This window comes from Tiliqua scincoides, chromosome 1 (assembly GCF_035046505.1).
Source record: "Tiliqua scincoides isolate rTilSci1 chromosome 1, rTilSci1.hap2, whole genome shotgun sequence".
NCBI classification, from domain to species: Eukaryota; Metazoa; Chordata; class Lepidosauria; order Squamata; family Scincidae; genus Tiliqua; species Tiliqua scincoides.
The window spans coordinates 38,744,414-39,032,771 of NC_089821.1; the positions used below are offsets into that span (position 1 = coordinate 38,744,414).

Consider the following 288,358-nt stretch of genomic DNA (forward strand, 5'->3'; position numbering starts at 1 on the left):
CAGCCTTCCATTGAAAGATAACAATTTTTGTTGTTCAACGAAGCATTGGGAGGCAGAATACTAAAGACTCTCAACAATGACCCACTGCTGTGCCTCATCTTGTTTTAAACAAGTCTAACCTTCCCCTCTGGTCACATTGTTCAATGAGTTGAATGTGCAGATTGACCTGGAAAGTACCAGACTGTTGAGAAGAAAGCAAGAGGCCAGCACAGGCAAAGGTGTGTGTGACTTTCAGTACCCCCACCCCATTGAGACAAATCCGTGGATAAAGAGGCTGCACCTGTAGTATATTATATAGGTGCAGGTGTGTGTATTACTTTAATGTAGTGTATTAACAATTCAGATGTTGCCTCCCCTCCCTCATGTGACTGGGATTGTGGCCAGTAGCAGTATGTTCTTATTTCTCTTCATGCAATGAATTCCAATGGACAAAGCCTATCACCCTAACCAGTGTGTTCCCACCACAAGGGACAGGATGTCAGACTGATTCCATAGTGCAGGGGTGCTCAAACTTTCAACTTTAGGGATGCTGGACCTTTAACAAGTGTATAGAAGAGAGAATTTCAGCAGGTGCAACTTGTCATCCCACAGATGACAAGCTGCACCTGCTGAAATTATCTCTCCTACACAATTTTAAAGGTCCAGGATCCCTAAAGTTGAAAGTTTGAGCACCCCTGCCATAGTGTAATTATTATGTAGTAAACTGTGATAACTTACAGAGCTGATACACACAGGGCCCAATCCTATCCAAGTTTCTAACACTGGTGCAACTGCAATGCAGCCCCAAGATAAGAAAACGAATGTTCCCTTAATGTGAGGAGGCCTCCATTTGCTCCAAAGGATGCAGCACACACCCTGTTGTCATGGCTGCATCAGCACATTGGAAAGTGGAATAGGACTGGGCCCTCAATGAAAAATTTCTGTCTTAGGGCCCAATCCTAACTAGGCCTAGCTCCAGCACTGAGCTCCAGTGCTGGCGCTAGGTATCATAAACGTGTCATAAAGATTCCCTGTGAGGAGTCAGTGCCAGCCCAGCATCAGTTGGTGCTGAGCTCAGCGCCAGCCAGACGCCACCCAGAGCTAGCAATGAGTGCATGGAGGGGGGGAGGATTCCGGGGCGGGGGGGAGGGGAGGGTGGAGGAGGAACCAGGGTGGGAAGGGATGGTATTGGATCCTATGCTCTGTGTCAGGATGCAAAATAGCCAGCACAGAATGGAGGAGACCCATAGCATCCTCCTGCACTGTTACTCGGGAGGGGGCGAAAGTTCCCTTTCCCAGAGGAGGCCACCAGCAGCCCTGGTAGTGCTGCTGGATGCAGCAGTAGCCATTTTGATGCCTCTGCACCTGATTGAGCCGCCAGGGATAGGATTGGGGTACCCTTCCTTATATCCCATGCATTGTGTGAGTCCCTCTCCAGTAGATTTTTTTCTATTAAATCTCTGTGTTTTATCATCATTTTTGTGTTGATATGTGACGCCTGTGGGGAGGGGGTCTTAAAGGAATTTCTGAATTATTAGAGTGTAGAACAGGGTTTTGCGCAGTTGGTTTAACAGTAATAGTAATAATTAATAAAGGATATTGAAGTATGAATATGGCTTTCAATTTCTCCTTAGGTTTTTGAGCATTCTTTAACCATGCTTAATGTTAGGCTTCTCCAAAGAAAAGTATCATCTCAGAGTGATACTCACTCTGGATCAGATGGATCTCAGATGATCCATCTGAAATGCATATGGATTGTTTCCATGGGAAACAAATACGGAGCTTGGTTTAGGTGCACTGATTCTCCGAGACAGACCCCATGATGCATGCAGTGTGTTACACCAGAGCAGCTTGGTTTGTTTGCTTTCCTTTCATTTTGTATTTGGCTGTTTCTAAAACCCTCCAAGCCAATGAGATAGAAAACACTTCCGTGGGTAGCTCAGCAGTTAATAATTACAGACACCCTGGATTTGGGGTCCATTTGAGTTTGTGAAATCACAGGTTTTTAGATGCTCTTATTGATAAAATGCCAAGGCATGAAATCAGGTCTGTAATTAAAGCAAGGGATACTCCACATCTATGATCCACTCTCAGGCAACATAGATCTAATAGCACATCAAAACACTTCTGGCCAGATACACAATATCTCCGCCCTGAAACATTGTCTTGTGTACCTTGTAATAAATCTTCCATAAAACAGAATAAGATGGGCTCCTGAGTCTACTGATTGGAGAGCCATATATATAATTTAGCTGCCAGGAATATCTGCACTGATCCTAATTGGCAGTACATGCAGCTGCTGTTATGTTTAATACATGGCTGCTCCAATCAAAATGGTGTGTCCCAGACCAGTACCTGTCATTCCACGGCTACATGTCTGTATTAAAATCAGGAGCCTCTGCTTTTGTTGAAACCAGCACGCCACTTAAGCTGTAGCTTATACTCTTGCTACCTTGAGACATACAAAATTATGCAGGGCAGCGGGGATAGAGGGATGTTCTTATCCCTCTCACACAATACCAGAAGCAGAGGACATCCGCTAAAATTGAGTGTTGGGAGAGTTAGGACAGACAAAAAATATATTACTTTACCCAGCATGTAATTAGTCTGTGGAACTCCTTGCCATAGGATGTGGTGATGGCATCTGGCCTGGATGCCTTTAAAAGGGGATTGGACAAATTTCTGGGCTAAAAACTATGATGGATAGGTGCAACCTCTTGATTTTAGAAGTAGGCTACCTCAGAAGGCCAAATGCAAGGGAGAGCACCAGGTTGCAGGTCTCTTGTTGTCTTATGTGTTCCCTGAAGAATTTGGTAGGCCACTGTGAGGTGCAGCAAGCTGGACTGGAAGGGCCTTAGGCCTGATCCAGCAGGGCTCTTCTTATGTTCTTATGTAGTTCTGCAATCTGGATTGCAGTGCCAAACCACTAACTTCTGTAAATCAGTCTAGCGCCACTGATATGTGCAACACCTCTGCTCAGGCTGAGTGGCCCTTTAAGGGAGTCCTGAAAAGGCCTCAGACTGGCTCAGGGAGAGGGGGTTCCAGCACCCTGGTCCTCCTCCTTGGCTGGGCTTTTACTGTCTGGGTCCTGGGCAGGAGCTGTTGGCTGCACAGCCACCCACCTCCCAGTTTCTAGCCAACCCCTGCATCACTGGCCTCCCAGCTTTTGTAGGGCCAGCTGAATGGTTGGCAACCTTCAGTCTCGAAAGACCATGGTTTAGGGCCAGCTACCCTCCCCACAGCCCCTCCCCATCCTCTCAGGAGAGGATGCAAGGGAGGGCACCAGGATGAGGTCTCTTGTTATCTGGTGTGCTCCCTGGGGCATTTGGTGGACCGCTGTGAGATACAGGAAGCTGGACTAGATGGGCCTATGGCCTGATCCAGTGGGGCTGTTCTTATGTTCTTATGAGAGGTAAAAAGGGTGGTTCCCTGGGAGCCACCCTTCCTTTAGCTTAAAGGCTTCCCTTCTTCCCATGTGCTGTTTTCACCTTGCCCTTCCTCCTGCCCTTCTGGCTTCTTCCCTCTCCTGTTGCCTGGCTTCCCAGACCTGGAACCTTCTCCTGAGGTAAGGTGGGGGTCCAGGTGCAGGGTGGGGACCCCAACACTCTGCAGGTGTGCCTAAGCTGATGCCTGCAAAACAATCACACAAACAGTGACTGTGTTGTGAGTTGAATGGATTCATGTGTCATTTGGCAAGCAATCTTTTCTGGACCTTATGCTGATGGATCTCATGAGCTGAAGGCTGGGCCCATTGTTGCATGAGCTATTGTGAGAGTGGGTAGCTTGTTATTGATGGTGCAGGAGCTGGGAATCCCTGCATCAGCAGTGGTGTACCCCCAAATCACTACTGGAGCAGGTAGGCGGGTGGCAGAGCAGTTCAAGGAAGAATGTTGGGTGGTTTGGGGGGAGTGTACTGGCTGGGAGTGGTTCATGGTGGAAGAGGGAGGACCTTGGTGGAAGCAGCACACACTGAGATCCTATCCACTCTTCCTGGCCTGGATCCGCCCCAGGAGTCTCTTCAGACTTTTGCCAGGTAAAGAGTAGGCATAGGTTTGATGAGACCCATTGGAGGATAGGTGGTCTACAGGGAGGTAAATAAAAAAGACTTGTACTTACCTCTCCTGGGCCATTTGGTCGACCTCACCCCCATGCAGGCAGCAGACACTCCATCAGCGGCACTGCATGGTCATGGCTGGTGGGGATAGGATTGGGCTGTTAATGACCATGGTAGCCAAATTGCTGCCTACTGATGAGGGGCAATCAAACTGGATGAAGAAACTCTGCTCTTACATTCAGGTTAAAGAAAGTTGCTCCCAACACTGTGCAAGTGCTGGGCTGCTGCGTGAACAGGTACCCCTGAGCAGAGGTGGGCCACTGAGGGCCCAATCCTATTCTACTTTCCAGCACCAAGGCAGCCGCAATGTGGCCACGAGGTAAGGCAAGAAGTGTTCCCATACCTTGAGGAGGCCTCCAAGACTGCCTCCTCAACTTAGGAAGCAGTGCATACCCCATAGTCACAGCAGTATCGACACAGCAGAAAATTGGATAGGATTGGGCACTCAGTCATAGGTGTCAGCTGCTATGGAGTTGCATGGTGCTGGTTGTAACTCGTTCTACCACCTGACTGTAACTGCACAGATTGTTCATCCACCTCGACTGCCCCATGGTGCCAGGCAGTGATTAAGCTGTAATGGAGATTAAGCTCATAAGTTAGGTACCAGGGACAGGAAAGGAATGGACAGGAGGAGCCCCAGTTGCCTTATACTTTGCTGCAATAGAAGCGGTGAAAGGTAACTGACCTTCTCTAGCTGCCCAGTCTGGCAACCCTAATTGGCACTGTTTAACCACTGTGAGTTACTCCAAGATAAACAAGGTCTTGTTCCAAGTTACTTCCAAGATAGACATGTTAAGTCTCTGTAGCTTGTGCAAGGTGGCCAGGCCCTGCCTTCTCAGTGACCCTGATGTCCTCAGTGACCCTGATGCCTTGATCACTTTATCCACTTAAAATCCTTTGTTGAACCAGAACTGCAGTACTACAGGAATTATAAAAAGGATAAGGACAAACATGTCACAGCAATATATACTGCAATATTAGGAATATTACTGAAGCTGCTTAAGGATCTGGTTCCTCCGTTTTCCTGGCATTTCCTCAGCACAAATTGCATAGCCTACCTCAAAACATGTTCTCAAAACATGTTCTCTGTTCCTGATCTTGAAAATTTGTTTGAAACCAAACCCCTGCAATCTCTAGAAAAGCGGTAAAAAGTACTGAGATTTCATTTGCCTTTTATAGCATCATCTTCCTAGGATTTGGATCTGAAGTGATGAGGCTAAGAGGAAGCCTTCTGTTTTAAGATTTTTTTTTAAAAAAATGTTCAGTTCCCAATTGCTTTAGGGCACAATCCTAACCAGGTCTACTTAGAAGTAAGTCCTATTTTGTTCAGTGGGGCTTACTCTCAGGAAAGTGTGGTTAGGACTGCAATCTTAGTGCCTCAAGGTAATAAAAAGAGATGGGTCTAAACAGCAGTTCTAAACAGGTCCTGGCTTGGGGGGGGGGGGAATTCCAGGTATACAGTTTACTTTGGAAATGAGAGAGTTATGGCCCAATCCTACTGAGGATCTATAGCAGGGGAGTCTCCAAACTTTTTGGCCAGAGGGCCGCATCAAATATCTGGTGTGCTGTGGAGGGCTGGGAAAAAAATTTAAATAAAAAATTTAATAGCGATGGAACTTAGATGAATGAATAAATGAATGAATGGGCTCATTCATTCAACCTCTCTGGCCCTCAGAACACTCTCCAGACACAATCAGAGTATGGTTCTGGGTATGTTCAGTTGAGTGGGCCAGAGGCTTTCGGGGAACAAGAGGTTGGCCGCGGGCTGGAAAAAGGCTTGCTGTGGGCCGCATCTGGCCCCTGGGCCGGGGTTTGGAGACTGCTGACCTATAGTATTGGGTCTCACAACCTGCTGCTGTAAGACCTAAGCCAGAAGCATGCTGCTATCACGTGCTGTGGGACCACCACTGGAAATAATTCATTTCACATATTCTCACAAGCATACCAGCAGTTCACCCAGCCCATGGTGGAACAGGAGCAGGCAAGGAGGCAGCAGGGACTGTTCAGGGGTGGTTTAGGGGAGGATCGAAGTGGAAACCAGGAAAGATTTGGAGGTGGATCTTGGTGGCAGAAGCATACACCAATATCCTATCCCTTTTTCCTAGCCTGACACACCTTCTGAGCTCCTTGGGCCCCCACCAACTAAATAGATGGTGTAGGTCTGAGGAAACCCATTGGTGGTTTGCTAGCTTATAGGGAGGTAAGTAAAAAGGTTTTTTATTTGCATCTTCAGGATGGTTTGGTCTCCCCTAACACAGCATGCAGTGGGCACTCTGTCAGCACTGCTGCCTCACACTGGCTGGTGGGGGAAAGATTGGCTTGTTAATCACTTAGACTTGAAGCTTCAATCCTATTCACACTTTCCTGGGAGTTGGCCCCACTGAGCACATGCATAGGATTGGGCTACGAGCGGTTGAAACACCTTTTGCTTTAAAAGCAAATGCATTCATATCACTGTTGTTGAGGCTTAGAACATTTTGCTTTGCTAAAACTTTCTTTGCAGGCGGTTATTGCACTAATTTTTTCTTTCTTTCCAGAAGGAATTATACCATTGTCAGTGTTTTGCACAGCAGGCCATACAAGAGCTACAAAAGGGAGGCAATTTCCTCTTTCCCTTTAGGAAAATGTGCTGGGCATTTGTGGCTTTATAACAAAGCAGAAGCAGTGGCTCTTCAGTGTAATTAAAAGTACCTTGTCATGACTTGATAGTAAACAAAAGCATTATTTCCTAATGGACAATAGGGATGAAGTTTCTGTTTTGTTTCTTCAACAAACTAGGGAAGAAATGAAATCGCTCCAGGAGGCCTTTCAGAAACAGCTTAATGAGGCAGCTGAGAAGGCAGAAAAACAGCAGGCGACAGTGAGTGACTATCCTTCCTTTGTGTGACTCTATCCTTTGTGTGACTGTATCCTATCTTCCTTTGAGTGACTCTGTCCTTCCTTTGTGTGACTGTATCCTATCTTCCTTTGAGTGACTGTCCTTCCTTTCCCCCAAACTTTCTCTGCCCCTTCCTCTTCGAAAGGCTTCAGTAGCTCCAGGATGTTTACATGAGCAAGGTTTTTACTTTGTGTTGCATACACAATGTCCAAGGTGTATTGTGGAGTGCTTTGGGGAACAAAGCACCTCTCTGGATCCAAAGCAGTAATGAACAAATATATAAAGGGCATCCTGTGATGACAAACTGGTGTGTCATGGTGGTTCAGGAAAAGATTTCCCACCAATGAGCGTGAACCTTTCCTGTTTTCCCTCCTCTGTATTAAGGACAACAAAAAACAAACACAGTGCACATTTTCCCCTATGGAGACTCCTCTATAGGGGCAAATGGGACTTGGCCGTTCCAAGAGAGGACAAAAAAAAGAAATTGCATTAAATTAAACCAATTAAAAACTTCTATGTGACCTAGGCTACTGACTCTCGTCATCCATGATTCTCTCTCATGCCTGAATCTCTAATTTCAAGCAGCTTTTCATTCAGGCCTCTCTGAGACTGTCAGGGCAAAGAGAGAAGGGTCTATAGAATACATGACATGACCCCTCTACAACAGTCTTCTCAGTAGAGGCAGAACTCATTTACTTTGTTCCACTTGTCCTTCAAAGAGTTACCAAAACTTTCAGCCAATTGTTGCTGAGGCTGCCAGCAGCTTTGAGGCCATTTTCAGCCAGTCGCATAAATCCAGTGAGCCTTGAGGCCCCAACAACTTCCTTCCAAATGGTTAATTCTATATAGCAGTGGTTTCCAAAATTTCACTTGCATACGCCTTGGCAAGCTGTGGTTCAGGACCCACTAGGTGGGTCACAAACCAATTTCAGGTGAGTCCCCATTCATTTCAATATTTTATTTTTCATATATTAGACTTGATGCTACCATGGTATGTGACTGCATTTGGGGAAATGTTGCAGATCTGTACTTTTAACAAGTTACTCTGTATATGCTTTTAACAATGATAGTCAATGGAACTTACTGCTTGGTAAGTGTAGTTAGGATTGCAGCCTAGGATAGTTAAAAAATTTTCCTGCTTGATGATGTCACCTCCAGTCATGACATCACTTCTGGTGGGTCCTGACAGATTATCATTCTAAAAAGTGGGTCCCAGTGCTAAAAGTTTGAGAACCACTGCCATAAAGTGTATGCCTCATCTTAACCCCGTAAGGCATTCTAGTACAGACCTACCTTTTCCACCATTATTCAATTCTTTTTCAAGTACCCCTAAAGGTCTTGGCAAATACCTCTGGGGGTACATGTACCCCAGGTTGGGAACCGTTGCTATATAGGAACCAATTGACATCTTAGGAAGAAAAGGCAAAACTCTAAAGAGCAGACTCCTCCCTTTGCAGCAAGTCTGATTCCCAGTCTGCAGCTGGTACAGAAAAATAGGTCTGGCCTAGCAGTCTGTTACAATCAAATTTCTCTTCAGTGCCCCCTTCTTTCCATCAAGGAATTGTATTCACATTTGAGTCCCTTCCTACAAGTGGCTCTAAATGTCAGACAGGTCATTTACTCAACCCCCTTTTATCCTCACAAAACCCTGTGGTTAAACTGAGAAGTGACTGGCCTACATGATCTAGCCCCATCTGAAGTGTACAGTAGTAATTCTTAATAGATGAGCACACACAAATGTTCTTAAAGTATAAATTTGTACAGTTGTGTCCTATGGTTGCCACCCCTCCAGGACTGGCCTGAACGTCTCCAGAAATCAGCATTAATCTTCAGCAGATTATTCTGTGTCTGTATATTCTTATATTCGTTTTGCAGGAAAGACCATCTCTGAGGACTATGGAAATTGGTATAGAGTATGTAGAATAATAATAGTATTCATATAATGTTTCTGTGTGCTCAAAGTACTGTACTGTATAGTTTCACCAACTGAGGGTGCCTAATTTAATTTACAGTGTAAATATACAAGGGATAAGTATCAGATCCAGTGTGATAATGCATGAAATGACTATTAGTGGTCATTTGCTAGACTGATGCTTTTGAAAAATACATTACAGAGAGAACTATCAGTGAAGGGATTTTGTTTGAGATATAGTGGTTATCAAAAAGGTTTTATACATATACTATTGTACATATACATAAGGAAACTGTACATGTGCATTGTATAAATGAACCATGTCAGCTGTAGTGTTCTATGTTTGAGCAAAAGAATTTGGCCCCACTGACTCCAAACCTCACTAGCTGCCAATGGTTTACAGAAAGATTCTGTGTAGGAAGGTAGATTACACAGAATGGGGCAGCAACAGGGGTGAGGGGAGGGTGGATTGTCTGGGAAGTTAATGGGTTCAGTGGTGGATCCAAAACACCTTTCCAGATCTGATCCAATGGCATGGGTTCACTTGGATCTGCATTAGCAATTTTGCTCACACAGGACCAAGTACACTCATTAGCACCACAGAGAATTAACCTTGGGTAAGGGAACAAAGACTTCCACAACTGCCCCCCCACAGTCTCCAATGGTAGCCATTTTGGCATGGCTGCATCAGTTGGGGAGGAGGAGGGTAGGATTAGGCTGCTAGGAAAAGCACTAGGAATTCCTCTCTCAAATACTGCTACACAAATTAAACAAAGAGTTTTAACTTGTTGGATTTGACGTCATGTTCAGACAGAGCTGATTGTTTCAAACCCTTTCAAACCCTCTAGCACAGTGGTTTCCAAACTTTTAAACACGAGGACCCATTTTTTAAAACAACTCTCTATCACAATGGTTCTCAAACTGGTGGGTCGCAACCCACCAGCTCATAAGGATGCCCTGTTCCCTTTAAGGAAAGCAGCAAAGAGATCCCCAGGATTGCACCCTTGTGGGGGGGGGGGCTATTTTTTAACTACCCATATGTGCTTCCAGGGTCCAGGGGGTGTGGGAAGCACTTGCAGGGCTCCCTGCAGCTTCTAAACAGTGAAAGTTGCAAGCGCTACGAAACTGGAAATTCCACTTCCTGGACTCCTGGGGATTGCTTTGCTGCCCCTGCCCCCACCCCCACAAAGACTTACCACTGGAGTAAATCTCCAGGGAAGTTTGAGAACCACTGCTCTATCGGGATCCACCTAGGTTTACCAGACTTTTATTTTTTTAAAAAATCTGTGAAGAAATTGTATGTTTGTAAAATAACCAGAAAAAGAACCCTCAAACAATTGCCTCCCTATATTTACACATGCCTGCAAAATGCAGGAGCTCAGTTCCTTGTAGGGCAGTTATCAGCTAGCTTGCAAATTGCAGAAGGTCAGTTCTTTAGCAGCTATCTGGTTTTTGAATAGCCTCAGGACTTGAGGCAATTAGTTATCCAATCTTTCTGTCACCCTTTGGTGACTCACCAAAAACAGATTGGGACCCACCAGTGGATCCTGACCCACAGTTTGGGAACCACTGCTCTAACAGAAGCTGCTTTCCTCCTTTCTTAAAAAAAAAAGAGCTTTAAAGGGAGAAAGAATTGCTGCCACAGCCAAATCCTTATCTTCTGAGAAAAAGGAAGGCAGATTGGGGAGTTGGTTGGGTGAAGGTGTTTAGTAGCTAGCTGCTTCCCCTTCCCAACACTTGGCCTTTCTTGGTGGTCACAGCTTATTCACCCGCAGGCCATGATGCCCTCCTCAGCCTATAAGACCATGAGGCCTATAACCACAGAGTGAATAAACGTCAAGACTGTGAGGCCTATCTGTCCCAGACCACATGGCCTAACTGTGTAAGGTCATAAGGTCTAACTATCCACAACCATTGAAGTCCTGGCTGAAAGGCCAGCAAATCCAGGCATATGGTTGCCCAATCTCAGCTGCAAAGATGAACCAAAATGGCTGTGTCCCAGTACTAAGACCAAGAAACCTCCCCCAACCAGACTACGAGGCCAACTTTCCAGGTGTCTTTCTTAGTCTCCTGCTGTTGCTTGGCAGAAGGACTTTTCCAACTGCTGAGCTATCTCAGGCCTAGTGAAGGTAGTGCCTTACTTATAGCACTATTTTGCCACCTCCTATTGACTGTCCAAGTGCGAGCCAAATGGAGTGGTGCCAATCTCAGTTCCTTCCAAGGCTGTTTGTAACTCCCTCAAAGAGAACATGTGGCAGTCACAGATCAGTCCTGTGTAACCTGTAGGTTTGCCATGAAGCTCTTCATGATTAGGGTTTTTGTCACTTTAGTGACTTGTCGGTTCACTTTCTTTAAGTGTGAATAATACTGTCAGAATCAGCACTTAGGTTCATCTTTAGTGAAATGAGTACAATCGAAAACTGACTGAATATATATATGCATATTTCCAAAACACTGTGGAGGGGGAACAGAAAATGGAAGGAAAGGGACAGTAGAAATGGGAAAGTATGCTATTACTGTCACTTACTCTTCTCTGCTGGAGAAAATGGTCTGTACTAATTCATTGTCACTTGAGTAAAGAGAATTTAATGTTTCACTGCACTTTATGGACATATTCAGATCTGCTTCTTAACAGGTCTTGCAACAATTTAATTCGATTCAGTTAAACAGACTCATCATTGATTCCCTTTGGTGTAAATATGAGGTAAGCCAGTGAGGCCATAGGCAGTTTTCAGTTATACTAAATCAATCCTACTGCTGCTTAAATTGTGCTAATTTTTACGAAAGATAACAATTCTTATGGAAACAAGCCTGATAGGCCCAGTTATATTCTTAGCTAATTGGGGATAATAAAGCAATCACCATCTCACTGCATAACTCAACAGATGCATTAACATTGAGTAATCTGAGTAGACAGGGAGTGCTTGTCTGAGAGTAAGGCTTGTCCAAAATGTGAATGACAAAATATACAGGATATACCGCTTTCTTCAGCAGTCAAGGAGCCTCCAGAGGTTTCACCCAATTCAATAAAACAAGCAATCAAATCATAAAATAAAATAAGCATGAAAAAAATAATCAGAAACAACCACTACAAATTAAACAGCTCAGCATAACCCAAATGTCTGTTGAAACAAAATCATGTTCACAGACTTAATCAATGCATGTGGGAGGGGATAGCCATACAAATGTTTGCCTGAAATAAGTTTGATACGATGCATGCCAAAACAGAAAAAAAGCCCTTCCATATGTCACAGTCAGGCATGCATCCAAAAATGATGACACACAAACAGGAGAGTCTTCCTAAATAATGGAGACTTTTCAGACTATCAAACAGGCAGCGATCCTGACCCCAATTGTGATGGAATCAAGTGGAACTATCTTATCAGCATGGCTCTAGCATGCAATCAATTCTATGGCTACCATAAAATTTACCTTGATGAAATTTAGATAAGTGCAAGGTTGGCCTCTGGCTATTTGCGCCAGTAGCTTTGAAGTGCATAATGGCTGTGTACAAGAGTGTTTCAAATTAGTATTAATTATATCTGTGCTATTAAATGAAGAACAATGCACAGTAGCCAGTGTGTGCTTTTGTATAGAGAACCATACAAAATTAACTGCCCAGTCTTATGTTTCCACCCTCCCCCCACCATTGTAGCAACGCCAAACTGACAAACACTGCATCCATATGGAGACTTCATAGGGGAAAAGGGATTTTAAATCCCGTTATCTCTACTCCCTCTCTCTGCAATCCTCCATTAGCCCCACCCCTGCTCCCTCTCTCTCTGCAATCCTCCATTAGCCCCATCCCTGCTTCCTCTCTCTCTGCAATCGTCCATTAATCCCTTCCCTGCTTCCTCTCTCTGCAATCGTCCATTAGCCCCATCCCTGCTTCCTCTCTCTCTGCAATCCTCCATTTGCCCCATCCCTGCTTCCACAATCTTCCTTTCTGTCCCTCCACTCCTGCGTCATCCCCCAGGGGCTGGGGATAAGAACAGGCCCTCAGTTTGGCTGTACGTGCCATAAGAGGCGACTAAACAGCCACCGGGTAGATGGGACAGGTCAGCCTGGGAAGGCAGCTCATCTGAGAGAAGGAAAACTCTGATCCCAAACCTCCACTGCCTTGTGGCTACATCCAGTTATGGAAAAGGCTTCAGGAGTCAACCTCGAGGCAAAATCAGGAGCCGGAGTCCCTGAGGCAGTTCATGGCTGAACACAGTCACTTTCTGGCAACTCCTGCGACGCCGCTGGAACCAACCGTATTGGCTTCTGCCTTTCCATTGGACCATTCCAGCGACATGGAGAGGGGGGATTTGCTGCATGGGTAACAGCATATCCTCCATACCTTCTTTACCCAGGCTTCGCGCACTGGAGAGGACACTCCAACTTCACCATACGGCGTTGGCACAACACGGGAAGCAGCAGTTTACCGGTTATAAGTCTTCGCTCGAGTGGCGTAGAGCGTGACGCCAGGGGCTGCTTCCGATGGTGGGAGAGATCATTGCATCTCATTGGGCAGCTACCGCCTGCCTTAAGCTGGGCAGTCCCCAGCCAGTAAGGTGTTGCCTCGCCACGGTCCGTTAACCTCATGGGGTGCATGGCGTTTAGGGTGAAAACTGACAAGCAGATCGACAACTCTGCACCATGCAACAGAAAACAGAAAACTCCTGCCCTAAAACTGGGCACCTGGCAGCCACACTAGACGCTGTGCCAGAACCACCTTTCAGAGTGCGATACCATAGTCTTTCAAGACTGAAGGTTGCCAATACAATACTATACCCCCGCATAAGCCTTGCGACCTGCAGTGGGTCTCCTCAGGACTGCACTGGCAACTTTGGAGAGAAAGGGGGTGGGGAGACATCCGTTGGAGGGTATAAGATCCATTGTGGGTCACCTGCCTCCATTAAGTCCCCTTCTCACCCATTTCCATCCCCTCCTCGTCTGTACTGCCTGCTCGCCACTCCGTCCCGCCTTTCCCATCATCCTACTTGCTCCAGTGAGGAGGGACTTCCTGGATGGCAGGAGTGGGATGGTGGGTGCAGGATGGACTTATGTGCTATCAGAGCTCCTTTCAGGACAGGAGCTGACTGCCATCAGAGGAGCCTCGCTGCCATTGGGTGGCGAGGGAAGTTTTGGGCCCTTAGTCACGATTCCCTATCTCAGTGTAGTTTTATAATATATTTTAAGTGAAAGATGATAACGAATGTGATTCTTTCAGAACTAAAATGGTTCAGGCCCATTCCTTCACCTTCATAGGATGGCCCTGGTTGGGGGAAGTTAAGCAAGGTTTGTGCTTCTTATGGGGAACCATATCCATGTTCAGATTGAAAGTGCAAGAATGAGGCAAAGCTTTTGGAAACAGCTGAAATCACTGATATGAAACCTATTCAGTTCTGGAGTAAAGTGTCTTGAACATGTGATGATGCTCAGAAATTTTGACACAAATAAATGAAAGAGGCTTACACTTCCTAGACAAAATGGGTGTCTCATTCGCCCCTTAGTGGAGCATAAATTTGATGGAGAATCCAGATTTATTGGTCTGTCTAAACTTTGTTCCATTCCTGCCACTGTCAGCTCAGTGTTGCCTGCCTACTTTCCTGCTTTAAACAGCTGCTCATTCTGCTTGTTTTTCATACTCAACCCAACCAAATTGTGTGGAAAACAGCTTATATACATGCTGTAGCAGGCTACCAAAAATGCATTCAATCACCAAAGGTATTGCAAAAAATGTCTTGAAGTATTCTTAAGCTGTATAAAAATGAATCAAACAAAATGTATAAAGGTCTGAAAAAATAATAAAGAAGAATACTTTTTTTTTTTTTCTCCCTTGCATGGAATACAAAACATGTTTTCTTTCCCCTAGAGCTTTGCTGAAGGCATAAGGAACCACATATAATTTATGATATATTTTGTTTTTTATTCCAAAAAGCTGAATTAACCTCTTAGTAGTTGAGGAAGCAAAACGTTGACATTGCTTTTGTTCACCTACATCTACAAAAGTGGAAAAGGATAGACGCATATTTATGAATAGTTATGAAAAGTTAAGGGCCTAATCCTATCCAACTTTCCAGCACCAATGAAGCCGCAATGCAGCCACAAGGAAGGGGAACAAATGTTTCTTCACCTTGAGGAGGCTTCCAGGACTGCCACCCCCCTCCTCCGCAGGATGCAATGCACACCCTGTTAGTATGACTACATCAGTGCTGGAAAATTAGATAGAATTGGGCCCTAAATTACTTTTTGTTTGTTCAGAATTATGCCATGTGCATTCCGTTAGTTTTAGAAATGAAAAACTGCTTCAGAATTAAGCTGCTTACTTCACAAGCCAGCTTCATAGGTATGAATGTTTTAATTCATTATGTGTCATGGCAAAGATAAATGCAGTGGAGAAACCACTATCTAGTTCTGCCACACATAGTCTGGAATCTGTAGATGCGGAGTTTCAATGTCCACATCCCAGTTGCCCTCTCTACATGTGTCTTCCTAGCCCCCCAGGGTGCCACCTGGGAAATATAAGGCCACTTAGGAAGACCATGGATTGTATTTCGGTTTGCCAATTCTCCATAGAACAGTTACTTTAGGAGATAATCACCAGGCATTCAATTTATGTGACTTGACCAGTGCAATGCAGTTTTCCTAACAATGAATCCCACAGTAGGTATTTGAGTCTAGCAAGGATACTGGAATTGTGGATTTTACCTTACCATTTGATTTTCTGAATGTTGTCGAGAAGTACGTATTTACAAAGGAGCGGGTTAACTTTATATGCTGTGTTTAGTTTTACAAGTGCAAAGAAGAGCACTCAAAACGACAGAAAGCAAGAGAATTCAACCTCTGCATACTTTCAGGCAGGGCTGTAGCTAGAGGGGGGCCAGGATGGGTATTGCCCACCATGAATGAACAGTTTGCCCACCCTCACATTTTTTGGGGGGGAAAAAATCAGCAGGGAAAAAGACTTCTGAGGACCAGGGAGGGCTGTGTCACTGGCAAATGAAAGGCTTTCAATAAAAGTAAATACTACCTGAATCACAGTGATGTGTTTAACTTTTGCAGGGATGAAAATCTGTGTAGTACAGTGGTGTGCAAAATGAAAGGAGAAGTGGCATGTTATTTCTATATAGACAAATACATTTTACATTGCATAATGAGATGTATTTATTCCAGGGGTGGATCCGGGGGGCATGGGTGCGTGCCCCCCCAAACTTTCACACCAGCAGAGAAGGGTGTCTGCCAGGATGTGGAGCAGCCCAAGCACAGCTGGGAGCCCAGATCTATCTGCCTGGAAGAGGCAGCTCCGTATTCCAGACGGCTCCAATTCCAGACGGGAGCCCAGGTCTACCCACCCAGCAGACCTCAGCCACGGAGGTTGGTAGATCTGGGTTCCAAGTCTGGGTGAGAACCCACGTCTACCCGCCTAGCAAATGTTGGCCATTGAGGCCGAAGTTCAACTAGGAGCCCAGGTCTACTCCCTTGGTTAACCTGGGCTCTGGTTAACCAAGGTAGTGGTTAATTAAGGTAGTGCTATGGTTAATTAAGGTAGTGCTATGCCTCCTCAGACACAAACACTTGATCCGCCCCTGATTTATTCTATGCAAATTATTGTTACATTCTTTACAGATGATGAATGCATCTATCAAACCTCCCCCCCCCCAAAAAAAAAATATGAATTTCTCTTCATGAAATTTGGATGAGTTACGGGTTGTTGGTATTTCTCCATATTTAGTCTTTAATTTTGCACACCAGTATAGATACCCAACATAATTGCCCACCTTGAAAAAATAGTTGTCCACCCACCTCTAGAATCATGACTACGGGCCTGCTTTCAGGACAGCCTGAAAGCTCACACTTTTCTTCTTCTGTAGGTGCTTGTTAAAGCTAGGTTGTCTCTGGCTAGTCTGTTGGCAATCTCATCATTGATGCTTGATTTACCTGGTTAAGGGACATGGAAAAACAAGTGTATTAAGGTTGTAAAGCACACACGAAAGCATGCATGCATGTACCCTCTCTCTCACTCACAGAGAGAGAGAGAGAGAGAGAGAGACTTCTGATATTACTGAATGTCTGTCTCCTAGAGATATACTGCCATTGTCTTTGGGTAAAATGAATCATTACAGCATCTGGATAATGTATTTCCAGATTTTTCAATGACAGCCAACTTTAAGGCAGAGACGTATGACATCCTCCTGAGAAATTCTGATAATGTGGTTCAGATTCTTTTACTCACCCTTAAAATTCCTACAGAAAGCTTTGCTTTTGGAAGACCAACAAAACCTTTCAGATTTGGTTTTATTTTTTATATTGGTTGAACAAAATGTCCTAATGGTTTCAACACTGATGAGACAGTGTCATCATCCTTTTTTTTTCTTTGACTGCTAATGGTTTGTTTGAATTTTTCTTATTATTTTTCACCATTTTGCCCCCTTATTTGAGTCCAAAGTGCATCTGCATAAATACATGTCAAGTTCTTTATTTTCTTTTCCAAAAAGCAAAAAAAAAAAAAAGCATAACAATTTGCCCTTATGCAAAACGCATTTGCAGATCAAGCCAAATATACTTGTACATTCACTATCCACACATTCTGACTTTAGGAAACAATTAAGCATCACATGATTCTAAAAGCTAGAGGCAGGTATTTTCATTTCTTTATCATGCTCATCTGGACAAAATCCATGTTGCTCACCATTGGAAAATTGGGGCACAGTGCACCCAAGGCCCACCAGTTAATCCATGAGTGAGATGAGATGGGAGCCAGGTACCATGCTTTTTAAACTGGAAACTCTTGGCTGATCCTGCTCGGTGCCTAATGAAGATTAAGTAGTAAATGAGTGCTGAATAGCAAGTAGTGATATTGGTTGTGATGGTGCTATATGAGTGCATGCCCCAGTGGTTTCCTAAAACCCTTCATAAGGAAAAAGTAGTAGTAATAAAAACAAAAACAAACAAGACAATAAGACATTGTGCATGTCATTAAAACTCTTTAAATATTTGATGTTCTATCCACACTGTAGTGTCTACCTATTTCTCATGATAGCCTGTGTGCAGGGTAGACATGTGCTTTATGTTGAATAAAAAGGTGACCAGTTTAAAAAAGTTGTCATGGTTGCATTTCATCTGTTTTCTGTAAATGTGGCTTCCTATGTATGTGTTCGACTCCACAATGCATCATCTGAAATACCTTGTGGCCTTCTTTGGGGTTGTATTTGTGACTGTCCACTTGTCATGTTCAGCTGGCCCACTAAAAATGTTCCATGTGTTATGTGTCCAGCATGCCCATTGGGTTCGTTCCATTTGTTCAAGGCTGCTTTGGATGACATTAAGCTTGAGCTGGATTTCATCCTGTTAGTTTGTGTATATAAAAGAGATGTCAGTTGGAATAGGGCATCTGTGGAAAAATCTCTTAGGCTGCAATCCTATTTGCACTTACCTAGAAGTAAGCCCCATTTGCTGTAATGGTACTTAATTCTGAGCAGACATGCATAGGATTGGACTTTTAATTCGCTTTGGGATTTCTCCTTTGGAAGGAAATAGTAATGAATGACTCTTGTTCGCGTTTCCATTAAAAGGTTCATCGGTATGTAGGAGACTGAGACTGAAGTTGCTCCACCCATTTAAGGCCTATTTCATATATCATTATTATATACCCAAGAGCAGCATAACATTCACTGCTCTCAAGGCACAAACAAGTCCTCACAGTCTAAGCACTTTCATTCCATCATAAAACATCTAGACATTGAGGCAGCAACCTAAAGAGACAAAAGTAGAAATACTCCAATTGGTTGTGTCTATATAGACTCAGAAACCAAGCAATATTAATCTGTTTTCCGTGACTATCTACAGAGTTTTTTCATCACTCAGGCCCCAGTAGTTTCAAATGCTTACATATTCATTCACTGAGACTAATTGGGGTTGTGGTTGACTCTACAAACATAGCATGGTGAGAATCTTAGATGAACTTAAGTACAGATAGCTGACAATTATCCAAATGTTTAAACATGGTCCTACATGAAAGCTGTACAATTAAATGTTCTTTGCAATTCTTTGTTTTTGCTCTACTACTTAACAGGGGGAAAAAATCACTTGACTTAAGAACATAAGAACAGCCCCACTGGATCAGGCCATAGGCCCGTCTAGTCCAGCTTCCTGTATCTCACAGCGGCCCACCAAATGCCCCAGGGAGCACACGAGATAACAAGAGACCTCATCCTGGTGCCCTTCCTTGCATCTGGCATTCTGACATAATCCATTTCTAAAATCAGGAGGTTGCGCATACACATCATGGCTTGTACCCCATAATGGATTTTTCCTCCAGAAACTTGTCCAATTCCCTTTTAAAGGCGTCTAGGCTAGACGCCAGCACCATATCCTGTGGCAAGGAGGTCCACAGGCCGACCACACGCTGAGTAAAGAAATATTTTCTTTTGTCTGTCCTAACCCGCCCAACACTCAATTTTAGTGGATGTCCCCTGGTTCTGGTATTATGTGAGAGTGTAAAGAGCATCTCCCTATCCACTCTGTCCATCACCTGCATAATTTTGTATGTCTCAATCATGTCCCCCCTCAGGCGTCTCGTTTCTAGGCTGAAGAGGCCCAAACGCCGTAGCCTTTCCTCATAAGGAAGGTGCCCCAGCCCAGTAATCATCTTAGTCACTCTCTTTTGCACCTTTTCCATTTCCACTATGTCTTTTTTGAGATGCGGCGACCAGAACTGGACACAATACTCCAGGTGTGGCCTTACCATCGATTTGTACAATGGCATTATAATACTAGCCGTTTTGTTCTCAATACCCTTCCTAATGATCCCAAGCATAGAATTGGCCTTCTTCACTGCCGCCGCACATTGGGTCGACACTTTCATGGACCTGTCCACCACCACCCCAAGATCTCTCTCCTGATCTGTCACAGACAGCTCAGAACCCATCAGCCTATATCTAAAGTTTTGATTTTTTGCCCCAATGTGCATGACTTTACACTTACTGACATTGAAGCGCATCTGCCATTTTGCTGCCCATTCTGCCAGTCTGGAGAGATCCTTCTGGAGCTCCTCACAATCACTTCTGGTCTTCACCACTCGGAAAAGTTTGGTGTCGTCTGCAAACTTAGCCACTTCACTGCTCAACCCTGTCTCCAGGTCATTTATGAAGAGGTTGAAAAGCACCGGTCCCAGGACAAATCCTTGGGGCAAACCGCTTTTCACCTCTCTCCATTGTGAAAATTGCCCATTGGCACCCACTCTCTGATTCCTGGCCTCCAACCAGTTCTCAATCCACAAGAGGACCTGTCCTCTAATTCCCTGACTGTGGAGTTTTTTCAGTAGTCTTTGGTGAGGGACCGTGTCAAACGCCTTCTGAAAGTCCAGATATATAATGTCCACAGGTTGTCCCGCATCCACATGCCTGTTGACCTTTTCAAAGAATTCTATAAGGTTCGTGAGGCAAGACTTACCCTTACAGAAGCCATGCTGACTCCCTCAGCAAGGCCTGTTCGTCTATGTGTTTTGAGATCCTATCTTTGATGAGGCATTCCACCATCTTACCCGGTATGGATGTTAGGCTGACCGGCCTATAGTTTCCCGGGTCCCCCCTCTTTCCCTTTTTAAAAATAGACGTGACATTTGCTATCCTCCAATCTTCTGGCACCGTGGCCGTTTTGAGGGACAAGTTGCATACCTTAGTCAAGAGGTCTGCAACTTCATTCTTCAATTCCTTAATAACTCTTGGGTGGATGCCATCAGGGCCCGGTGACTTATTGATCTTTAATTTATCAATGAGGTCTGAAACATCTTCTCTTTCAACCTCTATCTGACCAATTCCTTGGTCAGGAGGGGCCGTTTGGGCAGCTGTATTTGCCCGAGGTCTTCTGCCATGAAGACAGATGCAAAGAACTCATTTAATTTCTCTGCCATCTCTTAAGTGTCCTTTTATCTCCCCTTTCCCTCCCTCACCATCCAGAGGGCCAACCGCTTCTCTGGCGGGTTTCCTGCTTCTAACATATTTGAAGAAGCTTTTATTATTCCCCTTAATGTTGCTGGCCATGCGTTCCTCATAGTCTCGCTTGGCCTTAACAGACTTAAGATGTTAATGTAGTGTTTTGACAAGTATGGAAGAAAATATTGTGGTGGCATCAGGGATCAGCAAAAACATGCACTAGCCAAGGATCCATGCTTATCAGAGGGCCCAACCAGCCAGACCCAACCCCTCAACCATCACTAGTGGGGGCAGTGGTTGGACTTAATAATTAGTCTGTGAAACTCCTTGGTACAGGCTGTGGTGATGCCTTTAAAGGGGGATTGTTGGAGTGACCCTTGGGGGAGCAACCAAGCCCCCGGGCTAGGTTTCTGGATAAGTGCAGGAAAGAATCAGGGAGCCAAGGAAGAGGCGAGAGACAGACTTTTGGATTCAAAGCAGAGAGAGAGAAAAGCTGATTCTACTAGCCTCCTCCTGTGTTTTTATTGTACTTGCAACATTAACAGCTACATTCAGTTCTCAGATAAAGCCACATTAGAATCTCATACAGGGGTGAGAACAATGGGTGCTTCTTCACAGAGTGCTGTATCAGCTATTGTCACACTTCGGCCTGAGAACTAGCATCCCTGTTGGCATGCCGTAACAAGGGGGGGTTTGCCCGCAATTGCCATATTATCAAGGCTTTCTGTGTGCTTCTGCTTAAACAGCACTAAAACACCACAATTCCCCTTTTTTATTTATTTAAATTTGAGATAGCATTTGGCATTGTGGGGTCATTTGACACCATGCAAAATGGACATTGGGATTTCACCATGAATTACATTTACATTATAAGACATTGCATCATGAGCTATGCAAACATTGGGAAAGTTTAAAAACTTGGTTACATACTATGCACTCCCTTAAGGGGGGTGCTGAATGACTATCTTTTAACACAATTATAAAAAGCAAAAACAAACATAAGAACAACAACATTGAACTTTTTATTAGGGGTTCTTGGTTCACTGGATGTCTTCAGGAAACTTTAGTGCCATGCATCTTCACGCACTGTGCTGACACTTAAAACATTTCTGTGAAAATAAACAGAATAGCAGAATCTTGCTGCTAAGTTATTAATGAAGCTTGCCCTTTTACTCTGGGTCCGGCAATTATCTGTAAAAGCACATGGGGGGTAAAAGCACATTATATTTGCATTTAGTGTTTTACTTAATAAGACAGGGAGGCTTGAGCCTTGTAAAGTGTTGCTTAAATATGATCTCATATCCCTCGTTTTTTTTAATTATTTAAATAGAAAAATTGTAAGATGCACTGTGTATGTGTGTTGCAAGGTCTAAGATGTTATAGGACATATGCTTAGGTTTGAAAACAAACTGAGCAGGCAGAAGTGGTGATCATTCTTAGGCCTTTAGTTGTTTAAACATCTCAAGGGATTATTTCTAAGCATTGAGAATGAATGTGAAAGTTAGAATTTTGCAAAAGGTTGTAACACAGCGTTTCAAGGGAACATTTTTAAGCATTGAGAGAGTGTTAGAGTTAGAAGTGAGAGTGAGTGAAGTTACATCAACATCTTAAGGGATTTATGTCTAAGCATTGAGTATGTGTGTGAGATTCAGAAGTGAGAAGAAGAGAAAAGTTTGTATGTGTGTTATTACAATGTGGGGTTCTCTCCTTGAAACACATACATTTTTTACTAGAAACAATTCTGTTGTTCCATCTTACACATACAATTTACATACTCTCTGCAGTCAGCAAATGGCATTGCACTTTTAATCACAATGACTTCATTTCTCATAACCATTGTATGACTTACTCTGGCCTTTGAAATGCAACATAACTGTTGCTAAACTGCTATCTTTTGCACTCTCTGTGAGAATCTGAACTTTGAACTGGAAATAACCTTGTGTAAACCTTTCTGATATAGTTAAACCACTACAACTAATTTAAAATATTACTATCTGCTAGTCACTTGTATATGAAAACAAAAAGGCCTTAAGGGCTTGATTAAAACTATGGGATTTTGATGGAACAGAATACCAGAAAATCATTTTCTGATGAAACAGAATGGGATCAAAAAATCTTTTTCCTGATGAATTTAAACCATGGGATCAGGAGAAATTTTTTGATGCAGCAGAATGGGATCATAAAATCATTTTCTTGGTGAATTCAGGGAGGTCCTTTAAGGGCCTGATGAAAGCCTTGGGATCAGGAAAGGTTTCTGATGGAACAGGATAGAATCAGTCAAAGCTATGGGAACAGGGACACTTTTTAAAGCCTGAATAGCTTTGTTATTACCTTTACATAAACATCTTAATAAAAAGAGGTGTAGTTCTGACTAATGACAGAATAAGGTTTAGTTTGACTTTAAAGCTGTGATAACTGCTGCTGGTGGACAAAATGGCTGATGGTTGCCGTTCTGAAAGGTGTGTGGAATGAGAGACACTGAAAAGTTAGGAAACTACTACAAACTAAACTGAAAGGGAGGGGTGAGTTTAGCTTGTTGGTAGCAGTTTGAGGATCAGAACTGGAGCCAAGGTGTTTAAAGCTCTCTTGTACAATTTGCTCTTGTTATAAAGTGTGGTTTTGTGTTTTTTTTTCTGACTTTCCCTTTGGTATGTAACTACCCCCCTGGTTGGAAACCCATCAGTGAACACTGTGATTGCTTTAGGGATGGGAGTTGGGCGTCTGACTGCTGTAAGGCTGCTGCAAGGAGACTAGCTTTGTGGCTGTGGGTGCCTATATTCTGGCAAGTTCTAATCATGTCTGCCAGAGTTAAGTTCTGGACTGCTGATAAGGGTTGAAGTGCCTTTCTGCAGTCCTCATTGGCATTGTCTATAGCAAGTTTCATTAACAGCTCTTCTGCTGCTTCATTATTGTCCACTTGCTTGCCAATGGCTTCCTGGAGGCAGTTCACAAAATCCACGTAGGATTCTGCCGCCCCCTGCCTAATTGTTGCAAAAGACTTTCCAGGAAGCCCTGTTACAGGGACTTTATGTAAAGCCCGTAGTGCACAATTGGCTGTTTCACTTAAATACTGGTCCCCTAGTTGTACCTGCATGTCTGTAGTGCTGAATTGGCCTTCTCCTGCTAGCTGTTCCCAAATTACGTTGTTTTGTGGATTTTGTGCGCGCAGGCGTGCAGCGTGGATTTCACAAGTTTGGCGAAACTCATTAAGCCACACTGCATTTTGTGCAGGAGTTAAAACCATGCGCATGAGAGATTTCCAGTCATAAGGAACTAGACGGTATGCATTGGCAATTCCTTCTAGCAACCCTCTGGAATAGGTGCTTGTGATGCCAAAATCCTTGAGTGCAACCCTTACCTCCTTCAGTGCTGAATAAGGAAGAGTTTGCCACACTGTAGTAACCTGTCCTTGTGCATCGTGACCCTGCACCACAGGACAGAGCCAGGATAGCTCGAGGGATTCTTCTGCTGTTGAATTCTCTAACTTCATGGCCTGGCGAGCCATGGCTTCCATGAAGGGGGGTTGTCTACTGTTTGGTGGTTCTTTTTGCTCTAACAGAGCTGGTGCAGAAGGGGGAGGAGGAGAAATACAAGGGCTTTTAGAAGGAGCATTGTTACTCTCCTGCCCTGGTGGCTCTGACTTTGGAGTGCAGCTTTTGACAGCATTTAAACAAAGATGCCACAAATGAAGAACTTGAATAGAAGCCCGGGGTTCTTTATGTAAAGTTTCTCCTATACGTTCCCAATCATGTACCCTAAAAGTGCCTGCCTCCAGATACCATGGGCATTGTTCTCCAATTATGCGCACTAAGTCTGTGACCTCCTGCGAGGAAACAGAATGCTGTGCTTTTCGAAGGAGGAACCGTAAGTCATTGCGATGATGCTCTTGTTCAGCCGAAAGGCTGGAACCCATACTCACCTGGGATCCCAAAGGATGATTGACGCGTCTGTAAACTGTGCAAGGCAAGGTGAGCGGGCTGTAGTCTGCGTGGTCCCTGTTCCAGGGTCAGATGAAGCAATGACTGGGAAGCAACCCGAAACAGGCTACTTGATATAAAAAAGAGCAAAGAAGCTTGTTTCCTATACTTAGCTGGCCCCACGTCAGAGCACCTGGTATAGCTACAATAGCGTTGAGAAGCAACTTGACTTCAGAGACAGGATGCTTATAAGAACAGATGCAGTGAAAAGTCAGAGAGGCAGAATAAACCCGAATGTAGCAACGCAAGGCTGCCTGGGAGACACACAAGACTGTATCTTGTTGCCTGAGGGAGAGTGCTAAAGCAGAAGCACTCTGAGGGTTTGAAAACTGGAGCAACAGAAAGTCAAAGCAATGAATGGGAGGTAGCCAGAGGACAAGCAGCCTGTCTACTATACCTGATTGTTGCAGAGGGTCCCTGTTCTAGGATTAGAGGTCCCTGTTCTGGGATTAGAAGTCCTGTTCTGGGATTAGATGTCCCTGTTCGGCCGCCAGATGTTGCAGTGACCCTTGGGGGAGCAACCAAGCCCCCGGGCTAGGTTGCTGGATAAGTGCAGGAAAGAATCAGGGAGCCAAGGAAGAGACGAGAGACAGACTTTTGGATTCAAAGCAGAGAGAGAGAAAAGCTGATTCTACTAGCCTCCTCCTGTGTTTTTATTGTACTTGCAACATTAACAGCTACATTCAGTTCTCAGATAAAGCCACATTAGAATCTCATACAGGGGTGAGAACAATGGGTGCTTCTTCACAGAGTGCTGTATCAGCTATTGTCATACTTCGGCCTGAGAACTAGCATCCCTGTCGGCATGCCGTAACAAGGGGGGGTTTGCCCGCAATTGCCATATTATCAAGGCTTTCTGTGTGCTTCTGCTTAAACAGCACTAAAACACCACAGGGGATCAAACAGATTTCTGGAGGGAAAGACCATTACAGGTTACAAGCTGTGTTGGGTATGTGCAACCTCCTGATTTTAGAATTAGGCTACCTCCTATTACGAGATGTAAGGGAGGGCACCAAGATGCATGTCTCTTGTTGTCTTATGGACTCCCTGAGGCATCTGGTGGGCCACTATAAGATACAGAAAGCTGAACTAGATGGGCTTTTGGCCTGATCCAGCAGGGCTCTTCTTATGTTCTTATGACTGAGCTGGAGTACCATGTACAGAATGGTACTCTAGGATGGCAAGCAGCCTGATGCTGCCACTGGATATTACTGGGTGTTATAGAATTTAAATAATGGTGAACAACTCTGGTCCAAATTATTGCTCTTTTTTCCATAAGATTTTTCATCAGTGGTTTGGGTCATCAGCGAGTAGTTTTACATTTTTTCAATATAGTATTTCAACCAATTTGTGGGTAGAAGTGGACTTTAGGAAAAAAACAGGAAATGCCACCAAAAATGATACACACATTCCTGTCAATTTATTCTTGCCTACAATATGTAATAAAACAGAATCCCTACCCTAATGTCATCACACTATGCATTTTTTCCAAACTCCAGTAGGGATGCCTAGTGTGGTAGAGCCACTATAGGGGAATATATACCCTGATGATATCAGGATATAAGATGTTACTGCATGTGATGTGTGGGGAGAACTCAACACAGATCTGCCGTTTTGTCAAGATCTACCTTTTCTGTGAAGCCCTTTGCTTGTCCTTCCCCAGTCCCCACATTACATTGTAACAAAACCTAAGTAATAGCCCAATTTAATGTAAATCATACATGGCGAGGAAGTGGCTCCAGTGCAAGTTACACTGCATCCAGCAGGGGATTTTTGGCTGCTGAAGGTCTCCTCTGGGAAAAGGGACATTTGTCCTCTTGCCCTGGAATAAGCCCCAGTAGCCCCAATGGGTCAACTTGGACCTATGCCAGCGATAACCAAGGAAGCACCTATCTCAAAACCAGATCAAAAAGCAGACTGGAAAAAATCGAAATAATCAGTGTCATAGTATGGGCAGCTGATCTCTTACCACCTGTATCCTAAACAGTTTTCATTGAAATATAGCAATTTCTAATATGAATAGTGTCCAAATGATTCTTAAATCATTGCTCATTGTTAAGCATTCTCTTAAGGCGATGGTTCTCAATTTTTTTTCAACTGGCAGCTCCCTTGACCTACTGAGCCATTGGCCATGGATCCCCATTAGGGCTACAATCCCCCCCTTGTATAGGGGGCAGGTTTTTTGAGAGAATTTCACAGCTCCCCTGGCTGATTTCTGCAGCTCCCCGGGGAGCCACGGCTCACAGTTTAGGAACCACTGTCTTAAGGGGTTCAGAGGTTGACTTGGCCAGATGAACCATCTTCTGGGCATAAGCCCAGTGCCAATGTCCAACATGGTCCAGCTCTGAAGCAGGGAGGGATCAAAAATACGTAACTTTTTTGTGTAAGATATCGATACGTGACAAAATGACTGCCTAGTCATAAGAACATAATAACATAAGAACAGCCCCACTGGATCAGGCCATAGGCCCATCCAGTCCAGCTTCCTGTATCTCACAGCGGCCCACCAAATGCCCCAGGGAGCACACCAGATAACAAGAGACCTCATTCTGGTGCCCTCCCTTGCATCTGGTATTCTGACATAGCTCATTTCTAAAATCAGGAGGTTGCACATACACATCAGGACTTGTAACCCATGATGGATTTTTCCTCCAGAAACTTGTCCAATCCCCTTTTAAAGGCGTCCAGGCCAGACAACATCATCACATCCTGTGGCAAGGAGTTCCACAGACCAACCACACGCTGAGTAAAGAAATATTTTCTTTTGTCTGTCCTAACTCTCCTAACACTCAATTTTAGTGGATGTCCCCTGGTTCTGGTGTTACGTGAGAGTGTAAAGAGCATTTCTCTATCCACTCTGTCCATCGCCGGCATAATTTTGTATGTCTCAATCATGTCCCCCCTCAGGCGCCTCTTTTCTAGACTGAAGAGGCCCAAACGCCATAGCCTTTCCTCATAAGGAAGGTACCCCAGCCCAGTAATAATCTTAGTTGCTCTCTTTTGAACCTTTTCCATTTCCGCTATGTCTTTTTTGAGATGCGGCGACCAGAACTGGACACAATACTCCAGGTGTGGCCTTACCATCAATTTGTACAACGGCATTATAATATTAGCTGTTTTGTTCTCAATACCTTTTCTAATGATCCCAAGCATAGAATTGGCCTTCTTTACTGTCGCCGCACATTGGGTCGACACTTTCATGGACCTGTCCACCACCACCCCAAGATCTCTCTCCTGATCTGTCACAGACAGCTCAGAACCCATCAGCCTATATGTAAAGTTTTGATTTTTCGCCCCCGTGTGCATGACCTTACGCTTACTGACATTGAAGCGCATCTGCCATTTTGCTGCCCATTCTGCCAGTCTGGAGAGATCCTTCTGGAGCTCCCACAATCACTTCTGGTCTTCACCACTCAGAAAAGTTTGGTGTCGTCTGCAAACTTAGCCACCTCACTGCTCAACCCTGTCTCCAGGTCATTTATGAAGGGGTTGAAGAGCACTGGTCCCAGGACAGATCCTTGGGGCACACCGCTTTTCACTTCTCTCCATTGTGAAAATTGCCCATTGACACCCACTCTTTGTTTCCTGGTCTTCAACCAGTTCTCAATCCATGAGAGGACCTGTCCTCTAATTCTCTAATTCCTGTAATCTCACAGGAAAACGTGATAAAATTAGTGCAGTTGGGTAGGATTTAGCAGAAAGTCTCCAGTAAACACTACTTAGACCCTATTCCAGGGCTTTCAAAGCCACTTATAGAAAAATGTGTGAAATTAATTTACTTCACTCTTACTCTTCACTAGTTACTTAAATTTATTGGAAATCAGGTGAAAAAGTAAGAAGGCTTTTACACTTATAGGCTTAAGATGGCCATAAACAGAAGTGCTATTTCAGGAATTCAGCTGGTTGGTATTTCAAAAACACATTTCTAGTGAGATGACTGTGTGTGGGAGAAATCTGTTCACAAAACTGTGTCCATAGATTCAGTAGTGTTTTTTAGGAAAATGTTAAAAAATTTGCTGCTGTTCAGACTGACTCTTTAGAGGAAATATTTACAGATGCAATGATACCAATATACCATAGATACTTGCCTGTAGTACATAAAATTTTTGCCAAGTAATCAAGCTCCAATTATCACTTTGCCTTATCTCCAGGTCAGTCAGAGGGCAGAGCCTTTCAACTCTGAAAAGTTTCCTTTCTTTCTCAAGCAGCAGGCAGGCACAGCTGATTAGAAGCAATGCAGAGATCATTTGTTTCTACAGCAACTGGGAAAACTCCACTTCTACAGTCACTGGGAAACACCAGTCAAAGTTAACCTTTTATTCTCCTTCCTTCTTTCCCTTTTGCAAATGCTGCTACAACCTGGTTCTGTTTTTTCAACACCAGGATGGGATCCTCCTTTCCATTTGAAACGAAGTCCCAGGCTACAATTCAGTGCACCATTATTTAAGAATAACACCCATGGAAAGTAGTGGGTCTGCTTCTGAGTAAAAAGGGTTGCAAATATCTCATCTCTCTGCTGTGAATTTAATTGCACACTCCCAGTTATGTGTTATAAGTTGTATGTTATATGTAGAGCTTCTGGCTTAACACACCAGACACCTTTAAGGTGGATTTGATTCATGGTTCTCCTGCAGTGGTTCCCCAACCTTTTTCATTCACATATCCCTTGGCAGCCCATTTCCATAAATTGTACCCTTCAAATTAGCAAAATGTTTGTAATAATACAAGCCCTCATCTCCTCTCAGACTTCATGTATTCATCACATATTTTCTCTTTTCATCTGTTTGGAAAACAGAAGACTCTGCCTTTGCACTGTTTTGCACCAGAAGTGTGCTGAGAAATTCTGGGTATTGGCAACCTTCAGTCTCGAAAGACTATGGTATCGCGCTCTGAAAGGTGGTTCTGGCACAGCGTCTAGTGTGGCTGAAAAGGCCAATCCGGGAGTGACAATCCCTTCCACACCTGGAGCAAGTGCAGTCTGTCCCTGGTCTGTCTCCCTGGCTATGGGCCTTCCTTCTTTGCCTCTTAGCCTCAGACTGTTGGCAAAGTGTCTCTTCAAAAATTCTGGGTTGAATGAAAAATGAGAAATTCTGGGTGATTGATCACTTTCCATATTATGTTTCAGCTTTTTTACTGTGCTGGTTTTCAATCACTGGTTCATACATGAATTGATGACCAAAAACTAGCTATTGGTGGGGCTTTCACAACCGACTAGCTACCTCCCTTCCTGCCTTGCTGGTCCTTGCAAGGCATTCTGGAGCACAACCTGCCTTTTTTTTTTTTTTTGCCATTATTCCATTCTTTTTCACGTACCCCTAAAGGTCCTGTGGAGTGTCCCTGGGAGTACATGAATACCAGGTTGGGAACCACTGTTTTACTGGTATATTGTTTACAGTGCACTTACTCTGATAGTGTTTACAAAAAGGTGGTGAAGACCAGAATTTATAAAGAATAAAAATGTATCTTATGATCTTTTACTATGTTTTTAATAAATTAGAGACTATTGTTCTTAGGTAACAATTAGTGGTAGGTTATTTTTCAGGATCTGGCCTCAGGTAAAATCAGACAAAACTATAGTCAGACACACCAGCCTTATCTAAGGGTCATAGAAAATTCCATGATTGTTGGCTCAAAACCTGCCCTTGACTTATCTGTGGGGTTGACTTATAGGCGAGTGTCTGCGGTAGTTTCGGGTTTGTATATTTGATCAGGCTGCTCTGAGGAAGCCTAAAGCATGCTAGAATTGACTAGTATAAGCTCCCTTATGCAAATGTGAAGCCCTACGTGCAAGCCAAGTGGTGAGGGGAGGCCAAATCCTGCAGGGAGTACGGGGATGTCTCCATGGAATTCCATATTTAGCACAACTTTGTATTATATATTCCAAATATTGATAAAAATTGTCAGTGACAGATATAATATGGTTATAATGACAGAGACAGTTATGATAGTGACATTTATAATACAGTTATAATATGAAAGGCCAATTGCACAATCACATGACAGAAAGGTAGCAGAATACTGTATCTTGCTTTGTACTTTGAACAAATTATTGGACATTTACAGCCCAGCTGGACTTTTCAGCCCAATTACCCTCACCAGTGGAATTTGGTTTCCATTACCTCAAGGACCCTGACAGGTGTCCCCTTACCTCAAGGAGAGTTGCTGGTGCCTTAGATGGTAATGAACTGGGTATAGGAACATAGGAGGGAAATTCTGGGCAGAGGTTATGGATATGAAGTACATAAAGGTAGAGTTCTCTAAAATATTGGGGGGGGGGGAAATCTGAAGAATGAACTCCAAGAACCAAATCAAACATTCAGAAAGACTGCATTGAGCAGTTGGGGCAGTACTACTTTAAAATGGAGAAGAGGGATTAGGTTCCCCTCCGATGCACACTTACCTAGGAGTAAGCACCATTGACTATAATGGAATTTACTTCAGAATAGAACATGCATAGGATTGGGCTGTAAGGGTTCAAATGCTCCCTGACCTCTCAAAATTCACCATGTGGAAAACTGGGGTTCCAAGAATTCTGGCTTAGTTTTCCTCTAATTTCGAATTCTCCATGTATTTTTAAAAATGGTGAGGGATGATTCCAATATGTGATTCTCACCACTTATATCCTAGATTGGTAAACTCCTCAAAGGACAGAGCCTTTGATTGATAGATAGATAGATAGATAGATAGATAGATAGATAGATAGATAGATAGATAGATAGATAGATAGATAGATAGATAGATAGATAGATAGTAAAAGCTTAGCAATGGAACAAGTTTGAAAGACAAAGCAAAATATTCTTTCTTGGGAAGATCTCAAGCGATACTCTGACCTATCAAAAGCAAAGAGATGTCTCTGATGAAAATGCTTTTAATGCATGTATCTGCCTGTTTATGGAACAGACCTATCTAATAACTCTTTAACATTTTTAGATTAACTTTTTGAAGACTGAAATGGAGAGGAAGAGCAAAATGATCAGGGATCTCCAAAATGAGGTAAGAGAACCGTCAATGGTCAGAAACATATTTTAAACAACTGGTTATATTAGGTATAAATGAGATATAACTTCAATCATTTGTATACACATTTGTGGTTTTTTTGTTTTTAATGTGGAAATGTTCCCTTACTTGGAGAAGACTTCTGGGACGGCTCCTAAAATTGAGTGTTGGGAGTGTTAGGACAGACAAAAGAAAATATTTCTTTACTTAGCATGTAGTTGGTCTGTGGAACTCCTTGCCACAGCATGTGGTGATGGCATCTGGCCTAGATGCCTTTAAAAGGGAATTGGACAAGTTTCTGGTGGAAAAATCCACTACTGGTTACAAGCCATAATGGGTATGTGCAACCTCCTGATTTTAGAAATGGGCTACGCCAGAATGCCAGATGCAAGGGAGAGCACCAGGATGCAGGTCTCTTGTTGTCTTATGTGCTCCCTGAGGCATTTGGTGGGCCAGATACAGGAAGCTGGATTAGATGGGCCTGATCCATTGGGGCTGTTCTTATGTTCTTCTCCTGCAGGATGCAGCGTGTGCTCCTGTGACGTGGCTGCAAGGGTGGGGTGGTTTTGATAGGATTGCGCTGTTGATCACCTTTGTTGTTCATTTAAATTTAGCTGCATTTTTACTGATATCTTTCATGTAGATGAGTGAGGAGGATGAGCAGAGCTCTGGAGGACAAACCTTGTGAGGAAATGTTGTGGGAACTTAGTATGTTTAGCCTGGAGAAGAGAAGGCTGAAAGGGAATATGATAGTTCTCTTCAGATATCTGAAGGGCTATCATACGGAACAAATTTGTTCTTCACAGCTTTTGAGAGTAGAACTAAATCAAATGGGTACAAACTGCTGGAGATGAGATTTTGGTTGGACATCAGGAAGAAATTATTGATGATAAAGATGGTTTAGCAGTGGAACAGCTTCCGAGGGAGGTGATGGATTGTCTCTTGGTGGAGACCTTCAAGCAGAGGCTTGACAGGCACCTGATGAAGATACTCTAGGGTAGGTATTGGCAACCTATGACCCATAGACTGAATCTAGCCCATCAGCCGAAGTAATACGGCCCTCATGGAGCTTGGCTTGGGAGGCAAAGCCTCCCGCCTAAGTAACCACTTGCCTAACTAGGAATGGCAGAGTCACCCACCCAGGCTTGTGGAGTCCCTGTGCTGTTGTGTGCCAGAGAGGCTCAGCAAGTCTCGGTGGGTGTAGGATGACCAAACACAATGGAAGACAGAGTTCCTATACCTTCAACCGTTGTAGAGAAGAGATAATTTTGGCAGGTGCAGCTTTTTAAACCTTTCCATTTTGAGCTGCACCTGCCAAAATTCCCTTGTCTATACAGTGATTAAAGGTATATGCACTCTGACCTCCATTATATCTGGTCACCTGGGCAGGCGGTTCTGCCATTCCCTGTCAGACGCACAAGCCATGCTCTGTGTAGGCTACTTCCAGGTACTCAGCAACCCAGAATTTTGGTGGTGATTTGATTTTGTCACCCCCAAATGTCCAGCCCCTTTCAACAAAAAGGTTGCCAACCCCAGTTCTGCAGGGTTTATCTGCTACAGGCTGAGGTTTGGACTAAATGGCCTTGTGGGTCCCTTCCAACTCTATGATTCTATATATCACTGAAAGTAATATAGAAAATATCCACATGATTTTTTTCACTTCTCTGTCACAACTGCATCACTGGTATAATATGCAGAATGGGAAAATCTGATCCTAAGAAATGCCACTGTGAGTGATGTTTGCAGCCACCTCTGTTAGACACTGGCCTCTACTGCTAGTGACTGACATAACTGATGTCCCCTGCAAATTGTTTTTTGCCTACTTGGAGCCCAATCCTAAATACTCTCAGCCCCGGTGCTGAGCTCCAGCAACAGCATTGGCTGTCACAAATGTGCCATAATGCACATCTGTGGCACCCGGAGAGGTGGACCACTTTGCGCTGCGCCTCAGCGCCGCATGGAGAACCAGCCAGTGCCCCAGCAGTGCTGGCTGGCAGTAAATAGTTTTGCAGCACATTGGAGGCAGGGAGTGGGTGGAACAGGGTGTGAAGAGGGCGGTACAGGGGGAAGAACCAGGACAGAAGGGGGTGGGACACGACATGGCCCAAGTTTCTCAATTTTGTGCTGGCAAAATAGCTGACACAGACTTGAGAAGCCCCATTTTGGGGCTTTGGACTTCCCCTGAGGAGACCTCTGGCCTCGGTGGTGCGCTGAATGCAGCAGTAGCTGTTTTGTTACTGCTGCACCCAGTGGGGCTGCCGCTTTAGGACTGGGCTGCCCATTGTTCACATACATATGTCCACATTTCACATACATATGCTGCCATTTATGCCCTTCTGTTGGCCAGCCCAATAGGCAGCACAAGCATCTGTCCAAGATGGCAGTATTCAATAGGCACCCGATTAATTTAGAAAACCTTCAAATAGGAACACACTCTGTTGTTCCTTCTGCAACACTGATAGGCAGCAGGTGTATTTCCCTACCCTTAATGTTTTTGTTATTTCTTTCACTCCATTCATGTACAGGGATGCAACTGGAAAAGAAACCTTTATAAAAACCCACAATCCTGACCCAAACAGTCCCCAAGAAGGCTTACAATAGAAACAAAATTAATCAGATCAGCAGCAATAAAACCAACAAGTATCTTTGTACTTTTTTTTTTTTTTTAAAAAAGGCCAACGTTTTTTATTAGCTCCAAATCTCTTCTTTCAGGCTAGAAGTGACATTAAGAGATAACCCCACTTAGGCTTCTGTCTAATGTTTCCGATAGTTTTTAGTACATTTGGGGGTTTGCAGCTCCTCCAACTGTTTAAAACATTTGATACTAGATAGAATGAAGAGCTTTGAACTTCTGTGCCATTTATATTATACATATCAGCTTGGCTGGAACATTTGTCACCCACTAGCTCCTGCTAGACAATTTCATTTTCCATCTGTACTCTCACAAACCTCTTTCAATGGGAATTGTGTTAAAATGTCTGTCAGGGAGTCATACAAAACTTAAGTTCTCTTTTCACATAAAATGCTTTAAAAAACGCATGAAAATAAAAGGTATGAAATGGGATCTTACGGCTGCTTGGGGACTGCCTGTATTGGTTCAGTGCCTAATGAATTTTGATGAATGCTGTGTTGTTTTTTTAAAACAAGATTATAACTTAGTTGTGCTTTCATCAGCATGTTTCACTGAGCAAAAATGCAAAATGGAAGTCTTTATTGTAAATGTCCTGGTAGTTTCGATGCATTGTTTAGGCTCTAATCATGCTATTCCATAAAGTTTACTTTTTCCATTGTTTAATAGTTCCAAAGAGGCATTGAAAGGCTCTGTGCAGGATTGTACACAATAGATTTTTCATGGGCATCATGAATATGATTGCCACTGTTTTTTCCTCCCTAGCCCCATGCATCTCTCAGACGATGTGAGCCCTGTCTATATCTAGTACGCCATCTTTACATATTACATTCCAATTCAAATGTCTTAGCTCTCATCATTTCCTCGTAATGTGCAAAGATATCCCAAAAGCCATGGGCTAAAGGCTAATTTTGATCCTGCACCCGAACACCACCCGAGCATGAATTCTCAGTGTTACCTTCTTTCCATTAGAACTGCAGTGAAATTGCTTTGAATGCAAGTAGCAATATTCACTTTATAGAAAAAGGATTACATTTGTACAGATGTGTGCAACTACTTTTTTAAGATATAGATAGAGGCTCACCATTTGATGGGATTGTGCTGATGAATCATGACTATTGGAAAAAGGGAGAAAGCAAATGTTCCCATCACAGATTACTTGACCACAACATTGTTAGCATGTAACGTAGAGCAAAAGTACATACATACAGTTATCCATATAAACCCACAAGTGTTACTGACCATGAAAATATTTATTTGCTCACCTGACTTTACACAGGTTGAGCCTGTTTATCCATGGATTTTTTATCCACAAATCTGGCTGAACACGGGTCCCCTGGACCCACATTGAGCCAGACTTGGCTCAGCATGAACCCACCGAAGGTGACCAGAGCTGTGCTGGAGCTGTGACCAGAGGTTGGTGTTTCCTGGGTGTTTCCTCAGGAAAGGATCCCTCATGGATAATGACCACCTGCACTAGTCATTTGTTGGCAGTGGTCAGCACTGTTTGCTTATACTGCATCAACAGCTAACAAGTTAACAATCTTCCTATTTGCAAACAATTTCCTTCCTGTTTGCTGGGTGCAGTTGCTGCTTGCTACTACTGGTGTACCTGGAGAGGTCAGGGGGCAAATGCCCTGGGGCACAACCATGAACCCGTCCCCCCGCTGCTTTTTTTTTTTTCTTAGACCTACAGAAGGCCTAAAAACATCACAACCGGAAGTGATTTTTTGGGCTTTCCGGAGGCATCAGAAGGCCTACTGGGGGCCAGGGAGGCTTCTCTGGCCCTCAGAAGGCCTAAAAATGTCACTTCTAGGTTTCTCTGAAGTTTAGGCTTAGGTGGGCATTTTGCAGTCCTGGCCCTGGGTGGCAGAGGACCAGGTTCGCAATTGCTCACCACCAGCAAATATGGGACAGCCTGTCTTTTACAAAGCTCCTACACAGAGTCCAGTGAGTACAGGTGGATGTTCTTTAAGCTTATAGTTCAACTGTATTGATCATTTATAAAGGAACTTTTCTGGGATTTGACAACCATATGGTGCTATGACTAAACCCCTTTGGATTCAAGGAATAAAGGATAAAGAAACAGGAACAGGACTTTCTTACGGGAAAAGAAAGTTCTTATGGTATGTGTTAAATTTTTGACAGGACTTAAAGTGGGAAGGATTAACAAGACTTTTCAGACAGACTGCCAGTGCTCCCTATTTCTTCCCACTGCTTTTTGCTTGTAAATGCCATGCGTGATGTAACACTGACACACTGTGCATTGCCCATCCCCCATGGTCAGTAGCCTGTTATGTGAGGTGAGGGCAGGGCAGAGCACTACATTGTGACAGTGGCTCTATGGAACATCAAGCTAAGCTTCTGTGTCATGTTCTAACTCAGCTATTTTCAACCAGTGTGACATGGCACATTGGTGTGCTGTTGATTCACAGGTGTACCGCTGGAATTTGAGAGAGGGTCAGTTATTAGTAGAACCATTGGGGGCGTCAATCCCCCACATGCAGTGCAATGTTCCTTGTAATTGTAAACAAAAAAACTGTTCATGTGCCTTGGCTGTTCTAGCACCGTGTGTTTGTGTGTGTGCTGTGAGGTTGAAAATTGCTGTTCAAACGGCACAGTAAGCTAGGAAAATGGTTGCTGAGTCTCTGCTTCTTCTCATGTACTATGTTCTGGTAAAGATATGCAGTGGAGAATAAGGAAACAGTAGCATATCCTCTTCTAGTGTGGTAATGGCTGCATGCGCCAATTGGTTCCACTTGTGGAGACAATGAGTGCTTGCAGAGCATTACTGTGAATGCTTGTTCACACAGTGGTGTTCAGTGATCTGTTCCAACCACTTAGTACCTGACACCAACAGGTATGTGGACCAACAACCATAATCAAGGTAATTCTGTTAGTTCTTATTTCTTTGAAAAATATTGGAGGTGGGTGGCATAGTGAAGAAATGTAAAGCCTTCCTTTATGTGCTCAACTAAGGTCTGTGTTAATTTGCCAGGATAATGCCAGGAATCGCCACACATAATGCTAAACCTGTGCAGGGATCGGTTCATACTTGGAGGAAATAATACTCTTCTGTTTTGTGAATGGAGGTGGTAATGGCCAATCCTGCCCACAGCAGAAGGCTTACAGCCCAATCCTGAGCTGCCCGGAGCTGCAGTACCTGGCGGCTCCACGGAGGGCTCCCGCCGGATCCAGTGCTGCCCGCGCTACTGCGGGAGGCTCCTCGGAAGGAGGGGACGGTCGTCCCCTTCCCCCATGTAAGGGAAGCAGCCCCGCATTGGGGCTACTCACTTTAGCGGTGACTGTTTGGTTGCCGCTAAAGCGAAGGTGCTCATGCCCCCTTGAAACTCCTCCCCCACACCCCCAGCTACACCTTCTCCCTTCCCAGAATGCCTCCTCCGACGCCCCCGGACACGCTCCATCTCCGTTCCGTAGCCCAGCGGTCAGAGACTGCCAAGCCGCGGAAAGCAGACGCCCGCCGCGCGCTGGCTCAGCGCCGGCTGGAGCTGAGCCAGCTCCGGCGGAAGCCTGGCGGTAAGTCCCGCTACTGTGCCTTACAGCACATTTGCAACTGTGGTCCGTGCCATGGAGGTGTGCCGCGGACCACAGGATCAGGCTCTTAGACATTAATCCTAAACCCCTGACTGAGTATGGTATACTTGGGGGTGGGAATGGTATAATGCTGTCTGTTGGTGGTGGGTGTCTAGTTTTGTCATGTTTTTACTGTTCTTACCATTGCGGATGGCAGTAGCAGCAGAAGCAGAGGTTCTACCTAGCAACTGACTCCATTCCCCCCCCCCATGCCTCAGGAATTAACTACAGGTATAACCTAATTATCCATGGATTTTTCATCCACAGTTTTATCACAACGCAATGAGAAGGGCCCTTTCAATTAAAGGAAAAAAAGTTGTTTAACAAAAACCTTGTTAATGCAAGATAGGGCAGCTGGGTGACAATCCATCAATCATTCTCTCTCCAGGCACTTAGCTTCAGTTCGAGGCAAGCAACCCCTCCCTTCTCCCTGAGCACATGAAAGATAATCACTTTGCATAGGTGAAGGGAGGGGTCTCAGTCTTGAAGTGAAGCCTTTCTAAATGCCTGGAGAAAGACGGATTGATGGATTGTCTGCCTGATGACTCCGTCTTTCATCACAAAGGTCAGCAAGGCTGTTTTTAAATCACCTAGCAAAGGGACATTGTTTTTTAAATGGATTTGCTTTAATGCGATTTTTGCCATCCAAGTGAGTTCTGGGAACGGAACCCTCTTGAATAACGAGACTCAATCTGTATGTCCATTTGAGTATAAACTTTTTACCCAGGCACTGCCCAAGAAGGACACCTTGCTTACCTGACCTTGCTTACCTCAGCATGCATGCCACCCCCATTCCTGGCTACCTAGCCAGCATGCCACGTGCCCCACCAAGGGAAACCTTTAAATAACTACATCTATAACACTACGACCAAATGCCAGCCCAGGGTAGGCGAAAAAACCAATAACCAAGGCCAATCAGGTTACCAGCCAAAATTTCCTACCCAGTCCCCACATGGAGTGACCAGGTATTCTCAGACTGGACATAGGTGGGCGGGCAGGTCTTGCTGAATGGTCTGAATCTGGGGAGACCTTTCTGGCCCCAGCAACAGCCATGCCATGCCCTAACTGATTCAGCAGCCAATCAGTTGCCTCAATTTTCCGGCACCTGGGCTTTAAGTGCCCCAGTGCAATTCTGAGGCTTTTCACTTTTAAACTTATTCCTTTAAACTCAGAGGGGGAATTTCTAGGCCATGAAATTATGGAGAGAGTGTAACAGGAGGGGGATTTTATCCTCTTTTCTATATACCCCCCCCCCCAGATTTTTCAAAACGGCAATATTTTTTGGTTTTAAGTATTGTGTTTCAGCTCAGAAGTGAGCATTCAGTAACATTCTCGAATCACCACCTATGGCAGGAATGAATAATTTTCCCATTCACCATACAGCTCTAAAGATTGTTTTCAGATACTTAACTGGATGGGCAGCTACAACATATATGCTTCCAATTCACTTATATGGAGTGCTTTATATGTGATTGCCTGAACTGTATGTCATATTCTAGTTTTCTGTCCTTGAAGCTCCTGATGCTTTTTTTGCAGAAGTTGATTCATCTTTTATTTATATTCAGTATCTCAGTTTGTTCAGAATGTATTGGTAGGCGTATTAATAACTCAGTAATAATTTTCCAAAAGTAACTAAACAAGTATCTGTAGACAAAGGTAGTGTGGTACTTGATCATTAGGGTATTTTTCCAGGCTTACATACTTACTTTAATCCAGCCATTACCACCGTCTATTTTGATCTTTGATCACTGGGATGCTATGAAATTAAGCTTGTCTTTTCCAATATATCCAGTATCTTACGCTTGTCTAATCTTATCGACCTAGTCTATAAAGGACTCTCTTAAAGAGAAATTATTCAGTTAAAAATGAATAAGTCCAAAGCAGGTGTAGTTCAAATTCTCTTGTATTGTGATATGGGAGGATGCTGGTTTCCCAAATATACATCTTTTTGCCATAGTATTGTTGGTTTATGAGAGTGTTACAGTACTGATTTTTGTTTTGTTTCCAACAAAGGAGAACTCTTACAAAAATATGATGAAATAGAAATGTTAAGTACCAGGAGAAGAGCTTTTCCCCAGGCGCTAGCAAACTGGCATCAGGCCAGCACTGGGGTTACTAGTCATTAAGACTACAGGTGTGTGTTGCTTAACAACCTTCCACTTAATGGCAGATCGCATATACAACAGTGGTCAAAGCACCACACAGAGGCTCTCAATGAGGCAGTCAGGACTCCCTGAGTGCAGCAGAGTGTCTGTTTACACAACAAAGATGCTTTTAATGCAAAAAAGAGGCAATCTATCTCCAGTAGCCAGTGCAGCCAGCTAGTTTCTGGCAGGGAATGTCTATTTATACAACAAAGGCACTAGATTGGGCTGAATTTTCGCTTAACAACCTAATCACATAACAATGGGGATTGGCGAATGTATCCCCACTGTTAAGTTATGCACACCTATATATGTTTTCCAGGGCACAGAGATTTATTTTCCTTTGGTTCTCAGTGTATCCCAAAAGAAAAAGAAAAAACTCTATAGGGTAGTGTTTTTAAAAAAATCAACCAATTTATAGACATTCTTAAAGTCTTAAGTGCATCAGAGATGCCAAATCATATATTATGAATCAGCAAAACAAGGTGTTTGAAGAAAATTGAGGAAGATTTCACATGTCAGACTTACTACCTAGTGCAAAACATGATAAAAGAAGAATAGATTAATTCAGAAAGGCAAGGTTACAGTACAGCCAGGCAGTTCAGGAAGGACAATGAAATCCAGTCAAACATCGAGCTGAGGATGAAAGGATTAAAAGAGGCACAGACATTTCTTCTGTTAACATGGATGATCTCTCTCACACTCTTTCTTATGAAGATTACCTAAAAAGCATTGGTTATTTGCTTTAAACTGTATATAAAATTCCCCTTCCCGTCTGAATGCTTTAATCCTTGAATCTTTCTGATATAAAATGATAAGTCTTATAAATCTCTTATACGCAGTCTGTGGAAACTGTATATAAAACATTTAGTATATTCAGCTCACACTGAATGTTTTATATACATTTTCCATAGACTGTGTCTGAGAGATTTATGGAATAGGTTAATATTATTCTGTTGGAGTTCACTTGAAAATAAGGTTGCATGTTAAGAGATCTGAGAAGCACAGTGGAATTTGGTATTTCAGTGCTTTCCATTTAAAGTCAATAATTACCCCCCCCACCTGTGCCAAGTGGTATTTTCTACAGTTTAAAATGTTCATGACAGTTGTGTGACCTTATTCTGGTTACAATCATTTATCATTAGATAAACTTCCTAGCAGTTCAGCTCATGTACAGTAATGGAATTTTCATAGACTTCATAGACTGCTGAAGAGAAATGGTTATTCACGTGGTGGTCTACACTACAAAGGTATTTCACTTCCATACAAATTAATTGGCCCTCGATTCTCTTCCCACAAAAGAAACAAAACAACAATTGGGAATTGTAAAACTTTACAAAAGCTTAGAAAATTCATTTAACTTCCCCTCTTAGAACTACAGGTTGAGCCTGTTTATCCACAGATTTTATATCCAAGAATCTGGCTCAATGCGGGTCCCCTGGTGTAAGAAGTGTATAAGAATACAGTTACTGGCAGTAGTCACAGTTCACTTTACATATGCACTCCATTCCATTCTACTAATATGTGCATAATGCAGGAAGACCAATGACATGATCATTTCCCATGTCATGTACCTTTAACATACGAACATATGAAACTGTCTTGAGTGCTCATCTATTTGTCTCAGTGTTGCCTATTCTGACTTCTAGCAGCTATCTAGTTCTTAACAGAGTTGTTTGCAAGGTTTACTCAAAGGGGTAGGGTAGTGATTTTTCAACCTTTTTCATCTTGTGACACACTGGCAAGGCACTAAAATGGTCAAGGCACACCATTAGATTTTTGACAATTGACAAGGTACACTGTGCTATCAATGGGGGCTCACATCCCCTAATGGTGCTATTGATAAATGACCCTCTCCCAAATTCCTGCGGCACACCTGGGGACCATTTGCGGCACACCAGTGTGCCACGGCACAGTGGTTGAAAATGGCTGGTGTTGGGCATTGATTCTGGGATTTTCTGAACTATGACCTCATCTTCACTTTACCAATCAGATGAATGTTATGTGGAAAGGAACTTTGTGATTGACACCACTCCTATAATCCCTTCATGCACACATTCCAGGATAGTGAGAGAATACCCTGCAAGGAAACTACTTCGGTGTTACTGTCATTGCCCAGGTATCCCTCCAAACAATACTGTAAATGTGACACTGAGTTTTGGTGGAAGTGGGTCCAATTTTTAAAATTTAATACCATACAATGGGCCCGGTTTCAGGTGCTTCCATGCAAACAACTAACTTGGAAATTATCACTCCGAAACCTTCCTTTAGGAAAAAAAAAATCGTCCTGGCTGCAAACCTAAGACCACCTTGCAGTTCTCTCAGTTTGACTCAATCAGTCCCTGCAAAGGGAGATCAAGGAAACTGTTCAACCGCCCTGAAGCTGGGCAGCCTTTAAGGTAGAGATCCCAATTCAAGCATGAAGGTATCCCCATCTGTATCCCTGAGCCAGATAGCTTCTGGAGACCAATTCTAGACCCTGCCCCCAATCTTGCTTACCTAAAGGCAGACAACAGGTCCTGATTCTTCATCCTTGCCCTGCACTATACGTGCTAGTCGTGTCCTACCTGGCTAACCAAGGGGTTAGCACACTCTGCTATAGGCATGAGTTCACTCTGAGATAGGCATTTCTCAGCTATACTTGAGTAAGCCAGAAATACCTACGCAGCCCTCATGAGTCAATATTCTGGAGCAAATCACACCACCAGTTCACCTCCCATAACTATGGAGATCGTTGTTGGAGGCCAGGTAACCTCAGACTAGACACAGGTGGGGTTCCTTGCTTGCTGGGAACAGAATGGCACAGGGATGCCCATGAGCCACATGACAGCACTCCTGAGACCTCCTTCACACCCACTTAAGAACATAAGAACATAAGAACAGCCCCACTGGATCAGGCCATAGGCCCATCTAGTCCAGCTTCCTGTATCTCACAGCGGCCCACCAAATGCCCCAGGGAGCACACCAGATAACAAGAGACCTCATCCTGGTGCTCTCCCCTACATCTGGCATTCTGACTTAACCCATTCCTAAAATCAGGAGGTTGCGCATACACATCATGGCTTGTACCCCATAATGGATTTTTCCTCCAGAAACTTGTCCAATCCCCTTTTAAAGGCGTCTAGGCTAGACGCCAGCACCACATCCTGTGGTAAGGAGTTCCACAGACCGACCACGCGCTGAGTAAAGAAATATTTTCTTTTGTCTGTGCTAACCCGCCCAACACTCAATTTTAGTGGATGTCCCCTGGTTCTGGTATTATGTGAGAGTGTAAAGAGCATCTCCCTATCCACTCTGTCCATCCCCTGCATAATTTTGTATGTCTCAATCATGTCCCCCCTCAAGCGTCTCTTTTCTAGGCTGAAGAGGCCCAAACGCCGTAGCCTTTCCTCATAAGGAAGGTGCTCCAGCCCCGTAATCATCTTAGTCGCTCTCTTTTGCACCTTTTCCATTTCCACTATGTCTTTTTTGAGATGCGGCGACCAGAACTGGACACAATACTCCAGGTGTGGCCTTACCATCGATTTGTATAACGGCATTATAATACTAACCGTTTTGTTCTCAATACCCTTCCTAATGATCCCAAGCATAGAATTGGCCTTCTTCACTGCCACCGCACATTGGGTCGACACTTTCATTGACCTGTCCACCACCACCCCAAGATCTCTCTCCTGATCTGCCACAGACAGCTCAGAACCCATCAGCCTATATCTAAAGTTTTGATTTTTTGCCCCAATGTGCATGACTTTACACTTACTGACATTGAAGCGCATCTGCCATTTTGCTGCCCATTCTGCCAGTCTGGAGAGATCCTTCTGGAGCTCCTCACAATCACTTCTGGTCTTTACCACTCGGAAAAGTTTGGTGTCGTCTGCAAACTTAGCCACTTCACTGCTCAACCCTGTCTCCAGGTCATTTATGAAGAGGTTGAAAAGCACCGGTCCCAGGACAGATCCTTGGGGCACACCGCTTTTCACCTCTCTCCATTGTGAAAATTGCCCATTGACACCCACTCTCTGCTTCCTGGCCTCCAACCAGTTCTCAATCCACGAGAGGACCTGTCCTCTAATTCCCTGACTGTGGAGTTTTTTCAGTAGCCTTTGGTGAGGGACCGTGTCGAACGCCTTCTGAAAGTCCAGATATATAATGTCCACGGGTTCTCCCGCATCCACATGCCTGTTGACCTTTTCAAAGAATTCTATAAGGTTTGTGAGGCAAGACTTACCCTTACAGAAGCCATGCTAACTCTCCCTCAGCAAGGCCTGTTCGTCTATGTGTTTTGAGATCCTATCTTTGATGAGGCATTCCACCATCTTACCCGGTATGGATGTTAGGCTGACCGGCCTATAGTTTCCCGGGTCCCCCCTCTTTCCCTTTTTAAAGATAGGCGTGACATTTGCTATCCTCCAATCTTCTGGCACTGTGGCCGTTTTGAGGGACAAGTTGCATACCTTAGTCAAGAGATCTGCAACTTCATTCTTCAATTCCTTAATAACCCTTGGGTGGATGCCATCAGGGCCCGGTGACTTATTGATCTTTAATTTATCAATGAGGTCTGAAACATCTTCTCTTTTAACCTCTATCTGACTTAACTCCTCGGTTAGGAGGGGCTGTTCGGGTAGCGGTATCTGCCCGAGGTCTTCTGCCGTGAAGACAGATGCAAAGAACTCATTTAATTTCTCTGCCATCTCTAAGTGTCCTTTTATCTCCCCTTTCCCTCCCTCACCATCCAGAGGGCCAACCGCTTCTCTGGCGGGTTTCCTGCTTCTAACATATTTGAAGAAGCTTTTATTATTCCCCTTAATGTTGCTGGCCATGCGTTCCTCATAGTCTCGCTTGGCCTCCCCTATCACCTTCTTACATTTCTTTTGCCACAGTTTATGTTCCTTTTTATTCTCTTCATTAGGGCAAGACTTCCATTTACGGAAGGAAGCTTCCTTGCCCTTCACAGCCTCTCTAACTTGGCTGGTTAGCCATGCGGGCACTCTCCTGGATTTAGTGGAACCCTTCTTTCTTTGCGGTATACACCTCTGCTGGGCCTCTATTACTGTTGTTTTAAGCAGCCTCCATGCACTCTGGAGAGACTGGACTCTTTTTACCCTCCCTTTCAACCTCCTTCTAACCAGCCTCCTCATTTGAGGGAAGTCCGCCCGTCGGAAGTCAAGGGTTTTTGTTAGAGATTTGCCTGGTATTCTTCCCCCAACGTGCACGTCAAAACGGATCGCAGCATGATCACTGTTCCCCAATGGCTCAGTAACGTTTACATCTCTAACCAGGTCCTGCGTACCGCACAAAATTAAATCCAGAGTCACCTGTCCTCTGGTGGGCTCCGTGACTAGCTGATCTAAGCCACCAGTTGCTGCCCAGAAGTTCCTCACATGCTGTAGTCACATGCATGGGGTGGAAAGAGGTAAATAACGACCTCCATAGTTATGGGATAATGACCTCCATAGTTACCCCTGGGGGCTGGGGATAAGAATAGGCCCTCAGTTTGGCTGTACTTGTTGTAAAAGGTGACTAACAGCTACCGGGTAGATGGGACTCATCAGCCTGGGAAGGCAGCTCATCTGAGAGAAGGAAAACTCTGATCCCAAACCTCCACTGCCTTGTGGCTACATCCAGTTATGGAAAAGGCTTCAGGAGTCAACCTCAAGGCAAAATCAGGAGCCGGAGTCCCTGAGGCAGTTCATGGCTGAACACAATCACGTTCTGGCAACTCCTGCGACACCGCTGGAACCAACCGTATTGGCCTCTGCCTTTCCATTGGACCATTTCAGCGACGTGGAGAGGGGGGATTTGCTGCATGGGTAACAGCCTATCCTCCATACCTACTTTACCCAGGCTTCGCGCACTGGAGAGGACACTCTGTTCCAGAACCACCATTCAGAGCATGACAACACAGTCTTCCAAGACTGAAGGATGCCAACAATAGTTATGGGAGGTGAATTGGTGGTGTGGTTTGCTCCAGAATATTGACTCATGAAGAGGTGAGAAGCTGGATTCCAGAAGAAGAATCCAGAGTGGCTTTTGAGTTTTACAAATACATGGTATCCACACTGCAAAACTGAATGATTTGAGTGAAGAGACAACCTCCAGTATGAGATTTAAACTGAGATTTTATAGTAATCTATACTATATAAGAATAGATTATGTTTTCTGGGTTTTCTCTCACATAAATTACCACTGCAATTAGTCTTTGTTTTCCTCTTCATACAGTTGAATAATTTTTTCCTGGATTTTTCTCCTATTGTAATTGACATTAACCTACATCTTCTTTTCTGGGAAGAGATATTAAAATAGAGAACATAAGAACAGCCCCACTGGATCAGGCCATAGGCCCATCCAGTCCAGCTTCCTGTATCTCACAGCGGCCCACCAAATGCCCCAGGGAGCAAACCAGATAACAAGAGACCTCATCCTGGTGCCCTCCCTTGCATCTGGCATTCTGACATAGTCCATTTCTAAAATCAGGAGGTTGCACATACACATCATGGCTTGTAACCCGTAATGGACTTTTCCTCCAGAAACTTGTCCAATCCCCTTTTAAAGGCATCCAGGCCAGATGCCGTCACCACATCCTGTGGAAAGCAGTTCCACAGACCAACCACACGCTGAGTAAAGAAATATTTTCTCTTGTCTGTTCTCCCAACAGACAAGATGTCCCCTGATTCTGGTGTTATGTGAGAGTGTAAAGAGCATCTCTCTATCCACATTGTCCATCCCCTGCATAATTTTGTATGTCTCAATCATGTCCCCCCTCAGGCGTCTCTGGGTACAGAGTCTGAGGGCTAGCACTGGGTCCTGGGACAAGTCAGGTTCACCCTCACTTCCATTCCCTCATCTCACCTGCTAAATAAGTGGGTGGAAAGCTTTGCTGCTGGCACAAAGACTGAGGGTAGTTTCTTCCTGTCTACACTTTCTGTTTGGGCTTGCTACAAGATGATGGTCTCCCCCACTTGAGAGCATTCTATACTGAGAGCATCAATATGCTATATTGAACATGCTATATTGCCTCTCCTCCCCAAAGACCAACTGGCATTGCTTCTGAGAGCCTTCTGCATTACAGCCTAGAAGTCTACTTTGACAAGCTCAAGATGCCAGATGGCCCTAGATTTTCAAACTGTTTATAAGAGAACAGACATTTATACTAATCGCCTAGGTACTGTTTGTCGTTATTGCCGATGACATTAATTCCATATTAATTCTCTCTGTAGAAATCAGACCCTGTTGATGAATTGCCTTAGTCATTGTCCAAACTTCACAGATAATGAGTAACCTCTGTTTAATAAATTGTGGACCCAATCCTATCCAACTTTTCAGCACTGGTGCAGCCGCCATGCAGCCCCGAGGTAAGGGAACGAACATTCCCTTATCTTGGAGCAGCCTCTGTGACTGCTTCCCCACCAGGATGCAGGCATCTTGACACAGGTGCATCTTTTCTGGAAAATTGGATAGGGTTGGGCCCTGTGTTATGTATTTTAACATTTAAAAAGCTTGAAAGTTTAGATTTCAGTAAAGAAAAGCAGAGCACTGTTAGATTTCCATTTGAATACTTCCCTCATCATCATTTTACAGTTCATTAGTCCCAAATATTAACACATCAAGAAGCCTAAAACTGCTTATTTAACATTTATAATTATTCAGCTCAAATATATTTACATTTCAAGTATCTTGAATTCCCACCCCCCCGGGTAAAACCATATCTAGACAGATTAATGCATATTTTAATTTTGTAATCAATTGTTTCCAAGTTTGTCACTATTTCCTCTACCTTTGAGTCTCCTCACTTACAGCCAAATCACTCATATTGCACAACAAAGCATATAGATGCCTGTTAGCTCGTGCATTAGTTTGCATTGCTCTCTTTATCCTTTTCTTTCAGTAAATTTAACTAACAAGGACACAATACCTGTCACTTCTCACACTGAGATTTAAACACGAGCATGTTAAAAGCGATGAGTTGGCTTGTGCCAAACCTTCATCCATTTTGATTTGCAAAGAATAGAGAGCTTCTGGGGAGAAATGTTCGCCAACACTGACTGTCTCACCCTTGCTTATCCTCCCTGTGCTGCATTTCCAGTTGCAAAAACTTATAACAATACTCTCATGCCTGCACAAGGGAGCCCTGAGAATGTGTGCAAGGAAGAGCCCCATATATGTAGTCATCACAATATTTTTCTGCTTCTCTGGGTCAAGGATATGTATCCCTAGGGGAGGCAACAGTGAGAATGCTGAATCTCCCTTGCTGCTAACATACTGGGGTTGGCGCAGCAGCCAAGGCTCCATGGTAGCAGGCGTGTGGAACTGTCAGCACTATGCCTGATTGCTCCGAATGGCCCAGCAGTAGTCCAATGTTTACACTGTCACTGGGCCTTTTACTCTTGTTGAACTGTTATAAAAGGGGCCATAGGATTGGGCCATCAGAGCATTAGTCCTTTAGCTCAAATCAAACCTGTTTGATTTTCTCTGTAAACCGCTTTGTGAACTTGTGTTGAAAAGTGGTATATAAATACTGTTAATAATTAACAATAATAGCTGTCTAATTGTGGCTGGGCTGTGGGCCCTGCCATGGCCGCCTGCCCCTTCATGGGTGCTCCCCCCACTGTGGCACCTTCTTGGCCATAGGTCTGGCTAGCAGCCAGGGAATGCGGTGGGAGTGGAGCATAGCGGGAGAAGCTGGCACAGTGGCCAAAGCTCCTGGCCTGCTTGCCAGCACATAGCCTGGCTGGGAGGATAGTTGGCCCGAGGTCCTAGCCAATCCTGGAAGGGGTGGGGGCTGGCAGGCCAGCGGGGCAGCTCAAAAGGGGTCTGGCCACCATGGAGATTGGTTGCTCTTCTGGTGGCGACTGCAGTGCCCAGGGAATGGCCCAAGCAGGCAGAAGCCTCCCTGTTACTTTACCCCTGCATGCCACTGGCCTGGAAGGGGCAGTTGCCCCAACGCTGGTGGTCCAACCCTGGGGAGACCTGGCCCTTAGCTCCAGCTCCAGGGTAGCCCAACTCCACCTGGGCAGAGGATGTGAGAGTCTCCAGAGCCAAGAGGCCACCCCAATGGCCAGGGGGTGGACCCCCAGACCTACCTGAGCCACACCCCTGTCTAGCAGACAGACATCCTGCCTGCTATGCTCCCCCACCCAGCCCCTTGGGCCACTGCTACCTACCTAATGAATGTAAAGGTATTGACCAGATTAAACAGGCTTGGCAAAGCATTACACCGGCCTCTGTGAGTGTCTGTCCAAAGAGAGTTGCCTGAAGATTGAACAGGTACCTTTGGGGACATCCTGATCCCGGGGGTGGGGCAGAAAGGGCCCCTCCCAGGAGGTCACACTGATTCAGATAGATTTTATCTTTAATGTCCTGTAAATATAGTTATCAAAGAAATACATTTTAAAATAATTTTATTACCATTTTGGTTTATCTTAAGGATTTGATCTCCTCCACCTTGTACCCTATAGCCTGATCAAGCTACAATGGTAGAAAAGATTCAATGTGGACAGGTTCAATGAAAGAGAAATTGGTGGCAGCAGGAAAACAAAAGGAATTGAAGTGGTTTGGACAATATAAAGCAACCCAGCCTTCCACATAACACTTGGCAATTGCTATTTGGCTGCTTTGCTGGGGGACAATAGCCACTTCCTCAGACAAGCAGGCAAGTGGCAAAATGCACAACTGAGAATAAAGCTTCTGCGATCTGTGAAGATACCACTATTATCAAATATCACCAGAAACCTCCTTCAACTTTCCTTCTATGGCTGGGACCTTTCAGGAGTCGCACGCTATAAAATGCTCGTGGAAGGAACACACTTGTTTGCAGTTCATATTTCTTTTGGTATACTATGATGTCTATTTTGAGACCTTATTGTTTAACATTGTAAAAAATATATCTAACATTGATTCCCCTGTAAAGCTATCCTTAGAGCTCCAGCTTGTTCTCACTCTTTAGAAACTGGGCACTTTAGAAGCTCTTATAATACTCAGTTTATTTTCTGTTTTATCTGCAAACAGCCTTTTGTGCTCCACATAATTCCCGTCCTTAACTGGTATACCTTCAGTCTTCTCTACACTTTTCTTATAATATTAGTTCAAGGTCATTTCTCTATTTCTCTCTGCTTTTGATCATATTGATAATCTGTACTCTTATCTCAGCAGAAAATGAGATCTCAGGTAATTTATATTTTTCCGTCCTTGGAAAGATGAGCTTTGATTTTCAGTTTTCTTCTTTTCCCTTATATATATTTCTTCATTAAGGCTAATTTCTTCTATTTTTTTTCCTTCAAAAATCTCCGCAATGGCTCTGTTCCAGCAATCTGATTCCCTGTTTGCCAATATAACTTTTCCATTTCTTCCTAGTATGCCTTTTTTTGCATTATGTTTAATAATAATATTGTCTTTAAGAAGAAATCTCTGCTTCATGTCCTATACTACTTTGCAACAAAATCACTTCTATTTTTGTAATGAATCATTAGTATTTAATTCTTGAACATTTAGACTGTTTGAGCTTGTGCAGCTTTTGGCCATCAAGATCAAATCAAATCTGCATAAAGAGAACTACCCCTTTTTGAATGAATGACACATTTTTTCATTGCACAGGATGAGTTCCACAGCCATTGCAGTCTCCATGCCCAGAGCAAATCACTGGTTGGCAGCTTTAGATTTGGTTGTCCAAGTATAAACACCATCAGTACGTACCTGAAGTCTAGTTAGAAAAATATTTACTAGAATGTTGTAGATTTTGCTATAATTTCATTATTGTGAGCCACTTTGTGGGGCTGTTGGTGAAAAAGTGAGGTACTATGGGCACAATCCTATCCTGCGCTGGAATAAGCAAACCAAAAGGCTTGTGCTGTATCCAGGGCAGGATAAGTGCCCAAAGCAGCTCATCCAGAGGTAAGTCACCCTGGCCCCTATGGGTCTCCTCAGACTTGCGCCCCCTCCTGAGGTGGCACAAGTCAGAGGAGAGCGGAGCAGCTTGAAACTGCTCCAAACTGCCCAGGAACAGGGTTGGGATTCAGCATAACCGCTGGGTCCCAGCCCCCACTCCCCACCCGCCCACCCCCTGAGCCACCCACTGTCCACCCTCCCTCTGCCCTGGATTGCCTCCCTCCCACCTCCTCCCACCCACTCCAGAGTCTTCCGTCAGCCAAGCTCGGCCGATGCAAGTCTCGGAGCCTCCGACAGCGTGAAGGCTTAATTCAGCCTCTTTAGGCTGGCCTAGCCCACTCACAAGGAGGTGCAAACGTGCCTTATAGCCCACGTGCCTTAAGGGACTTGTGCTGGCCCAAGTGCAGCTCAGAATTGCACTGTCTGTTACATGGTCCCATTTTTATTTAAGGAACACAAGAGATATGAATTGAAACACATGTACATGGTACTAGGTGCCTTCCTTGAAAGCAAAGAGCCAAACGAGTAACATGGCTATTTATATAGGGCTCATGGCAAGAGGCCACATAGGCCAGGCAGGCCATGTTTTTCATTGAACTATGCATTCACCCACCCCATAATTTATCTATTGAGTTCAATGCTCCACATTTGAACAGAGACTTGTTCACTCCTTAAATTCAAATAGAGTTATCCCATCTCTAAACTTTAGATGAAGCCTTCTAGCTCCATATCCTACTGTAACATAATATTCATTTCCTTGTGATCATAGCCACTTCCCTTGACCCTTGCAAAAAACAACTTTTGTAAACAAAGGGAAGTTTTCACACCTCCAATGCAGCCTCAAGACACCCTGTGTTACTCTCTACTAAAGCTGTCAAAACTACAGCAGTTCTCAGCTCTAGCAGATCTGATTCCCTGCCTCATTACTTTCCTACCAACAGTACAAGCCTCAATATCATCACTCCTTGTTCTTCCCTAGCTCCCTCCTCAACAAACAGAAATCAAAAATTCTTGACTAATTCCCAATTTTGCAGTTGGAGCACAGTATGCAAATCCTGTGAAATATATATGCAGTTGTGCGATTCATACCAATGAGATGCTCCCCCTTTTCCTGTAGAAATAGAATAAACATACATGTTCCATTGCGCTCTCCCCTTTTCCGCTATAAAGGTAGAACAAACACACACATTTCCATGCCCCCTTTTTTCCTTGTAGATTAGAAGAAACATCATGCAAAGTCATTTCCAAATGCATCCATCCAGGATAAGCAAACACTGCATGAAATCAACTATCACAGACAGGCAGCAGCTGCTGAGCTCTCTGGCTACTCATGCACGCCCCTGCTGCAAAAACAAATGAACCCAGGTCCTGCAAGTTGCCTTGCCTTGCATTATACCCAGTGCTTTTTTTGTAAAAAAAATAAAAATAAAAATAAAAAATAAAAGGCGCAGGAACTCACAACTTGTTAATCTTTTATTTATTTATTTATTTATTTATTTATTTATTTATTTATTTATTTATAAACTGAACTTTGAGGAGTTTTGCAGCCTCAACTGGCCCCCCCTTTTGGCAACTGGCAACCAACCTTTATATTTTGCAGCCATGGAGCACCTCCCCTCTTAAAAAAAAAAAAAAAAAAAAATTCTTTCTCATAGGGATTTGAACCCCTAGCCTCTGTCTCCACAGACCAGCACTTTAACAATTGAGCCATAGGAATTCTTAGACTCAAAGTGTTTGGAACTAATACTTGAGGCACTGATGGCCACCAGCTGGGCTCAAGACCTTATATATTAGTTCTGAGCACTTTGACTACAGGCTTTCCTATAGCCCAATGGAGAGAGTGCTGGGCTGTAGAGCACAAGGTTGGAGGTTCAAATCCCCCCTACCTTGCAGTTTTAAAAAAAAGGTGGAGCACGAGGTCAGCAGTTTGAATCCCTCCCTCAGTGAAAGGGGAAAAAAAGGTGCCGGAACGCGTTCTATTACAAAAAAAGCCCTGCTTGTACCTGTTGTTTTGTGGAGGGGGGGAACTGCTTTGACGCCCTTAGGCAGGCTCCTCTAAGAGACAAGAAAGGACTTCTGTCCTGCAGCTACCGGGCTCTGCTGCTGTCCCTCCTTACTCTTCTGCTGCTCCTCCATGCTGCAACCACCACACTGCTTTCCATGCTGCGGTGTTCTCCACATCATGCTGCGATGTTATGTACATGTGCAAGGCTCATGCATGCACATGACACCGCAGAAACCCCCGATCCTTTATTTGGAAGGGCAGACCCTTCCAAACTCAGGCTGGAGGTTCCTGAGATGTTGTGCAATTGCGCGAGCCTCACATATGTGCACGATGCTGCAGGAACCTCTGGCCTGAAGGGCCTATCCTTTCAGACAAAGGGCTGGAGGTGTTGCGTGCAATGCCCTTAACAACCTCCGGCCCTTGGTCTGGAAGGGCAAGCTCCTCCAGACTTGGGCCAGAAGTTCCTGCAGCATTGCATGGCAGCAAGTAGTCAGGTGATGCATCAACCCCTCCCAGCATGTCACCTGGTGCAGGCCGTACCACTCACACCACCCTAGTGACACTGCTATTGTTATGCTCAGTCGAGGAGCACTCCAATGATCTTCTACTACTACTACTACTACTACTACTACTACTACTACTACTACTAATAATAATAATAATAATAATAATTAATTCAGGTATTTCTATACCACCTTTCTTGGTTGTCAGATTTCTCCTCAGACTTTAATCCAAGCTGGTTTACATAGGCAGGCTCTTTTAAACCCCCATAGGGCTTTTTACAATAGAATAGTTCTAATAGAACTCCTCACTGCAGCTCGATTCCTTCCCAGTCTGGCCTCTCTCTGGCTGCTTCGCCTCCCACACTCAACTTGACAGCAAATCCTCTCTGCCACCATGTCAGTATATCAGTGTGTTGTCAGTTCTCAGATACTTCCTGTTTTGAACTGGCAGCCTTAGATCTTCAGGCTTACAAGGCAGCAGCTCTACCACTGAGCCAGACCTCCTGCCCACTAATAAGCTATCGTACTCTCAACTACCGATACACTCCCGAATCTCAAAGGCCGATTCACTCCCGAATCGGCCTTTTCAGCCACACTAGACACTGTTCCAGAACCACCATTCAGAGTGCGATACCATAGTCTTTCAAGATTGAAGGTTGCCAACACACTGTCAACTGGGTGAAAAAACAAAGTCTGACCCTGCAAAGAATCCTCAGCTATCAATAGAGTATCCCCTGATTGAGTCAACCCCACCTAGAATCCCATAGGATCCTGTGGGGCAAACATTTACCAAAAGCTTGGCTTTACATCTTGGTGATTTTTGTTCCATCGGTGGTCTTGTTGTTCATTCCACTGTTTGCTGTGCTGTCCTACTCTGCTGCCCTTTTGGATGATTAAACTGGTGCTACATCAAGTCATCCTCATTCCAGCCTCCTTCTGGGAACCACTGTATTAGCCAGCATCCAGGATTTGTAACACCCCACAACCTCTTTCCTTCCTAACCTTCTCTTGCTCTCCCTGCAAGTAACCAAGTTACTGAGCCACCTTGGCTGGTCAATTAACCCTATGGACCATCTCTCTCTCTCTCTCTCTCTCTCTCTCTCTCTCTCTCTCTCTCTCAGCATCACTGAGAGATTGTCAAATAAATATGCTTATGATTGCTGTCTTAAAGAGGAAAAACTATGTGTTCATGGTCTTTGGGTTTATGGGTATTTGACATTAAATAATAGCTGACAGTGACAACTGATATATTATCTCTGTCTCTTGAGCAGGCATCCTCATGATTGCTGTCTGGAAGGGGTGCCTTAAAGCAGGAGCTCTGTCAGTGTGCATTCAGATTCTTTTTCCAGGAGCAGAAAATAAACACATAGAAAGATGGATGAATACAGCTCCTCACAATGTTTCACTTCATAAATGACAATGGTGTAAAAAAGGAATACCTTTACACCAGTCAGTAAAATATTTTGGCTAATTAACACTTAGCTGTCATTGGCAAACATCGAGAGAGACAAAACATGCCCATCTGATAGTTACCTTCAAATAGCCATATTCCCAGGGAGCCAGTACAGCATAGGTACCTAGTGACACAGTGTCACATCCTATTAGACCTTTATTTTGTGTTGCATTAGTTGATGGCATGGGCACCGAAAATGTGATGAAAGCGGAGCCTGATATTATCTGACATCCTGTAAGCATCACACAAAGGTCCTGTCAGCTCTGAGGCAGATCATTGGTTTGGACAGTGACTGCTTAATCCCATTGATTGCGAGAGATGGCCCTGGAACGCTTTCTGAGTCCACCAGCTTCATTTCCACCCCTTCAAATTCAACATCCCAGTAGTGTGTACAAGTTACTAGCTGCCAGTTATTCTCTAGCGCTTCTCCTCTAACATTCATTATGTTCATTCTGACAATAGGATGAATTGTATTAGAGCGTCATTATTTTTGACAGAATATTGGAAATAAAATTAGAAACTCACAGACAAATATTCAGTGTAACCTTTCCCTGATATTTTAACAAGAAGTAGGCAGTGGGAGGCTGTAATCAGGATGCAGAAGGACTCAGGGGAAGAGGGTTTCTCACTATTTTAAACCAAGGAAATCATGGGAAAACCTCAAACAGCTAGATTTTTATGAGGAGGAAAGGGAAGAGAAGGGAAGCTGGCAAAGCAGTCACCTCTGTCAAAACCACAACCTGCACCACAACAAAAATGCAGGTTCTATCAACACCACAAAAAGCATTTTTGAAAGATGAGCTGGGCCATCCACCTCCAGGGCCTGCCCAGCCCTGAGGCTGGGGTGGAGGGGCGGTGGCAAACTGATGAAGGGCACCTCACCTGCAACCCCCTGCAGCCTGCTGTCTACCCAGCTGTTTCAATCAGCATTTGGGTTTTCTTCTCAGTTGTTTCTTACTCAAAGAACTGGGGCAGCAGCAGCCTGCTTCTTCCACCAGCACCACCACCAGGAGCAATCACAGCAGCAGAGCTTCAGGAAGAAGCACTGGGGCAATCCTGCTCTAATCACTCACTTTCACAAGCCATCAAAATAGGATCAGTCTGTCTCCACCTCGTTCTTATCCACAAAACAAGACGGCCAAGAAGGAGAAAGACATAGAGAGCTCCTGTCTCCTCCTCCACCTCCTCACCTTTATGTTCAAATTCGCCACTTTCTCCTGCTCATTCCCACCATGTTCAAAGACATGGGCACAGAATGCTTGGAGGAAAAGAAAAAAAAAGCAAATGCAGTGGGCATTTCATTTCTAAGCTGCACTGGTGCACTGGGGCCACATGGCCTCTGCTGTACCTTCCCAAGCCCAATCTGCCCTCCCCCATCCTCTACTGCCTGACACAGAACTTATCCGCTCCAGTACGTGTCGAGGCCTGCACTGCCACAAGCGGGACAGCGCAGGCCTCCCCCCCCCCAGTGCTACTAACTTCTGGGCTGTTGCCACCTGCCTCGTGGCGCATTTCCAACAGCCTGCACTATGGAGTATATGCTCCGCCTAAACTCTTAGGGGTATATTATAGTGTCTTTTCCTTTTGCTCCTTTTCTCTGATTAAAAATTATTGTTTGCTCCCTCCCAGCCACAGCTGCAATTTGGGAACAGTCATATATCTTTAGCCTACAAAGCTGTTGAAAAGGATTACATCAAGATAATTCATGAAAAAATGCATACTCAGAAAGTCCTACTACACAAATGATAATAAGTGTGAGATGATACTATTCAAGTGAGATGGCTTGCATGAAGTCATGAATATTCTAAAAGTTGCCACTTGTGAGTATAGTCAACATACCAAGTTCATCATCTACTTATGGACAATACATATTGTCGCCCCCCCCCCCCCGCACACTCTATGCCTGTGTTAACTGTCACCAAAGTTGTAGCTGTCATGCTTCTTCAAGTCAGACACTGCTGCCATTTCTACTTCTGGGCTGCTGGAAAGTCTCTTTAGAAATCAATCTATTTTTGTTTGTTTGTTTGTTTGCTCTTGAATGTTGCACCAGGAATACTCAGAAATTGAATTCTGACAACCTAGACCTTCACTTTGATAGGAATCTATCTCTTGTTTGCCCTAACTCTTAAACATTGGCAAATGACAGCACAGCCTAGCTAAAAAAATACATCCACTGTTGAACTCTGTTCTGTCCCCTATGACTCACGAAATATGATTATTAAATAGTATGTATTATGCCTGAGCACAGGAATCAATAGCAGGGCACTCCAGGTTTGTTTTCTTCTCTAAATATCGATCTGTTCTTCTCTTGCATGGAACTATCAGTCTCATTTAAGCAGTCTGGGCAATTCCAGCGCCTTCATACTGCAGAACATTTTGCTGCTTGTCTCCTCACTGGACTTAATCTGACCTGCAAATATTTTTCTCCTGTATGGCACAATTTATATTGGCTCCCAGTAAAGTTCTGCATTGATTTCAAAATCCTAGCCACACATAAAGCTCTTTGTGGTTTACCTTGAATGCACATTGCCTGCAAGACACGTATTGCTGCTTCTTGAGAGCAACAAACCATTGTACAAAGGCCAATCAAATCAACTCTGAAATCCAATTAGATCTCAGATTACCTCAGCTGTTTGGTGCAAATCAAGCCACTGGTGTTTTCATAGAAAGTGAGACAATGACACTGAGGACACAATTCTATACATGACTACTCAGAAGTAAGTCCTGTTGTGTTCAATAGGCCTTACTCTCAGGAAAGTGTGGATAGGACTGCCACCTAATACATGCGCAGAAACTATTTGCGTTGGATCTACAGTTTAGCTGAAATTACAAGATTTAGCCTATGCTCAACTTCTCCCCACCATTTTAATTCTAGAAGTTGTTTGACTTCTGCAGAGAAGGCTTGGAGGACATCTAACTGGAACTTAGGACACTGATCATCCTTTATGTGGGTAACGAATCCAACCCTTGCAGAATGATCAGTACATTGCATTTACAATGTCCTCTCATCTTGAGAGATTTCATTTCTTTGTTGATTTGATCATTTTTATAAAATTAAGTTGCCGTGGAAAATGACAATTGGTGCTGCGCTTACCCAGAAAGGAAGAATATTATAAGAGACCAGGAAGAGATGTGAAGTGACATGCAGGACTTGATGGCAACAGCCACCCTTGTTGCCTCCCCAACAGCAAATATTCAGAGGAATAATGCCTCTAAAACTTGGAAGTGCAACACAGCCATCATGTCTCATAGCCAGGGATAAACCTTTCATTCATGGATCTGTTTAATCTCCTTTTATAGCCACCTAAACTAGTGGCCATAATCACATCCCACATCTCACTGTGTGTAGTACAGGTTGAATCTCATTATATGTGAGGGTTCTGTTCCCAGAACTCACGTGGATGGCAAAAAGCACATTAAAGCAAATCTATTTTAAAAATAATGTTCCTTTGCTAGGTGATTTAGAAACAGCCTTGCTGACTTTTGTGATGTAAGACAGAGTCATTAGGCAGACAATCCATCAATCCAGGCGCTCTCTCCAGGCACTTAGAAAGGCTTCACTCCGATGCAGCGATCCCTCCCTTCAGCCAGAGTGCAGCGCTGGGAAAGAATGCAAAGTGATTATCTTTCTTTATCGTGCTCCTGGGAATGGATGGGTCACTTGCCTTGGAATGAAGCTGTTCTATGTGCCTGGAGAGAGAATGATTTATGAATTGTCAGCTGGCTGCCCTCTCTCGCATTAACAAGGCTATTGTTAAATGACTTTTTCCTTTGATTTAAAGGACGCTTCTCACTGTGTTGAGATTAAACCACAGGTGAGGTGAAAATTAGGATAGGACAATTAGGTTAACCTGTATCGCAAAGTGTTGGACAATAACCATTTTTCTTGAACCCCATGAATTTGCTCTTCCTTTGAGAATTCTTCCTGATTGGTACACCTTGCAGAGCAGGTCCTGACAAATGACAACAAAAATGTTATTACTAGGACTAAGATATTTTTAGAAAATTACATCCATGCCTCTTACCTACTTGTATAAACGGCTTCCCTTTTTGGATCAATTGTGTCTAAGATGTGATTGTTGCCAATATATTGAGTGCCAATTTTGCTTGTAACAAATGTATTAATACTAACAGATTTGGAATCCTGTCTGGCATGGCATCTTCTGTATGCAGAAGGGCACCTTTGAATCTAACCTTGATAAATTAACTTTTCATTTTGCTTGCCCTTAAAACTGGAAAATGTTGATTTCATTGCGTTCTCTTGACACTGCATTTGTATTATGCTGTTGCAGAATTTTGATTTATTATTACTATTTCTATTTTTATTTAGCATAGCAGATATGCCTTTTTGCAGTTATGGTTGTTGTCTGAGGACCAGGCAATAATTTGTCACTAATAGTAAATCTAGAACTTGGGTACAATATTGCTTCTTTTTAATATATTGTCACTATGCATATATACTTGGAAGAGAATCCCATTGTGTGAAGTGGGAATTTTTCACAGGGAAGTGTGTATAAGATTGCAGCTATGCAGCCCAATCTTGCATGCTGGCATTCGAATGGAAGTGCCTGGAACCTGGCACATGTTGCAGAACACAGTTGCATTTGCACGACACTGCTGGTGAGCTCAATTAGTCTGCCAGCGCAGTCTCTGCCAGCTGTGGAAGTGGACTGGCAAGGCCATCATCTGCCAGGGCAGGTTAAGCCAGTTATGGGGCAGGCTGTGGTAGGGACAGGGAGGGAGTGGGAGGCACAGGGACATTTCTGGGCAGGGAGGAGGGAGAAACTGGGGTGGGAAGAGGTGGAAGGGGTGGATCAAGTGACAGTGGCATACATCAGATCTTATCTCCTCCACTTAAAACCACCCCCTTTCCTCTCCTAGGATATATGCTACCTTTCAAATAAGAGGCATCTGTCCAAGGACACCCACTGGCGATCCAGTAGCCTACTAGGAAGTAAGTACAAAATGTTTGTACCTACCTCCAGCAGGCTGTCTGATTGTCGTCGTCCTCCCAACCATTGGATGCAGCTCACACTTTTTGGCATGTCTGCAATGGTGCTGGTGGATAGGGAGATAGGATCAGGGCATTAATGCGAGATTGAATTTAAGAACACAAATTTTAATCCAAGCAATAGCTAAAAAATGCAGTGTTTCCTTGACTGTGGATAGTATTCTGGTGCTGCAGTTCAGTAATACAGCTCATTTGTTTAAGTTTTCATATAGAAATGGCTTCATTTAGTGGTTCAGTTCCACGGTTGCCAATAATTTGATAACAAAATTATTATAAGTGAGAACGTTAAATACAATGACCTAGAGAAGCACTGAAGGATGGAACTCTCTTTTTTTTCCCCTCTAGACTATTGCTTCTGTTTACAAACAGCTTCCAATATGGGTTACACAAAATTTTGTCTTTGGAATAATTGGAAGAACTTAATCAAGGCTGTTACCTTTCTTACTTGGAAATGTATTGCATTAGGAGCTCCTTATTCAACATAGACTATTATTCTGTCTAGCTGAATCCTATCTCTAGTCTATCAATGTGTCCTGTCTAAGATTGAATGTACATAGGGAAGAGAGTACTACTACTACTACTACTACTACTACTACTACTACTACTACTACTACTGGTCCCTGCTCAGACAGCTCACAATCTAGAAAGAGACACAAGGGAAGTGACATTGGAAGGAAAGGGAAGTGGTGGCAGGGTAAATGAGAGAACAATATGTTATTCTTTCCTGTACACATACTTAAAGGTGTAATAGGATAAAGGCATAGGGCAGCCATTTTCAACCTTTTTCAGCTCACGGCACACTGACAAGGCACTAAAGTTGTCAAGGCACACTACTAGTTTTTAATTACATTATTATGTTACAATTAATTTAAACTAAGGGCACAATCCTAACAGGTCTACTCAGAAGTAAGTCCTATTTTGTTCAGTGGTGCTTACTCTCCGGAAAGAGTGGTTAGGATTGCAGTCTAATACACTGAGGGCACAATCCCAACCAGGTCTACCCAAAAGTAAGTTCTATTTTGTTCAATGGAGCTTATTCTCAGGAAAGTGTGGTTAGGATTGCAGCCTTAGATCATTACATGACAATTAAAGAAATTCACAGGAAGCTCGGAGAGGGAAGTATATGTAATTTCTGGAAAGGAGGAACAATGTTTGGAAGTAGGTGATCAAACTGTTATCATATGCTTTGATATGTCAGGAAGTGTTGGCAAAGAAGGGTGAGACTGAGCACATACTGGAGAAATGTGGGGTGAGGAGCAGTGAGGAGATGTGGCCGAAACAAGTGCAGGATTCACTGGGGTGGGGGATGAAAGAGAATGCGGGGCAACTGATTCTGGACTTTGGAAGGTGGGGAAGAGAGAGGGGAGGGGCAGTAAGAGAGGGGTTAACTGCAATTATGATGGGGGGATGTGTGTGCAGGAGGTGGGGTGGGGGGAAGAAAAGCATCAACTGCCTGCTCATGTATTCAAGAAAGAGTGCAACCAAGAGCCCAAGCCTCTGTACGTCTACTCAGAAGTAAGCCCCTTTATAGTCAATGGGGCTTACTCCTAGGTAAGTGTGATAGGATTGTGGCCCCGAGCCCTTACTGCCAAAGCCTTGCCAGTGGAGGCAATGCAGGGAGGGTCACTTTGGGGCATTGCAGGTAAGGAAAAGGGTCTCTCAAGTATACTTTTCCAGCCAGCTGCTTCTGACTCTGTACCTGCTTCCACCTCCTGGCTTGCTGCTCACTCTCACTCCCTCCACGCTCCTGCTGCCAGGAGCTCTTCCAGGCTTCTCGAGCTGCCTGGCTGGCTGGCTGGCTGGCTGCCCAATCAGTGCATGGGGCAGGCACCAGCAAGAGCAGGAGCCCCTTCGCAGGCTGCTCCTTTTTCTCCTGTTGCTGCGTGAGGCTCCAGGCGGCCGCTTCTCCTGTGTGCGCAGCTGATGCTGCCACCGCCGCTTGACTCCTTGGGCCTGCAGCACACCTGAAGCAGCCTCACAGCACACCAGTGTGCCATGGCATAGCGGATATAATCCCTCATTCCACATACAAAATCTAAGCAGTATAGATTGCCTTTGCATTGGGTCTGTTTACATAGCCAAATTAATACAGTTAGGTCTCAGGTTTATCAGATGTTTATTGCAATCATACTTCTTCCCAAACATGTTCAGGGGCAAGCTACGTTACATTGACATCTCAAACCTATTCTGCCCCTCCAGCAATGCCAAAATGGCTACTGCTGAATCCTGTGGAGGGCAGCTGCGGTGGTCTCTTCTGGGTAGGTCACATTTGTTCCCTTACCCAGGGATAAGCTGCCACAACACAGATAGGTCTACTGAGACTTACACTAGCAAATTCACTGGCACAGGTCTGCCTGAACCCATGCTGTGGGATTGGATCTGGGAAGGGGGCTATGATTCTGCACCTGCCTCTGCTGAATCCACCCCCTTTCCATACCCCATCTGCCCAACCCCTGCCACATGCCTCCCCATACCATCCTTCCCCACCCTGTTTCACCCTCTCTCTACCCTGCCCCTTGTCCCCCACCAACTCACCTTGCAAGTTCAGGGGGCTCTACTGGCGTGCACAGGAATGCGCGCTGCTGAAGTGGCTTTTACAACTGCCCTAAGGCAGTTAGCGCTGGCAGAGCACTTGTTCTGCCGGTATGGCAGCCGACTAGGATTTGGCTGTCCATGTACAATCTGGCTCTTTTTGATTACTTTTTCTAAGTGGGGTAGCAGATGTGGGGGGGGGGGAGGCAGGGCAGGGTTGAACCAGGTCAGAAGTAAGGCATGGGAGAGGGCCTCTGTAAATCTACCCCATCACAATTTTGATATGGACACCCCACCCTGGACACCCACACCCCACCCCACCATTTGCCCCAGAAGTGAAGGTCACATGTGTACTCCCATTTGCCCCATCTGCAAATCTCCCCAAACCGTTTTCCTTTACATGCAGCCATAGATGTTCCACAGAGTGGATTCTGAAAAGCCAGTGTAAGTTTTCACTATTTAGTCTGAGTATCTTATGCTCCCTCCCCTGATTGGTCCTTGTTTCTGCTCTTGGGGATTGTAGAGTCATGTGCCTAGAGAGTCTGCTTGTCTCATAGAAATTCTCATTCATAGCTTTGGGGTTGAGGCACGAGTATGTGAATAAAGAGCTCCTGCCACAATGGATCTTTATTTCTGGCTGATGCTTCAAGGTATTGCAATGAAACAAACCATGAACAAGAGCTGTCAGTTTTGTAAGCACAACATTTAAAGTTACTACAAAAGTTCCTTGAGGTTCACTTTTGCAAACCTCACATCATATGTTAGCACCATACAATAGGACCGACATTAACATAGTACATATAATGTCGAATATCCATATGCAGAGATAGAAAGTGACAGATTGGAAGAGACCTACTTTTGCCCAAGTATTGGGGAGTGAGAACTACCTCCCCAGCTCTTCCAACATATGTTCCAGACAAGCGTTGTACCTGTGTGCTTCCCTTATTCTGCCACGTATTATTCCAGGCAGCAGAGCGTAGCATGTAATTCCTAGTCTAGGCCTCCAAGAGGAATTGTCTTACTTGCAGGAAACCAGTTGCTCCCCTCAGCTAAGCCAAGACACCATCAGGCTACTATGGGAAGGCTGTTGCAGTACCCTGAGAGTTCTCAGGATATCATGTCAGTTCTGTAGGGTCTCCTTGTACAATGAGTTCTACATAATCAATGGGCAAGGGAACTTGCACTTGCAGAGACTCTTGGTGCAATCCTAACTTGCACTGGAAGCAGCAGGCCAGCAGGGGATTGGACAAGTTTCAAAGGGGATTGGACAAGTTTAAATCCACCTTTAAAAGGGGATTGGACAAGTTTCTGGAGGAAAAGTGCATTACGGGGTACAAGCCATGATGTGTATGTGCACCCTCCTGATTTTAGAAATGGGCTATGCCAGATGCAAGGGAGGGCACCAGGATGAGGTCTCTTGTTATCTGGTGTGCTCCCTGGGGCATTTGGTGGGCCGCTGTGAGATACAGGAAGCTGGACTAGATGGGCCTATAGATGGGCCTGATCCAGCGGGGCTGTTCTTATGTTCTTAGGGAGGCTAGCTGGTGATCTCTTCAGCTTGGATTGCAAAGGCCATAATCTTTGTAGCTTGGGGGAGGTGGTACAATCCTGCTTCCTTGGAGTGGCATAGAGAAACTTGGCCATCAGTTGTTGGTCTACGGGTTAAATGAAGGTGGGAATGCACGGTAAGGGAGTGGAAGTTGTTTGCTGTCTCCTCTGAGTAAGATGCTTGAACTAAGGGGGAGGAGTTTTGAAACAGGACCTGGTGCAAGTTTATGTATTTGTTTGGCTTTCAATAAAATGGGACCCAATTTATACCCCAAGCAACTTTTCTCATCTGTTTATGGAGGGGGGCGTGCATGGGAAATTCTACTTTTTATAAATAAATAAAGTTTATATAAATTATAAAGTTAATATAAATAAAGTTGTTTATTATTATTATTATTATTATTATTATTATTATTATTATTATTATTATTACTTTTTCCCATCGCTGGTTCCTTGTACAAAGCTTCAAAAACACTACCTGAGTGCTCTTTCTGATTGCATCCGCTGTAGATGCCATCTGAATGTAGATGCCAGCAGAATGCTTCTGTTGTAGAAACTGCACTCCACCACCATCCTTTGATTACACCTTGTCATGTTCATGACTTGTCTTGTAACTGGATGATTCTTAGTTAAAAGTGAAAACTTACTGAATTGGTATCAGGCAATAAAGAAGTTTTCTCAGTGGTCAGGTAATAACACATTGTCAAAAGTCACATATTAGGTAAATAATATCACATTTAAAGGAAAAACTAGAAGTCACTCTGAATGTAACTGTGCCTTTATTTTCAAAATATGTTGTGTATGCTACACATGTCCTCAATAAAATGTAGACATGTTGCACATCTATGATATTAGTTTAACTGACCTTCTGGATTTACTCATATGCTAAAAGTTAATTGTGAATTTAATTTACCAGTGCTGCTATTGTGTAATATTTATGAAACGCCAACAGGTGAAATTGGGAACCAAATGTTGAATTACTGCTAGGCACAGAAAAAACAAAAAACAACCCCTCCCCCTATTAAGTACTCCTAGAAAATGCAACTCAAAATTTAAAGCTGATCTGAACTTAGGATTAAAATTTTAGCCAACAGTTCTCCTTACTGTTTACTAGAAAAATAAAAAACAGATTGGGGTCTAATGCTTGATCAGCTTAAAAAAAAATAAAGTGAGATCACAGCATTGCTAGGTTGATTGAATCTTAGGTAGCATGTATCTGGTATCACTATTATAGCATCTGCTCAGAGGAAATGCAGGTACCCCTTCCCCACTAGCTGGCCTATGTGATATACAGTGGTGCCTCGCAAGACGAAATTAATTCGTTCCGCGAGTCGTTTCGTATTGCAAAAATTTTGTCTTGCGAAGCGCGGTTTCCCATAGGAATGCATTGAAATTTAATTAATGCATTCCTATGGGCAAAAAAAGTCAGAACAAAGTCAAATTTGGTTTACAAAGTGTTTATTAAGTGCTCTTTAAAGGCATACATACTGTACAGAGGATTTCAAAAATTTCAAGCACAAAACTTCAACTTTTTAAACATGACCTGGGTATTAACGGTTGTGCGATTTAAAACAAACCAAAACAAAAAAAAATGCAAAAAAATTTGTCTTGCGAAGCATGGCCATAGAAAAATTTGTCTTGCAAGTCACCAAAAAATTGCAAAAACGCTTTCGTCTTGCAAGTTTTTCGTTGCGCGAGGCATTCGTCTTGCGAAGAACCACTGTACTTGAAAAAGACAAATGAGCAGTTCCAGGACTACATTGGAGCCAGTCTTCAGAACTTTGTAGCCAATACCATGGGGATGGGAACAGTTTTAGACCATATGCTTGGCTCAAAACCTGGCTATCTCATGGCTTCTGCATGCCAAATAGCTATTGTAATTGTCTAAATTAAAAGTCCCAGGAGGGTCGCAGACATGCTGTAAAGCAGGTTTGTGTCTCCTTTCAAACTGGGGAGGCTGACTCAAGGATGTGCGCCAACCTCCCTGCACCAGAGCAAGACCCAGGCTGGGTCAGTTCATGACGGCCAGTGCAGGGGTTTGTGGGGAACATGGGAAGGGCAGGGAGGAGGCAGGGAGGAGGCATTCCAGGGTAGGGGGAGGTAGGCCGGGCCCATGGGCAGACAGCAGGGAAATGGGGTGGCAGGTCCAGGATCCGGCACTGATGCTGAATCATAGCCTCCTTCCACGGCACCCCATGGCAGCTCTGGGCTGCTTGGATTTGCGCCACCTCTCAGGTGGTAGACCTATTGGGGATGCTGCAGTTTTACCCAGGCTAAGGGGAATTATTTTCCCTTGCCTCGGGCTGAGCCACAGCCAGCCCCAAACTTGTGCTGGATATGGCGCAAGCCTGCCTGGCCTGCCTGTTCCAGCGCAAGTTAGGATTGCACTGCCCTTTGTTAAAAAGTCCCATCAGGGAGACAACTTCGATAGGTATAAGGACACAAAGGGAGAGGGAGGTTTGCTCTTCTCCCATACACTGTTTTGATGCCAAAAATTGCTCCCCTGAAGTGTTGATTGCAACTGAAGTAGCAATTTTTCTCATTGTAGCATGTTTTATTCCCTCTTTGAAGTATGTAACTTTCAGCAGGACAAAGAGGCAGCAAATTGTTACCTGAACAATGGCTTGCCTCTTTAGTAATGGAAGCAACTTGCAGCAAGGACACCAAAGAGCCAGGCATGTATGTCACCAGGGCTGATCCAGAATATCAGAGGTAGTGTGCCAAATGCTGCCCCACCTTACCAGGTGATGTTTGGGAGCTTCCTGCCAGTGGAAGCAAGTGGGGTGACAGAGCTGGGTGCATCCTACCAGTCTACTCCCTGACACAACCGCTTCAGTTGGCCTCATAGATGGGCCAGTTTTGTGTGTGGTGTCGGCTGTGGCCCTGTATATGAACATGTATCATCTAAATCAGTGTTTCTCAAACATCCACTAGGTGGGTCACAAGCCAATTTCAGGCGGGTCCCCATTCATTTCAGTATTTTATTTTTTAATATATTAGACTTGATGCTGCCATGGTAGGTGACTGCATTTGGGGAAATGTTACAGAACTATACTTTTAACAAGCTACTATGTATATTCTTTTAACAATGATAGTAAATGGTACTGACTCCTGGGTAAGTGTGGATAGGATTGCAGCCTAGGATAGTTTAAAATTTTCCTGCTGGATGATGTCACTTCCTGTCATGACCACTTCCGGTGGGTCCTGACAGGTTCTCATTATAAAAAGCACTGGGTCCCAGTGCTAAATGTGTGAGAACCACTGATCTAGATTTTGGTTTTTGTCTGTATGTATGAACGTTGAATGTGAGAAAAGCATTTCAAATACAATCAGAAGAATACACAGCAGTTTGAAAATAGTGTTTTTCTTGGCATCACAAAGACTAGGATTTGGTTCTGTTTTGTGAATGAACTACAGCCTTTAAGAGGAGTCAGCAGGATGCTGATTTTACTCATTTGGCCTTCTAGCTTTGAAGCCTGTAGAAGTTTAACTTTCATCATGTTGTGATGTTCTCTCTGCTATGAACAAATGTCTTGAAATTGAAAAAAAAAATCAAAAACAAAAACAGAAAAGCACCATAATTTTCTAAATTCCAGACACTTGCCTACGTTGCTTCAGTCACAGTAGCATAACTATAGGGGGTGGTGTGGTAAATACTGCAGGCACCTCAACGTGCCATGTAAGCAGCCCCCCTTTCACTGTCAGAGCCATTCTGGGCAGCTCAGGAGGTGCTGAACCAAATGACATCTCCTGCGCTTAGCATTTCACAATCCAGAATGGCTCCAAAGGTGAGTGGGAGGAACCACTTACAAGATGCATTGCAGCACCTGCAGTACTTACCGCTCCCCTCTCCCCCCATAGATATACTCCTGCTCAGTTGGATAAATACTATGTAGCCAGAGTCTGGCTTAGCACATGAAGCATGAGAACCTATCACATTCCATGACAGAGGATGGATAAGCTTTCCAAGTATTCCACATAGATGCACTGGTTACCACGCAGTACATTTAAATTTCATTTATTTTGTGGGCAATATTTCTATACCGTGTGGTCCAAGGTTTTATGGGTATCAAGTAATATGGCTTAAACTGCAGACTCTTTCATTATTTTGGAAACTATAAGCAGCGTCAGTCTAATGATAACAGTGCTTAACATCTATTTTTACATTGCACATTCCAGGTGCTCCAAGCAATTTAGACATTTCAATCATCCTGTGACAGCCTTGAAATGTGGCCCAGTATCATTATCCCCATATTGTCACACTGCCTCTTATTCTGATTCACACTCTGCAAAAGTTCATAAGGTTGCTTATTGCATCGTTGTGGACTGGGGAACCTGTTGCATTGCCACACTGTGTCTGCACTCCTAAAATTACAGATCACAACACTGAAATTGTTCCAGAATAATAGCTCCTGTTATGATTTATTTATTTGTTCTATCTAGCCAATAGGAATCAACAGGAAAAAACACACAAAAAGACCCACTTTGTGGTTTGATAATGGATGTCTCTAATAATAACTGTATCCTGCTTTTCTCATTTGTTCAGAAACCCAATTTTGTTTCCGTCAAGCTATTTATCAAACATTGGAATGAAGTGCATGCGCGTTGGGCGGATAATATTTCAGGATGTGATTCTATGCTTACTTAAATGGTGTGAATGCACCAAAAATGACCAGGGAGCATAATAGCATCTGGTATTCCTGTAAATCATTGTCACACTGCACAAGCAACACAAAGGCTACGAAGTTTCAGTCTAAGATTTTATGGAGTTCACACCAATTTAATCTTATGAATGGGCTATATAATTTTATCAATCTAACTGAAAAGATATGTTCTTAAATTAGCCAACACTTGTAAGGGTGCAACAAAATACACAACGGGTGTCAGGTTCTTGACCAATGAGAAGTAAATACCTTATAATGCCCAGCTGTCAGCTGTGGCCAAGAATGCCTTTGCTCAGTGTACCAGCTGTGGTCATACCTGCCTCGGGGCCCGATCCTGAGCCCTGCACGCTGGCTTACCGCCGAAGCACACTGTCGCAAATGTGCTGTAAGGCATGTTTGTGAGCCCAGTGCCAGAGCTAACCCAGTGTGAGCCTGTGCTGGGCCGGCTCCGGTGCTGGGCCCATGTTCTGCCACCCAGTGGTCGCCTGGACTGCCAGAGACAGAGAGCTGAGTGGGGGCATAGGGGAGAGGTGGGGGGAGGCGTGCTGGGGCAGGCAGTAGTGGGGGGAGGGTGGGCAGAAAGTGGGGAGAAGGCATGGTGGGGGAGGGAACAAGGTGGGATTGAGCAGGACTGATCTGCACGGGGATCCTGAACCCCGTGTGACTCAACATGGGACTCTTCGATTCTGCACCTGCTCAAGAGCCACTGCAGAACTGAGCCGCAGGACAAAAGTCCCCTTTTCTTTGTCAGGTCAGCAGGGGAGGATAGCCCTTGCTTTCCCGATAGCAGAATGGCACCTGAGCGTAGGGAGATAGCAAAAGAAGCAGGCGATCCCAGCGGAGCCAAAGAAGCAGACACAGGCTTGTTTGTTGCAGAAGCATGTATTGGTAAAAGGAGCAGGCAGCAGAGTAGTCAGTCAAGCAGTCCAGAAATCAGGGATACAGCAGGTCATAGTCACGAGAAGGCAGCCCAAATCAGTACACAAACCAGCAGCACGGCACGCAGAAACTCCACCACAACAACCCACACCCAGGAGTCTGTGCTTGCCCCATATATAGTGGAGCCAGCCAATCAGAGTAGGGTGACCTCATAGTCACAAGACAGTCTCTGATTGGCTGTCCAGTGGTGCATTGCACCATTCCTCCATAGCCTACGTGACTCAGCACTCATCTCTCCCCAAGTCACGTGACTCCCACCTGCAACAGGTGCGGCTGATTGCATCAGCTGTGCTGCCTTGCTGGTTGCTTCACACCAGGCCCAGATATCAGGACCTCCTGCCACATCCTGGCTAATAACAATCTCAAGCCTGGGATGCCAAAAACCTGACACCCCCGCCGAGGCTGCGGGATAACATGGCAGCTGTTTTTGGCGGCACGGCAGCCCTGCACTCTGGGCAGCTCAGAATTCGGCTCTCAGTTGAATCTGGCCACAGTGGTCCATGCAATGGTGACATCAGGATTAAATTATTGTAATGCACTCTATGTGAGGCTGCCCTTGAAGGTTCAGAAGTTGCAGTTAGTGCAGAATGCAGCACCTTGTGTGATTGCTAGAGGCTGGTGGTTTGACTCTGTCAGACCACTGCTTTGGCAGATACACTGGCTGCCAGTTTATTTCCAGGCCCAATTCAAAGTGCTGGATTTGACTTTTAAAGCCCTTTATGACTTCAGACCAGTGTATTGGAGAGCCTGCCTTCTTCTGTACGATCCTGTCCATTCCCTTCGGACATCTGAGAGAGTCCTTTTGGTTGTACTGCCATTAAGAGAGGTTAGGGCATGATGGCCAGAAATGGGGCCTTCTTAGTGGTGGTGCCTGTACTGTGAACGCCACCTGTAGTTGTGTTTAGGGGAAAGGGATAATTGACCTGAGCATTCCTCTTTAAACTATTTTTGATCAACTTTTTTCACAATATTTTTAAATGTGTGCTAATATGTTTTTTTTTTTTCAATTAAGGTATTATTGAGCAATAGCAAAAATGTATTTAAAAGGAGGTTCACAAGTAGTTTAGCGCTAATTAAAAGATCAGGGGAAAAATAATTAAGTACAGTGTTAAAATTGCACCAGCTGGAAAATGTGTTTTTTAAAAATGTGCCCCACTATTCTTCCCTGCAGAACAGCAACAATTGCTTTATTGTACAGTTGTTGAAAGGAAACAAATATTTTTCCCCTGCTAGCACATTTGGTACAGAGCCAAGCATCGTTTCTCCAGAGTGTCTGTTGCCGGAAATTTACATTTTCATAGTACTAAAGACCCAATATTTTGCTGTGGGAGAATGCAATTCCTTCCCTTGCCCACACAACCACTCAGCTAGTGCTTCCTTTGCTATTTTGAGTGCATCTGATGTCTTGAATTACATGCAGCACAATCCTAACTTGCGCTGGAACAGGCAGGCCAGTGGGCCTGCACTGTATCCAGTACAAGGTTCGGGTGCTCGGTGGCTCAGTCTGGGGCATGAGGAATCACTTCCCCTTATCCCAGGGAGAGCTACTGCAGCCCCAATGGGTCTACTCGGACCTACGTCACCAATATCGGTGGCACAAATCTGAGCAGCCTGGAGCTGGCCAAAGCTGCCTAGAAAAAGGGTTAAGATCTGGCATAAACACTGGATCCTGGCCCCGCCTTCTGCTCCCCACCCACCTGCCCCCGGAACACCTGCCGTCTACCCTCCCCCCCAAATGTCTCCCTCCCACCTCCTCCCTGCCTCCTCCCCACCCTCCCCAAACTCCTGCATTAGCGGAGCTCGGCCGACACAAACTCACCTTCCCTGGGGCCCGTGATGGCGCAGGAGGTTGGCCTCCAGTGTGGTGCGAAAGTGCTTTACAGAATTTTCACGACACTCCTGGGCCGGTGCAAGGGACTTATGTCGGCCTAACTGCCGGTTTGGATTGCGCCCTTAATGTCTTGCCTGTGACTGGCCTTGCTTGATGTCTTGCCTGTGACTATTAAGATGGGCGAGTGAAAAATATACTTTACCTAGCACCTTCAACTTTTTGGGTTTTCTTTAATTAAGCTGCTCCCAACACAAACACTAATGAATGACATGTATGAGTGGATACAGAGTCCTTCCTGAGTTTGGGGAGAAGGCAGATTTTGAAAAGAGGATTAGCATGGCAATGGCCCCAGACCAACTTCTCCAAAATGGCACTGGTTCTGGAGGACGTGATGGGGGGCACTGTGATCCAATTCCAATCACTCTTCTAGAGTGACCCAAACAGAATCACACCCCTTACTTCAATTCTAAGAACATAACAAAAGCCTGGCTGGATCAGGCCAAAAGCCCATCTAGTCCAGCTTCCTGTATCGCACAGTGGCCCACCAGATGCCTCAGGGAACACACAGGACAACAGGATTATTGCATCCTGATGCCACTTCTTTGCACCTGGCATGCTGGGGTAGCCTACTTCTAAAACTGAGAGTTTGCACATACCCATCATGGCTTGTTACCTGTGATGGATTTTTCTTCTGGAAATTTGTCCAATCTCCTTTCAAAGGCTTCTAGGCTAGACGTCATCACCACATCCTGTGGCAAAGAGTTCTACAGATTAATTACACGCTGGGTAAAAAAATATTTTCTTTTGTCTATTGTAGCTCTCTTGACACTCAGTTTTAGTGGATGTCCCAGAGACAGCCCTGCCTTGCTGGCAGGGATGGTGCCTGTGGGATCAGCCCTGAGGAATGAATATGGATGAACATTTTTAAGTACAAACTTTCAACTAAACAAGACGTTTTCCATCAGAATTGGCCCTGTGCTGATTTTGTAGCATGTGCCAGTCTCGGAGCAATCTAAGATCTGCTATAGGTTACTTTTATCTTTGATGATTCGTAGGAGATTGTATGTGATTCAGTTGCTGATAGGATTGTCAAAGATCTAAGTCTTAATTCTGATTATGTGGGGTTTATTATCTGGGGAAAAACAATGAAAACAACGTAGCTAGTTGATATTGGACTCCCAAAACGGTGTGGGAGTTCTTATTCTGTATTAATTCCAAAAAATGCCATAGAAACGCAGGTGACTGTACTGAAAACAGATGGCAGCCCCCCTCATTCAGCCCACAACCATTTCAAATAGCCTTGAAGTATTTTTTTTTTTTTTTTTAGTCATATTTGAGGTGCTTTTCATGAGTATTGCTGCTGTTGAGAGAAATGGATGACATCTGGAGTGTGGTGAAAAGTATTGATGGATGGAGATAATAGTAGACATTCTTGTAGTTTGGGGAGGGGGTTCCCTATTGTGATGGCAAGTTTCCTGCATTCTGCAGCAAAACTAGAGGAGAAATTTTGCTCTAACAAAGCCATTTACCTTTCAGAAAACTATTTAAAAAGGATTAATGGGGGATTGACAGCGAATGAAAGCATATGTTTTGGCTTTGTGAGAACGGGTTGCCATTTGGCGTCTCGGGATGTTTTCTTCTGCCAAATGCTATCACAGTTCTGACAAAAATTCAACATTTAAATGCTTGTGTTAAATAGTAACCCCTGAGTGAGACTGTGCTATATCACCAAAGTTATTGCTTAAAGTGCATTCCTTCAGGCTGATGGATTTCTCGTAATAAAACTTACCACTTTTGAGTTCCACCGCAGAATCGCTTTAGTTTGTTATGCTTTTAACACCTGGCTTTCAACTTCTCATGTTATTCTTTGTCCGGACCCACTTACTAAACAGTTCCTGGGGTGGCATCACATTGAGACAATCCTGATCCATATTCTTTAAAGACAATTAGCTCTTCACTTTATCGTAGCCTCAAGGCTAATACACAATTACCTGCAGGAACTAAACAAGCCTGGGACTGATCAGTGCTTGGAGGGGAGACCCCCTAGAAACTCCTGTCTGTTACCTACGTTCTGTTGAAGAAAGGCAGGATATCAGTGCTCATTGATCTCCAAGCTGTCATGCCACCATTGTGAAAACCATTGATTTCCACCTTCTGCTTTCTGTTCTTTTACTAGTTAATGGACCAGGTCTATCAGAGTTCTTGTATGAAGCTTTTCGGAAGTCCAGGCGTATTGAGTGGGGAAGACAGAGGAGCCTGTTGAAAAAAGAATTTTAGATAACTGAACAAAAGAAATAAAACATAAAAGTATCTTCCCATACAGACTAGAATTAGGTCCGTTGTACAAGATGGAACTTGGAAACAGTGTAATTGGCAGCTCTGAGATTGTTCTGGCATGTGAGGAGTCAGGCAATTGTGTATTTGTAAGCATCCCTCCCTCTCCTGCTTCTCTCACACAGTGCAGTTAGTATTTCATAGTTACTGCTGTTGTAGAAGTGCCAGTTCAGCTGAAACAGTGACAGGCCAGTGATGGTATCTTTACCTGCTCGTCTCTCCTGAAATGCACTGTATTCAAACAAGAGTACATGTTAATTAAAGGTTTGCTTTCTCTTTAGTAACATCTTGGAGATCCACACAAGGGTTTCTAAAGTCAGAGGACTATTGTAAGAATTTATTACAGCAAATCCTAAGCATTGTGCCAACATTGCATGGATGCCCACATGTCTGTTGGAGCCTAAGCCCATCCAGGCAATGCCACACCAGCTCAACCCTCCCAATAACCCTGGCACAACCCTGCCCAGCAATGCCAACCATCAGTGGAAATCCCAACAAACCCCTCACCCATGGAGCAGTATACTGACATCAGGACATCATCAGTGTGTTGATGGTGTGTCATTGGTGATCTTTCAGCTTATCACTGTGACGTCCTTGTGCTGTCTAAGGAGCCCATCAATGCATCCACTCTTCCTCAATGCTGGTGGGCAGAGAATTGGTCCCAGGGTGAACAGAACAGGTGGTGAGGGCAGGCACAGGGCCAATGAGTGGCCAACCCTGAAGAGATGCATCCTGCCAGCCACAATGAACTATAAAGCAGCAGGCAGCCTTGCCAATTAGGAGACCACACAAATGACATGACTGTGCCATGTGACTTAGGGCGCAACCCTAACCCCTGGTGCTGACCCGGGGGTGTCACAAAAATGCCATAAGGCACGTTTGTGTTGACTTCAGAGTTGGGGAGGCCAGCGCAAGGAGTTGCACTGGCCTCCCTGTGCCAGATCCAGGCCCGGTGGGGTAAGTTTGCATTGGCCGAGCTCGACCAATGCAGGGGTCTGGGGGGGGGCATGGGGATGGTGGGGAGGAGGTGTTTTGGGGTGGGGGAGGGCGGGTGGGGAGGGAGCGGGAGGTGGGGCCAGGATTATTATTAACAATATTTATATACCGCTTTTCAATGAAAAGTTCACAAAGTGGTTTGCAGAGAAAATCAAATATCTAATGGCTCCCAAAAGGGCTCACAATCTAAAAATCTTATGCCGGATCCTGACTGTGTTCCTGGGCGGTGCAGAGTGGCCTCTGGTCACTTAGTTCTGCTCAAATTTGCGCCACCTCCTGAGGTAGCGCAGATCCAAGTAGACCTATTGGGGCCAGTGCAGCACAACACAGGGTAAGGGGAAAGTTTTCCCCTTGCCTCAGGTTGCGCTGATTCTGGCCCCCCAAACTTGTGCTGGATACAGCGCAGGCCCGCTGGCCTGCCTGTTTCAAGGCAAGTTAGGATTGGGCTACTATTAAGTTTCATGCAGATAATAGAAGTCAAAGGTGTTCTCTTATTATGGGACAAATGCAAATCCCATGATATATTCCCTTTATTTTAGGTCTCTGGCAGTATTCTGGCTACCTTAATATAGCACATTAATGTATTTTTTGGTGTGTGTTTTTGACCTGAAGGGTTATTTCATATGTTCTGTAAAACCGGGTAGCAGCATTTGAGCAAAATTAATATGAAAGTGCTTAAAGCATTCTTTCTGTTGTTCTGTTTCTCCCAGCTGTCCCATTTGCATGGTATCTACTGCACAGCATGATGCTGTAAGGAAAGGAAGCTCTTCCTGGGAAATGTATTTTTCATTACATGGAAATGTTTGTGTGTGAGAGCAGCTCTCTCCTAGTGTGATGGCACATGATTGTTTAAAGAAAATTACCTTTTCCAGAAGGGAAATGACTGCAGTGCCTATAAGGTTCTTTGTCAATATAGTACTTCCAAAGAAAGAGGAGTTACAGCTTCTCAAAATTGAAAGTGAGAGGCCACGGTTATTTTAAGGGCATTGAGTTAGTTTAGTAAAGTCAGATTAGGTTGAATTTGGTAATATTTGTCTGTACATGACATGAAGATCCTTCATTCATTTGCTTGGGTGCCTTCCTTGAGACAGAGCGCTTGGGTTTTAGTGGGCTTGGAAGTCTCCTTCTTTCCTAAAGGGTGAAGTACCATAGAAAACACAAAGAAACAAGACAGCAAATTGAATCAATGACATTCAGTCAACAAGGCTTGGGAGAGAAGGGAATGTGGGCACATGCACCAGTGGGTAAAGTTAATTAATTACTGCCCAATCAATCAATTGAGTATGACAACAGCTGAGTAAGCTGGTGGTAGGGGCAGGCCTTGGATGGTTTGAGCCAGGTGAGAAGGAAGGGGGCAGGGAACAGATTGGTGGTGAATCTCAGTGGCAAAGTTGCACACTGGATGAATGAATGAACAACACAAGGTGTTTGTGATCCTGCTATTTTTACCCAAAATTTCCATAAGGATCTCACAGAGACTTTTGTGGAATGAGCTCCTCAAGGACCTTTCTTTTATATCTTGAGGCTCATCTAAATGGGTGCCGCTATTGTTTTGCACCTACTGAAGGTGTGGCGTCAAACTCTGGATGCACTCTGGAGACCAGACAAGATAGAGAACTTGATTAGATGTAACCGTAGTGAGGACAGCTAGAGTTAGGGACACTCCCTTTGTGACACCAATTTAGGAAGCTGCCAGTATTAGGCTTTTGTTTGCAGGTTCAAATTTGCTGCGTGAGAAAGGTGTGGCCATTCATGGAATTTTCCAAAGAAAGGAAATAAAGGCTCCAAGCCAGCAAACGGGTGTCAGGGTAATTGCTCTGATAGAGCAAAGTTGTGGCCTTCCTTGAGGCCTGTGAGATGAGAGGCCTCTTACCACTGGCCCAGATCAAATGTCACAGACTGGGCCAGGTTCTTCTGGAAGGTACCCAGCATCATATATGTGTATATACCAATGTCATGCATCACAAATATAAATGCAGGCTTGTCAGGCAACACCGCACTACATGCATTTAAGACAATGACATTAAGCTTATTCTGTACAGAAGTTTTCAGTTGGCTAGAACTTCATGCAGTATTCCACATAGTTTGCTACTCTGGGAGGTAAAGATGTGCTGAGAGATGCTCTGCCTTCTCCCTCATCTGTTCAGTGTTTGGAAGTCAGGAATTCAATAATGCATTGGATATTTAGATGACTTTTATTTGCATAGCTTCAGGACTCTGCTCGTTTCATTTTTATCAGGTTCCCTTTGGTGGTGCTGTCAATTGACAGTAATAGACTTTTTAAAGCACAATCTGCAGCCTGCAGAGGTGGATCATTTCTGCACTATTTCTCAAAGAAATGGAACGATGGGGCTGCAGGCTGACATCTCTCTAAAAAGGTGCTGTGTTTTTCCTGACTCTTGCAAACGGCTCCTGGAACCTCCCACTCACCCCCATCAGGAGGACGGAAGGAGGATGGATCAATGTGTCACCAACTTGCTCTCTGGACTATCCTGCAAAACGCAAGCAATTACCCTACATCTCAGAATCAAATACTGTAAAATGGAATTCTTGGTTTAAATCCATTGCTTTGTTTTAATTAGAAATGCTTCCTACGTGGATGGTATAATTGAGCAACTGTGGTTTCCTATTGCTGATTTCTTCCAAGCTTCTTAATACTCATGGATCTCCCTCCCCCCAGGTCCCACTGTACGAGGTGTTGCTTGGAAGGAGTTCAAACAAATGGGGGAAGGATGAAAATGATGCACATCCATGCATGCACACACATGTGCAAGCATATGTATAGAAAAAAATATAATTTACTACATACAAGTATAGAAACAGATTGATTGAGGGCCTCTGCCGGGCAGGGCCTCTGTCCATATGCACCAACTGGCCCAAAGTGCATGACAGCAGCGCACTTTTTGTGAGGCATTCCGGAGGCAGACTGGGTGTTCTGCCACTGAAAGTGGCCACTAGGACTAGGCCATCAGTCAGTGTCTTCTCACTTGTCAATTTTCCCTTGACTTGAAGGCTTTTTTTTTGTTTTGCTTTGTTATTTGGATGGCATATAGTAAGCTGTGATGAAAGTCAATTTATTTGCCTCTAGTACAAATGAAGGGCTGAGCCAACCCTGTCTGGATTAAACCAGATTTTGTATTTCATTATTGTACAAAGTATGTTCTTACACTGCTGCAAAATGAATCAAGATATTTAGGATGCCAACAAAGCACAATATGATTTTTAATGACATTTATTGTGCTTCACTTTTTTTTTTTCCGCCCAGTGCCATCAAACCCTTGTAAACAGCCATCAATTAATAGGAAATGGGATATAGCTCATTTTGGCATTCAGTACTGTCAGGGTCTGGAGAAACATAATGCAGTTTTGTTTGTGGGGAAGAAGAAAAGATTTCTATAGAAAATGTTGCAAAAATGGGCTCAGCATAGTGTGATTTGCTCTATTCATTAAGGGAAAGCAGACTCAAATTTATCTTGGTCAAAACAAATAACACTTGCCAGACACCAGATGAAATGTCTAGATTGGCATTGATTGTGGAAAAATAATTTTCAGGACAAGAATGCAATCCTACTTATATAAACCAACTCTATACCCCCAATTCTTAATATCCGGGAGAAGACACTGCTGTAAATTGTTCTCAGCCTATCTGAACAATGGTATAGGGGGTTCTCCCCCTGCCCACCCCCCACTCAACAGCACAGTGTTAAAACATTTTTGGAGGCATTAAAAGCATGGGTAAAATGTTTGCTTTTTATAGGAGCAGTTTGATTTCATATGCCAAAGAACACCACTATTTTTCAGCTAAGTATATAGGGCTGAAAGTTTCAAGATGTTAATGTGTCTATCCTAGCTTGTTTGGGCATGAATTCTGTGGACAGCAATATTTGTTTGTGAATAAAACATGGATATGATGAGTCTATTAATCTCGATCATATCTTTTTGGACAGCAAAGGGGTGTGTGTGTGTGTGTGTGTGTGTGTGTGTGTGTGTGTGTGTGTGTGTGTGAGAGAGAGAGAGAGAGAGAGAGAGAGAGAGAGAGAGAGAGAGAGAGAGAGATGGGGTAGAATAATCTCCAACTTGAAAAGTCCGTGTTCACAGAAATCAGACATGTCAGTGAGAAGACTGTTCATGCAATTGTCCCTTACACACGTAGGCATAGATGTTGGTTTGCTTCTGTTTGAATGAGTAGCATTAATACAATTCAGAAGCTGGTAGATGAGTTGTGAAGTATTATCAAAGAATACTGAAGATAGTAACATTGCCCTGGAAACATTGATTTTTCAAAAGAATGAACATTCTGAGAAACTTAAATACCTGAGAAGAAGCTTGAATACCTCTCTGAGGTCTTCCATTTCAGAGGAACGATGTGAAGCAATTCATTATTGAACCAGTTGATACTCAATTGATGAGTGCCAGTGGAGCAATCCCTTTAATTTGGGTTTCCTTCTGTTGTATGCTCTAAAGCTTACTATAATCCTTCATGACCCAGTCATCCATTTTGCTAGAAATTTTACTAGCCTTAAATGGTTCTAAAGCGTTAACAATGAGAATATAGCCATGCTTTAACAAGTTCATCAACATTTAGTACATTTTGGGCGCAATCCCAACCGGCAGTTATGCCGGCATAGGAGGCCCTGGAGTGTCGCAAATGTGCCATAAGGCACGCTTGCGCCTCCGTGGGCGGGAGCCGTGTTGGCGCATTCAGATGCACAGACACGCAGAGGCAGGCAGAAGCCTCCACGGTGGCTCCCGCGCTGCTGCTTGTGTCGGCACACTCGCGCCGGTACAAGCAGCAAAGGTAGGCGTGGGAGGTGGGGAGGGGGCGTTTCTGGGCAGAGGGAGGGCGGGCAATGGGCGACCCCGGGGGTGAGTGCGTGGGGAGCCAGGGGCGGGGCTGGGACCTGGTGTTTATGCTGTATCCCAACCCTCATCCCTGGAGAGAATGGCGTGGCTTCCAGCTGCTCTGCTCTCCTTGGACTTGCACCACCTCCAGAGGTGGCGTAGGTCCGAGAAGACACATTGGGGTGTGCAGCCCTTACCGAGGGGTAAGGTGAAGAGCTTTCCCTTGCCCCTGACTGAGCCACTGTAGCCAACAAACCTGCGTTGGATGCAGCGCAAGCCTCCTGGCTTGCCTGCTCCAGCGCAGGTTTGGATTGTGCCCTTTGTTGGCTTAGTGGCAGCTTATTGTTCCTATTAATTTGCTCAGCAGCCAAGGCCAGTCTCGGCTTTGCTTATGTGCCTAGAAATTGCTAATCCAAGATGTTAGTGAACTAGAGTGGAAAATATTTTAGACTAATTGTAGATTTTAGATACTAAACATGCTTAATGATAAGAGAATGCAAACACTTCACTGCTTTACATTACTTTTTTTATACTACCGAAATTGCTTTAATGATTCTTTTATTTTGGACTTAATAGGACATTTTCAGTAAATCTAAACATTTATATTTAGTGGTAACTATTACTATATTTTAAGAATAAGGTGGATATTAAAGCCACCTCTGTGGCTATTTGAACCGTTACATTTTGCATGCATAAGTTTTTGGTAAAAAAAGAAATATTTTTCCCATTTATATGAAAAGCATTGCGTTAATGTCCTTGTAATGCCTGGACTTGATTAGTGCATTGTGGTGTGAACTGAAGTGCTTTAAAGACTGTTCAGAGGCTATTTGTCCCAGAGCTGGAACAAATCACAATGGGCATTAAGGAAGAAGATATGTCTCAGAACTACACAAAATATTACACACAACTCTGGCTTCAGAATTACATTGGCAAGTTTCCTAGCTGGCCCAAATAACAGTGTAATAGCTTGAAAGGTGAATCATCAGGAGTCTATTACATAGGTGCTTGATACTTTACCATCAGGGTTTTTGTAGTCTGTACCATACAAGGGTCTCACTAGAGTCATATCAGTGGCATTTTTCAATGGAGGTAGGAAAAGTCACAACATGGTTGCTCATGTAATGAGCAGCCCAATCCTAACTTGCGCTGGAGTAGGCAGGCTAGTGGGCCTGCACTGCATCCAGTGCAAGTTTGGGGCCAAGAGCAGTGCAGCCCAAGGCAAGGGGAAACTTCCCTTAATCCATGTCCTGCTGTAGCAGTCCCAATGAGTCTATTTGGATCTGCGCCGCCTAATGAGGTGCTACAAATCCGAGCAAGCCAGGACTGCCCTGGGTCGGCCAGAACAGGGTCAGGATCTGGTATAACTGCCAAGTCCTGGCCCCACCTCTCGCTCCTTGCCTGCCTGCCACCCACATTCCCTTCCGCCTCCTCCCGCCCTCCCCAAGCCCCTCCAGACCCCTGCATCGACCGATGCATCGGCCAATGCAACTCACCTTCTCCATGCACAGGGAGGCTTGTGCACATCCGTGCGCCAGCCTATCTCCCCAATGAGTGGCGCAAAAGTGCTTTTACTCCCGAGCCAGTGCAAGGGACTTGTGCTGGTCCAAGTGAAGGTCAGGATTGCGCCCCCAAGTCTTACTTTGACAGAGGGGAAAGGAGGGAACTTGTCAATGGAATTCTGATGATAGTGTAGCATTGTTGCCAACACTACTCTCATACACATGCATATATACCTACCACAACACAGGTACGCACGCCCAGTTTTGGACATAGGTTGTTCAGAATTAAAGCTAAACTGGGGGAATTATAACTTGAGAAGTTTAAATACAGAGTGTTGCTGTTTTGGAATTGATTACTGGATAGTGGAACGAACAACCTCCAATTAGGCTACCAATAACCATGAGACAGAGATTTCTGCAAGAATATAGATTTTATCACAAGAGGTGGAGAGAAAGGGAAAAGGCAATGTTTATTTGTAAGATCAGTTTCTCGGAAGTGGTTGTGGATGAGAATATTGATAAATAGCTCCATTTTGACAGGCATGAGTCAAATGAAGGAAGGAAATAGTTGGCCTGCCAGCTGCGCTGAGTTTTCTCTGCTAGAGATGACCCAACCAAAGAAAAACGATAAAGTCATCAGGAGGTTGAAAACAAGCACTGGGAGATTGAAAATTCTGGAAGAGAGAAAGAGTTGTTATGAGGGTTATTGGGAGAGATGAGAAATTACTAATATGCTGGTTCGAGTGGGACAAAATGTCCTTCTGCAGTGTGAGACCGGACTGCACCACTTTGGATTCTGGAGAAAAAGGAAAATGCAGCCAAGAGGTGCTCCTCAGTAAGCAGAGAAAGTAGTTCCTCCAAAGGTGAGGGGTGACTACTGAAACAAGACGCTTTCCCAGTGGGAAAATGGTGACCAAAATGTACAGAATGAAAATCTATAGTGGAGGAAAGAGACTGCCAAAATCAAGAAAATGTCAACATTCTGCTCCCAGAGCAGGGATAGTTATAGGACTTTGAACAAAGAATTCAAAAACATTCCTGGATGAATAATTGCTGGGCTTTATTGGGTTAAAGTGTCCTTCCAGGGGGGCATAAAGGCTTAGGGCCCAATCGTATCCAACTTTCCAATGCCGATGTTGTCACAATGCAGCACCAAAGTAAGGCAGCAAACATTCCCTTACCTTGAAGTGGCCTCCATGATTGCCCACCCACTGCAGGATGCAGTACGTACCCTGTTGGCATGGCTAACTTGTACTTAACTAATGCAGTGTAAATAAGTGTAAAGTCATGGATATTGGGGCAAAAAATCAAAAATTCACATATAGGCTGATGTTTTCTGAGCTGTCTGTGACAGATCAGGAGAGAGATCTTGGGGTGGTGGTGGACAGGTCAATGAAAGCGTGGACCCAATGTGCGACGGCAGTGAAGAAGGCCAATTCTATGCTTGGGATCATTAAGAAGGGTATTGAGAACAAAACGGCTAATATTATAATGCTGTTGTACAAATCTTTGGTAAGGCCACACCTGGAGTATTGTGTCCAGTTCTGGTCGCCGCATCTCAAAAAAGACATAGTGGAAATGGAAAAGGTGCAAAAGAGAGCAACTAAGATGATTACTGGGCTGGGGCACCTTCCTTAGGAGGAAAGGCTACGGCGTTTGGGCCTCTTCAGCCTAGAAAAGAGACGCCTGAGGGGGGACATGATTGAGACATACAAAATTATGCAGGGGATGGACAGAGTGGATAGGGAGATGCTCTTTACACTCTCACATAACACCAGAACCAGGGGACATCCACTAAAATTGAGTGTTGGGCGGGTTAGGACAGACAAAAGAAAATATTTCTTTACTCAGCGTGTGGTTGGTCTGTGGAACTCCTTGTCACAGGATGTGGTGCTGTCATCTGGCCTGGATGCCTTTAAAAGGGGATTGGACAAGTTTCTGGAGGAAAAATCCATTCCGGGTTACAAGCCATGATGTGTATACGCAACCTCCTGATTTTAGAAATGGGCTATGTCAGAATGCCAGATGCAAGATAGGGCACCAGGATGAGGTCTCTTGTTATCTGGTGTGCTCCCTGGGGCATTTGGTGGGCCGCTGTGAGATACAGGAAGCTGGACTAGATGGGCCTATGGCCTGATCCAGTGGGGGTGTTCTTATGTTCTTATGGCTAACTGCATCAGAAAGTTGGATAAGATTGGGCCCTTAGTTGTATCCCAATTGGAGAGGTCCCCGAAGGGACAAAAGGTATGGCAGGGTGTGGGCTGCACCCATGCTCAGGTTCTTGGTAGGAGAACTCCTGGAGATGGTATATGAAAAGAACATCCAGGTGGCCTGGCATTGAACAGTTAGGCTATCCCAATTTTCTGCATACCATACACTGGCAGCACAACTCTTGTTATCAGGGTACTGATTGCAACACAGACCACTCCCTGGTGTGCAGCAGAGTGAAACTGCGACCAAAGAGACTATCACACAAAAAAGGAAGGAAGACCTCGCATTGACACCAGCAAGACCTGTGATCAAGGAAAAGTGGAGGAATTTGCACAAGCGCTTGAGGAATCTCTTACAGGCCTGGCCAATGCAAATGCATCCAACAGATGGGAACATTTCAAGAATGCTGTTTATAACACCGTCTTGTCCATATTTGACAAGAAGACCAACAAGATGGCAGACTGGTTTGAAGCCCACTCTGAGGAGTTGACACCAGTCATTGAGGAAAAGAGGATTGCTCTAGCAGCAGACAAAGCCTGTCCCAGTGAGCGCAACCTTCAGGTCCTCCAAGCTGCTCGCAGATTGCCAGAAAATGTGCTAACGACTACTGACTCCAACTCTGTTCCCAGACACAGATAGCAGCTGACACGGGTAACAACAAGGGATGTATGATGGTATCAAGCAGGCCCTAGGTCCAACACAGAAGAAAATTACCCCTCTGAAGTCTGCCACAGGCAAGGTCATCCAGGACCAGGCGCAACAGATGGAATGCTGGGTGCAGCACTACTCTGAACTGTATTCCAGTGAAAATGTAGTAACTGAAGAAGCACTGAACAACATTGTGTGCCTTTCTGTGTTGGAGGAGCTTGACAGTGAACCAACTCTAGCAGAACTTAACATGGCCCTGGACTCCCTTGCCTCTAGCAAGGCACCTGGGAAAGACAGCATCCCTGCTGAAGTCCTAAAGTGCTGCAAAGGGATCATTGTCACTGAGCTGCATGAAATCCTCTCTCTGCTGGAGAGAAGGTGGAGTCCCACAGGACATGAGGGATGCAAACATTGTCAAACTGTACAAGAACAAAGGTGACAGGGGTGACTGCAACAACTACCGCGGCATCTCTCTCCTTAGCGTTGTAAGAAAGCTGTTTGGCCGAGTTGCACTGAAGAGGCTCCAGGTACTTGCAGAGAGCGTTTATCCAGAATCACAGTGTGGATTCCAAGCCAACAGGCCCACCACTGATATGGTATTCTCCCTTAGACAGCTGCAGGAGAAATGCAGGGAATGACAGCCACTCTTTATAGCCTTCATAGATCTCACGAAGGCTTTCGACCTGGTCAGCAGGGACGGCCTCTTCAAGATTCTCCCCAAGATTGGATGTCCACCCAGGCTCCTTGGCATCATCAGGTCTTTCCACGAGGACATGAAGGGCACTGTAGTCTTTGATGGCTCAACGTCAGACCCCTTTGACATCCAAAGCGGAGTGAAGCAGGGCTGTGTTCTTGTGCTGACCTTGTTTGGGATTTTCTTCACTGTCCTGCTGAAGCAGGCACTTGGAACTGCAACAGAAAGCATCCATCTCCGGACCAGATCAGACAGAAAGCTCTTCAACCTCTCCAGACTGAGAGCAGAGTCCAAAGTCCAGCTGAAATGTCTGTGTGACTTCCTCTTTGCCGACCATGCAGCTGTCACCGCCCACTCTGCCAAAGATCTTGAGCAGCTCATGAATTGTTTTAGCAAGGCCTGCCAAGACTTTGGACTGACAATCAGCCTGAAGAAAACACAGGTTGTGGTTCAGGATGTGGACTCGCCTCCCTGCATTGCAATCTCTGCGCATGAACTGGAGGTTGTTCATGACTTTGTGTACCTTGGCTCAACGATCTCCAACACTCTTTCTCTTGATACCGAACTAAACAAATGCATTGGTAAAGCAGTTACCACGTTTTCCAGACTCACAAAGAGAGTCTGGTCCAACAAGAAACTGATGGAACATATCAAGATCCAGGTCTACAGAGCTTGCGTCCTGAGTACACTTCTGTACTGCAGTGAGTCATGGACTCTGCGCTCACAACAGGAGAGGAAACTGAACGCTTTCCACATGCGCTGCCTCTGACGCATCCTCGGTTTCATCTGTCAGGACAAAGTTCCAAACAACACAGTCCTGGAATGAGCTGGAAACCCTAGCATGTATACACTGCTGAAACAGAGACGCCTGCGTTGGCTTGGTCATGTGGTGAGAATGGATGATGGCCAGATTCCAAAGGATCTCCTCTATGGAAAACTCGTGCAAGGAAAGTGCCCTACAGGTAGACCACAGCTGCAATACAAGGATATCTGCAAGAGGGATCCAAAGGCCTTAGGAATGGACCTCAACAAGTGGGAAACCCTGGCCTCTGAGCATCCCACTTGGAGGCAGGCTGTGCAGCATGGCCTTTCCCAGTTTGAAGAGACACTTGGCCAACAGACTGAGGCAAAGAGGCAAAGAAGGAAGGTGAGTAGCCAGGGAGACAGACCAGGGACAGACTACACTTTCTCCCAGTGTGGAAGGAATTGTCACTCCCGAATCGGCCTTTCCAGCCACACTAGACGCTGTTCCAGAACCACCATTCAGAGTATGATACTATCGCCTTCCAAGTCTGAAGGATGCCAATGATGAATGATCCAAACTTGTCTGGGACCGATCCCAAACTCCCATGATGTTTCTGTAGATCAGCTGTCCTCATGGTTGGATCAAACCACCAACCTCCATGATGCCGCAGAAGAAGGAATAGCATCAATATTAATCAAGATGCAAAACAGTGCTTGTCAGTGCAGTTTGACCAGAGGTCAGTAACATAATACAGCACTCCAACAATAAACACAGTGTTCATTTGCTTCTCACAACAGGTTCCAGCGTGTGTACTCTTGAAAAATTTAATGTCATCTGGTGCGGTTTGTGGAGTATAGCTTTAATAACGAAAGATGATATCATTATTCATCATTCTGTCAGCAAGCTTCTACTTTGATCACTTGTTCAACAGTGTGTCAACGATGGACAAGGAGGGCAACTGACATTTCAAAGTGGTCCTCATCTTTTAAATAAAGTGTTCCGGCTAACTCAGAGTGTTTTGCCCTCACATGATGATCATGAAAATTCCGAACAAGTCATCTGATAGATGAGAGTTGGCACCAGGTCTGTCCCCACATGGCACCTCACTCAGTCCCGATGATGCATTGAGCACTACTGCAGAACAAAAAATTTGGAGATCAGCCCAACTGTGTAAGGCCAACCTTGATGACACTCCCCTACTATGCCTACTTTCTAGATTATGGGTGTTTTTCACATGTTCATTGGCCCCTCTTTTGATATGGTGTTTATACACTAAGCTAGCAGTACAGGAAGTGGGACAAAGGGTTTACCTTGTTTGCGCAACTCCTGTAGCATGGGTCCTCTGCTGGCTGTTTAAATGCAGTTGCTTGCAGTGTGAATATGGTAAACAACAGGCTCTTATGAAGTAGATCCAGTCTCTGCAAATCCACTGCTTAGGGCCTACCGATCCCTGATGCTGTCTCAGGCAGCAGATTGATGCTGTGTCCCCATCTACATCTACCCACTCGCTTCAGTACTGTTTCTCCTCTCACTCCCTAGATTGGCATTATAAGGAGATGGAGTGAAAGAGGAAGTGTGGTGGAAAGTGGTGGTCTAAGCAGTGGTCCTCAAACTCTCAGGAAGGGGAGAAGGCCGCAAAACGATCCCCAGGATCACACTGCTGCCAGGGACAAGGAAGGGACACTTAGCTACAGCCAGTTTCATCCTCCTGAGGGGTCCAGGGAGCCTGAGAACCCATCTGTGGGCTCCCCAAGCCACGAAACATCTGAAAAGTGTTTCAAAAAAAAAAAAGTCCATTTCCTGTTTTTGTCACAAAACTGGAAGCGGCAAAAGTTTCATTGCAAAACTTTTTTTTTTAAAGAATTTTGAAGACTGAGGAGCCCTGCAGAGGGGTCCCTGGCTCTTCGGACTTCCCAGGAGGCTGTTGCTAGCTGTAATTAAATGTATGAACACCTTCCTTTTCCCTGGCAGTAGTGCATTTCTGGGGATCATGTTGCTGCCTTTTTCCCTTCCCCACCCCTTAAGGGCCAGACTTGGGGCTTCCCAGGCAGGTGGGTCATGAACCCCTGGTCAAGACTATCCCACTCCTTTCCTCCACGCTTCCTATTTTGCTTCACACACCTATCTTCCTTTTCCTATGTAGGGTATGGGAGAAGCAGGGGCTGGCATATCGCCAGTTAAATTTGGGACATTGCCTCAGACACCAGGAGATCTTGGGCCAGCCCTGCCAACTCCTGTCAAAATCACCTTCAGAAGTATCCTACAAAATGAATTGGATTATCAATAATATGTGCCTTCTCGCTTAACCGCATATGCAAGTGAAGTAAGGGTGATAAATATAAGTCATCTTCTGGTTTGTTCTTAATTGGAGTTAAAGAATGAGATGGTTTTGTCCTTCCCAGGTTGTTTTCTTTTTCTGAAAACTTGCAGTTGCTTGAACTTTTCTCCAGATTGGTTTGTAATTCATTTAGGGCCGAATCCTATCCAATTTTCCAGGGCTGGTGCAACTGTGCCAATGGGGTGTGAATTGCATCCTGTGGTGGGGAGGAAGTCACAAAGGCCTCCTCAAGTTATAGGAACATTTGTTCCCTTATTGCAGCTGCACCGGTGCTGAAAGCTGGATAGGATTGGGCCCTTAGTTAACCATTGGAGTTCTGTGATGCCTCTTGACCCCTCCCCAGCTTTTGGTCGGGGTCTCTGCATTTTTGCCTGGCAAGAACATCCTGTCTGTGCCAGATTTCCCATTGCCCTATCTGGGCACTGCTAAAGCACTCTCTGCTATAGCAGTAGATCTAGTACAATAAAGAGAAAGCAGCCAGTAATGGAGTGACAGGTGCAAGCAGTCAAATTTTTTGACAGGAGCCAATTTGTCTGAAGTTAAAATATACTCTTAACAGAGGGATTTTAGTTATTGTAAGTTATTGTATTCCAAAAACTGGAGTGCACAGCTCTTGCATGAAGGATCACTATGCAAAGCTACACAATCAACCTGAAACTAAAAATATCCTTGGCACAGCAGAAGACTCAGCAGGTGTAAAGTAACCTAGCAGTTGTCTCCACCAACTGGCCCTTGGCATAAGGATGTGCCAAAAAAAAAATCAAAGAAACAAAAGAACTGGAGAAAATGTTACTGAAATTCTCAGGTGCTTCTCCTTGGGAGGACGGCCAACATTCATTTTGAATGTCACTTTCCTGAAATGTTGAAGCTAAGCCCATAAAAATGCAATAAGGCATATACTCGGTGGTGGTGCAGAATATGCCTGCAACACAGCAATCCATATTCTTAATAAGAACAAGGGCAGTTAGCACATGGGAGAATGACCTTAAACTGCTCCAACTGGTGCCGATGGCTAAGTTAATTGAGGTGCTTCCAGAAAGTCAAGGAGAGGCACTGGGACTGGGACTTCTGAGTTGTCTGTACAATAATATTGTAGTTACTCTTTGTTGCTTCGGTGGTGCCACAAACACCTGCATCAAGCAGCTTGGAGCAATTTATCATTGCAGAAGGAGCCACTTTCACTGGGTAATAGATGAGAACAAGTTAAAATGTGTGTGAAACAAGACGCTCTCTGCTGTCATTACCCAGGAATTGTGCAAGAGACACATGAGGCAATTCAAGTGTAAACAGTGAACTGGAGTTCCTTCTGCTTTGGCTTTTGCTGCTCAATGTTTTTTCGAGTAAAAAAAATGACACGTGTCTAATTAAGAAGCAAAATGCTGAGCGTTTCCAATGGACGTGGGCTAAAACTTGACAGGAGGTGCTGAATTCAATTAAGATTCTGTTTCAACCGACAACCTGCTTCTCTTGCATAATTTTGAAAGATGCCATTAGTAGCTGATAACAAATTTGCATCACCACAGTGCGCCTAGCAAAAAGAATAAAATGCATAAGGTTTAGATTCCCATATCATTTGCAGCCGGTTGTCACTGAAAAAGTTCATGTGTTTCATTTTTAATCTGTTTTGGTGTAGATTTTTTTCTGGACTCAGCAGCGTGAAGCCTAATGAAAGCCCACCATTACTGACATTCTTCAAAGTGAAATACTTTATTCCTCTTGAATTGTCTTTCTCAGGGAAGCTATTGAAATACCCCCTTTTTCTAACAATAGTTTTTATCTTAAACAATCCAGTCTTCCCATTTTCATTGTTTTCTATATTGAACGGGACCTTCCAAACCCCTGACTGGGGGACAGATATGGGTTTGGAGTAACCCTTCTGCCCCGTGACTGGCACATTCCGCTGGGATGTTGCACAACTTCTACTGAGATTGGGGGACAGGGATGCTCTGGCAGTCACATCTGCCTGAATGTCCTGTTGCACAGCCTGCCGGGACGCCAGGCAGCAGACACAACTGCCCAGGGCATCCCTGTCCCCCGATCTCAGTAGAAGTCATGTGGCGACCCGGCTGAACAGTAAGCTCCGGTCCGATCAGGGACCGCTTTTTGTAATGCAGTGGTTGCGAGTTTGACAACCGCTGTTATAGAAGGAGGAAAAAAAGAGAAATAGGAGGAATTATTTTATTTTCATATAATACGTATGTTTTATGTTAACCACCCTAGGTGCTTACATCGGTGGGGGGAAAGGCAGTATAAAAATCCTATAAAGAAATACATGACTTTGGCTTGAATCCAATGGTGGTCATGAAAAACATCATTCAGGTAATGATGCTTTCCACACCCTCTTTGCGTCTTAAATTTGCTCCTGAGGTTTGAGAGACCCTTAGAAATGACATGAGAAATAGTGTTAACCTGTAATGAGAAGGGAAATATAAGCAATTGACAGACTCTCTGGATAGTGGAAGTACCATTTGACCATGCAAGAGAAGCTTTGAATCCAAACCTTTGTGATTTAAAACATACATTGGAATTTTACTTTTCAGATTACACCAACTGCTAATAATTAATTTATAATTTATCTGCCAAATGGCTTGTAGGAATACTTGTAATTATACCATTTATCTGAGGCATTGTTCCTTCTTTGGTTTTGCTAAGAGCAGGGGTGTCAAACATAAGGCCTGCAGATCAAAAGCGACCCCCAGAAGCAATTTATCCACCCACTCCCTTTTATTTGGGCTCTCCCCACTTGATTATTGGGCTCTCTCATATCTTGAAAATATGAACAAGATTTGCACATTTTCTTTTCTGTCATTTGCAGCTAATGAGTTCCTATGTGAGAACAAAGTGCTTACTTCTTCTTAATGATGTCACTTCCGGTCCTCAGCAGGCAGCATGAATGCTAATTTTGGCCACTTGTATGAAACGAGTTAGAAACCCTGGCCTTGAGAAATATTTAGCCTGATAGATAGAACAGAAAAAACAAGTTAGCATGTCAGTATATCAGTACACAAGGTAATCTACTGATTTGGAATTTATGGCTTAGCCTTTTATGGTTATGTTTCTGGTGTTTTGTACTTGAATTCATCTCTTCTGTTTTGTCTAGAGAGAAGCCTTGGTTTGTGGCAGACAGGATGAAAAGAAAACTTCAGAAACCCCCCTCTGAAAACTTTGTTCTTTGTTTTTTTCCCAAAGCTTGATTGTTTAAAGCTGAAATCCTATATTCAGTTACCTTGGCATAAACTGTATTGGATATAGTGGGATTTAGCTCTGAGTAAATATTCATTGGCTTGTGCTGTTAATTAGGTTTGGCAAGAAATTATGGTTGCAGTTCTAGACACACTTAACTGAGAACATTCCTTGTTTTCCAGCTGCCCTTTCTCATAGGTTAAACCATTCCATTTGGTGCACAGATGCACCAATACAATCTAAGATATAGATCTGTCATTCCTTGCCTCCCACAACACCTCAATTTCCTATATTCCGGCGGCGTACATCTGTGATATGTAGGCAACACCTCAGGGTACCCTGTGGGTGGATGGGCTAGGGTATTTTTATTTTATTTTGTACATTACTATTTCAAATAATTATGGTTATTTTTCAAGAGTACTTTAAAAAAAAAATGAAAGCGCAATTGAAATGAAAATTGAGTGTGTTCCATTGTGGAGAGTTTTATACTACCAGATATACAGCATTTCCATTCTGAAAAGATTTCATGTAATATAAGGTTAGAGAGATGGTCAGCAGAAGCAGATTAAACAATTCCTTTCCCACTGGGCATGCAAGATGGGCTGCCACACTCTGTTTTGTACATTTGTTACAGATATGTGATATCAGCATGCCCCAAATCAAAATTTAATGTTGACCATAACAACCCATCCAGTTCTGAGATCTGCTGTAGAGGCCCTCTGGAGCTCACCTGCTATGGATAAGAGATACATTTGGTAGGTACCACAGGTACCGCATTGCTGGTGGTGGACTGGCAATTCTGGGGCATTGACTACAGCACATAAGAGGAAGTTAAACACTTCCTTATACTGGAAGACTTTCTCTACACCTGATGAAATACATTTTATCAATAGTGTTTTTATTTTACGCTTATTATTTTTGTGTATTGCTATGTGATACTTATTGTAGAAGCTTGTACTGTATCCTGGTTTTTAAAAAAATATTTTGTGCTTATGTTCAGGATTGTGTTGTAAACTTGTGAAAGCAATTTAGTAGTTTGGTAACATTCCACTTGTGTTGAAATTCTTCATTTTAGCTTTTTATTTATCATTTCAGTTCTTATTGTCCAAATTCTTCTTAGTAGTGGGTTTTATTATTCGTTTCCCACAATATGGGAAGTTTCCCATATTGCAGTGGTTGCCAAATTTTTCAGTGCCATGACCCAACTCATCCTCCACGGTGGGTCACAACGCGATGCTCCTGGTGGTGCTGGAATGCCTTATTGGGAAGGCTCAGAGGCCTATTCCAGGTTGTGCTGGGCCTGCAACCCATTCTATTGACCTCCATGGGGCTCAGAATGACCCTCAGAGGCAACCGGAAACAACTTCTGTTTTGCGGGTGCAACTTCTGGCTCGACTGGAAGTAGCTTCCAGTGGCTTCTGTGGACCATTCTGAGGCCTATGGAGGCCAATATAGTTGGTTGTGGGCCTGGTGTGACTCGGAAAAAGCCTCTGGGGCCTCTCAATAAGGAGCATTGCATCGGATCCAGTGTACATGGGGTTGCTTCCCACCACTAGATTTTGACCCACAGTTTGGGAAATGGTGGCCTCTTCTGTTGTATCTGCCTTGTATTGCACAAAGTAAGGACTGCCTTAGTCTTCCACTCTTTGTGGGTTTGAAGGTCATGACCATACCCTTTAAGGAAAGCCAGACTTACAGAACTCATTAAAACACATTGCAGTGTTTTACCCTCCACACAATTCACATTATTGAGTTCTGGAGGTCCTACTTTATCTATCCTACCTGATGCATTGGCTTGTCAGATACCTTAAAGTTGTCTTAACACATATCCACCACCTCTACTGTCATTACTTACATTGAATCTGTAAGTAATCCAACTGTTAACTTTTTTCATGGTCTGTCCTGCCTAATTTCTAGCATTAGTTCTTTCTGCTCCTAAGCAGCAGAAATGCAAACACCAAAGTGGAACTGGGCTATGTAGTTAGATTAGGGAGCAGAATTCCAGCCAGCTGTACATCTCATTCTATTATTAGAGGCACTGAATGACTCCTCTTGGTCTCCTCCAAGACTCTTTCAGGCTTCTAGCTTGTTCCTTCCCTGAGATGTGAATACTTATTTTTAGTCAACTACAACTCCATACTAACTTTTGGTTGTCTCAGGGTAGGGCCTTACTACACGTTACACACAAATGTAGGTGCGTCAAATATGTAGAATTTTATTTTCTTCAGAAAAAGCCACTTTGGCAGAGAATAAAACAGGGGCGGACCATTTTCTATGGTCCGCCCCCGGAGGCTAATGGATCCTGAAGGCTTCCTGAGGGCCCTGGGGGACTTTCCCACTGCCAAGACTGGCGCCTCATCTGTGACCCTGGTCGACCTCTGGAATGGGGAAATGTCCAGGGCTGTGGATGAGATTGCTCCTGAGCGACCTCTGCCATGCCGCAGACTCAGAGCGGCTCCTTGGTTTACTGAGGAGCTGCAAATGATGAAGCAGCAGGGCAGGCGTCTAGAGCGACGGTGGCAGAAAACTCGTGATGAATCCGATCGGACACGGAGTAAAGCTCATTATAGAACCTACTCCGTGGCGGTGGTAGCAGCGAAGAGATCGTTCTTCTCTACTACCATTGCGTCTGCTGATAGCCGTCCGGCAGAGCTGTTCCGTGTGGTGCGGGGCCTCCTTCATCAGGCCCCTTCGGTAGTCCAGGAGGAATACATGGTCAGCCGCTGTGATGTGTTTGCCCAACACTTTGCAGATAAAATAGATCGTATTCGTCGCGACTTGGATGCCACATTGACAATGTCTGATGATGTCCCCTTGGCAACTGCCTGTCCAGTATTGTGGGATTCTTTTCAGCTTGTGCAGCCTGAGGATGTGGACAGACTCCTTTGGAGTGTGAGGCCATCTGCCTGCCTGTTTGACCCTTGCCCAGCTTGGCTGATTAGAGCGGCCCGGGGGGGACTGGCTGAGTGGACGGGGAGGGTGGTCAACTCTTCTTTGATGGAGGGGACGTTGCCGCTCGCCTTGAAGCGGGCGGTGGTTCGCCCCCTCCTGAAGAAGCCCCCCCTGGATTCCACTGTGTTGAATAACTATCGGCCAGTCTCCAACATCCTGTTTCTGGGCAAGGTAATTGAGCGGGTGGTGGCGGCCCAACTCCAGAGGGTCTTGGATGAAGTGGATTATCTGGATCCTTTTCAATCTGGTTTCAGACCGGGCTTTGGGACGGAAACTGCCTTGGTCACCTTGGTGGATGACCTACGCCGGGGACTGGACAGGGGGAGTGCGTCCCTGTTGGTCTTGCTGGACCTCTCGGCGGCTTTTGATACCATCGACCATGGTATCCTTCTGGGCCGATTGGCCGAGTTGGGAGTTGGAGGCACTGTTTTGCAGTGGTTCCGCTCCTACTTGGAGGGTCGGTCCCAGATGGTGGTGCTGGGGGATGCCTGTTCGACACCCTGGCCCTTGAGGTGCGGGGTGCCGCAGGGTTCAATTCTGTCCCCCATGCTATTTAATATCTACATGAAACCACTGGGAGAGGTCATCCGGGGGTTTGGAGTGAGGTGTCATCAATATGCTGATGACACCCAGCTCTATCTCTCCTTTCCTCCAGACTCCAGGGTGGCGGTTGAGGGCCTGGAGCGCTGTCTGGAAGCAGTGAGGATCTGGATGGGGGCTAACAAGCTGAAATTAAATCTGGATAAGGCAGAGGCTCTCCTGATTCGGAAATCCTCGATGCAGGTGCTGGATTATCGGCTTGCTCTGAATGGGGTTGCACTCCCTCTGAAGGAGCAGGTTCACAGCTTGGGGGTCCTCCTGGACTCGCAGCTGCTCCTGGATTCCCAGGTGGCGGCTGTGGCTAGGGGGGCCTTTGCTCAGCTTCGGCTGGTGCGCCAGCTGCGACCGTACTTGGATCATGCAGACCTGGCCACGGTGATCCATGCCACGGTGACATCAAGGTTAGATTACTGTAACGCGCTCTATGTGGGGCTGCCCCTGAAGACGGTTCGGAAACTACAATTAGTACAGAATGCCACGGCCCGTGTGGTCACCGGAGCCAGGCGGTTTGACTCTATCAGTCTGCTTCTCCGGGGGCTACATTGGCTGCCCATTCGTTTCTGGGCCCAATTCAAGGTGCTGGTTTTGACATTTAAAGCCCTATACTGCTCTGGGCCAGGATATCTTAGAGACCACCTACTCCCGTACAATCCAGCTCGCCATCTCAGGTCATCAGAGAAGGCCTTTTTGCAAGTGCCGCCACCCAAGGAGGTCCGGGGGGCGGCTGCAAGAAATAGGGCCTTCTCGGTAGTGTCACCAACATTATGGAACTCCCTTCCCCTTGACTTGAGAATGGCTCCCTCTCTTGAGAGTTTTCGGCGAGGCCTGAAAACACTGTTGTTTAAACAAGCCTTCTGATTATTATTATTAATAATAAAAGCACAGAAAAAAGACAGTTAAATTGTCCAGTAGGGAGGCATTGCATTATTTTCCCACCTGCCCCTTCTCTATTCCAAGTTGGTATCCTCCCCACCTGTTGGGTTACACAAATATGTTTACCCTGGCCAGTATGTTTGCTATCCTATAGAGCAGTGGTTCTCAAACATTTAACATCGGGACCCATTTTTAAAAATTCAGAATCTTTCAGGACCCACCAGAAGGTCTGTCATGACTGGAAGTGACATCATCAAGCAGGAAACATTTTTAACAATCCTAGGCTGGAATCCTACCCACACTTACCCAGGAGTGACTATCATTGTTAAAAGTATATACATAGTAGACTGTTAAAAGTACAGATCTGTAACATTTCCCCCAATGCAGTCACATACCAGTCTAATATATTAAAAATGAAATATTGAAGTGAATGGGCACCCAACTGAAATTGGCTCATGACCCACCTAGTGGGTCCCAACCCACAGTTTGAGAAACACTGCTGTAGAGGAAACAGTAAGTTTGAACATTGCCTCCTATTGCCTTTCTGTCCCCAAATCACCTCCAATATGATTTCTTCCCCCAGTGCTTAAAAAAACAAGAAACATAGAAATGAATGTCTGCCAGGTGTTACATATGCTTGTATGTAATGTGAAGTTAACCTTGAGAAACAATGGTTCCCGGTTGTTATTGGACTCCATAAGAGTCCAACGCTTGTACGCAGACTGTAAAAAGACAAAAACAGGCAATTGCCCGCAAGCGCTTTTACAGGCTGCATCTCACTTTACCCTGAAAGATCATCCTGTATCCGGAACATCTGCACAGCTTGTCAATGCCCTAAATGCTGTTAATCTATTAAAAATGTTCTATTAATTATGCAAACTCTCTTCTACTGGAGTAACATGGTGTTTAAAAAAACATAAGATTCATTAGAAACCACTTTAGATTTTTCATGAGGCCTCTTAATATCCTGTGCGTAATGAAATATAAATACTAATGAGTTTCTATGTAATAATAAGGACAGAATATAGGGGTGGGGGAAGAGTAAAGCACTCACCACAGCTTTCATAGCAAATGGAAAATGTTCTGTGCACATTTTCATTCAATAGTAATGAGCTCAGAAATGGGCCAGTTTCTTACATGGATATCTGTGAGCATAGTTACATTGTCTGGTCGGCAGCATTTTGAACATGAACGGAATTAAAATGCACTCAATCTAGGTAGCTGCTTACCAAGAAGAAAATCAGTGAAGATAAATTGTGAACTAAACAGCTACAGGCTTGTTCTGCTTGTTGTAGTAGTGCTTGCAGTCAGCATGTGGTGTTTCTCCAGTCAAATCTGACACAGTGACCATGTGGGAAAGAACTGTGATATTCCCCAGAGTTGCTCCTCTTTGTGAGCTAATGGCACTGATGTATGGAGTAATCGAGTCCTATGATGAAGTGGAAGTAGCAACCAAACCTAACCTCGTCTGATACAAGGAAATGCATTTGTTGAAAGAAAAGAAAACATGTTTTCGGTCAGTTGTCCTTGGAACAGTCAGCTTTCATTTCTGGAAAATAAATGTACATTAAAAATAAAGGGTTGAAAAATGAAAGGAAAATATGGGGAAGAATACACATTCTTCCCAACACATTCTGGAGACTGTAGTTTGTAAAGGGTAGGATTAACAGTTCTCAGATTCTTTAGTAAACTACAGTTCCCCCAAATGCACTGGGGGAATAGAAGTATATTGAAAGTGGATTAAAGCTGTAGTGGTCCTCCATGAGCACCAACATCTATTAGTACAATTCAAACATGGGAAAGTGAAATTTACACCCTCAGACCAGAACTACAGTAGTTGGTCACCAGCTCACAGAATTCCCACACCCCAGTAGTAAGCTCCACCCCTTCTTCTATTTTAGTTTGTGTCTAGAACACATGGCATTGGATCAAGTCCACATGTGTTTTGGCATTATTTGAAGGTGAAATTAACTATGCTGTACAAATGTAAGTCTGGAGCATAGAAGAGAAAAGAAAAAACCAGAAAAATAATTTTTAAAAAGGGTAGTTATGTGTATCTGTCACCATTCCTTTAAAAAGAAAAAAAAATTATTTGTACAAGTATGTATTTTCTATCTTAGTTTACAGTGAATTTTGGAAGCCTAGGGTGTGTTTCTCTATCTCTGTAAATGAATATTTAAGTATAGAATCCACAGTCACCCAGAATTTTTTTTTTAAAAAAACAAGATGTTATGTATTACTTTTTATTTTGAATGTATTTTTATCCTTTCTGCCATTTGAAGATCATATTTTGGTTCACTGTACTGAAATATTTAGGCATTTACTTAATATTTTAGTACTAAAAACACATTTCTTTCCTGCCCATAGAACAAAAGCCTGAAAAACAAACTCCTATCCGGAAGCAAGCTTTGTGGTATTCATGCAGAAGAGGTGAGTAGAATTTAAACTATTTTCCTAACCCCAACAAACCCAGTGAGCAAATGTCATCTCTCTGAGGCCTGCCATAAATTTATTTCAGGTGTGAAAAATGTACTGTTCCAATGTTAACATAAGCCTGTGTGTCGAACTGTCTCCTTGCTAACAGTAACATCTTATATATTCATGCATAAAGGAAATATGATCCCAAGATGTATTCAGGGGTGAAAGGCCTGAAATTTGTGTGGTTACTTATACAATTCTAAGATTTTAGCTAAAGCTGTATGGAAAAACAGTATAAAAGTATGGGACTGGATTTCCATAGGCCAATTGATAGTGGAAGCTTTTTTCTCCTAATGTTAATAACACATTCAGGGGCATACAGTTCAAACTCGAAAAGCTTTTAAAAATTTGTACCCTCCCACTTTGCTTCCGCTTCAGTTTGTTTGCACATTGTGGTCCAGAACACAGAAAGCTACCATGTACCAAGACAGAACATTGGTCCATCTACTTTAATATTGTCAACTGAATGGCAGGGGCTATTCAGGATTTCAGACAGCCTATCTAGAGAATGCTAGCCTTACCTGGAGATACCAGGATTGAACCTGAGACTTTCTGATGCAAAGTATATGCTCTTCCACTTCCCCAATACACCCGCATCTCCAACTGAAAGAAAATGGAAGTTTCTTCTGTTCATAGTAGGAGAGTGGCACCCAGGAAATGACCCCTTTGGTATGTGCAACTTCTCCATCTGTGAATGTAATGGAAGATTCCATTTAAATAGCCCTAATTCAGTGCATAGTAAACTAATTAAAAAAAAGAACTTTAATGCAAGCTCTATTGCACTTTTAATTTTTTCTCTCTTAAGCCGTTCTTTTTCATGTTTTAAAACATGTGGGCTATGAAACAGCCGTATGTGGTGTCCACGTCCTGGCAATGACCTGTGCACACTGAAATTCTTAAAATTAGTGTCACATTTAGCAAGTCTTGTGTCAAAACTGTTGCAAAGTGCTTATCAGGACAGAAGCGCCGGGATGCACTGCCAAGGGCAGGAATTGTAGCAAAGATCTGGCCTGACGTGTGATCGCAGTAATCGGATGAGCAGCTCTAGGTCGTAGGTCAGAGAGCCAAGGGAAGAGGCTGGCAGCAGGTCTTTCACATACTTTTGTTTTATTTTGTTTTAAAAAAGCTGAATCATTGTTACCAGGTATCTGTGTTCTCTTGAACCATCTGGGCACCATTAAAACAAGAAGAGCATTTGGGGAATTGGGTTGAGTGAGCAGCTGAATGAAAAACTGTAGAAAATCATCAGTGTGAAATCATCAGTGTGAAAATGGATACAGCACACGTGCACCTGGGTCAATGGCTGTGCTCCAGGCTATGATTGGCATAAGACATTGCAAGCGGTTGGGTAGCTGTCTTGAATCAAGAGGTTGGTCCAGTCAGACTCTGCTTTTCTCAGGTCTGGAGAGTAGCCAAGGAGAGACAGACCACTATGTACATCAGAATGTCACTCCCTTCCACTTGACTGTGTGCAGGAGTACTGTCTGGCTGGTATTCCCCTCTCTCTTGCCAGAACTCCATCTATGGGAGGGGTGTGTGCAGGCATGCAAAAGCAGGGGCATTGGTGGATAGCCAATCCAGGCAGTATGCAGGCACACACCGCCCTCACAGTGAGAGTGACTGTTCCCTGAGTAATATCTCTTGCATCAGACTGCTATATCAGTTTAAGATAGCCACAAAATTTCATGTCCTTGCATTCTATCTACAGGGCTGGCACTAGAAGTCAGTCAGGTTGTTCTCAGACTGAAGATCCAGGGGATCCACCCAGGCAACCTCTAAAGGCCCCATAGAGGGGCACCAGCAGCATGAAGCAGAGCTTTCTTCCATCTCCTGCCTGCAGCAGACAGAGGAGAGTTCTTTGGGCCACTGCTAATGGCCACTGTGTCTGCTGCTGCTTCCCCTCCCATTGCTCAGTAATCCTCCCTGTAAGTTCCTTAAAACGCCTGAATGACTTGCTCCCACTGGTGCCTGGACATCCAGGCATTTTAAGATGAAGTGTAGCACAAGGAAGGACTGCTAAAGCTGCTGTTCATTCCCTTCCATCACCCAAAAAGGTATGGCGACACAAGAAGCTTGCCATATGCTAGTAGCATAGTAGACAGGGGATGCAGAGGCAGTGCTGCACCCTGGGGGTGACAAGTGTGCTACTGGAGCCCCTACTGAGCAGATGCCCGTGCTTTGTTTGGTAGTGGATTTGCCCTCCCCGAGACTTCATACAGCTGGAAATTGAGGTCCTGGAAGCGATTAAGGTGCATGTTATGCTGTCAGTGCATCACTACCGAATCGCTTCCAGGTGCTACGCAGTGCTCCAGGTACATATGGGGCAGTGTTGTGTGGGGTGGGGGGTGACATCTGCCCTGGGCGGTGCTGCACTGGCAATGTCACTGCCACATGCTGCGGGGAGCAGCAGCAGTTGTTGGAGCAGTGGTTTTTTTCACCTTGTTCTGGGCTTCTTCCACAGAATCAAGGGAGGGCATCTGGGTATTTTAAAAAGGAACCCTGTATGAGGAAGAAGGGTTACTGCAGCAGCTGCTTTTCCCTACTATATCACTTGGTCAGCTATGGAGGAACTTACTAGGTGATGTAAGGTGAAGTGCATTGTCCTTAGGTGAATTTCTCTGTCACTGCAGCAGTAGGGTGGCTTCTTCTCTCCAAAGGAGAACCCTCTTCCATGTGCTACCTACATTTTGGACAAACAGGGGAGGAAGATTTGGGGAAAATGTAAGTGCACATGTAAAGGGGAGCCTCCTCAGGACTTGTACTCCAGGAACCCCACATACCTGGCTCCACCAAAATCTGTCTGATACAAGAGGGACTTAATTCAGTCAGCTGAATCAGAGTGGCTGCCCTGCGACTGAATGATGAACTGAGCAATTAAAATAAATATTACAGTATCTCGGAGCACCTAACTCAAATAACTATTTAATGGACTTCATGTTTTTTATCTTCAGTGAATAACAAGGCAACATAGTGTTGAGAAAATTAATCTCAAAACACAATTCCAAAAACAAGAACAGTTCACTGGGTGTTAACAATGATAATAAAACTGATCACCATTTCACAAGGGATATGTCTCTCTCCACTTTTAAGCTGACAATCACTTGGGATAATGCTTTCAAACTGGACTTATTGTGCACCCCATCAGAGAAATCATGGGTAATTCAACCTAGCTAAATATTGTGCTTTCACTAGTTAAATCAGATCTTTGTGAGACATGTATTAAATAAAAACCCACACTAAAAACATTCATATGTATAAAACAGAAAAAGTTCATATTCTCTCATTTTGCCCTTATCAGGGCACGGTTCCCCGCATCTTGCTTGCTGTCTTACTTGCTTAATTGCACTAGTTTTGTTCTTTCTTTTGCACTGTTTCATATCTGTATTTTTCTCCCTTTAAATACACTGGAGTAAGCTCTATAAACTGTTATTTTTCTTAACATATCAGAACATTATGGGTGATGTGACCCTAAATATTGATGCTGTGCTCAGATGGATGCTATGAGAGTTGGAACTAGGAATCACTCCCTCCTCCCAGAATTTTCTCTCTGCTTCTTTTTGTACCTTTCCCCTTGTAGCTAAGATGCATTACTTTTGAGTTACAGCCATCCTTCTACAGGTTGAGCCTTGTTATTCTTGAAGGTTCTGTCCCCAGAACTCACATGGATGGCAAAAAATGCACTATAGCAAATCAATTTAAAAATCAAAGTCCTTTTGCTCCCCTGATTTAAAAATAGTCTTGCTGACCTTTTGAAATGCACACAGAGGCAATCAGTCTCTCTCCAGGCTTGTAGGCTTCACTAGGAAGGAGCAATCCCTCCCTTCACCAGGAGCCACAGTGAGAGGGAAAGAATGGAGGTGATAATCATTGCCATTTAGCCTTTGTGTTCAGGGGGAAGGGAGGAGTGAAGCCTGCAGAGGAAATGATTGATGGATTGTCAGCTGGCTGTCCTCTCTGGCATTATTAAAGAATATTTTCCTTTAACTTAAAGGGCCCTTCTCATCAGCTTTGAGATAGAAAAATCTGTGGATTCTGTGGATAATTAGGTTATACCTGTAATCACTTGCATGACTGTCTCTCTGCAACAGTGTAAAACAGTTTTTTGATTTATAAAAGGGTTGCATTTTTTCCCATCTCCAGGGATCAGCACATTCCTTCTCATTTGCAGGGGCCATTCGTGTTGAGTCAAGTACATGTATAAAAAAATCTGTGTATAACAAGGTTGGACCTATACTTTTATTACTACTATATCCTAAACCTATACAGTCCAATCCTATCAAAGCACCCCACCACCAATGCAGATGCCGCCATGCCACTGGAGCGCACACTGCATCCTATGGGGGCATCTAAGAGTAGGATGAACATTTGTTCCCTTGCTCCAAGGTAAGCCTTCACTGCCCGAATGGGTCTACTTGGATCTGCTCCAGTGGTTTTGTTGGTGCAAGTCCAAATGGACCTGGGAAGGTGGATTGAGACTGGGAAAAAGGGCATAGGATATTGGCGGTACTGCTGCAGCCAGTATCCTCCACCTTCCCAGCCTCAACACCCCCCTCCATCTCGGTCTTACTGGTAATCTTCACTACTATTTTATATGGCTTCTTAACCATTTGGTTTTGCATGTTATTTCAATACATTGTAATATTTGCAAGTGCAACTATGTATAATCTAACACTAGAGTTGAAATTTAAATGACAAGCAGGGTAACTATTCAGTGCTTGGTATTACGTCTGTGCCCCCTGAGTATTTTAGTCTATGGATCTTCTGCTTATGGTGGTAGTTTTGAGGTGACAGCTTTCCAGAATTGCTCGCTGAACATCTTTCCAAGGGGAATATATTTTATAAAAGGAATGTGTGTTAAAAATAAACCTGCTTGGCTAGCTTGGCTATGGGTTTACCCTAGGTAAAAGAAACTAGAATAGATCACTGAAACATATAGCAGAAGATCGCTGTAATTTACACTTACGAAATCTCAGCAATAGACACTTCTTTATGGACCATTTGTTCTATAACTTCAGTGTAATTATGCTCCAACTGAATTTGGGCAGGAGCTTAAATATTAATTACATCAACTTCCCAAATGGTTTAACCCATTTGTACAACTATGGAAAGCTGTAGCCCAGAATCAGTTGCAATATTTAGCTACTGGACTATTGGACTATTGGTTAGCTCACCAACCGAAGATATACTTTGCACTTGTGAAGCCTGATGTTTGACCCCCAGCTTTGCTAAGGAAAACCCTTGCCCCCCCAAAAATGTTTTGAGATGTGCACCCAATCATGCTTGATAATCATGATGAAATGGATTCACTGAGTAGATGAAGCTCCCTACCATGGGCTACAATCTCAAAAACACCTGCCTGGATACTCTTTGGGATGCAATGGAGCCTACCTCAATGCCAAGAAAATTTGAAATTTATTTTGTATTAAACTTCATTTTGACTGATCAGGAAGCATTTTGAGCAGCTGTACTAAGAGAATGGGCTTATCAACAGGAATATCAGGCTGAACACCTGTGTGTATCTGTGCCGATACTTTTTCAGAATTGACAAAACCTAAGTGCTAATTAAAAATGATTACAACTGAGATTTTCCTGTTGAGAGGGGTGGGTGATGTTTCATCAGCCAGTGACATCATTGTTCTGAAAGGTTCAGGGAGCCCAGGCCAAGACAGGGTGGCAAGGTAGCCTCTTCAGGTATATTATTATTATTATTATTATTATTATTATTATTATTATTATTATTATTATTATTATTATTATTAACAGTATTTATATACCGCTTTTCAACTAAAAGTTCACAAAGCCGTTTACAGAGAAAAATCAAATAACTAAATGGCTCCCTGTCCCAAAAGGGCTCACAATCTAAAAAGATGCAAAAAGAACACCAGCAGACAGCCACTAGAACAGACAGTGCTGGGGTGAGGTGGACAGTTACTCTCCCCCTGCTAAAAAAAGGAGCACCCACTTGAAAAAGTGCCTCTTACCCAATTAGCAGGTATATAACTCTGCTGCTAAGCTATCAGAGTCAGGGCACAATCCTAACCCATTTTCCAGCACTGACCTAAGGGTAATGCAACTTTGATGTAAGGGAACAAACATTGCCATACCTTGAGGAGGCCTCTGTGCCTGCCCCCCAACTGCAGGATGCAGCATATGCCCCACTGGCACAGCTATGCCAGTGCTGGAAAGTGGGTTAGGATTGCACTCTCAGTCTTTTTGCTTTTTGTGTTGGGCAGTGAAAGCCCAACACAAAGGTTCTTGATTCACTGCCGACCTTTGGGGAGCCACTCACTTTACCTGGGGGAAGGGAACAAAGGTCCCCTTCTCTCGAGGAGCAACCGGCAGCTGCCTGGAGTGCACAGGATGTTGCGGCAATCATTTTTGGCGCTGCTACAGCCCTGGGCAGCTCAGGATTGGGCTGGCTGTCAGTATTGTAATGCTGTAGAAGGGAAGGTTCACACTTTGTTCAAGCTCAGGAACTATACTACGCAGGTTACTGAGAGTCTAGTTAGACTTAGGAGTTAGTCTTTTTGTTTGTTTTATTTGCTGCATATGCTTTTGTTTGTAATATACATATAATGATAATCACTGTCTGCTTGTGTGAATTCGATCTCTGAGTGAAAATGTCAACAGGCTTTTTTGTTCACTGTTGCTTAATGTGAGTAGTTGGCATATAAGGCAATGTAGCACATTGGTTTGCAAATATGAAGTGATAGAAAACATAAAGTACAATTCTTGCCAGCATAATTTCTGCTGCTTCATTTCATAACTCATTTGGAATTACAATTTGTGAAAAAAAAAATTTGTTGAGAAGAATCATCCTGCCAGGATAGCTCCAAAGCCTAATCACAGGGCTGTCAAACATAAGGCCTGCTGGCCAGATACAATCCTCAGAAGCTCTTTTTCTGGCCTCTATGATAATTGGGCTGTCCCATCAACTGCTTTCAGCTGCTGAGCTGCAAAGTGCCTCATCAGCAGAAGAGGCACTGCTTAAAGGGTGATGTTGGGAGAGCCCAATGATCATGCAGGCCACCCTTTCAGCTGCACCACTTCTGCAGAGTCACTGGGAAAGCGAGTTGGAAGGAGGTGAGGAATGGTATGGAGGAAGAGGCAGACCAAGAGGGGTAAGAAAGGGAGAAGTTGTTAAGGTGCCGGAAGAGCTCAATTATTGCACCGGTTGCCTTTTCAGCAGCTCCATTTCTGCTGAGGCATTCCTTTGGAGAGCACCTCTCAGCTGCTGCGTTGCAAAGTGACACATCAGCAAAAATGGCAATGCTGAAAGGGTGGTCCGCATGGTAGCTGGGCTTATCAAGGTATGCATATTTTTGTGTCATTTGCAACTAATGAATTCCAAAGTGAGAAAAAAATGTGCTTATTTCTGGTCATCACCTGTTTAATGGTGTCAGTTCCTGCTTAATGGCATCACTTCCAGCCCTCAGCAGGTGCCATGAATGTTGTTTGGCCCACTGCATGAAACAGGTTTGATGCCCCAACCTTATTTTGTCCATTTATAGAGATTCTCAAACTTTCTGTTCCCCGCCCCCAGAATCTAAACTTAATGTCTCTCATTGTGAAGACTGAGGACTGCCTGATACATGATCTGTAGCTAGAGTGTATGCTGTGACCTTGAATTCAGAGGAACAAGTGCTTACCCTTCACTCTTTACCTTAGTACTGCAGGAAACACCAGGGTAACAGCAGCAAAGGTGATTCATTTCATCAGTAGATGTGATTTGACCCCCCTCCATGCATATGCACACCGCTGACAGCAATCACCACTGAAAAACCTCAGAATGCTCTTTCCTATTGCCTGAACTTTAATATCGTTTCCTCTGCAGATTGTTAAATATAAATTACTTAAAAGATTAATGTATTATTCTCTGCTTGCAGTCAAAAAAGATCCAAGCCCAACTGAAGGAGCTTCGCTATGGGAAAAAGGATTTGATTTTTAAGGTGAGTTTGTCATTTGAACTGGCAAAGGTATTTGCTTACAGGCAGTGTAACATTAAAGTAATCTGACCAAATGATTTTATTCCTCAACCAGTGAAGGAAAGAAAAAAATTAACTGTCAACATACATATTCAAAAGGATTGGAAAAACTGAAGGGCAAATTTGATTTCTCTGATGCATTGCCCAAAATTTCAGCAGCTTTTCCACTGAGAAAATGTTTCTAAAGGGTAGGACCTTCCGAGGCAAAAGCAGATAATGCTTAAAGCTTCAGAATGGTCTAGAGGGCAGAGCCTCCGTCTGCCTGAAGATAACATCCACAAGGTCGCCAGTTCGAGGCCACCGGCACCGTGCGACCTTGGAGCAGCTGACAAGCTGAAGCCGAGCAATTCCATCTGCTCTGAGCGTGGGAGGATGGAGGCCAGAATGTGAAGCCAGATTGGAATGAAACACCTTGAATGTAGTCGTTCTTGAAAGAAAGAACCTTCTTTGAAATTGTAAAAATCCCTATTTAATAGGGATTTAATAAAGTCTGCCTATGTAAACTGCCTTGAATAAAGACCAAGAAAGGCGGTATATAAATACCTGTTGTTGTTGTTGTTGTTGTTGTTATTGAATGATAAGATTTACTTTATGGACATTTGCATTCAAAATTTTCACGCCTAGCAAAGTCTCAGTGCGTTCACAGTTATTCTCATTTCTCATCTTTTTCTCACTATTTTTCTGGTTTCTGTAAATAACTTTCCAGAATATGCAGCCATGGGAGTGGATACTTGGCATGTGACCTTCTCCAGTTTTTTACCATTATGAGGCATGATAATTCTATGCTGTATGCAATCAATATAATTTTTCCCATCAGTTTAAAATTTGGTACAGAGAATCTCCTTCATAGGCCGTCCATTTCAGGAAAAAAAAAAAAGATAGATAAAATGACTGGATTACAGCAGTTCAAAAATTTTGACAGGAGACATCAGGGCCGTTTGCTTCTGAGCATTTTCCCTAGTGAAGCAACAGGCTTTAAAGTTGATGTTTCAGAAACTGACGTTATTGCACATAATCTGATATTCCACTGGCGCCTATCGTTCAGACGTATGGTGAACATCCAATGTGCACTAGTTATGAAGCTAAAATGTTCTGATTTTACTCAGTAGGGTCAAAAATAAAGATAGGTTACTGCCTAGGTTGTTATGATGGCAGAGAACTTTCAGAAGAGTAAGCAGAAAACCCCCTGCCACTGGAATGATCAGGCTGCAGCAACAGCAATTGGCAACTGGGGATGGATTTATATTATGTGGGTGCCTATAGATCATGTGTCCAGGAGACACAGGTTTTGCTGTGTGTATGAGAGAGATATTACATGTGTGTGGGCATGAATATATGCATGAGGAAAGTGGTGATGTGTGGATGAAAGACAAGAAATTCTTATGGATCAAGTTATTCCTGCTTCATTGTTCCCTATCTGGAAAACAGCTAAATGTTTTCTAGATTATTCCTTTATCATATAATGTATATTGTGAATGTATGTGGCTGGCTCACTTTCTTGGTGATATGCTCTGAATATGTCTTGGGAACTTGGTCATAAAATCACTGTTTTGGGGGGAGACTTGAGATTCTCAGTGGGTATATTTCCAGTCTACAATCAAGTACATATTTACTAGAATGGTTTCTAGATTTGTAATACCTTAGTGCACTATTTCTCAAACTGAGAATCGGGACCCACTAGGTGGGTGGGGTCATGGGTCATGAGCCAATTTCAGGTGGGATATTCATTTCAATATTTTATTTTTAGTATATTAGACTTGACGCCAACTTGGTATGTGACTGCATTTGGGGAGATCTGTACTTTTAACAGGCTACAATGTATAAGCGTTTAACAATGATAGTTAATGTTACTCCTGGGTAAGTGTGGATAGGATTGCAGCCTAGGATTATTAAAATTTTTCCTGCTTGCTGATGTCACTTCCGGCTCAGTTCAGGTTAATGATATCACTTCCGGTGTGTGGGTCCTGGGCTAAAAAGTTTGAGAACCACTGCCTTATAGTCCAATCCTATGCATGTCCACTCAGAAGTAAGTCCCATTATAGTCAATGGGGCTTAGTCCCAGGGAAGTGTGAATAGGATTGGGCTGTTAGTAATATGCTGCATTCTATGTGTGTTTGCTCATAAATGTGGGACTTACTGACCATCACTTTTCTCTTGCTCATTTCTGTGTTGCACCATTATTTGGCCCAATGAGTGACTACTCCTGGTCTTTTATCCCTCTCTATATCCATATCCTGTATGCATCAAACTTGTTTTCCCCATATATACTGTGGATAATCTAATTTGTGCCATTCTCTCTAAACTCAATAAAAGCATATATGGGAGGCAGAGGTCAGTGAGCCACTGCCCCTGCAGGGTTGTCAGCTTCAAGGTTCCTTTTAACCTGTAAAGGAAAAGGTTTATGGTGGAAAGACCAAGGGAAATAGAAGCATGCACCCTAAGTTGTAGCAGGAGCAACATGTGAACTGTAGTGGAGTTTGGCAGCATTTAGGAGGCCTTTTGCAGTTGTTTTTATTGTCTTGTCAGTTTCTTAAAGATATTTCATGTGTAGTGAAAGCCTTTTGAAATTGCTTACTGTACTTTCTGCCTGGAGAAATGTATCATTATGGTAAAGACAGTTTCATGATAGAATAAATGCTGGAATGATCTAGAAAGGCAATGTTGCTATAGCCTTTCTTGTCACTAATGGAATTAGACAAGGGTATGCCTTGCACCGTTTTTTTTTTTATTTTTTATTTTACTGTTTTAGGGCATGCTATGGATGCTATTGTAATGCTATTATGAAGAATTAGACTATATGATAAAAGTAAGCTGCTGTATTGCCAGAGGGCAATGGTTCTTTTTGTATTTGGAAGCAATAAGCACATTGATGGGTATAGAAAATGCCTTTTATCACTAACACGTAAGCAGCATTAACACTCTCAAGAAAGCAAACAGAGAAGATATCTTGCTTACACATTTCCAGCTACTGGGAGCACTAATTCAGCAGTGAGTGATGTCTGATGGCAGCAATGTGTGTAGCCCTCCCAGGATGGTCTCAGTCAATGTCCATGGTAATGCTCTCAGAGCTTTCTTACAAATGCCTAATAATTATTAGTACATATTATGTACACACAAATCCATGAACTATGAGTTCATGGTAAGATGAACTTGTAGTAAGATAAGGAAAACATACTGAAGAAGATCATCAAGCACCCTCAATCGCAGGTGTTCAGCTATGAAACAATGCCAAGTGTTTTTGCCAAGATAAGGTAAGCTAAGGCTGAAAGAAGATGCAAACATACTTGATATTCCTAACCATATCTTTATCAATTAGCAAAGAGTGATAATAAGCTACTACGCAGTCATCTCCAGGTGCCCAATCCTGGGACTTTCTAAGGGAACACTAACAGGACTTAGAAGATGCAGGGCACAATCCGGTTGGTGCCTTGCACCACCAGAAAAAGTTGTCCTCTTAGCACTAGGCACTTTCCAGCTGTTTGCAAAAGGCATCATGCCAGAGCAAGAGGCCAGCTGCGTGCACCAGGAGACACCCTCTGGCAAGGGTAACTCTGCTCAAGAGAGGGGAGGCAGAGGGTGGGTGGAATGTGATAGGGGTGAGAGGAACAGGGTGGTGTTGGGGTGGAGATGCGGGTCGATCAGGACTGAGAAGGGGTGATTTCCGTGGCACACACCAAAACCACACCCACTTCTAGTACTGCTGGTGTCAGCCAGTCCCTGCCAGCCACAGTCCCCCTTCCCCGGTAATATTCTAATCTAGGGAATGATGCTGTGAACATCAGTGGGAAGGGGAATGACACCATGCCCTTCCTTCATCAGGACCAACTCAAATTTCACAAAGCAATCAACAAACCTTGGAGTCACTAGAACTCTTCATCAAAAAGATGTTAAGCAAATATTGGTGTTGGTGCCAACAGGACTATTTACCTCTTGGGGTAAATAGCAGCTGCAGAAGCCTCAACTTGGAGGTTCTGATTGGAGGACCCCACAGCTGCTATCTCACATGAAATAAGAAGCACACCATTGCAAAGCACTCCCTTAATTAACAGTTGTGTTGCAAGAGAAACTTTTGCATAGGAACACAACACATAATATAATAATTCCTTATTTGAAAGTAACACTCCTACTCACTGTATGTGCCGCCAATTTAACATGCTGCTTAATTTTAGAATATCTTTTGGCACAGAAATAAAACGGGACGAAAAAAGAATGACTCAGAGGGGATGCTTGCTCCAGCCCATAATGACATGAGCTTCTACATTTAGCTCATAAGCGTTTTCCTATTTAAGCAGAGTATCGCAGTGTATGTTTTACATGTCAGTAATAGCTGTCGTCGTCCTCCTCCAGAACATGTAAAGCAGGAATGGGCATAGCTAATTTTATTGTGCTGTGTCACCTGTTCTGGTTACAAAAACTGCCTTTCAAGTTACAATAGATAAAGTTTCAAGAAGTGACCATTGTTAGCACAGATAAATCCTTTCATAATTTTTCAACTCGCCCTGCTAAGATTGATGTCAATTGCTTGTGTGCCTTGGAACCCAAGTAAATGATTTCGGATTACTGTATCTGAGAAAATAGTTATTGTTAGGTTGAGGGACTTGTTGAAGGACTCGATAGGAGTTGCTGTCTCAGCTAGAAGCAAAGGTTCTGAGTCTGGACAGTCTTACAGCCCAATGTTAAATCCTAATGAAATTACCGCACTGCAATGCAGTGGTGCCAGAACAGCCAGAGCTGTATCCAGTCCAGGACACAAGAAACTTCTGGAGGTCTTCCTGAGATAAGGGTACATTTGTTCCCTTGTCCTGAAGAAAGCCCCAGCAGCCACTGTGGGGCTACCTGGGCCTGCACCGGCAAAATGGCACAGGCCTGAGCAGCTTCATGACAGCAAATTGAGTGTGGGAGGGGGGATAGGATCTGGTTGGAGCCTCTGTCACTGTCCCCACCCATTCCTGGGCCTGTTCCACCAATCCCCATCCTGTCACTACTCTCCCGCATTACACTCCCTCCCTGCCTTCCCATAACCCATTCTGCCACTTGCTGCAGAATGTACCATCCTCAGAGCTTGGCGCTGCTTTCGCTGTCACAAGAGGTGTCCACACAAGCCTTCATGTTGGCGCCTGCTACTGCTTTCTGGCACTTTTGCAATGACTGTCCCTATGGTAGCGTGTGCTAGACTGGTGCTGCGGCCCTGGAGTACTGGGCCATCAATTTCACTGAATCCAATATTCATCAAAGGCAAAGCTAATGCTGTGTCTTCTGCCATCCCTTTCTGTCATGCCATCCATGTTATATCCCCCACTCCATACCAATATTGATTCATCTAGCAAGCAGCAACGACCACTTCCGCTCCACCACAGTCATGGACATCTTTTAATATTACTTGCTCGCCTGAACTACATAAGAACGTAAAAAGAGCTCCGCTGGATCAGGCCAATCTAGTCCAGCTTCCTGTATCTCACAGTGGGCCGGAGGGGTCCTGTATCTCCCGGATCCGGAGGGGGTTTAGGTTATGGTGGCAGGCCTGCAGCCACCTCTGCCCTCCTCCTGCCCCACTCCCTCCTCTGCCATATCTTCTCCCCACCCTTCCCTGCACCAGAATGCCTCTCTCCCCCAGACTTACTTTTCTGCCACCCAGCGCTTGCCCAGAGCCAGCTCCAGCACCGGACCAGATTGGCACAGGACCGGGATAGTTTGCGACAATGCACACTGGTGCTGGACTGATGAGAGACCGCTTGGATCGGGCTCTGAGTGAACAGGCCCTGAGTTCACTGTGAATTCTCAGAGTTGCCTCTGAAAGAAATAGGTTCTACTAATTGTGAGCAGCCTTGAGTGTCCTCATGGGATAGAAAGGCAGGATATAAATCTCTTAAATAAATAAAATAAAATACTCTGTCAACCACTTCTGAACGTGTTGCACATAATTTTATATAAGAACACTGTATATAAGAACACTTCCCCTGGGGGCTGGGGATAAGAATAGGCCCTCAGTTTGGCTGTACTTGTCGTAAGAGGCGACTAAACAGCCACCAGGTAGATGGGACTGGTTAGCCTGGGAGGGCAGCTCATCTGAGAGAAGGAAAACTCTGATCCCAAACCTCCACTGCCTTGTGGCTACATCCAGTTATGGAAAAGGCTTCAGGAGTCAATCTCGAGGCAAAATCTGGAGCCAGAGTCCCTGAGGCAGTTCATGGCTGAACACAGTCACGTTCTGGCAACTCCTGCGACGCCACTGGAACCAACTGTATTGGCCTCTGACTTTCCATTGGACCATTTCAGTGACATGGAGAGGGGGGATTTGCTGCATGGGAAACAGTCTATCCTCCATATCTACTTCACCTAGGCTTTGTGCACTCTGTTCCAGAATCACCATTCAGAGCGCAATACCATAATCTTCCAAGACTGAAGGATGCCAACATATTTAAATAGATTTTGAATTATTATTTTTGGTTGACATAGAAGACAAACACTGACTAGACAGAGCACTTATCTAGAAGAACAGGTAGTAATTGCAATCATTATCTTTTCAAACAGTAATCCTCTTTTCTTTTAGTATCTTTGTAAGTATTAACTGTAATTTCTATGAAATGAGAAAAAAGGCCCAGTTCCCAATTAAATTCTTATTTTAGTTTTGGATTCTTTTAAAAAATTCAGATGTATTATACTTATATTTTCAGGTACATCTGCTTAATGTTTCTCTGAAGATGTTATAGATGAATAATAGTTGTTTTCCCCATGATAGCAACAGAAAGTTGAATACTAAAGACCTTTGAAACTAAGAACCTGTTAAAAGTTTTGGGAATTACAGATTTTGGTTTTATCTGTAATTCCCAAAACTTTTAACTTGTAACAGGTAATAAAGAATCCAGGTAATAAAGGGAGAAACCTGACAACTACTGTTGGATTCTTGCCCCTCAAATCAAGTAGAGTACGGAAACAGCAGCAGCAACTTGCCCCTGAATCCTTCCCCAAAAACCCCTCCCTAGTCAGAGGCCTGATCTTGTCTGATCTCAGAAGCTAAGCAGGGTCAGGCCTGGTTAGTACTTGGATGGGAGACCGCCTGGGAATACCGGGTGCTGTAGGCTTATACCATAGTCTTTCGAGACTGAAGGTTGCCAACCAGTCACCCCCATGGCTCTCTTTGGACTTATGCCAGCAAAATAACTGGTATAGGAGCTCCCTGGGTGATTGGGAAGCCTACTAGTAGGCAAAAAAAAAATACATTTACTTACCTCCTGCAGGTTGTCTGATCGCTTTCCCCTCCCCACCCTGTAGCATGTAGCACAACCTTTGTTGGCGTGGCAGCATCCTATAACGCGGCAGGGGATCAGATTGGACAGTAAGGTTATTTAAAATATTGATGGGAGTTTTTAGATATGAAAAAAGAGAAAACGGATATTTCTTTTTCCCCTAGTGAGGAAAATTTCATAGTGGTGACTTTGTTAAAGATGAGAAATAGATAGTGAAACTCCCAGCTAAATTCAATATGTTATCTTAATAACAAGAGACGTGAACCTGGAGACAAGGATCTGAAGGATATTGTATTTTTATTGCTGAACTGCTGTTAGCATATTGTTTGTGGGAATAACTACTGAAACCTATTTAATTCTGGATGGGTACACTAAGGACTTCTGTGAACTGGCAGGTGCTTTTCACAAAAACTGCCCTTTATCAACAAGTTGCTTTACAAAACGTTCTCTTTTTCATACAGAATGATTTGTCTAGGAGAAAAGAACCCATTCCATCATAATTTCATAAGCCGAAAAGTAATCAGCCATGAAAAATTGGATTTTTCTCATTTTTTCCAAGGTTGTACTGAAATGCTCATTGATAAAAAAAAAAAAAAAGCAACACGTAAGACTAATGCTTGAAACATGGGTTGTAGCCCATGAGATACAGATACAACATGAGATACAAAATGCTAATGTACACTTTAGGTATATGATATACCTTCTTATCTCTTCCCTCATAGGCTGCAGTAGTCATCAATTAAATTATGGGCTGGGCCTTAACTGTTGTTAGGGGTCACCACCCATATCATGAACTAGCTCCTCTCAGTAGCTGCTGATAATGCAGTAATGGACTGACCCCCCCCCCCGTGCACAGGGCAAAGGTCCATGATGACACCCCCCCATACTTACCCAGCACAAGGGAGACTCATATGACTCCAGTACCATCTGGGGCTTCCCCACAATATTAAATAGTACTTCCAGAAAACCGGAAGTACTGTTTTTGATGGTGTCAGGAGCCTCAGAAGGCTTCCAGTGCGGTCCTGGAGTCGTGTGAGGCTCAGCGCCCAGTGCTATGTCTGCCGCTGTGATAACACCAAATTATGTATTTTGCTTCCTTGTGATATGTAAGGTGACCTTATGCAAAGAAGGACAAAGCCTCTTTAGGCTTGATAGTTACACAGAAGACAGAATCTTGGAAGGTGAACCTTGTAGGAGAAATTATTACACAAGAAACCAAAACTGGTAAGATAAAATTGTATCTGGGTTTATTAAATGGCACTGGGTGACCGCCTAAATGCATCTGACACAGAATAAAGTTTACACACTGATCTTATAGCTTTAGACATCAAAGATATAGCAACAGAACAGCACACTTGTCAATTAATCATCATGTTGGCATCCTTCAGTCTCGGAAGACTATGGTGTCACGCTCTGAATGGTGGCTCTGGAACAGAGTGTCCTCTCCAGTGCGCGAAGCCTGGGTAAAGTAGGTATGGAGGATGGGCTGTTACCCATGCAGCAAATCCCCCCTCTCCACGTCGCTGAAATGGTCCAATGGAAAGGCAGAGGCCAATACGGTTGGTTCCAGCAGCGTCGCAGGAGTTGCCAGAACGTGACTGTGTTCAGCCATGAACTGCCTCAGGGACTCCGGCTCTGGATTTTGCCTCAAGGTTGACTCCTGAAGCCTTTTCCATAACTGGATGTAGCCACAAGGCAGTGGAGGTTTGGGATCAGAGTTTTCCTTCTCTCAGATGAGCTGCCTTCCCAGGCTGACGAGTCCCATCGGGCTGTTTAGTCGCCTCTTACGACAAGTAATCATCATAAAACAACAAATATTTCTATGTGGCTCCAACTTTCTGGGTCATAAGTCAGAACACTCCTCCAAGAAGCTAAGACAAGTGAAAACCTAACATCCTGGTCATCTAAGGTAAGAACCTTTAGCGCATGGGTTTTCAAAGTGTGTCCAGTATTGCGACACTCACAGGGATGCCATGGGATGTCCCCAGTGGCCCCTCCTTCCTTTTTCTCCTGGTGCCATCATCTTGAATCTTGCAAGAACTTGTAAGGGCATTCTGTTCTCAAAGTAATAATTCAGGGCCATTTGGGTAAGTTACTCTCTCACCTAGAGGGAACGGCTGATCTTATGAATGCAAAGATGCAGTCTGACACTTCTACTATAAACACTAAAAAAAACCAGGCCTAAATATAAGACAAAATGCAACTTGAGCAAAAATCAAGTTTTTCCTTCAAAAATTTGCCACCCAGTCATTTGTGATAATGTGCATTGCATTCTATCCTGACCTTTGTATCTGAATTATCTGATGTTGTTCATAACAAAAAAATCATCAGGAAATATAACATTGAATTCAGGATGGGCAGCCCAATCCTGAGCTGCCTGGAGTGCAGGGCTGCTGCAGTGCCCAAATGGCTACCACGGCATCCTGAGCGTAATCGAGCAGCTCACAGTGGCTCAGAGCAGCCCTGTAATGGGACTACTCAATTCTATAGCAGCTCTGAAGCTTCTGCAGAATCTAAGAGTCCCGTGTTGGACCACACGGTCCCACACGTGCCTCAGGATCTGGTGGAGCAGAGATCCAACGGTCCTGTCCTCCTTCTTCCCCACTCTCTCCCCCCACCACACCTCCTCTTACCCTCCAACCACTTTTCCTTGCCTTCCCCCACACCAAAACACCTTCTCCCTACTTCCCCCCACATCCCCGCTCACCTCTCCGCCACCAGGCAGTCCAGGTGACCACTGGGTGGCAGAATGCAGGCCCAGTGCTGGAGCTGGCCCAGTGCAGGCTCTTGCTGGGCTAGCTCCGGCGCTGGGCCTGTGGTACTGTTTGCAAACGAGTCTTATGGCACATTCGTGACAGTGCACGCCAGTGGTGAGCAGGTGCACAGGGCTCTGGATTGGGCCCTAAGGTACTTGTAAGTAGTGCAGGAGGAAGGGAAAACTATGAGAGTGATACTGACTGGGATCAAAACAAAGGAAGGGGATGGGCAGACTGACTAGAAAACATGTCAGTTCTGATTTGCCTGCTTTCAGGTAGAGTGGTCAGGTTGTAACCTGGAAAATCACTCTGTATTTTCCATTTAGTGCTGCTGGAAAGATCAGGCAATGGTAGCTTTTGTGACCTGTTTTAACCCCGTTTTCCCAACTTACCGTGTGGCATACCTGAAGCCCTGTTCATGGCAACAGATAGTGGAAAGAGGTGAGTGAAAAGGCTAGGGAAACATTTATTTAGTGGATGGGAAAAACCACCATTGCCAAGCATCAGAAGGCAGTGCTAAATGTCATGTGATAGGGAGCATCTCTGGCTTGCAACTTTGTATTTCTCTGTTCACAGGTGACTTACTGAGACCTTGGGGACATGTTGGAATTTGAACAGATTTCACTGTGACACACTAGAACAGTGCATATCCACTGTGAACTATGAAATTGATCTTAGGAAGACAAAAAATACATATTTTTCGGTGGAGTGGAGCAAAGCTGCTAAAATCAAAGTTATAAATAACCAAGAGAGACAAAAATAACCTTTGCCATTGACACCTTTGTGCCTGTGACACCTTTTCCACTGTGAAAGGGAACATAGGATTTCAAGTTTCAGCAAACTCTTTCTCAGAGGCACTAGAAACAGGGAATGGTTTTCAGCATACAGTGCTCAGATTCTTTCTAAAGCAAATAGGTTTACTCACTTCAGATATATTGTGAAGAGGCTACTGACCTTTAAGTGCATCAGACAGATGTGTACATTACATTTACCAGCTGTGAGTTACACTGCTAGAAAGCCTATTGTTTCAGAATTCATCTTGATGAGAAAACTAATGACTCCAAAAGCACTACTACATGCTTTATGAGCTGCAGAAAAGTCTGTTCTGATGCTAGTTTAGCCTGGGGTGAGCAATAGTTTCAAATACTTTTGGGATTCTTTCCTCCTAGGACTCCTTTGTGGGCTTATTATGCACAGCTAGTTTCATGAATTCCAAATTCTTCGGTACAAATGAAAATAAAGATACTAATTTCAATCTTTGATGTGGTTGGTGGGCAACCTTCAGTCTCAAAAGACTATGGTATAAGCCTACAGCACCTGGTATTCCCAAGCGGTCTCCCATCCAAATACTAACCAAGCCTGACCCTGCTTAGCTTCCAAAATCAGATGAGATTGGGCATGTGCAGGGTACATCTTTGATGTAGCTTTGTGCATGAGCACAGCAGCCCCAATCACTGCATCTATGGAGATCTGTGAGCAAAAGCAGGCTTTTGGATGCATATTGCTAGCTAGATCTTACTGCAGGCAGAAATTAGATATGCGCTGAAATGCACACTGGAGCACTCATCTGAATGAGCACAGCATCTCTCCATCCACACCACATTGCTTCCAATGGCATAGCATGTCTATTGAAGAAAATCTAATTAGATTAGATTTACATCTAGATTAGATTTAGATTAGATTGGAATTAGTGTTTAATTAGATGGTGAGCCTGCAGGTATGGTCTGTCTTACTTTTTAATCTTTGTACAGTGCCTAACAGGTCTGGGCATTTGATGATTAAAATAAGAACACATTTCACAATGGCATGATGGGAAATCACAAATGATGGGAAATCATATCAGTTCACTGCATTTAGCATAGTGTACTTCTAGGATTGTTTGTTTTGTAAGTGCTTTTGTTGAAGAGACTAATGCCAGCCCACTATCCTGATTCATGACTTTCAGCAAACAGCCTCAGTTCTTTGCAATTGACTGTATTAGGTTTTTTTTTAATATATATAAATTATAAACTCGGCTACTTAAGGAATGTCTGCTAGGCTGTTTCACACAGACGTTTCTGAAAGGTTTGGATGTGCTCATAATAAACACTCAAAGTAGCACGCATGAATGCAGTCACTGATACTTATTTGTTTTATCTTCTAATTCTAGGAGGCCTGCAGGCTACACAGATTAAACTGTGGCACCAGGCCTGCAGTCTGTATCAAAGGCAGGGATGTATCTGGGGATGGCTAGGACCAATGCCATCACAGAGCCTACCTGGCTTGGTGGCCTACCCTGGATCAATGGCAGTAGTAAGGCTCCATGTGCCACCATGGGGGGGCTGAGTGCAGGGCTTTCCTTTATGGCCTCCAACATGGTGCAAACACTGATCAAAGTGAAAATAGAGCAACACACCTAAAGAATGTCATTTCTGCCAAATAACTGCAGAGTTCTTACAGGGCTATAAGCAGGTCTAATTTGAATACTTGTGGAAGAGGATCAACAAATTAAAGTTTCGGGTTCTCCAAAGTGTTAGATTTTAGACCTAATCTTATTCCCCTCCTCTGCCAGCATAACTAGCATTGCATGACTAGAGGATGTTTTACACTGTCCTAAAAGCAGCCTCCGCCAATGAGTACAGCAGGCAGGCCAGTGGGGAGGCCGCAGCAGCCCCTTAGCAGTTGCTGGGGCTTATCTTAGGGCAGTGGTTTCTAAACTGTGAGCCATGGCTCCCCAGGGAACCATGGAAACCAGCCAGGGGGTGTATAAGATTGTAATCCTAATGGGGAACAGTGGCCAATGGCCCAGTGGGTCAAGGGAGCCAACAGTGAAAAAAGTTTAGGATCCACTGTCCTAGGGCAAGGGGGCAAATCTCCCCTTACCCCAAAGAGACCTCCAGCAGCTGTAAATCCTCCACAGGATGCTGAGGAAGTCATGCCGGTGCCGCTGCATCGTCATAGGTAGGATTGAGCTGTTAGGATTTAAGGGCGCAATCCTAATTCACTTTCCAACACCGACATAAAGGCAATGCAACTCTAAGGTAATGGAACAAACATTGCCTAACCTTGAGGAGGCCTCCATGACGGGCCCCCAACTGCAGGATGCAGCACATGCCCCACTGGCACAGCTATGCCAGTACTGGAAAGTTAGTTAGGACTGCACTCTAAGTAGGATTGGGCTGTTAGTTCACTTTTGGGGTTTAGTTCCTTGTTTCATTCAAGTACAATGTGTAAAATACCCTTTCCATGACCAGAATATTCCTTTTCCACTGGCTGTAGGCCTTCTGTTTTACTTCCAGGCTTACATAAATTGACTCCAATTAGATTCATTAATGTTTGCGTGATAGTACATTAAACTGAAACCCTGTTTTGCTTTCCAAAGAAAATATTTGTTCTAAGTGTGTCAGTAATTGTGCATTTACTTCATTCCAATTATTTTTAGCAGGAAAAAAAAAATCCAAACCATTTATTTCCATTGCATAAAAATATCAAAATGTCCTTAACACCTTTCATGGTCATTAATCACTGGTGTGTTTGTTGTTGGTGTGACTAAGCCACAATGTCAAGCATGGCAGCTGGCAACCGTCAATCAAAATATTTCAGCCTGTGGAGGACGGGTCTTTCTTTTTGCTGATCATAACTCCTGTCTATTTTCCCTTTTGCCCTTCACTTGAATGTGTCTCATTGATGCATTTGACCATCAATCTCTCTTTATTCTGGCTTGGGGAAAGGGAGAGGGGATACATATGCCCATAGGAATAGGAGGAGAAGTGACATGAGAGAGGTCAATGTCACATCATGGCATATATGCCATTTATTCAGAACCTTCCTTTGCTACTATAATGGGGAGGGGGACTTGATTGCAGCATGGCAGATTGACAATGTCTGGGGCATTCAAGATTAAAAATGACAGTCACCAAAAGGAGTTCTGTTACTCCTTTAAATAATAGATGGTTAAAAGAAAAAAAAAATGGTTGCGACTGCTGAGTTACGGAGAAGCAACCCCCATTATGTAAAAGAATGAAGGCAATGAAATAGGGCTAAATTAATAATGAAAGAATATAATTTTGACACCTGAATATAAATGAATCAATAATTTAATAATGGAAATGAAATAATTACTATTTTTCCAAACCCCTAAAAAGTCGGTACAAGATGAGCAAGTCAGTAGAACTTGTGGGACGGCAGTATTGAGAAGTGAATCTTTTTCCTAAAAAGTGAGCCTGCCATCCCTCATTGTCATCTCAACCTGGTCTACCATAAATCTAGTATTGATCTTGGCTTGAGATGTTTTATGTCCTGCAGTCCAAGCATGTACCTCTAGTTTTTCTTCTATTAAAAGAATGCTAGAATAGAGAGTTGTTGATCTTTCTCCCTCACCCCCCAGGTCGGTATGGCTACAGCTTAACATAACACACCATTATGAAATTCTGCCCCACACCTTTGTCCCAAGCTGCTACTCTAGTGGCCAATACTGTTGCCAACCTTGCCTCACCTGTCTCTGCACCTTGTGAATTTTGCATAGGCACAGGACTGGCTGATTGTGACTGTTTGAATGGGAAGTGGGGGCAGTAGCACAAGTGAGAGGTAGTAGAGCTGTCCATGGACCTTGACATTCCCATCACAGATATTTGGGACAATGTACAGACCAATCCATGTCACTCACTCTGAAAACGTGTGGGTTTTTCCATTTAATTCAGAAAACACACACACATACAAAAACACACAAATATTGCTTTGAAATTACGTATGTTCGATATTGTAGGGAAAGTCAACCCCCCTGCCTCCTTCCCCTGATCATTGGTTTGAGAATTTACCCACCTAGTATGAGCCCCACTCCCCATGCAGAAAAGAATGTGTTTTATTCAAGACCAAAATCCAGACCCATAACTTAAGCAGGAGTGTAATTGATTCTGAACACCTGACCCAACCCCTGGGACCCTGATAAGACCTCTGCAACTTCCTCCACCCTTCTGTATGCTATATATTCAAGTGCTCTGGAGAACTGCATATGTCAGGGTCCCTTGAGCCTGGTTCAGTGCTCAAGGTACCAGGGAAGGAATTTATCTAGATAAAATTATGAGTGCTTAGAAGACAAGACTATTAACAAATGGGCTATTAACATAGATAAAAAAATGTTACAAGCCTCTTTAAGCCCATGGGATAGCATCATATGAAATGAATGAATGAATGAACGGAAGCCCAACAAAAAGCTCTCCTATAAGACTTCCCAGTTACTGCCACATAGTGGAAGTGAAAACAACAGCTGCAGGGATCATAAAGGCCCTATCAAAATGTATATTAACCTGGGTCTGAATCTGAGTTGAGCTCCTGGCTGTTCAGGGTAGGGCACGTTATTTGACGACTATGAGCTTCCCTCCTCCCATTCTGAAAGCTGGCATTGTCCATTCTGTATTCAAATTAGGGGCAAATCTGACCTTAAGAAAAATTTCTTCCTGACCTGAAAAATACCATGCCCCGTGTTTTGATCTCAAGGACAGCTGGATATGGCACTATTGTAATACCAAACTTTCTGTTATTTTAATGTATTTATTTTAACTAGAGCCATCAGCGTGCATGTCATTTTGCTATAGAAGAGAAGCCCAGTCTGTGTTGCAGAAGGCTCACACTCTGAAACAGACACAAAAGTGATGAACAGAGGAGAGGAGAATGGAACTAGGAAATACAAGAATAACTATATGATTATTTTATGTACACATCTATTTAAAATATGTATATTCGGCCTTTCTGTTGCCCATCAGGAACTGCCTAAAATGGCTTACTGTATTTTTTTTCCCTGCATGCTATGTCCTATCACTAGTTGTGACAGGTTCTGAGTCCCAAAATATGTATACAAGTAAAGTAAAATCAAATGAAGGACAAATAAGACCCTTCTCAAACTCAGTACTTTGAGCTATTAAGGAATCTCTACGTATCATTCATAAACATATCTCACTCTGTTTTGAATGCAGTGAAGTTTGCCTTTGCCCTGCTATCCAGACTCAGTGAAAGTTTTCCAAAACTGCATACTGTGATAGTAAAAAAGGAGGAAAAAAAATTTGGATTTGTAGCCTAAATTGGAGAGTGATATTGCACTAGGACCAGTCTATGCCCACAAACAGAAGCAAATGAAACCTCCTCACTGGATCTGGACCCCATAACAGGTCCCGGCACATACCAGATGCAGCAGGCACTCTCAGGGAAACCCTAAGACCACAGTTCAGGAAGATACCCCACTCAGGAATCCTAATGCAGCTTGGTTGGATTGATCCCACTCTCATCCCATACACACTCTGGATCTTTAATAACCATTCGCACAATATTAAGAGAAGAGACAGCAATAAATTCAAGCTGGAATTCAAATCAGTTGGTTTACTTGACAACATCAGGCAACTCATTTCAGAGTCCTACTTTGGGGGGAGGATTTCTTACCTCAAGATGACCCCATTAGTGTACAAGGAAGGGTGAGGCAACTAAACTGAGGGTGCAATCCTATCCTGTGCTGGAACAGGCAAGCCAGGAGGCTTGTGCTTTATTCAGCACAGGATAGTGGCCAGAGGCAGCTCAGCCAGAGGTAAGGGGAAACATTTCCCCTTACCTCCGGGTAAAGGCTGCTGGCCCCTATGGGTCTCCTCAGACTTGCACCACCTCTTGAGGCTTGAAGCTGCTGGATCCCAACTGCCAGATCCCAGCTCCCGCTCCCTGCCAGTCCACCCCCAGGGCCACCCACTGCCCACCGTCCCCCAGCCCAGGAACGCCTCCCTATCTGACTTTTTGTCTAATTCCATTATTTCAAAATAATGGAATCCATATGGCTCGTGATCCTTAACTCAAATTCAGAAACTTGAATCCTAGTATTGATTTATACAGATCTGATTTCTCATTCCGCCTCTCTGCTACAAAGCAACATGGTGATAGAATTTTCTCACATTGTTCCCCTCCCCCACCCCACTGACAACAGAAATACACCAAAGTAGAAAATGTGTTTATGCATTTGAAACATTTCTGGATTCCCCAAACCCTTTGCTGCTTTATTTTACTATTTCAAACTGAAAAGGGTCAGTTATCTTTACAGCACAATCCTATGCATGTTTACTCAGAAGTCAGTCCCATTGATTTCAATGGGACTTACTCCCAAATAAGTATATATAGCATTAAATCTCTCTCTCTCTCTCTCTCTCTCTCTCTCTTTCTCTCTCTCTCTCTCTCTCTCTCACACACACACACACACACAAAGCCACCAGGTCATTCTGATCTGCTTTCTCTTTTCAGTTTTGGGAATTTATGATACATTCCCTTAATTGATTATGCTATTCTATGATCTGTTTTGAAGAAGGTCAGGCCTTATAACAGATGAGCAAATAAGCCGCTCATATTTATTGGCCCATTGCTTTATGAATGCATAGAAACAGATGATTCATTAGCCTGAGTCAAATTTAGTGGGGGGAAAAAATACAGGGGGAAGTGAGGGAGTGGGTTATAATTAATGTTGTATTGCTTTATGATACGTTTTTCAAGCTTCAACCTTGAAGGTTTTCAGAGGTTCGTAATGGAAAGATCAGTGAAAACAGATAAGCGTCTCTGAAAGGCAGTTACCAATCTTCTGCTGCAGTGTAGGGTCACTGGAATGCTGGATGCTCAGCAAGAGCCCAGTTTAACACATGAAGATGACAAAATTGTGGTTAGAATAGAAGCAGCAGGGACCTCCAAGTGCATTTGTTTTTTTATAAAAATTTGCACTATGTAAACCACAGTATGAACTACTCTTGTTGAAAAGTGGTATATCAATAATAATAATAATAATAATAATAATAATAATAATAATAATAATAATAATAATAATAATAATAATAATAAATACCACCCTTCCTTTCTCTCAAAAAGGGCAGTTCACTTGATTAAAAAATAATAAAATATTAAATAATAAAACATTAAAAACAATCCAAAATATGTGGGGCTATGCTCAAAGGCTGTTTGGAAGCTTTAGTTAGTGCAAAATGTGGCAGCCTGGATGGTTATAGGGTCTGGGCAATTTGACTCTGTTGGACCACTGCTTTAGTAGTTACACTGCCTGCCCGTTTGTTGATGATGATGATGATGATGATGATGATAACAACTCGGTATTTATATACCGCCTTTCTGATCATCGGATTACTTCTCTGACTTTATTCAAGGCAGTTTACATAGGCAGGTGTTTCTAAATCCCTCAAGGGGATTTTTACAAACATAGAGGTTCTCTCTTTCAAGAACCAACAACATTTCAGAATGGATCTTCCTGATTTGGTCTCACTTCTGGCCTCCAGTTCTCCCATGCAGGCTGATAAGCAGCTCCATCTCTCACATGGGCAGCCAAGATGCTTCTTGCTCACACCAAGAGCAGGTGGAATCATTCAGCTCGGCTTTGTTAGCTGCTTCAAGGTCTTGCCATTCTCAGTCGTTCAGGGAGCTGCCAGTGTCCTCGAACTGGCGACCTTCTGATGTTATCTTCGGCCTAACGGAGGCTCTACCCTCTAGACCAGACCTCCTGCCCTGTCTCTTTAAGGCCCTTCAGGCTCCCTGAGGGACCACCTTCTCCCATACATTCCAGCCAGCCTTAGGTCATCTGAGGAGTCTCTCCTTCAAATGTCTCCTCTACCCAAGTCAGAAGCACAGCAGCGTGAGGGTGAGCCTTCTCTGCAGTGGTGCCACAATTATGGAATTTCCTTCATAGAGAATTAATAACGACTCCCTCCATCTTGGCTTTTTGGCAAGGCTCAAAACATACCTGTTTTGTCTGGCATTTAATCAATGGGTGGGTTTTTGCCCCCTGCACCTTGATAACAGTGCAGTGGTTTGACTGCTTCCTTCTGGACCAAATTGTTATCCAGCCCCCCTCCCCAGGCTCCACAGTATGTGTTTTGGGGTTTTCTGTTTTGTTCTAATGATTCAAGTTATTTTTCTTATTGTTGTGATACATTGTACATTTGATTATGAAACTTTGTAAGCTGCCTTGGGCATTTGCTCTGGCATGAGGAAGGTAAGATACAATTTTTTTTCAAACTAATAAACAAACCCCATATGTTCCACACAAGCTCCACTCTGGTGAGATGCTGTGGAATGTGAACAACGTCATTCAGCTGTAGCAAACCCCCAGAGTGAATTATAGAAGCCAGGCTGGTGTTTGCTCCAGTGAGATAAAGATAGTAAAAACATCCATCCATCAGACTCCTTTAGATGTGAAGGCAATATTTCAACTTTCCCTGATTGGCAGGAGAGCGTCTTGATTTGGATGCAGATATATGTTAGGGACCTAAGTATTCTAATCTAAGGGGATATATTGTCTCAACTGTCATGTATCCTGAGGTCTCTGAGAAAGGTTGGAGAAGGCAGGAGCATCTCCCTCTGCTTATGCTGGAGACCTCTACTGCCAGAAGTGGTTCATGGCTAGTTGGAAAGCAAAGGATCCCTCATTCACTCTGAAAATGCTTCTGTGCCTGTCAGAATTCCTCAGCCCAAATCCTGCAAGGGTTGGGTCTACTTCCTTAGGATCCCATGCAGAATGGTTCTTTAGAAGGTAATGAAGAGAGAGTACTTTGTATGCGGAAACACTGAAAACCCCTTGTTTATCACAACACTGACTAGTCATGGGTATTTTTATAAAAGTAAATAATAACTAAGTTCTTCATCAGAGTTCTAATCTAAAATGCAAATTAGAAGGAGAAAGTGACACAAGGATGGTAGGATGAATATCACCCATAGTTTTAACATTTGCATGAATGTTAAGTCAAGTCAAGCAGACTGGAACAGGGTTTGCACACAATCCCTCTTAATCAGTACCAATGAATAGGCCAACCAAAGGTTGTAATGAATCAAAGCAATCACACTTCTTTGCTAGTTTTATAAACTTGTGAAGGAAACAAAAGACATTTTAATCTTTGGTAAGTAGGAACTAGTCTTTTATTGGTCCGTGGCTTCTCTGAATGTAGCCTTGTGCATTAAGAAGGTTATTACATCTTTAATGAACTGAAAAATCCAATTTAGAAGGTTTCTTGCGCCCCTGAGGTGGCCTTAAGGTCCTGGACTTACATTTTAAGTTAATGGCACCCTTAACACAAGCCCGAGTTATTCTGTGTGACAAGGTTAGGTAGATAAATTTAGGTGAAGCAGCAACAGCAGGAGTTTTAGAGTCATTTCAAATTGCTCCACCTACATAAGCAGGCTCCTGCCGGCTTATTTCCTACCCGCTTCTGTTACCGAAGAAGCTGTGTTCTGTTTTATAATTGACTTCAGAAAGAAACTGGCTTCTGCTTACATTTTTTGGCTTTGTTCTGATCAGGACCTTGAAGATGCCCTGAGGAGAAGCAATGGAGATAATTAAGACACTGAAAATCTCTGAAGCTAGTAGTGACTTCTGAAAGTGTCCTAAGCTGTGGACTGAATGGACCTTGAAAGAGAAGGGGAATACCCAGCTGTGACTAGATGTAAAACAAACCCAAATCAGGTCACTGTGTGACTAGCAGTAAAATAAAATAAAAAACAGGAAAAGAGGGTGAATGAGGGGAAGAGACATGGGTGGGACAATGTTAATCTAAGAACCATAAGAACTCACTGTATCGGAAGTAAATATACCATTCGCTGTATTGGAAATGGCTCTGTTCTTGAGTTCCTTTATTTGCTCCTTTCCATTTAAAGGCTACAGTTATTATTCTGAGTCAGAGTAGTATTTTGGGAACATTTCTTTGCTCCCTACGTCAACTGACATAAATGTGACCCAAGAATCTCACTATAAATTGTCTAAATAACACAAATTTCTGTTCCATAGTTATTGGAAGTACCTGGGATGGGGAGGGAGAATAAAGTGCTGAAACAAGAATATGAAAATCAAAAGAGGACAATTTCTATCATAAACACACTTGATGAAATTAAGCTTGTAGTTGCAAATGTGCTGCTCCATTGATTTCACTTGGCTTGCTTGAATGAGCATGAGAGCAGTCAAGCGTATTGGTTGAGCACTGGCAGCAATGGCTAATCTTGACTTTTTTAAAGTTTTATATTAGAAATGAACACACTGTGTGGAGTAACCACCTCAGCTGATGCCCACCTTCTATGGTTAAAGGGACAAGCTTCCTGAACCATAAAATCTGAGCTCTTTAACAATGAATAAGCCGTAAGTTTAAATACCATTGTTTTCAGATCTTGCGCTAGTTCAGGGATTGGTAAAAATAAGTGACAGACAAGTAGTGAATGTTGAATCAACAAAGACACAGACCTGAGGGTATGATATTTTCAAGTTGTTCATGAGATATAACGTCTTACAGCAGTGGTTCCCAAATTTACTGGTGCCATGCCACCTCCACAGCCTCTTCTTCCTGGCTGAACCAGGTGCTGTTATCTTGGATCTTGTGAGATCCAAGAGGGCAGGACCCAAATCTCATGAGATTGAAGATGTTGGCACCCAACTCTCACAAGATTTGGGTGCTACCATCTTAGATCTTGCAAGATTTTGTGAGATTCAAGATGGTGGCATCCAGGAGACCCAGTAGGAGGGGAAACTGGGAATTTCCCACAGCACCCCTGTGACGCGTACCACAGCGCACAGTTTGGGAACCACTGCCTTATGAACTACAGTCATGCCCCCATATCTGTGGGGGGGGGGTTCTGTTTTGGAATCCTCCCCCCATGGTTAACTGAGGCAGGCAAACACCTCCCCACCCTCTGGAGTTGAGGGGAGCTCCCCTCAACTGCAGAGGGTTACCTGAGCCCAGCAGAGTCCATGGATGCCTGTCTGCAGACTTTGCCAGACTCAGACTGAGCCTTAGAGGTAAAAACAAGTGACTTCTGGTTTTTCTGAAAAACTGAAAGTAGATTAAAAAGTCACTTCTAGTTTTTTGGAAAAACCGGAAGTCACATGTTTTTACCTCTAAGGCTCAATCTGAGCCCAGCAGAGGGGGCGCATAGAGGGGCTCTAGAGAGGATCTGTAGGGGAGCAGAGAGGGCTCTGGAGGGACGCACACAGGGGGTTACCCATGGACCCAATCCATGGATAAGTGAATCCGTGGATATGGGATTCACAGATACGGGGGCCCCTCTGTACTCCATGCTTCAGATTGCAACTGACACAGGTCCATATAATGGAAGTGAACAACCCATTTCCATTCAGAAGGTCCAAAAACTATTCAATGAAACTGCAAAATAAACAGCTAAGGGAGCAATCCCCTTACCCCTGCTGGGTAAGAGGCACTTTTTAAGTGGGTGTTCCTTTTATTTAGCGAGGAGAGAGTAAGAGCCCAGTCCTGTGGTCAGCAGCACAGCTTCGTGCCACTCACCACAGGTGCAAACGTGCCATAAGGCATGTTCGCAGGACTCACTGAAGGGCTCCCACTGGTGCTAGCCCAGCGCCAGCTGGTGCTGGACTAGCATGGGTGGTCGCCCAGCTTCCGCGTCTCGGCAGTCTGCCAGACCACCAAACTGTGAAACAGCAGGTGGGGGCATGGAGGAGATGTTCCAGGGAGGGGGGAGGCTGGTGGAGGCAGGGAGGAGATGTGCCGGGGGGCAGCTGGGAGGCATGCCGGGGGGCTGGGCGGGAGGAGGATCCGCAGAGCTGAGCTCTGCAGGATCCAGGGCACTCTTTGAGGGCTGCATGCCCTAAACGAGCGCCTTTACTTAAAGTGAGTAGCCCCATTGTGGGGCTGCTTACCTTACTCAGTGGAAGGGAACGAATGTAGCGCGGGAGATGCAAGTTTTGGCAGCAGCCCTTTTCGGTGCTGCTGAGCCTGGGCGCTTCGGGCAGCTCAGGATTGGGCTGGCCCTTCTCACCCCAGCACTGACTTTTCTAATGGCTGCCTGCTGGTGTTCTTTTGGATCTTTTTAGATTGTGAGCCCTTTTGGGACAGGGAGCCATTGATTTTCTCTGTAAACCGCTTTGTGAACTTGAAAAGTGGTATATAAATACTGTTGTTGTTGTTGTTGTTGTTGTTGTTGTTGTTGTTGATAATAATAATAATAATAATAATAATAATAATAATAATAATAATAATAATAATAATAATAATAACCAACTTTCTAGCACTGGCATAGCTGCGCCAGTGGGGCATGTGCCTCATCCTGCAGTTAGGGGGCACTCACGGAGGCCTCCTCAAGGTAAGGTGATGTTTGTTTCCTTACCTTGTAGTTACATTGCCCTTACCTTGGTGCTGGAAAATGGGTTAGAATTGCACCCTACGATATCTAACCCCAATCCCAACTTCAAAACTTGGCATGACTTCTTAGGTTGTGTGGAGCCTCTGTAAAATGGCCGATCCTTGGCATACCCAGGTAGGACAGGGATTTCTGGTAATAAATTCTAAGCCTACAATCCTATACATACTTTCCTGGGAGTAAATCTCATTGAATACAATGGAACTCCTATCTGGACATGTATAGGATTGTCTGTAAATCTTGTTTTCAGAGGATCTGTTACTGTTTGAGCAGAATATCTAAAATTCACTAGATGGATATTTTTAGCCAGTTTGTATCACTCATTCTTGCTCTCACAGGTGTAGATTAAAAAAATGTAAATAGTGGAGCCAAATGGTTGTGAAATGTTGTATGTTATCCATGAACATTCTATGTAAAGGTTAAATGTATATAAACCCACTGCCAAGTCATAACAGCAATAATTGCTGATAACAAAATCCTTCTAGAGTTGCTAAATTTAATTAATCCTGTAATGTGACAAGTTTAAAGTATGACACCAAAAGGATTTTCTATAATCTATAACAGCAGGATTCTCCAGGATTCGGAGAACAGCTGGCTCAGGGAATGGGGTGGGATCCGGCACAACCGCCGCCTCCCGCTGCCCGCCCGCCCCCTGGAATAGCCTGCCATCTCCCTGCCCTCCCCCTGCCCTGAAACACCTCCCACCTGCCTCCTCCCCACCCTCCCCAGACCCCTGCATTGGCCAAGCTAGGCCAATGCAACCTTGCCTCTCTGCATTGGCGGGCTGGCACATGTCCCTTTGCTAGCCCTTCCAACACACAAGGAGGCGCAAATGTGCTTTACAGCACGTTTGCAACCCCCCTAGGCCAGCACAAGGGACTGGCACCAGCCCAGGGCATACTTAGGATTGCACCCTTAATTTGTTCAGTATAGTGGTGCTGAGGTCAACATATCCATTTATGAGGTGCTACTTTCGTTCTAAATTTTTTTAAATTCTATTTTGGTTCTAAGGCATTCAAGTGAGCATATATGGGACACCTTTTCTTCTCACTCGCTCCAACCTATGAGGTACTGAGGTTGCGAGACCATGATTAACTCAAGGGCACCCAGTGAACTTCATGCCTAAGAGGAGGTTTGAACCTGGGTCTCCACAGCTCAAGTCTGAGACTCCATTCATTGTGGAGTCAGCCACTGACTTTTGTGTTTAATATCATAATGCATCAAAATGACAACCTATAAACATATTTTTCTTACCTCAATAGCCTTGAAAGAGAGGTTGGCAACATGGGTGCATATAATTCAGTGCTAAAAAACAGAAGCAAGATCTGCTTCCAAATGGCCAATCAATCTCTTCTACCCAAATAACTTTCCACAGCAAGGGTGTAATACAAGTGATGTGGCAGGAGAATTGATACTTCCGGCCTATTGATTCAATAGCCTGTGAACAATGGATGGATTAGTGCAATAGATTTGGATATTCAAGTCAGTCAACCTGAATTGCTGCAGTCTTTCTCCCTCTGTGTGTGAGCGCACATGTGTGAGTGGAAAGAGTCAATAGCCAACACATGTAATAGGATTGAAAGATACATAATAGGGTGATGCTTCCAAAAATGCTAGCTGTACTAGCTAAACTGCAAAAAGATTTACTTGATATGAATAAGGCGAATCACGTACCTGATAGTAAGTTCCATTACACTCCATGGAACTTCCTTCTTTGTAAACATACATAGGATTCAACAGTAACAGTCCAATCCTTTCGGATTGTCCCACTGGCAGAACACACATTTTGCCAGTGCTGGCAGTGTGTCGAGTAGAGTGCTACTACAGCACTGGTGGGAAGGCTGGAGACTTCCTGTGTGTATTGCCAGACCGCTGGTCACCCACCATAGCAAGTAAGCCAGTAGGGGAGGTAGGAGCAGTGGGGAAGGGTAGAATGAAATGGGGCAGGAAGGCTGCAGGAGGGGGTGGATCCAGCAACGATGGTGTGTGCCAGATCCTATCCCTCCAGCAGCAGCTTTCCTGTGCCCTTTCTTTCCTTGGACTTGTGACAGTGAAATGGCTGGTGCAAGTCTGAGGAGACCCGTTGCAGGGCAGGAGGCTTATGTCCAATATGTGCTATTTTGGCACAGTTGTACCAGTGGGGGGAGGGGGGAGAATAGGATTGGGCTGTAAATAGAGTTTAAACTCTATTAGGCCCATTGTTGTCTATCTCACAATAGTAGCCAGAAGTGATGAGGGACAAGAAAAGAGATTTGATTTGTGCTTGTTCTTTTTGGTTTAAAGAAATTGGAAGGCTTAAAACAGATTTAAATTAGAAGGAGATGGATTTGGATTCAGTAGTTTTAAATCTTCAATTCAATTGATGGTTGAGCTGATGAAAATGGCCACCTGGTAGGTTATCTCTGCCAGCCGCTCCTAGCCGTTTCCTCATTTTTTCTTCCCTAGGTAGGACCTCTGGTTTACTTCTTGTCCAGGAGGTCTTAGAAATTGTCCCTGAGCCGAAAGGCCCTGGCAGCTCCTGTTTTGTTTACAACTACGCGTGGTTTACAGTGAATTGTTATTTCAAATCTTGAAACGCGGAGGCCATGAGGAAAAAGAGGAGACAGAGAAACCATTCAGAACATGGTAACTCTCCCAGCAAGTCCTCAAAACAGGGACATCTAGATGAACTCTCCTGGATGCAACATGTGAGTGAGCCTAATTTTATCTCCTCTAATAAGTTTGCTGCCCTTGATGTCCAAGACACTGCCGTGGAGTTAGAAGGGGGAAACCAGCGGCCCCCGCCTCCCAGCTGGGAAATATCTACGACTCACAGTCACCACATTTCCCCTCTCTACAGGACAAGCTCTCACAACAGGAAGACAGTGCTACTAGGAATCAGTTTTTAACTGTTTTAGGAGATTATTCCATAACAATGGGGAATACGATAGTTTACATCAGCCGGCAGTTCAACTCTATTTTATCAAAGCTGGACTTGCTTCATGAGGATATCCAGAGCCCTCCTCTCTCACCCTCCCATCCTGTACACTCACTTCAGACATCCAAGAAACCCACTCCTGTCTGTAGAAGGGGTGAGTTCAGGAGCCCATGTGAACTCAGCCCGTCACTTGCTCAGAAACCAATTGATGTTAGTGATCTGGCACACGCCCCTTAACTGGGGAAAATGGACAAATAAACCATGAGTAACTTGGTTAAACTCACTATAAACTCGACTCACTATCCAGGCTACTCTGTCTTCACGTACACAACATTGATTTAATTGAATTAATTAGGCTCCCTCGGTGGCACCAAATGCCACAATGTTCTCGCATCTTGTTGAAATTCAAGACTCACAGGATTCCTTGCTTGCTTCATGAGAGGAAGTACATTTTTGAAAAATACAGCATCTTCCAAAACCGGGTGTTTGGTGAAATGCATACTAATCCACTATTCCAGAGAAACCATCTGAAGCCTCTATTATCAGTCTCTTCTGCAATTCCAAGCCCGGACAATTTTGGCCAGAAGCCCAGCCCTCAGTCAGGTGATAAGTGTAATCAGCTTGCTAAAAACACAGCTGATCCTTGGTCCTCATTACACTTGGATATAATGTCAACAGTCTCTGATCTGAAAGCAGCCACTGACAGCTTTGCTAGTCTACTACTGAAGTTAAAAGCCTCGCTTCCAGTGCAACAAGGCAAAGCACCCAAGGATGCATACAGCTTAGCTAATGTCCAACACTCAGAAGCTGGGAAAGGAAAACCTAAAAGGAAGAGCCCAGCATCTAGCAGCAGCTCCCAGGCTCAATCACTGGTTCCCAAGCCTCCACCCAAGGTACCAGTAAATTTGCCATCACGGAAGAAGACCTTTAGACCCCAAGATGACCTGCATGGGTCTCTGAATGGACAGAGTACAACTGGAACTGCTGTATCCTTGGAGCCAATTGCATCAGTAGACCAAAATGGCCTTCTTTGCAAAGCATGTGCACCGTTGGACACCAGCAGTGTACACACAGAAATAGACTGCCCAATGGAGACAATGCCTGCCACTCCTAGGTGCCCTGTGAGGATTACAAACTCAACTACAGAGGTACAGGATGAGTTGCGTGCCTCAGCCACAGTGTGTGTCAGGAATGCTCTTCTAAGGAATCCTGTGTTCAGCTCAGAGGAGATCTCAGACACTGGTGATATCACTCAGTGTTTGCCTAATGCTTCTTCACAAGCTACAACGTCTCCTCAGAATACTAGTCCTCACAGCGGTGATACAAGCTCCCAGTCCATGGACCTGCTGCTCCAACTGGACATAGACGAGGACACGCTAACCAGGGAGGCTCTGGAGGCATACAGAGTTCTCCCTCGACAAAAGCAATTACAGATGGTCAAAAAAATTGAGATGGTTTGGCAGGAATTAACCGACATTATATTGATCCAATGTTCTTCTGCATCTTTGAAGAGTTCATCTCTACGAGACCCTCAAACATCATCACTAGAAGCAGACCCCCTTCGGAAGTTGCCCATTCAGGCTGAGATCCACCAGGAGCCTCCAGGTGGCGGAAATTTGCCTCCCTCCCCTTCTCAAGAAGATGAGATTGTGGAAGGAGCTATAAATGCCTTCAAAAGCCTTCCAAGGATGGAACAAGGAAACATATTAAAATGCCTGGATAAAGTTAGAGCAGAACTTATTAGTCCTAATGAGGAAGCTCTGACTGGCAGAACGCATCCTTTGGTTCTTCCAGAGCAAGCTTTGGGTCATCAATCTGAATCAGAAACTACTTCACCCTGGGAACATGTTATTAATTCAAGAGATTCTGTGCTATCCACGGAGGTAACCTCATCTAGCTATGTGTCTCATGCCCCCCTGGAAATTGAGAACCCACCCATGAATGAAGATTGACTGATCAACACTGCTCCTGACTTGGTCTCTCCCTTTTTGAGAATTTTTTTTCTGGAATATTGCAGGATGGAGGAGTAAGGAAAATGACTCCAATTTTTAAAGTTATCTTAGAACCTTTGATGTAATTATGTTGCAAGAGACGTGGGTCCAGGGCCAATTGCATCTTAACAGATATAAAGCTTTTTTGCTCCCTGCTATTAAACCTAATTCTAGTGGGCGCCCATCAGCAGGCTTAGCCATACTGGTGGCAGAGCATCTTAAACCCTGCTCCCTAGTCACAACTTCAGGGTGTTGTAAGATGCAAGCTTTAATGATATCCTGTGAAGCTATTGATTTATTATGTATTAATATCTATATCCCCCATTTACTTAACAGTTCTCAGAGATTCCAGCTCTGGAGTGACCTCTTGACTAGTATAGATGACCTCAAGATGAACCATCCTCTAACTGAAGTTGTTTTGCTGGGCGACCTGAATTCCAGGGTTGGAAACTCTAATCAAATCTATTCTAGAGCATGGATGGTGGATGAAGAAGATTCTTTCCCCTCATTTTGTATGTTAGACAGATGGTCAAAGGATTCTCATTACAATACTAATGGCTTGGCCCTTGCAAGATTTTCCGTTATTTCTAATCTGTTCTGGCTTAATGGGTTAAAGGAGTACCCCAATGCTGGTGAATTTACATACATGTCCCCTCATGGCTCAAGCATTGTAGACTATACTCTAGTGTCCATGTCTTCGAAACCACATGTGAAAGAGTTTGACATCGGGGATCTTACCATTAGTGATCACTTCCCTCTAAACCTGGTACTTGATCTACACTCGGGGAGAATGCCAGTACACCCGGGGGTTGAAGTAAACACAGAGAGTAGTGGCAAAATTATGGGGAACAACACCCTTTCTTTAAATTTCCATCAGTTAATTATATTGGCAACCTTCAGTCTCAAAAGACTATGGTATCGCGCTCTGAAAGGTGGTTCTGGCACGGCATCTAGTGTGGCTGAAAAGGCCAATCCGAGAGTGACAATCCCTTCCACACCGGGAGCAAGTGCAAGGGAGTCAACAAGTATAGATTTATTATCAGCCATTTTGAAGGAGCCTGATCCCTTTGCCCAAATTCAGTCATTTGAAAGCCTAATTGATCACTTCCTTAGGACCCTGGGTTCCAATTCTAAACTGAGTACTATACATGGTGTGTCCGATAACAAGGACTGGTTTGATAAAGAATGCAGAGACCTCAAGGCATTGATCAGAGCAACTTATTTGGCCTTAAGAAAGTCTAACGCTCCATGTGAGGCAGTTAAATATTTTTTCTACAAAAAACAATTTAATGCCTTACTGTTAGATAAAAAGCAGAAGTATACCCATGCTCAATGGATCAAGTTGCTGCAAGCAATACAGCAAAAAAAATAACAAACAATTTTGAGCCGTGGTATCTGGCTCTCTTAGCTCCAAAATGTATGACCCAGTTGTAATCACTTCTATGTGGATTAAACATTTTTCAGAATTATTTTTTGATAAGAGCAAATCCCCAGATACCCGACCTGACTTTACTTCTTCTGATCTACCTATCCAGCCTCCTGTGATGCCCATGGAGATTATACAGATAATAGATCAATTGAAATCAGGGAAAGCTGCCGGACTGGATCAAATACCACCTGAACTCTTAAAATGTGATCCTGCGTAGTGGGCTCACTTGCTTGCACCCTTCTTCACAATGATCGATAGAACTGGCTTAGTTCCCAAAGATTGGATCTCAGCAACAATCATCCCAGTTTTTAAAAAGGGCGACCCTAACCTCCCTGCAAATTACCAGCCTATCAGCTTGCTCTCTTTAATAGGCAAAATTTATGTGAAATACCTAAGTAATAAGCTTTCTACCTGGATCAACTCTAAGGATATCCTAGGTCCTGAGCAATCAGGATTTTGTCGGGGCAAATCAACAATGGATAACTGTTTAATTTTATCTTACCTAGTCCATAAACAGATTAAGAAAGCCAAGGCAAGACTCTATGTGGCTTTTCTTGATCTAAGAGCTGCATTTGATTTCATTGATAGAGATCTTCTTTGGTCTAAATTAGCCAGCATGGGGATTGATAAAAGACTATTGATGTTAATTAAGATCTTATACTCCAACACACCATGTAAAGTCAGATATACCAGGAGTGGTAGCCTCACACACCCCATTGCTATAAACAAAGGGGTTAAGCAGGGATGCATTCTGGCTCCCATGATATTTAACCTGTTCCTGAATAATTTAGCCCCGACCTTAAAGACGGTGGATGATCATTGCCCGATACTTGGGTCCTGTCTAATGCTGCTATTACTGTATGTGGATGATGCGGCTCTTATTTCTCGAACAAGAATTGGCTTAAAATGTCTACTTAATAAATCTATAGAGCATTTTACATCCAACAAGTTACAGATTAACTATTCTAAATCTAAAATCATGTTGTTTGCCAACAATTGGAAACCATTTGAATGGTCATTTATGGGCAACATAATGGAACAGGTAAAGACATTCAGATATTTAGGTATTAATTTCCACTACAAGCATTTGTGGGTTTCTCATCGGAATGCAGTCCTAAATGCATCAAAAATCTCATCCCTTGCAATTTCCCAGGTTTTTTTTAGCCGAGGTAACAGATATGTCCCGGCTGCTTTAGAGGTATTCAAGGCTAAGGTACTTTTGCAAGATCTTTATGGCTGTCCAATCTGGCACAAGGCCTTGATTCGTTCAACTGAGAGCATACAGGCTTCCTTCCTGCAGAGGATCTTGGGTTTTCCCAGATGTGTTCCATACTCTGCTATGTGTCTTGAAGTGGGTTTTATCAGACTCAAAACATTGGCTTGGTTGAGATCAGTAAAATTTTGGCTTGCACTCCTCTTCAGTGCTGCCCCATATGGGCTAATGTAGCAGCTTCTGGCTGATCCAGTACTACCTGTCGAGGTTGTGAATACACTCACCAAGCTGAAATCAATAGGACTAGACACAGCAAGCCTGGGTATGATTGGTTTAAGTGAAGCCTAAAGGACTATCAAGGAAAAATTGCTCGATATTGAGCATCAAAAGCTATTCTGTGCAGCTAACACCATTTGCTGTCTTCTCCATCTGCACATCCCAGTCAGTTTTGGGAAGCCGGCTTCTTTCTTTTATCATCTGCAGTGCCCGCAGGCTCGCAGAGCATTCTCCCTTACAAGATGCAATGCATTTCCATCAGCTTTGCTAGCGGGCAGGTTTAGTGGCATTCCCTACTCAGAAAGAAGATGTACCTGTGACAGGAATTGTGTGGATACATTACATCATATGTTTTTTAATTGCCCACTGCATGACACCCTTCCTATCTGGCTCCACTGCTGAACAAAATGCAGGGTTGGGAGGATTCATTTAAATTACAAACCCTTCTTTCTATAGAGGAAACTGACTCTCTTGACAAGGTTGCCAACTTTGTTTCTGGGATACTGGCAGGACGGAATTCTGGGTCTTCTGCTCTGTTATGGTGAATGGGGGAGGGGGTATTGGATTATTATGATTGTTTTATTTTAGTGTGTGTGTGTGTGTGTGTGTGTGTGTGTGTGTGTGTGTTCTGGATGTTTGTTGTTCTGTATTTAATAAATAATAATAATAATAAAACTTTATTTCTATCCCGCCCTTCTCCCCAAAGGGACCCAGGGCAGCTAACAACATATAAAACTTATTAAAACATAATTTCACAACAGATAATAACATATTAAAAAACACATTAGCAGAACCCATAAAAAACAGTAGTCAGATAAAAGTTAGAATAAAAGAGCATAAAACAGCAGTTCTTAGAGGAATCAGGCCTGTAAAAAAGCAACTAAAAGATGTATAAAAGTTAAAAAGGCCATGAACTCAAAAGGCTTGGTTAAACAGCAAGGTCTTCAGGCCTCGCCGAAACGTCTCAAGAGAGGGAGCCATTCTCAAGTCAAGGGGAAGGGAGTTCCATAACGTTGGTGCCACTACTGAGAAGGCCCTGTTTCTTGCCGCCGCCCCACATACCTCCTTAGGCGGCGGCACTTGTAAAAAGGCCTTCTCTGATGACCTGAGAGGACGAGACGGATTGTACGGGAGTAGGCGATCTCTAAGATATCCTGGCCCAGAGCAGTATAGGGCTTTAAAGGTCAAAACCTTTATTTGACCTTTATTTCCTTTATCTATGCCAATAAAGGTCTTATGTATGTATGTATGTAAATGTTCAATTATGCACTAGAGCAAGCTAACCTGCCTAGGAGATTTCTTCAATTTCCTTCTCAAACTGATTTCCAAGAAAATTTGGACAAGATAATAATAACAACAACAACAATAACAACAACAACAACAACAACAGGTATTTATATACCGCCTTTCATGGTCTTTATTCAAGACTTTATTCAAGGCGGTTTACATAGGCAGGCTTATCCAAATCCCTTATTAAATAGGGATTTTTACAATTGAAAGAAGGTTCTCTCTTTCAAGAACCACTATATTCAGGTGTTTCAATCCGATCTGGCTTCACATTCTGGCCTCCATCCTCCCACGCTCAGAGCAGATGGAATAGCTCGGCTTCAGCTTGTCAGCTGCTTCAAGGTCGCACGGTGCCGGTGGCCTCGAACTGGCGACCTTGTGGATGTTATCGTCAGGCAGACGGAGGCTCTACCCTCTAGACCAGACGTCCTACCCAGATCTGTTGGGGAGACTTAAGAATGTCTTTATATCAGGGTTGGGCAGGTTTCATTGGAACTTTTCTCACAGAGACCATTCAGTCATTACAGAATAAATGTAAATTGCAAAATCAATGTTCCTTGCTTCCATATTAATCATGTACCACAGAAATCAGTGGCAGTAATTTTTTCCTGCCTTGTTATGTGTGCATCAAATGTGAATTCCCTGTGTAATTTTCTTTGCCTCTTAGCACCACATCTTCCGGACGCTTTAATTTTGTGGGTGTTTTTCTCATTTTCTTCAAGCCTTTATAAGTTTATTTGGGAGACCAAAAAGGGGGTTTTGTTGTCATTAATACAGTTAAAGAGGGCATAGTTACATGTTGTGCTGGGATCTATAAATCCTAGGTGTACCCTTGGAAGCATATTGTGTCCCTCCTGTTGCCACAAGCTCACAACCAGTGGAAGATCAGATATCCATTGTCAGGACCCACTGACTATCTGTTTTAAAACCCATTTAGTTTGCCTTACCTACACTATTGTGTGGGATCTATTGCAATGCCCCTTCATCTGCATAGGCCTTCCTGATCCCCATTCTTGGCCACAGTAGTCATCTCTCTCAGCATAAAAACCAATTACTGAATCCATGTCATTGGCTGAGTGTTAACATACAACATGGTATGACCTCTTCAGTAGTGTAGCTACAGGGGGACACAGCACTAAGTCTCTCAGGGTACCTCAATATGCCATGCAATAATGCCATGCCATTCCCCCTTGCCATCAGGGCCATTCCTGGGGCAAGAGCAAAGTGGAGGAGATGCCTCCACTTTGCTCTCACTGCAGGGAATGGTTCTGACAGCAAGGGGGAGGCAACTTGCACAGCACATTGAGACACCTTGCAAAACTTAGTGCTGTGCCCCCCCCAAAGTTATGCTACTGGGCCTCTTTAAATATTTAAATTACATTTTTAAATCATTCTTACCACTACTACTATTACTACTACTGCTACTAATACTACTACTACAAGCACCAATGCAAGATCATTTATATCTAGTTTGCTTTTGTTTTTTAAGCAGCATAACTATTCTTCCTTCTGCCTTTCTGCAGCAAAACTTTTCACTCTCAGTTTCACTGACCCCCTTTGTATTATATATGGAATTATATTTATTATTTATTTTAAAAATTTATATTCCATCTTTCCTCAAATATTCTATAAGGACTATAAGAATTTTCCACAAATGAAAAATTAAATGTTCTTGGGAAATAATCTGCTTGATTCTAGCAGAGGGATATAAACTCCCTTGGGGACAAATCACACCTAAATTTAAACAACTCTTTGGATTCTGTGCCTGCAATTCTCCACATCTTATTTGGAACTAAAAGTAGCTACAGTGGACCATGATTCAAAAAAAGCACCACGGCACCATAAAATTTTCCTGCTAAAAGTTACCCACCTACCCCCAACTAAGCAACAGCTTTAGTGGCAATTTTCATTGGAAAAAGGACCATGGAATAAAGGGTTAAACTTCCCTCCCCCATGTGGTTTGGATCCAGATTGTTCCTTCCCCCAACAGCTGCATTTGGTTTTAAAAAAATGACATGGAGATTCTAAGCACAGAATTCAAAGAAGGGTTTGAAGTCATGTTGCATAGATTGCAGGAACCAAAAACATCTACGGGCGCAGTTCTAACCAGGTCTACTCAGAAGTAAGTCCTATTGTGTTCAATGGGACTTACTCCCAGGAAAGTGAGGTTAGGATTGCAGCCTTTTAACTGCATATTAGCAACAGAATGACAATTGACTCTGAGACTGCTTTTGCTCCGAATATTGTAGCTTTTGTTAATCTGGGTTATTTAATATATTTAACACAATTTCTTGATTCAGTGCATGCTGTTCTTTCATTTCATGCCACCCTCCAGTAAAGCTCCAGCCTGCTGAAAGTCACACATTAATGACAGAGAGGGTAAAAGTGTCCCTCCCTATAGCTCTATAAGCGAAACATGAAAGCCAGACATCTGGATAGTGGTATCTCAGGGAAAAATTAGCAATAAGCTCAAGCAACTGCTTGTTTGGAATTGTTTAGCCAAGAGCTCTAAATGTTATGTCCTTTATGACTTATGAGCTTAAACCTTGCAGAGCGATTCATATGCATAAAATGTTCGATGCTTCATAAACATTTCATATAGGAGAGATAACCATCTGGTCCAGTGTCCTTTCCCCCCCTTCTCCTATATAAACGCTGGGAGTATTCACCAATTAAGTTCAGAAATAGGACATTAAGCATCATTTTACTAGCAATACGGAGGTTTTTTTTTTAATTTTAAGACTCAGGTTTCTTGAACCCTAAGGCAGCTGTTCCCAAACTTACTGTGGTAACAGTGCCCTGCGGCCATGGTGCCCAGTTGCAGGAATGCCTTCACCCTGCTGTCCCGGTTGCTGCCATCTTGAATAGTGCAAGATCTTGTGTGATTTTGTGCAGTTCAAGATGGCAGCTCCCAGAAGAGCTGGTAAGAATAGAGTGGACCATGATTCAAAACAGCACCATGGCACCATAAAATTTTCCTGCTAAAAGTTGCCCACCTACCCCCAACTAAGCAACAGCTTAGGTTACCAGGGACATCCCATTGCATCGTTCTGAGTTTGCCGCAATGCCCTGGGAACTATGGCGCACGGTTTGGGAACCACCACCTAAGGGTCTTCCAGAAGGGATACTTAACAACATGAAAGCTGCACGGTTGTGGCTGAACTAGGCAGATAATTTTGCCCAGGCAAGCCTCCCATTGTTGGAATTAACCTGTTATGAAGCTCAAATTCCTGGGCAGAAAAAAGAAAAGAAATGATTTCCAGCCCTTAGGAAAGCACTGATACGCTCTAGCCTGTGTGGGGAAGAGCTGCATTAGAGATATGATAACTGCTTGGGGGCCCATCCTATCCAACTTTTCAGCTCCAGTGTAGCCACAATGCAGCCCATGGTAAGGGAGCACATGTTTCCATACCTTGAGAAGCTCCCAGTGTACCCCTCCACCACAGGATACAGCATACACTCCACTGGCACAAATGCACCAGCACTGGAGGATTGGATAGGATTGGGCCCTAGCATGGTGCTGTTGTATTATTGTGGTGGTGGTGGTGTTGTCATCTGTGTATATGGTCCTTTGCAAGTAATGAGAAGACAGGACTCTGTTCCAGTGAGCTCACAATAAAACACTGACACAAGGGTGACAAGAGAGGAAGGGGTGGGAAGTACAAGCAGAGATAAATCCGATAAACTTTTAACACAAAACGGCACCTTTTCAATCCCTGAAATCAAAACCACTGTTTGGGTAATGCTGAATTTAAACACTGTAATGAAATGTCCTTTCATCAAGAGTCTTTTTTTTCATACATGAGTCAGAATATTCCTTGGTGAATTTGTTACACTAGCAAGATGTGCCCTTTGGGCAAAAAGTCGGGATATAAATTCAAAAAAAAAAAAGATAGTTTTCTATATCATTTATTTTGTTACCTTCCAAATGTGGTGGGACTTTTGTTTTTCTCACAGATATGCTGTACAAGTTTAGTGCGCAAAAATGAGGTCATAATTTATACTAGCTAATTTGTTTTTAAATTTCCCCCAGGCCCAGCAGCTTACAGACTTGGAGCAAAAACTAGCAATTGCAAAAGAAGAACTGGAAAAAGCAGCTCTTGATAAAGTAAGACCCTTTTATGCGCACCGCTTCTCGCCCTATTAATAGACAGCTATTACAGCCTAATAGGGCAACATAAGATCGTATTATTGCAAAAATGTAGACATATACTTGATTTTATGCATAATGAGTATTCCCACTGGATGTGGAGGAAGTTTGTACAGTGCAGCAATCTAAGCACTGGCATCGTTCTTTGAGGATGATGAAGGTGACCCAACCTGCTCGGCAAGAACTTCATTATGATTTTTACAGCCTCAAATACTGCTTAGGACAGAAAGATGTAATGTAGCAATAAATGTAGTATAGAGCATAATTACCCCTCCCCCAAGAAAGTGTACACTGTGTGAAAATTTCCTGGAGTCCTGCATATACGTTAAAATATTAAATGAATAGCCTGATCCAGCAGGGTGGCTGCAATGTCATAGCAATGTATGCTGGCATAATACAATGTTACTATTATGCTCAGCTATTTAAAGGCAATACTACAGCAAGAGCCCCCCCCCCCCAAAAAAAAAACAACTAATGTGGCAACATCAGTAAATACACCAATGTGCTTCCAACTCCACTGCACATATTGGAGTTGGAGTTGGCCATGCAAATCCAAGTGATGATTGCTGAGGATGCTCCCACAGTTGGTGGTTGGCAGCCTTCAGTCTTGAAAGACTATGGTATAAGCCTACAGCACCTGGTATTCCCAAGCGGTCTCCCATCCAAGAACTAACCAGGCCTGACCCTGCTTAGCTTCCAAGATCAGATGAAATCAGGCATGTGCAGGGTAACAGTTGCTGCTCCCACAGTACCCTTACAGGAAAGACTTCAGTCAATGTATGGAGAAACGACTGCATGGCATCACCCATCCCATTACAGACTTGACACACAATGGATAGACAATAAGAGATTCCAGTGCACTCCCCCGCAGTACGGAACAGCAAGGAGGAAGCCAGCAATTGATGCCTCTGCAACTTCCCCAAGAACCCCCAAGCAGCCAAACCTGACCTGTGAAGTAGGGTTACCTCCAAACATTTTCTGAGAACTCAAAGCACATGTTAGGGTTTCTTCCAAGGCAAACTTCTGAGAATTTTCAAGGGGAGGGAAAAGCACAGAGTAAAGTATTATCCACTGTAATCTCTCATTAAGATCAAATTACCTTTTTCCCTCCAGGAGTCACAGTTGAAAGCTTTGAAGGAGACTGTACAGCTCTGCCTGTCTTCCGTTCTGCACAATCAACCTCCCACTACAAATATAATCCCTTCAAGACCGACAGAAAGACAGACATCCCCAGTTACAAATGACTCAAAAGTTCCATTTCAAGTGACAAACACCAAGGTATCTTTTTTCTTCTCTTAAATCGAAAGGAGAGTTTGTCCTGCAAGTCCATCAAACTGGAACTAAGAAGGATTTGAAATTCATTGGAAAGATTAGGATGAATTTTGAAGGTAATGCTAAGCCTATCTCTGCTGTCACTGAACTTTTTAAAAGTTGAAAAACAGCTTACTTTTCTTTCTGGTGAAAAAAGATCTGGGGAATTTGTTAGTATGTAGGCCTCACTTGAATATTATGTGTAAATTGAAACAGAGTGTATTGATACGCTATACTGTATGGCAGCTCATATACTGATACCGTCTATAAGGAACCAAAGTTTTGGATGCCATGCAAATTCAGTAAATTTGCAAGTTAGCTTCCACTAATTCCAGCTGAAATCAATGGGACTTATGGTGATCACGACTGAATTCTATTATATTGCTTTTTTTCTGTTAAGACATCCATAGAACCTCAGGTCACAATATGTAATTTTCAACAAGCTGCAGAAACTGGCAATCATTTTCAAATGCTGCACTAGTACAGTAACATGCAACTGCCAATGCAATTGTATAAATGATGGTGTTGTACAGCAGCTGAATCTGATATGCAAACTAGGACACAGTACAGTAGCACTTGCAATCACTGTACCACTAGCTATGATCTTCTGTGCCCAATGTGTTGCAGCAATTCTACATAAGGCACTTATTGGATTAGTGTACATACAGGTTGAGCCTATTTACCAGTGGATTTTTCATCCACAGATCTGGCCAGTGGCATTGCTAGGGTAGTGCGGGGGGTGCGGGCCACACCAGGTGACACACACGGGGGGGTGATGCACACTGGGAGGGTGACACGCTAAAATCGTGGTGGTTAGGAGTAATACTGTCATGTTATATACCGTTGGATGCAGAATTTCCAACAGAATGCAATGCAGAAAACCAGAGTGACATATCTCCTTTCTATCAAAAGTTATTGCAAAAAAACCGGAGAACAAAAAATGCATGGAGCCCTATGAAAAGTGAAACTGAGCTGTAACATGCGTTTACTCATGTGTAGGCGGCCTTGCCTTAGTCCGTCGGAAAGGGCAGGATGAGAAGAATCCAACGACACTAGAATGGTCCTGATCTAATGAATGCAGCCCCCAAAAACACCTGAGAAGGAAGTCCCTCCCTCCAAGCAAATGAATGTATTGAGCCCTATGGAAAGCAAAACTAAGCCTCACGGTCGCTTTTACTTGTGAGTAAGCAAATGTGCCTTGGCTGATGGTCAGACCAGGCAAAGCGGAATGTGAAGCCACTAGAATGTTCCTGATCTGATGGAACTGGAGCTCAACAGATGCTCCAGAAGTCAGCCCCCCCCCCAACTAAGAAGGATCAAAACAGAGGCTTCAGCTGATAAGGTGAACTTTTTTGAGACTTGCAAAGCCAGGTGGATCCTGACAGTGATCTGGTTTAAACAGAAGTTCTTAAATTGAACTGGGCACTGGGTAGGGCTGAAAACCCTGCTGAGTTTGGAGGGGGGGATGTTATTGCAGGTATGCTACAGAGAAAAATTCACTTGGTGGACCAGGGCTGGCTTCTGCTTATTTAATTATTTGTTTTACTTTAATTATTTATACTTATTTATTTTAATTTGCCTGATGATGTCAGTTCCAACATGACATCTCTTCTGGTGGGTCTTGGACAGATTGTCATTCTAAAAAGTGGGTCCCAGTGCTAAAAGTTTGAGAACTACTGCAATAAGGTGTTAGTAAGTTGACACCCTGGGGGCGGGTGTGACACCACTAGTGACCAAAATCACTAAAATCACAGTTTGGAGGAATAATACCAGCATGTTATATATCATTCATTGTGTAATTTCATGCAGAATGTGTTCTATCTTTGTTCTATCAAAAGGTACAACCAAAAAACCAGTGGGGGTGGAGTGATGGTACATCACCACGTCCACCACTTGGGGTGTTGCCCTGCCCAATGCATGGGGGGTGACACACTGGCATCCCTCACCGGGTGACATAAACCCTAGTGACACCACTGGATCTGACTCAACCTCTGACGGTGATCAGAGTTGTGCTCCAGTCACCTCTGGAGGACTTTTTGAAGCCTGCAGAGGCCATGTGTGTCCACCCAAGCTTCCTGAAACCTCAGAATGCATTAAAAGGCATTAAAACAACACGGTTTCCCTTGGAAGTCACATTTTTCTGCCTTAAATGGCCATACTGAAGTCCACAGAGGCCACGGGTGGATGCGTGCAGCCTCTGTGAACTTTAGAAAGCCCTTTGGAGGTGACTGGAGCACAGTTCTGGTCTCCTTTGGAGAGTTTAAAGGGGCCAAAACCATGGATTTCCATATCAGCAGTTTTCTATATCAGCGGGGGGCCTGAGAACAGATCCCTCCTGAATACTGAGGTGCACCTGTACATGCAAGTCCCATTTATTTGCTCAAAGTATTCCTGCACATGTGTGCCCCAGAATTAACATTAGCAACCTTGTCTAGCTAAACATGGAATTCTAGAGTTCTGGGCAGTGCAATCCTAACTTGTGCTGGAACAGGACGTCCAGCATGTGCTGTATCCAGCGCAAGTTTGGGGCTGTCTGTCACTTGGCCCGAGGCAAGGGGAAACTTTTCCCCGTAGCAGCCCAAATGGGTCTACTCAGGTCTGCGCCACCTAACAAAGTGTTGCAGATCCCAGCAGAACGGAGGTGCTCTTTGCCACCTGGGTATGGGAACTAGGATCTGGCATAACTGCCGGATCCTGGCCCTGCCTCCCACTTCCCACCTGCTACCCCCCTCTCCCTGCTCCAAAACACCTCCTCTACCCACCCACCCCTGCCCTTTCCGTGCCTGCTGAGCTTGGTGGGCAGAGACCTACCTTCTCCTGCCGCCGCAGAGGTTGAATTTGGCCTCTGCGGGCCAGCGCACCTCCATGTGCTGGTGCGGCTGACCTCCATGGAGACAAAAACATGCTTTACAGCACATTTGTGACCCTCCTGGGCCAGCACAAAGGACTTGCACCAGCCTGGGTTGCAGATAGAGGACTGCGCTCTTAATCATACACCCCTGCTTGCTGTTGTAGGTCATTTACAGTTCATTGTGATCTAATCTCTATTATCAGAAATGACATTCCACTAGGATCACTTATCTTGGTATAAAACCAGAAACAAGCAGAAAGAAAGGCATCAAAAGTTGTTCCTTGTACTTTTCATCTCATCATTTCAACTTCTGAAATCACCCTTTTTTGCATGTAAAGAAATCAGAGGTTGAAGTGATTTCAGAGATAGATTCCAAGATAAAAGTTTCTGTAAATGGCCCAAGGCACAATGGTGTGTGCATGTTGTTGTTGTTTAAGTTACAATGCATAGGTAATTCATCTAATGAAGGTTCTAACATGCTGTGTTGTCGCCTGAATCTTGACTACATAGGTCAGGCTCCCCACAGGTGTTGGTAATGTAATGTGTTTGTTAATACAGCACCGTGGCAGATCTCTGAAACCTGCCAGAGGGTTTCTGCTAGGTCAGGCATAGATAGGCAGGGCCCATTCTGGAAGCTGGTGCTGTAATTAAGAAGCAAAATTCTTAATGTGCAGTTATAATACGCTGTGCCTGAATACAATTAAGCATGTTAACAAATTATTAGTCACTATTAATTATGGAAAGGCTGGAATCTCATTTTTCTGGACAGAAGCCTTGCACTGTCCGTGTTTCCTGCCATTGTTTTATCCCTCCTGTCTCATCATCCATATATCATGTTTCTAGCCCTCCATCTCCTTTTCCTCGGTTTATGCTTATGTTAAATTTACACAGTTGCACCCGTGTACTCATTTACTATTTTCAGCCAAGTACACATATAGCTAATTTGTTTTAGAGCAGTGATTTTCAACCTTTTTCATCTCACGGCACACTGACAAGGCACTAAAATGATCAAGGCACACCACCAGGTTGTTGACAATTGACAAGGCACACCATGCTGCCAGTGGGGGCTCACATCTCCCATTGGCCCTATTAATAAATGGCCTTCCCCCAAATTCCTGTGGCACACCTGAGGACCATTCACAGCACACCAGTGTGCCACGGCACAGTGGTTGAAAATGGCTGTTTTAGAGGAAGTTAAAGTTGGCTACTTCACAATCCCTTAGCTTTCCTTACCACTTGTCAAACAAATTATTATTTTTATGACTATGATTGGGGGGGGGGGGAGTGAAATAAGCAAGGACTGCTATTATGAAAGGAGAAAGCATGTGTTTATGGGAAAAACAGGGAGATTGGAACAAGACAGCAAGAAGCAGAACCAAGATGAAATTGAATGAAATATGACCCAACTGCTGCTCAGGCATTTGTCTCCCCATGGAGATGAATGCATGAGGGCCTTGGTACAGTGTGTGAATGGCACATACTTAGCCCCACCCCCACTCTCCCTTTTATCAATGTTTGACTACAACAATAAACCCTGAACACAGGGTTGATTTCTCCCCAAAACATGGGCTTAGTTCCATTCCTGCCCTCACCATCCTCAGTGTTTGTCACTGTAGACCAGCATTGGTCATTGCAGACAGGAGTGTGGCTAATTGCTCGTGTCATTGTCTTGCTCTAGAGAAAAGTCTCATCTCCATGGGAAGATGAATGACTGAGCAGGCCTTAAATATTCTGAATTGGAAAGAAATGTGGCTACTCTTACTGAATGCTTTTGGTTGCACCAAAATCCTTCATATATTGTACCTTGAACTTCCAAATTTACTGTGATTGCTATCAGTGACGGTCTAGAAGTGTGGGACCATACAGATAACATTGAGAACTGTAATTTCCTGTGAATTCCTTAAGAATTCCTAAGGAGAAACTCTAAATTCATGCTGAAATTTGCTTTACGCATAGTGACTACAGCATCTCAGGTCTGGCTTCTCTGTCATGACTAACAGGCAGATTTTCATACAGTCAACATGTTCATTTAGCATTTTTTCATTGAAAGTAATATCTTTCTGAGATACTGCTTATACTTGGTACATGCCATGAATGCATCCGGAGGGAAAATGGATCATAATCTTAGTCATGGACACCTCACTACTGTAGCTCTATATGTTATCCATGGTTACAAACCCCTCAAAATCTGATGCTGTGAATAGGGATGCTGTCATCATCATAGGAATAGCATATGATGCTGTCAGGGAATGATAGTTTGGGCCAGAATTATATCTTCTGCAACTGAATTCTATCACAGAACTCAGAATGTCTAGCCTAATAAGTATCATAACTTCAAGGTATTATGCATCTAGTTTACAAATCATAGATGTTTCTCAGTGTCACATTTACATATCATTTATAGGTGGAAATGAGTATTACATTGACTATATCTGACTTGGGCAACGGTTGTAGGAGTTAGTGTGGATTTCTGGTAGAAGTAGGACACATGCATGATTGGATAACAGTTTTATGGCAGTAAATGACAGCCATCCCACCTCTGTGTCTTTCAGGTCCCAGGCATGTTATTTCTTTGTCCATAAATAGAAAAGTTAGATTGTAAAATAATATTGTCCCAGCTTCTCACAGCATAGATATGTGTGCATAAAAGTCTTAGGCAGTTTAACAGCTGCAGTAACAGTTTTGTGCACAGTAGATATGTGAAGAGAATAAGACCACTAATATTATAATGCCGTTGTGCAAATCAATGGTAAGGCACCTGGAGTATTGCATCCAGTTCTGGTTGCCACATCTCAAAAAGGACATAGTGGAAATGGAAAAGGTGCAAAAGAGAGCGACTAAGGCCCAATCCTATCCAATTTTCCAGTGCTGGTGCAGTTGTGCCAGTGGGACATGCACTGCATCTTGTGGTGGAGGGGCAGTCACTGGGGCCTTTTCAAGGAATGGGAACATGTGTCCCCTTACCACAGGGCTGAATTGTGACTGTACTGGAGCTGGAAAGTTGGATAGGATTGGGCCCTAAAATGATTACTGGGCTGGGGCACCTTCCTTATGAGGAAAGGCTACAGCGTTTGGGCCCCTTTAGCCTAGAAAAGAGGCGCCTGAGGAGGGACGTGATTGAGACATACAAAATTAAGCACGGGAAGGATAGAGTGGATAGAGAGATGCTCTTTACAATCTCACATAACACCAGAACCAGGGGGCATCCACTAAAATTGAGTGTGGGAGAGTTAGGACAGACTAAAGAAAATATTTCTTTACTCAGCGTGTGGTTAGTCTGTGGAACCCCTTGCCACAGGATGTGGTGATGGCATCAGGCCTAGATGCCTTTAAAAGGGGATTGGACACATTTCTGGAGTAAAAATCCATCACGGATTACAAGCCATGATGTGTATGTGCAAGCTCCTGATTTTAGAAATGGACTATGTCAGAATGCCAGATAAGAACATAAGAACAGCCCCACTGGATCAGGTCATAGACAATTTAGTCCAGCTTCCTGTATCTCACAGTGGTCCTCCAAATGCCCCAGGGCGCACACAACAAGAGACTGCATCCTGGTGCCCTCCCTTGCATCTGGCAGGGGAGGGCACCAGGGGAGGGCACCAGGATGTAGGTCTCTTGTTGTGTTCTTATTTTCTTATGAGGTGAAATGTTAGTGTACAATAAGAAACATATTATCTCTTCATGAGTACAATTCTCAAATGTGTGCAAGTTTGGATGGGCAACCCAATCCTATGCTTCCTGGCCCTTGCTGGAGCAGCAGTACCAAAGCAGCTTCCACAGTATCCAGCAGGCATCAGGAAGCCACCTGAGTCTTCTCAGGGGAAGGGGCTGGGCGATGGTTCGGGCTCTGTGGGGGGAGGGCAGAACAATGGCAGGGGAGGGCAAGGTGGGATCAGCGGAGCTCTGCTCCGCCATACCCTGAATTCCAAGTCAGATCAGAAGGCCTGACACACACAAGTCTGCACTGGCAAAATAGCTGGCTCAGACTTGAGAAGCGCATTGTGTGGCTTTCCTCAGGAGAAGGGGACAAAGTCTCCTTTTTCTGAGGAGACCTCTGGTTGCTTCCCGGTGACTGCTGGATACAGTGGTAGCCACTTTGGTGCCACTGCTCCAGTGAGTGCCAGGAAGCTCAGGATTGGCCTGCCTGTGTAAAAACCACCTTGAGGAAAGTGGATGCAAACACTCCTGCACAGACTCCAATGAAATTAATGTACATTGCACACCTGTAATCAGAATCTGTAAACAACACAGTCAATGTGTGGGCACAGGTATTTGTGTGGTCAACCTAACCCACAATATGTAAAGTTGGTGGGCCAGTTCTCTGTTGGGAGATGGACTAGATTCATTCCCTTCTAAATCAGTGATCAAGCACTGCCTTTAAAGCAGCTATATCTGGACAAGAATGCCTTATACTTCTCCTTGAAGACAGGTCAAAAAGTAATATTCCCAAATTAGAATCCATTTTTAAATAAATCATGTTTGTTTGCTAAAAGTGGAAGCATTGCTGATCGTTTCATTTATCATAATATCCCAATTTAAATTCAGAGTTTGACCTTTCACACAAGACCTTCTTCGGCTGAACAGCATATAAGACAGTATAAATTTAATTATGTGAAATTTTGTTGTTCTCATAAGAGACAGATATCAAGCTTTCCTAATGTGCATAATTTTTTTTACCTCTTATTTGACCTCCCTTATCAAAACATGTCAAAGTCCCTCATTTCTAAAAGATACTTCTCTTTGGCAATAATTTCAAGCTGTTGCTATGACACTCTGTCAGCAAGAACCCAGAAATATCTTGTTTGTTACAAACCTGGTTCTTATGACTAAGATCTGTGTCATTCATGGGAAGACATTGCTTTGTAAGATTCATTTTCTTCCCCTTAGAGACAGCATGTATTTTATTTTTCACTCAATGTGAACTTACCATATTGTGGTCAGACTATGTGGCGTTCATTTTTAAGCTTAAAAGTATGAGAGACATCAGTTTTACATACCTTTGCATTTTCAAGGTCAATTTTATGTTCCGCATGTATCTTTTCTTTGCTTGTGCTGGGAGTCTTTTGTGTGCCACATTTCATTCAGAATTCTGAAAATAGTTTCAGAAAAATAGTTTTCCAAAACAGATTAAGCTAGTGATTTCAAATGAACTGGGTAATAAACTAAGTAAAGCAGAATTCACTTGTCCCCAACCCCAAAATGATAATCTTGCCAGGTGTTTTCTAGATGGGGAGGTACTCAAAATGAGGTGTGGTCACTCACTTTGTAGTGAACTATGGGCCCAAACCTATCCAACTTTCCATCACCAGTGCAGCTGCAATGCAACTGCAAGGCAAGGGAACAAATGTTCCCATACCTTGAGGAGGCCTCTGTGACTGCCTACCCACCACAGAATGCATTACATGCCCCATTGGCACAGCTGAATTGGCACTGGAAAATAGGATAGGATTGGGCCTTATGTCAACAAATTAACAGGTCCACTGGGACTGTGAGTGGAATCATGTTGCTTTGTTGATCATTTGGTGATTATTATTGCATCTGTCCACTGATATTTCCATCAGGGGTTTGATTTGTTCTCACTGAGATTGAGATTCGTGTATATTAATGTTAATGCCTGTTAATCTACCAAGAAGCATGGTTAAGGTTGCCACATTTTTCTAGGAAACATTATAAGGTTTTCCTTTATTTTGTTTCTAGAGGAAACTTTGCCTGTTGAATTTCTGCATGTCATGCAACTTTTAAAAACACACTATTCCTTCCTGGAAATTATAACCACTATTAACCATAGCTGGCTGGTTTTTCATTTGTGTGACTAAAAATCCTCCATCTTCTTTTACCTCCATTGAACATATATGATTTTCTTTTACATTCATAATACAGCTTGTATTACTCTGTTGGGATTTCTCTACTGAAAGTCAAGGTACGGCCAAGCCATTTCTTTGCCTTTTTTATCATAGTACCTTTGCCTTTTTTACATGGGACTAGAGTGAGCTTTCCAGATTAGTCTTGGTATGTGTTAGTGCTCCTTTGTTATACATATATATGAAGTTACACATTTCTTTCTAACTTGTAAAAGGAATAGAAATAGAAAACATCAGCACTCTGATTTCTGGAGTGCAGAAATCTGCCTATGAACATGACAGTCATATCTGCAAGTTTTGCTGAATGTAAAGGGAAGTTAAGTGTACTATGCTGGGTTGGCCTCATTTATTCATGCTATTAATCCCTTCCCCTCTGTGTGTGTGTGTGTGTGTGTGTGTGTGTGTGTGTGTGTGTGTGTGTGTGTATCAGGCATGTTTCCATAATAGATGTGTGTTGTTCACATATTGCAGTATAGGTATACACAAATGAAACATAAGCAGCACTGAAAGCAACATACAACCCTCATGTTTCTGTCATTCAATGCTCTTATCCAACAGCAACCCAAATATGCCTGATGACTCAGACCATTGGTCCATCTAACCCAGTACTGTCTACATTGACTGGCAGTGGCCCCTTGAGGTTTCAGACAGAGATCTTTCTCATCACCTACAATTTATGCCAGAGTCTGAGCCAGGGACCTTCGGCATGCAAGCATATTCTCCAAGAAGGAAACTCCTTTGAACAGTATGGCTTACTTTTGAGAAAACATCTTTAGTATCAGGCTTTAGAAGCAGTTCTACACATCTACAACTGAGATACGGTTTAGCATTTTTTATCCTTTTGCTTGTGTCAGAAGCACCCACAGAAATGTAATTTTATACGTATAAAATAGTAATATACATGAAAAGGTGTACAGATGTCATTTGCCCAATTCCGGGCCACTTCAACAGCATTCCCCCTTGCCAACATAAGATCTTGCTCCATACATATTGAATGGCACCATATACACTGTAACATATGTGGAGTGGTTTGTTCTTCTCCACATTCACACAGAGTGCCTTCTATGGGGAAACCCCATTTCCTCAAATTATCCTTTGCTCTTCCTACCCCTGCTTGCAATCTGTTTAAAGATTTCCAGACAGGCCAGGGTTGTTCTTGGCCAGGCGGCAGACAAGCATATGTTTGTGCCCATTCACTCGGCAGCTCCTTACTCGCTTTCCATAATTCCAAAGCAGTCTGTGGCTACTGGTTGTTGGGGGGGGGGGTTTGAAGTCCTAAGAAAGCTTTTTCTCTATCTCAGTCTCGACCGTGGGAGTTGATGACCATATAGTGGATGTTTTTCTAAGGATGTCGCTTTAACCCACTCTTTCTGCATTGCACTTTCCTGATGAAATTTAGGATGAGAAAAGTCTGCTAGATAATACACCTTTTGTATTGTGGTCGGTTTAGGCATGAGGTTTCGAGGTTTAGCATTTCCTTCATTTTCTATTAAAGTGGCCGATGGAGCAATGGAAGGCCAGATAAGGTTGTCCTAGCCACTTTTCCTTGCAAGAGACCCACTGATTTCAATAGGATTTGCTGCCAAGTCATCCTATTGCATCTTTTGCATCTGATATTTTTTAAGAGCAGAAATAAGCCCTACTATTCAAAATGGCCCCCTTCTCAGAGAATACGTGACTGCAACTTTGATCACCAAATGGCTCCTAGGGAATCTTTTCCAAGCTGGTTGCCATGTTAGTCTATAGCAAAAAAAGCCAATAGTCTTGTGGCCCCTTAGAGATCAACAATGAATTTATTGAATAAGCTGAATAAATAGTCCACAAAGATTATGCTAAAATGCATTTGCCTTTAAAGTGCACAAGCCTCTTTGTTGTTTATGGGAATTGTTCATGAGAAATAAATCTTATGAACATAACTCTGGATAATTCTGACTTTGCATCATTTGCATTTAGATATGCACATTTATTATGTAAAAAAAAATCAAAACTACACAAGCTTACATCAACTTCTTAGACGCTGGACCTTATCATAAACATATGCAAACCTTTCCTATTTGTGTAAGAAACGTAGCATGAAATGGCGGTGAAAAACAGCCTCTTTGCATTGTAATAGTTTATCACAATGTGTCTGCCATCCAGCTATGTAGCACTGTTGCGTGTACAAGCAGGTCTTTTCCACTGTCAACAGTGACCGGGGAAATTACTCCATGTGCAAAGTTTTGGCTAGCAGCCTACAACATCCTTAGGCTGACAGTAAACATAAGTTTAATATCGAAACCAGTCAACGATAAGATAGTTGACCTTTCCTTAATACCATCTGCTTTCCTCTTATTCAACTTTGCCAAGCTCATTGACAAAGGTTGACTGCGCAAATTTAAATGTCAATTATTTTCTTCTTTATGTGCACATTTAAAAAATAACTAAAAGCCATGATACAGTAAAACTAAGAATGTGTGTGACTTACTTCAATATCTAGTTACAATTCCTATGTTTTCTGCTCCTTTCAGTGCTTCTTCTGACCTGTACTCCTATATTCTCATTATGAACTGAGGGCCCAATCCAACTTTCCGGTGCAGCTTCAGTGCAGCCCTGAGGAAATGGAGCAAATGTTCCCTTACCTTGTGGAGGCCTCCATAACTACCCTCTCATCACAAGATGCAGCGCACACCCCATTGGCATGACTATACCAGGGCTAGCGTCTTGGATAGGATTTGACCCCAAGCCAAGTATATGAGGCCTGGGTAGGATGCTATTTTCCTGTTTCAACAATGATTCCTGATTCAACAATGATTTCCTGATTCAACAGTGTTTCAACAATGATCATTTCAACAATGATCAATGGCTCTTCCTGTAACTTTAATGCCCCCCCTTTTAAATCTCAGTGTTCTGGTTTTTCTTTGACAGTGACAGAATTCTTCCACACAACAGTGAAAGTGTCCTTTCAAGAAGATGGCATTTTCCCTTTCATTGGTGGTAGAGGCTTTAAGTTCACCATTATTATATACTAGAATGGGTTCAACACCAATCCTAATTACAATGAAAGATGCAACTTACTTTTATTCCTGGTTTTAACATATGTGTGTGTTATTAGTTTATTAAGGGCGCAAACCTGACCAATATTCCAGCACTGACCTAGCCACAATGCAGGCCCAAGGTAAGGTAACAAACATGTCCTTACCTTGAGGAGGCCCCCCCTTGACTGCCTCTCACTGCAGGATGCAGTGCACGCCAGTGTCAGTGCTGGAAAGTTGGTTAGGATTGCACCCTAAATTGTACAGATCAGAATATTAGATAACCAAATTTATCGTTCTTGTAGTCCACTGTGATCTACTGGATTGTACACTGGGCAAAGTATAATACCATTCCAATTTCCTTTTGAACATTTCATGTTATATGTTTCTGGTTTCCCGTATTTGAAGGCTCTCTGACCTTTCTACTTTAGCTTTCTTATTACTAATCCCATTAATCTGACTGAATCTCATTTTCTGCCCTTGTACTATTAGCTGAGAGTTGCAGAAAGGTAGCTGCATTATCCATTATAAATGGCCTACAGCCTTCATGACTTACTGGAGCTAAAATGTAGTCCGATGCCAGACCAGAGCTTAGAGAAATCTGTCTTGCCAGACAGTCCATTCAGTGGACCACTTTGGGCTTTATAGTTCCACCTTAGAATGTTAAAAAAGGATATGCATTCATCATTACAGTCATAATTGACTGGTGATATCATTCCCAGTGACCTGTCAAAGTTAGGGTGAAGACCCTTCTGCTTCCCCAAGATTTGACTGGAAGAATAAAATCTGTCAGCTTCCCCCAATCCTCCCTCCTCCCCAGCCCATCCTAGTCCTCCTCTTTCCTGCCCCGTTCTGCACTAGCTGTATAGCTGGGACAATTCTACTTGGACTCAGATCAAGGGATAAAGCCCCAGGAACAGAATAGGATATCAACTTACCCTGCTGCCACTGACATAATTCCCTTTCCAGCCCCAACCCTCCCTCCTCCCTGCCCCATCTCCTTCCCGTTCCTCCTTCTCCCTGCCCTCTCCCTGCCACCCTCCCACTCTATCTTACCAGCACAAGCAGGTTCCTGGTCCATTGGTGTATGGAACTGGTTGCTAACTGCTCCAAATGGCCTATCATGTTTGTGACAGTCATAAAGGGCGTTACGTCACCAAAACAAGCATTCTCGTGGTGCAAGGCCCGAATAGGACTGGGCCACAGGTTATGATTCTGTCTTTACAGTTCCTGCTCATGCTACCAGAGCAGCTGTGCTTTTCCACTCATTGTGCAAGTCATCATAAAGAGCCATCAAAGGGAACATATGATGCAAAACATCATATGGAAAATTGACATACAGTGCCGCAAGTGCAGAATGCAGGACATCATTATAGAAGATATTAGAATTAACTGAAAAGGGCAGTATTTTTCAGTAACAAAAAAGCTTGCAAAAATATCTACATGTTCTGGTGGCATTTTTCCTATAGGGTGGTGCAAAGATAAGAGGTTCCATAGTGCACATCCAGGTTGCCTGTAGCCAATTGGATTTGGCTCTGTGACCAAAGTAATTCAAAGTTCAGTCTGGGCTGCACTTGTTTTGTCCTTCCTGAAATTGCCATGTATACAAAAGATCTGATTGGCTATGTGATTACTATCACTGTTATTAGGAAGATGGGCAATTTAAAACAAACAAGGCAACAACTGATCCAAGCCTAGATCACCTGTAAACATATACAAAATGGTAAGATTTGGGGTTTTTTGTTCTGTTTTCACTTTGTTCTAACTTTTCACTTAGCATTAGAAGATATTCTGAGCACATACAAGGTTCAGTTCTTATAGTGCAATTTAATTTAATCAATAGTTTGATACTTTGCCTCCTGTTCCACATCTTTATCAAATAATTTCTTCATACTGATCTACTGAGAAGCCAAATGCCAGACAAGAGGTTTGCCATGTCATTCCATTCTCTGTCCCTTTGACAAGGGATACAGTGGGGACATTAAGCTTATATTTAACCACCTCTGTTGAAATAAATGGAACTAAAAAATGCTTTACAGGCGGGGCCCTGTATCTGTGCATTCTGAGCCCCCATAGATACGTAAACAGCAGATACTGGGGGGGGATCTGTATTCAGTAAATAGAAGCCGCCCACACCCCTCTATGCCTGTTACATTACCTTTGTTTTTTGCCCATAGTAATAGCTGCACAGTTTTGGTTTTTTTGCTTAAACTGAATAATTCTTGCTTAAACTGAAGAATGCAACATGCAGGCTCCTACCTGCACACTACATGGCGACTATGAACATGAAACAGGAGTCTGCTTCCTGTTCATGTTCGTTAGTCTCTCTCTAGTTTGCAGGCAGGAGCCTGCACATCTGTTCTTCAGTTTAAGCCAGGGGTGCCCAAACCCCGGCCCGGGGGCCACTTGCGGCCCTCAGGGGCTCTCAATCAGGCCCTCAGGGAGCCCCCAGTCTCCAATGAGTCTCTGGCCCTCCAGAGACTTTTTGGAGCCTGTGCTGGCCCAATGCAACTGCTGTCAGCAAGAGGACGACTGTTTGACTTCTCACCTGAGCTGTGGGACAAGGGCTCCCTCCACTACTTGCTGTTTCACATCTGTGATGCAGCAGTGGCAGTGAAGGAAAGGCTGGCCTTGCTTTGTGCAAGGCCTTTTATAGGCCTTAAGCAACTGTAAGACCTTCATTCATTCATATAAGTTCCATCTCTAGTATATTCATTTATGTAAATTTATTCAAATTTGAAATGTAAATTAATTCGGCCCCTGGACACAGTGTCAGAGAGATGATGTGGCCCTCCTGCCAAAAAGTTTGGACACCCCTGGTTTAAGCAAAAGCACCTGTGCTGCCATCGCTATAGGTGAAAAAGTAAGGTACTATAATGGGCATGGGGAATGCGGTGGGTTAATTGAAACTGTGGGTTCTGCTTCCACGGATATAGGGGCCTTCCTGTACTTTGCCAAGATCCTATGGCTTTTAAATAACTCCATATGCTTACGCATACATGCTTCCAAGTTCTCACACTCTCCCTTGCACAAATTCACTTACAGGCATTCTGCCCATTAAACCCATTATGCTCTTAGAATGTTGAAAATTCAGTTAATGCCAAACCCTTGGGAATATTGTCTAAATACATACGACATGCTGGAAGGCCACACACAGAAATGTTCCTTATAATAGACTTCTATTATGTTAGAAGGGAGTGGAAAGAAATTATGAATCATTTGTAAATGGTGCGATATGTTTGACAAAATTGCTAGAAGGTTCCCCAAGGTACGAAATGTTATTAAGCCTTCATTAATGATTTATATAATGATTATTAAATGTGGTATCCCTATATGATGCATGTATTATTAATCCGCTTATAAAGTTGTATTCCAACATATACGGAGGTCTAGATAGAAAAGGTGGCTCGTTGTGAATTGCTCCTCTTTCCTCTGTGGTTTGACAAGACAAGAAAAAAATTTAGAAAACGTTCATTGGAAAAGAACATTGTACTCAGTGAATCAGACAAATTGACCTTTACATTGAGGCGGTAGATTGTACATTTAATAATTTTCACTGAAACGTGTTCCACCAATTGGCCATATAAATGCAGAGAAACTTGATCATCAACAATGCAGGAATTAAATGAATTTTGTCTTCCACAATTTAAGAAAAAAATATACTCATCTAATATGAAATGCTGGCAATTCCCAATGGAACTCCGTTTTTTATTTTTCTATATGAAAATCTTAATAGAAACCCAAACCTGTTTGAACTTCAGGAGAAAGCTAATATAATGAGGCCCCAATCCTATCCAGCTTTAAAGTGCTGATGTGGCCAAGCCAGTGGTGTATGTGCTGCATCCTGCTATGCACATGGTGGAGGGGTCCGTTATGGAGGACTGCTCAAGATAAAGGAATGATGATTCCCTTTCCTCAGGGCTGAATAGTGGCTGCATCAGCATTGGGATAGGATTGGGCCCTAACAGCCCAATCCTATGCAAGTCTACTCAGAAGTAAATCCCATTATATGCAATTGGGCTTACTTCCAGGTAAGAGTGGATAGGATTGCAGCCTGAGGGTACAATCCTAAACAGTGCGTGCCGGCTTACTGCTAGTGCGCACTGTCACAAACATGCTGTAAAGCACGTTTGCGAGCCCTTAGCGCTGGCCAAGCACTGGAGCTAGCCCATCACTATGGGCTACCTCTGGTGGAACACTGGTGCTCTGCAGTCGCCTAAACCAACAGGCAGCAGAGAAGTAGGTAGGGGCGTGGGAGGAAGCAGGGAGGAGGTGTTCTGGGATGGGGGAGGCAGGGGAGGGCAAGAAGGGGACAGGGAGGAGGCATGCCAGGAAGAGGGAGCGGGGCAGGAGGGAGGCGGGACTGGTGAAGTTCAGCTCTACAGGACCCTGAGCTCCATGTTGGGCTGTGCAGCCTGAGACGGAGGTTCTTGGTTCTACGGCAACCCAAGGCCTGCCACAGAGTCAAACAGCCCCATTGTGGGGCTACTTTCCTTACCCAGGGGAAGGGAACAAAAGTCCCCTTCCCCCAAGGAGTTGGCGGTGGCTGCCCTGCTGTGTACAGGATGCTGCAGCAGCCGTTTTGGCGCCACAGCAGTCCTGGCACAACAGGCAGCTTAGGACTAGGCTGCCCGTCTCTTAGTACTCCTGAAAGGCTAATGCTAAAGCATTCTTTGAGTTGTATGTTAACGACGAAAAAAACACTGATCTTACTTCTATTTCTTGGTGTTTAAACAACAGATTGCCTGTTAAGCAGTCATTAAGAAAATCAATAATTAATGTTTGTCAAACCAAAGGCTTCATGATAATTTATATACTGGATCTAAAATGGTAGATAATCATTAGGTAGGACTCATTAAAAATGCCATCATGTGCTGGCTCTGTTTAACACAGGCATGAGCCTTTCCAACGCAAGTGCATAGCACACATTGAAGAATGCCTATTGAGCTCAACAAAACCCTGTTCATATGAGCTCACACTATAAGTAGGTTATACTGTTTGTATAGTACTAGCAATTATTTGATAAATTGGTGGTTTCTACTGACACGAACCATGAAAGAACACAGGTGATATCCTTTATCATTACGTGACTGCAGTTAATTGAACGTGTAACTTTTTTTCCTGAAACGTGCAGAGGAAACCAAAGCCAAGATGCAGCTGGTTGCACATGTACGAGAATGATACAGCCCAATCCTATCCTCTCATCCCTACTCCAAGCTGTTGCAGCTGCACCAAAAGGGCTTGCACTGTATCAGCTGGGATTTAATTCCCCTTACCCCTCCATAAGTCTCCTGCTCCACAATGGGTCATCTCAGATCTGCACCAGTGAGTTCACTAGTGCAAGCCCAAGGAGAGCAGGGTGGCTGCTGCCAGAGGGGATAGCATCTAGCATGCACCATCAATATTGGTCCCATCCCCTCCCACAGCTTCTCATTTCTCCCCACTCCCTGCCCAGTTTCATTCTGTCACTTCCCTCATTTCATTGTCTGTCACCCCCTCCCTCCTCCCCTGATGTCTTACCAGCCTTGATCCAGTGCCCTCCTTTGGCAGGTGTGGGAATGCTCTGAAAACTATTCATGTGCTGCTGAGTGCCTTTTGCATGAGCCGTGAAGGAGATCGTTCCACCAACACTACAAGCTCATAGAATTGGGCTGTGAGGAAGCAAGGATGCTCAGCTGGAGTACCAAATTTCACAAGGTGAATATGCAGGTGATTTTCCAAAGTGCCCAAGCTCCTGGTGCAATCTCACTGCGTCTGCTATTTCATTAAGATACCAGAGATGCCCCACCTCCAGACGTTTAGCAGCTTGCAGATACTAGTGCAGTAACATGTTTGGCTTTCCAGTATTTTCAAGTATGAACAATAAACTCTACTTAAAGTATCCAATATGCAGACCTAGTAGAAATGCTGTACTTTGTACGCCTCGTCCATTTTCCATTGAAGAAAATGGTCAAAACGTATCTCCTTTTGATCTCATCTATACAGTGTGACTCCTTTTCACTGTGATCTACCTTTCCTTGCATGCAGTCCCTGTCTCCTATGTGATCTGATTATGTTTGTGCCGCTTCCATTCTTCTCACCAACCTATGTCTGCACTAGTACATACTAACCTTGCGCTTATTATCTTTGTAGATTGTAATTGCCTGGGGAGCACAGTGTGATATGCTGTGTGACGGGTGCTTTGCATAGATCATGGTGCAGAAAGAAATGTTCAGTAGCCTGTGACTAATTGCTTTAGAAAGAAAATGCAATCAAATGAAATGTCTTATATTTTCATAGACTTTTTAAATACTGGAGCAATGGAAAAATAAAGCATTTTCCTGAGCTATTGAGTAGCGCAATCCTAACGCTGCTTCTGAGTGTTGCAGATGTGCCACTTGGGAGCTGCACTGGCCCAGCAGAGCTAGTGGTGCCAGGACAGTGTGAGTGTGTGCCGGCCTAGGCAGACCAGCACAGGGGATGGGAGAGAGCAAAGGGAGGAAGGAACAGAGGTGGGAAGGGGTGAGGTCAACCGTGATGGCATGGGTAAGATCTCAACCCCCATTCCTGGCTGAGTGGCAAAATCATGGGTGCAGATCTGAGTAGCCCCATAAGACTGCCTGTGGCATTGCATGGGGTAAGACAAAAATCCCCTTACTCCGAGTTTTGCCCTAGGATGCACCAAACCTGTGCTGGATACAGTGCAGGGCACTCAGCTTGCCTGTTCCAGCACAGGTTAGAATTGCACCCTGAGTGTGTTTCACCAATGATAATCCTCCTCCTTTGATGGCAACTTGTAAAATAGTGGGATTCTAAACTCTCTTGATGTGTATGCGCAACCTCCTGATTTTAGAAATGGATTAAGTCAGAATGCCAGATGTGGGGGAGGGCACCAGGATGAGGTCTCTTGTTATCTGGTGTGCTCCCTGGGGCATTTGGAGGGCCGCTGTGAGATACAGGAAGCTGGACTAGATGGGCCTATGGCCTGATCCAGTGGGGCTGTTCTTATGTTCTTATGTTCTCTTCCCTAAATGAAAAGGCTAAGGGCTGTTTTGATGGTGGTGGGGTTTTGAAGGCATAATGAATGCCAATATACCTATCTCTGGTCCATACTAAATGTGACCATGAATCAGTAATAGTCACTGTTGATCTGAACCCGCTTGCATATTTATAATCATTGCCCAAGACACATTTCATAAAAGATGACATCTGACATGATTTTTGTCACACAGTGTTGTCACATCACTTGTCTTCATCAGCTAAACACTACAAGTGAGACATGAGAAGAGGCACATTTGTAGGTCATGATGACATATAGTATAAGCCTTAAGATGCATGGAAGCTGTTTTATCATAACATCTCTATTTCTGAAAGAAGATACTTTTTCAGCTGTGGCAGTTCAGAGGTCAACATCAATGGGCAGCTGCTGAGCGCCCAGGGTACTACTGATTCCTGAGTCCATATCTGCACCCATAATCTTTTGTATAGCAGAATGACTCTCTTGGTGCCCACACAGGTCAAAGAAGACTGATGGAGGGAGCTGTGAGCACCTGGAATCTGGTACTGAATTGAGCTTTGGGAAGGGATTCAAAGATTAAACTATGCCCCTGAGAAATGGATAACTATATTAATCTTCTAGAGCTGACAAATGCATGCATATCTAGACATTATATGAGGAAAATAGAGGGCCAGCATTGAATACTACAAACGGATACCAGCACATACGTGCTTCCATCTTTAAGACGTTTCCTCACCTCAGATTTTGTGCATTATCCTGATGCAAATTGTGCATATTACATTGAAAGTTAGGAGAGAAGGCTTTCATAAGTACTCTCTGATTTACTTAGAATATCTAAAGCCACCCATAAACAAAATGCTTTCAGAACGAGATGAAAAGCTTCTAAATACTGTCATTCTACTGCAGGTGCAGTTGGGATTCAGGAATCAACAAAAACAGCATTTCCATTTTAAACAATGTGTTTGAGACCCAGGGAGAGCCAGACATATGTAATTCCCCATTCACTTGCTCAGTAAAGAATTCCAATGTATTTAAACACAAATTGTTATTGCTTTTTCTCATTTGGCTTTCTTGTTAATGTCTGACTGCTTCTTGCCTTGCCTACCAGCTATTGGTTCATTTGAGTTTGTATGAAATGAGAGCAAAGGTGGTATTCTAAAGTGTCAGCAGAAACATGAACCTTATGGAACAATTTGCAAAGCCTTCATGATAAACAACCTCATAAATATAAATACTGCATCTGCTCATGAACTGGAAAAGGAACAAAAAAAAACCTTTTAAAAAGACTGGGCTTTTGCACTGAAAGTACAATAAATATCTAATTAAAGAAGTCAAATGCTGTTTATACAAAAGAAGCAATTGTGCGTTAAACATATCCAGAAGAAATATCCCATTAGCCTCCAACATTTCATGGATGAAAATACGAACATGAAATATGCCTATGAGGGTAGGCTTGGCTAGGGAGAATGACCTATCATTCTGAATACAGAATTTGGCATTGATTGGAGTTATATAATGGGAAAAGGGAGTTAAACAGAATATAGTAGAAGTGGTGTGTTGAAAAATGGCATCAGAAAAAGGCTAGAAGCCCATAATTGGTACTACTAATATATGTCCATACAATTTAAGAGAAAAATGTAAACATTTTTAAACTATCTTTTGTAGGGGAATCTGAAGGTTTTTCAGTGCAGTAAACACAGGTTTACTCAGAAATAAGTGCTATTGAGCCCATTGGGACTTATTCCTAGGTATGTCTAGGATAGTAACCTAATCCTATTTTGAATGATATCACAAGTGTAATACTCATTCCGTACGGAACTAGGTGCTTTCACACAATATTTGCTTGGTTCCAATGTTAAACACAATTTCAAGGTGGAAACAGTCATCCCGACCTGACATGACCATGACACTGTAGCAGGGATGGGCAAACCCTGGCCCACAGGCCATTTATGGCCCTCGGGGACCCCCAATCTGGGCCACAGGTAGCCCCCAGTCTCCAATGAGCATCTGGCCCATTGGCGACTATTGGAGCCTACACTGGCCTGCGACTGCCAGTTGCAACCACCAGTCGCGAGCTGCGGGCCAAGTTGGAGCAAGGCTTTTTATAGTCTTTTTATAGTGTTTTCTGCTTTTCCCTAGGCATTATTTTAACTGCTCCCCCCCCCAATTGCCTCTGAACGACTTATGTCTCCATGTGTTTCTGGCTTGGTTTGTGTGTTTTCACTGTGCAAGAGGTGTCTGGAAAACAGTTAATAACAATAACAATAACAATAACAATAACAATAGCAATAACAATAGCAATAACAACAACAATATAATTTATATACAGCTTTTCAACAAAAATTTATCAAAGGGGTTTACAGAAAAAATCAAATAACTAATGGCTCCCTGTCCCAAAAGGGCTCACAATCTAAAAAGATGCAACACCAGCAGACAGCCACTTGAAAAGACACTGCTGGGTTGAGGTGGGCCAGTTACTCTCCCCCTGCTAAATAAAAGAGGAGCACCCACTTGAAAAAGTGCCTCTTAACCAGTTAAGAGGGGTAAACCAGTTAACAGGGGTATAGACCTCATGTGGTTCTATATACCTGTAGTTCTCATGCGTCTTATAAATAAGCTCAGTAAAATCTATTCATTCATATTAGCAAGTTCCATCTCTAAGTAAGTTCCATCTCTAATATATTCATTTATGTAAATTTATGCAAATGTATTCTTAATTTAAATATGTAAATTAATTCTTTTTTCCCGGCTCCCGACACAGCGTCAGGGAGATGTGGCCCTCCTGTCAGAATGTTTGCCCAGCCATGCTCTGTAGCAAACAGTATGACTTTCAGATGATTAAACCTCAACATCTTTTCATAGAAATAGAGTTTTAAAAAAATTGTGGCTGTCCCAATTCTCTCGAAAAGCGTATGATATTTTAAAAAGAGCATAATACCACTTTTAACAACCAATATCCAACATAACTAACATGCCCCATTCATTTCTATCCATTTCAGTTACTTAATTTTCCTTAGAAAAAGTGATTCTAATTTTCTTCTGTTGTTAAGCAAACGGTTGTTAAGTGGTGCACGCCTGTATTTTTTTTAAGTTTGTGAACTGTCTGTTTATATGTGTATATATGATGCCAGCTGAAATGTCTGCGTGAAATGTCCAGCTGAAATGTCTGCGTGACTTCCTCTTTGCTGACGATGCAGCTATCACTACCCACTCTGCCAAAGATCTCCAGCAGCTCATGGATCGTTTTAGCAAGGCCTGCCAAGATTTTGGACTGATAATCAGCCTGAAGAAAACACAGGTCATGGTTCAGGATGTGGACTTACCTCCCTGCATTACAATCTCTGCACATGAACTGGAGGTTGTCCATGACTTTGTGTACCTTGGCTCAACGATCTCCGACACTCTTTCTCTCGATACCGAGCTAAACAAACGCATCGGTAAAGCAGCTACCACGTTTTCCAGACTCACAAAGAGAGTCTGGTCCAACAAGAAGCTGACGGAACATACCAAGATCCAGATCTACAGAGCTTGCGTCCTGAGTACACTTCTGTACTGCAGCGAGTCATGGACTCTTCACTCACAACAGGAGAGGAAACTGAATGCTTTCCACATGTGCTGCCTCCGACGTATTCTCGGCATCACCTGGCAGGACAAAGTTTCAAACAACACAGTCCTGGAACGTGCTGGAATCCCTAGCATGTATGCACTACTGAAACAGAGACGCCTGCGTTGGCTTGGTCATGTCGTGAAAATGGATGATGGCCGGATCCCAAAGGATCTCCTCTATGGAGAACTCGTGCAAGGAAAGCGCCCTACAGGTAGACCACAGCTGCGATACAAGGACATCTGCAAGAGGGATCTGAAGGCCTTAGGAGTGGACCTCAACAAGTGGGAAACCCTGGCCTCTGAGCAGCCCGCTTGGAGGCAGGTTGTGCAACATGGCCTTTCCCAGTTTGAAGAGACACTTGGCCAACAGTCTGAGGTCAACAGTCTGAGGCTAAGAGGCAAAAAAGGAAGGCCCATAGCCAGGGAGACAGGCCAGGGACAGACTGCACTTGCTCCCAGTGTGGAAGGGATTGTCACTCCCGAATCGGCCTTTTCAGCCACACTAGATGCTGTTCCAGAACCACCTTTCAGAGCGCGATACCATAGTCTTTCGAGACTGAAGGTTGCCAACTAACATATTATGCCAATCAAGGTTCTCATTAACTAACTAACTAACAAAATTGAGTGTTGGGCGGGTTAGGACAGACAAAAGAAAATATTTCTTTACTCAGCGCGTGGTCGGTCTGTGGAACTCCTTGCCACAGGATGTGGTGCTGGCGTCTAGCCTAGACGCCTTTAAAAGGGGATTGGACGAGTTTCTGGAGGAAAAATCCATTATGGGGTACAAGCCATGATGTGTATGCGCAACCTCCTGATTTTAGGAATGGGTTAAGTCAGAATGCCAGATGTAGGGGAGAGCACCAGGATGAGGTCTCTTGTTATCTGGTGTGCTCCCTGGGGCATTTGGTGGGCCGCTGTGAGATACAGGAAGCTGGACTAGATGGGCCTATGGCCTGATCCAGTGGGACTGTTCTTATGTTCTTATGTTCTTATGACCCTCACAAAGAATTTTACATCAATATGAGCATTTTTGTAAAACATTTTTACATAAATTACAAAAACATTATTGCAAATAACAATTCTAAATCATGGTTTACTGAAAGGCACTCTGCACATGCTCAGGGTGCCTCCCACACCTCATTGTTCCAAACAAACCTGTTCTCTCCCAAAGGAAAAGCCTGTCCCTAATACATATTACAGTACTGTAAACAAAATAATAATATTAAGCCTTGTCCCCAAAGTATATAGATTTCATCAGTGTGTTTTCTTTTCCTTTTCCTTTAAGATCTTGGAGCAGGGGGGGAGGAGAAAGAAGACTGTGCAGGCACAGAGATGGCTTGGTAGACATAAAGAACTTAAGCACAGGGAATTTTTACATCACAGAAAGTTGAGGACTTAAATGTGAGAAAATGTATAACAGGAGACTTTTAATGAGGACCCCCTATATAATTCAAAATAACAATTGTAATTATTATTATTTCCCCCTGTGAGGCAGAAGGGTGGAATAAAAATTTCTGAACTGGAAAGAAGAGGAGGTTTTTTCTTCCATATATAGCAGATGCAGACTTTGAAAACAAAATAGGCAGTTGAGCATCTCAGCCCCACGCAACTTCATTAGCATCTTCCCATTTCATATTTCGGCCTAAGGGGAAAATGTACCTCTGTTATGTGCAAGTGAAATGAAGCGCTGAAAAACGTATCACCTGAAGTTTACTCTAATTTTAGTATTGTCATGTAAAGCGCAATGTGACCATGTTAAAACTATTGCCATCTTATATTCTCAGCAGGTTTTCTTTCTCTGTTAATGGAAAAATGAGTTTAACAACAACAACAACAAAAGACACTTATACATCAAAGGAGATTTTTTTTAATCTGAAGTACAAAGCAAGGTTACAGTTTACAGAGTGCAGGAAAATTATGCTTAAGGAGACCAGTAAGATTCTTACCATCACCACAAGTTACTAGGCCTAAAGATCATGCATCCCTAAACTATTATACTGTGGGTAGGAATTTGTGTTCAATATGGTAGCTCCTATCAGAAAAGAGTCTCCTTCACAGGGGAAATTCTGAGGTGATGGCAACATCTCTTCTAGGCCATAGCCTACTGCTTCTTTTATCACAAGAGGGGGTGGTGATCAAAGAGCCACTTTGATAAATCAACAAATGGAGAAAACAGAAAGCATGAGAGAATTTGTGGTTTCTATCTATGCCCTGTGTAAAATACAATGTGAGAGATGGTATTTCTCAGAGGGGAAACGCATGTTTTCAGCATGTGAGAATCCTGACTTTGAAGAGACAGAAGTAGGAATTAAACATCTAATTTACAGCGCAATCCTAACTTGCGCTGGAACAAGCTGCCTGTGCTGTATCCAGCGCAAGGTTCTGGCACTTAGTGGCTTAGCCTGGGGCAAGAGGAATTGCTTCCCCTTACCCTGGGGAGAGTCACTGCAGCCCAGTGGGGCTACTTGGATCTGCGCCACCACCGGAGGTAGTGCAAATCCAAGCAGACCAGGACTGGCCCAGGCTGCCCTGGAATGGGGTTAGCATGCAGCTTAACTGCTGGATCCTGGCCACGCCTCCCACTCTCCGCCCCTCCACCCTGGGAATAAATAAAAATACATACTACTATGTTGCCCCTTAATATCTGTCTCTCTTGTTGCTGAATGCCAAGTTCCACACAAGGCATGTCACAAGTCAGGTGAAAAAGATGCCTACGGACCTGTGTGGTATCCCACATGTCTTAGAGCAAATCTGGAATTCTCAGAGGCTTGAGTTTCATTTGGTCATACCCAAAAAATTACCTTCTGTGTAAAACAGCAAGAAGAGCGTTTCCTTGCCAGATCCATATATGGTAAAAGAAAATATTTTCCAGAATTTTAAGTGTCACAGAGCTCATAGGGAGTCAATTATGTAGAGGAAGATATGCCCATGAGCTTTACCTTTATAGGCCTCTTATGCTAATTACAGGAAGGGAAATTCATAAGTACATATATTGTAGAATCATTTCATGTGTGAGATTTCCATAAGAACATAAGAACAGCCCCACTGGATCAGGCCATAGGCCCATCTAGTCCAGCTTCCTGTATCTCACAGCGGCCCACCAAATGCCCCAGGGAGCACACCAGATAACAAGAGACCTCATCCTGGTGCCCTCCCCTACATCTGGCATTCTGACTTAACCCATTCCTAAAATCAGGAGGTTGCGCATACACATCATGGCTTGTACCCCATAATGGATTTTAACTCCAGAAACTCGTCCAATCCCCTTTTAAAGGTGTCTAGGCTAGACGCCAGCACCACATCCTGTGGCAAGGAGTTCCACAGACCGACCACGCGCTGAGTAAAGAAATATTTTCTTTTGTCTGTCCTAACCCGCCCAACACTCAATTTTAGTGGATGTCCCCTGGTTCTGGTATTATGTGAGAGTGTAAAGAGCATCTCCCTATCCACTCTGTCCATCCCCTGCATAATTTTGTATGTCTCAATCATGTCCCCCCTCAAGCGTCTCTTTTCTAGGCTGAAGAGGCCCAAACGCCGTAGCCTTTCCTCATAAGGAAGGTGCCCCAGCCCCATAATCATCTTAGTCGCTCTCTTTTGCACCTTTTCCATTTCCACTATGTCTTTTTTGAGATGCGGCGACCAGAACTGGACACAATACTCCAGGTGTGGCCTTACCATCGATTTGTACAACGGCATTATAATACTAGCCGTTTTGTTCTCAATACCCTTCCTAATGATCCCAAGCATAGAATTGGCCTTCTTCACTGCCACCGCACATTGGGTCGACACTTTCATCGACCTGTCCACCACCACCCCAAGATCTCTCTCCTGATCTGTCACAGACAGCTCAGAACCCATCAGCCTATATCTAAAGTTTTGATTTTTTGCCCCAATGTGCATGACTTTACACTTACTGACATTGAAGCTTCCATCTCAAGGAAGCTTCATCCTTCCTTCATCTCAAAGAAGCTTCCATCTCAAGCTTCATCATTGAAGCTTCCATCTCAAGGAAGGGGAAATCTGGTGTTGATAGTCTTTCTGCAGATATCTTTGTAATAGGAAATCAGAACAAATGATGCCTTTGTCAAACTAATGTGTTTCTCCTGATATTAGGGACTTTCAACCCATTTTATGTCAGTGGAATTATTATTATATCATTTCTGAAAGAGTTGACCACATTGCCCATTGTGAAAAATAGTCCTTTAAATCATGGATATTGAGGTATGTTTTGTGTACATATACCACATTGTTTTGCCTTATTCAATCCATATTTATTAACCCAAAATACAGGTTTAATATTTTCTCCAAAATAAATTGACATCTATAATTTATTTTATTTACCTTCTCTTTTAAAAAATAACCCTTTTATTTATCTTAATACCACTTTAGTTTTACCCCTGGGGGCTGGGGGCCAAGAATAGGCCCTCAGTTTGGCTGTACTTGTCGTAAGAGGCGACTAAACAGCCACCGGGTAGATGGGACTCGTCAGCCTAGGAAGGCAGCTCATCTAAGAGAAGGAAACTCTGATCCCAAACCTCCACTGCCTTGTGGCTACATCCAGTTCTGGAAAAGGCTTCAGGAGTCAACCTCGAGGCAAAATCAGGAGCCGGAGTCCCTTAGGCAGTTCATGGCTGAACACAGTCACGTTCTGGCAACTCCTGCGACGCCGCTGGAACCAACCGTATTGGCTTCTGCCTTTCCATTGGACCATTCCAGCGACGTGGAGAGGGGGGATTTGCTGCATGGGTAACAGCCTATCCTCCATACCTTCTTTACCCAGGCTTCGCGCACTGGAGAGGACACTCCAACTTCGCCATACGGCGTCGGCACAACACGGGAAGCAGCAGTTTACTGGTTATAAGTCTTTGCTCGATTGGCGTAGAGCATGACGCCAGGGGCTGCTTCCGACGGTGGGAGAGATCATTGCATCTCATTGGGCAGCTACCGCCCGCCTTAAGCTGGGCAGTCCCCAGCCAGTAAGGTGTTGCCTCGCCACGGTCCGTTAACCTCATGGGGTGCGTGGGGTTTAGGGTGAAAACCGACAAGCGGATCGACAACTCTGCACCATGCAACAGAAAACAGAAAACTACTGCCCTAAAGCTGGGCACCTGGAACGTTAGGACAATGACACCTGGCTTCTCTGATGACCTGCAAGAAATAGACGACGCACGCAAAACAGCTGTCATCGACATGGAGCTGAGCAGACTGCAGATGGACATCGTCGCCCTTCAAGAGACTAGGCTGCCAGATTCCGGATCTGTCAAGGAGAGAAATTTCTCATTTTTCTGGCAGGGAAAACCACCAAACGAAACCAGGGAACATGGCGTTGGCTTTGCGGTCAGAAATACCCTGCTGAAATCCATCATCCCACCTACTGTGGGAAGTGAAAGAATTTTGTCCCTGCAGCTCCAGTCATCAGCAGGACCTATCACTCTCATCAGTGCTTATGCACCGACTCTGTCGTCTCCAGCAGAAGCCAAAGACAAATTCTATGATGACCTGGCCACCACTGTCAAGAAAATCCCTGTAAAAGAGCCATTGTTCATCCTCGGCGATTTCAATGCTAGAGTTGGTGCTGATAACAGTTCATGGCCCACTTGCTTAGGTCAGTTTGGCACTGGGAGGATGAACGAAAATGGCCAACGCCTGCTAGAGTTTTGCTGTCATCACGGTCTCTGTGTCAGCAACACGTTCTTCAACACAAAGCCCCAACATAGAGTCTCTTGGAGACATCCAAGATCAAAGCACTGGCACCAGCTCGACCTGATCCTCACCAGACGCTCCAGCCTTCCCAGCATCAAGATCACACGCAGTTATCATGGTGCTGCCTGCGACACTGACCACTCCCTGGTGTGCAGCAGAGTGAAACTGCAAACAAAGCGACTGTATCACACGAAAAAGGAAGGAAGACCTCGCATTGATACCAGCAAGACCCGGGATCAGAGAAAAGTGGAGGAATTTGCACAAGCGCTTGAGGAATCTCTTCCAGGCCCGGCCGACGCAAACGCATCCAACAGATGGGAACATTTCAAGAATACCGTTTACAACACCGCCTTGTCCATATTCGGCAAGAAGACCAACAAGGCGGCAGACTGGTTTGAAGCCCACTCTGAGGAGTTGACACCAGTCATTGAGGAAAAGAGGAGAGCTCAAGCAGCATACAAGGTCTGTCCCAGTGAGCGCAACCTGCAGGTCCTCCGAACTGCTCGCAGCAAAGTCCAACAGACTGCCAGGAGATGTGCTAACGACTACTGGCTCCAGCTCTGTTCCGAGATACAGATAGCAGCTGACACGGGCAACATCAAGGGGATGTATGATGGTATCAAGCAGGCCCTAGGTCCAACACAGAAGAAAATTGCCCCTCTGAAGTCTGCCACAGGCGAGGTCATCCAGGATCGGGCGCAGCAGATGGAACGCTGGGTGCAGCACTACTCTGAGCTATATTCCAGAGAAAATGTAGTCACTGAAGAAGCACTGAACAACATTGAGTGCCTGCCTGTGCTGGAAGAGCTTGACAGTGAACCAACCCTAGAAGAACTTCACGTGGCCCTGGACTCCCTTGCCTTTGGCAAGGCACCTGGAAAAGACAGCATCCCTGCTGAAGTCCTAAAATGCTGCAAAGAGATCATCGTCACTGAGCTGCATGAAATCCTCTGTCTCTGCTGGACAGAAGGTGGAGTACCTCAAGACATGAGGGATGCAAACATCATCACGCTGTACAAGAACAAAGGTGACAGGGGTGACTGCAACAACTACCGCGGCATCTCTCTCCTTAGCGTTGTAGGAAAGCTGTTTGCCCGAGTTGTACTAAAGAGGCTCCAGGTACTTGCAGAGAGCGTCTATCCAGAATCGCAGTGTGGATTCCGAGCCAACAGGTCCACCACTGATATGGTATTCTCCCTTAGACAACTGCAGGAGAAATGCAGGGAACAACGACAGCCACTCTTTATAGCCTTCATAGATCTCACAAAGGCTTTCGACCTGGTCAGCAGAAACGGCCTCTTCAAGATTCTCCCCAAGATTGGATGTCCACCCAGGCTCCTCAGCATCATCAGATCCTTCCACAAGGACATGAAGGGCACTGTTGTCTTCGATGGCTCCACATCAGACCCTTTTGACATCCGAAGCGGAGTGAAGCAGGGCTGTGTTCTTGCACCAACCTTGTTTGGGATTTTCTTCGCTGTCCTGCTGAAGCAGGCCTTTGGAACTGCAACAGAAGGCATCTATCTCCGGACCAGATCAGACGGAAAGCTCTTCAACCTCTCCAGACTGAGAGCAAAATCCAAAGTCCAGCTGAAATGTCTGCGTGACTTCCTCTTTGCCGACGATGCAGCTGTCACTACCCACTCTGCCAAAGATCTCCAGCAGCTCATGGATCGTTTTAGCAAGGCCTGCCAAGATTTTGGACTGACAATCAGCCTGAAGAAAACACAGGTCATGGTTCAGGATGTGGACTCACCTCCCTGCATTACAATCTCTGAGCATGAACTGGAGGTTGTCCATGACTTTGTGTACCTTGGCTCAACGATCTCCGACACTCATTCTCTCGATGCCGAGCTAAACAGGCGCATCGGTAAAGCAGCTACCACGTTTTCCAGACTCACAAAGAGAGTCTGGTCCAACAAGAAGCTGACGGAACATACCAAGATCCAGGTCTACAGAGCTTGCGTCCTGAGTACACTTCTGTACTGCAGCGAGTCATGGACTCTTCGCCCACAACAGGAGAGGAAACTGAGCGCTTTCCACATGCGCTGCCTCCGACGTATTCTCGGCATCACCTGGCAGGACAAAGTTCCAAACAACACAGTCCGGGAACGTGCTGGAATCCCTAGCATGTATTCACTGCTGAAACAGAGACGCCTGCGTTGGCTTGGTCATGTCGTGAGAATGGATGATGGCCGGATCCCAAAGGATCTCCTCTATGGAGAACTCGTGCAAGGAAAGCGCCCTACAGGTAGACCACAGCTGCGATACAAGGACATCTGCAAGAGGGATCTGAAGGCCTTAGGGATGGACCTCAACAAGTGGGAAACCCTGGCCTCTGAGCGGCCCGCTTGGAGGCAGGCTGTGCAGCATGGCCTTTCCCAGTTTGAAGAGACACTTTGCCAACAGTCTGAGGCTAAGAGGCAAAGAAGGAAGGCCCATAGCCAGGGAGACAGACCAGGGACAGACTGCACTTGCTCCCGGTGTGGAAGGGATTGTCACTCCCGGATTGGCCTTTTCAGCCACACTAGACGCTGTGCCAGAACCACCTTTCAGAGCGCGATACCATAGTCTTTCGAGACTGAAGGTTGCCAATACAATTCAATCCTAGTAACAACTACAAAGCAATACATTGCTCACTGACTCTTCTTTATTGTTCTGGATTTTTCATCTCACAGGGATTTCTACAGACAACTTCAAACCCTAAAAATCATATTTAAATGGAAAGAGAACAAAACCTTCATGTCACAAATGTCACTAGGGTGATAGGCAGTTCCTTAGCTGTACAATAAATAATCAAATCTGGCCAATGTATTAGGTGACAAATCCAATCAGATTTAAGAGCACAATGGAGAAGATTATCAAAAAGTCTTTGATAATTCCTCTGCAGTCCTTCAGAGCATATTTTATTTTACTTCTTTGTGTCTAGATATGTGTTGGTTTGGGGAATTGTTGTGATTGCATCTAGCTAGTGGCAATGGCAATATTTCAATACGTCTTCAATTTATACAGCTGTGTCTTACAGAAATATTTTATTTGCTATGGAGATATATAGAGATGGGCTGAATCATATGATTTCATTTCACATTTCCCAGGCCTTTGTAAAGAGCCATTTCCAAGTGTTAGGACACAGCTATGAAAAGTACCTTCAGTATTGGCTATGTGGGGGTGGAGGGCAGTTATTGTATCAGCAGGGAGGATGCAGGAGTCAACACACTAAATAAGTGTTTCTCAAAGTGTGCGTCTAGGAGTGCTCGGACCCCCTGAGACCCCTCCAGCGGTCCAAAAGCACACCATAAGCAGCCACCATCTTTCCCAGCCTAGTTTGCTCTCACCTCCACTGCTTGTGGCTCTTCTTCCTCATTCCCTGGCTCTTTGCTGGTATTCAGGGTTGGGCTTGGAGCTGCACCACTCAGCGAATGTGCCAGCACTCTGGAGCTCCCCAAGGTTCCACACATATACCAGTGGGCCTTATCAAGATTCTTTTTAGGAGTGTAAAGTGCTCCGCAGACTGAAAAGTTTGAAAACCACTGGTTTAGTTGATGAGTTTGTATGCAAGTCCTCAGAAACATGGACAGAGATGATAAAACTAGCTGTTTTGTTGTGCTAGGATGGTGATTGGGCAGCCAGCATAGTCCAGGAAGATCCAGTTTCAAGATCTCCATCTTACTATGAAGTTGTGATCAGTGGCGTCACTAGGATTCACGTCACCCGGTGGGGGAGGCCTGCATATCACCCCATGTAGTGGGTGGGGCAATGTCCCAGGTGGGCGTGGTGATGTACCATCGCCCTGCCCCCACCGATTTTTTGGCTGTACCTTTTGTTAGAACACAGATATTTCAATGTGGATTGTTTCATTGCATTCTGCATGAAATTACACATTGATTGATATATAACAAGATAGTCTTATTCCTCCAAATTCTGATTTTAGTGATTTTGAAAACTTGTAGAGTTACACACACACATACCCCTGTGTCAACTTAGTAACAACTTATTGCAGCAGTTCTCAAACTTTTAGCACTGGGACCCACTTTGTTAAGGCCAGAAGTGACATCATCAAGCAAATTAAAATAAATAATTATAAATAATTAAATTAAAATAAAATAATTAATAAGGGGGAGCTAGTCCTGTTCTACCAAGTGAATCTACTCTGAAATAAGTCCCATAGTGGTCAAGGGGGCTTACTCTCAGGGAAGTGTGGGTAGGATTGCAGCCTGTGAGCCCAATCCTATGCATGTCTACTCTGAAGTAAGTCCCATAGTGATCAATGGGACTTACTCTGTAGTTATTTGATTTTTCTCTGTAAACCGCTTTGTGAACATTTAGTTGAAAAGCGGTATATAAATACTGTTGTTATTATTATTATTATTAGTCTGCCTGCAATAACACCCCCCCCCCAAAAAAAAAGAATCAGTGAGATTTCCAGCCCTCCTCAGTGCCCAGTTTAAAGTTCTGTTTCAAGCTTATCAAGATAAAGACCCACCTGGCTTTGCAAGTGCAAAATAGAAAACTTCCCCTTACAATTCAAGCCTCTTTTTTGTTCTTTTTAGGGGGGGAGGCTGCCTTCTGTTGCACTCCAGCTCCATCAGATCAGGACCCGTCTGGTGTCCTCACATTCCCCTTTGCCTGGCCTGACCACCAGTCAAGGCACATCTGCCTACTCACAAGTAAACATGACTGTGAGGCTACTTTGCTTTCCATAAGGCTCCATAGACTGGGAGGGAGGCAGCTGGGAGGGAGGAACCTCCTTTTCCGGTGTTTCTGGGGGCTGCACTCATTGGATGAGCACCATTCTGATGTCCTTGGAGTCTCTCAGCCTGCCTCGACTAAGGCATGTCTGCCTACTCACAAGTAAACGCAGCCCCGTGGCTTTGTTTCGGGCTCAGACTCGCAGCTGGGAGGGGGAGCTTCTCAGGTGTTTTTTGGTGGCTGCATTCATTGGATCCAGAACATTCTGGCAACCCACCAGTTTGAGAACCACTGTACTAGTTGAAACCAGGGATAAGGATAGAACCCTGCAGACAGTTAAGGACAGACTACAGTCTGCCTCTTTTTCCCAACAAGCTTGCGTCAAGATTTAAACCTTTCATTGACTTCAATCTTCAGCAGTGGCGTTACTAGGGTTCACGTCACCCAGTGCAGGATGCCAGCGCGTCACCCCCCCCATGCAGTGGGCGGGGCAACACCCCAGGTGGTGTACCATCACTCCGCCCCCACTGGTTTTTTGACTGTACCTTTTGATAGAACAAAGATAGAACACATTCTGCATGAAATTACGCATTGATTGATATATAACATGATGGTATTATTCCTCCAAACTGTGATTTTAGTGATTTTGGTCACTAGTAGTGTCACACCCGCCCCCCCATGGTGTCAACTTACTAACACCTTATTGCAGCAGTTCTCAAACTTTTAGCACTTCGACCCACTTTTTAGAATGACAATCTATCCAAGTCCCACCAGAAGTGTTGTTATGGTGGAAGTGACATCATCAGGCAAATTAAAATAAATAAGAATAAATAATTAAAGTAAAACAAATAAATAAGCAGAAGCCAGCCCTGGTCTACCAAGTGAATTTTGTCTGTACCCTGCCTGCAATAACATCCCCCCCTCCAAAATCAGTAAGGTTTTCAACTCTACCCAGTGCCCAGTTAATTTAAGAACTTCTGTTTAAACCAGATCACTGTCAGGATCTACCTGGCTTTGCAAGTCTCCAAAAAGTTCAACTTATCAGCTGAAGCCTCTGTTTTGATCCTTTTTGGGGGGGGGGGCTGCCTTCTGGAGCACTTGTTTAGCTGCAGGTGCATAGGATCAGGACCATTCTGGTAGTCTTGCACTCTCCTTCACCTGATCTTCCACATCAGCCAAGGCACATTTGCTTACTCGTGAGTAAACGCAACTGTGAGTCTTAGTTTTGCTTTCCATAGGGCTCAATACATTCAGCTGCTTGGAGGGAGGGACTTCCTTCTCAGGCATTTTTGGGGGCTGCATTCATTGGATCAGGATCATTCTGGTGTATTTGGATTCCTCTCAGCCTGCCCTTTCCGAAGGATTAAGGCAAGTTCGCCTACTCACAAGTAAACTTACGAAATGGCTCACTTTCACTTTCCATAGGGATCCATGCATTTTTTGTTCTCCTGTTATTTGGCCATAACTTTTGATAGAAAGGAGATATTTCACTGGTCTTTTGCATTGCATTCCGCCCGAAATTCTGCATCCAATGGTATATAATATGTTGGGGTTACTCCTAACCACCATGATTTTAGCATGTCACCCCCCCCCCAGTGCACATCACCCACCCTGTGCGCATCACCCGGTGCAGCCCGCACCCCCCTAGCAATGCCACTGGTTGTGACTGTCTGTCAACCCAAATTACCATGCATGATCTTTGTAAGGATAAAATAGCCATGAGTGCATGAGCAAAGTGAAAAAACATTTAAGGCACAATCCTGAAAATGAGTTGGGTCGGCGCAAGTCCCTTGTGCTGGCCCAGGAGGGTCGTAAGCACATTTGCGCCTCCTCTGGAGTAAGCTGGGTCAGCGCATGGAGGTGCGCCGACACACGGAGGCAGAATCCAGCCTTCGTGGCAGCTTCTTCCTCACGTCTTGTGTAGGCCCAACTGGGCTGATGCAAGGCTCTGGGGTGGGCAGGAGGGAGACTTTCCTGGGCGAGGGACGGCAGTCTGTGGGTGGCCCTAGGGGCGGGCGGCAGGGCTGGGATCCAGCAGTTATACCAGATCCCAACTCCCATTCCAAGGGAGTTCAGTGCAACTTGAAGCCGCTCCACTCTTGTTGAACTTGTGCCACCTCAGGAGGTGGAGTAAGTCCAAGGAGACCCATTGGGGTCAGGGCGCCTTACCCAAGGGTAAGGGGAAAAGTTTCCCCTTGCCTCTGTCTGAGCTGCTTTGGGCCACTATCCTGCACTGGATATAGTGCAAGCCTCTTGGCTTGGCTGTTCCAGCGCAGGGTAGGATTGTGCCCTTATAGAGGTAAGGTGGGGAAAACACTTATAAAAATGAATTTACTTTCAGTTCTGGCATGGCATGCCCATGGGTCACTTCTGCCATGCTCTATGGTCCAGGCTGCAATCACTTAAATGGGAGCAAGCCCCATTACAATAATGGGTCACTTCTGAGTAGATAGGCATAGGCTTGGTCTCTGGCTCCATCTTCACACATGGGCTTCTCAAATCCATACCTATGTCTGTACCATGATCATCATTTGATGATTGCATTAATGTTTGCCAAAGAGTGGGCACGCCATGTGAGCAGAGCCACATTTTGCAGTATTAACAAAGCCAAAATAATTCAGGCTCAACCAGCCTACCCTTCTCCTTGCCTTGTATTATCACAGATGGTCCTGTCCTTAGGAAAGTGCTTGAATCATTAGCTAAATTGGCTTTAAAGAAACACAATTACATGACAGTGGAACATTTGCCTCCCCTTCATCTGGCAGGGATAAAAGCAAGATGCATAGCAAGGGAAGTGCAAGTTAATGAGACTTATTTTGTTCTTGGGTTATCAGTGAACTTGTTAACCTTGTTCCTTTCAACCCAAGGGTTTTGCATACTAATACGAATGCAAACGTGAAAGAGAAGCTGTAATTGTGTTTTTCTTCCTGCCTGGATATTATTCCTCTGTTTAGGTATCAGCCAAAAACTATGACAAAGCAGATGCTGTGGGCAGGTGTGGGAAGATCCACCCAGTTATAGTCATAATCCCCACAGATAATCATATGAAGCAATTACTTTACCATTGTCACCGTCTTCTCCAAATACAGCTGTTGCTGGTTGCCAACCAGTTTTTTCAGAGACTATCTGGTATGTTACTGCAACTCCCAGCTTGGGAGTTAGCGCTTGTGAGGTTTACCCTTGTCTTAAAAATGCCCTTCCTTTTACATCACCATCATGTGTTTTGTAACCATGATCTTCAAATGCAAATTATGAAGGACAGGCAGACAATAACTAAATGTGTAGAAGGGTTTTGAGGATGGCCTTTTAGCTCTCCTGGAAATGATGTCCTCTAACTAAACAAAATTTGCAAACAATAGGCTAAGCCTCTACAGGTAATAAATGAGAAATTATGTAGATTGTTGGTGCTGAACATTGCATTTTGCATTGGATTAGCATAAAATTACAGGCACAGGTGTTTCTGTAATTGGGAGCCATTTGGAGGATTCACGATGTTCAATGACCCTCTGCTGGGTTGTTTGCCCAGTTGTGATGAAGGTAATGTGTTAATATTGTGGATTATGTCATGTAAAATAATGTAGTAATACTGACTAGGATCCAAGTTCTACTGCCATTTATGACAGTAATTTTATTCTCTGTGAGCTTCTGCTGTTTAATGAACTGTATTGCTTTTTCTTATGTATACAAGTGCATTCCAACTTAGGAACCTCTTATTTCCACGCAAATCATTCCTTGATTAACCCATTTCTGCCCAACTCACAGGTATACACATTTGATCCCTGTTGTGTATATGCAACGTTGGGCAGAAATGGCTTAATACAGTCTTAGGACCCAATCCTTCCCTTGCCTCCCAGTGGCGGTGAGGCAACTCTAATGCCACTGACTGCAGTTACCACCCGTCGTGAAAGGTACTCTGACAGCACACGAGGTAGCTTTCTGCTTGGAGGGCGGGCGGAAAGGCCTGTGCTGTTCCAGTCCAACCAGACAGGAAGTCCCCATTCACTGGAGCAGGTAGGACAACAGGAGAGGTGGGAGAGATTGTGGGAGGGTAGTACAGAGGCAGGTAGAGGGCTAAACCAGGTTGGGGGGCATAACAAGGGCAGGGAGGCTGCAGGAGGGGGGAGGATCTGTCACAGTGGCCTGCAATGAATCTTATCCCCTCTGACAGAAGCCTTTCTGCCCCTTTTCTCTCCATGGGCTTGCTCTGGCAAAGTTACTGGTGCAGGTCCAAGGAGACCCATTGTGGGTTGGGAGGCTTACATAGGGATAAGGGGATTTAAAATCCCCTTTCCCTGCTGAAGCCTCTTGGCCTGCCCCACACCCATGGATGCAGCATTCGGCAGTTTGGCATTGCTGCGATGTTGGGGGGAGGGAGCATAGATCCCAAAGTGGGAACCACTGACAAATACCCTCACATGGCAGCAATTCCATACAAGCCCAAAAACTCACTTGAAGTACTTGAAGTGGCCATGCTCTTTTCAAAGCAAAAGAGCGGGTGGCTGCTCTGAGTGCTGTGCAACCGTTCAAAGTGCACCGGAAATAATTGTGGCGATGTCATCACATCACCACAATTACTTCAGGGTCAGGCAGGGGGGCAGCACTTAAAGGGATGAGCCCAGCATGGCACCACACAGAGGAACACTGGCATTGAGAACACTGTAATATCTCTTAAGCAGCAGTTCTTGAACTGGGGGTAGTGATTTTTGGTGGGTCGCAGGGCCTGGCGCAACCTGGCAGCCGCAAACAATTCTGGACCACATCGGTTCCTGGTAATGCCTGCACATGACCCAGTTTGTTGGCTGCATTGTGTCCCAGAATGCCTTATGGTCTTGCATTCTGGGGCACAACTTGGAACCTGCAAGGCATTCTGGAATGTGATGCAACTTCTGCAGCTGGCAAGGTGGGTTGGTGGTAAAAAGAAATTTGGGACTTCTCAAGCAGAGCAGAGAACCATTGCTCTGAAGTACTATAGAATGCTTAATATCAGAAGTCAAAGATCTCTCTGAACCCTTCTTGATCTTCTCCAGTATCCATTCTAAATCTAGACTGTATCTACAATACATATCTATTTGTGGGTGTGAACCAAGGATTCTCACTTCACACATCATGTATTATACAGTATTTTTTGCAGGGCTTAGCAGTTGTGGAAGTCACTCTTGTGTATGCCTACTTGAGAATGATGTGTGAAGATGAATTGTGCCAAGGAGCTAACAGCTGTTGCTATTTCAGTACTGGACCAGTAAGCAAAATACACATTTTAGAATAGAGTAAAAAGAATTAATTTTTTTAATGTTTTTCCACTCTAGTTAGAAGTGATATCTTTGAATGAGCACAAAGAAATTCTTTATTTCAGTGGTACTGAAACTTTTCCGGCCAGTGGCTCCCTTGACCCACATGGCTGTTGGCCATGACTCCCCATCATGTTCCTGAGGGTTAGAACTGACATCATTAAACAGGAAGTGGCCAGAAATATTAACTATATTAATATTAATTATATTAATCATATCATGAATTAAATGCAGATCTTCAAAATATATTATTAATACACATGCTTTATAAATGATCAGCTGCTGATCACTGTTGGAGACAGGATGCTGGAGTAGGTAGATTTTGTCTGGTCCAGGTAGACTCTTTTTTTTAAACTTTGTAAGCATACCAATAGAATTGTTTTATCAAATGAACTTTGTGAACAACCAGTCTGACCAACATTACACACACACACCCCTGTGGACCCCAATCCAACTAGTCATCTCTGCCATTCTCCTTGGATAGGATTGAACCCTTTATTAATTTAATGAAATTAAATTTTTCCAGCAGCTGGTGGGGAAAACCAAAATAGACCATGAAAATATATCAGAGCTGATAAGGGTTTGGTTAGGAAGCTTATTTGTCTCCTATATTAGGAGATGCACAGCTCAAGCCTATGCATGTCTACTCAGAAGTAAGTCCCATTAGAGTCAATGGGGCTTACTCCCAGGAAAGTATGGATAGGATTGGGCTGGCAATCACTTCATCAATGGCTGATAAGTATTCCCTTCAAATAGCAAGATTCATCACTTTAAAAATACAGCCTCTCCTCTTCAGTCAAACAAGATTAATAAATCACTTTAAAAACAGTACCCTGCTCTTGGCCAAGTAAAGTGTGTGCTTCTCTCTTTCCTCCCCCCCCCCCTTTGCCAACAGCATGGAAACAACTTTAAGAGCCCTGGTGACTGGTAAAATAGGAAGCGTTTTATTTGGGGAGGGGGAGGAAAGCGGGAAGGTTTGGAGATTGAAAGGGGGGAGTGGAAGAGGGAGGGGGTTGAAAAGAGAGATTTCACTTTGATGAGAAGCGATCCCAGGCTGGGAACTAGGAACCAACCAGACAAGGATCAAGGGGGGTTTCTTTCTGATGGTCCACAAGGACATCCTCCCCCTCCCCGGCCGCCACTAACGCACGGAAATAACTGCTTAAAAAATCAGTTTCTAATCTATTTTGAACCATGTTGCATAATAAGATATTTTATATATTGCTAGACACTTTGATGGTGTACAAATTTGTAAAATAAATTACATGCGGGGGCACTGAGGCATAAGGAGGAAGTGCAACTATTTGTGGCATTGATCCAGATGATTCATTCAAACCACAGTTGAGATGGAAAAAGACCACTTAAACATTAGTTATTAAATAACAATAATGGTTGTACCCAGAGGTGGCATCAGGCGTCAACCATGTCAAACACTAGCCAAGAACCCCTGCTCACTAGAAAGCCTACCTAACCCGGCTGACCTGGAACCACTAAATTCCACTGGCAATAGATGACCAAGATAAGGGTGCTGCCACTGTGGCCAGCACCTGTCATCCCCACCAGTAAGCCTAGGGGGCCACAGAAACCCAATGTGCCATAGGGGGCAATACAAGACTGCCTGGAACCAGCACTGACTATTCCTCTGTTATTACCACAAATATAGTGTTACAGGTTGAGACTCATTATTCTCAAGGGTTCCTGTTCCAAGAACTGACATGGATGGCAAAAAACGCACTATAGCAAATCAATTTTAAAAAAACAAAGTCCTTTCCCTCCTGGTGATTTAAAAACAGCCTTGCTGACCTTTTGAAATGCACACAGAGGCCATCAGTCTCTCTCCAGAGCTTAGGCTTCTCTAGGAGGCAGCAATCCCTCCCTTCACCAGGAGCCCCAGGGAGAAGGAGGTGATAATCGCTGCCATTTAGCCTTCTTCCATGTGCTCAGGGGGAAGGGAGGAATGAAGCCTGGGCTGCCCTCTCTGGCATTATTAACTGTTTTCCTTTCATTTAAAGGGCCCCTCTCATCAGCTTTGAGATAAAAATACTGTATTGGCAACCTTCAGTCTCGAAAGACTATGGTATCGCGCTCTGAAAGGTGGTTCTGGCACAGCGTCTAGTGTGGCTGAAAAGGCCAATCCGGGAGTGACAATCCCTTCCACACCGGGAGCAAGTGCAGTCTGTCCCTGGTCTGTCTCCCTGGCTATGGGCCTTCCTTCTTTGCCTCTTAGCCTCAGACTGTTGGCAAAGTGTCTCTTCAAACTGGGAAAGGCCATGCTGCACAGCCTGCCTCCAAGCGGGCCGCTCAGAGGCCAGGGTTTCTCACTTGTTGAGGTCCATCCCTAAGGCCTTCAGATCCCTCTTGCAGATGTCCTTGTATCGCAGCTGTGGTCTACCTGTAGGGCCCTTTCCTTGCACGAGTTCTCCATAGAGGAGATCCTTTGGGATCCGGCCATCATCCATTCTCACGACATGACCAAGCCAACGCAGGCGTCTCTGTTTCAGCAGTGAATACATGCTAGGGATTCCAGCACGTTCCAGGACTGTGTTGTTTGGAACTAATATCTGTAGATAATTAGGTTATACCTGTAATCATTTGCATGACTGTCTCTCTGCAATAGTAAAAAGCAGTTTTTCAAACTATAATTTTAAAGGGGTGCATTTTTCCCCTTCTCCAGGGATAAGCACATTCCTTTTCATTGGAATGAACAGTCTCCAGTTCGGCCAGTCCGGCCAGTCTCCAACATCCCGTTTCTGGGCAAGGTAATTGAGCGGGTGGTGGCGGCCCAACTCCAGAGGGTCTTGAATGAAATGGATTATCTGGATCCTTTTCAATCTGGTTTCAGACCGGGCTTTGGGACGGAAACTGCCTTGGTCGCCTTGGTGGATGACCTACGCCGGGGACTGGACAGGGAGAGTGCGTCCCTGTTGGTCCTGCTGGACCTCTCGGCGGCGTTCGATACCATCGACCATGGTATCCTTCTGGGCCAATTGGCCGAGTTGGGAGTTGGAGGCACTGTTTTGCGGTGGTTCCGCTCCTACTTGGAGGGTCGGTCCCAGATAGTGGTGCTGGGGGATGCCTGTTCGACACCCTGGCCTTTGAGGTGCGGAGTGCCGCAGGGTTCAATTCTGTCCCCCATGCTATTTAATATCTACATGAAACCGCTGAGAGAGGTCATCCGGGGGTTTGGAGTGGGGTGTCATCAATATGCTGATGACACCCAGCTCTATCTCTCCTTTCCTCCAGACTCCAGGGTGGCGGTTGAGGGCCTGGAGCGCTGTCTGGAAGCAGTGAGGATCTGGATGGGGGCTAATAAGCTGAAATTAAATCCGGATAAGACAGAGGCTCTCCTGGTTCGGAAATCCTTGATGTAGGTACTGGACTATCGGCTTGCTCTGAATGGGGTTGCACTCCCTCTGAAGGAGCAGGTCCGCAGCTTGGGGGTCTACCTGGATTCACAGCTGCTCCTGGATTCCCAGGTGGCGGCTGTGGCTAGGGGGGCCTTCACTCAGCTTCGTCTGGTGCGCCAGCTGCGGCCGTACTTGGATCGGGCAGACCTGGCCACGGTGATCCATGCCACGGTGACATCGAGGTTAGATTATTGTAACACGCTTTATGTGGGGCTGCCCCTGAAGACGGTTCAGAAACTGCAGTTAGTGCAGAATGCGGTGGCCCGTGTGGTCACTGGAGCTAGGCGGTTTGACTCTGTCAGCCCGCTTCTCCGGGGGCTGCATTGGCTGCCCATTTGTTTCCGGGCCCAATTCAAGGTGCTGGTTTTGATCTTTAAAGCCCTATACTGCTCTGGGCCAGGGTATCTCAGAGATCGCCTACTCCTGTACAATCCAGCTCGTCCTCTTAGGTCATCAGAGAAGGCCTTTTTACAAGTGCCGCCACCTAAGGAGGTACGTGGGGCGGCGGCAAGAAATAGTAATGCCTTCTCAGTAATGGCACCAACATTATGGAACTCCCTTCCCCTTGACTTGAGAATGGCTCCCTCTCTTGAGACTTTTTGGCGAGGCCTGAAGACATTTTTGTTTAAAGAAGCCTTCTGAGTGCTTGGCTTTTTTAAACATCTTTTCTGTATCTTTTTAGTATTTTTACAGGCCTGATTCCTCTGATTTGCTACGTTTTGCTCTTTTTATCTGACTTTTCGTCTGACTATGGTTTTTATGGGTATATGTTAATGTGTTTTTAATATGTTTTTATTTGTGGTTAAATTATGTTTTTAATCTGTTTTTAATATGTTGTGAGCCGTGCTGGGTCCCTTTGGGGAGAAGGGCGGGATATAAATAAAGTTTATTATTATTATTATTATTGGCAGGGGCCATTCGTGTTGAGTCAAATCCCTGTATAAAAAAATCCGTGTATAACAAGGCTGGACCTGTACTTCTCTTTATTCTGGGGTCTGGGTACAAAAACATTAATACGTCTGCAGATTTGTGCTGCTCAAACAGCCACAAACAAACAAAAAGCCTTCGCAAAACTGTGTTTCTAAGGCCATAGAAACCTCATTCTTTATCCCATGATGGCTCTTTTCTAGAAGGTGTCAGACATATTTTAATGGTAAGTTTTGTCGTTTTTCACTTGCTATTAGCAGGAAGGAATCATACCCATAATATCTGTTTCCCATTGGGCATCTGTGGGTCAGCAAAGAGCAAGAGGTTCATGCCCACTCCCAGAAAGGAGCTGCTCAGGGATGACCAGCTGTATTTGACGGGGTTGGGGGCAGGTATGGCCTTGCCTCAGAGTGGATGGCTGAATGGGGGTTGCAGCATCCTTCCCCTCCTCCTAAGCCAGGCAAGAGTGATTCACTTCCCTAGGAGGAAAGGCAGATTCCTCTGCTCTCCTACTCAGCCTACAGCCCCTGACTGCTTTATGACCAGCCACAGGGCTCCCTTTTCAGCCTTCCTTCCACATAGGGCCAAGATCAGTGGGCAGGGGGCCCACTCCTTCTTGTCTCTGTCCTCCTTTCTTCTCTCTCATCACTCCCCCTTCCCCTTAAGTCCGTACCCTCCACACACACACACATTGGTCACCTCTTCATCTCCCTGTTGGGGGAGATGTAGCCCTAGATTTGTCTACAGGTATACACATAGGGTACAAAATTGCCAACTTCCTGAATTCCTGATACAATTGCCAACTTCCTGAAACAATATAAAATAATATTTTAACAATCAATAGTACTTACTTAGCTAATCTGTATTATGTGAATGCACATCCTGATTTTAAACTTCAAAAAGTGTTCAAATGTTATATTTAGCCTTTATGTAGCATTTTCGAGTGTTCAGAGCTTGTAATTTCACAGCGATCCTACAAAGTGGGCTCATATTTTATCACCATGTCACCGGAAGGGAGTCTGAGGCTGAGGGAGTGTGGTTTGCCTAAGGCCACTTGGTGAATTGATGGCAGAGATGACATTTGAATATGTTACACCAGCTCCCAACTGAGAGAGGCACAGCAGCAGAAAGCGTTGCTTCTTTCCATCGTACATTTTTTTCGGCAAGCACAGGACTGAAACGATGAAGCTTTTTGGGGAGCAGAATCAAGCCATATGCTTTAAAAGGATCAGTGCTAACATGATGATTGCATGTAGTTTGTATCTGGATGTGAAAGTAAACAAGGCAATGACAACATTGGCTGGGGAAGAGGGCAGTTCCAACACAGCCTGCGGAGACCTGCCAGAAATCTCAAAGCATCTGCAGTCACACCTAGAGCACTTCATCTCCAGCTGGCAAGGCAGCTGCTACTCAGTGGGGCTGTTATGCTGAGGAGTCTTTTTTCACAGTTGTTCAAACTTTAAACTGAGACATCAGATGAAGTGCAGGGTGGCATGGCAGAACTCAAGGCTTAGAGCAAATTGGATAATTGGAGGAACAATGGGATAATATACTGATGTGAGCTCTTATTCAATGGCCTGTCCATCTCTCTCTCTCTCTCTCTCTCTCTCTCTCGTGCACGTACATCTGAATTAAAAAGTCCCTATTTCCCATCTTCTTCCTCTGAAATCTAAACAGCCCAGCCTTCAAAGCCATACATGATTACATCTATTAAAACTGTCATACTCCTGATGGAGAAAGGTAGCATTCTTGGAAGTGCTACCTGTTCCACATGCAGGGCCAGATAGGCAGGCGGAGATCAGGGGTCTCAATGCGTGGATGAGATGGTGGTGTAGGGAGGAGGGGTTTAGATTCCTTAGGCACTGGGGAACGTTTTGGGAGAAGTGGGGCCTGTACAAGAGGGACGGGCTTCACTTGAACCAGAATGGAACCAGACTGCTGGCGCATAACATTAAAAAGGTGGCAGAGCAGCTTTTAAACTGATCCCTGGGGGAAGGCCGACAGGAGCTGAGGGGCATCCGCTTCGGGAGTCTTCATCCCTATGGGACAAGGATGGGGAAGTTAGAGAACAACAAAGTAAAGGCAGAGTAGGAGAAGAAATTGGGAATGGTAGCATGATGGGATGTGATAGACGGTTTGGCACAGTGAGAGGATGCGGGGACAAAGGAGCTAATAAGCAGCCCATCCTGGGGCATTCCATGTACAAATGCTTTTATGCGAATGCCCAAAGTCTCCAAGCAAAGATGGGAGAACTGGAATGTCTGGTAACAAGGGAAAACATTGACATAGTGGGCATAACGGAAACCTGGTGGAATGCGGAGAATCAGTGGGATACCACAATCCTGGGCTATAAACTCTACAGGAGGGACAGGGAGGGGCATGTTGGAGGTGGGGTGGCCATTTATGTTAAGGAAGGGATAGAATCCAGCAAAGTAGAGATTGAAGGTGGGTCCGACTCCACCGTAGAATCTCTGTGGGTTAAATTACCAGGCCTGAGGAGTGATGTAATACTGGGGGCGTACTATCATCCTCCAGACCAGAACCGGATGGGGACCTTGAAATGAGGAAACAGATCAGGGAGGTGACAAGGAGGGACAGGGTTGTAATCATGGGGGACTTCAATTATCCTCATATAGACTGTGTCACTTTGTGTTCTGGTCACGAAAAGGAGACCGGATTCCTTGATATGCTAAATGACTGTGCCTTAGAGCAGCTAGTCATGGAGCCCACTAGAGGACAGGTGACTCTGAATTTAATATTGTGCGGTACTCAGGACCTGGTTAGAGATGTCAATGTTACGGAGCCACTGGGGAACAGTGATCATGCCGTGATCCGTTTTGACATGCACGTTGGGGGAAGAATACCAGGCAAATCTCTCACAAAAACCCTTGACTTCCGATGAGCAGACTTCCCTCAAATGAGGAGGCTGGTTAGGAGGAGGTTGAAAGGGAAGGTAAAAATAATCCAATCTCTCCAGAGCGCATGGAGGCTGCTTAAAACAACAGTAATAGAGGCCCAGCGGAAGTGTATACCGCAAAGGAAGAAGGGCTCCACTAAGTCCAGGAGGGTGCCCGCATGGCTAACCAGCCAAGTTAGAGAGGCTGTAAAGGGCAAGGAAGCTTCCTTCCATAAATGGAAGTCTTTCCCTAATGAGGAGAATAAAAAGGAACATAAACTGTGGCAAAAGAAATGTAAGAAGGTGATATGGGAGGCCAAGAGAGACTATGAGGAACACATGGCCAGCAACATTAAAGGGAATAATAAAAGCTTCTTCAAATATGTTAGAAGCAGGAAACCCGCCAGAGAAGCAGTTGGCCCTCTGGATGGTGAGGGAGGGAAAGGGGAGATAAAAGGAGACTTAGAGATGGCAGAGAAATTAAATGAGTTCTTTGCATCTGTCTTCACGGCAGAAGACCTCGGGCAAATACAGCTGCCCAAACAGCCCCTCCTGACCAAGGAATTGGTCAGATAGAGGTTGAAAGAGAAGATGTTTCAGACCTCATTGATAAATTAAAGATCAATAAGTCACCGTGATGGCATCCACCCAAGTGTTATTAAGGAACTGAAGAATGAAGTTGCTGATCTCTTAACTAAAATATGCAACTTGTCCCTCAAAACGGCCATGGTGCCAGAAGATTGGAGGATAGCAAATGTCACACCTATTTTTAAAAAGGGAAAGAGGGGGGACCCGGGAAACTATAGGCCGGTCAGCCTAACATCTATACTGGGTAAAATGGTGGAATGCCTCATCAAAGATAGAATCTCAAAACACATAGACGAACAGGCCTTGCTGAGGGAGAATCAGCATGGCTTCTGTAAGGGTAAGTCTTGCCTCACGAACCTTATAGAATTCTTTGAAAAGGTCAACAGGCATGTGGATGCGGGAGAACCCATAGACATTATGTATCTGGACTTTCAGAAGGCATTCGACACGGTCCCTCACCAAAGGCTACTAAAAAAACTCCACAGTCAGGGAATTAGAGGGCAGGTCCTCTCATGGATTGAGAACTGGTTGAAGACCAGGAATCAGAGAGTGGGTGTCAATGGGCAATTTTCACAATGGAGAGAGGTGAAAAGCGGTATGCCCCAAGGATCTGTTCTGGGACCGGTGCTTTTCAACCTCTTCATAAATGACCTGGAGACAGGGTTGAGCAGTGAGGTGGCAAAGTTTGCAGATGACACCAAACTTTTCCGAGTGGTGTAGACCAGAAGTGATCGTGAGGAGCTCCAGAAGGATCTCTCCAGACTGGCAGAATGGGCAGCAAAATGGCAGATGCATTTCAATGTAAGTAAGTGTAAAGTCATGCACATTGGGGCAAGAAATCAAAACTTCACATATAGGCTAATGGGTTCTGAGCTGTCTGTGACAGATCAGGAGAGAGATCTTGGGGTGGTGGTGGACAGGTCCATGAAAGTGTTGACCCAATGTGTGGCGGCAGTAAAGAAGGCCAATTCTGTGCTTGGGATCATTAGAAAAAGGTATTACGAACAAAATGGCTAATATTATAATGCCGTTGTACAAATCGATGGCAGGCCACACCTGGAGTACTGTGTCCAGTTCTGGTCGCCACATCTCAAAAAGGACATAGTGGAAATGGAAAAGGTGCAAAAGAGAGCAACTAAGATGATTACGGGGCTGGGGCACCTTCCTTACGAGGAAAGGCTACGGCGTTTGGGCCTCTTCAGCCTAGAAAAGAGGCGCCTGACGGGTGACATGATTGAGATATACAAAATTATGCATGGGATGGACAGAGTGGATAGAGAGATGCTCTTTACACTCTCACATAACACCAGAACCAGGGGACATCCACTAAAATTGAGTGTTGGGAGGGTTAGGACAGACAAAAGAAAATATTTCTTTACTCAGCATGTGGTTGGTCTGTGGAACTCCTTGCCACAGAATGTGGTGACAGCATCTGGCCTGGATGCCTTTAGAAGGGGATTGGATAAGTTTCTGGATGAAAAATCCATTACGGGTTACAAGTCATGATGTGTATGTGTAACCTCCTGATTTTAGAAATGGGCTATGTCAGAATGCCAATGCAAGGGAGGGCACCAGGATGCAGGTCTCTTGTTATCTGGTGTGCTCCCTGGGGCATTTTGGTGAGCCGCTGTGAGATACAGGAAGCTGGACTAGATGGGCCTATGCCCTGATCCAGTGGGGCTGTTCTTAGGTTCTTAAAGTGGGTGGCCAAATTTGGCAAAGGGAAGAGGGTGAGAAGTTCAGGTCCACCAAGTGTTGCTCAGGCTAACACTGTTCAGCTCAGCACTAATTAAAACAAATATGTCTTATACCAACAGAATAGTTTTAGACTGATAGCATAAATGCCTTATTAACATACTGGATGCAGTCCTGCTATAGCTGGCTTGCTTTTGCATTAATGACAGCAGAAGCTCAGAGAACTGGGATATTGAACAAAATAAAAGGAATTATCGATGTTATTGGGCTTTCCCCTGTAGTTTCCCTTAAGTGTTACCAAAAAGGGCTGTTATGTTTTAAGGGGAATTATTATATTACCCTTTTGGAAACCTCAGGATCGCAGGCTAGATAACAAGACAGCATAATGCAAAGAAATTCCTTGTTTAGCTTAAAGAGGAGACTGGGAGAAAGATAACTTTCAATCAACGATTATATTTTTATTACAAAACACATAGGTAAACATAATGCACATGGAGAATTGATAAGTATAGGTTTCTAGTACTTGTGTCTAGTGTACCTAGCTTTATGGTGGTTGCATGTGCTGTGTATTTGGTGTATCCGAGAAGGAATCGGAAAAGGATAGGTTGTAGGGAAGGATTTTAGGGGTCCCTGGTCTGCATAACCCAGTTGCTAACTAAGATGGGGAGAGAATGGGAGAAATAGGTGGGGGAGAAGGGAAAAGATTCCAGACGCAAGATATAGTTACCTGTCCTGGGAAGCAGTTGGGGGGGGTGGAAGAGTCCTATGGAGGACCTGTGCCTTGGAGGGCAGCCAGAGAGAGACCATGTGGCTGGAGCTTTCTCTTAAAGGGTTGTGGCTGACCTAGAATGACCCGGATGTGTCCTAGAGCTGATCTAGATGCGCATGCTCAGTACACACACTGGAACACGTGCAGCATGCAAGAAAGACATGATGAACAGGAAGTCAGGTTATCAGCCAAGGCTGACCCTGGGGAAGGGGGGTTAGCTTGCTTCCTGTTGGTACTGGACTTTGGAGTCAGGATGTAGCTTAATGGCTGTGATTTAGTTAACAATAGGAGATACTTAAGCAACGATTTAGGTGGAGGCTAGGTATTTAGACTTTGCTGCTAAAGTCTTCCTCCCTTAAGGTGTTTGTATATGCAGTGATTAGATCAGGAGGCACAGTGATTAGGTTAAAACAATGCACATTTTTAGGGGACATTTAGGAGAATAGGAGACATTTGCTTGTCCCTATAGAACTAGGTGATCTGTAGCCATGCGCTTGTGACTTGACTTGGCTGTGGCCTGTATGTTGAGGTCTTGCCTACATAATATTTTAGTCCAAAATACATAATCAGATATAAAAATTACAAAAGGAAGAAGGAAAAAGGGGATTTTCATGTAACATAAGAGTTGAGGCTTTGTTTTCCTACATATACAGGCAGTCATTGATGCTATGTTAGCAACACAGGTGCAGGCAATGGAACCAGTTTTTAGCCAACCACAGCCACAAAAGATATTTTTCAAAGTACTTAATTGGCCTGAGCACAAGAGGATGATAAAACTAGCAGGTGAAAATGCTGGAATCAATATCTAATTTTATTCCATGGCACCTGGATATTTTATGCATCTCACCCAATCTATGACAAGGATATGTCTGGAACAGAAGGAATGCCAGTGACTCTTTCTTGTTGGCTTTTCCAAATGACCATTAATTATTATTTATATAGGCAGGGTAGGTCCCTGTCCCAAACAGTTTACATTTAATATCTAATTCTTAATCAACATTGTTTTCTTTAAACTTGCTATTTATATATGTATACGTATAATACAATCTTTTTGTAAATCCCAAAGAATAAGGAATTAGGTTCTTTTTAAATTGAACTTTCTGAAGCCTTTTTCTCAGCTGTGGTACATTAAAGTAGTGTTGAAGATTTCCCCCCAGTCTTATTTAGAGTACCTTTTTGAGCCTACTTCCTGTAAATGGGGCTCTTAGCACAGTCAAAGACTTTTGTGAAAAGAATAAAGACTCCTGTAGAAATCTCAGGGAATGTTTTGTTGTATCCTGTTAAAGTGGTTGTTATTGTCACAGATTGATCCCTGCAGATCTGCTTCTCAGGCGTAGTGACTGGTTTAGCCAGTCAGTTTGAAGGGAAGAGTGCTGTGGTATACAGAACTCTAGCAGCAGAAAACTGCCTCGTTTTTGTCAATAAGGCATCCTAGGACACTTCACTGTTTTTTCGCTGAACGGTGACGATTTTTAAACAAAATACTTGCTGCAATAAAACAACATCGTTACCGCAGTTGTATACTGTGGAATACAAGAGGTCACACTGAGCAGGTCACAATTATATATTCAAATTGTATGTTCCAATACACTGTGAAACAGTTTCAAGTGGAAAGAAGCAAATGAGCTATAATTTAACACTGTTTCATGGTAGCCAGGGTTAGAGGGCAGATTTCAGAGGATGATATTGGATGTCTCCTGCTTGACATCTGGCCTTTTGACTTATGGGGTCCTACAGTCTTGCTCTCCCCCCCCCCTTGTTTAACAATTAAATAAAAATGGTAAAGAAGGTCATCAATAGGCCTGGGGTTGGTGTCACTGATGTGCATATGACACCCATCTTTATATCTACATTCCATGCAGCACTGGGAATGCTGTGAATGTTTTGAACTAGTAGTTTCCTAGTAGTAGAACTAGTAGTTTCACTGGAGTCAGTGATGGGCTGGATGAGGGTGAATAAATAGAAATGAAATCTGACTGATAGAGATGCTATTAGTTAGCAGTCATGTGAGCGGATTATGGGTTATTAATTTGTTCTGGAGGGGGGGACACTCCCCTTGATGGATCAGATTCACCATTTGGGGATGCTCTTGGACCCAGCATTGCGTCTAGCTGTCTCAGTAACAGCTGTGGCATTGAGTGCCTTTGCACACTTAGGCTGGTGCAACAATTTGCACTCTCTTGGGTCAGTCAGATTTGACTATGGTTATCCACTCACTGGTTACAATGAATCTGGGGGTCCGTAATGTGCTCTACATCAGCTGCCTTTGAAGACAATTCATAAACTTCACTGAGTGCCTAATGCTGCTGCATGAGTGTTGATTGGCACCAGATGGTCTGACTGTTTGACTTTGCTGTTTTGTCAAGTGCACTGGATGCCAGTCCACATCAGAGTGTATTTCAAGATGCTGGTTATTATCTTTAAAGTCCTAGCTGGCTTAGGACCGAAGCACCTGACCAAGAAGAAGGACCCTCTTAAAGGGAACCACTGCCATCAGAATTTTGGTTGGCAGCCACATGGGAGGGAAGTTCCCCATAGTGGCCTCCTATAGGTGGAACTACCCACCTCTTGAAATCAGACCCTCTCCCTCCCTGCCTGTATTCCAGCACCAGCTGAAATATCACTAATTTTCTGGCACATTTGGGAGTCTTTTATAGCTTTTGCTGCGTTGTTTTTGGTTTTGTTCATTTCACTGCTTCTGTATCATGTTGTGTTTATTGTGCCGTGCCTGGCATTTGTCACTCTTATGGTTAGAAATGCTATTTTATATTCTGTAAGCCATTTAAATTGTCTGCCATACAGCAGGTGGGGAGGCGAACCATACATATTTTAAAATAAATAACCTAACTCTACATGAACATCAGAGAAGAAATTGGAGTTCATTGAAAACCCAAGGAAGACTTTTAAAAAAGCATTCTGATGTCTAGATATGGAGACTGTTCTTTAACATGAACCATCTGATACTAACAAGTATGGCAATATTTTCAAGCAGAAGGAGATTTGGTGGAATTCCAATGTGATGATTTTTGATGAAAACTTTATTGAAGGATCTGTTTGCCTTCCACAAAGTTTTTGCTTTTGCTATCCATCCCTTCTGAGCCGGCCATTGGCAGCTCTGCCTGTCAGCCACAAATTGCTTGGACTGCAATTTTCCTCCCTACTGTCAACTACACAGCGGCACTCAACTCTCCTCTCAAAAGAATGATGGAAGATCTTCATCAGCTGCAATTCACTGTCACTTTCAGTTTCAAGTTTGAACTTACACTCCCCCTTCTGACCATCACAATATATAACACACAATGAATGAGTCATCATAGTAACAGGTAGGAAGGGTTGGTCTCTTTCCCACCAATCCACACCTATAGGAAAGTTTGCATTCCCATATGCTTTCTGTGTATGTATGCATTCATTTTTTGCTTGTTCATAACCTGTTTTTTTTTTGTGTGTGTGTCCCTTGTGGGTATGGGGTTTGAACTGGAAAAAATGTTTCAAATAAATGTACACCTGGCTTGCTGAAGAGACAGAGAGTGATCTCAAAGAAGAGGTGAGTATCCAACAAGACAAGTTCTGAATCCTGAAAGGTGGAGGAAATGATGGGTGAAAGACAAACTATAAAATGGTTGGCATTTTGACGGCTTTTGACTCAAATTGAAATATCGATGAAGCTTCATTGGGTGGCCAGACTGTTTTTAAGACCAGCAAATACTTTGATGAAGTAAAAACACAGCCTTTTTGACTGCTGCTACTAGAAAATAAGTGATGTGCTTAGAGTAAGTGATGGACATCCAATGTGTTATGTACTCGGTTTTGACAGACATTCTCCCATTCATATTGAAATGGCATTTCAGTCTCAGAAGCATCTGTTATGGGTACTTGAAGGGGAGACATGGGAATATGAGATTGTCTATGCTGCACTGTTAGAGATCCTCATTATTTTTACGGGATTTGATGGTTTAGAGAATATGTTTTGTTCTTTTTGCATAGGATTAGGATTTTCGGGGTTAATGCTTATATCCTCAGGGAAGCAGTCTTATTTCGGCTATAGTGCAGCAAAATTTCATGTACCATGCATTGTATTTAATACGTACATATAAACATGGAAAAGAAATAAGTGAGCTGTTGACAAACTGAGAAGCATCCTAGCATTGACCTTCAAATCAGGGGTGACATCCAGCATAGCATTTATTCATCTATACTAGCATAAGACAATTCCTCGGTCTCTCCCTGATTCTCCTCCTTCCCCCAAAAAATCCTGTTCTTGAAATTTGGGAATAGAGATGGACTCGCTATTTATTAGAGGTTCACCTGTACATGATTTGAAAATGATCCAATCTTTAGTTCAAAAAAAAAATGGATTGTTAAATGAGCAATTCTGAGGGTCAGAAATATTTTTACCAGCACTCACCCTTCCACTCCGCCAATACACTCTTTACATACCACAGCAGCAGTTGGAGGCTCCTTTCTTGCCCCAAATTTGGCTTCTGAGCCATAGCTTAAAGTCCTCTCCTGCCTCACCGAACTTCCACCATCCAAACAGACTCTTTGTTTATCCCTGTGGCAATAGGGGTTGGATCATCTCTTCCCCCACCACTGCTGCGCAGGCAGCATGGCTAGGATTACCAGATACAAACTGGGACAGGGTGCCTATAACCATTGTATAGAAGAGGGAATTTTGAACAGGTGCAACTTTTTAAACCCTTTTATGTTGAGCTGCACCTGCCAAAATTCCCTCTTCTACACAATGGTTAAAGGTATAGGCACTCTGTCCCCTTTTGTATCTGGTAACCACCGTAAGCATGGCAAAATTATTAGTCTGCTAAAAAAGACTTCTTTTTTTTCTACCAGGCAAGAAGGAAGAAAGCCAAAGGAATGTTGGAAGGTATAATCTTTCTGAGAGCTACTTCCTTTGCAGTAGACCTCACAATGACTACAATCCCAACAGACCTTTCACTTTTATTTTTCACTGTTTGAAGACAGGAGAAATAAACCTCTTGCATGCTTTACTATAAACCTGATTGTGTGGCCTCTGCAACCAGGGGGAGGGGGGAAGGGTCTCCCTCTAATTCTGCATAGCTTCTGCTGCATCCTATGGGAGATTTTTGACTGCAGGAGCTCTCCTTGGAGTAAAGGGATATTGTCCCCTTGCCCCAGAGTAAGCCCCCAGTAGCTGCTATAGGAGCCATTCAGACCTGCACCATCTCAATTGCTGGTGCAAATCTGTGATGACTTGGGAAGACTGATCAGGCCTGGGAAAAGCCTTGGGATTCAGCATTCACTGCCACTGCCAATCACACCTCTCTCCTGGGCCTGATCCACCCTCTTCTCTGTCCCATCATCGCTTTGTTCTGCCCATCCCTCCCTCACTCCAACCCCCCCACCCCATCCAACCCAGCCTCCCTCTGACCTCCTGCATGGGCTTACCTGCTCCAGCAGGTGTCTGTAGGTCTGCCAGCACATGGAATGCCACTCTGGCCTTCCTTTCGGTAGGCCTGTAGTGCACATCAGCAGAGATTGCTTTTTGACAGCCACAAAGCATCCTCCTCTGCTGCAAAATTAGTTATGCCTGCAGGGGAGGGCGATAAGATTGGGGCATTAGAGCTTTTCAATGACAATTTGAGTGGGAAATCATCCATAACAGTGTGAGATGTAGCACGAGAAGGGGGTTATAAGTGGAGGGGTGAATACCTAATTTTTGTCTTAAATATATCACAACTATCCAACCAAGAATTAGCTAGTCTTCTTTTTAGACATGTGAGAACAGACAGCAATAGCTGGCGAGGAGGGGGAAAAAAGAACCTAGATTCTTTCCCCTTAGGGATGGTAACCTCCATAAAATATGGTTCCATAGCATTTTCTGAGCACAGAGAGGAATTCTTGCAGTGCTAATTGGTACCTACATGGTGCCTGCAAATAAATAATAATCACTCTGGGCAATCCATGCACCACTCTTTTCTAATCAAATGAATGAAAGAAAGCTAATTTGGAATAGTTTTCCTGCTAGTAGGATTTTTTTGTGTTGCAATTGTGCAGGGTGCCTTGTGAAAGAGCTGGTGAATGGAATTGCTTGCTTTTGGGTAAAAGGTTGAATTGATGGTCCAATTCTATCCATGGCCAGCCTGTGTGATACAGCGGTGAGGAAACATCCCCCACTGCATCCCAATTGCCAGTTGCAGCCCAGGCAGCTGTGGAATCAGGCATTTTTTACTTACTTACTTACTATGGGCCGAATCCTAACCAGTGTGCTCTACACCAGGGACAGACTACATTTGTTCCCAGTGTGGAAGGGATTGTCACTCCCAAATTGGCCTCTTCAGCCACACTAGACGCTGTTCCAGAACCACTTTTCAGAGCACAATACCATAGTCTCCCGAGACTGAAGGATGCCAATGATGATGTGCACCAGCTCACCACCAGTGTGCACTGTCACAAATGTGCTGTAAGGCATGTTTGTGGGCCTTAGCGCTGGTGCTACTCCAGCACTGGCCAGCACTGGGCTAGCACCAGCAGAGCACCAGAGCTCTGCTGCTCGGTGGTCTCGCAGGCCAATGGGCTGCGGAGAGATAGGTGGGAATGTGAGGGGGAGGTGGGAGGGAGACGTACCAGGAGGAGGAAGCAGGGCAGGAGGGAGGGAGGACCAGTGGAGCTTCTTTCCACCGGATCCTGAGTCTCTTTGTCGGGTTGTCCGTCCAACACGGAGGCTCTGAATTCTACACCTACCCTCGGGTCATCGTAGAGTTGAGTAGTCACATTGCAAGGCTACTCGCTTTACTTGGGGGAAGAGGATGAATGTCCCCTTCTCCCCAAGGGAAGTGGTGGCTGCCTGGGGTGTGCTGGATACAGCGGCAGCCATTTTTTGTGCTCCTGCAGCCCCACACGCCAGGCAGGTCAGGATTGGGCTGTATGTCTCTCTATTTGGTGGTACAAATCCAGTGTCATGGCTCAGGCTGGTGTAAGAGGATCATGTGGATGCCATCCTCAGCCCAGCCTGCTCCCCCCCACCAATCTTCCCCTCAGCCATTCCCTCCATTGACCTACCTGCTCCAGAGGAGGCTTGGCAGCCTGCCACTGCCAGCATGGGGCTTTCTGACTTTTTCACCATTAGTAGCAAGCTGCCTACTGTTGAAACAGCTTGTGCGATGGCAGGCTTGGCCTTATGCTGATGGATCATGAGATCTGTCAGTTTAAGGCCCTGATGGAATTGATTGTGATAATGCAGATTCTTTTCAACATTTGCTAAAGAATAGTACATTTCATTAAAGTTTTTATTAGTATACAATTGTCTATACCAGTAGTTCTCAAACGTTTTGGTCTCTAGAGCTCTTTATGCTCCTAAATGGAGACTTGGGGAGCCCCACTGGTGCATGTATGGGAGAGCCCGAGAGTGCCAGTGCATGCAGAATGACATAGAACTAAGCAGATGTTGGCCACTTATGGGGTGCTCATGGAGCCCCTGAAGGGGTCTAAGGGAGCCCCAGGGCTCCTAGGAGCACACTTTGAGAAATACTAGCTATACCATTGCAGTCCTATAACCGAACTCACAACCCAGTCCTAACCAACTTTTCAGTACCAAAACAGCCAAAATGAAGTCCCTAGGTAAGGAATCAAACATTCTCTCACCTTGAGAACTCCTCTGTGACTTTTTAAAGGCATCTAGACCAGGTGCCATCACCACAACCTGTGGCAAGGAGTTCCACAGATCAATGATATGCTGGGTAAAGAAATAATTCCCTTTGTCTGTTCTAACTCTCCTGCAGCTCAATTTTAGTTATTGTCCCCTGGTTCTGGTAACGTGCCTCTATCCACTCTATCCAGGCAATTCATTGTTTTATGTCTCTGTCATGCCCCCCAGGTACCTTCTTTCTAAAAAGCCTCAAACAATGTAGCCTTTCCTCGTAAGGGAGATGCCCCCCACAGCAATCAACTGCACCTTTTGCAGTTCAGCTATATCCTTTGTGAGATGTTGTGACCAGAACTGGACACAATACTCCAGATGTGACCTTACTATCAATTTGCACAATGGCATTATAATATTGGCCACATGTGCTCTCTCTCCTTCTGAGAACCCGTTCAGCCTTCACTCTCTCTCTCTTACGGTCTCCCTGAGGGCTACCAATCCCGCTGAGCCAGCACAGGCTGGACCGCTTCGTTCCTCAAGCGCCTCTCTCTCAAGAAATGCTGCTTGGCTCCCTTGCCCTGCTCCCTTCCAGGCTACTGCTTCATTTCACGTGAAGGGCTTTATTCATAGTCCTTTTTCTGTCCGAGACCTGTCTTTGCCCATTTAGAGTAACCCCACTTTCCTTTTGCCATTGAATGATGCAGTTATGCCTCTGACCATTACACTTGGTCCCCCCACAGAATTGTTTCTCCCCTCCACCATGTTGACATGTTCACATGTTTTTTTTAAAAAGCACTGTTGGTAACAGAACACAATTGTGCTTAGTTATGGTACAACCCAAAATACATTCCTGAAATAGCAATTCTGGAAATGCTACCAAAGCATGTTAACACATTGGACTTATTTCCATATTAATAGGTCAAGAATGAGTGTTGTGGTGCCCAACAGAACTAGCCATAGCTCTGAGCCATGTGCTTTTAATCCCATCAGATGCTCCAGATAACGAAAGGGAGGCCTAAGCTCCTCAAAATACAGCAGGCCCAAAATGCTGGTGTCATTTTGTCCCACCAAGCTGCCTTCCATCTTCTGAGGAAAATACCACCAGTCAGATACCTTTGTTCCACGCATCAAGTGACAGACCCCTCAGATACACACTGAGAAAAGCTAGCTGGAAAAAAAAAATCATATCTGAGTGCGTGCAGGACCATGCCAGGGTTAGTCCTGCCATCTGTCTGGCTGCTGATCTGTCATTATGACTGCCTCAAAGGGACCTAACCGAGCTGGCTTCAACAGGCTTCAGCTGGCTAGATTGAAGTCACAAGATGAAACCAAATATGAAAATGGGCATTTTGATAGAAGTGACAGGATGCTTCAGATCTGAGTTGTTATACCTCCAAAGCAAATAAATGAATATAGCTTCACCAAATTTAGTAGCATTTGTATCTAGATTTAAGGTTATATACGTACATGCCATTGTAACTGTAATCGACCTAATAGACCTTCTCTTCAGTTCAACAGATTTTTCTCTATTGGTGTAATTGCTTGGTTTCATTTTAAAAGAAGAGGAATTGTCAGTTCTTATTGTATGTGTGTTTTGGTCCATTCTGTTCCAATTTTGTTCCAAATTGCAAATGTTATCCTGCCGTGGATGACAGGCCCACACACATCACTTCTTAAAACTATATAGTTCGTATTTTATCATGTTGCTCAGACCTTTCAAATGGTTCTTCATTCAAAAGGGTGCAATGCATAAATGTCATAATTAAGGCATTTCTTTCAAATGGTTTATATATGTTATATGCAATCTCCTTACCAAAATGCCTAGTATGGCCAGTTGCAGACCTGCCATTAGGTCCAACAGGGCAAATGTCCCAAGTGCAAGCTGCTAGGACCCCGCGGAAGCCTCTCTGAGGCTCCCAACAGGGTCGGAAACTGTGCCTCCAGTTTTCTGGAAGCACAGTTTAAAGCCTCGGGGAACCTCAGAGAGACTTTCCCAATGAGGTTAAGGTCATGTGAGGCTCCGTGAGCCTCAGTTGATTGGCGGGGCAGTTTTTTTGCATGGGGGGCAACAACAGCTTGTGGGGGGAACCATCACAGACCTTTGCCCTGGGCATGGGGCTCGGGAGGTCTACCACTGAGTATGACAGAGTGTCATACCTCAGATGCACTACATGAGTCAGGACCTGGGTATCTCAAAGACAATCTCTTCCCACATCAGCCTTTCCACACTTTGTACTCATCATCTAAAGGCCCACTTTGCTTCCTGTTACCGGGGCTACACTAAAAAGAGCCTTTTTGGTGGTGACCTCTCAGCTTTGGGAATTCTCTCACCCAGGATGATTGGCTAACTCCCATGCAGTCGTCATTTAAGTGGGCAGTGAAGACCTTGTTTCAGTTCACTTTTTCTTGAACTGTTTAGGGGTGGGTCACTGATCCTTTCCTGGGCCCAATCCACCCACCCTACCCCCATCACTGCCCTCCCTCACCCATTCCACCCCTGATCTGCCCTCCCCCTACCCCTGAGCTGCTCAGCAGGAACTTCCCAACTCTGGCACGTGTCGCTCTCATTCTCACTCTTCCCACCAACAGGCCTAGATGGTGCACTGTTGCAACATGGCTTATGGTATGTTGGCAACAATCTATGCCAGCAGAGCCACTGCTCTGCCAGTGTAAAGATAGGTTTTTGGCCATTTGTTTGTGTGGTGGAGTGGAGGGTGCAAATGTGCTTCTTTACCAGACAAGGTCAGTGTCATCGAAAACAAACAAGCAAAGCAAGCATTACATATATGGACAGCTGCGTTTCAATGTTCACTCAGGAATTCAGAGATGAAACAAATTGTTGAATGCCAATTGTTTAAGTCTACGCTCACTTTCTTAAAAATGGAGAAAGGATCTCACTTCATAGTGGTGTACCAACAGATGTGTTCATAGGAAAGCAAAAGTGTTACACTCAGTTCCAAAAGGTGTCATGAGTGCGAATGGATAGGAGTATTTGAAAGAAAATTAGCCACAGTGGGGGGAAAAAAACTGAAAAGATACACCAATGTCAAAAAAGGTCACTAAGAAGAAGCATTGTGATTAAAGAGAGACATTGCAGCATTAGGAAGTGGAGAGATAATGAAGGTCTGGGAAGATTAGAATAATACAAAGAAGAGAAATGGTAAGTAGTTTATAATGAAAGGGGAAATACATAGGCAAAAGCAGAGAAAAATTAGGAAGCATAGACTGGAACCGGGATGTAGCATTTATTCCAGCACAAATTTGGAAAGCAACTCAAAGAAATAATGAGTTTGGCTTGCTTTTCTGTTTCAAGTAACCTGGATTTTTATTTTTTTTTCCCTTTTTTGCTGAAAGCTGTGCAAACACAAATGGATTTTAGTTTCATCAGCAAGCCCATGTATAAGTTAAATGGGCTGCAAGCAGCTTTGGTTAATTCTGAACTGCCTGAAATTCTAAACTTGATTTGCAGTTGAGCATGAAAAGGTCTCAACCTGTAAATCTCTGTAATTTCTGAAAGTAATGCCGGACTGAGATCCCTGAAAACACCACATGGGCCATCCTGAAATATGAAAACCATCAGCTGGAAATTCTAAGACAAATGGGAAAAGAGCCTGGGAGCTCTCTCCAAAAGAGTTCAACCCCAAGTGGTATTGATACTGGGTAAATAGACTGCTAACTAGGTTTTTTGTTCCGCTGTTGAGCACTGTATTCTTTGTAATTAGGTTGCAAATTGTAATTAGATATTTATTAGTAGTAATTGCATATCTTACCATTGTAATGAAGTAGTGACATTATTTGAGAGCTGCCAGACATTTAAATGCTGGACAGAGCACATCACAAGGAGTGGTAGTGTTTTGTTTTATGGGGGAAAAAATGTTAAATTATAATTCATATACGAATCCAGATGCAACAAAACCTAAGTATTAAATTGTACAGTAGCAGGGGATACATCATAACTATTTCCAATGGGCAAATATTGAAATGTTTACCCTACCAGATGTGGGTTCAGTCTGGTAAAATGGCATGTACTTGAACCTGATGGGAGGGGCTGAAGTGATTCGTTCCTGCACAAGTCCTAGATAAACTGGCAACTGGAGGGTGTTGGCAGATACAGTGAGCCCTCAGTATCCACGGGGGGGGGGGATCCATTCCAGGACCTCCATGGATACCTAATTCAGCGGATAATTAAATCCATGACTGGAAGACCTTGGAACACTTCCCAAATTTGTTTGGGAGTTGCCAACACAAACCAGATGTGACTCCCAGTCGCATCAAGGAGGTCTTCTGAGATCCTCCAGCCACAGGCTTGGTATCCGCAGATACTAAAATCCATGAATGCTGAGTCTGTTGTGCATCAGGAGGGCTGACCGGACAGCCTGGACAAATCCTTTTCCTCTTTCTCGACTTTTTCTGTCCTTCCTCCCCCAGGCTCCCAAGTTGCTGTGTAGGAAGCACAAGAAAATCAACTGAGGAGATCTGGGAAGACAAAACACTGCCCTATCCAGTTGAGGTCACTGAAGCAGCTGCCTATGCACAGCTGCTGGTGGCCAATGAATGTTGATCAAGGGGAAAGGGGAATTCCCGTCCTTCAAGCATCAGGAAGGAATGGGTGACATCAGTGAGTGTGAACCTGCATGGTTGCTCCCTGTATGGCTGTCTCTTGACTGCCATTAACAAGGACATCGATTTAGCAGCTGGATGGATCATCACTTAAATGATGCTGACTTAAGGGGTCCCCTCTGTTCACTGCGATCTAACTGTTAAAAGGAAAGATGGGAATTCACCTCAATCTCCATGCCACTCACTCATAGTTTCACCTAGAGACTGACTCTACAGGTCATCCTAGCCTGAACCAATCTATCCCCTTTCTCAGCCATTCCCAGATTTTGAGCATCTAGAACTGATGTTAGACCTAGACCTATAACTTGTGTTATGACACATGTGTCAAAGGCGACACACGAGTGTTTTGGGTGACAGCTGTTTATTGTCACAATCCTGAGGTTAGTTAGACTGAGAGATAGCAACTGGCAAATGGTCACCCACTGAGCTTCATGGCTGATCAGGATTTTGAACCATGGCACAATAGTGGCTGTCTTAGGATAAATACATTTTGGAGTTTGCTGGCTTTAATGGAAATCTGGGATAACAACACATTTTATGAATAGTTTAACAAAGCAGACAGTTGCCTATGAAAAAAGTACATAGAGATGTCTATAGATAGTAAGGCATGATGGGATTATTATTTTCTTTTAAAATAGCTTTATATGAGCCTCTTATTTTCAAGCAGGAATTGTTTACAGCTGTTATTTTAAAGGAAGTGGAGGCATTTATACACATCTGATTGTTACAAATTCCCCCTGCCTTTTTAAAATTGTCTTCAGTCTTTTATCTCTCTTATCTTCCAGCAAAGAGCTTCTGCAGACAAAGAGACTCTTCACGTTTCCTCAAGAAAAGGAGATAATAATCAAAGCACCTGGGAATGCAATTCTCAAGATGTAAGTTTAATCCATTTGGAAGTCAAGACCTAATGTACATTGCACAGAAACCATAAAAGCATATTGATGTTGTTTTAACAATCAAGACATGAAATATAGTATTATATGGGACAAAACAGAAATGTTCTATTCGGGTGCTGCAGAGCAGATGCCTTTTGATGTAGAAGTCTCCTTTCCCTGGGTTTTCCTTGAGAGAGTAGTTAACAGGGCTTGCAAAGTTTTGGAGAAAGGCAGATTGCTAGAGGAGGTTTGATTTAATGATTAACTAGTTGTAATTCACTTGATAGATTTAGAACTTTCCACACGAGAGCCTGGCCACCCCTCTTACTTTGTCAAATACCAGTCCTGTTTAAATAAGGAAGAGGGGGCAGAGTGGATGATTAAATGTAGAAGAATGGAGAGTGGTGAGCTAGCCACCCCAATGCAGGAATGGGAGGAGCAGTGAACGCAAATGGTGTATTGATGCTTCTCCCCCTCTCGGTTTGTTACCTGAGGTGACCATCTCAGTTGGCGTCATGGACAGGCCAGCCCTGTTCCACATCAAATCAATTTATTATCCATAAGCGTATTCCTTTATAACATATATTTGAGTCAGGTCTACCAGCATGGTCACAAACTGCTAGAGACAGCCACTGCAAGGCTCCACTGGTCTGCACTTTGTGGTGGCATATTACCCATGCTTTGCATCACATTATCATGCAACATTATGTGTGGGTCCTGTGTCGTGGGATTGTATGCTTAGGTGAAATACTGGATCCAGAGCAGGAAGACCACATCTAAACTTTACTCTTATCCCCACAAAAGTGTAACTGAAATGCTGATTGTGGTTGTGGTTGTGAAAGCAGATAACGTATTATGTATCTACATAATTATCTACATTATTATTAGTAAGGAAATATACCTGCCATGGTGCAGAAGTCTTCACAAATGAGCTACAGGGAAATTTTTAATTGAAAGAGACGTATGAGATCATTTGGTTGGCAACCTTCAGTCTCGAAAGACTATGGTATAAGCCTACAGCACCTGGTATTCCCAGGCAGTCTCCCATCCAAGTACTAACCAGGCCTGTCCCTGCTTAGCTTCCAAGATCAGATAAGATCAGGCAGAACATACCAAGATCCAGGTCTACAGAGCTTGCGTCCTGAGTACACTTCTGTACTGCAGCAAGTCATGGACTCTTCGCTCACAACAGGAGAGGAAACTGAACGCTTTCCACATGCGCTGCCTCCGACGCATTCTCGGCATCACCTGGCAGGACAAAGTTCCAAACAACACAGTCCTGGAATGTGCTGGAATCCCTAGCATGTATGCACTGCTGAAACAGAGATGCCTGCGTTGGCTCGGTCATGTTGTGAGAATGGATGATGGCCGGATCCCAAAGGATCTCCTCTATGGAGAACTCGTGCAAAGAAAGTGCCCTACAGGTAGACCACAGCTACGATACAGGGACATCTGCAAGAGGGATCTGAAGGCCTTAGGAGTGGACCTCAACAAGTGGGAAACCCTGGCCTCTGAGCAGCCCACTTGGAGGCAGGCTGTGCAGCATGGCCTTTCCCAGTTTGAAGAGACGCTTGGCCAACAGTCTGAGGCTAAGAGGAAAAGAAGAAAGGTCCATAGCCAGGAAGACAGACCAGGGACAGACTGCACTTGCTCCCAGTGTGGAAGGGACTGTCACTCCCGAATCGGCCTTTTCAGCCACACTAGACACTATTCCAGAACCACCATTCAGAGCGCAATACCATAGTCTTTTGAGACTGAAGGTTGCCAACAACAACATGAGATCATTTGTTCCAATGGAATGTTCATAATCTGTAACCTGGCACATCTGCACCATGTTGGCTGGGGGAGGAGTTGAGCAGAAATATGCTGGGGTTTCTACGTGACCATCTGTCAGGTTGTATATTTTTCTTAAAATCAGTGGAACGGTCAGAATTTCACACACCTGAGTTTCAGCGATTCATTGGTAAGTGCTGTTGAACAATGCCTATGGTCCAGCTGCATGCTCAATCAGTTAAACAAATACTGAAAAATATGAGAATAATAAACTTTTGTGTTACCAGCAGACGGTGGGTTAGGTGGAGGCAGGAAGTTCATTATCTCGATAAGCTGAACTGTGTTTCCTGACTTGAACATAATCAAAACTTTCCTATTCTTCTGTTCTTAAATTCTCTTCCATTCTCATCTCATTAGGAAGAAAGTAACAAAAATTCAGCAATACATTCAAGCTTGAATAATAGGATTAAGTTCTATGTAGTTAGATCTCAAGATTAATTACTGCTCTGTAGGACCAAGTGTGGATTTCTGGGGGCTCGTATTTCTCATTAAGCTTCTGCCTCCGATAATGATCCATAAGAAACTGTGTCGAGAAGGGAAAGAAACAATATGTAATTAATGAGTCCAAGGCACTTGAAAAAGGTACCCTGTTGAAAACGTACAACGCACTGTTTGTTCACATTAGGTGCTGAATAGAAAACGACAGTGTTCTCATCAATGCCTTTTTTCTTTTGAATGTTTGTTGCATTCATTTAATGTCTGAACACCGAATGTATAGTTTTGCCAACTTCAGCTAATTTCAAAGTTTATTTCCACTTAATGCAGATAAATTATGATTCGTGGTTGTGCAAAAAAAAATAAAAAATGACTAGTGATGTCTAAGTTGCTAGTTTATCTTTGTGAAATCCATTTTGCAGATAAGTTCTGCTGCAAGTTGAAAGTATCTTGGATTACATCCACACAAAATGGCTTAGAGGGCATTCAAAGAGCGCTTGCTGTATCCAGCACTGAAACCAAGCAGGCTGGAGGTCTCCTCGGGATACATTTGTTCCTTTACCTCATGTACAGCCCCACCCTGCTTAGTGCCAGCTTAATTACTGGTACAGAGTTGAGTAGCCCCATTTGGGGCTTTCAGGCCCAGGATGGGGTTAGGATCTGGTGGAGACTTCCTCTACCATTCCCACCCCCTCCTGGGCCTAACCATAACCCAACCCCACCCCACCTTCCCCCATCTTGAAACACATTCTCCCAAGCTCTACTCTGCCTTCCCCCCTGGCGGCTCTTGGGCTGGATGTGGTGCCCACAGGACAACCCAGGCCTTCCCAGTGGTGCAGCTTACTCTCCATGTGTCAAAAAATGTTTTACAGCGATTTTACATCACCCCATACATACTGTGTGCTATGGATTGGGATTGGCCCTTAGTGATGCAACATGAGATGGGGAAGAAGAGACTTGGAAGAAGGGAATGTAGCTTTTTATTGCTAACCACACCACAAGGAAATGTACAGATTAGGTCTCTGATACCAAAGGCTAACCAAGCCCAAGATTATATGGACCTGTTCACTAAAGAATAATAGATGTATGGAGTTCAGGGGTGGAGACCGTACTACTCTTACTACTCTCATGTATTTCATGTATGACTTTCCAGAAGGATTCCTGTAAAGTCTAACATAAACACCTTTCATGAAACAATAACAGCATTTATGAACAGCAAATTAAACTAATCTCAGCACTGATCTCTTGTTGCATTGTCCAGAAATGGGATGCATAAATTAGCATTGTTGGCTATCAAGAATCAAAATCCAGCATTTTATCAAACTGTGTGCTTTATTTTCCGCTATTTGTATTCATCAACTCATGCTAATTTTCTTAGCTCTTTGTCCTTAGTCACCTTTTCCCCCAAAGGGGAAAGTGATAACAGTTTTCTTAATCCCTACTATACTTCTGCACTAAACAAATCCTTAAAAATGCATTAATCATTCAGTGGCTGAGGATACTGAGCAATGGACCAAATCATATACATGTTTCTAAGCAACGATGGTATTTAGCTTCATAATTTGATCACTTCCAATTTTGACATTTTGACTGAAGCGTTACTAGCAGCCCAGTTTTGTGTCCCCTGCCACTCCATAGCATTCAGCCAAGCCAAAGGAAAGCATGCTACATGCTATGCTGCAGGTGGGGTGATAAGAAGGCCAACAAGAGTTAAAAAAGATTTTACCTCTCAGTGGTAAAAGGAGAGGGAGGTCCAATGGCAATAGTCCAAGGAGATCCATTGCCAACTAGGGGCCCAATCCAGTGCCAGTGCAGCTGTGCCAATGGGACGTGCACTGCATCTTGTGGTGGGGCAGCAGTCATAGAGGCCTCCTAAAGGTATGGGAACATTTGTTTCCTTACATTAAGGCTGCATTGCAGCTGCATCAGTGCTGGAAAATTGGATGGGATTGGGCCCCTAGTTGGCAATGGTTCTCCTTGGACCCACAAGAGCTATGTACCTGGCATAAGTCCAAGGAGAAGAAGGGGGCATATTGGGTAGTAAAAGAGGGAATAGCATCCCACTCATGTTCCTGCTGCTGGGATCCACTCTCTCCCTCCCCCAAACCGTCCCTGGTTCCTCCTTCACCCTGCTGCAAAACCACCCATGAATTGCCCATGCCACCAACCTATCTGCTTTCTTGCAGTGTCTGGGCAGATATCATGCACACGGGGAGCCACTGGACATTTCCATCAGCAAATCCTTTGCAGTGCAATGTTGGGACTGATTTCCCCAAAGAAATCAGGGCACAGAGCCTTCTGGAGCAACGTGCAGTGGACATGGCACCCCAGCATGAGGCTCTGTGATAGTTGGGTATGATGGATGGTGGCTGCAGGGCAGAACAGTAAGGTCTCATCACCGCTGAGCCCAGAACGATAATCCCAGTGCACAGTGGGTTGTGGTTTGGAGACCGCTGCCCTAGTGAAAGATGGGGTACAGCATGGGCATGAAAAGGGGTGTAGGCTTCCACCCCTGGAGGGCCTGGGGCAGGCTTGTTCTAGCCCCATGGAGGCCTCAGATTGGCTTGAGGGGGAGGGGGGTTCCAGCACCCTTGTTTTCCTCCCTAGCAGAGCTGCCAAACCTGGCCTAGGAGCAGGATCTGTTTACCTCACAGCTCCCTGCTTTGCACTGACTGCCTCTCATCCCTGGCTTCCCTGTTTTATGGAGCAAGCCCACCCCTTTTGGCCCCTCCCCTTCCTCCAGGTGGGGCAGAAAAGGCCCTTTCCTGTTCATGGCTTGTTTCCCTCAGTGTTACCTGTTTGCCTTGCCAGCCTCCCCTGCCTGGTTGGGGTGAGCCAACCCTCTTTCCCCCCCTCAAGGACAGAGATTGGGTCCCTGCTCCAGGGTAAGTTGGGGGTCAGGGCATCTGGGGGGGCCCCTGATAAGGGGAATGAGCAAACTCCACTCCTCCTCACCCACACACACACGGACAAAAGTAACTGCTACTTGCACAACTATAGGTTAGGACACTGTTGCTTCTTGGAAGTTTTATTAATGCAGTCATGCCCATTGGTATTATAATCAGGAGGAAGACATGAATGAACTGAAAGCTGGTGTAAAGTGTGCATTCACAGAGCTCAGCGTAATTCCACTTTAGAAACCAGTCAAAACCATTCAGAGTACCAAAACCTAGGAGAAAATTCAGATGAGAAACATTCTGGATGTGTCTCTCTTGACTCTTTTCTACTTGGCTAGGTTTCTATTTCTGTTTGGCTAAACACTAACTCAATGAATTATTTCACTTTTGTTGCATACCTTTAAGGGTGCAATCCTAAATGTGCCTTATGCTGACCCAAGTCCCTTGGGCCGGCATAGGAGGGTCGTAAACGTGCTGTAAAGCACATTTGCGCCTCCATAGCTGGGAGCCACATCGGCGCATTTAGATAAGCCGACATGTGGAGGCAGGCAGAAGCCTCCGCAGCAGCTCCCACACCACCGCTTGTGTCGGCACTCTCGCCGGGAGGGGGCGGAAGGGGCGTTTCTGGGCGGGGGGAGGGCTGGCGATGGGCTGCCTCAGGGCGGGCGCGCGGGGAACCAGGGGCAGGGCTGGGACCCGGCGGTTATGCCGGATCCCAACCCCCGTCCCCGGAGAGAATGGAGTGGGTTCTAGCCCCTCCGCTCTCCTTGGACTTGTGCCACCTCCAGAGGTGGTGCAGGTCCAAGGAGACCCATAGGGGTGCGCAGCTTTTACCCTTGCAGAGCTTCCCCTTGCCTATGGCTGAGCCACTGCACCCAATGAACCTGCGTTGGATGCAGCACAAGCCTCCTGGCTTGCCTGCTCCAGCGCAGCTTTGGATTGCATCCTATATGTGTTAAGAGTGGCACAGGTGAATGGTCCTGCCCTACCCCCTTTCTGCAGAGGAAGGGAAAGATAATAAATGAGCCTCATTCAAGAGTCAAGTTTGGTTGTCACGAAAGTTAAAAAAAAAAAACACATTGCTTGCTCCTAATGACTCAATGGGATATTTTCATTTCCATCTACCTTAATAAGGTGGATTTGCATGAGATTAGTGGTCTGCAGTGTGCCATTTTCGTAACCAGAGGTTTGCTTCATTGATTTGGCTGAATACCTTTGTAGTCCTGTCGTTGCACTTTGCCAACCAAATTGCACAGCTTAATAATCAAGAGGCATGCCGACTTTTACTATTTTATTTTTTCCCCTCCCCAATTCTTTTCATGAAGATGCATACTTGACTGATCCGCTTTCATAATTTATGGTCCCAGCTGTGTACCTCTCCAGCTTTACTGTATAATTCACTGGCTGAGCTACCCTTGCTGGAACGGCTGCTTTTTTACATACTGTACTGATCAAGCTGCATATGACATCGCTTGATACAGGTACTTTTTTCTGATCCAACTGCATGCTAAACTGACCAAGAAGGAATGATATTTTAAGGCATAAGTTATACCTCTGTTTATTATCTCACTTGACTATTTCCATGTTTTGTTTTGTTCTTTCCTGTTACTGCTCCCTATCTAAAGAGAATAAGCTTTGCATTTTTTGTTTGGCAGCACAGAAATGAAGACTTTATTCTTCTTATATTCTTAATCTTAATATGAGTGTGAATAAGGTTGTCAACATCAATAGATATTAGTCACATATGCATTTTTTTCCCTTTTTTGGGGGGGAGGTTGTGATGTAAAAACAAAGGGGAGGGGGAAATAAGATTCTAATCCACACCATTCAAGACAGTTTTTTTCTCATATACAAAATATATAGAACTACAGTGGGGGTCCTCTTAAGCATGTTTACAGACTAAGCTCAATTGGATGCATGACCTCTTACAGCCCAGTCGTATCCACTGTTTACGATACTGAGGTCTGGTGTTGTAAATGGAACTGTGCCGCTCTAAGTGACACACCAGTACAGAGTATAAGGGATTTGCAGGAGAAACAGTCCATGGCTCACTTCCACCTTTATCTGCCCTTACATGCCCTAGCCCTGTTGTCCACCCCAATCCTCTGCTTCCCTACCCATGTCTCACCAATGCTGCCAACTTACTGGCAACAATTGTGGCTTGGTACTCCAGTGCTGCACGAGTGCAGTTTCCAGCCATTCACATTGGCAGCCATGTGCTTTTGCAGCAGCTGCAGCACCAGAGACCTGGGCCTTTTGTCAACAGAACATGAGTTCTGTCAGCAGAAGGTCTGGATAGGATTGGGCCATAAAAGTATGGCTGGGGAAAGTAGCATCTTGCCAGCCTTCAGTCCATGGCAATTCACTTATAGGGGCACAGTGGCAGGGAAATGCGGTTAAGATATTATAACAGAAGAGAATTCTACAGGACATTCCAGAGAGGGAGTCGGGATACAGCCACACTTTTGATGCAATGTCAATTCGACTAGAAATTCTAGTTCTACGGCCCATCTTCCATGCCACAGCTCCAGTGCCCTTGTAAAGCTGATCTTCAAGAAAGCAAGATAGGATTTGGGAGAGTCGGTGCAGATGGAGGACTGGTGTCAGTAGAAATTGAACCATTCCTTGTTCAAAGAGAAGTGCATTTCTGTTTTCATCACTGGATTCTGCCCATGATTCTTATTCTTATTTGAAATCACATATCCAAAAAATTCATCTTAACATTCCACACTGGAGGATTATGACTTTGTAAAGATACAAAGCTAATCAGCTCAATTACTAAAGCATCTTCTCTGTTGTGGGTACCACTGGCCTTGAAATGCTGCATGTTGCAGATATTACGAAACCCAATTAATTAATATCTGTGTTTTGTAAAAGTTGTCCATTTGCGGCCTTGCCAATCTGATGCTTTACATTTAATAATTGGTCAAGTCTTTGGAAGTGCAATTAACTCAGTTCTCATGATTTCTTGCACAATGGAAATTGCAACTGCATTTTTACTTCTTAACCACTCAGTGGCAGATAGCTTTTCAAATATAACATTTGCCTAGTGCACTGAAAAGGGTTTTTCTTTTTTTAAAAAATATATGAGCTCTTCAGACACACTATGATTTTGATTCCTGATGTTGCCTTAAATTGCGAAGTTTAACGTTTTATATACAGGGACGGTTACACAGTTTTTAGTGGTCTCACTTATAAAGAGAACTGGATAAACTGGCCATGTATTCCAACCATGGACTGTGCATACTATAAAGTTGGAGGAATGAAACTAGAGTGCATCTAAACAATCTATCCATCTTTTCTTGATCCTTGTGCCAAGGATGCTGCTCTTGGCTTGCTGATAACAAAAACAAGCCATTTCAGATGATGTCATACTACCTGAACTGGCCTGATGCATTGTTTGGTCCTGGATTGACCATTGTGTTTTCTTGGAATCTTGTGGTTCGCCTGCCCCTCTACATGCATCAAAGCCCTGAATTTTCCCAGAAACAAGTGTAGGGGCCAGAATCCTATGTATTCACAGAGCACACAGTGCAATTAATGCCAGTTTGGGCAGTAACATGTTTTCCAAACTTGAGAGAGAGAGAGAGAGAGAGAGAGAGAGAGAGAGAGAGAGAGAGAGAGAGATTCTAGCCCTCTTGTTGTGCAAGTTTTCTATTTCCATTTGGGAGCGTGCCTCTCAATCATTCGGAGCAGCCAGGAGGTGGGACCTGAGGCACAGACTGAAGAGAAAATTCATTCCCTCTGCTTCATACTAGTGTCAGAAATACAGATAAGGCCCCATATGCTTGCCAGTGTTCTTCTCGCCTGCTCACCTGCCTTCCACTTGTTTGGCTTTCCCATTATTTATTGTGAAATAAATATGCTGCATTTGTATTCCTTACAGTGGACAATGTCAGTCGCCGTTTGATGGGGCAGGGAAGAAATTTTATCCATATCACCTGAACCGATCTATGGTGATGGGGGATTTGCCTTCCATTTAGCAACAGAATATACTGTTATCTCTTGCTCATGACTGAAACTAAAGACCCAATCCTAACAGGCTGCTATACCATTGGAATTCACATTCCAGCAGCACAGTGCCCTTTCTGGCATTGGAAAAGGCAGTGAGCTGCCACACTCAACTAGGCTGCCAGTCAAAATGGCCATCAGCAGCTGCTGCAAAACAGCAGCAATCCTGATGCCCTGGTTTGGGAAGCTGGCATGGGGGAGGGTGGTTAGGCAGTGGACAGAATGGAGCAGGAAGGGGGAAGAATGGGGCAAGGATCAGGACAGAGAAGGGTTGTGTTGAGGATGAGAAGGGGGCAATTATCAATGGCCGTGTCTCTGCTGATATCTTATCCCCTTTCCTGGCATCAACCCACCTCCCCAGGTCCACTCAGAGTTGCTCCAGCCAAAGAACTGGTGCAGGTCCGAGTACACCAATCAGGGAAGTGGGGGCTTACCCCAAGCAATGGGCTTTCATGGTGGCACCCACCCCTCTTGGCAGAGAGGGGCCTAGGAGCAGGGACAAAGAGGCTAGCCGATGTGAAGGCTTGCTGTTTGAGCCTCAGGCAAGTCAGATGGTTTGAAGGCTGCCTACATTGGCAGTCCTCATGCTGATCTTGCTGTGCCAGACTTACTCTGAACAGTCAGTGGGGAGATTACACACTCAGCAGTTGGACTGACAGCCTCACAATGTCTCTATCCTTGCCTGTGCTGGAAGAACTGTATGATTTTGCCTCTGGAAGTTGTAACGAGCAACAAGTTGTGGCCTGCTGTAACCGTATTTATGTGTCAATCAACTTACTTTTTCCACCTTCCATCAATCCCTACTGTAGGGAATAATAATGTTGAACTTCCACTGGATACTAATGAATCTGATGAGTACAATTTGTCCAATACTCCCAATTTTAAGGTTTCCCAAAGTATAATACTCCCTGCAATAGAAAACTAGCATAGCATAGTGTAGCATAGCATAGCATAGCAGAGAGAGAGAGAGAGAGAGAGAGAGAGAGATTCTAGCCCACTCTTGTTGTGCTAGTTTTCCATTTCCATAGTTTATCTTTTGCTTTTGCAATGCATTATAGAAATTATAAATTGAATCTATGACATGGCACTATCCATTACAAAAGCATTTGAGAAGTGTACTTCTTTGAGACTCTAAGGGCCCAATCCTATCCAATTTTCCAGTGCCGGTGCAGCCATACCAGTGGGACATCCTGTGATGGGAAGGTAGTCACAGAGGCCCTCTTAAAGTATGGGAAAATTTGTTCCCTTACCTTGGGGTTTCGTTGTGGTTGCAACAGTGTTGGAAAATTGGATAGGATTAGGCCCTAACTCAGCTCTTTTCAAGTGTGTCATGGCACATTGGTGTGCCGTGAATGGTCTGCAGGAGTGCCATGGACGTTTGCGGAAGGGTTATATATTAGTAAGGCCACTGGGAGATATGCTCCCCCAGCGAGCAGTGCAGTGAGCCTTGTCAATTGACAAAAAAAACTGATGGTATGCCTTGACAATTTTTGCACCTTCTCAGTGTGCCATGACATGAAAAAAGTTGAAAATCACTGCTCTAACTCAACTGCAGTCCTGCAGCCTTACATTCATTTGTGCCATCATTGTGGTCTGCTTTGTTCCACAGCACCACATTATCACTAAAGGAGGGAACACCTTATTTGTTGCACGTTCTCACTTTTTGTGTTTTAATTCTCCAAGCCTTTCCTTTGAGTAAAATGGAGTTTTTTCCCCAACTGAATATGTCAGTACCTTGCTCTTAATGTGACAGGATTTTGATTTTCCATAATAGTTTCTCCAAAGATATTTTTATGTTGGCCACTGCATCACCATGGAATTGTATCCTCCTTACTTAATACAATAGCCTCCCAGGTATACGACCTCATCCATCTTTGCTAGCCTCCCTACCCTTACATCCACATACTTTATTGGTCTGTCACTCCAAGCAGAGCTAATAAGTTCGGCCACATGAAAAATATAGCCTTGTTTTCAACATTGACCCTAAAACGTTTGTTGAGCTCCTTGGACTTGCAAGGAGATATTAAGTCAGGGAGGAAAAGTGATTATCTGGGGATGTTGGCTGTAATCTGCAGTACAAGGGTATAGAATTCTTTTTTTCCTCTATGATACTATACAAATGGAACACCTAAGCTGAAATTCTGTGGCAGAAGATAACACACTCACCCTGACATCCAAAGGAGTCCAAGCAGGCAAGAGGAATTAAAATAAATATTTAAAACTGTAATTTTCCAAGCTTTCATGTCCTTATGAAACAGATGAACCCTGAGTAAAGGATCATTACAGTGATGTGACAAAATGCTTTGGCTTCTGGAGAAACTCCAGAAGAAGAAACATTGCGGATGAAATAATATAGAAACATTAGGGCCAAACTCGATGTTATGGGAAATGTATGCAGCAACCGTCGTGCCACTTTTCTTCATTTTCTCTTGCTTACTTATTCATAGGGGTATCTTCCTGCCCACCAACATCCATGATGAGAAGTGGAGATGGGGAGATGTTCGTCATGAATATTTCATGCCATGACTTGTTTATAAGATAGTATAAGAGAGAAGAAAGAAACAACGAGGGGAGGAGCTGCATCTTTCCTATAATATATCTAGCGTGGATTCATATCTATAGCAAAACAAGTTCAATTCCCCCCCCCATGCGAAGGCCCAGGTGAATTGAGATAGGAGACGTTGTCTTAGAATCCAGTTGCCAATGAATTTATTACTGGTAACTTCACTGGTATTATAATCATTTATTACCACTAGTTAATGTATTAACAAGCCAAAATAACATTATGTTCATTAAATCGACTGACATGTCTGCGGCCATGGGGAGGAACCATGTGAAATCTTTATAGAAGATCCATCCAGGCATTGAAAAACCCACAGAGGTGGCAGGAACAGCAGTGGTTGGTCTCAGTATATAGAGGATCCAAAAACAATATTCCCACAAACTTCAGTCCATTACCGGTAGTACAATATCCTGTCTTCATGTAATAGATGGGGATGCAGTTCGAAAGTAACCTTAGCACTGAGAGATTACTGCCGTTCCCACCTTTTTCTAAATTGGTGAAGGCTGAGTACTCTATCATTGGCTCCTATAGCACAGGGGAATGCACAGGTCAGCAAAAGATAAAAATCAAGTTATAACTTTTGTGGAATAAAAGTTCCTGAAATGGCAGCCTACAGTTCTAAATGCAGAAAATGTCTTTTACACAATCAGCATATAACAATTGCAAATATACTACAGATTGCGTATCCCTTATCCAAAATGCTTGGTACTAGAAGTGTTTCGGCATACAGATTTTTATGGGTTTTGGAGTATTTGCATATATAAGAATGCACAACATATACTATTGATGGTGAGTTAGAGGTGTTGAAGCCGGAACAGTGAGTTGAGCGCTGGATCTTTTTGTGACGGTGCTGATTATGGAGTCTAGTTAGTAACATAGCAAGGAGCAGAAGTCACTGTGGGGGTGGTGGCTATTTGCCCAGGCTCTTCTCTCTTGATTCCTGCCTGCCTGGGAACATGGAATGTTCTGCAAAGGTTGATCTATTTCAATGCTCGGGACCAGTTAGGTGTTTCTTGTGGCATCATGTCAGTGCTCCAAAAGTTTTAAATTTTGGAGCATTTCTGATTAGAGGTACACAACCTATAGTAAAAACAGATTTATGCACAGTGTAGAGCAGAGGTCAGCAACCTTCTTCTGCACTGGGGTCCAGTGGCATCGCTAGGTAGGTGCGGGGGGTGCGGGCCGCACTGGGTGACGTACCGGGGGGGTGACACGCCCTGCGGGAATGATGCAGACATGCCTTGGCTTGTGGTCAGGCCAGGCAAAGGGGAATGTGAGGACACCAGAATGGAGCTGGAGTGCAACAAATGCTCCAGAAGGCAGCCTCCCCCCCAAACACACTAAAAGGACAAAAAAGAGGCTTGAACTGGTAAGGGGAAGTTTTCTATGAGGGTCACCCAGAAAGTAATGCACCACATTTTTTTCTTCAACAATTATTTATTGAACACAATGAAACTTACACGCAAGAAAGAATAATGTTTCTTCTACACTCCCTATTTTTCCACCTAATCTCCGTCCAGTTCTATGGCCTTCCTCCAGCGAGACACAAGGGCATGTATGCCCTGTCGGTACCACTCCTTGTTCTGGTCACGAAGCCATTTCTGCACTGTGCGAATCACCTCTTCGTCATCCTCAAAATGTCTTCCGCGAATGGCATCTTTTAATGGCCCAAACAAGTGGAAGTCTGAGGGAGCTAGGTCAGGGCTGTAGGGTGGATGGGGTAACACAGTCCAACCCTGTTTAGTGATGTGTTCCGAAGTCCTCAAACTTGTGTGAGGCCGAGCGTTATCATGTTGAATCAAACATTCACCTGGGTTGTTATGGCGCCGAAGTCACTGGAAGCGCTTCTTGAGTTTTGTTAATGTCTTCACATAAGCTTCAGAATTAATGGTGCTGCCTCTTGGCATCACATCAATGAGTATGACGCCCTCACAGTCCCAAAACACAGTGATCATGACCTTACCAGTGGAAGCAGTTGCTTTGAATTTTTTCTTCTGTGGAGATTGAGGATGACGCCATTCCATCAACTGTTGTTTTGTTTCGGGCTCCAAATGGTGAACCCAGGTTTCATCACCTGTCACAATCCTGGACAAGAACGCTTCCCCCTCATCTTCAAAACGTTTCAGCAACTCAGAAGAAATGTTTTTTCTGAGAGATTTGTGGTCCACCACAAGACAGCGCGGAACCCATCGTGCACACACTTTTGAGTAATCAAGAGCATGGATGATTGCATCCACACTTCCTTTGCTGATTGACAGCTTCAGCGCCAACTGCCTAGTCATTATGTGTCGGTCCTCGCGAATGAGCACATCAGCAAGCTGCGTCTTGTCAGGTGTGACAGCCGTGGATGGCCGCCCCGAACGCTGCAAATCTTGGAGCTCTGCCGAACCGCCTTCTAATGGCCTCACCCTCTGTGCCCAGCGACTAACTGTACTTCTGTCGACTGCAGATTCTCCATAAACTGTACACAAACGTTTGTGAATGTTCCCAACAGTTTCTTTCTCCGCAGTGAGAAATTCAATGACGACACGCTGCTTGTAACGTACATCACTTACAGATGCCATTTCGAAACACTGCTGCAGCTACGCTATCTGTCTGAAGAAACCAAAAATTTGTGTGCGCACTCATGAAAATTCAAATAATGTATATCTAAAGTTTCGCATTCGTACCATTACTGTAGGCTGAGAAAAAAAATGTGGTGCATTACTTTCTGGGCAACCCTCGTATTTTGCACTTGCAAAGCCAGATGGGTCTTTATCTTGATATGCTTGAAACAGAAGAAGTTTAAACTGGGCACTGGGGAGAGCTGGAAATCTCACTGATTCTTTTTGGGGGGTTGTTATTGCAGGCAGACTACAGAGTAATCTGCATTGACCACAATGGGACTTACTTCTGAGTAGACATGCATAGGCTTGAGCTCACAGGCTGCAATTCTATCCACACTTGCCTGAGAGTAAGCCCCATTGACCACTATGGGACTTACTTCAGAGTAGATTCACTTGGTGGAACAAGACTGGCTCCCCCTTATTTAATTATTTCTTTTATTTTAATTTAATTATTTATAATTATTTATTTTAATTTGCTTGATGATGTCACTTCTGGCCATGACAAAGTGGGTCCCAGTGTTAAAAGTTTGAGAACTGCTGCAATAAATTGTTAGTAAGTTGGCACAGGGGTGTGTGTGTGTATGTGTGACTCTACAAGTTTTCAAAATCACTAAAATCAGAATTTGGAGGAATAATACCATCATGTTATATATCAATCAATGCATAATTTTATGCAGAATGCAATGAAACAAACCACATTGAAATACCTGTGTTCTAACAAAAAGTACAGCCAAAAAACCAGTGGGGGCGGGGCGATGGTATATCACCACGCCCACCACCTGGGGCGTTGCCCCGCCAACTGCATGGGGTGATGCGCAGGCCTCTTGCACCGGGTGACGCAAACCCTAGTGATGCCACTGCTGGGGCCAGACATCGGGATGCAAGAATGCATGCAAGTTTGATACACATGCACAAACCTCTCAATCAGGCCATAGAACTGAGGGGAAAAAAGATGGGCACAGAGGAGAGCGATGCTGGCCCGAACGGAGAATGACACTCCAATGACCTTTGTCTACTTACACTGTAAGGGCACAATCCTAACCAGGTCTTCTCAGAAGTAAGTCCTATTTTGTTCAATGGGCTTACTCTCAGGAAAGTATGGTTAGGATTGCAGCCTCAGCCTCACAGAGATAGAATTACACACTTGAATTCTTTTTTAGGAACACTGCAGGCTGGATGGATATAGCTTTTTGGTAATATGGACTGATGATTTTGGGTAGCTGGCCATTGCCTACCCTTGGTGTAGATTCTCCCAAGTTGTTCTTTCATTCTTGTGTTAACAAGCCAGAGACTATGGGTGCAATGCCAATACAGCCCTCCAAGCCATGCTTGTGTAGTCCTCCCCAGTAATGCCTACAGCATTCGTGGGAACTGCAACACAGCCCATCACCCACTGACAAAAGCTCAGCCTTCAGCATATCATAGGTGTGATGTTGTTGCATCAATTGTGTGATGCCCAAGGAGATTATCACAGCATCGACCCACCCTCTATGCTGGGAGTCGGAACTTGGCAGGGAGTGAGGCAGGGCAGGCCAATGATGGGCCAACTCTGTGGGGGGATGGGACACCGCCTGTTAACCACAGGGATTTGTCTTCACCTCCATAGCAATGGTGCAGTCCTGAAAATACAGAATCCCCCCCACCTCTGCTGGAGCAGGTATGTAGGTGGTGAGGTGGTTTGGGAAAGGATCATGGGCAATTTGGGGAAGGGAACTGGGATGGAAGGAGGAAAATCTCAGCAGCACTAGCATACAACAAAATCCTGTGCCCCCTTCTCAGCCCTGTCCTTCCCCCCCCCCACCCCAGTCTTCTTGGACTTCTGACAGCTAAAGAGCTGGCATAAGTCCGAGGAGAGCAATCGGAGGCCAGGTGGCCTACTTGATTTTTACTTACCTGCAACATCTGGGTCGTCCGTCCGTCCGTCCGTCCCCAGCATGCAGAATTCGTTCTGGCAATAGTGTTGTATTCTATGGAACTGGTAATGGAAAAGTTTGGGCTGTAAGTCTGCTGTATTTTGACAGATTTATGTGTATTCAAACGTTATGTTCTGAGATACCGTTAAAAAGGTGTGGAGCATCTATATCCTCTCTTTTCTGAACAACTTTCTGATGTTTTCTAAGATGTATAGATCTTATTACCAAACTTTTGAGAGCAAGAGAATAATGTAATTCAACCTTGAATTATGTCTGAAAATGGAATGATTTCCTGTCCTTTAGGAATGGGAGCTGCAGACCCTAACGGAGACATGAAGGCCTGTTTCCCAGAACCAAAGGCTCATCTTAGAAAAGGAATGCTTGCCTCAGTCTGCCCATCCATACGTGAAAGGATATATAACTCATTTCATAGTTGATTGGAAAAAAGGCCATTAGTCACTCCATTGTTGGAGAAACAATCACTTCCTCAAGAAATGGGTTACACTGGGTTGACATTATATCTTTGCTTGTCTCTGCCAGTTGACTCTGATGGGGGAGGGGAGGTGTGAGTTGTTAATAAGGAAAAGCAGCTGGTATGCCTGGCAGGTTGTCAATACTTAGTGTTGCTATAGCGAGAGAGAAGTGAGAGGAAGGCGTAGTAGATTGAGGATTGTGGTATATTCAATATAATATCCTGTCTCCACAGTAACCAACTCCAAAGGGAGGTATAAGAAACCTTGTAGTGGGCAATTATGAAATACCATGCAGAGAGGAGAAGGCTCTTGTTCTTCACTTCCAACAGTTTATGTAAAACAGTGTGCTTTATACTGAATACACAACCTCGTTTCCCATATTGTTATTGTTGCTCACACTTTTTTCTCTTTACTAAATACAGTTTCACATTTTGAGACACAAAATCAATAATCTCTATGACACCCATTACTCCACCGTGAAGACCTGAAAAAATCTGCTGTCCAAAAAAGAAAAAAAGATTCAGGCATGCACACAAGGCTGTTTCCTTGGGTCTCTCTGAAACACTTAATACAGTACACTACACAGCAAGAAACCAGTGAGTAGCTGGGATGATGTGTAAAACACAGACAGGGTCATTTCAACAGACCGGGGCGGGGGGTTCATGAAACCTCCTGGAGAGTCCTGGAGGCTTGTAACTAGTGGCCAATGGCAATCCAGTTCAAGTAATTGGAGGACTGGATTTGCTCTCTGAATCCCCAGACCCTAGTTTAGCTGGGATGGATGGATGGATGGATGGATGGATGGACGGATAGACAGACACACACACACACCTGTTATATTTGTCAGTGTACACATCTACATATAGAAAGCACAATTACTAATTGTTACCAATCTGACAGCACAATCCTATGCGTGGCTACTCAGAAGTAGGTTCCATTGTGCTTAATGTGGTTCACTCCCAGGGAAGTGTGCACAATATAGGATTGCAGCATTAAACTCCCAAATCCAGGTTAAACAATGTCTGCTGTACATTCACTGTTACTGTTTCATAAACTCTGTATTCCATTGAGACACAGCAACATTTTTACTCACTTATACCCCCTAAGGAAGTGTGTATAGGACAGCAGCCTTAGGGCCCAATCCTATTAAGGGCTTACAGCAATAGATCTCACAATCTTCTGTCATAGGCCTTGTTGTGCTCACACGAAAGCTGTACTGCTGCCCCACCTTTTAGAACCATTGGCGCAAACAGCAGTTCTGTGAACACACCAGAACTACCTGATCATTCTGCCAGTGCAGATAAGGTAGCCGAGGAGGATGGTTCATAGAAGGATTGGGATGGGGATCAGGCCAGTCTGGAGGTGTGTCAAGGGTGGGCTGGGGGACATCTCAGCAGCAGCGGTGACACAAGTATCCTATGCCCTGGCACAGGCCTGACATCTTCCCCTGGACCTACTCAGATTTATGCCAACAGAAGAACTGGTGTGGACCCAAGTAGACCCAAGGTTCTGTACTTAGCTCTCTGCCACTCCCTGGTCCCCAACTAGCCCATAGCATGCAGCAGGGGCTGCATCAGTACCACTGACCCAGGATAGGATTTGGCTGCTTCTCAACAAATAATTTCCTCCTAGAATCTTTCCAAACAGTTGATTTAACTGTTGGTTGACCCCAACCATTCATTCTTCATCAACCTATCATTTACTCTCAGTGATCCAGTTTATGACATTCTAGCTGTTGTCATTAGATACAATATTGGCTCTAAACATTTTAGACAACCCTCTCTGATGACATTATGACATAGCGTACTAATGTTTCTGAAGTAAATATATGCTCTACATGTATTGCTTGAATTACTTGCTTTGAAACAAATCTAGCCATTACTCCTGCGGGGAAGGAATCTTTTGAGTGCTTAAATAAAGAAAATAATGAATTATTATTATTATTAAGTGGAATAAATGTACTTTTAAAACATTACCATATGTTTGAAAATATCACAAGATTTTGATGATATTAGATATTTTGCCAGTTTGTGATAAATGATTTATAGTTAGATGCAGACTCGGTGCATATTCGAAGCATCATTAAAAATGCTTTTCAAATTCGAATGTCTTGCCAGAGGAAAATTGTTATCCCAATTCAAAAGAATTCAGGTGAAATACTTCACCACCTTTCAGCTCTAGAACCAACTTTGAGCTTTTTCGGCACTCTGTCTAATTACCATCTATTGCTTGTTGTTGTTCTTAATCACAGAAAGGCAAACAAGAATTTGTGTTATTAAATAATATTAAATAAGGTGTGCAGAGCCATTTTTTTAAGAGAGAAATATATATATATATATATATATATATATATATATATATAGAGAGAGAGAGAGAGAGAGAGAGAGAGAGAGAGAGAGAGAGAGAGCGTGCAACCTGTGGACCAGGTAAGCCCTGTGTCAGCATTGCAAGGCTTGAGCAAGGCTGCAGGCATTGCACAAGAAAGGTGGTGGTAGGGGTAGATTGAGGCGAGGAGGGGCCAGGCCAGGAGCAAGTTGGGGCAGATCTCATTTATGCCCCCATCCTGGTCCCAACAGGGCTCCTTTGGTCTAAGAAATTTATGCCAGTAAAATGGCATAGACCTGAGTAGGCCCATTGAGGACCAGAGAGCCATGGAAGAGGTAAGTACAAATTTGCTTTACTTACCTCTCCTGGCCAGCCTCTTCCCTACTTCCCTCCCCAGCCAGCCCACAGGATGCAGCAAAGGCTGCATAAGCATCTCTACATCATGCAGACTGGCCCTGGGTAGGACTGGGCCCTTAATTTATCGAGCGTCTTAAGTCATCACCATTTCTTATATTTTAGGATCGAGATTGGTTTATATCAACATTATAAATTGAGAACCACACTACAAATGTTGGTATTTAAATCAAGATTAGTCGTGTAATTCTAATAATTCTCTTTTCAGATTGGCAAGACTTGTTTAGGAAACCGAAACAATTCAACCACTCCAAAGCTAAAGATGGCAGAAACAGACCCAAACTTGCAGGTACTTATCAATTCAGATTTGTGTTAGCAATGTTCAGTTTCTGATCCAACAGCACCTAGTTGTTGCATTTGCAGTTGTTGCAAAGTTGCATGTTTTTTTACTGCATTCACTTTTATAGCCCCCGTTTCTAATCTAAAACTGAGGCACTTATCCTATTAAAATCAACCAAAATTTGTTGAATAGTGACATCGTGCTGGAAGAAAATGATTCATTTTTACAATTAAGTGTAATGGGTAACCTTTATTTTGGTTTTATTGTGTTATTAATTGGAAAGGTTGTGAAATAATTTACATATATGGGCAGGAGGTCTGGTCTAGAGGGTAGAGCCTCCATTTGCCTGAAGATAACATCCGCAGGTCGCCAGTTCGAGGTCACCGGCACCATGCGACCTTGAAGCAGCTGACAAGCTGAGCCAAGTTATTCCATCTGCTCTGAGTGTGGGAGGATGGAGGCCAGAATGTTGCGACCAGATCAGAAAGTAACATCTGAATGTTGTGGTTCCTTGAAAGATAGAACCTTCTTTCAAATTGTAAAAATCCCAACGGGGATTTAATTAGCCTGCTTGTGTAAACCGCCTTGAATAAAGTCCGAGGAGGAAACTGAGGACCAAGAAAGGCGGTATAGAAATACCTGTATAAACAAAATAAATAAATAAATAAATGTGATATAATGAAATAGTTGTAAAAAGCTATTATCATTCTAATCAACTCTTTACAGAACACTCCTATGCAGGTCTACACAGCAGTCCCATTGTGTCTAATAGTGATCATGCCCAGGAAAGTGTGTATAGGATTGTGTATAGAAGTGTGTATATCCTTTCTTAATGAAGAAAGGGTAGTAATATGGCCCACTTCTTATTCTCTCTCAAGTAACTGATCAGTATGATTATAGATGGATCAGGTTGAGGAATCACACATTTGATTCCCCCTTTATACAGTATGAAGAGTGCACTCTCTGGAAGCCTTGCCACCTATTCTTGACATGTGTCTGGGGTGGGCACAATATTGTTCCCCTCCTATGGTCCACCTTAATAATGCTTCTGACTGCAAATGTTCAAACTTCTCCAGCATAAGTCGACAGGAATCATTTGCTTTTACAGTAGAAAGTAAATGGTTTTTCAATACTGAAATAATTGATTCAATTAATGAGAGGGATAATTTTAACATGACACCAAATAATTAACAGCCCAATCCTATCTAAATCACTGTGTGGCAACCACTGGCTGTGGCAACTACGTGGCTACCACTGTATCCCAGCTACTGGACGTCTCCTTGAGGTAAGAGGACATTTGTCCTTTTGTCCTAGAAGCCACTATGGGGCAACTTGGATCTGTACCAGCTCAGTCATGGGTGAAAGTCCATGTTGCTCCATGAAGGCAGAACAAGGCCCAGAACAGGACTGGAATTCACTGTGCGCTGCCACCGATCCTGCCTCCTCCTGGGTCTGATCCACCCTCCTCCTTGCCCCTGTCACCACCCCATTCTATCTGCCCCCTTCCCTGTTCTGCCCTCTTCATCCCATTCCACCCCTATCCACCTCCTTACAACCCCCTGTGTGGGCTTACCTGCTGCAGTGGGCCTTTAGAGCCCACATGTCCACTGGCATGCAGGAGGCCACCAGTAGGTCTGCAGCACACATCAACTAAGGCTGCTTTTCAAGTACCATAAAGCAATCTCTGCCTGTGCAATGCTAGTTCTGCTGGTGGGGAAGGGTGTTAGGATTGGATTGCAAAGCTTAATAGTTCAGTTGTGAAAGACATATGCTGCCTCCAGTTTGGCTTTTTTATGGTGAAAAGGTGAAAACATATAGAATGAAATGCATTTGCACACATATATCAGTTCTTATATAGCAGGGACATGCAATGTGGGGGGAGGGCAGCTGGTGAAGCAGAACCCCCACCATCCCTGGAGTCCTCTGAAAAGAGGCACCACTGCCATGAGTGGTGTACTCACACCTCAAGCACTCCAGTCGCTATTCAGAGTGTGTGGATTGTGAGTGTTTGTGCAATCACACAGTGGTGGCAGTGCCTCTTTTCTTTCTGGTGGGGTGGATCTGCCTCGCCTTCCGCGCAAGGAGGAGACTAACTGAATGCAAACAGGAAGTAGGACAGTTCCTGCTTCCTGTTAACATTCAGTTACTCTCCCTCCAGCATTCAGGCTGGTTGCCTGGAGTCACATTCTTCAGTGAAGCAGGACTATTTCTTTTTTAAAGCAAGAAACACCCTGCTTCCAGTGGTGCAAAGCAAAAATGAAGGTACGGTAATCCCTGGATTCACAGATAACTGAATCTGAAGATACCGGATCCACGGATATGGAGGGCTGCACGTAATTATCAATCTGAATTCACTTTGTACTAGGTCAAACCAGACATAGTCCAAATGAGAAGCCAGCATGCCCCCACTTGAGCCTGCTTGTAGGTCAGGGGTCTCCAAACCCCGGCCCGGGGGCCAGATGCAGCCCATAGTGAGCCTCTATCTAGCCCACGGCCAGCCTCTTGTCCCCTGAAAGCCTCTGGCCCGCTCGACTGAACATGACCAGAGCTATGCTCTGATTGCATCTGGAGGGTGTTCTGAGGGCCAGAGAGGCTGAGTGAATGAGCCCACTTATTCATTTGTTCATTCATCTAAGTTCCCTCTCTAATTTATTTATTTAAATTTTATATTTAAATTTTTTTCTGGCCTCAGCACTGCACCAGATATTTCATGCAGCCCTCTGGCCAAAAAGTTTAGAGACCCCTGTTGTAGGTGAACATTGTTAACATGAGTTGGAGATGTGTTCAATCAATTTTGTGACTAGTTCAACACATTGCAAAGTTGAATTGAGTTTACCAGATTAAAAACCCAGAATGGCTGTGAGTGATTATGGGCTGTTTAAAACATCTGCAAATGTTCAGTTACACATACTAGCTCAGTTACAGTAGGAAAGAAAATCCTGCAATCCTATGCACTCTTTCCAAGCAATAAGTTTCATCAAATATAATATGGCTTACTTCTAAGTAAGCATACATGGGATTGTGCTGTAAAGCTATAATCCTATGCACACTTTCCTGGAAGTATAGAGACTTGCTTCTGAGTTGACATGCATAGGGTTGGGCTGTCAGGTGTCAAGGTTCTCTTGGGAAAGGTGAGTTTACAGAAGGGATTTGAAGGACGTGTGCAAGAAATCATTCTGCAGGTATGCTGAGAGCAATTTCAAGCATAAGGGACAGGAAAGGAGAAAAGAGAGATATCTGAAGAAACAAGAGCATTGGGTGGTTGGGGGTAGTGGGACTGAAAGAGCAAATGTCATGGGAAGGGCTGTAGTGGTATATAAGAGAGGGAGGGATGAATTATTTTTCCAGAAAATACATAATATTTCAATACTGATTGTGTTTTCTTCCCATCCATTAACAGAAGTCACACAGTCCCCCATGGATTAAAACGGAAATTAACAAATCAGCAGAGAGAAAAGAAAATAAGCCTGAAGAAATGGCTAAAATCAAGGGAAAGACTCTGTAAACGTCATCCAGCTATCTTTAAAATGTTCTTCATTTGCTATCGTCTTCATCTTTTTAGTCCAGAGGCATGAATATGTACCAGGTTTCTAAAGCATGCAATTTTTTCACTATTTTATGGATGTTTGTAAATTAGTTTAGAAATTTCTGAAATAGATTGATTAGTATCTTTCAGCAATAATCCAACAGAAATGGATGTTTGGGGGGAAAAACAAAAACAAATGCTTTGTAATACAGTCCAGTTTTTTCAAATATTATTCTGCCCTGATCTGTAACTTGCTTCTTATAAATTGCTCTGTTTTCTAAAGAAATGCTATTAAGAATTTTTATTTTATTAACCAGTCCTGTTTCATATGTATCATTATTGCATCCTAAGGTTAAAAGTGTCACAAGTGACTCTATACATGCACATGAATACACACACTATATATCTATGGGCACAATCCTAACCCCTTATGTCAGTGCTTTCCAGCACTGACATAAGGGCAATGCAGCTCTGAGGTAAGGGAACAAACATTATCTTACTTGAGGAGGCCTCCGTGAGTGACACCCAACTGCAGGATGCAGCACATATCCCATTGGCACTGCTATGCCAGTGCTGGATAACACTGACATAAGGGGTTAGGACTGTGCCGTATATCTATCAATAACAGGGGCATAAATCATAAGGCCCGTGGAAGCTCCTTATCTGGCCTGTATGGTCATTGGGCTCTCTCATATCTTGAAAATATTATCAAGGTTTTCATATTTTCACTTCTTCATTTGGAGCGAATGAGTTGCTAGGTGAGAACAAAGTGCTTATTTCTGGTCATCACCCACTTAATTAATGATGTCACTTCCTATGTAATGACATCACTTCCAGTCATCAACAGGCTCCATGTAAGCTAACTTTTGCCAGCTGTATGAAACAGGTTTGACATTCCTGATCTATAATGTAAACCAAAGAAAGTAAACATGGTTGAAATCTGGGTTATCTCAATTTTCTGATTGCCTAGAAATACTATAAATCTCTGTTGGGCTCAAATATAATTACAGGTCCAACCTTGTTATATACGGATTTTTTTATACACGGATTTGACTTAACACAAATGACCATTGCAAATGAGAAGGAATGTGCTTATCCCTGGAGAAGGGGAAAAATGCATCCCTTTAAAATCATAGTTTTAAAAAACTGTTTTTCTTACTGTTGTAGAGAGACAGTTATGCAAGCAATTACAGGTATAATCTAATTATCCATGGATTTGTCACCCATGGAAAAATCCTTGGATTTTTCTGTCTTAACGCATGAGAAGTGCCCTTTAAATTAAAAGAAAACAGTTGTTTAACAATAGCCTCATTAATGAGAGAGAGGGCAACTGGTCAACAATCCATCAATCATTCTCTCTCCAGGCACTTAGAAACCTCTCTTCCCCCTGAGCATGTGAAAGAAAGATAATCACTTTACTCTGGGTAAAAGGAAAGGTCTCTGGCTAGGAGTGAAGCCTTTCTAAGCGGCTGGAGGGAAACTGATTGATGGATTCTCTGCTTAATGACTCTGAATTACATCACAAAGATCAGCAAGGCTGTTTTTAAATCCCCTAGCAAAGAGACATAGTTTTTCAAATGGATTTGCTTTAATGTGATTTTTGCCATCTACATGAGTTCTGAGAATGGAACCCTCACAAATAATGAGACTCAACCTGTAGACTTAAATGGTACTCATCCAGGTATCTGTCTTTTGAGTACCCTCCAGCCCATTCACATGAAGTAAGATCTATAATAGACAGTTTTGGAACATGATGCATCAAGACTAAATCCTGTTGAAATTAATGGGATATACATTTACCACATTTATCAGTGGCAGTGTACTATTAACAAAAATGAGCTCTAATTCTCATAAGCAGCAGATGGTTTTGTAACCTATTTCTGAACTGCACCACTTCTAATGGGAAGTCTACAACAGTGTTTCTCCAAGAAAATCCCCTGCACCGGACTCTTTGCTGAACTAGATGTCAGGAAGTAAAAAAGTCTCCTGTATTCTAGAAAACAATTTTAGCAACTCCAACACAGGTGCAAAGCCTTGACATTAGCTGCACTAGGCTTGGCTAGCCAAGCCACTCAGCACCATGGACAGGACCTTTATACTCTGCTGCCACCACCCCAGATGTCTTTCAATAAGAACATTAGGACCTCGGGATAATTTGTCAACTGCAGCTACCTTTGCAATGCTAGCAAACCACCCTACAAGCCACTGCTCTTCCCATCATATACATAAACACAAGTGGTAACTATTTAAAAGTAGGCTTGCCTTTTAAAATAAAAAATGCATATTTTCTTGTACATCCTGAGTAACAGATGAAAAGAAACAAGGGAATATGGGGAAATTCTTTATTTTATTTTAACACTGTAAGATTGATTTCCCCTCCCCTTTGGTTGGAATAATAATTATACACATGCACACCCTTTTCAAGTACTTGATGGTTCAGATCAATGCATATTGAACAAAAGAAAAATGTAGCATCTGGGTTTTTGTTTTTAAATCATTCCTATCTCAAATGCGTAAACTGAAAGGGGCTTTAAAAAAAAATCAGCAAAGCCAAGTAGCTGATTTTGTATAGAAAGATAGCTGTGTTTGACTGAAACCAATTTTCATTTTAATTGTAAAGAAATATGAACACAGCCTTCTGAGTGTTATTATCTGGAAATGAAGACCTAGAATTCCCATTTGTTGTTTAAAATGTTATTGCCAAATTCATCTGAATAAATGAGGCAGTGACTGTAAATGAAAGCATGAAAAAGGAGGAGAAGGGAAAAGTGGACTGCAAGACATATTTCCACTCTAATGAATATTATAGTCTACTATAGAGATGGAATCTAAAATAGACCTATTAGCTCAGATTTATAGATGTTGCAAGCAAGAAGTGCAGTCCTAGGGAGCAATGTCAAAACCCTTCCCTTACTCTTTGGCTCCAGAGCAGTGAGGTTGGCAGGCCTACAGTCTCACTGCCGGTCCAACTATGTGGCAAGGTGAATTACATCAGTGGCAGATTGCCAGTGGTCCAGGAGCAGTCAATTCTGGAGCACTTTCCTCCGAGTCTGCCATTGCCTCTATCCAGCATACCACTGATGATCACAGGAGCAGGAAGTGGCTCACCCCCTCCCCTTAACTAGCTTCCTTTACAGTTTTCTTAAAGCCATAAGCAGTAGTATCACTGGTGGTGGGGGGGTTGTGTTTGCAGACCACACCAGGTGTCACCCTTGGGGGGATCACCACACCATCTGAGCCTCTGTTCAACTATCTCCAACACGCTCCAGGTCCAACTACCTTGTACTGTCGCCAATGATCATGTTTTTGTCACTCATCAGTAAGAACACAAAGCAACTGGGCCCAGTGTGGGCTGAAGATCATAAAACGGAGGCTGTCCAGAGGTGCTCTTTCACGTTAAAAGTTGCAATAGCATGGAAGGTTGGGGGTGATGTGATTATGTCACCCTTAACTTTTGGAATGCTGAGCTCCTCCAGGTAAGCACCCAGGGATACCTCTGGTTGGAAGTGCAGGACTTCCAGCTTTATTTACAAGAATAGCATACACCAGGCCTTTAAATAATAGGAGGGCTCCTCCAGCTATCTTTAAAATCCTGACTATCTCAGCTTCCCATATCCTAGGTGTTGCCATTTCATAGCTTCCTTTCAGCCTTCCATGATTCTCCTTTTCTCCTCCACTCTCAGGAAGACTATCCAGATAATCAGAGTCATGGTATCATTGCTTCTTCCATTAGTTCAGTAAGGCTGCTTTAAAGGGCAAAGAGGGATGATAAGAGATTGGGGGAGGGGAGATGAGGCTTGAGGATGGAGGTGGGCGGTGGGCAACTTTTGAATGCAGATCGTTTTGGAAAATAAGCGGATCGACTTACAGGTTGAGTCTCATTATTCGCGAGGGTTCCATTCCAAGAACTCACACGGATGGAAAAAAACACACTATAGCAAATCAATTTAAAAAACAAAGTCCTTTCCCTCCTGGTGATTTAAAAACAGCCTTGCTGACCTTTTGAAATGCACACAGGGGCCATCGGTCTCTCTCCAGAGCTTAGGCTTCTCTAGGAGGCAGCAATCCCTCCCTTCACCAGGAGCCCTAGGGAGAAGGAGGTGATGATCACTGCCATTTAGCCTTCTTCCATGTGCTCAGGGGGAAGGGAGGAATGAAGCCTGGGCTGCCCTCTCTGGCATTATTAAACAACTGTTTTCCTTTCATTTAAAGGGCCCTTCTCATCAGCTTTGAGACAGAAAAATTTGTGGATAATTAGGTTATACCTGTAATCACTTGCATGACTGTCTCTCTGCAACAGTAAAGAGCAGTTTTTTAAACTGTGATTTTAAAGGGGTGCATTTTTCCCTTCTCCAGGGATCAGCACATTCCTTCTCATTTGCAGGGGCCAATCATGTTGAGTCAAATCCGTGTATAAAAAATCCGTGTATAAATAGGCTAGATCTGTATTTCAATGTGAGCCCAAGAGAAGTAATTCATCTCCACCCAGAACCTTCTGGTCATGCGCTTGAAAGTAAGTAGATGACCAAAGAGTGGAGCAAACAACAATGTAAAAAAATGCTGAAATGATATGACTGTAACAAAACCATGTTCAGAAAAAAGAAGATATTTTCAGGATATGTAATAGTTACAAGCCCTATGCTGTCTTTTTTTCCCAGGGATCGAAAAGAACTGGGGCAATGATTCATGAAAATGCTTTGTAAAATATTGTGTTCACCAGCCTGAAAACCGTTACATTAGGATACATGAAAAGAGCACCGCTTTGTAAAGTTTATGGTCCCTTGTACTAAAACAAGCGATGGTGTTGTGCGTCCTTGTGATGAATATTGCAATTTCATAGGTGCAGGCACTGTAACAAACACTAATTGCAAGAGCCTGGAATTATTTATAACCATCTCTTGAGAAAGGTTTTGTTAAACTAAATGAATGTAATCAAGAGCTACTCTTCAGACACTTTTTTTTGGTGATCAGCTAGAAAAACCTTAAAATTTTGAAGAGGGGGAATCGCACTGCATCCCATGGGGAAATTTAGCAGGTGGGTGGTCTCCTTGGGTGAAGGGAATATTTGTTCTCTCATGCTCTGGGGAAAGCCTCGGCTGCCACTCTGGACCAACTTGACCTGCATCAGTGATATCACCAGCATAGGTCTGCATTGACCCATGTCAGCTGACCAGGTCCAGGAAGGGGAATAAGATACTGTGTGTGCTGGCGCTGCTGATCTGGCCCCCCTCCCAATCTCCCCTCTCCTGCCCCCCTTACCACCTTGCTTTCACCCCACGACACCCCACCCTGCCTCCCCCAAACTTGCCCCACCCCTTTGCTGGATCTCCTGCTCCAGTGCACACAGCTCTGTCTGCTAGTACTGGTCAGAAGGCTTCAGCCTTCTCTAGCACTCCTGGAAGGTGTTCCATTGCAAAGTGCTTTATGGCACTTTTTGGATGGCTTGCACTGGCAGAGCAAGCACTTTACCAGCTTTAATGCAGAACAGGATTGGGCCAAAAGCCTTTCTATGTCTTTCATGCTGGAAAAGTTCTGAAGAACTTTTCACTGTCTCAAAAGCTTCAGTGCAACTTTAAAAATCTGTAAGGTTCAAACGAGATGTGATGTTAAATGTGTCGTCTAGTCTGGCATTTTAAAAAAGCTGCAGTGAATATAAGAACATAAGCAGAGTCCTGCTGGATCAGGCCAAAGGGGGTTTCCCATGGTGGCCAACTAGCTGCCTCTGGGAAACCCACAAGCAGGCGAGCGACAAAGGCACATCCCACTCCCCAGCTGGTAATAATACTACATAGAGCCATCATTAGTTGCCACAGCTAGAACTTGCTACCAGGTGTGCTGTTCCAACATGTGTAATGCCCACACTGGGGAAGTCTACTGTATGCTGGAACCAAGTGTAGTGACTCAGCTCAATAAAATGGAATTGAATGAGAGGGGGCAGGGGGAGTTAAAGGTGTAACAATAGGAAGTTGGTTTATGGTGGGTATATTAATAAAACAATGGAAAAGGGAAATCAAGCATAAAATGCAATGCAGTCTGCTAAGCAATCACTCAACAACTAGGCTCTGAATGTCAGCAGTTTCTAGATAGAAGGAAAGAGAAAGAGGAAATCCAAACAAGTAAAAGAGGCACTTATTGGCACAAATGGAGAAAGGGGGGAAGTCAGGCATAAGGAAATCAGAAGGTTAACCTAGGGAAATGGGGGTTGAAGAAGTGGGGGATTTGCAATAGATGGCGGGAGAGGAGGGCTGGGAAAAGAAAAGGAAGAAGTGGGAAAGTACCACGGTTCCAGCCATAGTGCAAGATCACGACAAGTCTTTGTTCTCTGGAGACTGAACCAGGCAAGGAGTGAGTCCCTCAGCAGGCCATGAAAACACTTCAGTCAGCTTGCCTCTCCCACCATCCAAGATCTCCTAACCATGTCCCAAGCCTCCAAGAAGAGTATTGGTAGTAGATATCTTTGTTCTTGGAGTTCTTGATAGCAAGGTTAAGGAACATTGTGCACTGGAAGCTTGGAGCTAAGTGCTAGACTTTCCCCTCAAATAGTAAGAGCTAGACCAAGAAGTCCAAGACTTTCATATGCTCGACAGCTCAGAAAAACTAAGACCTGAACCACATGCACAGATACCACATACTAATAGGCATGCCGGCACGTGCTACATCTAAACCCTCTTCCCAGGCTTGATCCACCTACACAGATCAACTTGAACTTGTGCCAGTGATATCTCTGGTGCAGGTCCAAGTTGATCCATTGCAGCTGCTGGGGCTTGCCCTGGGCCAAGGAGACAAATGTCCCTTTATCCCAAGGAGACATTCAGCAGTCAAAATTTCCCTACAGGATGCAGTGTAGCCCAAGCCAGCACCACTACATTGCCACACGGGATTTAGTTAGGATTGGACTATGAATGAGTGAATTCCTATGATCCAGAGAGTGGCATTTAATCTTTTACTTCCCTTCTATCATCAAAAATCACCCCTGAGGTGTGAGAGCCCTCAAAGGTGCCATTGCAGCAAATGTTTCACTCCTATAAAACACAAAAAGCACTTGAGTTGCCATAATTTTAAACTGAAATTCTTATTCTCAATTTCTCAGATGGGAAAAGGGCCTTGAAATATCACCATCCTAGCTTCCCTTCAGAATGTTCCTAATTAGGTTACAATCCCGGTGGGTGTATATCTATTTGCTATTAGGGATTCTTTTTTCAAACACAAGCAGGAGGGCTACCCTGCCTCCAGCAGGACTCTTGCAACATTTTTCTGAGACCAGCAGAATGAGTGATAAAAAATGCAGTCTTTCTCGGGCGCATGCATGCCCCCAGCCACACACTCTTTTTCAAGTGCTTCTGTTTTGAAAAGGGCAATTTAATCCTTTCCAACAAAAGGCTCATAAAATATTATAGTTTCAACAGATGATTGGAGAAAATTACCTTGTGGCCCCCTTGATGATCACTAAATGCCACACGAGCTTTTTGGTAGATGTGGCAGAAAGGCAATGTGTCTGTAGAGATAATGCAGTTGGGCAATTTTGTTCTAACTTTTGAGACTAGAAAAAAAGTTGTTTGATGAATATATATATATATATATATATATATATAAAATTTTTAAGAGTTGTTTCGCTTGTGCAGGAGATTTATGTGTTTCTCCATTTCAGCAGAGGCAGATATTTATTTTTCCAAATGCTCTTACAGTTTGCAAGGTTTCTTATCCTCATTTAAATCAGTGAAGTGATTCAAGGCTAGAGGTGTGAGTCAACAGAATGAAGCAATAACAGAGAATAAGTCAAAAACAGAGCTGCCACCTTTTTCCTGGCAGAACTCCCTTGACTTTAACAGATCTGTAACAGGCACAGTTGATTTTTCTGTGATGGCGGTGCAGTGATAGGAAAAAGTATACTTCTGTCTTCTGTGCAACTATAAGAAGCAGGTGACACCGGAAATAAAGTGTCAATGTGTTGGAAGGGTAGAAAATTGCCATTTTGGAGATAAATCACCACTTTAGGGGGAACAATTTTCACCTTGAAAATGGCAGGGGAGGGCAAAGTGTGAACCTCCTTCTCCCACATGTCCCAGTCTTTGAACAGCATCATCCCACACATTAGCCAGTCTTGAATGCAAAAAATAAAAATAAAAAAAATAAAAAAATCTTCTGCTTGGATGCACACATCAATAGTGTGCCTTTTAGTGTGCACTGAAGTTATAATGCTTTTGGTGGAATTCTACAGCTACCTGGCAATAAGCAGAGACTCCCTTGATATATTTTGCTAGACATTTCTACATTTTTTAAACGTTCCCTTAGGTGACAGTCCTATTAGAATGAGAAAAATAAAACTGAAAAATTTTCATGTTTACTAAAAGAGAGAGAGCCCGATCCTGTGGTCCGTATCATGCCTCCGCAGCATGGACCACAGTCACAAACTTTGCAGCGCTACCGCTGGGCTACCACCAGAGCTGGCCCAGCTTCGGCCAGCGCTGAGCCAGCGCACGGCGGGCGCCCGGGCTCTGCAGCTTAGCAGTCTCCTGGACCGCCGAACGGGAGATGGGGGCAAGGGGGAGGCGTTCCGCAGAGGGGGGAGGCATGTTGGGGTGTAGGGGAGGCGTGTCAGGGGCGGGGGGAGGTGGATCCGCGGAGCCGAATTCCACAGGATCCAAGGTACTCGGGCAGGGCTGCTCGCCCTACATGAAAGCCTTTACTTTAGCAGCGACCAAAAGGTTACCATTAAAGTGAGTAGCCCCACTGTGGGGCTACTTCCCTTACCCGGGGGAAGGGGACGAACATCTCCTTCTCCCGAGGAGCCTCCCGCGGTAGCACAGGAGGTGCTGGATTTGGCGGGAGCCCCCTGTGAAGCTCTGGATTTGGTGGGTCCCACAGCTCTGGGCAGCTCAGGATGGGGCTGAGAGAGATTTCAAAAGTTAAAGGCCAATTGAAAAGGGCTAGCCTAGTGGTGTAGCTAGAGGGGGTGCAAAGCCCTAAGTCTTGCAGGTACCTGAATGCACCATGCAAGTGGCCCCTTCCCCTCCCTTTGGAGTCATTCTGGGTGGAGGGAGCAAAACAGAGGCAAATGCAGGAAGGCAAATGCTCTGCTTTGCTCCCCCCCCGCCTGGAATGGTTCCAAAGGGGATGGGGGGAGCCACTTGCATGTGGCCGCTTAGTGCCTCTAACTACGCTACTGGGCTAGCTACATTTCTTCTAGAGTGCTCTGAATATCAGCTCAGGGACTTGAGCTGGTCCTCCCCCTTTGCCCAAAGGCTTAACAAAGAATTTACCTCCCTTGTGGCTGAAGTGGATTCATGCCACCTGAGAGCAGAGCAGGATGCAAGGAGAAAATTGTTTTGAGGGATGGAACACTGGAACTGCCTGACTTTCATATTTTGAGATCATATGCAGGATCCTAGTGCATTCTTTTCGTCCCAAGTCTATGCAATTTTTTTTTCAATTTGCTGTGTGTTTTTTAATGCATACCTCACTTCTGCTATAGCTGGCACTCAATGCAGTTCAACAAAATATCATAAAGGTGCAGTAGGTCCCTGAGTTATGCTGAGGGTTCTATTCCAGAAAGCTTGATACAATTCAAATTTTACACCAGTCATAATCACATACATAAATGTGTTTCTGGCGGAGCTCATGCTGCTATTTTTACTTACAGTAGAGTGCTGACATTCTGGACTAGCAGGAGGTACTGCCTGGCAGCTCTGAGAAGGTGGGACGTTAATTCAAAATCTCATCATCTCTAGAAGCATAGCAAGTACTACTATGTGTCATGGGCAGCCCTGGGGGTGGACAATTCATTGTGCCCCTCCCAAAAGAGACATGGAGACAGTTGATGCAACAGCACTGCTGATATTGCTCAGCCATAAAGCACAACGGAGTGCCATGATGGCTGAACTGCTTTACTGCTGAGCATGTGCAAAATCTAATTTACGTAAGTTAACTTCCACAAGCCAACTGACATAAGGTGGTTTCAGTTGCAGACCTGACCCCTGTGCCGCCCCAAGGCACAGGACCACAACATGCCACCCCCAATTCCAATACTTCCGATTGTTCGATGATAAGCAGATGTGCTGTTGGTCTCAGAGGCCTCAGAAGACTTTCTGAGCACCGGCAGATGCAGCGCGGGGCTTCATTTGCCTCAGAATGGCTCCAGAGAGCAGGTACAGGCAGCAGTGCAGCAGGTGTAGCAATGCCACCCCAACAGGGCCAACAGGCATGGCGCCTGGGGTTTTTGCCCCCCCACCCCCCCAGGACAACCACTTATAGGTGGCTTCCATAAGTCAGAAACCTGATACATTAATTGAATAAAACAGCTGTTAAAAACAGATAGCATGTATAAGCAACAAAAATCTTAGGAAAGATTTCACAATTTGGGTGCAACACAGAAAAGACCCATTACAGTGGGCACTCCATTCACCTCAGCTGATGAGGACACCAAAAGAAGGGTGACAACTTCAGCTATTGGGCAGGTTCACGTAGGAGTAGGCAGTACTTACGCAACCCACTTCTTAGCAGTTTAAGGCTCAACACCACCATTTTAAATTGTGCCAGAAACCAAACAGAGAGCCAACAAAGTTCCTTGAGTATATGCAGAATATGCTCAAAGTTGCAGCCTGTATCATAACAGCCAACAACCTGCTATTGACACAATGGGACAATTCACATGACCAAATTGCCCCACGTCTTCTTTGGTGCAAGCGACAGTTTTATGAATGCACACCCATGTGATACAAACACAAATAGCAACACGTGGTCCAGTGTTTACTTGTGCTATTTGCATGTGCATTTGCCAACCACTTTGGCAAAAAATCAGGGATGCTTTGGGGGAAGTTAAGCAGATGCACTAGCTGAAGTCAATGGTGCTTAAAAGTGCTCAATTTTGGTTAGGTTAAGACCCAAGTCTGAAATCTTTTAAATATACAGTATGCTATGTATCTCAGCCACCACCACCTACCCCCATGGCAATCAAACACATGCGGTTCCTTCATAGACCATTAACCCCAAAAGAGTTCTCCCCATCATTGCTTTTTTATTCATTTTTTTAGATTAGTTTTTGATGCAACTTGAAGTTGAATGCTGGGGTTTTCCTTCAGAGATATTTTGCCCCACCAGCTTCCTTTTGCAAAAGATCCCAAGTGCAGTGACAATTTAAATCATTTTGCAGCATAGATCAGTTAAGTGGCAAGAATCCATCAGTTTCTTGAATATATTTCCATACTTCCGTCTCTTGCATGTGAAGATGTGCTCATAGAAAACGGATACACTTTAATGCAGTTTTACCAGTTTAATGGCTGAGGAGGGAAGCTTTTCAAAAGTGACCCTTTCAAACGCCATCAGCTTCCTTTCAGAAAAGCTCAAAGAAAGTGACTGAACGGGAATGTCAAATGAGGGCCTGGCTTACACAAGGAACCGAATATACTAAAGTAGTGAAGGTTCCCCTCCCTCCCCTTTATGGAAATTCTAAATTCATCTTTGGGATTCAAAAGAGAAACCATCACACTTTTTGAAAGATAAATGTCCTGAGCTTGGTTCTAATCTCAGAATCACATGCTGAACTAAAAGGAGATGGATAGCCCAATCAGATTCATTTCCACCCCACTGATGCAGCAGCAGTGGCAAAATGGTGACTGCTGAATCCTTTGGTAGGGGGAAGTTGTGGAGGACTCCTCTGGGTAAGAAAATACTTGCTCCCATACACAGGAGTAAGCCACTGCTTACACTTAGAATGAGCTAAGCTGGCACAGTTTGACGTGGACCCACACTACAGGATTGGATCCAGGAAAGGGGTTATGATTTGGCAGTCACCACTGCTTCTGAACCCACCCATTCCTGGATCTGACTGGCCCCTCCCTGACAGTTTTGCCCCTCCCAACCATATTCCGCCTCTCCCGTCTCCTCCACCTCTCCTGCTGACTTACCTGCAACGGGTGGGAAGGTGCAGGCCATTGCTTCCACTGGCAGCACATTGAGTAGCACACTGTTGGAGCACCTTTTATGATTAGCACAGACTGCTTTACGGCTGTCAGTGCCTGCGGAAGACCCCTAGTGATGATGGCTGGTAAGTATAGGATTGGACTCTTATGAGTGCTAATATCAACTTGCTCCAGGGCAAAGTCCTCCACTGAAGCCTCTCAAGCTTACTATGGTGAGTGATTAGTGGTGGAAGTGGACAGCAGGTCCTTCCACCCTCCCCATCAACAAATGGGGATATCTGCAATGGCCAACTTGTACTGGCGTGCTCAGTAAATCAGCCCAGTTCAGTGCCCCATTCAGCTGGTGCCTGACCTTGTTAAACCACAATTCTACCCCTTTATTGAATCCTTGGGGTTGTAGCCCAACTGCTTCTTCCAGTCTACCAAAGACACTATGTTTGAGGCAAAAAATAAAATAAAATAAAATTATTTTAATGTATCCCCCTTCCTTTGTACCCCTTGATATCTGGTCCTGAGCACTTAGGCACTCATAGGGAGCACTGTCTCAACACATTTACCTTAAAAAAAGTTATGGAGCACAGAATCTTAAAGCTCACCTCAGACCTCCTAAGCGTCAGCTGTCCTCGGCTGGTTTCCTGTTGATTGGGGGAAATGAAGTCAAAATGTCCATTTTCCTTTGTCTCATGCCTGATTTGTGCCACCTGTGTGCTTATCATCAGGCAGTCACCCCAAGTCCTGGAGCTTCCATTTATAACTGGATAATCTAAGCAAAGTGTGAATAAAGCAAGTTATAGGGCATCCAACACTAGCTAAACACTGTGGGGGTTTTTTCCTCATTGTCCAATCAATTATGCTTTTCACTGAAAGAAATAGCTATTGTTGAAGATGAAACATTCTGCCTTATGATTGTTCTGGGAACAGCTGCCTCCCCACATCAACATTGACCTTGCCCTATGCTCTGGAGTGAAATATAATGTAGGGGTTGGCAAGAACAAGGAGCAAGTGAGGTACAGCTTTGTTTAGCCAGAGTAATTACCCTCATTGTACTGTAGGCCTCCACCTGTATAGTAAATATCAATCTACTGTGGCAGCCAAACTCCAAGATTTAAGACTAGCAGACATTTGAGACCTCATAATTCCTGCCCAGTTATATAACTCATGATCCCAGGGTTTGAGGTCTAATTCACATGACATCATGGTAGATTGGCTGCCACTGCAAAGCCCAGTCTTCCATGTAATTTGCCTCTGAATACTAGTTGCTGGGAGGTGACAGAGGAATAAGGCGATCTGAGCCATCGGTTTGGTCACTGTGGGAAGCAGGATGCCGGATTAGAGAACCCAACAGAGTTTTTGTTATGGTTAGATAGTACCAGGAAAAGCCACAACCATGTAGATTAACTGGAGCAGGTGAGCATTATCATATCACTAAGAGTAGCTCCAAGGAAAATTTTGTGACAGCAACATCACAGAAGGAATGTTAAATTAGTTGTGGGTCTTTGGAGAGTAAAGACAAATTATATCCAGTGCAACTTCTGGACTCTGCAACACTTACTATTAATGAGTAATAATGATCTCTGGAGTTAATCTGATTGGAGCAATAGGACGCTCAGAGTTTCTTGCCCCAATGCTATTCCTTGCCACTTGCACTGACACAGCTGTGCCATGAAGGTGGGTGCTGCATCTGGGGGTGGCACTTAAGACCTCATCAAAGTAAGAGAACTTTGTTCCCTTAGCCCCAGACAAACCCCCTGTTACCTTGTGGGTCTACTCAGATCTGTACCAGCTCTTTGGCTGGCACAAGTCTGGGAGGGTCTAAGGAGGTGTGGCAAGACTGGGTAGGGGGCATAGGATATTGTCAATGCCTTTTCCACAATACCCGCCTCCTGCTTGCCCTGACATGCCCCAATCCCGGACCCATTATTTCCCCTCTCCACCCACCCCCATGCCAATTGACCAGTGCCTGGGGAGCCAGGTGACCTATTGCTGCATGGCTGGTGCCACACTCCATTTGCAGCAGTGGCCTGGTAGTGCACTACAGCATGCTGTGTTTTGTGATGCCACAAATCATGCTGCACTGCCAGAACAAGAATTCCAGCAGCGTAGATGGGGGTAGGACAGTATGAGAGTCACTAGAAGAGCTGTTTGATAGTTCAAACAATAATGAATCAGATCTGTGTGGCCCCAGATATGATTTTGTTGGCTAATTTTTTCTTACAAGAAAAAGAGGATGGACAGAGTGAATAGAGAGACGCTCTTTTCCCTCTCACATAAGACCAGAACCAGGGGACATCCACTAAAGCTGAGTGTTGGGAGAGTTAGGACAGACAGAAGAAAGTATTTCTTTACCCAGCGTGTAATTAGTCTGTGGACCTCTTTGCCACAGGAAGGAGTGATGGCATCTTGCCTGGATGCCTTTAAGAGGGGATTGGACAAATTTCTGGAGGAAAAGTTCATTAAGGGTTACAAGTCATAGCAGGTATGTCCACACAGGCGAGGGCAGAGAAGATACACTGTTAATTAGGAAGAAGCAGAATGAGTATAGTCAGGAGACCCACATGCTACTGCGGTCAGATATGGGGTCAAGCTCTATCCAATCACACCATTCACTCCAGAAACATCAGTTGATCACTGCAGGTCTGTCAAGGTCTAACAGAGAAGTTTCAATGCCTTTAAATCCACAATTCCCGAAGTTGTTTGACAGATGATATGTCAATGAAATAAGTTTGAGGCTCAACTCAGTGAGATAATCAAAGATATGTATTCAGCTCACCTGAGTTTTGTTATTATTTTTTTAAAAGCCAAATGCAGACAATTCAGACTGGGACTTTGGCACCGGAGGAGAGGAGCTGCCATATTTCCTAGACAATGCTGCCCAGAGCTGCCATTTTCTCTGTGGAACAAAACATATAGGTGCCTTATCAGAAATCCCCTACCCATCATGTCCTGCTTAGGTCTGAGTTGGTAATATAGATATGTGCCTATTCCTCATGTCATTTGCTGAAAATTTTTCCTCCAACAGTCAACAAGACAATTCCAGAGCAGCTTTTCTCAGTGTTTATCCCCTGCTGTACCACTTTGTATGATCCACCTTTTGGAAGTACCACCAGAAGAAACTGGTGATGACATCTTGTTGAGATGCCAGATGCAATGCGACAAACACCAGTAAGAGGCTCAGGGTGGACAGGAGGGTTTTTAAAGCATGCTTTGGAGCTTTGCCCACCAAGCCAAACCTCCTACCGATGTTTGTTGTGTCATGTTGCTCCTCTTGCTGCCAGGCAGCAGATGTCTGGGTGGGCCCACAAGTACCACCAGACACCATCTCAAGTACCACTGGGGGTATCCATACCACTGGTTGAGAACACTGCTCTAGAGTAAATAGCGTTATTGCAACTTCAGAGTTTAATAGCACAATCCTATGTACATCTGCTCAGAAGGAAGTTCCATTGTATTCAGTGGGGCTTACTCTAAGGAAAGTGTGTATTGGATTGCAGCCAGGCAGCCCAGTCCTGAGTTGCCTGGCACACAGGGCTGCCACAGCATCAAAAATGGCTGCTGCAAAATCTTGTGCATGCTGGGTAGCCACTGGCAGCTCCTTGGGGGAAGGGGCCCCACAATGGGGCTATTCAATTCTGTGGTGGCTCTTTAGCTGGCACAGAATCAAGGAGTCGTGGCCCGACATGGGGCTCTGGATTGAGCGGAGCTCAGCTCTGCTGGTACCTCCCCCCTCCCACCCCGCTCCCTCCCCCGCCACACCATCCCCTGCCCTCCGCCTGGCCTGGAATGCCTCCTCCCCCGCCCTGTCTTACCTCTGCACTCCACATGGAGTGCCAGGCAGCAGACCATAGGACTAGTGCCAGCTGGCCCAGCATGGGCTCGTGCTGGGCTAGCTCTGGGCTGGGCCCATGGTAAGGTTTGCTTTACAGCACGTTTGCAAGAGTGCACACCAGCAGTAAGCCGGCGCACAAAGAACAGGATTGGGCCTAAGTCCTGGTAGTCCATAGCTTTGCTTCAAATAAATAAATAACAAAAACATAGTATTGTTCTCATCTGTGCTTTTTTTTTTTTTAAAAGTCATTGTTAGCAAACTTAATGCCTCCTGTCAACATAATGACCCAAACTTAACTTACTTCCATTTTGATTCCATTACATAGCAAATGAAAAAGAATGCACATTTTATACCTGTAGTTAAAAGGGCATCTAAATCAATGACAGATTAATGGCTGCAGGCTAAGTGATAGCTTTATGGTCTAGTTCGTTACCCAGGAAGTGCAAGTCACAAAGCTTGTGGAATTCAACACCAGGTGACTGGCAAAGGGGGCACATTTCTGATGTTGTTCACAAACAGGTTGAAGCCACTTCTCCGTGTTCATTATCGGAATGACATCTAACAAACAGTTTAACGTGTCTGCTCAGAGTGTCGGGGCTCTGTAGCAGATGCTGCAAACTCAGCCTCAGTGCAAGTAATGAAATTACACTGCTTTTACCTTTGCCAATGCAGATGAGATGATTACCATCTGCAAGAAATTCCCACATGTCACAGTGGGAAACTAAATTTAGCAGCAGCAGCAGCTGGATCTTGTTCTCAGGGCATAATAACCTTAATATCATAATACTTTTTTCCTTTTTTTCTTTTTTTAAGATGGGTCAAATGACACTGCATCAGCACAGAGCTGCTCACAGCCAGCAGCAACATGGTTTATCTTGGAAGAGAACAAACCCAGGCAATGTAGCTGTTCGGTTATCCCATCACCAGATCTTCACTTTGCAGAATGTCTGAATGTATGGCAGGGGCTGAAAAAAAGAAAGAGCAGACCATCTACTCCACCTCTTGACTTTGAACAGACTCTACCAGGCATCATATTATTACTATATCATTTTATGATACCTCTGTATCCATGGATACAGCATCCATGGATTTAACATTCTAGGATTCTAGGATACTAGGGTTCCCATTTAAATGTCTTTAAGGAAGAAAAAACCTTGTTTCTTACTGTCGCATGGTCAAACTGTGTGGTCTCCAAGCTTTTGGGGGTTAAAATAGCACTAATAACCCACTGCTGGGTCCATGGACATTCCAAGTTCCTTCTAGGGTAACTGAGGGTGCAATTCTAAACCCACTTTCCAGCACCAACATAAAGACAATGCAGCTTCTAGGTAAGGAAGCAAATATTCCCTTACTTTGAGGAGGCAGACTTGACTGCCACCTGTTTTATCAAATTCCCAGTCCAGGCTTTGCTTAGAGAACCTATGCCCACCTTAAGCTAATTTGTTCCCCTTTGTTCCCTGACAATGGCTCTAGTTCTGCACTGCTGGACCACAACACCAGGGTAGCTCGCCTGTTCAACCTGCAGAAGTCCTCCTTCCTCCCCTCTCCTGCCAACAGCTACTCCAGCCACCACAGCAACACCTTGTCCTCAGCAGGTCTTGGGTGTGGGCAGCCACACATCAATCTGCAGTGTCTCCAGCAGTCTGTTCCAGCAGTCTCCAAAGTTCATTCACCCATCTGTCTTTTAGTCAGTTAGTCAATCAGCAGTTCCAGTAGTTTGTCAGTTCAGTCTCCTTGCTTCCTCGAGCTTTCCTCCTTCTAGTACCCACCCCCCTTTCCTTCCTGCAGGTGCTGCTTTTATCCCTGAGGGCCCTATTGTCTTCAAGTGGCCACATCTGTGCAGCACACTTACTGCCATCTAAGGCCCTACTATTAACTCCATGCTTGTCTACTTGTCTCCTCAAGGGATCTTGCGCACTTCCATTACACCACCCAACTGCAGGATGCAGCACATGTCCCATTGCCACAGCTATGGCAGTGCTGGAAAGTGGGTTAGGATTTGGGCCTCAATTATATTCAGTTCCATCTAGTGGCTGAATGCTGTATACAGTACATTCTGGAGCAACCATGGGAGGAGCTAGGAACCTCTGTAGACCTAGGAATGGGTCATTAGTGCTATTTTTAGCCCCCAGATGCAATCTAAACTGTAAACATAATTGTAAAATCTAAACACAATTGTAAACTGTGCAGTTCAACCATGAGATGATAAGAAAAGCAATTTTTACGCTTTTTTCCTTCTTTAAAGACATTTAAATGACAACCCCCGGAATTCGCAGATTTCAGTATTCACAGATACCCCACAGATACCGAGATCATGCTGTATTACTTTTCTACAACAGGATTGGGCTGCCAGAGGGCTACGAGTGGGAAAGCTTCTGCTATTAACAATTTTCCTTTGCAGTGCATGACCTGTGGGGCTCACCCTGGCTCTGACTAGTAAGGATTAGGTGAAAAAAAAGAACAAAACTTGACGAAAAGCCAAACAGATTGAGGAGCAAATGCCTACTCAACGTATAATAGACTACTTGTATGTCCATACCATTGTTCTAGAATAGGTGGACAGGTGACTGCCTTTTGTGCAAATGAGGATGCTGGGGGATGGGGAAGAGCCATTCAACTACCATATGGCTACTTCTCCCCAGCGTGTTTCAAATGATTCAGAACATGTCCCCTGTCTCAGATTTTCCTCAGAAAGGGTAAGGCAAACCTGACCCTGAAGGCAGTTTTGGAGTATGGGTAATAATCCAAGTTGCTCAAATAAGGGGGGGGGGGACACCCACATACAACAGAGGAAGAGTGAAATCATTTGAAGAACATTTTATTTCAGTACAATATACGATCAAATTGTGATCAAATTAGTCTGAATATTAAACAAGTTCCTTTTACTCTTCTAGCTTGACATAAATTTGTTTCTCCTTCTAAAAGAAACAGACCACCCAGCAGTTTGTCTGCAGATGTGGTATTTGCTAATATCCACCAAGACTCATTTAAAAAAACAAATAAAGTTATTAATGTGTTGGTTAGTATAAGATCTCCTATAATAAGTTCATTTCAACAGAGTGGTAATTGTCCAAATACTTATATACCATTCTGCTATCAGGTCACAGCAGGTTGTTTCCAATTAGCTGGTATGCAAATTTTGCAGCAGTCAAAAGATTTATGACAACCTCTAAGTTAGACTCATCCACAACGTCCTTGACATAACATAATAAAACACCGGTTCTGCTGTATCACACAACTGATCATTTCCTAAATCAAAATCAATATTATGTCCCCCCCAAAATATCAGACATAGTAAAGAAAACATGTAAATATTTGGTATACTCCCTCTCACAACACCAGCAGGAACTGATTGGATGTTTATACATTTTGTTAGGTTTATAAAAAAAAATCACTATTTGCATAAAATGAATGTTACAATAATTCTCTTTCAGATCATCTGATAGTAACCTAGAAGTTCCATTTTCCCCAGAATTATATCCGATTCTTACAACTCATCACTTGCATTAGATCTTTGTCCCATGTTTTCATAAAGCCACTTGACCCTATTGTCCTGACACCAATCAACACAAGTAATTTGGAATGACATTGGACCTCACTTATTGATAAGCCAATCATGAATCTCAACAAATCAGTGCTGGGTCCTGCCTCACATTCCTCCCCACTTTAGTGCAATGTCTAACCTAGATGAGACAAAACTATTGCCTCTTCCTCAATTGGGAATTCCCACCATGATTCCAAGCTGCGGGCCATCAGTTGACAGCTGAAAGTTATCAACCTGAACCCTGAACAGTTGAGGAAACTGAGCCTCAACCAAGTTGGAAAGCATTTGAAGGTGGCTTTGCAATCCAAGTCTGAGGTATTACCAGCCAGCCTCCCTGGGTCTGTACTGCTCCCCCGACTCTGCTTACCTCAGGTTGTGCACCAAAAGCCCTACTCATACTCCTTGGCCTGGACCACACCAGATGTGACTGCCCTGATTAAGGGAAATCAGATCCTTGATAGCATTTTAGGGTGGGCAAAACAAAGTCACTACATTTCCAGAAGGTCTTGTCCCTCAGCCAAAAGCAATTACTTGCTTGTTCAGTTATTGCAACAGAAGACAAGAGAACTGAATTTTACTGAAAGATCTGCTACCTGAACACTCACTTCACCCCTCCGCCCCACCTCATATCAGTGGTTCCTGCAACAACACTCTAATTTTCCCCTTCTAAAAATTATTTTTATTTATTTCAGCCCATTACCACCACTGCCACCTCCTTATCCAGATGTTTAAAGAAGCAGTCAGGAAGGCAAGGAGAGAAAAGAGGAACAAGGGAGCATGGCAATTATGAAGTGCCTCCTCCCGCCTCTCTTGCCTCCTTACTTTGACCTCAGGGTTTCCCAAAATGTGGGTCATGACCTACTGGTGGGTCACGAGCCCATATGCAGGGGGCTAGCTGCAAGGGGACTGCAATGCCCTGGCTGGAATGATTAGCCTGGAGTCTTCAGAGACCTCTTATGGGTTGCGCCAGGCTGGCGACCCACTCCACTTACCACCACGGGCCTCAGAATGGTCCTCAGAAACACCCAAAGTGATTTCCAGTTTTTGGAGGCAATTTCCATTTTGATCAGATGTCACTTCCAAATGCTTCTGCGGGCAATTCTGAGGCCTGTGGAAGCCAGTGGAGTGGGCCACCAGTCTGGTTCAACTGGGTAGAGGCCTCTGGAGGCTCCTGGTAAGTCAGTCCAACCGGCAGCATCATGACCCACTGTGGAGGACGAGGTGTGTCATGGCACTATAAAGTTTGAGAACAGCTGCTTTATCTCTATCACCTCCTGCTTGTTCCCACACACCTGCCTTCAGAAACATGTTCTGGGCAGATCATGCTGGGATCACTTCTGTCCAGCTTCTGGCCCACATCACTCGGCCTTTGTATGTAAACGGAGTGAATAGGAACATGTGGGGAGCACTGGAGGTTAAGGTAAGGGGGGTTGCTGTGGTTCATTTTTTCTTTGACATGGCTGCTGTGATTGCTGCTATGATTGTTTGTGGAAGCCCCACTGGAGAGTTGCCAGTGTTCCTATCCTCCTGGAGTATTGGGGGAGGCAGTACCTAGATAGGTGGTAGGCCAGAATGAAGCAGTGGGTACACACAAGAGTGTGGGACACCATTCACTGCCTCCTCCAACCAGGTGCTCAAAGTGACCACTTCATTCTGACTCATGGCTGGACTGGCCCTGATTAAATATATAAATCAAGCAAAGAGAAAGTTGATATATAATTGCCTGGGATAATTTCTGATGTTTTCTGTTCTTAGACCAGAAAATGATGGTGGAAATTCAAAGACGGGCATTGACTGCTATCATCTGACATGGATCCAGGTATTTTGCCACTTTTCCCCCGATAAAAAAGCAGAACATTATTTAACAGCAATAAAAAGAAAACTGTATTTGGTTGCCACTTATGTCAAATTTAATCATTATGCCTCCAGCAGTTCAAAGACCTTTCCAGAGTAGGTGCTCTTTGCCAGTCATCTCATATACTTGCCAAGTATATACAGGCATTCTGGGTCAGATGGGATATCATTTTCCCAACAGTTAAAGGAAAGGAGAATTAAATTAGCTCAATCGTTAGCTTTCTAAGTGGGAGAGATGAAATCAGAGGGTCAGAGGAAAGAGGTATTTTGTCCAAGGCTGCTTTAATGCGAATGCAATGTTGAGAATGGGAATATAATCCAAATGACCCATCGAAACAGCGGCAATCGCTACAAAAGTATCAGCTTGTACATTCTGTATTGTGCTTACATCTCACGGCTCCCTCGGTGCAGTCACTTGTAAGGTTGAGAGTGTGGATGTTAACGTACGAGAGATTCGTAATTCTGAATACAATGACCGAAAAAACGAACACTAGATTTGTGAGCCAAGATTCAGCCGCTCACTATCTTGGGTGTTTCTACTGCTTTTTCAGAGCTATCATGGGACGGCAGGTGTTTTTTTCTGGACTGAGGTCACAAGATCATGGTTAATATCATGGTTAATTGTTTCATTTTGGAACTGGTCTTCTAAGGATAGAATAGTTGATCGACCTGGCTCCTGTTTTATCCTCTTGACAGTTTTGCGCCCACAAATTCCTTTACTGCACTTGCTGCAAAACTGTTTGCCTAAGAAGTATATTATTTGCTTCTCAGTATGCATACCGATTACCGCTGCTCTGCTCTGTACTTCTAGTGCCTGGGTGGCCGCTGGCATAATCTGCTTTATCTTCCCCCCCCCCCTTTGAATAAAATCCCTAAAGTTCACTAACGTGTTTTAAATTTACAATGTAAAAGTGCATGCTCAGAATCTTGTAGCAGATAAAGCATAATTAAACTGTTGCCAGTGATCCCAGATATCCCAAATGCGCACGCTTGCTTAAGAACATAGCCCATTTGAAATTAGTCACCAGTGCATCAGTCTACCACCTGCCTCACCGTATTTTAGAATTTTTTTTACAAATATATTAGGACTCTGAAAGTGGGGGGTGGGGAATAAACAGAGAATTTATCAATAATAAAAGCGCAGGGTGATACAAAAGTGCCACAAGGCATGTTTACGTGACCCAGAGAGTAAATTGTGCCAGTGGGCCTGCATTACCCCATCGACACTGCAGATGAAACCTCAGCTGCTGGTGAAACAGAGGTAAAAGGGGGCATGGGGAGGGTGGTGGAAAGGCATGGGGGATGTGTTCCTGGGTGAGGGGAGGGCAAAGAGAGAATGGAACAGGGGAGGGACTGGTCCGGGCGGGCGGACCAGTGGAGACCTCCTCTGCAGACTCCTATCCCCGTGTCAGGCCTGAAAGCCCAACATAGGGCTTTTCAAGTTTGTGCCAGCAATTTAGCTGGTGCAGACTCAAGACGCCCCACTGAGCAGGCTGGGGCTTTATTCAGGGTAAGGGGACAAATGACCCCTTACTCCAAGGATATCTCTAGTCTGCTCAACTGCAGCATAGGATGCTGCTGCTTCTGCACTGGATAGTACTGGGCCATCAGTTCTGTTGTGAATTTTTTTTTTTTTTAATCCACGCCTCTGCTAACAGGGTAGTACTGATTCACAGCTCAGTCTCTTGACCACTATACTATACTGATTCTTATTTTTTTGTATAGGTTATCAAATTAAAGCTGCAATTCTATACCTAGTAACTTGGGAGTAAGTCCCATTGAAACAAATGGGGTTTATTTGTGAGCACAAATGCTCAGAAGGAGAAGGAGTTGGCAAAAGTGAAGATCCGTGGACATAAAACAGACACAGAGACACATTTCCTTGACTGTTGAGGGGGAGGGGAAAACTTCCAAAGTGACAGTTTTGTGTTTTTTTTACCAGTTTACCAAATTACCAGCAACAAAAATTGTTGTTATGGTTGATTTTGTTTGAATTTTTATTGGGGGTAATTCTACAACTTCAGCCTCCATTGCTTTTTCATCTTCTATAGGAGAGATGGAGAATAAATTGCATATTCCAAAGTAAAATTGCGTATTCCTGAAGAAAGATGAGAGCATTGTCATTGTATTGTCCCCACTACAGTTAGTTTCAGCAAAATGAATGGTAGCTCTCTTGCATGAAAGATGCATTACCAGTGGAGAAACTGTTCTCAAATGACCCGAAAACTTTCTTTAATTTAGCACTCCAATTAGCTTCTCCTCTCTTGCTCTCATTAGAAAACACAAAAATGGAGAGGGGGGAAAAATCCACTACAACTCAGGCATCAGAAGCTTGAATTGTTCCTCATATAATGTACTCAAAGAAAAAAGACTGTCAAGAAGGTATAATTGGAAAGTAATGTTCAAGTTCAAAGTACAGATCAGACACAGACCATCTTCCCTGCATCTGCATCACATGAAATGACTAAGCTTTACTTCTTTTGGTTGATGACTCTAATAGTCATTACATTTGTTCTAACTGCCAAACATAAAATGGTATCTGGGATAAATGGGAATGCACTTCAGTGTACATCAGCTTTGTATCATCCCAGTAATAACACTTTGGCAGGTCCACTGTGGAAGGTCCATAATTTGGGAATCGTGACAGCAAAAGCTATTAGACCAGAATCTATGACAAGTGTAATAATAGCATTTGGTTGCTACATATTGGGCATTATGAAGCAGAGTAGCTTTATCATATATTATGTTGTTCTTGCAGGCATTCTGTGGGGGAAAAATACTGTGATAAAACTAGTCCGCACAAGAAGGATAAGGCTATCATAAGAAAAAGACTCCTACAAATCTACTCATGTTCTAAACTTGATAGTTCCAGTCAGTGGTATCTCTGGGGGTGCAACTGGGGCAAACCACCCCAGATGCCATGCCCCATGATGGGGTGATGGGCATTCCATGCCACATTTGGTGGTGGAAGGGCCCTCCCACCCATCCTTGTATCCAAACAGCCCCCAAATCATGGCTCCCATAAGCAGTTGACGGTAGCATGATGACACACTGTCATCATGTCACTGCCAAACTACTTCTAGGTGCTATGCTTTGTGCCTGCAGGCCTGGGCCCACCACTGCCAGCAGCACCCGCTGCTTAGAGAGTAAGGGGGGTGATATGCAGTGCGGGGGGGGGTGTTACGCAGTGGGGACTGTTGCACAGCAGGGGGTGACACCCACCCCAGGGAGGAATGTACTGGCAACACCACTATCTGTAGCTCTTCCCTATGTCCTAGGCTCAGCTCTCCTATCCTGCGCCATTCCTATTCATGACCTTCTTTCCTTCAACTCCAAAATTCTCAACCATCTACAATCACCTATCCTCAAACTTCTCCACCCTTTCTCTGTTGCTGCCCATTAGCCTGAAGCTGCTTCCCAAACACCTGACTAAAGTTTCCTGGTTCATTTTCTTTAAATCCACCTTTTTCCATGAAGGCTTGAAAGCAATACCTTTTGGCCCAATCCACACCAGCCTCTGACTGAACATACATTGCACTTCCCAATTTCCACTAAGAAATAGATTATTCCATTTTTGAGACCCACCACTCATAATTTCATTTTTCAGCAGGCGTGACAACAAGAGAAGTTGCTGTATGGAGACTTTATTTACAGCAGTCATAAAGCAGCTGTTGGTGGTGCACACTACGGGGCTGCCAGCAAGGAAGTTGGAGTGACCTCCTGCACATCAGCCCACTAAGGTAGAACAGGCAGGGGTGGGCAGTGTAATACGGGGGGGGGGCAGGAAGGTGGTGATGGGGTGGGTGGAGGGTGGATTGGGCCCAGGAAGGGGGCAGGTTTGTCAGCAGCAGTACCCACCAACTTCTAAACACCTTCCTTTGCTCTGAATACACCTCCGTTTTGCACCCACTGCCTGGAATGTCTCCAAAGGGAACGGGGAGTGGGCACTTGCATGCTGCAGTAAGGCTCCCTACAAAACTTGGCGCTTTGCACCCCCTCTAGCTACACCACTGCTTGGCCTGTTTTTGTTGGAGCTTGGCTGGTGTCTTCTCTGCAGTCTTCTTGCAAATGTCAGAGAAGGCTATTCTGATGAGCATTCACTGAGACCAGAAAAACAAAGCGAGAGCAAGGGCAAAAATGGACAATGCATTTCCTTGGCCTTTGCTTGGTACTTTTCCTTTTTAGATTCTGCTTATGCCATTAGCAAGCACTCGACTTGTTTTTATGTAGCTGAGCATTCAACAGGCTGTGCAATATTTTGTTGCATCACATTATTCTTAGCCCACTTTTGGGTGAGTAAAGTATTATTTTCTTGTTTAATTGCAGTTGCACACTGAACAGATGTCTTCATTGAATCGCCTACAATGATACCTAAGTGGCTTTCATTAGATGAGGTAATGGCTTCCGAGTCCATTAGAGCCTATGAATAATTCTTATTCTTGTCAATGTTCCTTCATTTCCGCTTATTAAGAGTGATTTTCCCCATCCTATCTGCATATTCATGCCATTTCAACCCTTTACACTTCTTGCCAACTTAAGACCTCCAAAACTTTTCTTTAATCATGTGGTTTCACCTGCATGGTATCATATATGTCCATGCCATTGGTCACATCTTTTTGCAAAACTTCAGGTCTGGTTCAGACAAAACTTTAGTGCCAAAACTAGCCCCATGCAATTAGCACTGTCCATTCTAGCACTGAGTGCATATTCCGACCCTTCCTCTCATTTCTGTGTGATGTGTTTTGCATATGTGATGATTAAAGAGAAAAGTGTGTGTGTGTGGGGGGGGGGAGATAAGCCAGTTTTCCCCATTCAGACCTCTTTTCACCTTGGCTCTCCTGACATTTAAACTGAAATCTCTCTTCTTGACGTTTTCAATTTGATCGCACTTAAAATCACACAACCCAGTTGCTTTTCATCACGCAAAAGTAAATATACAGATTCTTCACCCTTGAGAAGCAAACAGCAACTTGGGAAAGCAGCATCAGTGGAAAAAATTAGTGACGGGAGCGGAGAAGCCCAATCCTACCCAGACCAATGCTCAGGGCTCCAGCAGAGCAGAAATGGCTGCTGCTGGATACTATGGGTACCAGGCTTGTGCCGGGAGTCTTTTGGGGGAAAGAGAGCATTTGCTCCCTGCTGTGACACTAATGGGTCGTCTTAGCTCTGCACCTGCCTTTGAGCAGATGCAGAGTCAAAGAGGACAGTGTCAGGCTGCCTGGCCCAGGACGGAGGACCACTGTTTCCTCCCTCCCCCCACCCTGAAATACCTTGCTGCTGGGCAGCAGCGGAACTTACCATCAGCTACTCTTGCAGCTTCCGCTTCCTGCACTGAGGCCCAGCACTGATGGACACAGGCCCAGCATTGGTGGCCCTTCTTCATCAGGTCCCACAGACATGCTTTATGGCAAGTTTGCAACACCCAGAACTGATGGTACAGGCGTACAGCCAGCATTGGACTTGATAGGATCAGACCCTGAGGCACCTTGATAGGATCAGTCACCCTGAGTTATAAATTCTTATTGTTCATTTTCTCAAACAAGACATCAGGGACTCTGCAACTGAACGTGTATAATTTGAATGGCATATTAGAAATATTTTTTAAAAATTGTTAAAAGTTTTTATTTAGTTTGTTTTGGAAGCTTGTCAGCATTATATGCAACTTCTCTTTTAGAATTTTAAAGGCCCAGTCCTATCCAACTTTCCAGTACTGCAACTGTGCCAATGGGATGTGCATTGCATTCTGCAGTGGGGGGGGGCAATCATGGAGGCCCCCTCAAGCAAGGTAAGGTAATGTGTTTTCCCTTATCAGAGGGCTGCATTGTGGCTGCATGAGATAGTTGGATTGTATTGAGACCTAAGTGTTTGGATAGGATTGGGGCCTAAGAGGATTTTAATAACCAAATATTCACTTCAACATAATAATTTTTATAATTGATTTTATGTAAGTCGTCTTGGGCGCTCATGGCTGTGGGGGAAAAGCTGGGTTAAAATATATTAAATAAATCAATTTCAAAAACAAGATTTAAACTGCATTGGGAAGAACGGAAAATACTTGCTTTGTATTTGATGTGTTGTGCATAGCTAATGGTTGTTACTGACGTGAATACTTTGCTCTCTTAAATGAAAGTTTATGCCATATTAAAATTGTCAATAGAGATAAGTCCCCCAACACCTTTTGAAACAATCCTAATTTACCAGCTGTTCCAAATGAATAGCCTGACTTCAAGAAGTGCTGTAGATGGTTATTGTTAGATTAATCTACTCCTTTGAGTGTTGGTGCAACTCATACATTACAGTGTTCCCAGTGACGTTCCTTGGTATTGCAGTGTCGGTAATGATATTTGCAACAAGGTTTACTTAATTGTGAAGTCTAATTTTTAAGTGTATATAGTGCAGTCATTTAATTTTTCTATCCCAATTCCATGAGCGAACCCAGTGTCTAAATGGATCTCTGATCTAATGAACAATGGTGCAGAGCAAGGAGAGCCTATCCTACAAAACAGGGAAATGATCTGAATTCCATCTCATTCAGATATTTCCACTGAGATGCTCCAGCTGTTTCTGTGAGAATCTGAAATAAACAACCTATCCTTGGGTGCTGAGAGGCCTGCAAAATAGTATGTATTCAGTTATGCCGAGATGGCTGTATGAAGAAAGCTCCATTTCTTGAGCTAATGGACAATGTTGCTGATAATAGTTTGAATATTTGCAATTTGTATTTATGAAAGATCCCCAATACCTGTTGGACCTCAAGCCACTCCTGGCTAGCTTTTTAAGTGCAGGATGATACAAGAAAAGCCCTGATGTCTGGGCTTGAGACTAAAACTCTGTAACCCTACTGTGTTAATGAGAAATGCACACCTGTGTAAAGAAGGTGGAGTCATGTGACCTCAGGGAGAAAATGCTGAGTCACAGGAGCAAGGGATCTTGGAAGTCAGTCACAAGACAGTCAAAAGGCTATGAGTCACCCTCACTGTGATTGGTGGACTCCAATATATAAGTGAGTGGCTGCCTCACTCAGTTGGTGTGGGTTGTTCGTGGTGGATGTCTGGGGGAAGTGCTGTCGGAGTCGTTGCTGATTTTGCTTGCTATTATTCTGCCTTGCCGTGTACCTGACCTTGGATTTGTTTGATGACCATTCTTCTGCCTGCTCCTTTACAATACAAGCCTCTTTGCTGAAAGAACCTGCTGCATCTATGGCTTCTTTCTAGACTGCTTGCTTTCCTGCGCTGCCCCACTATGCTGCTACTTTGCTGTGCTGGTAGGGAGGCAAACACCAAAGTACTCTGCCAGCCCAACAATACCCGTTTCTGATCTCACATCCACCTGAAATTCACTAAGTGCAGTGGGAGATCCGTTCCAGGACACCTCCCCCCCCCAATACCGATACTGGGGTCTGCAGAAAGCCCTTAAAGGACCTCCTGGACAGGACTGGAAGCGCCTTCCGGTCACATCCAGGAGGTGTTTTGAGTTGTGAGGAGTTGTATTAGAGGTATCAGAAAGGTAGGCATCAAGTGAGGCCTCAGAACACCTCCTGAATATGTCACAAAAGGAGGCATTTCCAGTTGCATCTGGGAGGTTGAGGCCCTCTGGCACAGGTTGGCACCCACACTGAGTCAAATCCTCAGGTACTGAACCCACAGATAAGGAAGGCCCACTGTGCAGTAAAGATTTAGGAACACAGGAGATTGCCTTATAAAGAGTTGATTCAGGGCGCAATCCTAACCCACTTTCCAGCACTGACATAAGGGCAATGCAACTCGAAGTAAGGGAACAAACATTGCCATACCTTGAGGAGGCCTCCATGACTGCCCCTCAACTGCAGGATGCAGCACATGCCCCACTGGCACATTATGCCAGTGCTGGAAAGTTGGTTCGGATTGCACCCTCAGTTGATCCAGTTAGCTCAGTACAGTTATTCCAACTGCTAGCAGATCTCCAGGGTTTCAGACAGAAGTCTTTGCCAAGCATTGGCTCCCTCTGTTCACTGCTCTCCACTCCACATGATCTCTCCCCAGCTTTCTCCCACCCTCCGCCACAGAATTCTCAATGCATCTTTGGCTCCTAGCTGTTTGGAGGATGCAAGTGTAGGGATGGGGACAAGGTTTGACATTAACCTTCAGGGCGCCAGCATCCACTATAGATGGCCATTTGCTTGGGTATAAATTTGAAGTTTGCATACAAAGAACTCTATCATTGGATTGCACCCTCTAGAGTTAACATATTCCAATCTCTGTTATGTATTCCCTGAGAAAGAGGTGTCAGGCACATCACTAACTTGCCTGTTCAGCCTATGAACATCAATCATTTCATGGCAAACCTACAAGGATCATTGCTTCTTATAACTTTCTACCTTGGCTCCCAGTTGGGGCTATATGCCTGAGGTGGTAAGAGGCAATGATCTGTGATGACTCTCCATGTCGTGACAGATGCTAGCAATTTCAGATAGTCAGGTTAGCAAATCATGCCATGTGATTAATATAATATAGGGGGGAATTAACTCACCCCTAACAGGCTCATGACATTTTTAAAAAAATCTATTGGGATTTATTACTATCTTGGGCAAAATAAAGAAAGAAATTGTGTTGCTTCTGGAATAGGTCAGTGATTAAACAATGAGCAACCTTTCCATGCAAACATTATGTCAATCACTCAATTTCATTTCAAGTTAATAATACAATATTTATTTGTATTTTACAAACGTCTTACCTGCATTCTCTAAAATATAGAACCCAGATGGAACTGACGTAATGGAGTGGCTAAGAGACTGAGCTGTGAATCAAGACTTTCCCGGTTCAAATCTCATCTTTACTATGAACTCTGTAGGAACTCTTGAGCAAGCCACTCCCTCTGAGACTCAGTTTTTCGCCAGCAATATAGGCATAAAACTACTTAAGGCGCAATCCAGAGGTGCCCATGGGCTGGCGCAAGTCCCTTGCGCCAGCCCAGGAGGATTGCAAATGTGCCGTAAAGCACTTTGCGCCTGCTCAGGAATAAGCCACATCGGCGCACAGAGGTGTGCCGGCACACAGAGGCTGAATCCAGCCTCCGTGATGGCTTACTCCAGGAGCCTTGCATTGGCCTGGCTGGGCCAACGCAAGGTTCTGGGGTGGGCGGGAGGGAGGTGTTCCTGGGCCACCGGGGGAATGGCAGGGGAGGACAGGGGGAGGGCTGGCAGTGGGCGGAGCCAGGGCAGGCAGGTGGGGAGTGGGAGGAGGGGCTGAGATCTGGCAGTTATGCCGGATTCCCAGCCCCCATTCCTGGGGAGATCGGAGCGGCTTTAAGCCGCTCCGCTCTCCTCGGACTTGTGCCACCTCTGGAGGTGGTGCAAGCCTAAGGAGACCCATAAGGGAAGCGTGCTTTACCTGGAGGTAAGGGGGAAAGTTTCCCCTTTCCTCTGGCTGAGACGCTTTGGGCCCCTATCCTGCACTGGATACAGCGCAAGCCTCTTAGCTTGCCTGTTCCAGCCCAGGGTAGGATTGTGTCCTTCCTTGCCTAACAAATGGCCCAATCCTCTTCTGGCCAGGTGCCAGGAATCGTACCTTGCAGTGGCCACTGTTTTATAATCGTCGCAAAGCAGTCTCCATTAATGCTTACTTCTGGGAAATGGCGGGGAGGCCAGAGCAGCCTCCCATCTTCTGGCAGATGGCCAAGGACCAACAAGAGACAGTAAGGTCCCTTTACATAAGCCACTCGGATCTCTGTCAACAAACTTGCTGGCGCAAATTCAAGTAGCCCCATAGGGACGGCTGGCACACAACATGAGGAAAGGGGTAAAAAAATCCCCTTATCCCAAGTTGCAGTCCATCTGGCACCTACCTTGCACTGGATACCATGCAGGCCACAAGGCCTACCTGTTCTAGGCAAGTTAGGATTGTCTCCCCATTCATTTTCATGGGGATCAAGGCTGCTACTGGCTAACCTTTTTCTCTAATGCAGCTCATGTTACTTTAGTAGCTGCATGTGAAACAAAAAATCAACACGTGAAGCCTTTTCAGTCTGCACAATGAGTGATATGGGTTCACCTGTTGGGTTGGTGTCTATAGACAAAAATTTATTAAGAAGAAAACAAAGCTGGGAACTCCCCAAATGCAGACAAAGTAGTATTTTGATGGGGGGGGGGAACTTTACTCCTAAACCTTTTTTTATATCTGTCAGGTACACTCTGTCACGTACATTTAGCAACTTGCAGGGTCTTTCCACCATGTGCAAAGAGAGTGCCTCAGGGAGTACCAATTAACTAACACAACTCTCTCCATCCTAGTCTGCTGAAGGCCAGAAAGGGCAAAAGTTCCACTAATGCACCTTCCTTTAAAAAGAATCCCCCTAAACCTGCCTTGGGGATGTAATTCCTCCTTTTCTGGGGGGGGGGATGGGTGTCTCTTCTCGTTGTAGTAAGACAATCATTAAAGAGAAAGCCTTTTCTACTTCACCATTTGGACCATTGCAAACTGTACAAGAAGTCATCAAGAGGAAGTTGCCTGAAGGAACTCCTTCAGCTTCATCTGGTAATGGCTAAGACTGCCTAAGAGAGACAATGCCTTTCCCTCTTTTCCCCTTTGCTGAGTCTTAAACATTATCTGCTCTCCCCAAGTAAGAAATAAACCAGAGCTGTTTCTACCTCATCGACATTTCTCTTCCATTGCTTTGCAGCCCTGCCTAGATGGCAATACTTACTAGTTAAGGCAGGCAGCCACAGAGGCAACCTCCCCTTCTCTAACGATGTTAGCGCCTCTGTGCCAGGAAGGAATTAAATTAGCAGGAGTATAATCTCCTTTTAAAGCTCCACAAGCACCTGCCATTAAGGCTAATTGGAGTTACATGCTCCAATTGCATTAATAAGATAAAGAACGTACCCAGCAGGAATACATTTACACACATGTGATGGGGGGAGGGATAGAAGAAGGGTAAAGGAGTGCCTTATCTGTCCAGGAATGCTGATGCATGACATATGTAGGAAATGAATATGCATACTTAAAAATCACCATAGCCAATTTCTTGTCATCACTTTCATTCAGGTGAGACTCAAGCCCCAGGTCTATCAAAATGTACTGCCACGTTTGCTGATTTTTATTTAAAATGAAACTTCCGTAGTTCAGAAACATTTGGGCTAATTCTGCCCATGGGGTTAATGTCCCAATTAAACGATGAATGTTTCTTATTCTATCACTGTTCAAGCATTGATCTGAATACGATTGCCCGCACAGAAGGACATGCCTCTAAAACAAAGTACTCAGAAGTGAAAGGGGTTTTTAGAAATGGATGATCACATGAAGTGATTACATGACGTGTTTGGAAGTTGTAAAAGAGAGAATAGATACAAACAATGATACTTACAAGTCAATAAATGACTGCCAATAAATGATACTTGATACTTACAAGCCAATAAATGACCCAGGGCCCAATCCTATCTGACATTCCAGTGCCAGTGCTGCAGCAATGCAGTCCTGAGGAAAGAGAACAAACATTCCCTTACCTGGAGGAGGTCTCTGTGATTGCCCACCTACCACACAAAGCGGCGCATGTCCCATTGGGCCAGCAGTACTAGCACTGGATAGGTTTTGGACCCCAGTAAATGACTGCTTGGTTGAGTGGACTCAAGACCAGCTCAGTCATAGAGTGAGTTGCAAACTTCTCCTCAAGTAATGGGTTGGGAGAGTAGCAAGCTGGTGGGGATGCCCCACATTACATGCCCACATTCCACGTCTCCTGTTCCTCCACCTACCTTATGACCAGCTTCATCCTGTTCTTGCATGCTACCTCCTCCTCCTCCTCTTCCTCCCCCTCCCCCTCTGACATCTAGCTCTACTGCCTCTTCTAGTAGCCAGTAGAGAGACTGATGGAGCTGAGGATCAAGGGGGCAGGGGTGGCTTGTCTGTTCCTCCCCCTCCTCTAATATCCACTGCTGCTGCTGCTGCTACCAATATCTCTTCTTCTTCCCAGAGGAGTGAATGCATACAGCCAGGCAGGAGGCACATGGTTGTGCACCTCCTGGTTTGCGGTATCAATGGTGGGCACTTTGGGTGTTTCTATGTGCATGTACACTTGGGGGTGTGCAGGTGAAATAGTGCACACATGCTGGTGGGACCAGGGGATGGGCAGTGGAACTTGATGGGGCGGGCATCTGAATGGGAGCATAGATTCAGGCAGTGGTTCTCCACGGCTTGCCCCTGGGTGGACTGGGAACATTGCTCATAGAGATCAGTGAAAAGTTTATCTGAAAATGAGTTAACTTTCAAGGAATTCTACATATGCACTTACAGAGCAGCTGCTTGTGAAAATCTGATCATACCTGGCTGATGCTGAATGAGATGTACTATTAACCCAAGTACGGCTTCCTCTGATTGGCAGCAGCTCTCCAAGGTATCAGGAAACACTTGGCCATTTGAACGGATATGATCTAAGGCACCACTCTATTTGCTACAAGTTAGACCTTTGCCATTGATTTTGGATAACAGTAAGTACTGTCACTCTTTATTTGTGCTTGTTGCTGTTAAAACACTGGCTTCTAACTGTAGAAGCCCAAAGGAAATCTTGGATGGGTTCCCGGTATGTAGATACCTACTATTTTGTCTTTATTTGAAAAGTTCCATAGTAATTTCTCTTTTCACAACACGACACTTACATAAAAAACACCCATTATTGTTTACTCCTCTTCACCACAAATTGAGTCAGTCTGTTCTCTCAGTTCTTTTGAAATATACAAGATTATTATTCATCACAATCATACAGGATTATGGAAGGAAGATTCAGTTAGTCAAAACATAATACATTATGGGGGAAAGAGTACTGCATATGTTCTTTATTTCTGAGTCTTTTAAAAAAAATTGCATCGGTAAAGATCGAAGAAATATTCACTTCAGAATAATCTGCATGGAGAAGGCAATAAAACAATGGAAATTGGAATAGGTGTTCTCTGCTAAATTGTTAGAAACTCTGTTGAATAAAACAACAGGTCCTCAATTTATGAGTAAAAAGGTACTGAAGATAAAACCAAAGAGGAAAGAAGACCAAATTTGCAAAGAAAAAATATCTGATGAGATGTTGCCCAGCAAGGTGCTGGAAGTGATTGGGCTGATTTTTGTAGCATCATAAACACAAAAGCGTAACCTGTGGCATTCAACTCAGGTATGCCATTTAAAATGATTTTTGGTGGGGTGAGGGACTATTTCATTGTGAGGAGATGCAAATTTCACAGCAAGTCCTAAAGGGTCACTCTTGTAAGTACTCAGAATTAAAGTAAATATCAAGATGGTCCTCTACCCCAGCAGTGATGTAGTAGTAAATTTGAAATGCAGGAGCATTTGTATGTATGGTACATACAAATGCATGATACACTTCCTAGTAACCATACACCACTAGCACTATATAGTACCAAAAATATTGCATTAGATTTCTGCATGAGTGTTCTTCTCCTGCCACTTATACCAAATTTGAATTTTCTATACTTCATTTACAACCCATTTATGGAGGAGGGAGGGGTGTATCCCAATCCAAGAGACTTTTATTATTATTATTATTATTATTATTATTATTATTATTATTATTATTATTGTTGTTGTTGTTGTTGTTGTTGTTGTTGTTGTTGTTGTTGTTGTTGTTGTTAATAATAATAATAATAATAATAATAATAATAATAATAATAATAATAATAATAATAATAATAATAATACAGGTATTTATATACCGCCTTTCTTGGTCATCAGATTTCTCCTCAGACTTTATTCAAGGCGGTTTACATAGGCAGGCTGTTTAAATCCCCGTAGGGATTTTTACAATGGAAGAAAGGTTCTATCTTTCAAGAACCACAACATTTCAGATGTTTCTTTCTTGATCTGCTTTCACATTCTGGCCTCCATCCTCCCACGCTCAGAGCAGATGGAATAACTCAGCTCAGCTTGTCAGCTGCTTCAAGGTCGCACGGTGCCAGTGGCCTCGAACTGGCAACCTGAGGATGTTAGCTTCAGGCAAACGGAGGCTCTACCCTCTAGACCAGAACTCTTGCCTTTTACTAGGAAGCAATCCCCTCCAGAGCCTTCCAACGTGCTCCCTCTCTCTCCTCGGACTTGTGCCAGTTGGTGCAGGTCCCAGGAGACCCATAGGCGATTGAGGGGCTTACAGAGAAGCATAAGGGAAAATATTTTTCCATGCTTCTCCCAAGCCTCCTGATCCCCCCTCCCAACAGCACTACCTGTTTTGGCATGTAAGCATGCTACAGTGTGGTTGAAGGTAGGATTGAATTGATAATGTAATGTGAGCTATGTTCTGCTAACCCTTGGGAAACCCTTGGGAAAGTGGAATGATAGATATTCCGATGCTCCTAAGCAAATTTCTCATTGTGCCTGCTACTGACCCTGCTGCTTCTTCTCAGTTAACAGCTTCAGGAAGCAGCTTCAGACTTCACTTTCCTTGCCCTCCTTTGACTACACTCCTACTCCTCAGAAGGTGAGGGGACCTGGAATTGAACTTCCAATGATGAATGTAAAATTGTGCTTCTCTGTGGCAGAAGTCAATCCTTTTCATCAAAAGATAAAGAAGAATTTGCACTGAAAATTTGAAAAAGTGAATTTTGCAGCAATTTTCAAGGTTCCTGGTTGGCGACCTTCAGTCTTGAAAGACTCTGGTATAAGCCTACAGCACCCGGTATTTCCAGGCGGTCTCCCATCCAAGTACTAACCAGGCCTGACCCTGCTTAGCTTCCGAGATCAGACAAGATCAGGTATGTGCAGGGTAACAATTCCTACCAAGGGCAAAAATCTGAGAATTTTCCAGGGAACTCAAATAAGTTTCTAAAATACAATTTTGCCGAGTGGGGAGAGGGTTGCACATTGCCAGGATTGTCACTGAAATGACGAACAAAGTGAACACTGAAGGGAATGTCAAGGGTTTTTGTTTTTCCTATAGAGAATCATTTGATTTTTTTCATGTAAGCTAAGCAAGTGAAATTTTGTCAGGGGTTCCTGTGCAAAAAACACTAAGCATTACAATTTTGAAATCTACAATAAAGCAAAATAAAATGATAACATGATGTAAAACAATGGAATTCTGAGAACTCAGGGCCCAATCCTATGCAACTTTGCAGTACAGATGCAGCCGCAATGCATCCCTGAGGTAAGCGAACAGACATTGGCATGGCTGCATTAGCGCTAGAAAGTTGGCTAGGATGGGGCCCTCAGTGTCCAATGAAGAACTTATTGGATGCTCAGTAAAAGAGCTTTTCAGCAACCGCTCTAACAATCTGCTGCAACCATTAAACACTGGTGAATCCCCTCCCCCCCATGGAAGTTTTTTTTCCTTGGTGCAGTATTGATTCTTTGCAGTTCTTAAGGGGAATGCAAGCTGCCTCAGCTCTGAGTTCTTGTTGTTTGTTGCCAGCCCCTAAGGGCAGCATTTGAACGTCAGTGGCAAAAACATGAAGCCAAACGAATCCATTAAGCCCATGGTGAACAAAAAACAAAAACAGAAAAAATACATCTTCATTATCATTAACCACATCCTTCAAGGCATAGTGGGGGAGGAACAGAGTGTGTTCATTTTAATGATCCTCCATATTAATGGATGAGAAGAAATAAAAAATAGTTTCAGTAGTCTGATTTTTTTGTTTGTTTTGTTGAAAATTCCTGGATTCAACAGCAGTTATCATAGGCACTGAATTACAAGAAAAGCAGGAATGTTGCCTGTGTTTTGGTCTTTCATCTGCAGGAATGCCAACAGTGATTGAAGAGACTGACATTTCCAAGCATAACATGATGTGTCAATCTCTTGCCAGAGATCTGGATCAAATCATTGCGCTTATATCTTCCAAATGCTGGGGCGTAGCCTTTCGCCCATCCGTCGGTGGGCTAAGTAATGCAGAATGATGGCAAATGTGCAGAACCTTCCCCCCCCCCGATAAATATATTACTCAAACATTTGCATTCCATCCCATTTCCAGGCAGTTCAAAAAACTTTGCTTCCTGCGTCTTTCATTCATCCTAATGGGACCTGAATGGCTGAAGTCCCACACACTGAGTTGACAATCTCAGCCTTCGGCAACTGCAGCATAAATTAACAGGAAGCTGTCAGCTGGCAGAAATAGATCAAAGTGAAATCATGACAATATAAGCTATTTAGCAATTCCAAAATACAGAAGAATGGCTGGGGGTTGAGAACTTGGATAAAAAGTGAACCGTAATAAGCTGTTACTTCATTTGCACAACCAGGGCAGAATATTGAACCAATATTTCAAGGCGCTGGCTATTACCTTTCAAGTCCTACACAGTTTAAGACTAAGGGCCCGATCCTAAGCTGGGCCAGCACCAATGCTAGGTGTCGCAAACGTGCCATAAGGCATGTCTGTGACACCCTACACAGACTCAGCCCTGACACCAACCCAGCACCATTTGGCGCTGAGCCCAGTACCAACCAGACACTGCCTGAAGCTAGGAAAGAGCTCTGGGTGGCATTGAGGGACTCAGGGGGCAGGGGGAGGCACTCCAGGGCGGGGAGAGGGTGGGACGGGGAGGAACAGGGGCAGGATCTCACAAGTCTGTACCAGCAAAATAGCTGGGATAAAAAGTCAACATAGCTCCTTGGTTTACCAAGGAGCTGCTGTTGATAAAGCAGCAGGGTAGACATCTTGAGTGATGGTGGAGAAAGACTCGTGACAATTCCGACCGAACACAGGCTAGGGCCCACTATAGGGCCTACTCTGTGGCGATGATGGCAGCAAAGCATTCCTTCTTCTCTGCCACCATCGCATCTGCATAGAGCTGACCAGCGGAACAGTTCCGTGTTGTATGGGGTCTTCTCCATCAGAAGAAGGAGGAATCAGGAATCAGGAGGAACACACGGAAGTCCGCTGTGACATGTTTGCCAGGCACTTTGTGGATAAAATCGCTCAGATTCGCCACAACTTGGACTCCATGTTGACAATGCCTAGTGATGTCCCCGTGGCACCTGTCAGTTCTGCTTTATGGGATTCTTTTCAGTTTATAGAACCTGAGGATGTGGACAGGATCCTTTGGAGTGTGCGGTCGTCCACCTGCCCGCTGGATCCATGCCCAGCATGTCTCATTAGATCTGCCCAGGAGGGACTGGCTGAGTGGACAGAGAGGGTAGTAAATTCATCTTTGAGTGAGGGGGTGTTGCCTCTGGCATTAAAGCAAGCAGTGGTTCGCCCCCTCCTAAAAAAGCCCTCTCTGGATCCCTCTATATTGGATAATTATCGGCCAGTCTTGAACCTCCCATTTCTGGGCAAAGTGAACGAGCGGGTGGTGGCGTCTCAGCTCCAAAGGATCCTGGATGAAGCAGATTATCTAGATCCCTTTCAATCTGGCTTCAGGCCTGGCTTTGGGATGAAGATGGCTTTGGTTGCCTTGGTGGATGACCTTCGCCGAGGGCTGGATCCGAGGGAATGCATCCTTGCTAGTTCTTTTGGAAAATCTCAGCAGCTTTCGACACCATCAACCATAGTGTCCTTCTGGGACGGTTGGCTGAGATGGGGACACTGTTTTGCAGTGGTTCCGGTCCTTCTTGGCCGACAGATCCCAGATGGTGGTACTGGGGGACTCCTGTTTGGCACCCTGGCCCTTGAGGTGTGGGGTGCTGCAGGGTTCTATATTGTCCTCCATGTTGTTTAATATCTACATGAAACTGCTGGGAGACATCATCCGGGGATTTGGAGTTGGGTGCCATCAGTATGCGGATGACACTCAGTTCTATCTCTCCTTTCCACTGAACTCAAGGGTGGCTGTCTCTGTTCTGGAGCATTGCCTGGAGGCAGTTGGGAATCTGGATGAGGGCGAACAAGCTGAAATTAAATCCAAACAAGACAGAGGTCCTCCTGGTGCAGAAATCCACGATGCGGGTGCTGGACTATCGCCATGCTCTGAATTGGGTTGCACTCCCCCTGAAAAGCAGGTTCACAGCTTGGGGGTTCTCCTGAACTTGCAGCTCCTCCTGGATGTCCAGGTGTCGGCTGTGGCCAGGATCTCCTATGGCCCAGCTTCAGCTGGTGCATCAGCTGCAGCCGTACCTGTCTCGGGCAGATCTGGCCACAGTGGTCCATGCCATGGTGACATCAAGATTAGATTAGTGTAACGCGCTCTACATGGGGCTGCCTCTGAAGATGGTCTGGAAGCTACAGCTAGTGCAGAATGCGGCAGCTCAGGTAGTTACTGGGGGTTGGCGATTTGACTCTGTCATGCCGCTGCTCCAGTGGCTGCACTGGCTGCCCATTCGTTTCCGGGCTGAATTCAAGGTGCTGGTTATGACTTTTAAAACCCTAAATGGCTTGGGACCAGCGTATTTGAGAGACCGCCTTCTTCCGTATAGTCCGGTCCGTTCTCTGAGGTCATCAGAAGGGGCCCTGTTGGTTGTGCCATCATTGAAAGTGGTGAAGGGGGTGGCGGCCAGAAACAGGGCCTTTTTGGTGGTGTCACCTGCACTATGGAATTCCCTCCCCTTTGAACTGAGGACAGCTTCCTCATTATTAACGTTTCGGTTGGGCCTGAAGACTTTTTTATTCAGGAAAGCCTTCGAGGCCTGATAAGGGCTGCTTTTACAAATTATGTCTTTTACTGTGTGCTTTTAATCTGCTGCTGCTATGTATTTTATCTTGTTTTAATTTTTATTTTTATTGTTAATGTTTATTTGTATTTTACATTGTTTGTATTTTTAAATTTCATTGTTAGCCACCTTGGGTGCCCTTCAGGGAGAAAGGCGGAATACAAATCTAATAAATAAATAAACAAACAAACAAACAAATAAAGCGAAGTGGGGAAGACTTCCCCCTGGGGAAAGCCACAAAAATCCCCTTTCCCCAAGGAGACCTCTGGCAGCCTTGGGTGTGCTGCTGGATGCAGTGATAGCCGTTTTGGCTCCACTGCACCCAGCGGAGATTCCAGTTTTAGAATTGGGCCGTTAGATACTTGGAGGACAAGTTGCCTCTAAATGAATCTATCAATTCATTAAGATCAGGGAAGGAGTGTCTCTTGTATGTTTCACTACCCACTGAGTTTTGATTGGTGGTTATGCACAAAAAGGCTCTCAGCAATGCCTTACAAAATATGGACTGTGTAGCTGTCTTCATCCCTGCTCCCTTTTTGCTGGAGGTGGAAGACCTGGTTCTTTTAACAGGCTTTTCCTGAGTTTATTTAATTTGTTGCTTCTTCTTGTGATTCGGTTTTAAATGCTGCTGTCATCTTTTTGTATTTTTTTGTGCTTTCAATTAATTATGTTTTCAGTTGACATTGCAAGTCTCCTTGAGTCACCCACAGGGGGAAAAGATTGGTGGAATTTTTTCAGCAGTAGTAATAAGATCTAAAATATGCAAAAGGTAAAGCCAAACTGACTAATCTCCATTGATCTTATCTGATCTTGGAAGGTAAGCAGGGTCAGGCCTGGTTAGTACTTGGATGGGAGACCGCTTGGGAATACCAGGTGCTGCAGGCTTATACCATAGTCTTTCGAGACTGAAGGTTGCCAACCATTCTTAATGTGGGGGGTCAAAACTATTATTTTCAATGGGCTGGACATTAACTTACATTATTCAATCTTCTTCTCCTCATGATGATGATGAGAGATGATGATGATGCACTAGTTAGGTACAATTGTCTCCACTTCCTGGAACCACTTTGTTTCACTTTTCCTTAACTACTACTTCTATCACCTTCATAGATTAGTTATCTAATCAGACATCATATGATGTGATTGGATAGCATCACAATGCTACACAGCCAGGAAAATTTGACTATGTGATGACATCACCGAAGGCAAGTGAGGGCAATAGAACAATAGAAGGAAAATGAATTGCTGGCAAATGAAATTGAACATTTTCAAAAAGAATGATGAGAAATGGTCTGAAAATGGAAGCATTTATGCTACTGTAAATGGTCACGACAAACAGAGTAGTTTTGGCTCACCCTAGTAGAAAGCCCACAGGGTTCAGCATGCTGGGTCTTCCTAAAGTGAGATATGGTGATTGTTAACAGTAAGGATGTTTGCTAGCTAAATGTCAGACGTTTCACACAGATGTCTCCTTATTGTCCTAACATGTTTATTTAGATGCCAAGGCACATTTCGACTCTATTGACTGGGAAAAAAAGAGCAGCTCTTCTCTTCACGTTACTTGGAATGATGCGAGCAGAATTGTTTGTTAATCTGTAATGCTTCACAGGGCAGCAGAAAAACTGGTGGTTAACAAGTGAAGGGATACATGGAACAAAAACATTCAAAGGAAGATGATTTCTAACGGAACTGCTGTTTGTGTGCCAAAAAGCGACCACCTTGAATCATCAACAAGATGTTATGTGAACAGCTGCTAGCAGGGCAAAACATCACATTCTGACCACTGTACGCTTGATTTTAATCTTTCTCTACTTTGTGAGTTTGAGTTCATTGTGATGGTTTAAGAGAGGCCCCAGCTGGTTTTTTGTGCCGGTTTACAACCCTTGCTTCGTAAAGCATAACTGACTGCTCTAATTAGGAAGTTCTCTTAAATCACGCAGCTTTTCAATGTGCTTTTTTTTTTTTTTTTACAGGACATGAGTGGTGTTAATGATGCTTTGGCTTGAATCCATCATGAGGCCTATTGTTCTTCCTCTGGTGCCATCAATAGGCATCAGAAATGATTTGGTATTGTGCTACAACTAACAAAATGGGCAATGTTGGGAAGCATATTTCTTCAGGTTGGAGCCATTTTTGCCTACTACTTAGGTGTATTTCAGGCCGGATTGGTCCAAAAGCAGCCTGTTACCATCAGCTCCTGAACAGACAATATTTCATACATGGATGGATGGCTAACGGCTTCCTCTTTTGGCCCTGGCAGCAAACGAGTTCAGTTTGCAGACAGACACTTTAACGTTCTTCAATTTTGCATTCAGGACTGGCCCACAATTGATGTGACCTAAAGGCCTCATGCTGAGTGGCAGGTTTTGGGGAGAGTGATGAAATGATGTGGGGTAATGCCCCACATCCCATGTCTTCTTGTTGCCCCCTCTGCCCCACCACCACTGAAGGTGCTTGAGCCCTAAACCCCTTTCTACTTGCTCAGTCCATGCCCTAAACCCCTTTCTACTTGCTCAGAGAAATTGCAAGAAAGAGGTCAAGTAGACTGGGAGATGGAGAGGCAGAGTCTCCCACCTCTTTCCCTGACCTCCAACTTCAGCTGCCTTGGGCACAGCCTTCTCACTGTACCTGGGTCCTCAAAATGACATGGAAAGGCAGAGGATTCTGGGTACCCAGCATGTTCTTTTGTTTCTTCTGAAACAGGACCTAGGCAGATCAAAAAGGGCAGCTAACAGTGGAGGTAAGGGAAAAGGGGGGGGTAGAGGTTTCTTTGGCCTGGCTCAGCTCTCTTCCCCCTCTAGCCATCCAAAGAGAGAGGAAGTGGGCGCATGTCCACATGCAAATGCCTATATGTTTATTTTGAGGGGGGCAGTGGGGTGTAGTGGGTAGGTGACAGCCCAAGACTGGGCAGCCACCAGTGACAGGGAGCCCAGGGCAGAAGGAGGAGCAACAAGGTGTTTCTGAGGCCCTTCAACACCAACCCAAGGCTCTCCTACATGGCAGCACCCTGACCTACTGGCCCTGACTCCCAGTGATAGGCAATTGAAGTAGCTAGCCTGCGGGTCCACCACATTGCCGGCACTGCAGGTTCTTCTTTGGCAGACATTGTTTATTTTATTTTTGAGCTTTGTCACATTATTATTATTAACAGTATTTATATACCGCTTTTCAACAAAAGTTCACAAAGCGGTTTACGGAGAAAAATCAAATAACTAATGGCTCAAATAACTAACGGCAAATAACTAAATAACACATATTTCTGTTTACGATGATATTATCTGGTGTAAAATATTATCTGCTGTGCACTAAGAGGATGGACATGAAGGAGTGTTTGATCCCAAATTCACCCAGCCCAGAGTATGCTACAATCAGAGGGTACTTGCCTGGGTCTTTCCCCAGGTCTAGTTCAAGACAGGCCCATCAGGTTAGAGAGAACCTATGCATGCTCTCAGCCCAACAAAGAATGTGCTCATGAGGCAAGAGGAGGCCGCAAGCATGCCAATGCTGGGAGCCTCAGCGGCTGTGCTGCAGGTCGGGGGAAGCAGCCAGCAGGCTCCAACACAGACATCACCCCAAAAGGGTGGCAAGGAGGGCATGGACCCTACCCTGGAGGGAGGCAGAAGGAGGCCACCAGGGATCCAGGGGTCTCTGGGGACTTACAGGTTGCAAGCCTGTCCATAACCTTTGTCTGTCCTAACTCTCCCAACACTCAATTTTAGTGAATGTCCCCTGGTTCTGGTGTTGTGTGAGAGGGTAAAGAGCATCTCTCTATCCACTCTATCCTTCCCCTGCATAATTTTGTATGTCTCAATCATGTCCTCCCTCAGGCATCTCTTTTCTAGGCTGAAGAGGCCCAAACGCCATAGCCTTTCCTCATAAGGAAGGTGCTCCACCCCAGTAATCATCTTAGTCGCTCTCTATTGGTTGGCAGTTCTTTCTCCTCTTGTTTGCAACAGCACTATTAAAAACAGTTGAAGTAACGAACTGGCAAAGCCCAAGCTATTATTAAAGGGTATTTATCTAGCAATAAAATGCTTTTAAGAGTTCCACCAATCTCAATATTCTCATCAAGGGAATGTCTGGCAAGTCTTTGTTAGAGTTTTAAGGAGCCGACAAGGAGATTTCAGCTTCCATTCTCATAATTACACTTTGGCTTCGTAAAGCGAGTGGGGGACTGGAAAGCATGTTAAAGCATTGCTGGCATTTCAAAACAACAGAGAGTTTGAGCTTCAGTTTTAATTTGTGGCTCTGTATTTACCCATTTAAGGCACAAAAAATAGTTAAGCTAATGGTTTGTAAATGTCACTTTGAATTAGCATTTATTTCACTATACCAAAATTCTAGTAGATAAAAAAAATATTTTGCTGCTTGTTCCGATGACCCAAAAAACTTCAGAATCCCAAGGTTCTTTCTAACATCACACATTCATCAAGATTTACCAAGCCATACTGGACAAGCCATTCACGGCCCAATCGCAACTAGGCTTTGTGATCTTATAAAGGTATGTATGGCAGTATATATGACTTGACAACTTTGCAAACAGCACCATGCTGGCAGCCATTTTGAAGACGCTGCTGCAGACGGCAGCGGTGGTGCCCCTGAACACGATGCTACAGAGGGAAACCTGTGCAAATGCAGGTAAGCCATCAGCGGAGGTGGAAGATGGGCAGGGAGGCAGAACAGGGCAGGGAGGGGGAGCAACAGGGAGTTTCTGGGAAGGGAGGGGGCAGGAGGCAGAATGGGAGAGAGATGGGGTGGCTCTTGGGGTCAGTGACTTGCACTGGATCCTAATCCTATTCCCTCCTGTATCCTTCCCAGCTCCCAAGAACTCAGATTCATAACGGTAGCTGTTCAGCCTGTTTGCAGCAAGGGTAGAATACTGATCACAGTGCACTACTGAGTTCCACCTCCCTTAACTACGGTTTTGTGGTGGTAGATCCCAAGACTAGCAAAAAAGTAGCTCCCAGAAGCCTTGAAGTCTCCTGACTCTGTTAAAGAGCCTGAGTCATCTTAGGGCCTTCAGGCTGAGGTGACATCTTATGGAACTATTCCACCACAGTTTTCAAGCGATTAAGTTATTAAGATGGAATGCGGTTTTCAAATTGAGTTGAATCTGACGTTGTATACTTTCTTATGAGTGACATGTACCACTTCACAAGCGTATGGCTCAAGCCTATTCCCCACCATTATCAGCTGTGCTGACAGAGCATGCACTGTATGCAATGGGACGGGGAGGGTCACATAGCTAGCAGAGCACCTGGGTGGTTCTGCCTCATGCATGGAGCCACAGGTAATTTCTACTAGTGGTTTTGTAGAATGTGATGGCAGCACAATGCCTGCAGCATCACAGGGTGACTTAGGGCCCAATCCTGAGCTGGACCAGTAGTAGCGCTGACCTCCAGCGCTGGCACTGGGTGTTGCAAACGTGCCGTAAGGCATACTCAGTTGACACTGAGCCCAGTGGCAGCCGGACACTGTTCAGAGCTAGGTAAGAGCTCCAGGTGGCAGTGAGGGCTTTGGAGGCCGGGGGAGGCATTCCAGGGCAGGGGGAGGAACTGGAATGGGAGAAGTGGGAGCAGCGGAGCTTTGCTCTGCTGGATCCTGAACTCCATGTTGGGACTTCCAGCCCAACACAAAGTCTCTTAAGTCTATGCCAACAAAATAGCCAACACAGACTTGAGAAGCCCCATTGTGGGGACAAATGTCTCCTTCCCCCAAGTTCCCCCAAGGAGAACTCTGGTGGCTGCCATTTTGCTGCAAGATTCAGCTATAGCCACTTTAGCTCCATTGAACCTGGCGGCACTGCCACCTTTAGAATTGGGCTGTCATGGCAGCAGGTTGTTAGATCCACTGCCATAAGTGGCTCATAAGATTGAGCCACTAAAGTTTAAATTCCAAGATACTCAAGTTCGTTCATTAGGAAACAGAATGGTAGGAGCACTAAATGAGAAATTTTAGTGAAGAGATTTATTAAACAAACCATTCTTTACATACGTACATATTGCTACATCTGTGACAATATGAAAATTTTCTTTATGTAATTAGCATGGGTTTTAACAGCAAAGAAAGTAATATAATTGAATAACGTAACACTAATACTGATGTATTTTTGTTTCCTTTTTATTAGCAAATAAACTGCTAGCTTTACTAGTTTGGGTTTTAAAAAATGCAATTGCTTATAGCAAAGCTAGTTTGGGCAAAACCGTTTCACAGAATGGTTTTGCCTCAACACACCAGGCATGTTGACTGATTCTTAATTGAATCTCTGCTCTGTTGGCCATCAGTCAAAGTGTCTGAGCTCATCCCAATCGCATTTAAATAGTAAACACTGATCATTCAGCAAAATATAGTCATGTTAACAGGAAATTAGAGAAAAAGAGTTTTACATTTTCCCCTGATCTTTATTTTACGCTGCAAAAATAAATGCATGCTAGTGTTTAAGCTAAGAAGTGGGAACCTGCTGTGATGTATTATTGTATACTCTTAGCTGCATTTAATTAGATATAGAAAAGTGGATTTTTTTTTTCTCCTTTGCAGTAGAATAGTCCATAATGTGCTCAGTATGGACAGAGCCACTGAACCACTAGAACTTCCATCAATGGTCTTTGCAAATGTGTTTTGTGTTTTAACTTTCATTTCTCACAGTCACGGGTAAACAAAGGAGCACTACATGCTAAGTTTTGTACCTGAAGTATATTTCTATCAAAAGTAACACCTTGTTTATGGAGAAAAAAAACTGCTGGTCCTTCATTTTATTTATTTGCATCGCCTGATGAAAATATTTATCCTGTAGATTCTTCTTAAAGCTGGGCGGGATTCACATCAAGAGACCATCGATTTGACAAATTTGAAGTATTGGTTCAAGTGAGATACTGTCCTTACCATTAAGCACACAATGTTAAATAAGGAAATATCATAAATAACAATATTACAGTTGGTTCAATCAAAAGTTGTATCCACCCAGGAGCACAGTATTTTTCTTTTGGACACAGCCCAAAGCATTGATTATAGGTTGCTGCTTTTATCTCCTCTCCTCTGAGGACCGTATAACCCTTGGGCATATGTGGTTGGATGGAGGCAGACGGACAATGCAATCCTATACAGCGCTGGTGAGGTGGGGACATTTGTTCCCTTACCTCATGTTCAGCCCCAGTCTGCCCAATGGAGCTACTCAGATCTGCACCAGCTAAATTGCTCCCCTACTGGGCCTGAACTGCTTCCCTCCCTGCCCTTCCTCCTGCCTCCAATCCCCCATCTCCGCCTCCATTCTGCCCAGAAGGCTGAACCAGAGAGCGAGATGTGAATTTAGGGACCTGCACATGCCCAATCTCATCAGATCTCAGAAGCTAAGCAGGGCCAGGCCTGGTTAGTACTTGGATGGGAGACCGCCTGGGAATACTGGGTGCTGTAGGCTTATACCATAGTCTTTCGAGACTGAAGGTTGCCAACCAAGTCAGACAAAAGGTTGAAACTGGATTCATAAATGATCTACAGCACACCACTTACTTGAAAAAAATAAGAAAATGTGACATTTTAATTTGGAAGCATGAAAATTACCTCATACCACAGGTTAGCATTCCAGCTAATCTTCTGCAAACCTGGCAAGGATTTTCTTCTGGAAATCTGGCAAGGATACTTGCAAAGAGTTTTTTTGTTTTTTTTTTAAAGAAATGTTTTAAAAACTTTTAACAACCCACAAAAAAATCAGCTTGCAACCTATTGGTGGGTCCCAACCCACTGTTTGGGAAACACTGGACTATCATGGCTACTCACAACATAAGAAAGTCAGTTCATAAGATCCAAGTGCAACAGGTGGATGTCTTTGTAGTGTTGGAGGACTAGACCCTTAGACGTGGCAAAAAAGATGATTGAGATGTGCACCAGCTCTCATATTCTCCCCAGAATACTTGTAAGGTTTAGTTCAGCAACTTCTCTGATTTTGCTCCCCAGGAAAGTACCAGCTCAACTACCATTTTCAAAGCGCAAAGCTACAAAAAATGTCAGCTAAACTTGAATGTACCCAGTGGCGTAGCTAATGATCGTGTAGCCTGCTGCCAAGCTCAAAATGTAGGCCCAGAAGTGTTGTCACAACCGGAAGTGACGTCATGCCTGAGCTTTTTTAAAAGTGAAAATTGGGAGAAAACCTGCCTCCTCCCCCCAGCAGCTTGCCACCCACTTGCTCTGCTGCCTCCCCCCACTCAGTGTCATAACTAAAGCATCTATCTGCTACCTGGGGTCAAAGATTTGCAGCCCCCCCGCCAGACAAAATCAAATTTAATTAATTAAATAAATAAAAGGTGCGCCCCTGATCGGTTCGAGACACTGTGCTGGGGTGAAGAGGGATGGTTGTTCTCCCCCTGCTAAATATAAGAGGGGCACTGCTTGAAAAAGTGCCTTTTTCCCAGTTATCAGGGGTAACTACAATACGTGGAAATGTGAGCTGACTCATATTATCACCTTATTGGTTTCATGGTGTATTATGATAACATGTCATTGGCTCTCAGAACAATCAGTCTCATAGGTCGGTTTTGAGTTAAGAAAATCCACTTTTTGTTCCATAAGGCTTTTCATTTTCTAGTTAATCTGCCATAACTTTTGATAGAATACAGATATTCCAATGCAGTTTGCTTCATTGCATTCAGCATTAAATTACCTTTCCAATGATATATAATATGATGGTATTATTCATACATACCAAGATTTTCACAATTTTGGTCACTAGTGTCAAGCTCAGCTTGTTGCCCCCCTAAAGCCTGATGCCCGGTGCAACTGCTACCCCCTGCACCCCCTTAGCTATGCCACTCAATGTACCTCATAAGCAATTTGAGGGCTTGGAATTCAAGATCTTACTTGGCCAAATTCAGCATGAATAGAGACTCATCTGAGGTTGCATGTAGTGTACCTCTGTTGAGAGAGAGAGAGAGAGAGAGAGAGAGAGAGAGAGAGAGAGAGAGACCATGATTTCAGTATTGTAGGGAATTATCTAGAAAAGGAGGAGAAATGCTGGCTTGTAAAATTGTTATTGGCTCCAGTTCAGCTAGTAAGAAAACAGAGAAAAAGAAGCTAATATGCTCTATGTCCTCAGTGGCTCTTTCAAGTAAGAATTACCACTGCATTTTAAATGTTATAATTCATGATTACTTCTAAAGGAATGTTATAGGGAGCTATCATATGGCTGCTAAGAAGCAAAGCTATAAATCTGGCTACACCGGTAGATTTAGTGACATATTTCTACAGAATCTGACATCCCAATTAAGGATTAAGCCAGCAAAAGATGGAATGCATTTTATCTATGGGAACACAAATAACTTTCAAATCTGACTTAATGGCTGGATCTGATTTTTCTTCTCTGGCATTCTACCTTGAATAAATGTATGCATTTCAAATCTCATTATTTCAGTTCCGAAATTGGAAAATAGGTCGTATTTCAATAAGCTGATTTTTAGTTTCACTTATTGGATTTAGCTCCTCTTGCATTACCATCTCCCTTCATAAAGAACCTATTCATATAACATATCTGGATGGGAAAGTCTGGAGGAGAAACTTAATTATCCACCTAGTGGCATCACTAGGGGGTGTGGGGTGTGTGGACTGCAATGGGTGACACCCTGGGGGGGTGACACCACTACCAGCCAAAATTGTAAAAATCATGTGATATTTTCAAATAATATTACCATGTTATACATCATTTGATGGGTAATTTAATGCAGAATCCAATGAAACAAACCAGGTTGAAATATCTGTATTCTATCAAATGTTATAGCAAAATAACCAGAAAAGGAAAACACAACAGCCTTATATTAGAAAAAGTAGTTTTCCTTAACTCAAAATTGACCAACGTGACTGATTGTTGCAGGAGCCAATGAGATGTTATTATGACATAGCAGGGAACCAGTAAGGTGTTAGCATGAATTCGCTCTCATTACCATGCATCAGAGCTAGTATTAAAACTCTTATTTAGTTGTGTGAGTTCCTTCAAGTTGGCCACTAGTTTTTTGTTGGTGACTGATTTGTTGGGTGATCTGGGTACTGCTATATATTAAAATAACTAAATAAATATGAATGTCCACTTTGGAGATAAAGGGTGCAATCCTACCCTGTGCTGGAACAGGCAAGCCAGGAGGCAAGCCAGCGCAGGATAGGGAATAAAAGCTGATAAGCCAGAGGTAAGGGGAAACCTTTCCCCTTACCTCTGGGAAAGGCACCCTTTCCCCTATGGGTCTCCTCTGACTTGTGACACCTCGAGGTGGCACAAGTCCAAGGAGAGCGGAGCGGCTTGAAGCGGTTCCATTCTCCCTGGGAATGGGGGTTGGAATCCAGCATAACTGCCAGATCCCAGCCCTACCTCATGCTCCCCACCCGCCCACCCCTGGGATTGCCCACCACCCGCCCTCCCCCTGCCCACAAATGCCTCCCTCCCGCCTCCTCGCCACCCCCTCCCCGCCTACCTCAGAGGCTGGCATTGGCCCAGCTAGGCTGACACAAGCCTCGGTACCTCCGGTAGCACGGAGGCTTGTTCCAGCCTCTGTAGGCCGGTGCGCCTCTGTGCATCAGCCTAGCCAACTCCTGAGGAGGCGCAAACATGCAAAGGCACAAAAGTCTCTTGCACTGGCCCAACTCAAGGGCTGAATTGCACCTGAAGTGATATATAAACAAACAATGTGGTGACACCAACCCTAGTGATGCCACTGCATATAGGCTATACATATGAAATTTTAATGTATTCTGAATGGTCTGGTACAAGGGAAGGTCCATCATGGGGATGAGCAGTGGTGGGATTCAAATAAATTAACAACAGGTTCTATGTCCTAATGACAATGTCCAGTCCCCCCAGTATCCCCCATCAGGTGTCCAGTAGCCCCCCCCCCCAGTATTCTCATCAATTATCCAGACACCCATGGGTGCACATGGGACAGGGTCAGGCCTGCTTGGGTCAGGGCTGTTTAGGGGAGGGGGGGTCAGGGTTGCATGGCAGAGGGGGTCAAGGCTGCTTGTAGGAAGGAGGGTCAGGGCTGCATGGGAGAGGGGGTCAGGGCTACTTGTGGGGAGGGGGGTCAGGGCTACTTGGGAGTCAGGGCTTCACGGGGTCAGGGTTGCATGGGAGGGGGGTCAGGGCTTCATGGGGTCAGGGCTGCTTGTGGGAAGGGGGGTCAGGGTTGCATGGGAGAGGGGGTCAGGGCTACTTGTGGGGAGGGGGGTCAGGGCTACTTGGGAGTCAGGGCTTCATGGGGTCAGGGTTGCATGGGAGAGGGGGTCAGGGCTTCATGGGGTCAGGGCTGCTTGTGGGAAGGGGAGTCACCAGTACCACCAGAAAGTACCACTCCAGGTACCTGTACAATTGGTTGAGAAACAGTGTCCTAGTCACTGGTCTCGCTGCCAGGCAGTCGATATCAGGAGGTCCCACAAGTACCACCAGAAAGTACCACTCAAATACCACTGGTGGTACCCGTACCACTGGTTGACAAATGTACGAGTGTAAATATGATAGTTTCACCCTCATACATTTCACTGCAGATACAATATTAATTAACTCATTTTTGCCCAGCCTACAGGTGTACACATTTGTTCCCTGCTGCAAATATGCAACATTGGGCAGAAATGATGTAACTACTCAAAACATTCTCCTCCAGTTAGCATGAGCCCAACTCCTGAGGACTCCGTGAGATGAAACCAACTTCATCTGTATAAGTTATTATGCTGTAAAGAGGCATGACGCTACTCACATGGTTAATCTGAGTTTGCTTCACATGTTGTCTATATAGTTAAAATCAGAATACAAATGCCTCTTTAACCATAGATTAAGGGACACCCCAGATTTTAAAAAAATGAGGAAAAATACTGTGCCTACCACCAGATACATAAAAATATAATTAACACCCTGAGGCAACTCTGAGTATAATTCAAGGATGCTCAAAGGAGCCATTCCCCTTCTGCATTTCATTAACAAAACTCTCCCCCACAGCTATTGCTGGAGAAGGAAGATGCCTGCAGTAGTAACAGGACTGGGTGGTGTGTGTGTGTGGGTCAGTCACCTAGAGTGAGGCACAAGAAGCAGTCTCCCTCCCACTACTCCCACTGCTCAGCCCTTCTGCAAATCAATGGGGGGGGTTAAATGGGGCTAATGGAGCCCACCCCAAGAGCTGACAGGAGCAGGGGTGGGGGAGGAAGCCCAAGAGGAGCCTGCGGGGTGCTGCTACCTGCCTACTGCAGAAGAAGTAGCAACAAGTAGGGACTCTGCTCCTCTCCTCAGCGCGTTGCCCTAGAGAGGAGGAGGAAGGCAGCTACCTGTGTGAGGCGCCCGCCCTTCCCAACTGCCGTGGCTTCCCCTCCTCCTCCTCCTAGGAGAGGAAACGGCCAGGCGGGCAACGCAAAGCAGAGCAGAGTGGGGGAAGCCGCAGTCCCCTGAGGGAGCAGGCAGGGCTCCCCTTTGCCAGAGGGTTTCAGAAGTCAGTCCCATTCTACTCAATGGGGCTTAATCCCAGGGAAGTGTGGACAGGATTGGTAGCCTCACAGCCCCAGCCTATGCCAGTCTCCTCAGAAGTCAGTCCCATTCTAGCCAATGGGGCTTTCCACCCCATAGCATCCTCCCCTGGGCAGCTGTGTGCGTGCTGACCCCGATGGTGTGCATCTCAGGCTGCAATCCTGTCTACACTTACCTGGGCGTAAGCCCCACTGACTATAAGGGGGCTTACTTCTGAGTAAGTATGCCTAAGCTGGGGCTCTCACTTCTCCCTGGGAAGAAGCCTGAGAAGATGCACTGGTGGGAAGTTTGCCTCTCCCGCTCCCAGCCCTCCCCTTCCCCCCTCAGCAGCCCCCCCAGGCGCCCCCAGTCCCCAGAGCCACTTCCTTTGCCCACCTCCGCTGGCCGGCCGGCCAGCCAGCCAGCCAGCCAGCCAGCGCGCTCTGCCTGCCTGCCTCCCTCCCTCCCAGCACTGGGACCCCCCAGTGGGTCCCAGCGCTGCTCGCGGAGGTCCCTCTGGGGTGGGGGGAGCCGTGGCTGCCTCCAGCCGAACCCCGCGCAGGCTGCAGGCACCTCTGCGAGGAGTGCAGTGTGGGAGGCGCAGGGGCACGCGGCAGCAGCCTTGGGTGGCGCGGGGCAGAGCGGGCCGGGGCGCAGCATGCCGCGGGGCTGCCCCTGCTCAGGGGGAGCCGAGAGACCCACCTCTGCCCAGGGTGAGCGGCTGCCGGAGCAGCAGGCTGGAGAGCGAATGGAGAGGGTGGCGCTTCGGAGTGGGCGCAGGAGCAGCCACGCTATGTGTGTGTGTGTGTGTGTGTGTGTGTGTGTGTGCGTGCGTGCGTGTGTCCCGTCCAGCTCAAGCCAGGGGCAACCCGCGTAGCAACAGCTCGCGCGCGCTGCAGAGCTGGCGCCCGCCAACAGCCCTACAGGCTGGCAGGCGGGGCGGGGCTGGGCTTGAGAGGTGTTCCGGAGCCTACGCCATGGGCAGGTGCAGCGAGGCTCTCACAGGGACCTGTCAAGGCGCGCGCTCCCCGGCACCAGGCGCTCAGCTGCCGGCAATCGGGCGCCTGCACGAGGCCACATGGTGCGCAGCTGCTGCTGGCCGCTCCAGCCCCTGTGAGCAGCGCAGCCGGCGCTCTTTAACAAACGGTTCACAGAACCAAGACATACAATAAGAAACGGTTCTACAGAATAGGCGCGAACCAGCTGAATCCCACCACTGGGGATGAGGCAATGAGCTCTCGTGTCAGGTGATGCAGACCCTAGTGACGCCTCTGCCCACTGGCCTTGCTCCTGCAGCTCCATTGCTCATTCCTAGAAGCTTCTGATGTGATGTCACCCCAACGGTAAGCCCTCATAGGCCTGGGTCTGCCTTCCCTTTCCGTCCTGTTCTCACTAGTAGTGCATCTCTGGATATGGGTGTTTAGGCTGCCTGGATGCAATGATTGGTTTCTTGCAAGTTCTTGCAGACTGATATTACATTAAAGTGTGTTAACTTCCTACTGAACATAATGGTAAGGATACAATCATTGATTGATTCAGCATTTTTTTGAAATGCATGGCGATTTTTTGGCAGTAGCACTTAGCTATCATAGAGAGAGATAGTACAAAACAGCTTCAGAAGATATATTATGGCTAAAAATCACAATGTTTCTACTCTAAAGTAACTAGAGAGAGCAATCTCAATGAATAGATTTTGCTTGCAGAATCTCTGCCTAATCATAAGAAAAACATGAAATACAAATCTTAAAATTGCCAGTTTTCTAAGGAGGAAAAAAAAACCTCATCCAGCAACTTACCTCTCACATACTATCTGTGGGTAATATTGTGGAAAATTGCAGTATGAATCAATTGTATTTTAAAAAGTCTCCTACAACAAGTGGACGTTACAAAAAAAAGTCCCTCAGAGATGAGTGTCTTCTGCAAGGATTAGTTTAAGATACTGTTTTTGTCACTTAAAAATATTATCTGCAATGGAACGGTGGATGAGAAAACCCATCAAAAGAAAACAATAAATGGAATTGTGCTTATGAATTTGGAGCAGCAATATTCAGTGATACCAAATTCCAGTCTGATTAGTCTTGATTAACTGCTATGTAACATCTAATCTGAATGGTGGATACAGTTTCTCTTCTAAACGTTAAATGTGTTCTAATGAGCTTTAACAATGAATTCTTTTGAACCAATTCCATCAGTCTTGCTTCTGTCTCATAAGGAGAACAAAACAAATCAACCATCTTCCCTGTCTGTTTTGGGAGGAGGGTACGGATCCTTGTCAATTGCGCACCTGAAAGATCTAGTGATTTGTTATGAAACAAAAGAAGCAGAGAACAAATTAAAAGTAGAACTTAGCAGATATGGGGGAGCTTGTGTGAAATTTTTCACCCACAGTGAATACGCCTTTTTAGTGAATTTGGGAAACCCTTTTGGCAATTTTGGAGACGCTAAGGGTAAAATATTCATGGGGCAAGCCTTGGCGATCATGATGGCTTGCATCTTCTCCTCATACCCATTAAGAATAAAGACAGTACATTGAGGGATTCATTTGCTTCCAATGCTGTCAACATGCAGTCCAGACTGAGTGGCTTAATGATGGTGGTATGTCATTGTATTTGATCCCTAACTACCAAGGATCACTCGGAGAAGGATGAAACCTTCACAGCAAGTTGAAAACTACAATGAGAAAAGTTATCATTCAGGAAGCTTTTGAGTTGCCTGAAAACACCAATTTGTATCAGAAAGGTTTGCCTTTGAAAATTTGAGGTTAAGCTACTGAAAAAAAAAGACAAGGTATTGAAGGATCTGAGTCAGAGCGAGTATTTCCACTGTTCCTAGACATCATGGAATACAGAAGAAACTGACATCTGACCCCTCATGACATTGCTTTGGGTGGTGGCTATGCATTTACCCCTGCCAAGAAAACATCATTAATATTGCTTGAAAAATTTGAAGACATTTGAAAATGTAGTGCGTTATTTTGGGTTGGTAAAATATGTTGTGGGCTTATGGAATGGATTCATTTTCCTGTAAGGCAGTGTTTCTCAGGACCGACTAGGTGGGTCATGAGGCAATTTCAGGTGAGTCCACATTCATTTCAATATTTTATTTTTAATATATTAGACTTGATGCTACCATAATATGTGATGGTATTTGGGGAAATGTTACAGACCTGTACTTTTAACAAGCTACTATGTATATTCTTTTAACAATGATAGTCAATGGGACTTACTCTCGGATAAGTGTTGGTAGGATTGCAGCCTAGGATTGCTAAAAATGATGTCAGTTCCGGTCATGGCATCACTTCCAGTGAGTCCCAATAGATTCTCATTCTAAGAAGTGGGTCCCGGTGCTAAACGTGTGAGAACCACTGCTGTAAAGCATTTTAAAATTGGTCATGCAATGGACTTAGGACAGGATACAAAGTATCGATAGTGGTAGGACATCTAACTTAAGGTGTCATTTTGTCTGACTTTGCAAAGGAACTTACAAAGGGATTCAACCCACTATTCAATATAATATTACAGACACCCAAGAACAAAGGTCCATTTCTGAACCATGCTGGGTAACAGGCGTTAATGGATCAAACAAGTTCTATCACATATCCTGTGGCTGGCTGACGAAACCACAAATGCTACTTTTTATCAGCAAGAAAGAAGGGATATTACTAGTTATTGAAATGAGGGATTAACATCAGTTGGATCATCAACTACCTTTAACGCTGATTTAAAGCGTATGGGCAAGAATAATGTATTAGAATAGGCATTTCTAATTAGAAATGAGCACTCAGGATGCCTGAGGAAAGAGCTGCTTCAAATCTGTGTATGGAAAATGCTGCTGGAATATTAGCTCTCACCCACGCATCAGTTGCCCCACAGTATTTACATGGGAAGCCAAAAGCACATGGAATGAAAGCCACAATTATCCATGTGCATAGTTCCCTCCTGGCTCATGAGTATGAATAGCACTTAGCATTTTTATAGCACTTTCAGAGGTCCAAGAGCACTTCACGTGTATTATCTTGACGAATGCTTACAACAACTGTGTAGTAACAGCACAGTCCTGTACATGTCTACTCAGAAGTAAGCCCAACTGAGTGAAATCAGACTTACTCCTAGGTAATTATGTATATAGCATTGCAGCCTAAGGATTATTATGCCCATGTTACAAATGGAGAGCTGAGGCTGAAAGAGCATGACTTGCCTAACGCCACCCAGTAGCGAAATCTGGAGCAGAGGCTTTCTGATTATCTCTTAGGGCCCAATCCTATCCAACTTTCCAGTGCTGATGCAACCACAAAGCAGCCCCGAGGTAAGGAAACAAACATTCTATATCCTGAGGAGGCCTCCGTGACTACCCCTCCACCACAGGGTGCAGCACACACCCTGTTGGCACAGCTGCATCAGTACTAGAAATTTAGATAGGATTGGGCCCTCAGCCACTGTACTACACCAGCTCTAGTCCTCACAGCAAGCAACAGATGGTTCACCTTCTTGTGAATAAAACTTGGGGCATAATAAACCTTGTTTCACATAAAACACTCTACCCTCGGGACAAGTACATCCATTGTAAGAAAAATACTACTGCTGTACAATGTGTTACTATTAAAAGTAGGGTCTAAATTATTCTTACCGCACTCTTCTCTTAGGGAGATATTGTCTCTAGGCAAAAATAAGTCCAAGGCCCTAATAGTCCTTAACTCCCATATGCTCAGGCAGCATTCCAGGCAGAAGAGATTCTTTCCACAGTGTTGCAGACTAAGCTTAAGTGGCTATTCTTTAAGAAATTATTTAAGTGCATAAGGAGGAACACAGAGATATACTTATTCACTCAGAATTTTTGAGATTATATTTATGGACTAAACTCAACCCCTCTCCCACCAGCATAATTAGCATTGTGCCAAGTGGAGGCTGCTTTATGGCTATTGCAAAGCAGCCTCCAATGACACGCACTGCAGGCCCGCTGATGGGGAGGCCAAAGCTGCCTTCCATGCAACATTCGATTCATGGATACCAGAATCAAACAATACCAGGGCTTGCCAGAGCAGGTAAGGCCATGCAGGCTGCCTTTCACAGGCCAGCTTCATGGAGTAACACAGAATTGCACCAGCAATTGAACTTCCACAGGTCCAAATTGTCCCATAGTGAATGATGGCGCCCCATCTTCAGCCATACATCTCCAACGAGATGCCATGGAAGCCATGCCAGTGACACTGGCATCACAAGGGGATTTTGTTGGAATTGGGCTGTTAAGTTTTGGTTTTGGTCTTTCTGGCCTCACTCCTCTGTTATGTGCTTTCTACCAAATTTTTATCTTCTTTAATGCTTGCCTGTAATGTTTTATTATATTCTAAAATATGTCATTAGCCACTTCAAATATCTTTGACAATGAGGCAGAGAGAGAGAGAGAGAGAGAGAGAGAGAGAGAGAGAGAGAGAGAGATCTATAAAAAAATGAGATCTCTTCATATTTGATATAAACATCTGCCTTTGCAGCAAAATCTTTTCTTTCTAATACTTTCTGCTTGAGTTACCAGAGGTCTTTTATTTTAAGGGTTAATGTACCATATTCTAACAGTTTTGCAGATTACTCATTCAAGAGAAGATAAGTAAAGCTCCCTGCATTAAGAATGGAACAAATTACAGAGATAAGCAGGAGGAGACAGGCAGCCCAATTCTATCCTTGGCAGTGCCACTGGATGCAGCGGCACCAAAATGACTACACTGTGTCCAGCAGCACTGCTGAGGCTGCCAGAATTTTCCTTGGGGGAACAGGACTTTCATAACCTTCTCCTGGGGAAAACTCTAGGCCCCTTTACCGGGCTTCTAAAGTCTGTGCCACCTATTTTGCTGGTGCAGACTTGAGAACCTCCATGTTGGGCTTTTCAGCCTGACATGAAGGATAGGATATGGCAGAGCAGGGCTCTACCACCCTCCTCCTGCCCCAGTTCCTCCTCCCACCTTTCCCTTCCCCAGAACACCTGCCGCAAAAGACCTAAACCCCCCCCCCCGAGCTCTTCCATTGCTCTGGGTAATGTCCATCCAGCGCTGGACTCAGCACTGACTAGTGCTGGGTCAGTGCCATTGCTTCTTACCAACTGGGTGCTGTAAATGTGCTTTACAGCATGTTTACAACACCTGGCACCAGTGCTCAGAGCCCATAGTGTTGCAGGTCGAGGCAAGGTTGCAGGTAGACACCAGGAGGTCAAGGAAAACAAGTTCTTTATTTCCGGCCGGCTGCTAGTCACAGAGGAATAGCTTCCAAAATCTGTGACCCCAATTTCTCAGGGCTTTGGATTGATATACAAAATAACTTCTCATTGCAAAGCATTAGTTACATTCTTGATTGGCAAACAGCATACCACGTGAAGCTCTGCCCCTGCCCACATCTCCCACTACTCTATTTTCTGCGCTGCATGCTCTACCTTATATGGCATTTTAAAATATGTGAAACCTTTCTAAGCTGCAAAAGTCCCATCTTCCCCTCCCTGCATTGGCTAATAGCAAGCTTGCAAAAAGTCCCTTGTCGGGCCCCTCCCAGGTGCCCTGACCCCTGACTTACCCTGGAGCAGGCCCCCCATGCCCAGGGTGGGGAGGCTTCCCTGCCCTTGAAGGGGGCAAAGAAGGTTGGCTCACCCCAACCAGCCAGAGGGGGCTGGCAGGGCAAACAAGGAACACTGCAGGAAACAAGCCAGGAACAGGAAAGGCCTTTTCTGCCCCACCTGGAAGAAGGGGAGGAGCCAAAGGGGGGGCTTCCATAAAACAGGGAAGCCAGGGATGAGAGGCAGTCAGTGCGAAGCAGGGAGCTGTGAGGTGAACAGCTCCTGCTCCTAGGCCAGGTTTGGCAGCTCTGCTAGGGAGGAAGTAAAGGGTGCTGGAACCCCCTGCCCCTCTAGCCAATCTGAGGCCTCCCTGAGGGTGGAACAAGCCTGTTCCAGGCCCCTCGGGGGCAGGGACCCCACATCCCAGTTCTCCTCCAACCTCCTGCCCAGTTGCGGTGAAGCTAGCAGTTTCCTGTTATTGAGATTTTAGCTCTGCAAAACAACTTCTGAGGTCAAGCTTAGTCAGCAACACCCTTTCCTCTTTTACACAGACACAAGGGGCATTTTCTAAAATAAACTTGCTGACCCAAGCAGCCAAGTATAGGGCCTACTTTTGGCCAAGCACCCTGCTTGTGCTCAGTACAAGGCCCAAACGGGGCTCTGAATAGATTCAAACACTCTAAATTCTAGGGGGCCTTCTCACAATAGGATTGGACTCTTAACAGCCCAATCCTATCCTCCCTGGATCCGCCAGTTACAGCTGCACAAAAATGGCTACTGCTGTATCAGGGAGGAAGGGCCAGGAAGGCTGCCAGAGGACTTCTTGGCAGCAACTGTTACCCTGCACATGCCTGATCTCGTCTGATCTCGGAAGCTAAGCAGGGTCAAGCCTGGTTAGTACTTGGATGGGAGACCGCCTGGGAATACTGGGTGCTGTAGGCTTATAGCATAGTCTTTCGAGACTGAAGGTTGCCAACCATTTTTTTCTTGGGGGAAAGGGACATTCGTCCCCTTGCCTTAGGGAAAGCCCCTTACCCTACAATTGGCCTACTTGAGACTGCACCAGCTATTTTGCCGGCACAGACTTGAGAAGCCCCATGTCAGGCTTTGCAGTTCATTGCTGGAGATAGGATCAAGCAGAGGAGGCCTTCACTGGTCCCACCCCCCCCCTCCTGGGCTGGTCCCTCCCCTGTTTCACCCTCCTCTGCCCTCCCCCCGCCATATAACATCTCTCCCCACCTTGAAAACCCGCACTGCCACCTGGCAGTGCTAGTTATCCCCAGTGGTTCACCATGGGCATCCTCCTGGCACTGTCCAGTACCAACTGGCCCAGTGTCTCCGCTCCCCAGAAGGCACAAATGTGCTTTACATTCAT

General features: G+C 44.3%; 1 protein-coding gene and 1 pseudogene across 1 annotated transcript; both read left to right on the forward strand.

Moving 5' to 3' along the window:
• The first annotated feature begins 6,871 nt into the window (after positions 1-6,871).
• Positions 6,872-228,447, forward strand: LUZP2 (leucine zipper protein 2). Its single transcript, XM_066639890.1, has 9 exons — positions 6,872-6,953; positions 31,712-31,774; positions 97,791-97,853; positions 105,788-105,850; positions 142,191-142,265; positions 143,421-143,585; positions 204,930-205,019; positions 224,698-224,778; positions 228,170-228,447. Exons 1-9 carry the CDS (start codon positions 6,879-6,881, stop codon positions 228,272-228,274), a joined length of 780 nt encoding a protein of 259 aa, XP_066495987.1. The 5' UTR covers positions 6,872-6,878; the 3' UTR covers positions 228,275-228,447.
• Positions 228,448-287,808: 59,361 nt separating this feature from the next.
• Positions 287,809-287,925, forward strand: LOC136638200 (5S ribosomal RNA; annotated as a pseudogene).
• Positions 287,926-288,358: the final 433 nt, after the last annotated feature.

What these genes read in the sequence shown, in the direction of transcription:
- LUZP2 (XM_066639890.1), top strand. Translation starts at nt 6,879, where the DNA reads ATGAAATCGCTCCAGGAGGCCTTTCAGAAACAGCTTAATGAGGCAGCT. An exon ending in AAAAGGATTTGATTTTTAAG is followed by an intron (nt 105,851 to 142,190) that starts GTGAGTTTGTCA and finishes AATTTCCCCCAG; the next exon opens with GCCCAGCAGCTTACAGACTT. An exon ending in AAAAAGCAGCTCTTGATAAA is followed by an intron (nt 142,266 to 143,420) that starts GTAAGACCCTTT and finishes TTTTCCCTCCAG; the next exon opens with GAGTCACAGTTGAAAGCTTT.